Here is a 288,358-nt window from a genome sequence, read left to right as displayed (position 1 = left end):
GGACAACAAACACCATCTTCCTTTAAGTTTTTAAATGTTTCTGACTATGAGAAATGATCAAATACAATAATAGTATATGTTTATTTAGCATCTAATTGTGCGGATTCTTTTCTAAGGTTTCACTAGGCAAACTTGGCGAGTTGAGTAGGCAACTAGTTCTCCTCTTTTCTGACATATAAGGAAATGGAAAGTCATACAGGTTACGTGATTTCACGAAGATCACGGAGCTAGACTTAGGATAAGACACAAAAAGGAAAAACAATGTTGTTTTTTATTTTGCCTAGATTACTAAAGGAACAAAAAGTCGTGCTACCAGTATATCAACGTTAACATAAGAGGATTAAAAAGAAAGTAGAAGAAAAAGCATACATCGAGATGAGAACAAAAAATAATAGAGAAAATCAAAAGAATCAGAAGGGTGACTTCTTAACAACCAATAAAATGGGTAAGTGTTTAGTTAAAATTATTATGGGAAAAAAGTGAGGGCACGAATTATCTAAAACAAGAGTAAGAAGTAACAGATTGTATAGATATTAATATTATACTATACAAACAGTAGGAAAATATTGTATCAATAAATTTAACAAGTTAAAATCCTATTATTCATAAAAAAAATCTGCAATTGTACTTGGAAATCATTTACTATATACTTTGTAATTAACCGGAAGAGAGGTATTTGAAAGTTCTCAGCATGCAGGTAAACCACCACATGGACTGCCAGCACCTCATATGGATCCTGGTTTGAGTCCTGGCTATTTATTCTATTTCTAGACCAATTCCTTGCTAATGTGCCTGGAAGAATAGTGAAAGGTGACCCACGTCCTTGGGCCCCTGGAACCCACATGAGATCTAGAAGAAGCTCCTGGCTCTGATTTCAGATTGGCCTAGCCCTGACTGGTGCAAACATGTGGGAAGCCAACCAGTAGATAGAAGACAAGGAATCCACTACAGCAGGAAGTGTCTTTTATAACAAAAATCTCCTATGTGTTGATTCACTCTCCAAATGCCATCACCCCAGGATTGAGCCAGGCTAAATCCAGAAGCCAGGTGCTCAGTTCAGATCTCCCACACGGGTGGCAGGAGGCATCTTCTGTCAAAGTAAAATATATTTATGGGAAAATGTGCACATTTCACAACTGACTACTAAATTTCAGCTGTCTGCAACAATGCAGAACATGTTTGCACTTAAGTTGTTAAAACTGATTAATATTTGTTTAAATAAGACCTTCTGCCTTGAATAATGAATATAAGTAAATAAAATGCTTCTGAACACAGCAACTACTATCCTCACTTTAATAAATTGAGTCACGTTCAGTCAAGTGTCTTGTATGTAATGACAGCAAATTTAGAGGATTTCCCAGAAACGATCAGTGCTGTTCTGGGCTGTTCATTAATTTCTTCTCTTTGTAAAATATATTTAGAGCAAGCACATATTTTCTTTAAAAAAAAAAAAAGATTTATTTACCTTTATTGGAAAGTCAGATTTATACAGTGAAGGTGAGACAGAAAGATCTTACATCCAGTGGTTCACTCCCCAAGCAGCTGCGATGATTGACGCTGAGCGTATCCGAAGCCAGGAGCCAGGAACCAGGAGCTTCCTCCAGGTCTCCCAAACGGGTGAACAGGGTCCCAAGGCCTTGGGCCATATTCAACTGCTTTCCCAGACTACAAGCCGGGAGCTGAACGGGAAGTAGAGCAGCCGGGATACAAGCCGGCGCCCATATTGGATCCCAAGTGTGCAAGGCAAGGACTTTAGCCAACTAAGCTACCGCACCGGGCCCACAAGCACAGATTTTCTTTTGGAGCTTATTGGACATAGTAATTCATTTTTTCACCAGCTAATATTTTTATCTTGCACTTTTCAAATGCTACATATTTATGTGCTAGGATAAATATAGATTAAGCACAAAACTATTAGTAACCTTATGCATAAGGTCACCTCCTTTAAATGTGATGTTCCAATGACATTGCTTGAAATACATGATGTTGATGTGTTGTAAATGTAAAAATAATCTTTCTTTTAAGCAGGTATCTGTAAAACTAAACAAACATGACCTATAACATGAATCCAAGTTTGTTCTATATGAAGATATTTTTGTCTATATTTCTGTCCTACATGTGGACAGTGTGTGTGTGTGTGTGTGTGTGTGTGTGTGTGTGTGTGTGTGTGCAAGAGAGAGAAAAATAGGAACAGTGAAAGTGGGAAAGACAGGCTACAAGGATAATCACAACAGTTCAATCAAAACTCTAAGTAGCTTTAGTTGATGAAGTATACGCAGATGCTGGGCTTTCTGGACGAGGTATCAGTGAGACAGGAAAAGCATCGCCTGGGAAAAGCGTAACTCACATTTCAGCATGAGGTGCCTCCTGCACCCTGCTTCCAAGGATGCTCATTAGCAGGAAACTAATCAGAAACCACAGTACCTAATGCATGCAGCCCAGGCGGTCACTGAACCCTCCACCAATACCTGTCCCTTGTGTACATTCGTGTATGAATAAGTAGTAAATATCTAAGGGCCAGCACAGTAGCCTAGTCAGCTAAAGTCCTTGCCTTGCTGGGATCCCATAGCGGTGCCAGTTCTAATCCCAGTGGTGTCTCTTCCCATCCAGATCCCTGCTTATGGCCTGGGAAAGCAGTCGAGGATGGCCCAAAGCCTTGTGGGGGACCCTGCACCCACGTGGGAGACCTGGAAGAGGCTCCTGGCTTCTGGCTTTGGATCAGCTCAGCTCTAGCCGTTGTGGCCACTTGGGGAATAAAACATTGAATGAAACATTGAATCTCTTCCTGTCACTCCTCCTCTCTATGTATTTGAATTTCCAATATAAAAAAATAGATAGATAGAGAAATGCTTAAGCACATTAAAGTCTATCAAACTGTGTGAATTAATACCATAATTTTACATGAATACATGTCCATCTCTTTTGCAGATTTCTCAAGAGCCAATTTGGATTCCTCATGAGCTATTCTTTGTATATCAACAACTATCTGTCATTTGAAAGGCTCTCTAAATTGTTTAACTGCATTGAATTATGCTAACACAATGGATAAATAGTCCCTTCCCTCTGTAAGAGCAATCATTTTTTAATTTAAACTCTTGGGCAGAAGCTGGGGTTGTGGAAGTTGCAGGCTTCCCTTATGGGAGCCAGTTTGTCCTCTACCTGCTCTACTTCTGATCCAGCTCACTGGTTGCTAATGGCCTGCCTGGAAAAACAGCACAAGATGATCCAACTGTTTGGGTTCCTGCAATCCATGTGATAGGCCCAGATGAAAACTCATGGTTCCTGGCCTTGGCCTGGCTCATACCAAGGCCACTCTGGCCATGTTGAAGTGAATCAGTGGATGGCAGATCTCTCATCTCTCTCTCACAGATTCTGTCTTTCCCTCTCTCTTCATCACTAATATTTATTTTGAAAATCTATATGATTATTCAGAGTTCTATCTTACATGTACCCAAAGTAAATTCATTTAAAAATAATACTTAGATGCACTAAAGGAATTCCAGAAAAATGGATTTTTAGAAATTATTCTTGATGGCTGAAAATTCATAAAAATTAAAAGATAAACTCATACATGGAAGTTGCCATTTAAGATAAGATATAAAAAGTGTATTTTAGGATCTTCCCAGCAGGTTTCATTAAGGAAACCTTGGCAGTCAAGTATAAATTAAGCAAACTTTAACAAAATCATAGAATATTGATATTCACAACATTATTCCCGTTATATTGTCTTTCTTACAAATGACCTGTCCAATAAATGGGGACAGTAAGAATGATCCATGTTTTATATCCATTTCTCTTCCTTCTTTACATAAGTATTGCTTAGTCAAACATGGAGCAGTTAAGGGCTTGACCAGTTCAATAGTGACCAGTCAAGCCCTCTGGGTTTATATGAAATGCCCATGGTGTCCTGCATAATGAGAAATACAAAGAGTCACAGGGTACAGCAAAACTATTGTGCCAAAGTGTGAGGAATTAGCTATCTAGCATCAGAAAGCTAAGATATATACTTAAAATTATTTTGGAGTTTGTTGAAGAAAGTTCTGTGCAGATTGAATGAAACGCAATCGTGAAATTCCTTATCCTAATTACCAGTGTTTATATCGACTGTAAAGGATGCCTTGGGAGTCTTACCGTTTTAGGCTAGAACAAAGATTCAGAACACGATTTTTAATCTCTTCATAGAGAACACGTTTTAAACAGGGATAAGAGCAGCTTTGTCATTTCATGCTTAATATTTTAAAATATAATTAGAACTAATAACAAATTTATAGAAATTGGATTCCAAGAATTTTCCCCAAAAAAGATTCCTCTGTGCTATATTCTAATCACATCCAGGACACCACACGTCTCATGATGTAATTCTGCAGTCTAAATATTCTAACAGACTGAAGAGTTCATTAAAGTCTATTATTTGTCAACTTTATATTCACACTTCTTGGCACATGACACTCATTTCAAATAAAAGCTTCCAAAATAAAATAGTCTCTCTAAAATATTCTGCACTATTCTCTCTTCTTTTTACTGGAACCAGCTACCCTTCACAGCTAACTAAAAGGGACCTGATTTTAGGTGTATTAGAGTTTTCGAACCCTAATAGCTCTCAGATGAGAAGCCCAGCCATGTTGAGGACAAGACCCTGAGGAATAGGAACCGCTCTCGCCCTGTTGCTTCTTAGTGTTATAATGTGTTTCTACTTGTGTGTGTCCTGGAAGTAAGAGGGACACTGGAGCCAAGTGTTTAGGATTCTAAGACATGCTCTTCTGGGAAATGTCAATGGGAAAAAGAAGTAATAAAAGGAAAGCTCACCCCACCACCTTCTTTCCACTTTTCACTCCCTTTAATCGCCTCTTAGGACAGAGAAATTAAGGAACCAGGTGGCAAAAAAAAAAAAAGAAAGAAAATTTACTTTAAAAGATCTATCCTCCACATCGCAGAGCAGAAAAGACAAAAGTGAGCACAGAGCCGAGAGACAATGACTTAATAATCAGAACACAATGCTGTAGTAGATTACAAACTCAATTTTCAACTTCTTCTGAGCTGAGGTCTTCTCTAGTGCCTCTCAGAATGAGTGGAAAATTAAAGGTGCTTGAAGCTCTTTACTGAATTGAAATAATTTATTCTTCATTTCTGTGTCAATTCTACAAATATTTATTGAGAGAAAATATTTACTGCAGGCACTATGGGATACTTCACATAGAAACATGATTAAGAAGTTTTCTCTGCTCAGATAATTTACAACCTAATGAGAAACGTGGGTTGCAACGAGAGTAACAGACTTTAGCAGCCAATGCAACATTTTTATCAAAAGGAGAAATAGGGAAGGAGGGAGGAGAAAGTAACAGCATCTGGAAAGACAGGAGCTTATCCCATTTGACCAATAATAACTTTGATTCCAGATGATGCTTTGGTCTTTGCGGTAAACATTCTTTGGTATCATGTCCCCCTCATTTCCACTCCTACCATCTGCCATGAGGTCCTTACCAAGCCAACAAGATACCTAGATCTTGCCTTTGAATTTTCATAGCTGCTTATGAATTACATTTATTTTCTTTATAAAGTTAGATTACCTTGGCTATTTCATTGTAGTGGAGAAAATCGGGGAGCAAATTCCTGCCTTTTATTGAATTTACAGATTAGTGGAAAGAAAAGATAGCAGTAAGAACTTTGCCACATCTCTAGTGTTGTGGATCCCAAGAATGGGCTCAACATCAGTCTAGCACAGTAGGTCATTATTGAAGGTCTTACACTCTATATGTTTTACCTCCAAAATTCTATGTACATTTGAAAAAAGGGGCCTCACTAGACACCATCTAGTTTCCAATCTATCTCCAAAGACGACACAAGGTTTCAGCGACGGTCCCAGTGGTCAGCACAATTAGCTAATAGCATGAATCAATTACTCCATCAATAGGGTTACACCTCCAGACCTGGGAACTAAACCAGACAGCTGCTGCATAGGCAGACTAAATAACACTGCATTTTCAAATCTGCAGCAATTTTACTGTTAATATCTAACAGTATTCATGGCTTCAACAAAAAAAGGGAATTAAAAGACAAGCTAATTTTGAGAAAACATTCTTGAAACCCAGATATCCGTGCACATTGGGAATCCAGAAAGCTTATAGAAAATATTATAGGCATTTTAGCAGGGAGCTGGATCAGAGGTAAGGCAGCAGGAATTTGGCAGCATAGGGCTTGACCCATAGGGTTTGACCCATAGGGCTTGAACACCAGTTCCAGGACTCTGGATTCCTACAGAGCTCAGTTTGAAGTGTGAATCTCTCAGGCACTTGCTTCTATACTATAGGAATTTTTGAAATAGTATATGTCTCTTATCAGGTACATGAGAATACACCACTCATGATACACCACTGTTTATGGAATAAATGAATTAGGTTTTTTCAACTCTTAAGACTCACTGAGCATTTGTTAACTCAGACACAATAGCCCTGAACATCTGGCCCTTAAAAAAAAAGATGAATTTATTTGATATGAAAAATGGAGCTACAGAGAAAGAGAGAGAGAGAGAAAGAGAAAGAAAGAAAGAGAGAGAGAGAGAATCTTCCATCTGCAATTCACTTCCCAAAAGGGCACACAGTTACAGCTAAGACCAGGCCTGAGCTAGACCAAAGCCAGGGCCCAGGAGTTTCTTCCAGGTCTCCCATACAGGTGCAGCAGTCCCAGCACATGGGTCATCTTTTGCTGTGCTTTTCCAAGCACATTATCAGGGAGCTGAATCAGAGTGGTGCTTTTTGAGAATCAAATTAGCACGCATATGAGATGTTGTTGACACAGGCAACAACTTAACCACTTAAACCACTATGCCTGCCCCAACCATCTTGTCTTTTACATTCTTCAGATTGTGTTACTGATAAATTAAGTGCACTAGTTATTAAAGCCCCCGAATCTGAGAAGAAATATTTGAAAACTCCATATCAATTCTTCTCTACGACTCTATCACGGAATAGGAAAATAGAATTGTTGTTGTTTCTTCAGTCTATACACGTGGTCTTCTAATTTATAAAACTCTAAATTTTAGATGAAAAAGAGAAAGTCATGTTGGTTTTGGAATAAATATCTCAGGAGAGAAGTAAACAAATGAAGGGATGAACACACACATATCTGGTGTGCATTTGCTCCAAAAAATCTTCACTTGAACCTTACACAAGACCTTAACAATAAGTACCACCCAATAAGAATTGCAACAGTTATTTACCACTGCACTTTAATATGCAAATTAATATATGGACCTGATCCTATGAATTGCTAGGACCCTATCTAGAAGCTAACCTACGTCCTATTCACACATATAAAGTGGACATCTTGCAACACTGTGGGACCATTATGCCCGTATTCCCAGGGAAACAAAACAGTGACCAAATAAAAAAGAAGTGTGAGTCGTGAAAAGCCAGTTCACCAACTCAGGTTGCCTGCAATGACAAACTGAGAAAGTTGAGCCTCCAAGGGCTGCCTAGCTTAACAATATTTTTTGAAAGAAAGGAATAAAAATGCAATAAACTCTAATAGAAACCATGTTTCTCCTCTGATTCCAGAAAGCATTACAGTATTATTCATAATTCTATATGCCTGACTCTACGAAAAGGGAATGTGAGTAAGATAGGGACAAAAACAAAACAACTATAAATTTATTTTAACAGAACAGAAAATGGTAACAAAGTAATTCCCATTTGAAAAGAACAATGCACTTTTCTCACAATGGCTAAGTAAAACCATATTATTGAGCCTTGTAGTTACAGAATGTAGTTGGGGAACTGCATGGCAACTTTTTAGTTTGCAACTCTCCAAGCATGAAGTCTCTAGAGAATGGGAGAGTACCCTGAGTGTGACAGTGGAATCTGCCGGAGGTTGGTGGCGTTAACTGAGAACTACTACGGAAAAGAATGTGTGAAATCAGCATTTACGCAAAGCTCCAGAGCTTCGTATATGAATTAAACCTTTACTTTTGTGGGACAAATTTCTGAGATCACCATCGGTCAAGGCTGCCCATTAAAACAATGAGAAGTACTGGCATGTAGCTGTTCTTTGAGGTGTCACCATCATTAATTTCCATTTCAGTTGACAGTGACAGAACTTACTTAATTAAATGCTGTGCAAACTACATGTCATTTGGCTTTGCATCAATGGGAAAATAGTAATTTTCTAGGATGCCAAAGCATCTAATCTCTTTTCCTTAAGGAATACTTTTAAGAAACTATTTTGGCTTATTATTTTGATGGTGGTACGATGGCTTTGAGTTCGATATCTAATCCCAGCACCCATGAACCGCTCTGCCATCTTTGTCTTATCAAGGCCAAGTTCCTGTTTAACTCACACATCCAGACTATCGTGCAAACATTGTAAAGTCAACATTTCCAAAATTCTACCCATTCTCTTTTACTTATTTTCTTTAAACATCAGTTTATTTAAAAGAAAGAGCAGTTAGATTTTGTTGGGCGCCATCACTACATCTTGTAATCTCATTGACTGTACCAAAGAGGATATTGCTCATATTTCACAACTAAGTTAAAAGTCAATGGAAAGATCTAAAATCAACTAGAGTTCATTACTGGTTGGCCCATAGTTTAAATCCAGAACTTTCAACTCCTCCTACTATTTGTTCTTCACTATCCCAGGTCATAGTAGCATGTGTCATAGCAAACAGGCATTCCTCTCTATGGCTGGGAGGACTCCTACTCCGTTGAGTTCAGGCTCCTTTCCTCACTTATTTTTATCTCTTTAGGGCACAATGGGCTAAAGTGTCGGAAAGACAGACCAGATGACGACTCCTTCCAAGAGTCAGAATAGCAGCCCCAATTATTCCTTCTTTGTTTCCCTCAAAAATTGGAGTTCCACGGACTGAAATAGGAGCCTTTGCTTGAGCTGACAGCACTACACAGGCCCAGAAAACACCATGTCTTTGCGATTTTTAGGAGAGAACTTTGGCCTGTCTTGGGTAGTTTTAGAAACTCCACAGCTTTTGATTTTTTAGATCTGCCCTCTACCTCAAAACTAGAGAAGGATAGGCCACGATCAGGAAACAAACTCTGGATTTTATCTTACAGAGAAATATGTATGAGGACCAACTCACTGTCCTAAAAATGTCTTTGATTCCAAAATACTACTAAATAAAATGAGAGTCTTATCTTCATATTTGAAATAGACAAAAAAATAAAATGTCCCTGGGTTAGTACTTAGCATTAATTACTGCATATGATAAAAACAATTTAACAATTTATTTCTTTAAATCATTCAAATTTTTACATCAAAATGCTCATTTTTGCAACAGCCTTCCCACATTCTCTAGGTAATTCATACCACTAGGAGTTTTGTAAAAATTGATATTGAATAAAAGGGGAGGAAATTATTTGCCCAAAGAGCTAAGAGACAGTGTCTCCTGGAAAGTGACTTGTTTATGTCAGGTAAAATACAGGTAACCTTCTTCTGATTTCCCATAAACATTTTATAATTTAATTTGATGAAGCTTAGATAAATTCTTTAGGGTTAAGAATATTATCCCTACACTCAGATTGACTTGAGTGTAATTTCAGGTTAACCCAAAAAGCAAAAACAAGAAAGTTAATCAGCCTCTCTATGCTTCAGATTTTCATTTATAAACTAAATCACAGCAATGATAATTGTGGGGCATATTTGTCATACACGGACACATTCAATACCTACTATGGGTTATAAAAGCTTAACTTTTACAATGTAAGTATGACTGCTATGTTGATGTTGGAATTGTAATTAATGATATGAAGTCTATGCAGTTATAGTGTAGCAATTGCACATAGTAGGTACTTAATCAATACACACTATAATTAGAAGTTGAGTATTTTAAGAATTTCCCCCATTGCAAGCCTAGTGTCTTTCTGAGAACTAATGAATTAGGTGTCAGTGGCATTTATAAAGACAAAATTGAATGAGCAAGATGTTAATGCTCACAAATGAGACAATTCGTCATTTCTAAAAAGAAGATTCAAAAACAGTCTCAGTGCCCACATCTGGCATCCTTATAGCACTCAGTGAAGAACATATTTCCAATTTATAAGAGGGCTTATGCTGTAACCCAAATCGTCTCTAACAAGTTGTAAAAGAGGAAAGCTCACCCTCCTTTTAGAATATGCATCTTGCCTCAAGTGAAAAGATTCCATTAGCTTTCTAAAGAAACTATTACTTCCTTACACTGATATTTAAGAAAGGACTTTGGCAACTGGTAGTATGCCAGGTACTTTTCCGAGACACTGTCCAGGATCATTTTTACAGAGAGCGGAATCCAGCAAACTGGTCTAACTGAACATTGATGAACTGTTCCTGCATCTGAGCAAATGACTTAAAAAATGGAAATAATTCACTGGGGAAATTCCTAGTAAAAGGAAAGCTGGTTTTATTTTAACTTCATGTCTCTCAGGAATGTGCATCAGGGAAAAATTCTCTGTCATAGTCATTTTAAACCCAAGACTTTGGTGGTAATAATGGGCTGCTTGTACAGAGTTTGACCAAAGTTGTGGGGTGGTAGAGAGAAAGATGTCTTAAAGACTCTTTGTACATGCAGCACATTTTTATCATTTTAGTTTCTTTCCTGTTTCTTGCTTTTAATCCAAAGTCTAATCACAATCTTTGCCATATTAGATCTTTCTCTTGTCACTGTTCTCTTTCACATTATGAAATAAAATGCCCTCTTTAATGCTATATTTTTTCCCCTGCTCAATAAATCCTCCTTCTACAACTTGGTAAATACTTGATAGGGAAAGAACCGGCAGAGAATTCCAAGACAAGGAAGCAATACTATGAGACAATGGTGCTTTCATGCATGAAGCTAAACCCTGTGTCACAGGACCAAGGTCAAGTATTGGTATTTGCTTAAAGAAAACTCCATCTTTAGAAGCGTTTGAGCCTACCTTGGGGAAATGTCTGTATAAAGATCTTGTAATGGTTATTATTTCCGCGGGGGGAGGGGATAGTGGGAGCGGAATGTGCCCACAAAGAGATGTGCCGACTATTTGCTAATGCTCTTTGATCGTCTGGGCATCAGAACCAGGGTGGCAGGACTGGGTCTCGTCTGTCATTTTGGCAAATCCTTCTCAGAGCAGCCTAGTCATCATTTATGGATACGGAGTATTTGATGCAAATGTCTTAGTTTTGTCTTTGAGGCCTATACTGAAAGAATGACAAAGAGCACAATTTAACTTCCTGTGAAGCATATTCAATTTAAAAAGAAAAATATGCTCTTTGGACTTCGACGGCTCATCCTTTAACGAGTGGCCATGCAGATCATAGTCAATGCTGCACCACATTTTGATACAATTCTGACTCAAAGATCAGAGTTCTGCAAAAAGCAGGGTCTTTGAGACAACTTGAATTCTTGAGTTCAGAGGAAGGATGGTGGCTGTAGACAATTTCCTGCCGCCAGCAGTTTCATGGCAGCTGCTACTGGGCCACCATAGTTTACAAATCCTGCTCAAGTGCTGATGTTTAAAGAAATTTTCTTTTTTAAAACTCTAATTTTATCTTGTGCAAAGGCACATAAAGCACTTCTGAATGTTTTTTTTTTTGTAAGGATAGTTATGGTGCAAGAAAAAATATTATGCAAAGCAAGTATGTAAATTTGCTAACATAAGATCTGGGGAATTTTAACAAAACAGATGGAAATGGGAAAGTACCACTAAACATGGTAATTCAGAAGAGACCAAAAATAAAAATATAGATGGATTGATAATCAGAGCCATGGTGAAAAATATCATGACATTGATTGTTGTACATATTTATGCTTGAATAAGCCCATATAATTTTGACTTCATCTTCTAAGTTCAGCAAGTTCTGTCAATTTACAGAACACCTAGTAAACACTTGATAGGGAAAGAATTGACTAAGAATTCCGAAACAAAAAAGCAATAGTATGAGACAATGGAGCTTTCATGCATGAAGCTAAACGCTGTGCTGGTTTGCTCAGTATACGTCTGACAAATCTTATGACCTTACTAGTGTGTGTCCCAAGGTTGATCAGTAAGATTCCTACTGTTGATCACGGAGATATTATTTGTGAATTATCTCAATGCTCAGGAGCAGCGTTTGTGCAAGATGCAGTTCTGAAAATAGTAATCCCTGGAGCAGGCTCTGTTGTGCAGCTGACGTACAAGCGTCTGGCATGATGGTGCATCGTTCCATGTTAAAGGCAGTAGGAGATGGCTCACGTGCTTGGCACCCTACCCCTCCAACATGGCAGATCCATATGAAGCTCCGAGATCCTAGCCTCTAGTGGCAGGTTCCAAGGCTGGCTTTTGTGGCCATTTCAGGAATAATGTAACAGATTTAAAATTTTTTATTATTTTTTTTAATTTTACAGATGAAGAGAGAGAAAAAGAAAATTCGCTATACGCTGTTTTACTCCCAAATGCACAAAATAACGAGGGTTGGGCCTGGTTAAAATAAAGACCTGGGAACTCTGTCTTCCAAGTGGCAGTGAGCCAACCACTCAAGCCATGATCAGGGTCTTCGCAGAATGCATTTCAGAATTCAGTCCGAACTTGAAGCATGGTGCTTTGTCATGGTGTGGAGGGCAGCCCAATTGACTTATTAATTGCTAGACCAAACTCCCAGCCAGTCTGGAATAAATTCTCCTTAAAATATCTTTCGTAAGCTATGTTGAGAAAAATAGATCATATAATATATATTTACAATGGAACCTTTCTAGTTTGGTGTTAATCAGTATTAACCTACACTCCTGAAGACTGTTTATTCCTGTAGTTTAAATTGCACTCACAGCAACTTCCAAAGTCAGCCGCAGTGACTGACTTTTAAAAGTATAGCCTGACAACAAAACCTTATCTAGATGGACACTCGCTATTTTAAATCGCATATTCATGACATATTAATATGAATGATTTTTGTCTGTTACCTTGAATTCTAAGTTCTATTCCAAGTATCATAAGGTGACATAAACCCATGATACAAAGACATAGAACTACTTGTTTTCTGTTGAGAACTTCTGTGAAATGTTTTATTAAAACTAGTATTTAGTAAGAAGTGCCAGATTAATTATACTGAAACAATTTTTATATTTCTCCTTTTGCACATGCTTCATACCGCTAGAGATCTAGCATTTAAAATTCTTTGACAAAGTGGTTTTCCAAGTTAAGACAGAGCCACAAAACTGGCTTTATGCTGAATTTACAATTAAAATCAATTCACAGGAATCATTTCAAGTGATTCATGGAATGCCATTCATTAACAGTGCAGTTATTTGTATCTGCTGTTTCCACATTTGAGGAGTAAATTTTTTAAAATCACAAAGAAAAAAAAAATGTTCACCAAGTTCATGCTTGATGGCTAGCACATACTACAAAAATACAGAGTTGCAGGGGAATAATAAGGCAAAGCAATTGAAGGAAGGTTAAATGCATCATCCATGACACTGATCAAGCAGTAGAGTCATAATCTTGCTCACCCACACAGAAAGTTTTTAATTCTCTGAAGAATAATTATCCACCCAGTTCCGCAAATGTCCAAAGGATTCGTTGCTTGGCGAGTTGGAAAAAAAAATGTCCCAAAATACTTGCAATCTGATTTCTTCTGCTTGGTTGATCAGCATTATTGTATGTGAATCCCCCATGGCCTCAATTACCATGCCTCTCTACTTGTTAAGACAATAAGTTTCCTTGGACCCTGGAAATTTCATTTTCCCTCCCTATATCTTTCTCTATTTTCTTTTTGAGAAAGTTGGAGAGCTTTGATCTTTATTTTAAAACCCTTTAACAGTTCCCCAAGGAAAAGTCTATAGGATTCAAGTTAGAGATTCAAAGCTCTCTAACCTCCACTTTCATGAACATATCACTTTCTTCAGGTAGACCTAATACTTACCTTTTTTGTTTGTTTTTTGGTTTGGGGATTTTTTTTTACCCCTAGGAATTCTTCCGCATTTTATTTTCTTTTGGCTTTTTACTCTTTGTGCATTTTTCAAAATCTCTTTGGAAAACCTTTCATGACTACTTCTGACTACACTGCTTGGCTTTGTGCCCGTCTTAGCTCTGGCAGTCGACTTGGGTCCTTTGTCCCTCAACTTGTCTTCCCCACAGTGGTAGAAGCTTCTAAAGTCTTGTCAAAATTGTCTTGTACTCTGCCTTCTCTGCAATCAATGGGGTCCCATCTCCCTCCCTCCCCGGTAAACTCTTTTATCAACTTCTTTGAGACATCTCTGGCTAAGTCTTACCAGGTGTGTGCCTCTGCTGATCCTTGTATGCCCACTGATGCATCCCCTTGTCCATGCAAAGGGAAAAGAAAATACTCAGAATCTTGGCAAAGACAAGGGTCCAATGCCTTAGCTTCCATTACCATTAGAATAAAATTCAATTGTGTTATAAATTCTAGGTTATAAATCAAAGAAAATATTTTTACATTGTGCGTTTTCAAAATGAATTTCAGTGATAACGTCATAATGGACTTTGGGTTTTTTTCTTTTTCTTTTAATAATAAATATCCTGAAGTGTTTAGTTGCTATACTTTTAGTGGCAATTCAGTATATACCACCATTAAAAACCATATTACATTAAAAGCACTTGGCATAGTATGGGCCAGCAATAATAATAATTTGCACTCATAGCTCAGAACTAATAGCTTAAAGCACTTCAGAGTGTGCTGTTTAATATCCGCTCTCCCATGTGCTACTTACTTCGTTTACATTCATCCTGCAAGGCAGGTGAGTATATGACCTGTATTAAAATAATAAAAGATAAATGAAAGGTTTAATATGTGAAAGAAAATTGAAGAGTGGTTTTTTAACTGTCCACTAGATTAACTGGAGAGCTGGAGCCAGGGGTAGGAAACATAGTAGTATTGTATTTTCCTGAAGCTCTAAGATCATGCTAGGGTGTACAAGAAGGTTGATGAAATAGTTTAAGCACTTTAGTTTCTCTAGGATCTCAAAGTCAAGTATCTCAAAAAAAAAAAAAAAAACTGTGTGTGTGTGTGTGTGTGTGTGTGTGTGTGTGTGTGTGTGTGCAGATTTGCCTGTTAACAGCACATGACTTAAAGATGGAATGAGGATGGAAGTAAGAATTACCCACGTCTCAGATTTCTCTGGTTTCTCAACCTATATGTGGATGCTGAATACACCTGCAGGGACCGTGGGAAATACAGGAAATCACTGTGCTTTGATTTCCATCTCTCCAAATCATTGTCCTGAACCAGCTGCTGACTAAGCACTAAAAATGAGCATTTCAGAGTTTGTACCATTTTCCACTTGTTCACAGAGGCAAGAAAAAAAATTGTTTCCTGCTTTGCCCCAACCACGAGTGAAAGTCGATTCCTTTTATAATACTCTGTCGTCTGGTGAGGTAATCTGTTTCCGCAAGGTCTTTTTCTTCTTCTGAACCATCATATTTATCGGTCTCACTTTTCTCATGATCATGCTGATTATCCTAACTCCAGGACCTGTTGTAACTTTGCTCTTTTTCATTGCTAGCATTATTTGTATTGTAGCATTATACTAGTATTATTCCTGGTGTAATTTGTAGATTTTTTCCTTTTGCTTGAGCAGTACACTTAAAACTCTATCAACATTGTCCCCTTCATTCCAATGGATTGTGTTTTTCTCTTTTGATACAAAAAAGGATGGTTTTACCTAAACACAACGTCAGTAAAGGGACAAGAGGAAAATGGATGAACACATGTGGAATGGAAAGTCAATCTTTTACACAAATTGCTTCTTGTTCAATAACCTGCTTCTACAAAATTGTATTTATCACCTCTATTGGCTGCTGGATGTGTTCTTTTGGAGCACACAACAGGCTTCACTCCATCTCTTCACTGACCTTTGCGGGTTATGGGAAAAGAGCATGGATAAATTCCTCTGGGGAAATGACAGATGAGCCAAGATTGACTATTGGCTTGGGAATGCAGTCTAGGATGGCCCAAAGCTTTGGGACCCTGCACCTATGTGGGAGACCTGGAAGAAGCTCCTGGATCCTGGCTTCGGAGTGGCTCAGCTCCAGCCATTGCGGCCGCCTGGGGAGACAATCATTGGATGGAAGATCTTCCTTTCTGTGTATCTGACTTTGCAATAAAAATTTAAAAATAAATCTTAAAAAAAAAAAGCTAAATCCTTGAATAATCTAGAAGTAAGCCAATTAACTTCTTACATTTTTCAGTCCCAAGCCCCTAATATTTTATCTGTTTCTTTCAAGAAATAATGTTATAATAGTATTCAAATTATGGTTCCATCTTCTATATCTTATGTATGCATACAATTTACTATTGTCTTTGGAAAATACAATTTATTTCATTTCCCTATTCTTTAACCAAGTGGAAATGGATAGGTTTGGTCTCACAGCTTTTGGTTCATAGGAAAAAACAATCACTTCCACTTGTATATTCTTTCCTTACAAATATGCATTACTTTTGTTTCTTTCACTATCATGAAAGAACACACTAAGAATTAACGTTTCTGTGCACTTTGATCTAGAGATTCTTTCCTTGACCTGTGTTTTATATGTTGTCTGCTCAAGACATAATTTGTTCTGGCATTTTCTTAACAGAATATGTAGCCATTAAATCCACTTGCCTCTGTCTTTGTAAATATTTGCAAATAGTGCTATTTATTTGCAGAAAGTTCAGAAATGTCCAAACAACTTCTTTTCTACTCAACATCAATACAGACCAGTATTAGATTCCTTTCAATCAGATTAGTCATTCAGTTGACTGTTTACATTTGAATATTCGAATTTAGCAATCCAATTTCCTGGATCTTAATGAGCTTGATCAAATTTATGGTTCAAGACCACAAGTAAGTAATTATTATATAAGCAATTTTGCTTTGTTACCATAGTAATGGAAATAGGAGAAGTTAACTCCATGATCTACTTGAAGCTTAAAATAAAACTTTGTTTTGAAAAGGTCTCCGACATGGGAGGTGTTTGGAGGCATTCATTGTTAGAAAATCCACTGAGATGCCTGCATTCCATGTAAGAATGCCTGGGTTCGAGTCTCTGCCTAACACCAAATGCAGTTTACAACGAATGCGCATGCTGGACAATGGCAGGTGACAACTCAAGTATTTGAATGCCTGTGACTCACAGGGGAGACCTGGATTGAGTTTATGTTTCTCGTCGACCGGGTCCAATTCCAGCTATTGAGGGATTTGGAGAAGGAACCATTGGTTAGGAGTTCACTCTTTTCTCTCCTCAAAGATTATTTATATATATATATGTATATATATAAATTTATTTTAAATCAATGCTTATGCCAGAGAATAACCATTTATTTTTAAAATTTGTTTTTATTGCAAAATCAGATACAGGGAGGAGGAGAGAGAAAAAGATCTTCCATCCAATGATTGACTCCCTTAGTGACTACAACGGCAGGAGCGGAGCTGATCTGAAGCCAGGATCCAGGAGCGGCTTCCGAACTGCCTACATGGGTGCAGGGTCCCAAAGCTTTGGGTCATCCTCGACTGCTTTCTCAGGCCACAAGCAGGTAACTGTTGGGAAGTGGAGCTGCCGGGATTAGAACTGGCACCCATGTGGGATCTCGGGCATTCAAGGAGAGGACTTTAGCTGTTAGGCCACCACGCCAGGCCCAACCATTTATTTTATACTAAATGACTTTACCTAGGTTCTGAAAACTTGGATACTAAGAAAAAAAATGCTTCAGAATTTTAGTTTAATTATCTCCATGTATTAGCGGTCATCTTCTTTTAGTATATCCCATCCCCTACCGGAAATTGTGGAAGGAGATAAGACACAGCACTTGAAATCAAACAGGTGATGACTGCTGGGAAATATGCTTAAGTATTAGGGGCTCATCACAGGTAATTACAATGTGAAACTAGATATTCTATATCATGAAGTGCTTAGTTGCACAATATAAAACATGGCAGATTGAGAAGAATCAGATTTGATTGGTGGGAAATAGTTTGGAAAAACTTAGTTGAAGTATCTCAGGGTTGTGAAAGCATGGAGGACAATTAGCTAATTAAAGACAAAACTACAATCCACATATCCTGTTGATTTAGGGAATACATGGATAAACTGGAGAGGATTTCTTTGTTTTGAGTTTCTTATAATTTAGTGAGCCATGAAATACAGCTAAACCAGAATAGACAACCAGGATAAGTACTACATTAACAAGGAAGGAAACTAAACTAAACCTGAGGACTATTTGATGCCTTAAAAATACAGAGGAAATCTGTTCAGGAAGATATATTGGAGTTTTCTTATGAGTTGTTGAGTTGTTGTCAGAAGATCTATGGGGACATTATCAAAATATCCATGTTGTTAAAGATTCATTGTGATCACAAAGTCTCAACAACATTCTTCTCAGCACTAAAAAAGATACAAAAATTCATATGGAAACACAAGAGACCATGAATAACCAAAGCTAACGTGAAGAATAGAATCAAAGCTGGAGGAATCACAATTCCAGATTTCAAGACATACTACAAGCAAGTGGTATTCAAAACAGTCTGGTACTGGTATAGAAACAGAGATGAAGTTCAATGGAACAGAATAGACAACCCAGAAGTGAGACCCCACTTGCACAGCCAACTAATCTTCAACAACAGAAGTGAAGAAAGCTAGGAAAAAAAAAAGGTTGGTCTCTTCAACAAATGCTATTAAAACAACTGGAATACACTTGCAGGAGTAAAGCACAAGAACCCCCCTTTTTTTTAACTTGTATTAAAAATCAGCTCTAAATGAATCAAGGTATTAAATCTATACTCAGAAACATCCAACTATGAGAAGAAAACATAGGAGGTGCTTTATAAGACATAGGTGCAGTCAATGACTTCTTAGAAAAATCACATAAAGCACAAACAATCAAAATGAAAGTGAACACATGAAATCACATCTCACTAAAAAGCTTCTGTATAGCAAAGAAAATGATCAACAAAGTGAAAAAGTAACCAACAGAATGAAAAAAAAAAATCTTTGTGCATTGTACAACAGAAGGCCTAATATCCAGGATTTACAAAGAGCTTCAGAAACTTAACAACAGTAAAACAACCCTGTTAAGAAATGGGTAAGAAAATGAGCAGGCAGTTTTCAAAAGAACAAATTCAAATGGCTGAAAGACATATGAAGAAATGCTCATATTCCCTAACTATTAGGGCAATGTTAAAAAAAGCACTCTGAGGTTCCATCTAACTCCAGTGAGAATAGCCTATGTACAGAAATCAACTAACAACAAATGCTGGCTAGGATATTGGGGGAAAAACGGTATTCTATTCCATTGCTGCAATGCAGACTAGTGCAGCCAGTATGAAGTCAGCATGCAGAGTGCTCAGACAACTGAAAATGTGTCTACCATATGACCAGTTGCCCTCCTTCTGGGAAAAAAAACCCAAATGAATTGAAATCTGCATATAAGAAAGTGACTTAAGTCCCTATATTTATAATAGCATAATCCACAATAGGGAATACACAGAAACAACCCAGAAGTCCAATGAAAGAGGATTAAGAACACCCATTAAGTATACCCATTCCATGAAATACTACACAGGCATTAAAAGCAATGAAAACCTACCTTTTGCAACAATATGGTCCCAATTAGAGACAGTCCCTAAAGGACAAATATCACATGTTCTCTCTGGTAGAAGACAACTTCATGCAAAATACAGAACAAATAGATATACAGATAAGCATATACATATATTCTCACAAATGAACTGTATATAGGAAATTAGCATACCAGGAAGTGCATACACATTGCAGTATGCATCTCCACTCCTGAATAAGAGAAGGAATTCCAAATGAAACTGTTAAACATATCTTGACAATATGGTGGCAACTTTCTATATTAGCCTATATTTACAATGCCATTATGCACTTAAATAGCAGTATGTTAAACTTTTAACTGTTATTAAAGAACTATACCACTGTAATAATATGGGAGAACACCGACCTTAGATTCAGTATTCTGAAAAACGAACTCATCCCTAAGTAGAATTATAAAAATACAAACATAATCTTATAATTATTAAGAACAAAATGGCAAGAAGAATAAAAGTTTTATCTGTGTCTGACCAACCTCCCAAATACTGCAAATCATGCTCTCACTATTTCAGCTGCTGCCAAGAGGATGTGCACGGCATCACTTGAGACATATTTAAATGAGCAAGGGAATTATGTTTTTTAAAAATTTAGTTAATCTGAGAAGCATAGACACAGAGGAGAGACAGAGAGCTTCCATCACAGATTCACTCCTCAAATGCCTGCAACAGTTAGTACTGGGATGGACAAAAGCTGGGCGCTGGGAACAGAATTCCAGTCTCCCACACAGGAGGCAGGATTTGAGCTATCACTGCTACTTCCTGGGTCTGCATTAGCAGGAGTCAGAGGCAGGAATTGGAACTGGGAATCAAAACACACTGAACACAAACATCTTAATAAGCATCTTAACCACGAAAAGAATTGCCTGCCACAGATTTGTTGCTTTTAATCAAGTATTTGCTTATTAGAGAGATACAACCTCTCTGTGTTTGATATTAACACCAATTTATTGAGCTTGTGCCTGTCCTTAGGCCAAACATCCTTTCTGGTTATGGCAGAGCGAAATTGTCTTACAACACACGTTCAGAATGCCTGGGGTAACTGTGACCCAAGCTAATGATTTGTGCAAAGATAATTTCCTCTGCCTTTTTTCCCCCTATTTAAACAAATTTCAGTCTCATATTTCAACCAAATGACCTTTCTAAAATTCCACAGTGACTAATTATCAGAGAGCGAGGGGCATTTACTATTAACAGAAATAAGATTAAGTTTAGTCATAACCTTGGGAGGCCACATAGCCAATGATGTTTATAATCTGAGGTGATTTGGAGGGGTCTCCTCTAGAGGAGCTGCAGATTGCTCTAGGCACCATGTGCTGAGCTCAAGCTCTTCAAACCATGGGGTCCACAACTTAAAATTCCCTGTCTCGTCTTTATGTTGCTAACAATCCCCAATTGTAGTACTGTTAGAATGGACAGGGAAAGCAAAGCAAAGCAGAGAGAGTGACAGATGCAGCAACAGCATGAGAAAACAGGAAGAAGAGAAGGCAAGGGAGAATAAATTAAGTCTAGCTATTCACTTGTTCCCGGAATATTAATGAAGAACCTAATGTAGGAAGTGTGAGGTCCTCGGTGTTGGCAGGACAGATTGGGGAATGCACACAGAGTCCCAAGCAAAGACAGACTAAACTTAAGACAGCTGAATACTATGGTTAATGGGGAGTTAACCTCGTGCGAACGGAGCCGCTTAAAATCATATTTTTACAAAACCTAAAAGAAAAAAAAAGAAGGAAAGAGGAGAGTTGAGGGAGGAAAAGGGGTTGGGATTGCAGTGTGAATCTTCTTAGAACTGTATCTAGGGAATCAAAGAAGTCTGTTCTCCTTATATTAATAAAATAACAACTATAGACCCACAGATTATAAACTGATCCAAAGACAACAAACAGTACAGAGAGAGAGGTAATACTGAGCTGTTCTCCAAAGCAACAGCATGCCTTTTAGACTGAGACAGAAGATTGGAGAAAGAACCCAAGTATTCCAACACCTCAGAAAAGATAAAAAGTGCAATGATGCAGGGTCTGAAATCTGAGACTAAGCACTGAGGGGATTAAGAAAGCAACAAGAGGGGAGTGTGAAGAGCTCCTGATGAAGACAGGTCTCAGATCCTGGAGCATCTGGGATGGTAGATCAAGGCATAGAATCATGAAGGATGGGATTCTTGGAAGCCTTTGAGTCACCGGCATAGCCAATTCTATATTGTAGGAAAAGAATGTACTGAACATGGACGAAACAGGAAAGATGAAATCTTAGCGCAGTGATTATAACAGTTCAAATAATGAGGGTGGCAGTGGGCTATAGCAAAAGAGACATGGGGAAGTTTAACATGCATGTTAGAAGGAATATGCTTTAGATTTACTGAGGAATTTGATATGGAGTTTGCAGAAATTAAAACTCCCAAATTTCTTACTGGAGCAATGTGCCTGAAAAATTTAAGTATGTCAAGTAATTAGTCTATCACTTTGAAAATAGATAAGTGCCCCAGTGGATAATCCAGAAAAGCAACAATAGCAGATAAAGATAGAAATGCAGATACAAAGATTATATATATATATATATATTTATACACAACATATACACACACAATTGTATATATACACACTATATATGTATCTTATATAGAAAATACATACAGGGAAAAATCTAAATTATATGAAATTTGTTCATTTGAATATGGAAACTGGCATGTCCTATGATCTGTACTAGAAAAATGGAGACCCAGGAGAATGAATACAGACTTCCAGGCCATTTCTGAAGACCTGGGACATGAAAAAGCTCAGGGTATAAGTCAAGATCGAAAGCTGACAGGCTCTCAAACAAGCCTGAATACTAGACTAGAAAAATCCAGTGTCCCAGATCAAGGCAGCCAGCATAAACCCTAGGAGAACTGCCACTGTCTTTCCAATTATCTTCTGATAAACTTCTTCCTTTGTAAAATATCTCATGTGAACTTTCACTCTTACTTTTCACCCTTTGCCACAGGTTAGCTGTTATCTTCATAATATTTTCAATAATGTGTATACACATGAAATTCTGGTCACAATTCTAAAGTTTACCCTGTGCAGCTACTTTTAACATGTACATATTCAATGTTTTCAGTTGAATTGGATCCACTCCCAATTCATATGCTGAAATTCAACTTTCCAGTACCTCTGAAGATGACCTCATTTGAAAACAGGGCAATTGGGGATTCAATTAGTAACTTTCAGTAAGATCACAATGGAATGATTTCCTGATCCAACACGGCTGGTATCCTTCTGAATAGTGCCATGTGAGGGGCTATGAAAGACCCTTCAACACTGTTTTCAGAGGAAACATGAGCCAGTTAGCAATTTGTTTCTTACCCTGTTTTGTATCACCATCACTCAATAATCAAGACTGGATAACTTATAATAAATGGAATTTAAAACTTTATTTGGAGCAGGTGTTCTGTTCCAGTTGGTTAAAGCACCACTTGGAACACCTGTGTCTCATATCAGAGTCCTAGTTTCTCTAGCTTCCAGGTAATATACCTGGGAAGTCAGTAAATGGCACCCCACATACCTGGGTCTCTGCCCCTCACATGGGAGACCCAGATGGAGTTCCAAAATCCTATTTTCTGCCTGGCCCAGACCTAGCTGCTACAGTTATTCCAGAGGTCAAACAGCAGATGGTGAGATCTCTCCCTCCCTCTGTCTTCTTCCAAGCCATTCTGCCTTTCAAATATATGAATAGGTATTTTTTTTAAAAAATAAAACTTTATTTAGGTTCTTGAGAGGGATGCAAACAGGAAGTGAGAGAAATTGAGATGGGCTGAAGTTGTAACTCGTGAAACCAAGCCAAGTCTCTCTTGCAAGTAATGGGGACCCACCCATTACTCGGACAAACTACTACTGCCTCTTAAGGTCCACATTAGCAACCGGCCAATCAGTTCATCAAAATCCTGCAGTCCAATCTTGGATGTGGGCATCATTATTATGATGCTAAGTGCCTGCCTCATGAACAAAAATCTGTTGTCTCACAGTTCTGAGCCCAAAGTTCAGATTAAGTGAATGAGATCAGGTGATGACCTTCTTGCTTCTTCATGCCATGGTGAGAAAGGCAAGAAACAAATGCAAAAGAGAGACACCAATCCCACTCGTCTTTTTATAAGTACCACCACTCAGGCAACGACGAACCCAGCCATTAATCAACTCATGATGACACAGCCCTCTCAGCCTAAGCACCGTTAAGAATGTTTCTGTTACTACTATGGTTATGGTCACTGTGTTTCCAACACATGCTTTTAGGGATATATATTCAAATCACAGTACTTTGATTTCAAACTTCCGTTCTTCAGAACGATGAGACAAACTTCTGTCATTTCCCTTGCAGGCTTTGTGGAGGTGGTACTGAGAACTAAGCCATTTTGTACTGGTAAGAACTACTTGGTTTTACTTACATGTAACCAGCAACAGTTCTAACTATAAAGGGTACAAATAATAGAGCTATACAACACAGTACAATTACGTAGTGTTTCCATGTAGGTCTGTGACAGCACTCCGAAAGGAGTCTGAAACACAAACCGAGAGATCAGAAACCAGGACAACTATTCAGCAATTTTCTTTGGACTTATTTTTAAAGTTATTTAGTAGCACTTGCATTTTTTTTATTTGTGGGGACAAATTTATTTTATGTCACTTCTCTAATGTGTGTTATTTGTCTTTCAGAATGAGATCTAGGTAATGGCTTATCTCCCATCATTTTTGTGCCACTGAAGTACAACTGGGTAGAACACTTTTCTGCATTTAAGAAATGGAAATTATAAGAAAAACTCATGAAAGGTAAATTAGAGTTCCCTGTCCCAATTTGCAGAATCTCATCTATCCTAACCAACAGCCTCACATTAACAATAGACACCCTGTGAAACTCAGAGTTCACTGATTGTAATTCTGTCATGGTGTGATGACAGCTTGTGTTTAATTTTTGTTCAACCCTCTGACTGTAAGAGAGAAGGTTCTGACTCATGCCATACCCAGAACCTCTCAGACTATTAAGTGGCACTGTAGCAAGGAAATCCAATCAGTGCCTTCAGCTTCTTCTTTCATCCCTCTGCCAAGCAACATTAGAAGCAGCAGGGTTTTGGACTGACCACTGTCATTCCAGTCCTTGGTATTCAGAAGTACACTAACCAGGAAGCCAAGTTCCCTTCTTTTTAAAAGTAGTGAATTAGGAGTATCACATGCATTTAATTTGTCTAACTGTATAAACAATTGGCACCATTGGCTATTGATGATTTCTGCACCATGACAGGAAGGTAGCAACCGTAGCATTTTTAGCTCTAACTAGAATGGGAGGCAAAGCTAGTAAATCCCCAAATTAATTTTGGGGAAAAAATTCTTAAGAAATCTAAAGAACTCTACTTACCATAACACATGAGAGTATCTGATTCGCCGCTCGCCAAAATATCAGATTCGCCAACCACAGGGAAAAGAATAACTCAGCCAAACATATAAAAAGAATTGAGACGGTCGTTATTTCAGGGAGCCGTGGTCACAGGCTTCCCTATCCGTGCAGCAGAGACAGGCCTGGAGAAGAGCTGCAGAGGAAGAGGAACGCGGAAGCGCAGAAGGGCTTTTTAAAGGAGGAGCTTAAGAGAAGGGAAAACAGCTTCAGAACGGCCGCACCTGTGGATAATCCCGCCATCTATTCCAGATTTGATTGGAAGCAAACTCCGCCCTCCTCCGACCCCCGCGGCAGCCTTCAATATTCTTCAAAGTTCTCAAGAGACAGAAATTATGGAATAGGTGGGCAAGTAGTTAGAGTGACAAAGAGGAGGGTGACCTTGTAAGGAGTGATCCCATGAATTGGATGAGTATCTCAGACCAAGATCACCAATCTCAGGGATATAATTTACACCTGTGGTCATACCACAGCGGGCATGTTGTGAGATCAGGGCTCCTGTGTTAATGACTCCAAAGAAAGGATGAAGAACATACCCAGATACACAAGACAGCTGCCTCCCCTAATCCAACAGATGATCTCAAGTACTTCTGCAAAGGGTGGAAAGAAAAGCAAGTGGCACAGCACTCTAGGCTAAGTTCTGCGGAAATACCTAGAACTGTAGACACTGAGGCAGTTAGGGACATCCAACAGGCATTAGAACTTATCCAGGAAGAACAAGGACGAGCCCCTGTGAGGACAGGTAAGTTAAGTTACCTGCTATAAATGATCAATCAAGTAACAATCCCAGGGCATTCCTCTCCAACCAAGGCCCCTGAGGTGGCATCAAGAGACCACTGGAGTCCTTGGCACGAATGCAGTCTGACAACCAGGAGCAGTACATCCTCTTGTTCCCACGTCTCCTGCCACGGACACATCTCAAGTCCTAATCCCCAACTCCTTCTTCCCTACCCGTGGCCCACAGGGCTCTGCAGTCTGCAGCATCTCACCTCTGTAGTGAGCATTAAGAAATTAAATTTAAAATTTTTCAAATTCTATAAATAGATGATAAATAGAGACAAATGGGCTGACGGGTGGATGAATGGAGTGGCAGTCAGAAATATAGATAAACATATGCCAGAGAATTTATCAGAAGTGGGTCACAGGATTCTGGAGTTTAAAGTTTCTGCGCAGGCTCTCTTCCGACAGAAATTCCAGGATTCCAGTATCACGGTTCCAACCCATTCTGAAGAGCTTTGAAGCCCAAGGAGAGTTGAAGACATCTCCCCACAGCAAGAGAAAGTGGAGAGTTCGCTATCCTGCTCTTGATTCCACTGTGTTATCTTTGCCTCCTTAGGCTTAAACTCTTGCTCATTCTAAAAAACTGAAGTAAAAAGAAGCAAAACCAAGTTCTTCTGAAGCTAATTCCAACCCTAAAGTTTCTTAACCTTCCACAAAGACACTGTGGTGACTGTAAATTCCTAGTAGGTGACAGAATAAAACTGGAAGTCGAAGTCACACCCATGGACCTGGCATTTTCCTGTAAGTTAGAAAGAACTGCAGCTCCCAGGTGATTCTGATGCAGGTGACCTATGAAGGTCTTTTCTACCAGCGAAAGAAACAAGCTCATTCACTCCAGCTGAGGCTGAATCCTATGATGCAAGGCAGCGGTTTCCAATTGAGTTTTTTAAATATCCAATGGTTAGAAGAGGAACAGTCCCGCCTTCAGAAAGAAGTCTGAAAAAGCAGACATTTCAGTCTGCTTGAAGGACCAACACTGGTTTTATAAAAAGAATAACCGCTGCATAAAATAATTCTGCTGAAATGGAACAATTCATCGAAAAATCAAGTTGTTAAATCTCGGCCATAATTCCTTTATTTGAGTGAATATAACCTATAAAAACATTATTTTTAAAGATTTTTTCTGTCTGCAAATTGGTAAAAGACTTAAGCATAAATAGTGGAAACAGACAGTTCAAACTTTATAACCAATTAGTGAGTAATAACACTGTGAAATGGAAAAGATTTCACATGTGTTTTAGTTCCCATGTGCAAATTCCCTAGTACACAACTGGATGCAGATTTCTCGAGTTTCTCCTTTTAAACTTGCAGCGAGAAAAAACTTGCCATTCAGAAAGTACTCTGATGGATTCTGGGACTACTTGTGTTGTAAAAAAAAAAAAAAATTGACTTTCAACATTCACTCAGACAATGTTCCCCCTTGTGATCTAGTTAAAATATTTCTGTCTCTAAATAATTCTAATTCCTCATAAATACTACTGACCCTCAGATAAGTGAATTATAGTAATCCCTTTACATGTAAAATGTTCATGAATCCTTCATCAGTTCCAGAACTTTTCTTCTTCATATTTTCTGAGATATGCAGATTTCTCAACTTCCTTGTGAGAGTTGGAAAGGGCTGTAGGGTTCCAGGTATGGAGTGGAGTCTTCTTGATTCAGGATCTCACCTTTTGATCAATAACATCTGAGGTCCATGTTGAGCTCATTGCTGACCCAGTCACCCCATTGGATTCACATTAATTTTACAGTTGATGAAAATGCTTGGTAACATTTTAACCTATGCTGCTGTAGCCTGGCCTCTCACACTTCTTGAACCATGTGGTTTCTGACCCCAGTACAGGAAAATGCATTTATCTTTATTAAATGTCATCTCTAAAACTCAACCCACTGTTTCTGCCTGTCAAGATGCTTTTGAATGCTGATTCTGTCACCCTGTAGGTGAGATATCTCCTTGATCTCATTGTCGGCCAGAGATTTGATAGCCTGCCATCCTTGTCTTCTGAGTCAGTATTAAAAATGCCAACACGTCTAAGCCAAGGAATAAGCTATTCTGCTGGCGATTCTCCAGGTTTTGAATGCTGTATTTGAATTTCATTCCACCAGTTAAAAAATCTAGCCCACTGCATTAAAATTCCATATATTACATCATCTCATCTGTTCAGCTATCTTGAATTTGGCCCTTGGCTTTTTCTTTGACATTATCTGGTCTTTTATTTGCAAAGTTGACAGACTGAAATTCTTTCTATCTCTATGGGTATTAAGAAACCCTCCTCATCTCAGAAGTCTGGTAAATTTTGATTATTTACCCCAGTGACCTTTCTCCTGAGTATCCACGTGCTTGATACCAGGATCTAGCTCAAACACTATCACTTTGTGCAAAATATCTCCAAAAGTGACAATTTGAATGGTTCTATGATTCTAATCATTTGGGGTCATGTCTCAAGACTACAAGGAATTAGGGGTACAGACAAGAAAGAGTGTGTATAGTAGAACTAATGAATTAAAAGAAACAGAAAATTCTCAACAGTTGGGAAAGGTCCCAGCAGGAGGGAACTAACGAGGGCGAATATCCATGGGCTTTTAGAAGCTCTAACCGAGGAAGTTGTCAGGATTGGTTCAAGAGAGGCATCGAAAAGTGATGATTTTGACTGGTTAATTGAATGAAAGCTAAAGCTCCAATTGAGACTCAGTAAACAGAAAACACATAAAGTTTTGCCCCAAGATGCATAAAATTCTCACAACAGCACAGGCAAACCTTGGTTAAAAGAACTAACACGTGACATCAATATGCTTTACAGAAGCCAACTGCTTGACCATTCTCAGGCCCTGTGGGGTAACCCTCTCCGACAGTGACGCAGGGTCCCCAGGTTGCAGCTGCATGGCCAGAAGCCTATCTCTTCATGACGAATTCCTCAGTGTGGTGGACCCTTCATTGGTGTCCTGTAAATCTGAGTACTCAACTCTTGATTTCAACAATTAAATATTGCTAATGCGTTGTTAGCGTTCTGCTCTTCTAAGTGGAGTTATTTCCTTTAAACTTTAACATCAATGTTTAAACATACTCTCTTAACTATTAATCTTAAAATAGTGATTTTTAACCAAGCACAACTGGGTGTCACTCTTTTAAGAGACTTATCCCATAAAAGTGTTACATATAACTGATACTGAATTGAAGGTTATTTCAATTATTTAACCTGTTAGTTTAAATACAAATAAATACTTTTGCTTGGGTTAGATATATTGATATCCTACTTTTGGTATAATTTTTAAAATAAAGGCCATATAAAGTCGCAGTTTAAAATTATGCCTGCCTGTCTCGCAATAAGGCACCGAGCTAGAAAAGAAACAGTTCAATGAGTGTTTTCACTGTATTGTGACCTAGGAGCAGACTGGGAGAATAGAAAGGTGTGCTATTGTTTGACTGTGTAGACATGAGCTTCTATCTGCTGTGCTTGGTATACGAAACATAGTGACAACTGACAACTTTCTTCTTGCAATAATAAAATAAGACTAGAGCTATTGTCCTAATATAACTTGTCCAAGATTGAGATATTGCATATTCCATGACAATAAAAGTACAGTTACTAATATCACTCCCATTTCCAATAAGGTGGATATTGGTAGATAAAAGCAAATTCATAGCAGGAATCTTATCTAGTTCAATTTTACATTCAATATGACTTTTGTGTTAATTATGGGTCAGTAAACTGGTATGGAAAAATGCATTTTATTTTGCCCTTCTATCCCCACTTGTTCAGGTGGTTTATTAATAAGTTTATGCATCAACAGGACAATCTAAACATCAAGTAAATCAGAAACTCTCCAGTTAGTTTTACAAGAGAATAAAATAAGGGAAGAAGAATCAGCAAGTGACATCATTCAAAAATATTCATAAATTTTCATCAGAGTGTCTGTGAATCAAATTGGTTCTTATTCACAACTCCTCAATAGGTATTATGTTTTGTAAGACTGTGACAATGAATATCTCCTTTAGATCAATTACCAACACAAATTCCCTGAGAGCCACACAACCACAAAATTAAGTCCATGAGTTTTATCCTCCACCATAGGAATCTGAGATTCTATAACAGCTTTTTAGAAACCAGGATCGATGCTATTACAACACACTTCCACAGTCAGAATTTCACTGCAGCTGTTTTTGTGATAAGAGAGGATTTTATTCCCTCTTGAAACAAACAAAAAATCCCTGCAACACGTGAGTTACATAAACACAGATAAAAATCAAAATCAAGTAATACATTGAACGATATTTCTGAGCTGGAAGCCACAATTGACTTCTATTAAAACCTTATCCATCCCCAAAGAAAAAAAGCAAAAATGTTTGTTTAAATGTAAGTGACAAATCATTTTATTATACTTTTAAAAGATTTTATTTATTTTTATGGAAGAGACAGATTTGCAGAGAGGACAAACAGAGAGAAAGATCTTCAGTCTGCCAAGGCACTCCCCTGATGGCTTACTTTGGTGCAAAAAACTGAATCCCATGTACACAAGAATTCTTCCCCAGAGCTTTGGATAAGTGTTTCACAAAAGTATTATTCATGTACTTTCAAAAATTTGCAACCAAATTAGTTAATGTTTTAATTCCACTTTCATGATCTTTGGAAGTAACCAGCATGCTATAGACAAATGTGCACATTTTAATGGAAATTTGAATAAAAAGAACAAACAATACCTATAATTAAAAAGAGGCCTAGAGAACAAATGTGAAATATACACAATCGGCATTGTTTACTCTGCATACCTAAATGAAAACAAAATCTTACGTAAGAAGTAAATAAAGCCCAAATCTCCTCAAAAGAATATTTCTCACCTGCTTCAATATACTATATGATTTCATTCACATCTGACATAAGCGAGAAATTGCACAAAACTTTGATGAATATTCATTTATACTTTTGCATTGAGATTTGAATATGTTTGCTAAGTTCACAGAACTTAGATGTTTTCTTCACAGATGATGATGGTTTGGAAGAGAGATTATCGGTCCAAACACGATCATCATGCATGATATTTGGTTGAATCCCTTAGGGATAATTTTACCTAATGAATTCCACTGTAAGTTCACAGCCTCTGAAAGTCACCCTAACTTTTCTGTTACTTGTATCTCAATTTGATAGACCTGTGTATGCTGCGGCTTAAAAAGCAAAATTCCCCTTCTGGCTCAAGCTGCTCGTCAACCATCTGGAACTGATTCCCAAGCTTCATCCATTATGCAAATGAGATTTAGGGTTTGTCATGTTTCATCTACTGATACTAATACATTAATGTTGGAAGTTACAGCAGGAGACTCCAAGAAGACTTTGTCTTTTCATCAGTCATTGCTTGAGCTCACACTTCATTACTTTTAATGGTTCTGCGAGTCCTAGGTCGCTGGGCTCCTAACTGCTGTCACCCAGGCTGTTATCAAGAAAAGCAATTTCCTGTCTGTGGGAAGCAGGATCCCATTCTAGCCCTTTCTTCCTTTTTAATTAATTAATTAATTAATGTCACTGAATCCCCCTTACTTGAGAAAAGGTAATAAAGGTTTGATTGAACAAGTGAAGATGTTTTTTTAGACAGAATGAAGAGCAAACTATTTCTGCAAAGGATTTTTTTCTTTTTATTGCAAAGTCATACATAAAGAAGGAGAGAGAGAGAGGAAGATCTCCCATCTACTGACTCACTCCCCAAGCAGTCGCAACAGCTGGAGCTGCACCGATCCAAAGCCAGGAGCCAGGACTTTTTTCAGGTCTCCCACACAGGTGCAGGATCCCAAGGCTTTGGCCATCAACTGCTTTCCCAGGCTACAAGCAGAGAGTAGAATGGGAAGCGGGGCTGCTGGGATTAGAACCGACGCCTAAATGGGATCTTGTCACATTCAAAGCGAGGACTTTAGCTACTAGGCTACTATACCAGGCCCAGAAGAAAAGTATTTCTTAGATGAACATATTAATATGTCTTATAGAAAATACTGGAATATCATTCAATGTTCAAGACTAGATTTGAGTTAATATAGCATAATATTTCAATGTAATAAATGTTATACAATCACTGGTTAAAGTATAGATTGTGAAATTGCTATGTGAAAGTAGATCCTTATAGAGTTAAACAAAATGTATTATTTGTAAGTACTAATAATTATAATAAAAAGAAAACAATAGAACACTATCTTACTAAAGACTATCAACACATTTAGAATAAACGGGATATTTTTAGATATCCATGGATGGACTTAACTTGTTTTTGCACCAAGATAAATTCACCTTTCAGAGCCATTTTTTCAGAAGTTTTTTGAGATCGCCGCATACATTTATTCTCACATTATTTACCTTATATAGTCACCATCCTTACTGAATTAGTGACTACTTATCCACTTCCTCCTGGAGAACGCAATAGCCTGAGTTTTCCTGGCCTAAAGAACCAAGAAACATATAGAAGCAATAGAAATTGTGTGTGTGTGTGTGTGTGTGTGTGTGTGTGTGTGTGTGTGTGTGTTATAGACAGAGAGGGGGAAGAGAAAGAAAGAAACATATACAAGCACTAGTGAATCAAACAGTGACAGTGAAGATGAGAGAGAATGTGAAAGTGGTTCACTAATGGGCATTAGCTGATAGGATCATAGAAGTGGGGAATCCTCAACCAGAAGTCACCAAATGCAGGACTCAGGAGAACCAGCAATACGTGATTCAAAACCACATCTGTTAGTCTGAGAACAGGGAGGACAGATGATGCAACTTGCAGTCCAAGCCTGACACTGACTTGAAGATAATCAGGCAAAAAATGCAAACTCTTTTTTAAATATTGATTTATTTATTTTGAAGGCAGAGTTATGGGGAATGGGGGACAGTAGCCAGGGCTTGACTAAGATAAAGTTTAGGAGCTTCTTCCGTCTTTCTTGTAGGTAGCAGGCGTTCAAACACTTGTGCTTTCGCAGACCATAAACAAAGGACTGGATCTGATGTGCATGTAGAGCTTCTAGGAAATGAATTAGTGCCTATATGGGATGCTGGAGGCGCTGGATGCAGTGGATCAACTGGCTACAACATCAGCTTCAAGAACACATTCTTATTCAACCTTCTTTTTTTCCCCTTCTTTTCTATTCAGACCTTCAGTGAACTGGATGAGGATCACAGCAGAGGTTGGTGTCTGCTTTACTGAGCGTATCAAGCCAACTGTCTGCTCTCGAAACATCCTCGTAAACAAACCCAGAAAGGACTACCATCTAGTTAAACATCCAGGCATAGCATTCTCAGGCAGAGGGTTAGGTTATTACAAGCTACTTGTCAGCTGCTGACTAATTATTCAATACCTAACTTTACTTTATGTGGATTTCTATGTAAAAACATCTTACTTAATACGTACTGTTGATTCATTACTTAATTCATGGGCAATGACACTATAACTCATGACTGAAGAAGTTTATTTAACACAGGTATTCTATTGGCCATCAAAAAAAAGTATATTAGAAAAAAAAAAGGAAATAAAGTGTGTAAATTGCAGTTTGTGCCTTCCTGGGAGGAAGTTCAGAAAGCTTTGGATCTGTGCACTCATTTTATAGCATTGCAGAGCTCACAACTGCAATGTCAAGGGCAATTATCCCTGGAAGGAAATGTTGATCCCAAGCTGTGCAAGATGAGAAATGGTTTATCAAACTCACGTTGGCTGGTGGTTGGATGCCATGAATGAAAAGACTGTTGGCTGTACAATGTCTGGGGACATAATTTTTGAGAGATGAGACTAGGTTGGTGTGAGACTTTTATCCTGAGGACAATGGAAAACAGCTGAAAGCTTTTTAAGATGGGAAATCAGATTATTTAAAGCATGAGTCAGTTGCTTTTTTCATGTAAAGGGAAGACAGTAAATATTTTCAGCGTTGTGGGTCAATTACTGAAAGCAACTTTGTAGAGAAAGCCAGCAAAGAGGATCTGTAAACAAATGAGCATAACTGTGTTCCAGCAGAATTTCATTTGTTGAAGCAGGTGGCTGAATGAGTTTGGTCCAGTTATTGGTTGCAGTTTGCCAATAACAGTGTGAAGTTCACTGTGGCTGAGGAGTGAAGAAAGGAGTTGAGAAAGACATGATGGAAATAAAGATAATGGTGTGTCATCCAAACTTAAATGCAAGTTGCCTTAATAAAGGATTGACAATGCAAAGATGGAAAAAAAGAGGTGAGTACTGGGAATTTGAGCAATTTAAGAGACAGATGATATGATGGATATAAGGGAATACAGTGGATCCAGGTTAAAGGTGGCATGGACCCCTGGAAAGATGATGTCACATATAAGATTTGGAAGAGGACCAGGACTGAGTTATTTAGTAAACTGATAAAATGTGGAGACCATGAATCTGCATGGAAAGCAATAATTCAACTAATTCACAAAAGCAGATCTGGAGAACATACGTGACTTACATACTCTACTTCTGAAATTAGTCTTTCTTCAGGAATTTTGAGCCCAAAAAGTAACAGTTGGGTTAAAAAAAAAAGGCAGACCACAATATCATTAAGTGCTAAAATTTAGATTTTGTGGCACTTGAATATCAGATGTGGATGAGGTAACCTCTCCTAAGAAAATAACCAAGGTGTTGAATGATGGAATAAAATCTCCTTTTGCCTTCCTGTAGGATAAAAACACTTGAGGCCACTTTTTCCCTCCCTAAACTTTACAAAAGTAACATGGTCTTAGAACTATTATAAACCTGACATAATAAATTGGGAAAGTTAAAATGTAATCATTTCCCATGGATTCAATCTGAAAATGTCAGCCTAGTGGTTTTGTATTTAATAAAATTAGCCTACCTATTTCACTGATGGGCAGTTTTAGATATTGAAGTAAAGGTTTGTAAGTCAAAGTTACCAAAGGAGGAGGCTCTCTCAGTGATAATGTCAGTGTCTGCTAAAGTTAACTCTCCTGAGCAGTGATAAATGAGCCTAATAATTTTTTCATTATGTAGTGTCTTCCCCTTTTTCTATACTCCCTGGAAAGAAAGTATATCTCTCACATATTTTTGTAGGTTAAAATTTCATGGTAATACGTTCTGTCAGGACAGCACTGGAAACATGCTGAAATAAAAGTCCATTAAAACCAAAGGTGTATTTCACAAACACCAAAAACAAAAGCAGTAAATTCAATCCTGAGAAATTACATGATAAAAACCTTTTACAGTGCAAGCTTAGGTTCTATTTTAGGTAAGGAAAATTATAGCTTAATACCTAGGATATGATTGACTGTTTTTCCAAATACATACTACTTGCATTGCAGTTGAATTTCCCTTTGAATCAGTGTGTGAATGTCATGTTCCTAAACCTTATCAGTGGATATTATCCATCTTTTGTTAAATAAATATATGGTTAATCATTTTTTTTTCCTTCCATGCAAATTTACATGCATAACAATCTTAACATTTTGTAATACTTGAAGACACTGGCTCCTAACCCAGAGTAAATATTTTAACATCTATTTCCTAACATATCCTTAATTTTATTTTAATTATTTATAAATATCCAACAATAACATGCAGTAGTACAAGGGAAATGCATCAGGGTATATTAGGTAAATTACATAATATTTACCCTTTACTGTCACTGTCTCCACTCTCATTTATGAGGTGAAAGGGTAGTATTTGCAGACAGCTGTCTATGAAATTAGAATGTATCTACAGATAAAAGAAAAAATCTTATCAAATATATCCTTTTATTGTAAAAGTTGATAAAATATAAATATGTGCATAATGGTTATTGATAGATTTAACCATGAACATAATCTAATGGTTCTTCAGTGAGAGCTGACACATCGAGCTGATATTTTATATGTGTATAATAGAGGTTGTGCAGTCAGCTAAGGTATGCTGTACAGAAAGCTAGCATATCTTAGCGAGAATTTTATGATGTTACTAAGTCCAAATTCAATGAACAGAACCTAAAGAAGGAATTTGTCTATAAATCAAATACAAAATTTGTAATAACTGATAAGAAGATTATGCATGGTAAATGCTGTTATTATGTGCCATCTCTGATTTAATTACCACCAAGGTTCATGACTGCTCTGTGCACTCCTCGCTCAAGCACACATTACTATGATCTGTGAGGTTTCATCATCCTAGAGCTAACTATATATTCTGCTTTTCTGCTCACAGTCTTATTCTGAAGTCAAGCTCAGATGAATCCACCCTCGAGAAATACGTGAGGGTTTTAAGTCACAAAATGATCACTCACATAGAATCATCTTAGCAAACTTGTATAATGTTGTGTTTAAATTTTACCTTTTTAGTAAATGTTTAGCCTTCTTCTAAACCGCTCAAGAAAGACATACTTTAAACAGTGACAAACTTTTAAAGTTAAAAGTTCATCTACTCACATCTTGAAATAGAAATCGGACATCTACTCAAGCAGGCAAAAAGCAGAGCTGGTCTTTATGACATTGGCCAAGATCATCAGACTAAAATTTAGCAAGACTGATTTTCCAACTATTTGAATATATCAAATTATCCCCTTATAGGTTTAGATTTTCCTTTCTTAAATATGAAAATGTTTTCCATGTAGCAAAACATTTCTATGAGCACTGAATACAAATTCAGAATGAGAAACAAACAAAAAGATCTTTTTAAGGACTTTTTTTTTTTTATTGGAAAGTCAGATTTGCAGAGAGAAAGATGTTCCATCTGCTGGTTCACCTGTCCCAAAGTGAGGAGCCAGTAGCATCCTCTGGGTCTCCGACATGAGTGCAGGTTCCCAATGCTTTGGGCTGTCCTCTACTGCTTTCCCAGGCCAGAAGCAGCAACTGGGAGGGAAGTGGGGCAGCCACTTACAAATTGGTACCCATATGAAATCCTACAGTCTTTGACCTAGGCCATGTGTACCAATTGTCTCTTTTTTGTATAATGAATGTAAATTTTACATCTGACATTGGCTTCCTCACAACCAACTGTTTTGAATTGTCCATCTTCCATGTCTAGAAAATTTAGAAAATCCCTTCTGATTCTTGATTACTCCAATAATTTCATAGTATTAAGAACTACTCTAATCTGCTGGGTCTATGTGAACTGCTTTGTGTTTTCCACAATGTCTCCATTATCAGTAACTCAGTCCATTTACTAAATTACATAGAAATTTACTAAAAACAAAATCATCTCATATCTTCTGAAGTTTTGTTCGAATTTTCAGTGGTGAGCAGAAGCCAAATTATCATGAAACAAATTCTATCTTTAATCTCCAAATCCCCTTTTCTCCTGTTCTTTTTTCTGTTATGACCATTCGAAGATCAAAAGCGTAAATAATAATTTCTTCCATATGCAAAATCAAACACAAATATTTGTGCAATGTTGTATGTTGTGTGAGTGTATGTCCGTGTCAAAAACGCATGGTGATTTCCACAATAGTAGCTATCCTCCTGAGTCATTCCCCCCATATTAAGTTTATTTCTTTCAAACATTCTGACTTCCTAATAGTAGTTCATCTCCAGAGTGCAGCTGTCAAGTACAGACTTGCTCAACGCTGAGATTGATCCCTGAGTTGACAGTATGTCACTGGAAGCTTGGTTCCTCTCTTATCTTGTACCTTGTGCTTGCAAAGGTGTTAGCAATGTCACTTCAGCCTCTGCCCACAGCACTCAAATGTCAACTGCTTTCCTGACATGTTTGCCAATCCTCTAACATGTATTTTTTGGTCCCTGGAATTATAGATCTTGGAAGTTGGTGTATCTATTGATGACATTATAAGGTGTCTGAATCATGCATTACACTTGATTTCCACTTAATTTTTTTACATAAAACTATAAAATCAACCAAGGAAACACTTTTCCCCTCAAGCCCATATCAATCTGAAAATCATTTCCATCTCATTTAGTTTTACGGTTGAGTCATAGCTTTATCATTGCATTTTTCTGTATATATAAATACCTTTCACTGTTTTCAAACTTGTTTTCTGTGTTTCTGGGTTTTAGGTATACAAGCAAAGCAGCAACAAATGATTTTGGCTCTTGTGAGTTGGATTCAGCCTGGAGGTGGCTTTTATCATTATCTGTCATTTGAATAACAGTGTTGGAACATCTCTCTTGTCAGGATCAAAGCTGCAAACGTTCTTATCTACGTTCAACAGCACTGAAACGATTCTATGCTCCACTGGCTCATCCTGGTGTTGATCCCATCATTCATATCCCTACTGATATTTGTCATCCCTCATCTTCCCGCACCATGCTCTACCCATCCATTCAAACTGTGGTGTATATATCTTCCTAAAATACCTAATCATGTATGATTCCACCCATTACATAAAATTTCCATCGTTCTATTTTCCAGAGAAAACCCTTCAGATATTACACATGCATCGGAAACATTTATTACTTGTATGCCACCTATACGTAGCACATACTCCTCTGAAAGACTTCCATTCATCTCAGATGCGATCTATCCCATTAGATTTGGTACTTGCTAATCTTGGAATAAGTTGTGTGCTCACCATTCTTTTATGTTTTTCTTTCAACGATCTCTACACTGAATCATTTGTACCTACTTGTTCTCCACTAGACTATACACCCAATTCTGGCAGCATTACATTGTGCTGACCTCACTGTTTCCACAGCACCTCAGAAGATATCTAAGACAGTTAGCATTTACCTGGTAATCATTAAACTGAAGTACTAACAAAAGATTCAGTGTGTGAAGGAAAAAATAATTATCTCTCTGGTTTCACATTTTGCAATTAATTCTTTGTGCCACCTACTTAACTTCCACATGTATAGACTCTATAAGGAGAATGGATCCTTATTCCTAAAGAATAACATGCTGAAATTCTTTCCTAAGTAGACATACCTGTGGTTCTCTTCTTGTTCTACCTCTCTCTCTCTCTCTCCCTCTCTCTCCCTCTCTCTCTCTCTTTCTCTCTCTCTTTCCCACCCCCAGTGTGTTTTTGCATATGCATGCATTCTCAGTATATTCAATTCCTAGAAAGTGAAGTAGACATATATTAGGTATTTACAAAGTCACTGATCAATATTTATGAACAAATCTCACACAATTGTAGAACTGAGATCAAGATTCTAAATGTTGTGAATGTCATTTCTATGTGTTAGTAAGTTACTGTTGATTCCTTCATGCTGATAGTCCCAAGGCAATTTTTTAAAATTACCAGTTCTTATCTACATAGATTTTCAGTTTTGTTGGAATTACTTCTACATTGTGATAAAACACAATATTTTCTGTATTAGTTTTATTAGAAAGCAGTAATGGTCCCATACTATGGTATTCAACAGAATAATTTTCTTAAGATACTCAGATTTTCTTTCATTTGATCATTTTTATGACATCATGGACTCCCAGTACACTATGTTATCCTTTAATTGATTTATAAAACATGTCTCCTAGATTATTATCTAAAAAGTACTATCATAATTTAGAGATATCTTGGGAATTTTAACAGGCAAAATCCCACTTTCTTTGTTTTTACTTTTTAAGGATTTATTTATTTTTACTGAAAAGTCAGAGAGGAAGATCTTTCATCTGCTGATTCACTGCTCAAGTGACTGCAACAGCCGGTGCTGAGCAGATTCAAAGCCAGAATCCAGGAGCTTCTTTTGGGACTCCCACGTGACTGCAGGGTCTCAAGGCTCTGGCCACCCTGGACTTCTTTTCTAGACCACAAGCAGAAAGCTGGATGGAAAGTGGGACCACCAGGACAGTAACCAGCTCCCATATGGAATCCTGGAGCGTACAAGGTGGGGACTTTAGCTGATAGGCTACCTGGCCAAGCCCAATCCCTTCTTCTTAAGCACCTTGTATTCTAAGAGAGAAAGTAAACAAATGGGCAGAGCAAGTTATATTGTCCATTAGAAAATGTTAAACATTACTACATAGAAGTGAAGGCAACCAGGAGATCCAAGACAGCAAGGCTGAGTGTAGCAAGTGCATTTTACACGGAATGGTCAGTAAGTGAGCATGGCTTGGAGAGACTGAGATGAGAATAGCCAGATTCTGCAAAGATGACAAAGCAGAAAGCAGTGAGTTCAATGTCCAAACCAGGAATTTAATTGGACTACCCTAGAGAAAGCAAGTATCAGGGGCAGTGTTATGCATTATCAAGTTAAGTATTGATCAACAATGCTGGCATCCCATATGGGCAAAGGTTGGCGTCCCAGCTGCTCCATATACTTGCTAATGTCCCTGGGAGAGCAGTGGAAGCTGTCTCAAATACTCGAGCTCCTGAGCCCATGTGGGAGACCAGATAAAGTTCTTGGCTCCTGTGCCCTGGCCATAATTGCCATTTTAAGAGTGAACAAGCAGACACAGTCTGCTGTGCCTATTAATGACAAAATAATTTCTCTATTGTTGTAGCCCTTTCATCTTCTACTGCTCAATGACCCAAAGTGATATTGTAGAAGAAAGAAAGCCTGGATATACATGTCAAAGACTAGTTAGGATCAAAATTTTCCATGACTCCACTGAAGTACTTCTGTTGCAATCCATCTGTGTAAGACAACTGTTACAAAGAACACTACATGTAATGGAATTGGGGTAACCACCAGGAGCAGCATTACAAAAGATACTTCATTGCTTCATGAATAAATGATGTACCAGATTCAGAATATGTATCTTCCAGGTTTATCTCTACTCCAACTTCATCATATGTTCTATCTGAGGCATCACTGCTCAGATTCTCCTTTAAATACAGATGGCATACAGTGATTTTTGACTCATTTTCATAAAGAATTAAAAGTGTGCTGGGCCCGGCGTGGTGGCACAGTGGTTAAGGTTCTCACCTCGCATGCCCGGGATCCCATATGGGCGCCAGTTCTAATCCCAGCAGCCCCGCTTTCCATCCAGCTCCCTGCCTGTGGCCTGGGAAAGCAGTCAAGGACGGCCCAAAGCTTTGGGACCCTGCACCCGCGTGGGAGACCCGGAAGAGGCTCCTGGCTTCAGATCAGCATAGCACCGGCCCGTTGCGCTCACTTGGGGAGTGAATCATCGGATGGAAGATCTTCCTCTCTGTCTCTCCTCTCTGTATATCCGCCTTTCCAATAAAAATAAAATAAAATAAATCTTTAAAAATAAAAGAATTAAAAGTGTCCTGGAAAATGATTGACTTTTACTCCTCTTCTTGAGTTTTCAAAACTGGCAGCATAAGAGAAGGCAAAAAAGTTAAACCAAAACTCAACACTAGCTTAGCTATACCAAGTGGAGTGGTGAATTTTAAGCCATTTAGATCCTTACAACGTCAGCTTTCATTTTCCTGAGTGTGCTACTAAAATAAAAAAAAAAAAAAAGAAAAATATACACTTTGTTGAGAGCACGTAAAAGGAGGATAGCTACATAAATTCACTTGCAATAAAATAAATTATTCCTAATGAGGTATGCGTTTTAAAAGATTTCCCCTCTACAGAAACATTCTTGTCAAAATGATCCATTTTCTTAGCAACATGATTATATAGTGAAGATATATATTTGTTGAAGTTTGAAAATCATGTTAACGTGATAGTTTTCAAAATTGGGAACATGATTATGAATTATTATATTTTTCGTAGTATATTTGTAACAGAACATAAATTAGAATCAGGGTGTCTATCTCTTTTCATATTTATGCAGCAAATTTTTCTTAAATGTTCCTGATGTCTAAAGTATAGTTATAGCACATAATATTCATTTTGCTTCTACAAATAAGCTATAAACAACACTGAGTTTTTAAGCTATAGAATTTTCATAATGCTATCAAGATGGAACATTTTTAAATAATCTAGCAGTCCACATTTCTGAAATGTTTTCTCAACATTTTAATTTCATTTGCTCTTCACAAATCTCTATGACACGAATTGCATCTTTTTTTCGAATGAAGACACTAAAAAATGACACAATCAAATTGGTCAAATCAAGTTTGAAGTAAGGCTCCCTCCTCTGCAATAGGGTTTCTTAGTTAGGCAGGTTTGTGTCACACCCAAATCACCTGTGGCTTTTGAATCAGTTGTATCCTACACACGTTTCCACTTGGCTCTCTTCTACCATGGCATATGTTAAATTCATTCTTAAACATGTTCTAAATTGCTCAACTAGAGTTTCAACTGCACACAAGTTAGAGGTGATTGGAACTTGGAGAATCTTCCAATTCAAAACAGAGGCCACTCCATTATTTGTGTAATAAAATTCAGACATGTTGATGTGCACGGCAGAATCATGGTATTTATCAAATATACATGAGCTCTTCTATCTCTTCCAGTCTCCTATGAAGGCAGATTATTGTCATGGGGTTATGTACAGCCAGTGAATATGAGCCAAACTGATATGTGTTGCTTCTGCATCAGAGCAGTTAAGAAGGTGCTGACTTGCTGCATGTTTTAAAAGTGTATGGTTTAATGATGATGCCCTGCATCACATCAAAATATGATTAAGAACAAGCCAATGTTGTGAAGTCCCTTAGATCTTCAGGGAGCTTGTCTATTTCAGGAGACAACCTCAAATATTCCAAGACAGTATACTATTTTCAAGAAACAAAGCCATCATCCAGATCTTGAAAAGTGTTCATAACAGTGACTACTGAGTGTACTAAGCAGTTCAACTAATAAAAAAAAATGTGTTTAGGAGCCAAAAACTTGTACAAATGGGTACTGCTTAGAGTAGAAACTCAGAATGGAATTCCCTCATTCTCATTTAACACACCCAGCACAAAACAGACTCCTTTGCTGTACAACACATGACAAGCATTAATCTCTAACCCAACATCATTCAAAATGGAGAAGTGGAGATTTTGGATCAATAACTGATGGCAAATATTTTGAAATCTTGCATAGGACAAAGCTTTAAGTACATATAATTATAAATTATTAGAACGTTAAATGTAATATCACTGAAGTCTGAAATGACATATTCAATTGGATTAGTTGAAGATTGAAAGACAAGAAAAGATACTAGTCTTTCACCATAAACTCCCACAAGGCCGTTGGCAGCAATGGCCATGGAAATGCTTTCTCTCACACTCTCATACACACACGGAGTATAGCAATCATACTTTCTTCTTCCCTTAAAGTATCTGGCTAATAATTTTTCAGATTCTGAAAGCCAGAAACATCATCCATGCCTTTATATCAACACTCTTCCATCTTGGTGTCTGAGCATGCGTCTATATACTTTCGTGAACATTCACACACATGTTTAAATCTTTTAATAATACACTAGCAATTGCTGTTTCACATACGCAGTCATCTTCAATGTATTCTTTCCTCCAAATCCAAGTTTTAGAATTCTTTTGGATATGTTTGTGAGTAATACATTAGTTGATTTGATCTTAATTAGTAGCTTCAGATAATAGTCCTATGAGAGGAATATGCATTTCAGTATTCAGGGAAGCTTACTGCCTTGAACTCTACTTCCACCAACCTCTTTTCTGTCTGCCTGTGTGACCCAGGGCTTGAGGGCTGGCAGCCTCACTCAAGATTTCATCTGAATGTGTTTCAGTCCCACACTTTTGCTCTACCCAGGATATAAAGGGGAAAGTGAGAGCTCATCTCTAATTAAGAAAATTAGAATTCTGAATAGTTTAGATTGGAAGTATTCATTCAAACATACATTAAAAAAAAACCTTTTTTTTTTTTTTTAGTGAACCAAATATCTGAACCTGGTTCTGCATTAAAATTCTGTTAAAATTCAAAGAGAATACATTTTTATACCTCGTTTGGTTAAGTTGGAGCTAGGGTATAGTTTGCCTTCAGTAGTTCTCTCATAGTTACTAGGTCTAATGGAATTGAAACCCCTTCCTAGGACACTGCTGAAAGCCACAGTAAAGGATTTTGAATATTATCTCAAGGGAAACACGATAGATAATTGGTTCTTGATCGCATTTCAGGTTGTGAAGTGCACGACCCTTGTTGAATGAGGTAAAGGATCCTAGCAGGAGCCCCACAGGAGACAACTGGTCTCCATAACTTTCTTTAATCTTCAAATTTTCAACAAAGCAAAGGAAACAGAATAGCTAAATGTGGCTTATTTCAACTGTCACATGATGCAATTCTAAGTATCTCCCTTCTTTATAAAAACTGTTCCAAACTCACAGGCAGAAATGTATGCATTTATTTGTAAACACACACACACACACACACACACACACGTGTGCGGCTCAGATAGGAACAAAAGATTTACAGGGATTGAAAAAATCTAGAACAAACCTTGTTAATTCCTTTGGCTAATTATAAACTTCATACTCTTTTTCCATATCTTTTTGAAATGACTTCTTTTTGTCTTATCAATGAATTGTCTGTGCATGTTTTACCATAGATGTTTAAAAAACTGTGTTGCAATTGTGTATTCCAAAGGGCAGGGTTAAAAAAAACCATGACATAAAAATGGCCTAAATACCAGGGACCAGTTTTGCTTGCAACTGTTATAGCCAATTGATATGGAAATGAAACATCAGTAATTTTTAGCCTAATGCAGGAAGTTTTTCAAGCATTTCAAATACAATTGTAGAATTTTCCATTTTTATTTTCTCTATCTTGTCTCTATTATTTGAGTTATTGCATTGTATTTTGATTCTAATCCAGACCTCATCGCTGTTTTCAGCATTGCACAGTCTCTGTCCTTGATAAATGAGTCTTCTTCAATTTATTTTTAATGTGGCATTTACAATTTAACAATTGAAACAATTACTGCGTGACCTTAGGAAAAACACCCACCCTCTCTTGTCGTTGCTTTCTTCCTCGTTAAAATTACTGAGTGGCAATTTCATAAATTTTTATTGCTGGATGCAATTTTAATACTGCTCCCAAAGCATACTTTTATTTAAGAATATTTTATACTGTATGGTTATCTTAATAAATAATGTACAGTACAATGGATATACTTCAAGCAGTCATTTCAGTATTTCCAGATTTTTTTTAAAAAGTAATTTGTTTCACTCTGCTTTCCAGCCACCCATTCCTGATTTTCCACAAAAGCCACATATTTTCCCTGTTAGATGGGGCTGTGGGAAGAATCATATGGATCAAAGTCCGCACTTGCGCCTATTCAAGGACAATAATATATCAAAGGGCAGGAGACTGTGTCCTGTGCTGAGGTTAAATAGTTACCACTCCTAGGGAAAGCTTACATTTCTTTTGTGCCCTGTGTCTGTGAATGTTTTATGAATCCAATTGAGCTTCAGAATCAAGTTTCTCTGACAGACAGAGTTTATTCGGAGGAATAAAGATACAGCAGAAAGTTATCGATTTCTGAGGGATCTACGCCTTGTGAAAAATTAACCAGACATTCTGTCAAGATCAATACAGTTACCCTTGCTGCTTCAAGACTCTTACCCTCGGTCTGACTAACGCACGTCTCCACTGCAGAGGGCATAGGCTGGTTTTGAAAACCGCAAGCAGGCGATTCCCTCCTCTCCCCCAGCCCCACGCAAACCATTTCTTTCATTCTTTGCTTCCATGTTTTCTAACACCCTACCCCTTTCCGCAGTACGTGCATCCAAATGCCCTCCGTCTTCTTAGAGGCCTTCTGAGGCTCTGCACCCTGCACCAGGGTGACACGGAGGCCTGGAATGACCCACCGAATCTTATTCCAACCTCCACAGTTACAAGAACTTGCAAACTAAATCCGATCTCAGTATTAGGTTCTCTTTGTTGCTTTCCAATTGTGGTTATCACTTTGCTCTCTGTAAGTGTCAATTTTTCTTTTTCTTTTTTTTTTTTTAACAATTGAGAGTGAAATGCTGTTTCTCATCTCTGCTCAACCACAAGAGTTCCTATTGTCTCCACTTCTGAATCAATACAAATTCATACGTTTATGCATTCATATGCTCTGCTCCAGCTCCCTGGCAAGTAGCTGAGATCTATTTCCAGTACACATTTACAAAAGAATGAGCGCAATGAATGCTTGCTGCTAGGATACCCTGAGGAAAGAGACACAAAGCCCATCTTCAACATTCAGTAACCCACAGTATTTCTCCAAAGGGTTCTTGATTATACCAAAGAAACCATTTTTTTTTACCACATACTCTTGTAGGGTATATGGTGCCAACAGTCCCACCCCATAAAAGGTATTAACACCTCTCTGTCATTGTGGTGATGGAAAACATCTTTTTGCATTCATAAACACAATGCAGAGGCGTAGCACAGGTTCCAATGGAGATTTGGGTGTGTTATTCCCCTATCTTGCTACCTAGTAACCAGGTATCTGTTCTGCTTCTGAAAACGAATTCATAGGCTGAAGCACTTCATCTTGGTTTTGGCTCTCCTGAGACCCTGGTCTCCCTGGTTCTTTAATCTCTGACACATCAGCAGTATCCTGCAATAGACCAGGTGCTGTCTGATTTACTTGGTTCCTCCCTGATGAGTAATATATAGCACTTCAAATTAACATCTTATCAAACACAGCATGGCATCATCCCAGGAGAAGATTAGAGATAAAAGTATACCCATTTGCAAAGTTCTCCTGAATATAACATAATTAGTGAGAATAAAAAAATTGGAAATTCATACACACAGTTTTCAATTATACGCACTTTAAAAAAAAAATTTGCTTTTCTTGGGATGCCAGATATACAGAGAGGAGAAACAGAGAGGAAGATCTTCTGTCTGATGGCTCACGCCCCAAGTGGCTACAGCGTCTGAAGCTGCGCTGACCCAAAGCCAGGAGCTTCTTCCGGGCCTCCCACGCGGGCACAGGGTCCCAAGGCTTTGTCTTGTCCTCGTGTGTTTTCCCAGGCCACAAGCAGGGAGCTGGATGGGAAGTGGGACCACTGTGATTTAACCGACACCCATATGGGATCCTGAACATGCAAGGCAGGACTTTAGCCACTAGGTTATAGTGCTGGGCCCATGATATACACTTTTAATAAACTTCCGAGGCTTCTTTTCTCATGAAAACGCTTTCACTAAATCATTCATTTAACTGTCTATTTTTTATTGAGCATCTACTGGGTGCCAAGCTCTCAGCATTGGGGATATAAATATAAACTGGACTTACATGGTCCAGGTAACAGGCATTTGAATAGGAGTAGAGATGCTTCAAATTAGAGTATCCGGGTTTGACTCAAGGTCCTAGCTCCTGATCCAGCTTCCTGCTGACCCTGGGAGAGGGGGCTGGTGGTTCAAGTGGCTACATTCCCGTCATTACATGGGAGTTCTGGACTGAATTCTGCACTCCTGCCAGAGATCTGACCTAATCCCAGCTGACACAGACATCTGTGAAACATGGAAACATAGAAAAACTTCCTTTTTCTGTGTCTGTCTGTCCCTCTCCTTGGCTCTTATACAAACTTAAAAACATATGTATCTTCTCTGAAAAATTTTACACTGTTGGCAAGAGATACAAATGAAATACCAGCACAAGGGAAACTTCATTGCTGTGAAGTATAAAAAGGAAAGAAGGGAAATGCGAAAGGGATAAACTGGGCAAATCATTCTTGTGAAAAAGCATCACAATTATTCAGGAAATGGAATCGTGGCCTAGGAGCTGTCATTGAGGAACGCACAGGAAGGATCTAGAGAAAGAAATGAGTGAAAAACATTTAATCAGACAGTCTTGCAGATAAAGACCTTCTCCAGTGTGGATCAGAGTGCAGGGGATGTGAAAAGCAGATTGTAAGGAAAACCATAGCATCTACTGGTACCCAAGTAAGCGTGCTTTCTGAACTGACACAGAATATGAACCTTAGTTGTTGGCTCTAAGATGCTGCTGATGATAGCAAAAAAAGAAATATGCACATGTTCTATTTAGACAGTTGGTTACTAGGGGTTGCTGCAGGGCTTGGCATCCAGCGATTACAGCTGAGAGAGGAAACAAAAGAAGAAAAACTGAAGTGGATTTGGAATAAAAGATCGTCAGCTCACTTTTAGAGTTCTTCACGTCTTAGAGACTGTAGGAGGGATAGGCGAGGTCTGGTGTACAGAAGAGTCATTTCACTGTTCCTGAAATCTTGAAGATAACTATACATAAGATTGGTAAAGGAGAATACATAGATAACAAAGACCATGGGAGAAGGGAAAGGCCAAGGTGAAGTGCTCCCATGTAGAAGCATGAGTAGTTAACGTAGTGAGGGAAGCCAGGTTTACAAATGACGGGAAAAAAAAAAATCAGACCAGCAGTGTATTATGGAAGGCAAATAATGACAGTATTTCTGAAGAAGCTGAGGAATCACAGTTTAAAATGCTGCTGAGAAACACTTAGAAAACGGAAAATGTCAGGCAGAAGAGAGGTCCGAATGGGCCCTGGCAAGAACTTTTTGATTGACAGATGAGTCAGGAAACAAATGAGAACGAATTAAAAGGGAAAGAACAAATGAAGAAAGACAGAAAACAGACATAAATGTTTATTTAGAAAAAGGCATGTGTGCAGTGGAGGAAAGGTTAAAAATGATAACCAAAGAATTGGCTACATTTTTTTTGCATGTCTTAAATTCTTCCTAGCCAATAGAAAATAGAAATTGAAGATCAAAGTGGGAGGTCCCTGTAAAGAGAGGAAGCCAAGGGAAGAGACTCTGCTGGGTTCCGAAGCACAGGTGGAGGAATTTATCAGAAATAGACTAGAAGAAAACTGTCATAGAACAGCATGGAAGGACAGGGTGTTTGTTGAAGTCATTAGTGTAGGGGAAATAAGCAGTCTATTTAAATTTTAACTAAGAGAAATATATTGATGATTTATGCTAGGTGTTTAATTCCATGGAATGTAGGCAGAGGTAATGGGAATATGTAAGTCAGCCGAGGAGCCAGCAAGGCGTAGGTAGGTGCCAGCTGGGAAACAGCTGTGAGAACAGGTGACCATTAGCTTAACTGCTAAAGAGGAGACGTGATTTTTCCACTTACTTTTATACAGAAAAGCATTAGCTTCATCTGTTGGCAAGCAGAGAGAAAACTGTACAAGCACACCATGCTTTACACATGTTTAAGTCTTGTATGGATATCTGTGTGGTTTTCCAAACCAGAAAGAAAAAATGAGCTGGATTTGCCTTCTAAGTTCTGGCTCAAATGTTCTTATTTTTGTTCATTGAGTCATTCAATCGCTACAGGCCCTAATTTTCAGATTAAAAAAAAAATCTAAAATTTCTGCATTATTTTTGTGGCCCTAAAAGTTTGAGACTAAAGATCTATTTAGTGAAAAACGGCTTGGAATTTGAAGACAGGAATAAAATCAAACCTATTGTTGACACTGATTTATTATTAAAATTTACTTGTTTTTATTACAAGGGCAGTTTTACCGACAAAAAGGTGAGAAAGAAGGATTTTCCATCCTCTGGTTTACTCCTCAAGTGGCTACAGCTGGCTGGAGTTGAGCTGATCTGAAGCCAGAAGCCAGGAACCACTTCCAGGTCCCCTACATGGGTTCAGGGTCCCAAGGCTTTGGGCTGTCCTTGACTGCTTTCCCAGGCCACAAACAGGGAACAGGATGGGAGGTAGACCAGCTGGGACATGAATCAGCGCCTATATGGGATCCCAGTGCATGCAAGGCAAGGAGTTAGCCACTAAGCTATTATGCCGAGCCCACTGACACTGATTTAACCACATGACGACAGGCAAGCTACTTAACTCAGCTAAATGGCTGTAGCACTAAAACAATCAAAATAATAATCCTACCTTGCTGGGTTCTAATGAAAAACTAAAGAGCTTTCGATGTATACATTTTCTAGTCTCCAACAATTAATTAATGAAAAGTAGCTAACACTGCTGTTTGAAATCCAACAAGCTGAATATTTGGACTAAGGGAGTTATAAGGTATTTAAAATATGTATAAATTTATATTTTTAATGTTACACTATTTTATTTATTCAAATTAAAAAGTAAAATTTCCATATCATGTTAAGAAAATCTTTCATGAGGTTTGATTTTCTAGAAATTGTAACAATCACAAGGAAATGTAAATGTTAGTGAAAACAGCTAATATATTAAATGTTTCTTTTAACTTTCTAGCTTATAATTAGTCATTATTGACACTTATATTCTCTAAAATTTTATTTATTTTTTGGGAGAGAGAGAGAGAAACAGAGAAAAAGAGATAGTGTCATGTGCTGGCTCCCTCCCCAACTGCCCACAACAGCTAGAGTTCAGTTATAAGTGAAGCCAAGAGGCAGAAATTCAATTTAAATTTCATATATGGTTTTCAGGAACACAATTATATGAGCTATCTTTTTGGTTTACCAAGATTTATACTGGCACAAATTTGGAATGGGGAGCTAGAAACAGAGGTTGAATTCTCGCACTCCAAGGGGGGACACGTGCATGCTGACCACTAAGGTCCATCCTGACTTCCCTATGAGCCTACCTTCTCACGGTGCCTATGGTTATTTTTGTAAATGGCAACTATAAACTGGTTTTGCTTTTTTTTGTTTTCCTTGTAATATACTTGGTCCATGCAAAATAACTTTTTGAATCTCTACTCCAGGTATTGGTGGAAACAAATTTTAACCACCAATGTGATTGGCTTTGGGCCAGATTAGATGTCATGCACTCGGACCAAGCTAATTTGTGTTTTGATTTTTTAAATCCAAATAATCTGTTAGCTTCTCTTACATTAGCTTAGTAGGTATATTTTAAATTGATGCTTTAAAACTATCTGGTTTCACTCCTAATACAAAGTTTGCCAGGAAAAAAATGCTTTTTTTAAACAAGATTTATTTTTTCTTATTGCAAAGTCAAATATAAGGAGGGGAGGGGAGACAGAGAGAAAGATCTTCCGTCCAATGATTCACTCCCCAAGTGAATGCAACGACCGGTGCTGTGCTATCCGAAGCCAGGAGCCAGGAACTTCTTCCAGGTCTCCCACACAGGTGCAGATTCCCAAGGTTTTGGGCTGTCCTTGATTGCTTTCCCAGGCTACAAGCAGGGAGCTGGATGGGAAGCAGGGACACCAGAATTAGAACCGGTGACCATATGGAATCCCAGCGCTTGCAAGGTAGCTGCTAGGCCATTGCACCCAGCCCCGCCAAAATGCTTTTAAGAGTAACTATGGAGACTGCAAGTAGAAGGCTAATCCTCTACCAGTGCTGTTTGCATCCCACATGGACACCAGCTTATGTCCCAAGGTGCCCACGTCCAATCTGGTGCCCTCTTGTGGCATGGAACAGCAGGAAGAGATAGCCTGAGTGCCTGGGCCCCAGCACCCATGTGGGAGGCTCTGGAGAAGCAGCTGGTTCTTAGCTTTTAGATTGGCGCAGGTCCAACCATTGCAGCCATTTGAGAGGGTCTCTGTCCTTCCTTCTCTCTGTAATGCTGCCTTTCAAATGAAAGAAAAAAGTTAAAAAAAATCTTAAAAATGGGTAGCTATCACCAAAAGGAATTGAGTTAAATGGAGATCATTCTGATCCCAAACTATTCAAAAGTTATGTATTATCCTTATGTCCTAAGTCTTCACTTACTAAAATAGGTTTTCAAAGAGATCCAAGAATTTACTACTACGTTTCTTGGTGCACTAATGTTCTGAAAAAAACAAAATGCCTCTGGGGGGGAGGTCAACGCCTAATAACGTCCAAGGACCCCTCCCGGCGAACCAGAGTCGCGCGGGCCCAAACCAACAACCCCCCAACACCGGCGATCACAACCATTCATCAAGACCCATCCAGCTCTAAACACAAACCGGCCCTCCCGGCGCCCCCCCCCCCACAGAAAAACCCGATCGACCAAAACATCATGAAAAAAAGTGCCCAATCAGCCCCGGTCAATCCAACACCTCCTCCCCCTCCGCCACCATGCATCCCCATCAATTTCAGCCGACCTTCCCAACTTACCAAACTTCATCCCTAGACCCACCCCAACCCCCCCCTTCAATCCGCTCAACCCAACTTAACCCGGTTAAACTCCGGCCACACCCCCAACCCCTCGCCCACCAGCTGATGGGTGGCCCTCAAATTCCCATTTCCTCCAAAGAGTCCCCCAGCCCCCCATCCCGGCTTGCCCGCAGCCTGATCAGCGGCGGGCGTTTCCAATGGACCAAAAACCACAGCCCCCCTACCACTCGCCCCTCCCACTCCTCACCACCCGCGCGGGGTGGGGGGTTGGGGTGGGTGGGGGCGGGCTCCGCCCAGTCAATACAATACCCCGGCCCGGGGGCTCGCCGACGCATCAAACCCACCACGGACTGGGCCCATTTACACAGCTATACTATCAATTCCAACCACCTCCCCCTACAGAATGTCCTAAGCCCCCGAATAAAAATCCGGCCCCGGCATGCCACGACGCAAGAACCCGCCGACCCAAGAACCCCCGACCAAAAAAGCCGATAGCCTCTAATAGCCGACCCAACCCCCCCCCAACTCACCCTTGCTGCCATGATCCTGTTTTCAACACCCGCCTCCCTGTCACCGAGTGCTGTTAGCCCCCCGCGGTCTGCGCCATACATGCCGTGATCTTTACCGCCACATACACTATAGCGCAGATATGGTACAGGGGTTTTGTGAAAATAGTTTCCCTTGAGTTTAAGATATGGGCCCACTTTATTCTCACCTGTTGAGTCTAGTTGCTCAGAGTCATAATGATTTCCCCTTGAGCCACCTCCAGAATTTTAATGCAGGACTTTGGCATTTTCTACCGATTGACATTAAAGGGCTGGACTCTCAGCGCTCCCTTTTTGAATAAATTTTATCATGACTCACTTTCCATCGACATCCTTTGTTGGATTCAACTCTCAGCAAACTGAAAACCTTTATTTGACAGTTTATAAATGAACAAAGATAGTTCAGGTTTACTGGTTGGCATTCCAAAAGGCAGAGATTTAAATGTTTGGGTTTCTGTGTGGTGTTGGGGGGCAGGCAGGGAGAGGACTTATTTTAATACAGAGTTGAGAACGTTCCTGCTGTACTCAAATCTGTTTTCACTGAGACAATGGTCACTGAGGCTGGCATTGTGGCATAGCACGTTAAGCCATGCTGGTTCAAGTCCTGATTATCCCTTTCTGAAAGAGTGGAAGACAGCTCAGATACCTGCGCTCCTGAAACCCCGTTCGGCACAGCCCCATCTTCTCTCTTTCTTATGTCTCTATAACCCTGTCTTTCAAATTAATTAATTAATTAAAGTGAAAAGAGTGGTCAGTGGCATGTCTCCATCTTGACAATTAATATACATAATGACAGGAGTTTTTAAAAACTATTTTCTAATGATTCTAGTCAACTCCATTTGTTTCATGCTGTGGGGTTGTTTCTTTAGCCCCAAGGGAAATTAACTAGCTTTATTGTAATTTCAATTTATTTTAAAGCCTTCTTCTCATTAGGAATACTTAGCTTTCTTTTCCTTCCATCCAGGTTTGTCTAAATGCATTTTTTTTAGAATTAGTCATGTTAATTGAAAACATCTATAAATAAAACAGCACAATACATTTTATGAAAATTCATGAATATTTAAAAACATATATCAAACACAATAGCAAGGATGCAGAAACTAGGATAAAGGAAAAAAAAAGTTTAAGCAACAACAAACCAGATCTGAAGAGGGTCTTCCACCAGTTAGCAGTGAGAACTAGCAGGAGTTAGGGAGATATATACCCAAGCTCTCCACTTTGGAGCCCCGAAAGAATGAGAGAGCAGCAAAAGAGAAAATAAAAGCCTAAATTCCCACTTGATTTGGAGGCTCTGTTTAAGCCTTCTTAGGCACTGAGGCATTTACTTCTTTGAGTGTACCTGGCCCATGCTTCCTTCGGTCTGGGAAACCACGAGCCCCTCGGAGATGCCAAGTCATATATTTGTTATGTCTGTTTTCTACAACCTGAAAGTGTAGGCATTAATTAAACCTGCTGCAATGAGCTTCTGTTTTCTTACAGTCCAGAATAGCACATTACTGTCACGCATTAGGAAATACACAGACCTCAGAAGAAGGGAGAATAACATGATCTAAAAATTAAGAATTTAGAATTCTGACCTTGACGTAAGCAGCCTGACAAGTGACCATTTAAGCATATGACGTAGCCTCTCTTGGCCTTGGTATATCAGTGATAGTTCAATAGACAAAATTCTAAGAATACAAGGAAACTCTCCTTCCTTCTTTCTTCTTTCCTCTCCTCTCTCTTCTTTCCTTCCTTCTTTTCTTGCTATTGACATGATCATAGATACGATTCCTTCTTATTATATACAACTGGAATCAAATCATTCCAAATGAGGTAAATTGTCATCCCTGCAGTATAACTACATTCTAAAGTAAAGGGCAATCTCAACTAGAACTCTGACCCCTGGAAATTATTAGAAATATGCGATTGGCAAGTGATTTCACCTCTTCAGATGCTTCTTAATGCATTATATTATGGACAACATCTTCTGAGAGCTATTTTGATGATTAAACAAAATAACACCTTTCAAGTACCAGACACAAGTGCAGAAGGAGGGTTAGTTTCCACTCCTGCACAGATTTTCATTACAGTTATTTTGTCCAAATTTGACTAAAATATACCATCACTTGCATGAATAAAGAGAGGATTTCCAACAGAAGAAAATTTACATTTAATATATGTAGGAGAAATATAACTGAAAATCTTAGAGAATTGATATATGTTTTCCATATTTACATACCCTCTCATCAACAAAACATAGTAAGTGATGAAAAATTAAGAATAGACACAACAGTCATAAATAAACCAGACCTTAGATAAATAAGCCTTTATCAACTATCGGGTCCAGCCCAGTAGCCTAGTGGATGTGCATGTGCTGGTGCATGTGCTGGGATCCCAAATGGGTGCCAGTTTGTATCCTAGTAGACCCACTTCCCATGCAGCTCCCTGCTTGAGGCCTGGGAAAGCAGTCGAGGACGGCCCAAAGCCTTGGGATCATAAACCCACATGGGAGACCTGGAAGAAGCTCCTGGCTCTTTGCTTTACATCAGCTCAGTCTGGTCACTGCAGCCACTTGGGGAGTGAATCAGCAGACAGAAGACCTTTCTCTCTGTCTCTTCTCCTCTCTGTATATCTGACTTTCCAAAAAAATAAATAAAATTTTTAAAAAAGACTTTAGCAGTTATCAACAAACAAGAAGAAAACAAATGCAATACACAATTAGGAACCTCTCTGTAAATAAGTTTTAATATGTAGCACTAAACAGGTAAGCTAATGAAAGAAAGACATTTTAATTGCATGGAAATTATCTCTGTAATATCTTGAGCTGAGTGGCTAAACATGTCTTACATGAATAAGCTCTGGATAGCAGTCAATACTGAGACAGCAATGTGCATTTTATTGCTCTTAAGGACAGTTTTCCACAGTTGCTAGACGAAGTTGGACAAGGTAGGCAAAAATGGAGCTTTTTAAGGTGAGCAGACATAAAAGAATGCATCAACAAACTCTGCTGAGCTAATGTTTTGGAAATAATTTAGGCTGTGCTAACTGAATGGGGCACTACTAGCAATAAGCAAAAGACCTCATCACACAGTTGACATTGGAAAGAATTCTCCTCGCTTACTCAGTTGTGATATATACACATCAGATGTTTTTAGCGAGGTCGTACCACACAGACAAAACATGCAAGCATCCCTCCTTCCTTGCAAGTATTTAAAATAATAAATAGCTTCATCGGGTCCAAACACAGCTGGTTATTTTCTGATAATATTTATGAAAGCTAACATCAGACAAGCGTTCACATGCAGGCTTCCCCCAGAATAAATACGGCATCAATAAGGTGCCGTTTCATTTCCTTGATGGAACAAGGAGCTTGAAGGGTAATGGCAGATGTTTCAATCATTGTGTCATTGACTAACTCTGCAACTGTCTGTCAGTCAATAGGCATTTCTGTTGCTGAATTGGTCAATGGAAACGTGGTTATCTTTTCTCTGCTTGCACTCATTTATTTCCAGGCGAATTGAAAGATAGCATTTATTAAACAAGTTTTATCCAGCACTTACTGCGTGTAATGCATTCAAACACTGCCTGGAGACCTGTCCAATGCAGTGTTCAGGGATATCCCAAGATGCCACATGGTGAAAGTTTTCACTGGGTAATTTTGCACTGGGAATCATGAAGTAAGATATGAATCTCCCTAAGTCAGCCTACTCATTCCTTGTAACGCCAACCCTTCGATCAGAGCATGATACCATGAAAACGTTTCAATGAAAGCACCTCAAAGTTTGAAGTGGCAATCAGAAATCCTTGAAAGCATATACGTAATGCTCATGTCACCTCTTAGATTATCACTGCCATGTTGTTATGTGACAAAGTCCAAAATCCCCTCCCCCTGAGGAGTCCACTGGTTCTGCCTGGTAACAATTTTTATGTTTACAATGAGTTTCTTTTGTGTCAGTCTCAAATTTGACTACATCTTACTTGAATCATCATTAGATTTTGTGAAGGACTAATAGGCAAGTTTCATCTTCTTATTCACATTCAGGAGACAATCTAGCTAATAATATTTATATGTCTGCTACAAACCAGGTTGTGTTTCGGGGACAGGAAATAAAGTCATGAGTAAAAGCAGGCCTCCAGTCCTAAGGAGTTAAGCGTCCTACTGCGCAACGGCTGGTGGAAGACGCATGTATGGATAAGCAGTACACATGTCTACACCATGTAATGGAACTGCGGTAGTATTGAGTGCTTCCGTTACACGCTGTGCAAGTATGATTTCAGAGGTGATACCTAAGCGAAGAACAAAAACATATTACCTCCTTCCCCGCCTGGAAGTAGCTGGATTACAATTAATCCAGAATCTTAAATCTGAAGATTTTTTTAAATGTACCTAAAAAATGGAACTAAAAGATCAGTCTAAAGGATAGTGTTTGGTGCAACACTTAACACACTCCCTCCTGTGGGCACATCCTGTATTAGAACGCCTGGCTTGATTCTGAGCTGCTCCTCTTTCCATTCAACTTTCTGAAAATGCATCTTGCGCAGAAGCATAGATGGAAGGGCTCAGGTTCCCACCATCCATGTGGAGACCTGGAAGGTTCCTTGCTTCAGTCTGGCCCAGCCTTGGCTTTTGCATTTGGGGTGAACCAATTGATGGAAGACATTTCTCTCTCTCTCTCTCTTTCTCTTTCTCTCTCTCTCTCTCCTTTTAAGGAAATAAAACAAACATTTCAAAATAAATGTGTTCTTCATTCTATCTTCTAGGAGCTTTTAGAATTTGCTCTCATATAAAGCCAGATGGGGCAACTTCTTTATAAAAGCACAAGCCTTCTTAAGACTGAGCAAACTCATACTCCCAGGATGGTGCTGACAGAGCGAGCTCCACAACCAAGGTAATGACAAGAAAAATTCCTTGTTGGCTATTTTTTTTTTTTACCCCTTAAAGAAACAAAGGAGAAAAGACAGCTTCTAGAATTGCAAGGTAAGATGTTGAATTCACAAATCAAATTGTGATCATGGGGAATGGTTCCTAAGTTAACAAGATCTTGCCATGTTTTAATTCTGTTCAGGGTTCTGTCCTTCCCTGGCTTCTGCATCAGCTAAATCACACATGACCTGTTTCTCGCCTCCTGTTAGAAACTTCACTTTCAATGACCTCCCTCTAGCTCATAGAACTCCAATCCACTGACCTTCCCACACCTGTCCAAACCTTCCCATTCCGGGGCTTTGCACTTTTTCTACCCTTTCTTGAAGCAGTTACACTTTCGTGTTTTCCCAAAGCCTTTAATCCTTTATGCCTCAGATTTATCACTGGGGTAACTTTATTGAGAATTCTACTGTTTTCCATGTCCACAACTGAATTTCTGCCTATAATATTTTCAAGGTTATTTCTTTCAGCACACTTTCCATATTAACCCATAGTACATATTTATTTGATTAATGATTGTTTTATCCTTTCCATGAGTACAGAAACACCAGCAGATAGAGAGCTCTGGCAAACTTACTCACTACCTTTTAATAACAACTAAAATAAGGATTATCATTGAGACTGGAAATAAGGAAGGAATGAAACATTCATTCTTTTCACTAATTACTTCTTATATGCTGGAATGCAGTTCAAATTCTCTTTTCCAAAGTCGGTCTTATGTTTGCTAAAATACGATTCGTGTTAAAATAGAAGTATGTGCAACAAGGCAACCGATGCTGTCTGTAAGAGCCAGGGATGTTTCCCAGAAGTGACTTTTTCATTAGGTTTTGATATTTGAGGAGGAATTTGACAGGTGGAGAAGAATGGCAAGGAGGCATTCTCAACAAAAAGGAAACCATGTGCACACAGGCATGAGTGTGCAAATAAACAAAGCTTCATTTAACACCTGCCTCCTTGAAAATAGACTTGGCCATGACAGCAGGGTTTTTATGAGCTACTTACAAAACAAGATTGAGCCACTAAAATCAAACCCAGACACTGACAGCTATCATTCAGACCAGTGAAAGCATAACGAATCAGCACCTGGTTCTGCCGACCAGAATCGGTTGGCAAACTAAACAGGGTGCATGGACATCGCAATCTCGCTGGAACGAAGGAAGGTGGTATGGCTTTCCCCTGTTCATGTGTTAGATTCTCATAAAGGATGCAAATTACAATCTGTCATCTTTATATTCTAGCTCACTGGAAACCCACCGTCAGATCTGCAAGGTTAACTGCTCATTGAAAAACAGCATGAAGCCACAGAACAACAATATGGGTATTGATTGTCAGGCTTCACAAGATAATCGGACTCAGGCATCTGAAAAGAAGCATAAATGTTTGCAGCTTATTGTTGCTGGGAACTTGTTCCTGCAATGCATTTAATCCATAATTCAAGCAATTGTCAAAAACTGTTTTATAATTGGTGTAAATATTAGAAAGGAGTTACTGACGGCTGTGGTTCTGTCTTAGCATCACAATTTAACTGTGCCTAAAAAACCTATTGCCTGTGAGCAGATCAGAACCAGGAGGTTTCTAGTGGTGTGAAAGTCCTAATGCCATCCCAAAGCAATAGTGCATATTACTCTCCTGCCATCATGACTGCCCTTAACAACATTGTCACACAGTAGTTTGGGGGAAGTCAGACTCTTTTACAGATCTCCATTCCCAATGACACCTATCCACTGGATTGGCTGCTTTGGAGAGTAGTGTGTGTGAGGTGTGTGTTTGTGTGTATGTGGGATGTGTTTTGGTAAGGCATATTTTATTTCATTTCATTTTTTATAATTTGAATGAGACCAAGCCCCATTCAACAGAAATCAAGCACTACATAAGCTGGTTTTTACACATGCTTGGACTGATTGCTTATTTTAGAGGTGGCCCCTTGAACATCTTGCATTTGAAACATCTGTATTAAGTTATGTGCCATTTCTAACTGTATTAGCACTGAGTCATCTAGTTTTCCAGGAAATAAAATCTTTTTCTGTTTCATCACTTTTTATTTCATGATCAGGCACAGGTAAATGTGTGAGGTATTTTTGCCCCCACGGATTTGGCATTCTAATGAGGAAGGCAAATAGGAACAAAGTTAACCAACCCAACGGCCATTAGTCTCTCCAACAGCCAGTAGGAACATATTTTTGAGTTCAGGAAAAGGTATGGTTTGAACAAGGGGAGCTGTTAAGTGTGCCTTTAGAACTCCATATAGGATATAAAATTCTGGAGATAAAGCTCTGTTTCCATTTCATCTCTACCACCTATAACTTCTGCACAAAGGGAATATTAAATCTTGAAAATACCTTTAAAAAGATGAATTATACTGTCTTTGTGAGCACATTAAATATCCCAGACTTTTACTTTGTCATAAAACTTGCATGAACACATACAAGACAAGGCAAAGAATAAGAGACCTTTTGGCTTTCGGTTTTGCCAAGGCAAATCCACCATTCTCTGCCCAACAAATCGCTAGAGATTCCATTAAAACCTGACATGAATTAAACGAATTGTTATACTGAATATCCAATGGCAGCAAGATTTTCTACACTTTTATTTAAAATATCGCTGTAAATCAATTAAGGAAGTTGGAGGTAAGGAAACGAACTAATTAACAACAGACCGTTACTTCCAGAATAAAATTACATAAATTCTCACTATTTTATGGAAAACCAAGGAATTAAGCATACAAAATGTTCAGCATATAGGAAAAGTAAGTGCTAAAAATATATGAAAATAATCTAAGCACAAATTCAAAACATTTATAGAATTGAATTTGTTATTTGAGGTTAGTTTGTTTGGCCAAGTGGTTAAGATGTTCACATTTCACATTAGAATGTGTACGTCAGATGCTGGCCCTGGCTCCTCACTCCAGTTTTCTCCTAACACGGATCGTGGGAGGGAGCAGTAAAGTGAATTGAATTTTACACTCAGGTAAAGAAGAGGGTTAAGATCTGAGCTCTTAGGTTTGACCCCAGCCTGTTCTGGGCCTCGTGGGCATCAGGGCAATGAACTAGTATATGAGGGAGAGTTCTTTATCTCCCCTTACCTCCCCTTTACCAAGCTCTATTGCTCTTTCTCTTTTTCTCCCTCACTCTCTCTTAAACAAACACATAAATAATAAATAATTTAAATTGCATTTTAGTTACTATCCTACAAGTTCCAATCATCGTAGAGAGGATTTGATGAGCATACTCCAGAGTAAAACTTCCATTTCATGCGATTTACTGTCAAATGCTTCTGGACCGTACCTTTTATCGCTTGGCTGTATAAGGAAGAGAACTACTGTACATTTTGTTTGATGAAAACAGCAGTAGGAATAAGGTAACCAAGGCTTCTTCTAAGCGCTTACAAATGAAAGTATGATCTTTGTTAATATTAATAATAATCAAGGACCAGATCTTTCCTTAAAAAAGATACTTCAGAGTGAAGGTTATATTTAAAACTCACAGGAACGTGGAAGTGATTGATCTATCTGCTGTTGGTTTACTGGAACAATCTGGGCTCCCTAGGACTTCCATTTAAAACACAAGTGAGAGTTCCACCCTCTCTGAGGAGAGCTGGAGTTAACAGTGAGCACGAGTTCAAAGGTCACAGCTTCTACACGGCATCCTTGCGCGTTATTCACAAGCACATTTGAGACTAGAGATTCTGACCTTGAGTTCTCAGCCACGGGAAACGGATTTATTCTAAAACAGATCATGCCTGAGCCTTGCTATTCAGCTTAGTACTGTCTGAAATGTATGTGTGCCAATAGATTTATCATTTCTTGAATAAGAATTCTTTAGAAATACCTATGAAGACACAAGTATAGATACGTAATCCATTGACACTGCTCCTATTGGAAGACAACCTGTCCTGTTTTTGATTCATGTGAAAAAAATTAATAAACGGAGACCAGTATTAGCCTCTTTTCGCCTCAGTTAGTTATAGGGCCACATAATGTCCATATTCCTCCACAAAGAAAAACTGTCCTATTTGAAGCAACTAGAGCTAGAGCAATCATATCACTGTTTAAATTTTTAAAAGTACAATTTTCTTGTCACATGGAGTGATGCATTGAAAAAGGCTTAGCTCTAAGATTTTGAGAAAGATAATCATTTAATTTCAGATCCCAGTAAAATGTGCATTCCTTAAAAGCCTTTTTGTGAGTGCAAAAATTATAAAATTAGCTGCGTTTTTATTCCATCATTCTTTCTTTTGAAACTATGGAATAACTTTCAACCATAGCTATGTGCGAGGTGGTACGAGCCAAAAACGTAAACGGTTTAAGACTCTTTAGGGGTAGAAGGTACAGAGGCACCCGAAGTGAAGCTGCCAATCCTTGAGTTTGGCAAACCCTTTACCCTAAAACTCAGAGGAGAGGATCTGAGAAGAAAACTAGCAGGAGGATTTAAAAAAAAACAAACAGAACTCAATAGACTGGACATCAAAAACTGCCCACGTGCAGTTTAAGACCAGATCTGGAAAATTTGGTTGCAGTTATGTATCAACACAGATTTACAAAGCGGTCTCTCAAAATCTGTAGTCTATCATGTATCTATTTTTTATTCTCCCCAGGCCAGATTTTTATTTGGCAGTAAATGGGATTTTGACTTGGCAGAGAGCTTGTGGTTAGCAATACTCAGAGTTTGTTACAAACCAATTAGAGTAGGAAAGCTAAGAGACAAGAAGGAATGGGAAGGGGCTGCTATGGTGCAGCACTGGTCTTGAATCAATTTATATCATCACATGCATCCGTTCCACTCTTTCTGGGTAACTAGCTAATTGTCCCACCTGACTCTTAGCAGCTCTGTATTACCAAAAGATCCATACAAAATACTTGCCTCATAGCATTCTTGTGAGATTTGGAGATAGAATTTTTTTTTGAGGAATTCACCATCATACAAGGCATAAAGTTTAGACTAAATAAAAATACTTGCAATAGCTTGCACAACCTTTGATTCATTCTCTTTTTATCACATGAACACACACATATAATCTCTAGTACTTTTCACAATGAAAAGTAGAAATATATCACTTCATTTTAATTTTTCTCTTTGCATACAAACCCGTTTTTTGATATTTTGAAAGAATTAAACTTGAAGGAAATGTGGCAGCCTGCAGACACTCGTTTTCTACTCAACTCTGTTCCACACAAGTGCATTTATAATACAATTACAATCCTTTACAAGTTTTAAAGAGTGTCATGTATTTCGACCATATACCAGCTTGGTAACTTCATCTTACTCCAATTTCTGCTGTGCGGATCAAGAAAGCAATAGAATTTGGCTTTGTTTGTGGACATGATTAATCATTTCTTACCTTTTTATATCATTTTATCTGTTACTTTTAATGAATTCACTTTTTGATATTAATAATGTCCTAATTATCTATAATGAAGTGTATAATAAAAAAACCAAATATATTCACTAATCTAGCGGTGAAAATTACTCAAATTGCTTTTGTGGTATACAAGCCTAATAATCAGTTCCAAAATACCACTTTTAAAGACATATTGAACAGCGTACATTCCCAAAATCACCCAAATGAGTATGCAAACATGCCAAACTGCCAACAGGGAAAAAGGAAGTAGCAAGAAGAGAAGACATGAAAATAAGATGAAAAACAGAAAATGAAAGCATAACTCCATGAAAGACAAGGTTGTGTTACATACAAATTAAACTATGGCAGATAAATCCTGATAAAGATATTGCCTTTATACTATCAACAGAAAGCCATGCATTGCTTATTTTCCATAGTAAAAAAGTTTGTTACTTGATGTGAGCTTTAGTTTTTTTTTTAATATAAGACAGCTACATAATGACAATAATCATAAAAATGAAATAATCACTAGAAACTACGATTTCAATGAAGTTACTATTGCCATTTTAGAGCCCATGGCTTCTACACTGCCTATTTCACCAAAATGAACTTGCATATATTTATTTAGTCACAATTTCCTTAAGATTTCAGGATGTATGTATAGAAGAAATTTCCATGATCTTATTTTAACCTAACTTCCACTGGAGGTAATTTTTCACTGTAATGAAGACACTGGTTCCAAGAATTTTTCCCATAAAAAAATAACCGCAAAATTGGATCCTCTACCCTGAGACATGGGGGACTTAGCAGAATTGTTTTAAATTACATGGAGTGACACATACCTTGGTTGCGAGACATTTTCTTCTGAGCAGCTTTAGCCAACACTGATATACACAAATTGATCCTGAAAGAAAGAAAAAACTTAGCAAATAGTGTTTCACTACATTTCTTACATTTTTTTTGTATTTTGCATTCATCATGCATTTTGTCCAAAAAAACAGTAGTTTAAGTGAGTTTAGATTGACTCAAATTTTATGTGTTTTTCTCCTAATTTTTTTTTTCTTTACCAGTAAAATTTTATCATCTCTTGATTAGAACAGAGAGATCTGAAGCTAACTAAAAGTTGCAAGCTCTTAGTGACATTTCTTGGAGTTTACTGAAGAATAAATAACATATCTTGTGGGGACAATCCAGAAATCAAGGGTGCCAAACAGGACACTACAGGGTCTCACTGACCCTGCCAAAACACACATCCATGACAAGCCTGGCCGAAAATAATGACTTGCCTGTATGTCTATGCTGACTTAAGGAAACAGCAGAATAAACATAATGGGTAAATGATGAATTCAAAATGAGATGTGATGAAATAAAACTAAGACACAAAATCTAAACAAAATAGTATACAAGCTCAAAAGGAGAAAAATGATCAGGAAACAGAATTACTATGAGATGCACAGCAGTTAAGACTCTAGCGAAGCAAAATAAATTTCATTTAGCATTCAGAGCTATATTCAAACTGTAATTGCTGATTTAATGTCAACAAAAGAACATCATTTGCTGCAGTAAACCAACGCTTGTTAGTTTAGATTTTATTGTTTGTTGTTTTGATAGCATTTTATTTATATATTTTTTTTCTTTATGGCTTCATATAGCTGTAAGTAACTGAGCTCAGGCATTTTGTTTATGTCCCTACTTATTTAACTAAAACTATAGTAAAAGTAACGTAAGGCAACAGAGAAGATTAACAAATGTCATGAATTCTCAAGAAATAAGAAAAAACTAAAATCTTCATCATTCTACCTACCTCTTGAAATACACAGCAAGTTTAGAGGGAATATTTTTACTTTTTGCACTTATCTCTTCATAAAATAAAAATTTCTATGTTGAGATTACTGTAGTTTTACATTAGCTTGCAACAAAGAGTATGGATAACACTTGTTAGTAACAAACGATACAGACAGAGCTAGTACATCTCTTTACCACTTTACTCCCATGCTGACATGCTGGAAAACTATATAGCCACGTTTCTAAGAGACCAGGCACCTTACTGCAGTTAAGACTCCCAATGTTTCCATTGTTAAAATACTTCATGTTGTTCTTTTATAGCCGAAGTAATTTCTCTTCCAGCTTTGCTCCCTAAACCTGCTTAATAACCGCCTTTTGTTATCTGTTTTGTGAAATTAATTTTTCATTTTAGAAATATTTCATTGCAAATGAAGTCATGTCTATGTTTTCATTTAGAATGACATTCTTCACTGAAGACTTCACTCAAGTCGTATTCAACGTCGACTCTTCACTCATTTTCAAATTGAGTGCTATGCCAAAATGTGACAATCCTACAGTGTGCTTAATGGCTTACTCGCTGCAAAACATCTATTATACCAACTTTTGTCAGTGTGAATAAAGCCACTATAATTATTTTTGTACAGTTCTATATAAACATTCAGAAACATTCAAGGGTGCAATTGTTGGATGATATGGTAGTTCCATATTTCAATTTGCATTATAAATGCCTACCAACAATAAATGCGTAATCATGTTCCTTGTATGCTCACTATTTTCTAACGTTGTTACTGACTCTTTAAATAAACGACCCGCTACTTGAGTATCAGCCATTGTGAACTTAGTTTGCATTCCCCTGATGGCTAACGATGCAAAAACATTACTTGGGTGTGCTTGTCTACCATCTTACTATTTCCTTGGATGAAATATTTGTTTTCAAATTTTTTTTTCACTATTAAGTATCAAGTGTTTGAATGTGTTTTAGTTGACTAGAGTATCTTCTCCAAGTGCCTAGCATGGATTTTTATCATTTTAACAGGTTCATCACAGAGAAAAAAGCTCTGAATTTTTATATTGCCTAGTATATCATGTTTTTTATTAAATATTTGGGAGTGTGTGTGTGTGTGTGAAACCTAAGAAATCTTTGGTACTTGAAGCCCAAGAGACACTCTCCTGTGTTTTCCTAAAGTTTGTATAGTTTTGTAATCCAGGTGTGAATTTTGAATCCATGTTCCATTTTGAATTATTTTAATATGAGGTGAGACTTAGGTCAATACATATACTTACACACACGTATAAACGTGTGTGTGTCTGTAAATATAGTTTCAAACTCTCTACAATGTCTTGTGTTGAATGAGTTTCCTCTAGATACCATGAAGTGAGATCATGGTTTTTTTTTTAAAGATTTATTTTTTTATTATTTTTTTATTGGAAAGGCAGATATACAGAGAGGAGAGACAGAGAGGAAGATCTTCCATCCAGTGATTCACTTCCCAAGTGAGCGCAACAGTTGATGGAAGCCAGGAGCCTCTTCCAGGTCTCCCACGCGGGTGCAGGGTCCCAAAGCTTTGGGCCGTCCTCGACTGCTTTCCCGGGCCACAGGCAGGGAGCTGGATGGGAAGCGGGGCTGCCGGGATTAGAACCAGCACCCATATGGGATCCTGGGTGTGCAAGGTGAGGACCTTAACCACCACGCCATCGCGCCAGGCCCGGATCATGGTTTTTCAATCCACTCTTTCAGCATATACTTCTGCTGGATGCACTTAGATGATTTACATTTAATACAATAATTTAAAATGCTCATATGGGCATTTAAATGTTCAAGTTTAACTCTTAATATTTACATGTTGAGTTTAGGCCTAATGTTTCATACTGCTTCTCCCTCTGCATTCCATTTCCCTATTCATATTTTCATTTCTTGTTACCAATTACTTGCATTTTTTAGCAATCTTTTATTAATTATTTTGCAGTGCTGTGTTTGCTCATCTTCATAGCTTCTCTGTGCATTACACATAAATAACACCACCGTCATCACAGTCACCATGTTACTGGCTTGTGTAACTACAGAAACATAATCTCTTGGCATGTTTCCTTAGCCTTTTCCACTTAAAGTTTAGTATTTAGGATACAAACATATGTAACCACTTCTAACAATGTTACTATATTTTCCTTACAAAATCAGAAGAAATTTATAAAAGTAAAGATGGAAAGATTTGTGCCCCTTCATCTTTTTTTATTACAATGTTCTTTCCTCCTGTCGTTTCCTGATTGTGTTTTATTTGTTTTGTTTCTTGTGAGCACATCCTAAAGTCATCCTTTTATCCTGCTCATTTTCCTTCACTTGAGAATGTCTTCCTTCTATTCTTTCTTAGGGGTATTCTCCCTGAGGGCAGAGTTGACAGCTATTACGTCTACCTCTTGTTTGATGAAATCTGTCATGTACACTGCATGTTCACCATAGAGAATGCATTTATTCTGCTGTTTTCAAGATTTGGGGATTTTTATGGTCAACGCCCATTCGACTTTCCAGGATACTGATTTCCTCAGTTAAGGGTTTGGTAAATCCAAACCCCAAGCAATTACTTAAAGTCAGGTGCATTCCTGGATTCTAAAGTCCCTGGATTGTCCACCTTTTGGTTCCCACCTTTTAACTTTGTTACTTTTGTATATATCTATGATGAATGTTTAAAAATCTACCAAAAATTCAGCTTAATTAAAAATATCTTTGGATTTACAAAACAAAAAATTTGAATAGTACAAAGGTTTGTGAGGGCCTCTTCATCCACCTTCCCCAGTTATTCATATCTTAGATTAGTATTTATTGAATGTCTGGGCCCAGTGTTGTAGCCCAATGGCCAAAGTTCTTGCCTTGCATGTGCCAGGATCCCTATGGGCATGGATTCATACCCTGGCTGCTCCACTTTTCTTCCAGTTCCTTGCTTGTGACCTAGGAAAGCAGTAGAGAATGGCCCACAGCCTGAGGGCCCTACACCTGCATGGGAGACCCAGAGCATGCTCCTGGCTCAGAATGGCTCAACTTCAGTCATTGTGACTACTTGGGGAGTGAACCAGCAGATGGAAGATCTTTTTTTCTGTAACTCATTCTTTCTAAAAATCTGCCTTTCCAATAAAAAAAAAGTCTTAAAAATATCAATTGTCACAAACATACTTATGTTCTCCTATTATTAATTATTAATGTCTCTTATTAGTATACCATATTTGCAAAAAAATTGTTTTTGCATTTTTGGGAAATATTACGCAGCAATGCATCTACTCCATTTTTCACAAAAGCAACCTGGGGTTTTATATAATCCACTTGTGTTAGTTCCAACAAATGTTTTCCCATGCATTCCTTTTGAATCTGTAGTTGAATACAGCTTTGTACCCATTTGAATTTCTATGTTCTGTTTTTCTAGCTCAGCTCAGTTCCTCTACTATCTGAGCTGGTGGAGATAGTATGTTCTTTTGCTGCTCTGCATTGTAAATATACATCGAAATCTCTTTTAAGAGTGCCCAGAAAATCCATTCAAGTTCTTATGCTGGATGTCTCCACTTTACTATCTTTGTTTCTTCGTTGACTCAACTGCTACTTTCCTGTGGTGTTTTCTCTTCCATTCCAATCTTGCCTGGAATAGAATCTTGCCTAAGAGAACAAATTCTACATATGTACAAGAGAGGAGCCCAACATAGGGCATCTGTTCACAACACCACTCTTGGTAAACTGCCCTTGACAATGAGAAACATATACACATAAACCATTGGAAGGATGGCGTCGCATTGGATGGAAGATAAAAATGCATGTGCCCTGGGGTTGAACTTTGAATCAAGTTTCTGACTTGAAAAAAATCTTCTGTACTTTCTGACTTTATATTTAACCTTTTCTTCTTAACTTCTGGATCATTCTGATTTTCTATTGATCAAATCGGGCTATTCATTAACTAATTCAGCTTTTAGTATACACTGATATATATCTCACTAATTCTTGATATGCTCTTTCCAATGCTTTTTCTGCCCCTCTCTGTTCACCCTTAGCTGAGCACTGAAATAGATTTGTTTTGATTACTAAATCACAGCACTGGAAACCTTAGCTTCTGCTAATCCCCTTTTAAACTAGTTATTTTATGAGGCATATGTGCATGCACTGAGAAAGTTTTAAAAGATTCTTTATTGGAAATGTAGAGAATTATTATCATTCAGATTTATTTTAATGTAATTCAGTACTCAAATGTGTTTATGGGGTTCAGAACATAAAACTGGTCAATACTTCTTGCTCAAGATAGTCTATAACTATTTCCATCACTATGAGACGAACAATGAAGTGCATGAGCATCTAGCAACATCATGTGTTTAGAAGGTACTCATTTATTACATACATATGTAAGCATGTTTATAGATGTGTACCTTTCCTCTCTAGCAGTTGATATCATCTATTATTCTTTTATAACAGGTGAATTTTCATTAAGCGAATCTGCATTTCTTACTTGTTCAAAATAGCTTGAAATGGAAGCTGAAGAAAGAAGCAAGGCAAAAGTGAATTATTTTGCACATTGTCTAGATTATATAAGCAGTGGAATGAAAAGTGCTATTTTGTTCCAAATATAATCTGTAAATTACTCATGTTTGATTAGAATGTTCTTTTTACACTAGTGCTAAAAGGATGCCACATAAGCTTGAAATAATTTAGATGACTCCTCTCTAGTCCTGATTCCTTTTCCTTCCTGTGGGGATGGGGACAAGGCAAGTTTAAAGGCATTGTATTGTTGTACAGCAGGTTACTGCTTCTGACACCAGCATCCCATATGAGTGGTGGTTTGAGACCTGGCTGCTCCATGGGTAATCCAGCTCCCTACTTCTGCACCTGGGAAAACAGCAGAAGCCCCCGAACCCAGTGGGAAACCCAGATGGGTTTCCATGCTCATGGCTTTAATCCTAGTCCAGACCTGGATGCTGTGGCCATTTGAAAAGTGAACCACTAAATGGAAGATTCTTTCTCTCTTCTTTCACTTCTATCCTCCCTCCCAGTAACTCTGCTTTTCAAATAAAACAAATAAGTATTTAAAAGGATACAGAAGAAACCTTCCAGTTTCATCTTCTCTAGCATCCACCCTTTGTCTTTAAAGGAAAGGACTCCTGGATTTAAAGAAATTTCTTCCTTCACAACTAATATCTGTGATGAGACCTACTGTATATCACTCCCTACAAGAGCTACTCAACTTAGTGTTGGGCAGTGAACAAGCTCCAGCTGTTGCTGTCCATTCTAACCAGGAAGACAGGCTCAAGAATGGCTAAGTGGCTCGAACTAGGCAAATAAGTGTCATTTTCCCCCATTAAAATACTAAGCAAGTGATGAGTATAAGGATGAGATTGTAACGGGGTAGACCAACAGCTATGAGCACAGACTTCCTACTTAGACGTTCTGCCTCCAACCTCAGATCCCTGCGGCAAGTTCCTTACTATCCCTGACTCAGTCAACTAATCTAAAAATTAGGAAATGTAGCCTTTTTTGTGGTTATTCTCAGGATTAAATGAATTTCTGCATCTTAAGTGTTTGGTTTTCATTATCAATGAAATGTTCATTTGTGTTGTAAATTTCCCACTAATATTTTGATAAGCTGAGGAACCGGCAGTAGGACAGAAATAGCAATTACAATCCTTATGATCTCATTTCATCTTAATTACCTAACTAAAGACCTTATGTCCAAACACAGTCACATTGCCTATTGAGATTTCAATGTACAAATGAGTTGGTATTGCTCTGTCCATAACTGTAAGTAAGGAAGCTGAATACAGAGGTGAAGATGAAAAACACTGAAATTTCAAATTTTTTCAACAAGGGTGTATTCATTCAATGAAATGAAACTGTTGAAGATGGCCCTGCTCAAACACTATCTCATAAGTAAAGGGTAAACATGAAAAATTTGTATTGCAAGACAAGTCTTAACAAAAATAGTTGTGCCACCCCACAAAATAAAAATTTATGTTTATCACATACTTTAAGAAATTGAGTTTCTTAGATCAGCCATGAATATTGGCAGAAAATGGTCACTTAATTATCTATGAAAGCACAGCTAAATTTTATCTTTCCCAGATGATATTACTAAGGTCATGCATGAATGCAATAAAAAATGGAAAAGATAAACAAATCAAAGAGCTGGCATTTAAAAAATAAACAAATGAGCCTACTCAAAGACATTACAGTAGGTTGAATTGACATGATTTTTGACTGATTTGAACTTTTAGAAATTCTACTACTAAAGAGATCAAGCTTCCGGTCTGCTGATAGAATTGCCACCGGAAGCTAATAGTTGGTGAGGCTCCTGTGGAAGCAACCACTCAATAAACACTCCACATGAACTGCTTTTGCTTGTCCTGACAACCCTAAGGCCAGGCAGTATGGTTCTACCTTTGAGAGGAGGAAATCGGGCAACACTTTTGCTCTCCAGGCTGATTCATATACCAGTTACACCTCAGTCACTACAAACCTGGCCCTGTGCAAACAACGTCTCCCTACCTCAACATGCACTTTAGTAGGGAATGCAAATCGTTAGCTTTAATTGCACCTGTTAACCTGTGTTGTCTATAGAGAAAAGCCCTGGAAGGTCAGAGATGAATGAACTTCAGCAAGAGATAATCAAAGGGTTCTATGATGAGTATCTACTCCTTCACTTCTGTGTTCACAGTTCATATTGATTTACATGTTGTTTTATTTCATTATCTAAGCCATTACTTAAATTGCATCATTGTGGGTCTAGGTTTCAAAAACAGAACAGATCTTAAATCTTTACGCAAAAAAAAAAAAAAAGGCAATCATCTGCTTTGTTTCTTACCAGCCTTCAGTCTAACGCCACAGGCAAGGATTAACTTTGGTTTTAGCTTATTTTTTTCTGTTATTGAACAAATTCCCAAGCACTATAATGAGCTTATACCCCCATTTCTGGATTCAATGATCCAGTTGTTATTTGTGGACCCCACTCCCTGTGATACTAAATGAGAATTTTAACTGTCTTTTAACCTTCCATTCCTATTTGCTCTAAGTAGAATCTTAATTAACACATCTCTTTCCCATAGGGTGACCATCAAATTATTTTCCAGCAAAGCAATGCACATGATTACATGGACTTTCTCCTACAGTTCTTGTGCTGTTGCATTTGTTTTATTTTAATTGTTGTATTATTTATTCTAAGTATGTGAAATCTAATCAGATGTGAACATTTCTAGAATTTCCCTATTTGACTTGCTCATGCTCCATCTAAACAAACATGGATTGGTTACTCTGTAGCGAACTTTCTCACCCTAAACAGTCATTGCCTTCTCTGTCATCACCCCAGGCTGCCATAACATACAACTACAGACTGGTAAGCCTATAACCAGCAGTTACTTGGTCCTCTTGTTCTGTAAACTGGCAGGCAGATAGCAGGGTTCTGGCTTGGGGGGAGTCTGCTGTTTCACAGGAAGCTTCTTTTCAATGTGGTCTTAAAAAAGACAAAGGGGCTCTTTAGGATTTGTCTCTCCAGGACATCAAATCCAACCATGAGAACTCCATTCTCCTCCAGGGAGAAAGATGAAATGGCTGCGTTCACAAGAGTAAGATCCCTGTTTCCTTAACTGTGACCTGCAGATGTGCTTAACTCCTAGGAGCTGCCTGTGCGTGTTGATGCAGTCTTTGCTGTAAGCTTGCAGCAGTGTAAGGATCTGTCTCTCATACTATGAGTCTTGGTGTTCCCTATAGTAACTGGAAAGAAGATGAAGAGGAAGGAATAGGAAGAGCTGGAAGAGGATTAGGACATTAAAAGAAGGCATGCAGAAAATGGTGCAACATGATACAAAGCAATTATGGGAATAAAACACATACCGTGGCCAGCTTTGTGGTGTACTAAGTTAAACTACTTGGGGTGTGTGTGTGTGTGTTTGTGTGTGTGTGTGTGATTCTGGCTCCCTATATGGATGCTGGTTTCTGTCCTGCTGCTCCACTTCTGAACCAGCTCCCTGTCAATGTGCCTGAGAAAGAAGATGCTCAGATACTTGGAACCTTGCTTCCCAAATGATAAACTTAGATGAAGCTCTTTAGCTCCTGACTTGGACCTGGCCCAGCGTGGCTGTTGCTCTCAATCGGAGAATGAATCAGCAGCTATAAGATCTTTCGTCATCACTTCCAATCTCTGTGTAGCTCTGCTTTTCAAGTAAATGAGGTTTTAAAATACATCATTTTTAGTGTCTTGTGGATTTTGCAGACCTTATAGTCTCAAGTGCCATCTGAACACTCCTTAACACTAATAACACAAAATGCTATCACATTAAACCTATATTTGAAGTTACTTTTAAATTTCTAGAAACAATAAAAAATATTGCATCTTTGTCACTTCTACATGTGTCACATACTTTGCCCAATGATCCCATTGTACATGACCATGATAGTTGCATAAGAACCAGTAAAATAACCTTGATATGAGTACTTGCTTCTTTTCAAACAAGAACTCATGCATGTGTGCCACCCTTCATTCCTTGTAAAACTCTGCCTCATGACCACTCTCCACCCTCTGTTTACCCCATGACCTTTTCAAATGCACGTGCTTTACCATTTACATAATTAGAGAAGTACATTTGTTTACTTCTGCTATTCTTAATGTGTATTTATTCATCCAATATTTATTAAGAAAGATTGTGATTCAATATACTTTGAAGGAGAGCTAAAAGCAAAAAATTTAAACAATTCTTTATCCCCCCCCACCTCACTGGTTAGTATAAATCTTGGAACATAATATGTCATTTATTCATCTATGCTTGAATCAATGAAAACACTCACCCAAACTATGACTCAGTTCTCTTTGGATCTCAAATTATACTGAGAGATAACATCACTACATAATAGAATATGTAGTTTATGTATATATATTTTTAAAAAGGTCTTATGGTGATTTATCTACATTTATCTTCAAGTTTCCACATTGATGTGAAAATATTGCTTGACATAAGTCACAAATATCAATCTATATAGTTGTCTGTTTCTTAATCCCATGCATATTTTCACAGGTCTCTTCATAAAACTAATGGAGTGTTTCTAAAATTATTATATATTAAAAATGATTCTCTTGACAGAAGTGTATTTAAATTCATTTGTTAGGTCTTCAAAAGCCAAAACAGGCAAACGTCTTCGGTTAATAAAAGAAAACGCACAACTGCAGAGTGAAATCCCACGGCATTCCACCCTTCCATGCACAAGTGCAATGATGGAATGAGTTTGGTCTTTGCCACTGGCAAGCAGAGGAAAGGGTACTCATTAGAGCTTCACAGTTATAGCGGCATGTTCTTCAAGAAAGCTCTCAAGACAGACAAGCACTTTCGCCTCTGGCATATGGAGAACATCACAAAATCAGCAAGACAAATTAATGGCCCCATCATAAAACATGCTTTCACATACTATTAAAGCCGTTGTCACACTTCATTGCATAGATGACTGGAAGTGGGTGATGCAAGGTGAGGTCACTTCTTAAGCCATCCCGTTGTAAGTGGGCAACTCTTTCTCGCAAGGTCTCTTAGAGCTTGGGGAGTCCTTTGGGGTCTATAATTTGGTCAATTTATTGAAAGGTAAATAAGTGATGGTCCTTCCACACATAGATCTGAAAGTAGAGTTGCAAAATGGCCCTTCTGAGCTGAAACTACCAACCGTTTTTCCAACCAGATGACAAAAACAGAGAGGCAACTAAAACCCTATTTCGAAAATCAGTCGCTTACTTACACGGCACCTGTATTCTAGAGTATGGAAGACAGCTTAGGGCTTCTGATTCGGAGAATGGAGTGGCACGTCTGGACACTAACGACCTCCATCACATATTTACAGTAACATTTTGTGCCAAAAGAATGGACAGAAATCTACATTAGAGATCATCAAGCCATACCAGACAAAATTTGCAAATTGTTGCACTCAATGATTATTTAGTCGCCTAGTTAGAGAACAGAGTGTTTTCCAATCTGACAGTGTTTGGGGAGATTTGTTTCTCAACAGCCTAAACAACTAAAATAATATGATGTCATATTTAATATTTTGTCACATTGCAATTAATAATAACAGATATTTCAATGCATGAATGACAGTAAGAGTGTAAATGTGGTGGGCTTTCGAAGTCAGAAATGTTTGTTGAAATACTGGCTATCATTTACTTTTTTGTGTCACATTAGGAAAATTATCTTTCAGAATCAGGATTTTCTGAATCTTAAAAATGAGAAGACAAGATAAAATTGTCATTTACTCTAACTGAAGAATTTTTGTGTGTCAGCAAAGTTTTTAGCACTTGAGTTCCAATATACTGAAAGTAAAGAACAAAGCAGAATCACTTCTCGGCCTTTTGGCTAAGATCAAGTGAGGAGCAAACCAGTAACTACCGAACGCCATGCAGCCTAACTTCATAGTCTGTCCCTCTGTTTAGAATTCTTTGCCTACATTCCGTGTATTAGAAACTTCAGACTCGTATTTGGCAAAACTTTTCTGGTTAGTGATGAATGTGTGTACCACAACTGCAATTGACCTGCCACATAATTTATTTCTGTAGAAGACGACGTGGGACTCACAGCAATGGGAAGTTAGCTCCCTTTTTGCATTCCAAACATTCACAGCGTTTGCTTTTTTCATCTCCTCTCAGAGTTTGAGCTCTTTTTTTTTTTCTCTTTCACTCATCAAAGACTCCATTTCCTGAACCTGATCTTAGAGTGGTCTGCATTCAGCTGTGACAGGACTGCATAGGGACTGCAAGGTCATGCTCTCAGCGGTCAAAGCACAAGCTGACAGGCTGAAAAACCAGAGTGGGTTCACAGAGCAACGTAGAGTTAATTGCGCCATTACTGAAGACCTCATGCAGCCTCGCAACACAAGGACAGACTTGCCAAAGGAACAATGAGATAAAGTAGTTGCATTTTATAGTTATATAAGCTACGAGTGCAACATATGGTTCTGCATATACAAATACCATAAATTTCATGGCACAAAATCATGTTTCCCCGCCCAAATTCTCCAGCATTCCAAGATTATTCAAATAAAACAAAGCAGCATCATGCGGTTTTTCCTATTTAATGTTTAAGAATCATTGATAGAACATACACTTAAAAGAAACACAAGTGGGGGTCTGGCATGATGGCCTAGTGGCTAAATCCTAGTCTTGCAATCACCAGGATCCCATGTGGGCACTGGTTTGTGTCCTGCCTGCTCTATCCCATCCAACTCCCTGCTTATGGTCTGGGAAAACAGCGGAGGACAACCCAAAGCCCAGAGACCTTGCACCTACATAGGAGACCCTGAGGAAGCTCCTGGCTCCTGGCTTCACATTGGCTCAGCTCTGGCCATTGCAGCCACTTACAGAGTTAATTACTAGATGGAACATCTTTCTTTCTGTGTCTCCTCTCTGTGTATCTGCTTTTCCGATAAATAAATAACACACAAATTTTTTTAAAATGCAAATGTTCTAATAAATGTTAAATTTATTTTCACTAGTACTTATAGCACTAAGAATGAAAGAAAAATGCAAATGCAAATGTGGGGCTCTCTTGAAAAATATAGTTGTTTGTGTCTGTCTGTGAGTGCTTACCCTGAGTAGAACTTATACAATATGCAATTCCAAAAATTCAACCCTAGTGTGCTCAGTAGGTAGAAGGACCCACATAGAAGTGCATCTTGACTTTGTGTTTAAATGAATCCTCTGGAGTGTTTTTCGGTGATTAAAATTATTTCCTCATTGACATTCTGCTCACCTGAGCAATGTTCCGTCTCCATTCCCTGAGGGAAAAGAACAGTGATATGCTTGGGAAGCACTTGGTGCGTGAGGGTGTGTCCCAATCCGTTCCCCTTCACCCATTTTTGTCCAGTAGGCTGAGTCTGAAGGTTAGCATCCTCTGGCTGCCGCCCCATCTGAAGGAGCCTTTGTGATGGACGCGGTGACACATCCAGATATGATGCGATGCTTATAAGCACGTGACAGGAAAGAGTGTAGTGTTGTGAGACTTGGTGACTCAGCATCTTATTTTAAAGAGCCTGAAAACAGTGAGCATGGCCTACTGCTCCTGGAAGGGATCAGAGGCAACACTAATGACTCTCTCTCAATTACAAACCATCAGGTCTCCTTGACTTTGGCACACTGTAGTTTGGTGCCTTTTTCTTGCAAAGCAATTCTGTTGCCAACTGCTTTTCAGTCTGTAAATTTTCCTCTGCTTTGCAACTTAACCCAAGAAAATTCAATGCCCCCTTTGGAAACAGATAATGAAAATAAAAGCGTTCGGTGTCTTCCTAAGACTGCACACTTGTGAAGGGGCAGTAGAATCAACACTGATCCCCTTGACAAATAGCTTCTGGCACTCTGCTAAAACGGGCTGCACACCTGGGCAGGGACAAGAAGCCTGTTGAGTAAGGTACTCTGGCAGCAACTCCCTGTATAATTTCCCATCCTTAGTCTACAGTGCGACGATAGCAAATTGAAAGTTGTAACTTTTTAAAGCTTTAATCCTGATGAATTCCTCAATGGACAGACTGAGAAAAATAGACTTTAAAGTTTGAAGCTACGGAAGGAAAAAGAAATGATCAGATTTGGTAAAAGATCGAAAAGAAGTTTAAACAAGGAATCTTCTAACTCAGAATATCTATTACCAGATTTTACAATGTTTTGCTTCCTGCTGCATTTGACTGACTGATTTCTTATTCTGTAACAATCATTTACTCTTATGGAGACCTTTTTTCTTTCAACATGTAAATTATTATTTTGTTGTTGTGTTACTTGGATGGTTAACAGATATCTGAATCTGGTGGCTATCAAATGATGCTCCAATGTCTTTTTCTTAGAGTTGTATAATCATATTTTATAAGCATATTTTAATCAACTGATTTGTTTTTGATTATGTCTAGTTCCAAGGATCATGAACTCCAGGAAAAGTTGCTCATCAAACGAATTTTTAGTGTTTCAGCCTGTATTATCACAAGTTCATGTGAAAAAGAATACCGTGTAAGCTCAAATTTCTAAAACGGTCACTTTAACTATTTGATTCCCCTCTTGTGATTAAATCAACCCCAGTCCACACTTGTAGACCATCTGTAATATCATGTATCATTCTGTAGAAAATATTTGTAAATAGAATTAAATCAAATATTCACACACCCCAATCATTGTCAGTGCTTAATTTTTTCTAGGCTGCGTAAGATTCTTCACTGATAATCTTAACAGAGGCTGAGTTCTCTAATTCCTTCTTCCCCCACTCTCCCCACTCCACTCTCTTTTTAATGGCTCAGGGTCGTGCTGGGATACTCATTAGTTTCCTGCTAGCTGTTCTGCCAAGAAGCCTCTGAGGCTCTAGTGTCACCTCAGAAATCATTAACGTAGCTGGAGCTGCAAGCTTAGAGCCATCATTCCGAGACTGAAATGCATCGCCTCACAAATGAGCATTTTGGAAGAGACAGAGTTGGGGAGAGGAAGCATGTGTGTTACAGTCATTTTCTCCAAGCAAACGAGATTTTGACAACCAAGGGGAAAAGGCAGATGTTTGCAAGGATCCTGGTTATGTGTGGGGGAACAGAAACGGGCTGGTGTCAAGGCAACTATGATTGACTTTTGGTTAAAGTAGAGACAAGCATCTAGTGAAGACAAAAGGATGTCTGACCCTATACGTGATTTTCCAGTGCTGCCTTTCATATCCATTGGCTTTGCACGTGGGGTTAGAGGCTAAGTTCAGATGTCTCCAACCCGGAAGGTACAAGGAGCATGTTCTTTAAGATTCAGAAAACCAATCAATATTTAACTAAAAAGGAGTGCCCATATGTTTATTTATTTAGGTTTTAGAGGCTTTATGGTTAAAGACAAAACTACCAGTAATTTGAAAGAATTTCATACGCATTTAGAAATTCAAGACCCATACTAGACTCAGATTCATTGCCACCAAAATTTGGTTTTAGAGGAAAATAATTTTAACCAAAGAAACAACAAGATAAATAATCTTCATTCCTATATGGGGATTCCACTATATTTTTCCATAATTCATGAAAAAAATGAAGAGTTGTTTGCAGGCATTCCTGCTCCTGATGTTGGCTTGGCCATCAGAGAGCAGTGGAGTTTGATAAAGTAATTCCTTAGTCAGATTACTAGAAACCTATTAATAAAGTGGAGGTTGTTGATGATGTCTAAGATCTGTTTCTAAGAAGTTTCCCTTAAGGGCAAGAACTATGCCCAAATCACTTTTTAAGAAATCCTTACAGTATCTTGTCCAAAAAGATAAATATATGCTGATTTATGTTTGGTGGGAAGTCCTACTTCTGGAGCAAAACCATTAATTCCTTGATGGAGAAACCATGTTTTAAAGAGCTGTTAAGAGTGGAAACGCAGTATAGTAATATGTAATGAGACACTGCAATTGGCTACTCTAGGTCTGTCACCTCCTAGCTGTGCTATTTGGACACAAAATTAAACTCTAGGATTCCTTTCTAGAATGAATTTATTCTCTAGAATAAGAATGAAATCACTGTTGTCCAGAGATGTTTGGGGATTTCAAAGATAATACTTACTATGTGCTACAAACATTATTGTGTTCATAATTGGTGAATCTCCGATGAAAGCATGAATAATATGTACATGGAAATTGGCTTTATCTGAGTAAGTCAACAAATTCAGCATTGTTGTCTTATTTATTTCATTTGTATAACCATCCTCCATTCTGTTCCTACGCTCTTGTTTTAGAAGCAAAGCAAGCATGAGAGGAGGGAATTCTTAACTATAGTCATTATTATAATATTTGAAACCATTTGCAGTTCAATAATAGGTCCTGAACTCTTCTGATGTCCTGTTAATATCAAGTGACAGATGTGGCCAAATCTCCATGTACAAATAGGCTTGAAGCTGCTATAAAAAAAAATGGTTGGTGGCTGGCTTTGCAAGATCAACAGTCTGGATATTAACATTTTCTCTCTCTCTCTCTTTCTCTCTCTCTCTCTCTCTCTCTCTCTCTCTCTCTCTCGTCTTACCAGCGGTTCATTAAGAATGCCTTCTTCTTACATCCCATGGAGAATCACTACCCTAGGATTGCATGGAATTTCATAGGTCAAAGAAGAGCCACTCAATAGTGACAAAAACTACCTTCACCTTTTCTGTTTTGCTTCTTATCGCTGATCAGTTACTGACTTCCTTGTAAAAGATACTGCTGGAGTGACACACATGACAGCAGTGAAATGAATTTCCTCTGTGTAAATGGACAGTGGAGGTAGATTCTGATTTCCAGTTCTGAATCCAATACCTATGAAACCACCTTCTGACATTTTAGATATGAAGGTGTCAATCCCACCAGAATACTGTGAAGAATATCAGAATTTTCCTTTAGCTTTATCATGACTTTCCTTTTTGTCTGATTTTGCAGAACTGGTGTGTGGAACATTCCTCTGCCAGTATTGTGTGTGTGTGTGCGCATGTGCGTCTATGCTAGTAAATTAGTCTCTTTATAGTAAGTATGTGTTTGCCTTTCAAATAAAATCAAAATAAATAAATCTTTAATCATAATTTCAGTGATAAGACGATGACATTGTAAGACCTTCCATGGCCAGCAGCCCCTGGGGCAGAATCCCTTGCTTGGCTGTGCATCCTGCTGAGCCTGCAGGTGGCCTGTAGCAGTGTGGTTTTCGCTGAGGTTAGTCAGGGTGCAATAACATCCCCCGACGCCAGAGATGCAAATACAGCGAATCGGATCAAAACACTGAGACCACAAATTAAATGCCTCATTTACACACTTGTGAAGTTTGCAAAAGAACGAAAAATCCTTATCTACTTGCTGTTTTTCTGGATATTTTCTTACATTTTGTCAATTTTCATTGGAACGGAAAGAAATCCTAAGAGTTCATGTCTCTTTTCTCCCCAGAGTAGAACAGGAGTGGCTGGTATTCTGTTCTTATTAAGCAGTTCCCAGTACAACTGATAAAAAAGATATTTCAATTTTGACAAACTTTAAAACAAGAAATTCTGTATAACCAAAGTGCATAAAGTAGAACTGGAATGCTTCTGGAAGAACTAAATGTAGATAACAATACAAAATCTAAAAACAACAGAAAATTAATAACTATAATGGTAACTTATATAACTAAAACTGTTAATAGCATAAAGTGAATTTTTCACAAATTGAAAGGAAATAGGAGAGTAACTGCTCCTTCTCATTCAGGATTTGCTAACAAGTACATCCAACCACCACAGGCAAGTTAACTGTCCTCTTCCTTTCCTCCCTGCCTTTTTTTCTACCTTCCATCTCTCCTTCCTTCTGGTTCCCCTCTGGTATTCCATTAGGAAACATTTGTCTGACGGCCAGCATTGCAGTGTAGTGGGTAAAACTTCTGCCTGCATTGTTGGGAACCCATATGGGCTCCAGTTTGCCTCCTTGTCTGCTCCACTTTCAATCCTGCTCACTGTCCGTGGCCTGGGAAAGCAGCACAAGATGACCCAAGTGCCTGGGACCCTGTCATCCACGTGAGAGACCCAGATGAATCTTCTGTTCCTAGCTCCAGCCTGGAGCACTCCTAGTCATTTGGGGTGCAAACCAATAAACAAAAAATGTCCCCCCACTCTCTAAGTAACTCCGGCTTTCAAAATAAATCAGTAAATACAAATTGAAATAATAATAATAATACCTATGATGAACTGATCACTTTATATCTTAAGAAAAATGAATCAGCCAATAATCCTTGTATTTAAGGATCTCAGGTCATAAAGAGGATAATTTTTGCAAGTAAAAGGTTTATCTCAAAGAAAATGACAGATGAGCTCATTGAAGAATGCGTTGCGTTATCATGAAATGACTGTTTATTTTCCAGCTTTCATAGGCTTGTGACTGAATTACTCAAGGAAAAAGTCTTTCGTAGCATGTTACCACTTGCTAATATAATCACCATTGAATCCTGGGAACATTCTAGAAAACTTGATTGGATTATGTCTGAGTTGCAGATAAGAATATGCTTGTCTGAGAAATCATCTCCAAGATGTCTTTCTGTCTAGTCTAAAAGACAAGAGATGATGTCCTAGTGCCTGCTCAGCCTCTCCTCTGGTTAACGACAGTCCTTAGGGAGAAGTTCCAGCATCCACCAAGAGAGGCAATGGGATACGGGTCCAGAAGCAATGTGTCATCAGGGTTCTGCCATTTGGTAGTTATCTAATTTCTCTCGAATGGGTTACACTTTCCTCCTGTATCTCATTACTTTGGCAATATCAATATCCACCTTGTACAATTATCTTGAAAATTAAAATTACCCCAGTAAAGATGCATAAAATCTTTACAACAATGCCTCGCATGAGGCAAACTCTATGAGTCTATATAAAACAATGTCTACCAAATACAATAATAACCTCCTAAGTATATTTCAAGAATATTTTATTCTCTGTTGGACTGCATTCTTTCATTAACGGTGGAATAAATTATTGAATCCAAGAGTAAATGTCGCCTCCAACGTCTTAGAAAAATAAGCTACTCTGACAAATGTAAATATGCCACAGTTAGGAACTTATCCTGGAGAAATATTAGCATACCATGAACACACATCCACAAAAATATCAGCATTCTTGTAACACTGTTTCATTAAAAGTTTCCCAATTATTCCTTTAGAATCAATGCTAAGGCGCGTTCTAGGAGACTATGACTTGAAAAGGCATTTGAATCGATTTCAAACAGAACTCTGGTCCCAGATTCTCTGGGTTAGATAGATAACTGAATAATAAATAGGAGGAGTCAAGGCAGCACAGCATGTGAAAAATAAGAAAGAAGAGAAGAAGGGGGTGGGGAAGAAGGAGGAAAGGAAATGTTGAATGTGTAATATTAACATTTATTTAAGACTATATTTTGGTACCCTGAGTGGTAGCCTGGTGGCTACAGTCCTTGCCTTACACGCACCAGGATCCCTTATGGGTACCGATTCTATTTCCAGCTGCTCCACTTCCCATCCAGTTCTCTACTTGCGCCCTGGGAAAGCAGTCAAGGATGGACCAAAGCCTTGGGACCCTGCACCCGCATAGGAGACCCTGAGGAAGTTGCTGGCTCCTGACTCCTGGCTTTGGATTGGCTCAGCTCTGGCCATTGCAGCCATTTGGGGAGTGAATATTAAAATAAGAAGACAAAGAACTAGCCAAATTAATACAAATGACGTTTTTAAATCTCAAAGTAATAAATAATAGATAATATAGACATTGTATGACCTTTTTAAAAAGTTTTAATGATACTGGAATAAGACAGGTTAATAATATAATTGTAGGCTATTGATTGCACACACAATTCTTTTAGGGACATGCTAGGAATAAATGGCTCTGTAGATCTGCAGGGAAGTAAATCCAATTATTTATTAAAATGATGAGAAAATAATGAATTAAGTCATAATTCAAAACAAAGATAATGAAATCATGGAAAACAAGCACCATATGACTATAGCTAATAAATCATAGCAACTTCACCACACTAAAACAGCTAATAAGATATTAAATACAACAATAAAAATTTTCATGCAATTTTTTTCAGTTTAGGAAGGTAATGAAGTCGCTCAAATATACTTCAGTGTATTTGTAGAAAGTGATGTTTCTGTGTTATTGCTGACATATTTGGGGAACATGTTTAGTGAAAGAACTAAAGGACAAATACAATGTACTGATGAAAATAGTCATATACCAATGCATTCACATGTCAACACCCATAAAACATGAAACATTTAAACATCTTGTTGGCTATACCACTCATAAGATCTGTAAACATAAAACATCAAAAGCTTTTCTGCATTTAATTGAGCTGTGTTTCACATAAGGTTTAACCCACCCTTTCACACGTATATCTACTCATGAATTGTCAGTCACATTTTATTTCTTTGAGGAATGCATAGATAATAACTAGTCCTGTGTGATGGCACATTTAGGACTGTTAGATGTTCCTCTTTCATCAGCTATATATAGCTGCTTACGTGTGTTCTAGATTCTTCCTTCTTAAAAATATTTGCTATTTTCTGGAGCCACTCAAGTGGCTTTACAGGCTAAGCTTCTGCCTGCAGTACCAGCACCTCTTATGGGCACTGAATTTAGTCTAGCTAGCATGCTTGCTTCAGCAGCACATATACATGTGTATAGCCAGTTGTTCCGGGGCTATTTGTTTAAAAAGCTATTCTTTCCCCTACTGAATTATCTTGGCATCCTGTCAAAGGAATTAATCACAAATGTAGGGTTAATTTATGCTCAAATATTTCTAGTCTAGCCATTTTATTTCATTTATCCTTTGCCAAGACAATACTGTCAGGCTACTATTGTCTCAGTTATTACAGCTTTGTAATAAACTCTGAAATCAGAAATTTTAAATTCTCCAACTTCATCTCCTTTGTGATGATTTTTACTCTTGTGACTCCTTTAATTTCTGTATGAATTTGGACATCACTTTCATATAGGCTTTTGACATTTAAATAGGAACTGTTGTATTGGTGACGTATTTAGGAAGACCCGCATATTAACAAAATCAGTACTTCTACTTCATAAATACAGGATGCTTTTTTTCCATGCACTTCTTTAATCATTTATTTTAAGAATGCTTTATATTTTCTATGTACAAATACTCTTGATGTAAATTGGCAGAAGCCAGACCAGGCTGAAGCCAGGAGTCCAGAGCTTCATCAGGGCTCCCTTGGGGCCCAAGGACTCCATCTTCTACTTTCACAGTTACATTACCAGAAAACTGGATCAGAAGTGGAACACGGTGGTGCTTAGAAGGGATGCTGGCTTTGCATGTGGGTGCTTAATCTGCCACACACAATGCCAGCCTCCACCCAATACTGGCAAATTCAGCTGAATAAAAGAGAATTTCATGTTTGACGTAGCTTAAAAAAAAATGAGATGCAGCCGATATAACTGCTAGAATTTAATAAAATTATTACCAAGGCACCTGTGAAAATACACACTTTTTCCAAGAGTGATGTAAATTTACTATAAGTGTGTCCAGATATGCAGTTATAACACCACTAGATCTGGGAATACCTTGCCAGGGAAATTCGGACTTCTGTAGCAGTGATGCCTAGATATCCCTGTCTATTCGTGTTCCTCTGCTTGTGGCACAGCTGTCTCTTAAATACTCCCTCCCTGTTTCAGTGACTCCCTTGATCTGTCAAGACATGGCAACTTCCACACAACGAAGTACAGAGAGAAGCACTGTGTAGCACAGCCAGGCCTGGCCTACATAAAACACCACCACTTCTTCTGATTGCTATTCCTGGGAAAACTACAAATTAAAAATCATCTCCAACATCAAACTTAGCATCCTTAGATGCACCACAGGGGAAGTTATCTCCTCACAGGCTCCCTGGACACTTGGAATTAATAAAAACAGGAAGTTAATATATGTTGATATATCACGCTAGGACTTGAGAGTTATTTATTTGGTAGCATTGCCTTAACATTAAAATTACCAACAAATATGGCCTTGTTAATGTAGCATTAATAGGACATTGAAATGAGCTTGATTTGAAAATATCACCTATTCCTGGGACAATTAGTAAAGTCCATCTGTGTTCCTTAGAAATTACTCCTTGGAAATTCTACGGAGGAAATATTTCGATCAAAAGATTTTCTAATTATTTATTTCTGTTTATTGTGTTATATATGCATGCATGCACACTTTTGCACACACCTTTGTTGCTGTTCATAATGCAGTTTTCACACTTAAAAAATGAAGAGGATTGTCAGTGAATATGCTTTCCCTGACATAGGCATGACAAGTTATTGGATCCAAACACAAATATTGCAAATATTGCTTAATTTGTTAAAGATGGAATGCATGAAGAAGCTTAACCTGCCATGTTTAGCATCTCCACAGGGCCAGACTCATGTGGTAGTAACTACCCTTTAATTTGGGAGAGCATCTGTTTGCTGCTCCCTGTAAAGGCAATTGTTCACCTGGTAAATGCAACACTTGCACCGGGCCTGTCCTAGGTGTCTTGACCAGTCACAACAGGAATTTGGATTGTAATCCAGGTGATGATGCCAGAAAATTGGAAAATTCTGTCACCAAACGACATAGACGAAGTTTTTAGTGACTTATGAACTTTATATTGTTCCACAGATGTATTATCCTTAACACACAGGACTTGAGTCTGTGATTACCACAGCTGAGTGTCAAGCAGGTTACAAGAGAGGTTATTATCTTACCTTTAGATTTTGGTTCATACATGAAGAAGCACATCTGTTAGTTACATTGTGTTGTATCTGCCTATTTTATAAGCTAAAACACGAAACAGTGGTTGCATTTCATCCTGAGATGGATAGTAAATTTAAGAACTATAAACTGTTAACCATATGTTAGCCTACGTGAGTCTAATAGGAAGAATATGTATATCACGGGACAGGCCCTAGAGTTATTTGGAAGAAGTTGTCATCAACTCACACACCACGTGCCCACCTTGCTAACTATTCTTAACAACTATTTCAGATGTGAATATGGGGAAATCAATGTCTGTTTACCTTTATTTGGTGTTTAAAACAGCAGTGACTTTTATTTATTTTATTTTAAAATTTTTGCCTGCTCAGGATCTTGGGATTTCTCCACTGTACAAGTCAAAAATGTGTTGGGGTTCAAGTAATAGAAAATGTGAGCTCCAAGTCCTAAACAAACATGGATTTATTTTTCTTACATTACAAGAAGTCTGGATCTTGTTTTTGCTGGCATCGATTCAGTGGCTCAATATTATCAATGTTTGCATCTTTGTAATTTTCCTATTCCTGTCTCTGTAAAGAAAAAAGTGACTGGTATAACTCTTGATTCATATCCATGTTCTTACGAGGGCAAGGCAAGGAAGAAGATAAAGCCTGCTGAAACTATCTTTAGAGTCAAGAAAAGTAAAACATCCCCAGAAATGTGTCAGTGTAATTCAATATGTTTCATTGTCTGCAAATATTTTAAATGAACGCTCTGAACTGGAAAAGAGGGTTGGAATGAAACATTTAGCATTGATGATCCAGAAAAAATAGATAAGAACAGATGTTTAGCTAGACTACATGTTTGTGCATACCCATAAAATTAACAGTAATTGATGGGAAGGCAAAGACCACTTATTAAAGAAAACTTGAAAAGCTTCACAGATATGGAATTAAAAGATTAGTTTGGGTTGATATCCAAAAAACTACCCACATCAGGTATCTGCATCCATCACAGTACAAAGATGCTGCTTGGAAGGTGGGGAAAGAGGAGGGCTGTTCCATTCCTAGCTATTCCAGTTCAGATATAGCTTCGTTCCAATGTGCCTAGGAAAATGCTCCATGACTCTTTTGAGTGCTTGCCCTACTCACTTCCCCCCCCACCCCCAATGGACCAGTTGATTGGAATTCCCAATCCTCATTTCAGCCTGGGCCACCTCTAGTCATTGCAATCACCTGTGGAGTGAGCCTGTTTCTTCACCTGTATACCTCTGCCTCTGTGCTTTTCAAATAAATAAACAAAGGCTTTCTAAAGTTTAACATCAATTATTCACACACTTTTTCATCCCACCTTTCTTTTTGGGGATCCATTCAATGATTTGGGTAGTAAGGCACTTTAGCCTCACTCTTTCATAAAGGCATGAAAAGTCTTTGCCCTCTGTTTAAAATCATTCATGACGCCTGCTGAAGGTGTATGTGTTTGCAAATACATGACCTAGCCACTCGTGTTTAAGGCCATCACTTAGAGTCACTTCACAGAGCAACCACATTTTACCTAAATAACTTTGAGATTATTTAACATCTGTTCTAGTTCACATTTAGTATGCAAGCTGGTCTTTTTAATCTTCATACTTTTTGCATGAACATTAACAAACACAAGAACTCTTGTCCTTACTTTCAGATCTGAAACATGCAAGTTCATCCCAGAACCAGGTAAAGGTATCCAGCATTTGCAAAGGTCAGCGAAATTAAAGGAAATAAATTATGCCATAATATCCAATAATTTTCAAAATACACAAACAAGGCACACAAACTTAAAAAGCCAAATAAAAACTCACAAGTAACGAAGCTTTCTCTTTCCAGATTTTTTTTTCATTACAATTGATATTGAGTATTCCTATTGATTTTCACTTCATGATTCATGTATATTCTCTGTGACTTCATTCCCCCCACTAAGACCACAAATAAATTCAAATCCATTCATTGTTTAGATGCTTTTCAATTTTCATGATGGATTAATGCAGTTTTGACCAGAATACCAACTATAATTCTCTTCTTTGTCTTTTTTGACAAATAATTGTATTAGATCCATTAAAAAAAACCCCTCATTAATCCACATTGTTCTTTTCAAACCCAAAGCTTAAGACTTTTATGTTAAATGTTGACTGACCATGCACCTCAAATACCCTTTATTTTACTGAAAAGGTTCAGATGATGTTCCTTTTAAGTCAACTCTAAACCTCACAGCAATGTGGTTAAAAAGACAGCATAGATGCCCGAGTGAAATCTGAATTAACTAGAGACAGAACATTTTATATTTTTAGCGCATCTAATTAACCTTGCAGGTATTATATTCCCGTCGATTCAGAGAAACTCACAAGCTTGCATAAGAAAATCATTGCCACATTGTAATGGTGAGTGTTTCACACTTATATCCCTATAGACAGTTCTCTTTTCCAAGAACCAAGTACACACACAGCTCATATTAGCATGCACTTGAGACTTTTCCAATATGTAGACCTTGTGTATCCTGCCTTTGCACTTTTAACTCCCAATGAGAGTGGGAAATGGAGACTATGAAGATGCATGAAAGACTCTCAGCATACTCTCCATCACAGATATCAAGGAATGAGTATGGAGTCGTCATGGGATCTTGTATTGACACTCCTGATTTATCATGGAGTTCAGGCCATGAACAGCAATTATTTTTTCAAACTGCCATAAAATGAAGTTCAACGTAAAAACAACTCAAACATTCTTCAATATTTAAAAATTGTTAATTTCTTCAATCAAAAAATGATGGATCAAAAAGCTGTCCTGGAGCAAGCTTTGTGGTGCAGTCGGCAAAGCAACCAACTGGGATACCATGCCATCCCAGTGACATTTCCTGTCTCAGTTGCTTGGCTAAGGCATCTTGAGAGGCAACAAATTATGTCGCCCATGTGTGGGCTGCTAAAACTCACATGGAAGATACAGCCCGGCTCAACCCAGCTGATCATGAGTGTGGAGAGTAAACCAACAGGGAAAAAAAATGTCATTTTCTCTGTCTCCTCTTCTTTCCCTATGTTTCTCACTGTCTGCCTCTGCATCTCCCACTCTTTCTCTCCTTTACCAAAAGATGGAAATAAATAAGCATTTTTAAAAGCTGTTCTAACACATACACATTTTAAGTTACAAAATATGAAAAATTTCCTGCCCAGCTCAGTTGACCTTGAAAAAACATGTTACTGAGACAGTCAAGAAACTCCATCTCAAAGTGCAGATTTCGTGTGGGTAAAACAGTCCTTGCTTACACAGTCCAGGTAGGACACGAGACGACTTTCCATGAACAAAACGCGTAGGTGGGAGCACAGAACACTTACTCAAGACTGACTCTGTTGTTCTTAGAATTTGTTCACTAGTGTCAGTATTGCCGCTTGATGTTTGCCTTTGTCCTAGTGGTTCTGTTTTCATTTTACTGCCATGACATTAATCCCTTTGATTATCGACGTGTTACGTTTCTCAAGGTAACATTACTGTTATTTTTTTTTTCCCCTTCAAGTGTCAGTTAGGTATATCTAGGATAAAACCTATGAGGCTTCAGAAACAGTGAATTCTGCAAATATTTCTGGAGGAGAAAACAAGAAACAAAGTTCTGTAAAACTGAAAATGAACAAGAATTTTCCCCAATCACCATGTGGAAGAAATGCTTCATCTTTTCCGACTCTACACAAAAGCAATCTGTAAAAGTGGAAACATCTTTTTAATGTCATTGGCAACTGTTTTCGTTTTCTCCTTCACTAACTGTTTTTTCTTCATAATAGATCCAGTGTGCACATCACAGAAGTACAAACTATATTCTGCAGATACCGTACTACACACACAGCAATTTGTATGATAATTTTTTTCTTGATTGCAATTTACTCTTTAAAAATGCAAATTGTATAATTACTGCCAAAAAATATTCTCCATGTGTGACAACAACAACAAAAGATGAATAAAAGTGCTATAAATTTTGCAGAATAATGAGCTTAGAGATGAAACAAAGAAGTATGCTATATTAGACAAATCCATTACTGACAAAAAATAAACGAGGCTGAAAATTTTGAGGAAAATGTTCTCAGTTGCTACTGATCATTGCTCCAGCCCCACCCAGATTTTTTAAACACTGTTGTCACAGTACCAACGTATTTTCCTTACTTTTGATAAATTACCCATTATACCCAATTAGAAAAGACTTATTTGAGAAAGTCTGAAATTAAGCATTCAAACTCGCAAATATTGGAGCATGGGCAATAAGCATTAAAACATCCTAATCTACAGCTACAAGCCGTTGAACACTCAGCATTATCTTTTTGATTCATGACATATATAGATAACTAGGCAATATGTTTTACAGAAAAAAGTCTTTGAAGTCAGAGATAACCAAATTCTGAATTGATCATTATCTAAGGAGTCACAAAAAGGTCCTGATGGAAGAAATAGCAACCAGAGGAAGGAAATACTCATTTTACAGAATTGCTAGAATTGAAACAATACAAATAAAACAATGAAACATATACTAAACACTGATTCCATCTATTGTTATTTTATGAGACAAGAAAATATCTGAGTATAATACAGTACAAGAAATTTTAGATGCATTCTTCATTTTCATAATGCTTAGGCATATGGAATTATCTGCTGACTGGGTACAAAAGGACCCCATGTTTGAATGAGCAAGAAAGTGAATAAACATCATCTTTTTCCACTATTAAATATAATAATAGTGCACTAAATTTAAAGCTATTCTGACTTCTGGGAATTTAAAACAGGCCATCGTGGTAAATTTATTCTATGTGTATAATTAGATATTAAAATGTGACTTAACTTGATAACATTTTCATGTGAATGAAGGAAACTGGATGTACTCAAACATCATAGTGTTTCTAAATCCATAAACTAGACCTGCAAAGTGGTCAGGGTAGGGCCACTCTGAGAGACATCACTTTAAGCCTGTGGGTTATTAGAGAGCTGTCAAGAGCAATGGGAGCCTCAAAGGAAAATCCTCTGGACAGAGATGCTCTGCGGGTGTCAGCCTTCCTTGTGGCAGAGTGACTCAAGGGGTTTTATTAAAGTGGTCTACATTTGTTGGCACAGCAGCCTGGTGTTTGACACACAGCTAAAGAAAATAGGTCCAGAGGCTTGCAGCTGGACATACATGCTGACTCAAAGGACACACAGCCGCTTCCTGTGGGCAGATTACAGAGTTTGAATCCAGACAGGCCATATGTCGGAATCTGTCCAGAAAGGTAGGCAAACATAAACCCACGAAACAACTGCAGAGCACTTCCTATTTCGTTTAGAGTCAAGACAACAAACAGGGATGCAATACAGATAATGCTCAAAGGACACAGCGGGAGTACAACACACCGCTCTACTGCCTGCCCAACCTCTGCACTTTGGAATATACGGAGGTACTAAATGTCTGTGGAAAATGGACTTAAAACTTTATTTTGGAAAATTACATTTGAGAAACTGGGGCTTACACTAGGAACAATTTTTGCATCCAAATAAATTTACTTTTAAGTTCATTTTTCCATAAACTTCTTGAAGCCCTTTCATATGATAATGTGATTGCTCAATGTAGGCCCCAGTCTCCCAAGGGTTAACTCCACAGCACAGCTTGTTTCTCAAGGGTGTAACAGGAAAGGCAATCATGGCCTGATACATTTAGCCTGTGGCTTGACTGCAATCTCCTTCCTTCCTGCTTCCCCTTGTTGCATGTCCTTGGGGGAGCTTAGGTGTGGCTTAACCATTGGGAGGATCCTGGGAGGGTCCAAGCAGACTATAAAAGATGCAGCTTAACTTCAAATAAACGGCATTCGGCATTCTCCCCGCACGAATGACCCACTGTGTCTGTGTGTTGTCTGTCTTTGTCTCATAACCCTAGTCCCTCCGCTCGACTTGGAGCTCGGGGTACGTGGCGACGCGGGCGTTGCCAACAAATGGAGGTTCCACCGAGATCGAGAAAGAGAGGATACACGACGTAGGGTCGTCCCGGGAGGCTGGCCAGCAGGTAAGTGGGACGTATTGTAAGTCTTTCCTAAACTGGTAGGAAAGGGAGTTTTATTTTAAAATATAGGTAGGTTTCAGATTTATTTTGAAGTATAGTTAGGTCTTGGTGTTTAATTCATCCTGCGAAAAGGACAATAAAATGGGTTTAGCCTTCTCCCAGGATAAATTGGACACTGAGCTTGAAGAACTTCTGCATAAAATGGGGAACGCTGTTGGTCAGAACAGGCTGACCGGAGAGTTAAGCAATTCAAGCAAGGTAGATATAAAATAAATAAAAGAAAAAAAGAAAAGAAAAAGAGTAAGAAAGAAAAAACAAAAAAAAAAAAAAGGGAAAGAAAGACACGTGTTCTGCAACTTAATTTAACAAAAAATAATCTGATGTAAAGTGGTCCACTGTTAAATTAACCTAAAGCATGAGATGAACCCAAGTACTTGTTTTATAAAATGTCTCCAGGTTAAAGTATGTCAAAGAAGAGGTTGGAAATTGCAAAGTGTTTAAGCGTTATATGTCTCTGTTCTGATGTGTTTGGTGTTTGTGCATATGTTTAGTCATTATTGTTGGTGTTCTATTATTTTTGTCCGGACAAAAAGTAGATTTTGTTTTAACATTCTTTCTCCAGTTCTGTCTTTGTCTTGAATTGCTAAGTTGTTCTTGTTCAGAACTGGGTGCATGTGTGACTGACTGACAGACAAGATGGGACGGACAATGACCTTACTCCTTTCTCTCTCCTGGTGAATAATTTTAGAGAGGTGTAACAATTTAATAGGCCATGGCCAGACCAGACTCCCCACCTCCACTGGGGAAAAGTTCCTATAATGTTTTCTTCTATGATGTTTGATGTTCAGCTTACAGTGTTATCTTGGCATTGATTAGGTCTAGGGTACAGTTAAATGCTAAAGGTATTTTATTGTTTAACTTATTTAGACTCTAAATTCTTCAGAATTCTAAACCAAGTCTCATGACTTTGAGCGTTCTAGTAGGATCCCTGGAACTCTCAAAGATTTAGACAAAAATCTGAGTAGTGTAATTGTCATTCAAAATAATTTGGATTATCAGATGTTTCCTAATTATGAAATTGGCCCTGATTGTGAATTATTTGTGTTCTTACTTACAAGGAAGTATGTGGGATTTTGCCTTACAGGAAAACAACAAATTCTTTTAAATTGTACAGTGAAATTGGTTATGATGTGTATGATTTCTGAATTTTGCCTTTAAGACCATGGAGTTGGAGTCTGATTCCTTGTGAGAAACAACAGTGTTTTAACATCTCTTTTAAAGATATTTTCACCTTATTGTTAACTTCAGTAAATTCCTAGGTAATCTCCCAAGACAATAGCCAAATTGAAGTTTTTTTCAGCTCTCTTGACTTCAAGAAAACAAAAAACTAAGGAAGAGCTTCTGGCCCTCCAGCCACAAAACAAGGGAGGGGCATGCATGGAGTCTGCCCTTCCAAGAATTTGAGACCTTGTTCTTGTCCCTGTTGTAATGATTCTTATCTGCCTTCATTTGAATGGAGGTAAATTGCCAATTCAGAAGAAGGTTGTTTGAAAAAAACTCTTTCCCAGCTTTGAGGCCGGTTTGTGTTAAAATGTGTTTCCATGAATTGGGAGAAATGGTTGAAAATTGCTTAAGGCCATTGTATTTAAAATTTTGAAAGGTGTTAAAAAATCGAAGCATTGAACTTTAGATAGTCTCTGTTTAATTGGAAACTTTATCAAATGTCTATCCAGGTTCAGTAAGCTCTATTCTTGTTCCAACCTTTGAATTGGGTAAAATTCTTAAAAAGTTATAAGAGCTGTGTTTTCAAGGGTATTTTATGTTACTTTGAAATATTTGGGTGATCATTTACATGTGATAAAAATTTTTGATATGTCGCTGTTCAAATCAGTTTGGGTATTTTAACGCTTCTTGGCATATTTAATAGACTTAACTCTTCTGGTTTTGGTATTTCTAGATGGGCCCCTAGCAGCCTCAAAGTCAGAAGAATGTTTCAAAAGTTGTATCTTTCAGTTGGTAAAGTTAATTGTAGGAAAGACAACTGATTCGATCTGTTTAAAAAAAAATTTTTTTTAGGGGGGCATTGTTAAAGTTTAATAGTAAACTATAGGTATGGGTTATTCAAATTATTAAGAGCAAAATGTAATTCTAAACAATTGGTAACTTACACGCTTAAGAGAAATCTCAAGTAGCTGTTACAAAAGCAGTTTGTTTTATAATGTGTTATCTGATATACATGTACATGTTTATGTGGCAAGCTATGTAGTCTATCTTAGTTGGCTTACAGATGAGAATATTTATAAATGTCAATTGCTAACCTAAATCCTTTTGAAAATAATGTATGGATACACAGTTAAGCTCTTGGAGAGGCATGTCTGTTTCTGTTTTCTCAGCACCTACAAAGTCTGTTCAGCTGAATGTTTCTGAACGAATTCAGAAGGACTTACTACTCAGGATTTCAACAAAGAGAAGTCTCAAGTACCAGGAAGTACATCAAACACCTGATAACTTCTGCCTTCCATCAGGAACCACTAGATGGACTGACCCCCAACTGCTGCTGCTACCCAACTGCACCCCCCACTCAGCAGGAAGAAGCTAAGAGCGGATGACGATGCCCCTTTTCCCTAAAAACTTTTGGGGTCCATTTCTCTGTTTCGAAGTGTAAGAGCCAGATGGGATGATAGGCAGTTAGGGTTTCTGGTTCCTGGTAAAACTGTTTGCTGTATACATGTAACACCTTAGCTCTATGGGATTCTTGATTGTTAGTCAACAATATTTGAACATTGTTAAGACCCGAGTACCCCTCATGTCGAGGAAGGTTATTGTAAATGTCATTAGATTGGCAGCATGGATGTTTAAGGAAATGTTAAAGGAATGGAGTGGAGTCTTAGCCATGGGACTAATGGCTACAGCCATGATTGTAGTACTGTTTACTTTTCTCTGCCGCCTATGCAGGCAACAAGCCCGGGAGCAGGTCATCATTTGACAAACTATGATGGCTTTAGCTGTGGAAAACCCTAGCACTCAAGTATGTTTGAGCATGATGCATAATGGGCAGCCAGAGACGGGTAAGATCTGGCAGAGCTGATGACCAACCTAAGACAGGGATCCCACATGCCCCGGGTGGGGCTCCCCATGACGGGTAAGGCATCAACTGACTGCTGGACAACCTAAGACAGGTGTCCGTTAAAAAACAAAAAAGGGGGAGATGTAGGCCCCAGTCTCCCAAGGGTTAACTCCACAGCACAGCTTGTTTCTCAAGGGTGTAACAGGAAAGGCAATCATGGCCTGATACATTTAGCCTGTGGCTTGACTGCAATCTCCTTCCTTCCTGCTTCCCCTTGTTGCATGTCCTTGGGGGAGCTTAGGTGTGGCTTAACCATTGGGAGGATCCTGGGAGGGTCCAAGCAGACTATAAAAGATGCAGCTTAACTTCAAATAAACGGCATTCGGCATTCTCCCCGCACGAATGACCCACTGTGTCTGTGTGTTGTCTGTCTTGTCTGTCTCATAACCCTAGTCCCTCCACTCGACTTGGAGCTCGGGGTACGTGGCGACGCGGGCGTTGCCAACAGCTCAAGCCTGTTGTTAAGAGGAATTCTGTTCCTTTTTAGCCAAAAGATCACAAGTACCACTTTATTTCACTCAAAATTGGGTGACAAAATTAGTGGAAATTCATGAAATGCCACAGAAAATATCTTCAAACATACTTGAAAAGGCACTGAGTAAACAGTAGCTCTTATTTCTTTATGGGTTTTGATAAAAGCAGGACAAGAGGAAGGTAAAACATGCAAACACTCATAAATTTAAATATATTAAGGTTGCTTAAACATGAATGCAATGATATGTAATAAACGTAGTATGCTAAATGCTGTTGCAAATCATAATTTTTGAAAAAAATGAAGAGATTATTTCTAATTGGATATATTTGCAAATGTATGAGGGAGAGCTTGCTCATGGGATCCTCCCAGACAAGGTTCAACTCATGACTCAGTGGGGTCGTTTCAGAGCAACACAGCTTTGTGAGTTGCACTTCTCATAGACAAGAGACTTCATCCAGTCATGGGAGCTAGCAGAGGGAGTTACACCAGGCACCTGGTATTGAGCCAACAGCTGGATTACCCAGGGCAACATTTGGACAGAGAAGGACTTGAGGTACACTACAACACAGAAAGATTAATATTCATGTCTGTGAAGCAGGACACATGATCACCACCCCCAACACACTATCACTGTTTCTGTCCCCCGAGCTTGTTGACACAGGTGACCTATCAGGGAAGCTGGCTCCTTCACACAAAGACCAACACATGCATGGGGTAGAAACTCAGTAAGACTTCAGAGGACGCATTGTGAGTTCACAGATCTGGGAGTCTGCCATCATCCCAAACACTAACATTGCTGATCAGAAGATCCAAGCCTGATCAGTTAGAGAACAAAAGTTCGCGACAGATGTACGCCCAACTACCAATATCAAACCCTTGTGGGCCCTATGGAAAAAGGCATCTTTGAAAAAAAATATGTCTTTCCTGTTTAGATGAGTTGACACAGTATAAAGTCGTCCCAATATGTATATGTTTATTAGTTATTCTATAGCTTTTAAATCTTAGGGAATTTTACATAAATTGGCAGAATGTATGGTATTCTTACAATGAGTAGAAGGGCATGAGAGCATCTGAGTAGAGGGACTGTAACTGTGCTCCCACGTGCTCCGTTTTCTCATTGTTTCTTACAGACCTCCGTCACCAAAACCATGTCCACTATCATTTATCATCGTCACACACTGAATAGCTGTAACCCTACAACAGCAGCACATTAAACTACCAATTGCCAGTATGAATTGGCATCTGGAGGTGGAATCCTGGGGGAAATAATTAGATTTGGATCAAGCCATGAGCCCACACACTGAGACTGGTACCCACAGACATTTTTTTTTTACTAATATAAAAACATATTGAATGCAATTCATAGGCATGATTCTAAAAAGATAGTTATACTTCTCTTCTTCCTGTTTTCCAGCCTTCAATCCTTCTCCACTCATCCTTTCTTTTTCTTTAATTTTGCAATCCTGATTCCAATCCCTACAATCATCGTGGGCAAAATTCACCATTAACAAAGATGTTCAACAGGCAAAATGTAGCAAGTTCCATAGGAGTATAAACCAGGCAAAAACAACAGCAACAGTACAAGATGTCCATTTCATTACAGTTTTTATATTTGATAAGACCTGCCACATATACTTTATTGTAAAATACAGGACTTAATTATTCTTGTGGTGTTGCAGTATTCCATAGCGTACTATTGCACAGTTGCTAGACCTAAGCTGTCTTTCTCTCTCTCTGCCCTATGAGAGCAGAGTAAGAAGGCAGTCAGATACAACCTAAATGAATATCCTACATAGGGCACAATCAAGCTGCCACAGTGACCTTGGATTTCCCATTTTCTGAGCTAAAAGAAATGTTTTATTTGTTTTTAAAAAACCACTAAATATATAGCATTTTTTAGTAGCATCCCAAATTGTGTATGAAAATCATCAGCTTTTCTTTCCCTTTTACACAGTAAGACTGAATTTCGATGAGTCTGAGTTTAGGACTCCCCATTCCAAACACGACTTTGTGTTGAGTGTCTGGGATGATCTTGTGGTTGATGGAGAAAGTGGTGTCTATTTCAGGAAGATTAACAAAACAAATGTTTTTACTCTCAGGAGTAGTCTTGCATTTGGTGCTATCTTAACGTAAAGGGGATCTGAGCTCAGGTGGCAGTTAGAATGTAGTCCAGGCCTAGAAGTCAAGCGACCTCAATGCTACTTTAATTTAGGAGACAGCAGGAAGTAGCTGAAGCATTTTAAAGAGTTGAGTGTAATGACCACAGCTTTAGCTGCAGTATAGCAACAGTGAATTGAGTGAAATTTGAGAAGGACGTGGGAAGTATAGTTGTAACAGTAATTTTTAGTTGCCCGCCCATTTTTCCATGATGACTAATCAGGCTACTATGAATATTGGGCCATCATCTTTGTTGCATTTAGATATATCCTAGAATTGGAAGCAACAGATTTATTTATCACTGTGAATGATAAGAGAAGTATCAATTCTCCTTTATTTAAAAGAAACAAATTCAATCTGGCGTTCAAGTTCATATCCTAAATCCCTGGGCACTTTGGTTGCCAAGACTGTTCCAAAAATGTTACAAGCATTATTCTGTGGTATTTCAGCACTACTGCTTTCAACCTTAGCTAGTAATCATAAAAGTAGTATTTTGTAACTCTCCTACAGAAGAATCCATTAGAATTTCATATTCAAAGACAGATATAGTATGATGTTCCTGTGCACCACAAGGCACCAGTCCAATGAATAGTTAAATTGTGAAACAGGGATTATCAAAGAAGTCCTAATATCACACTATCACCAAAGAACTATGAGGTCTCAGCTACATTCCTTGAGAAGCTGATTAGAAAGGCAAATCTGAACTGGTAGAACTGAAAATACACTTTAATTTCTGCCAAAAACAAAAACAAGACAAAAAACTTACTCTGTAAGAAAGTATTATGGCATACAAGATCCTCAAATCGCAATGAACCAAAGGAATTTCATACAATGAGAATCGAACCAGAGAGCAATCCCCCAAACTGGCATGTACCGTAAAGACATTAAGTGAATTTAAATCATCCAGCTACTCAAAACAGAGATTAAGAAGCAAAAAACAATAACAAAAATTAATCTGCATTAAGTAGATTTTAAAGATTTATTAATTTTTATTGGAAAGGTAGATATACAAATAGGTGGAGAAACAGCAAGGAAGATCTTCTGTCCAATGATTCACTCCCCAAGCAGCTGCAACAACCAAAGCTGCACTGATCCAAAGCCATGAGCCAGGAGCCTCTTTCAGGTATCACAGGGGTGTACAGGGTCCCAAGGCTTTGGGCCGTCCTTGACTGCTTTCCCAGGCCACAGGTAGGGAGCTGGATGGGAAGCGGGGCTGCTGGGATTAGAACTGGTGCCCATATGGGATCCTGGCATGCACAAGGTGAAGACTTTAGCCACTAGGCCACTAGGCTCCCAGGCCAGGCCCCACATTAAATATGAGTGAGGTCTAATGCTCAGTGGATCTGGGAAGCTTGAAGAATGACTCAGCAAAACCACATGTGTCTTGTATCAGGTAGAGAAATCATGTCATCCTTGTATAACACATACATCTGATTTGATTCCATGGAGAGAAAATGAGTGTTCAGTGGTGGAGGTGCATTTAAAAGGTCAGTAGACGTGACTACATTTAAGGCACACCAACAGGTAACTAAAAAGATGGTTCATGGGATGGGTTTTTTCCCTAAGGGTCCTGTGATCTGTAATCACTCTTACCTTCTTGGCTTTTCTAGAAACCTGTTCATCTGGGATAATAGAACCTGCAAGACGTCATCTCCCCACAAAGAAATCAATTTCAAGGCAGAGCAAAGCCTTATCCTAAAACTAGTGACCCATTTTCTTATTCTTCAAATTCATGTGAATCAATCTAAGAAAATCAATTTCCTGGTTCTATGTTTATTTGCTTTTTTCCATGCCAACATCTCATTTAAACCATAAATGCTAGAGAATTAATAATTCATTATCATAATGTATTAGTTAAACCAAACTGCCCAAACAAAATAACACATGTCACAGAGCAGAATTTTCTTTTCTCACAGTTCTAGAGACTGGGAAAGTTCAGGCAAAAATTCTCAGCAAACCCCAGGGTTCTCAAGCTGCATTGTCAACAACTACCTTTTATTGTATCCTCACATGGGGATAAAGATCCCACATCTCTTTCTCTCTCTTTAAGACAGATTTTACAGAGAGAATATACAAAGAAAAAGATCTTCATCTGTTGCTTCACTTCTCGAGCAGCGCAATGGCCAAACTGAGCCTATCTGAAGCCAGGAGCTTCTTCCAGGTCTCCCATGCGAGTGTGGATCCCAAGGCTTTGGGACATCCTTGACTGCTTCCCCTGGCCACAAACAGGGAGATAGATGGAAGTGGAGCAGCCAGGACATGAATCAGCACCCCTATGAGATCCCGGTGCATGCAAGGCAAGGATTTAGTCACTAAGCCACCACACTGGGACCCACGTCTATCTTTTAAGGACATCAGGCCTATTGCATTTAGACCCTTAAGGCTGTATTTAACTTCATTATGTTTAAGAATCCTATATCCAAATACAGTTAGATGTGATTCAGTGTTTCAACCTACGGATTTCAAGGGGCACGCAAGTCAATCCATAGAACAAAGAAAATTACTTAACTTCTAAACCTCATGTGCTCATGTTGAACACAGGAATAATCACACAGACTCTGATTACTTATCCATATAAATGAGATAATAAAAAATACACAAGGCACATTGCAAAACTAAGTTCTCATTCACAAAACCCAAATGCTACATGGTAATTCTATCCCTGGGCCTGTATTTTACCCCCAACCCTCTCCACATTCTTGGTGGGATTTCATTATTGGTTGGCATCTACAGAGTCACAGTTACCACAATCAAACCTCTGAATCCTTAGCCAAGTGTTGGGGTTGCACCTGCTTCCTCATTTTCAGATGTAACCTCAAAAATCCAATATATTTCAAAGATATAGAAAGATAGATAGATAGACATAAATAGAAATCAATATGTAGATGAAATCTCTGATGCCACCACTGCCGAATTTCTGAATCCATACCTCTCTAGTGACCACATCAGACAAATCCCAAAGACGAAATCCAAGAAAAGATAACCAATAATTTTTCACAGTAAAGATGAAAAATGATTTAATTTTATATTCTCTTTTCTTACCTGGTGCCCTTGCTTCTGGAATTTTCTTCCAATTACCAGATGCTTTCAGCAGACCTCAGATCAATGTGTCTCCACTGCAACATGAAGACAAATGGTGTTTATTAATTGTTCTGAAGATACTTCTGGGTAATTTTGAAAATAATGCTTTATTCATGAAAAAATTCAGCATATAAGTGTAAAACTATTTTCTGTTTCCAATATTTGCTATATGCTGCATACTGCTATTTCATATTTTCTTATGAGACTCCTGTGATACCTAGTATAGCAATTGCACTCTGTGTTCTAAGGTGTGTATGGTCTCCTAGGATCCTTAACAACTTCTGATGGGCATTGAAATCTGCCCAAGTTCATCCAGCCATGGGACAGAGTTGGTGTTCAGATTCAAGCAAACTGTCCACTCTGTTTCATGTCAGTGCAATACTGTGTTAATCAAAACCAATCAAGAGGCCATGTTGCCCAGGTCTGTGGAGTTGCCCATCCTGTTGCCCTCCCTGGGCTGCATGCTGCATGTCACAGTAATGGTGGTCTCTGATGTATGGTGAATCTACTTAACTATTTTATATTCTTTTCAGAAAAGAGTATTGCATTTGATAACAGGATTCTGACAGCACGGTCAGATTTCCGGTCAATGGATTAAATCCAATTGAGAGCGATAAGCATAAAATCCTCTCCTCAAACCTTGTATCTCCATGTCATTTTAACATATATATTGAGAAACAAAAGTCCTGTAAAGAAGATTCCAGATGGAATATATTCAGATATTGACTTGACTTCTGCTTTCACACTTTAAATTCAGCCAAGAAAACAAGAAGCAGAGCTGTCTCCACCCCCTCTTCTAATCACACAGAAAAGTGAGAGATCATCTTTCTCATAGATTTTGAAAAGCCAGCCATGAGACAGGCCTCAGTTCCACCAGCAAGTAGTCCAAAATCTCCTTTGAATGGGCAGAATAAGGGAAATAATCCTTTTACAGAAATGCAAGCACTTTGGGAAAACAAGAGACAAGAATGCAAATGGCATCTTGATTCAGCTTTTCTCAGAGCTGGTCTCATTCCCTAGCGTTCTTCAAAGATTTGACATTTGCCTTTTGGTTGAAGGCAACACTCACAATTGTAAAAGGGGAAACATATTTCATCATTAACATACGGAAAATCCTCAAGTAAAGGCAGCGCGCAAGCATGAAGATGGCATTTTCAGACAACAGAAAGTAAACAACCACCACTGTATGAAAAGTCAAGAAAAAAAATTAACAGTATAACGTGGTGAGGCAATACGCACACTGGAATCCTGCAGCGTTAGTCGGAGTCTGAGCTCACCTACTCAGCTTTTCTTATCCCTGAAATAGGAGCTAATGGCACAGGGTTCGTACGAGATGCAATAATAATTCCAAATGTTCTCAGAGAGTGCCAGTATACTGTAGACCGAGAACAGAGATTCAGGAGCTTGACCATGTCTATCTCACCTCTCTCCTATTAGCTCTGTGAGTTCTGGCAAATTTCTTTACCATTCTGGACCCATGAGACAAAGTTAATAATAAAAACAGAATTCATCACAGAGGACTTCTATAATGATTTAACTGCGACGGGCCCAGACAACTGTAACCACAATGTCAATTTTTTAAAAAGTCAAAATGTTGACTGCTCAGTCACATCGGTTGGTTCCAACGCTGAGCACAACATGGCACTTGTTTTGGGAACTGTTGTTATCTGCCTTGGATACGGACTTAGTGGTATAAAATCTATGCAAGTGCTACAATGAGTTCTAGGTTAGGAGTGCAGACGCAACAAACACTGGCCATCTCACACTCTCCCTGGAAGGTGAATCAGAAGCATGCACACACCTACTGTGGAGACACTCGCTCATCCCAGCTACGACACCCTCATGTACTTGATATCCACATTTGTTGCTAATACTTTTACAAGAGACGGCAGTTAACACAAGCTGCAACTCAAGATTATATGGGACATGTGCGGACAGAGTAAAGGTCATTGTATGCAGCAGTTACAGTGCCACTGCGTTTGCGATCTCTGCGTGAGATGAGGTCAGGTGTGAAACTGCGCTGAGGCTGGCATGTGGGCACTAAGCAGGACTCACTCTTTGCCGGATTTCAGGCTTCAGGTTTTCAGGTCAGACACTCTGAACTGGTCTGCTATCGGTCAAAACTCAAACTAGGGATTTACCACTCCAAATTCAGTCCTCTCCCCTTGAATATTTCTCTTTTGGCAAAAATGTATGTTCTATGATTTTTCTTCTGAAATCAAAGGGATCATAACTTATGAATTTGTTCCACCCTATTTTTTTCGGATTTTTCTTGAACTTTTGTATTTTTAAGTAAAAACCCTGTAATAACTTTCATTATCAAGCCACGCTGTGGTCTCTCTCAAAGGAAAGCGTATTTTCTCAGGTTGTGTACATTTTCTTCTGCTTACAATCAGTTCTGTAGCCCATCATTCATCCGTTGCCTAACCACTGCACCAACCAGCGACTGTTTATTGTAACTTGGATATAAAGAAAGTGTAAAAAAGAAAACACAGGAGACACGTTTGGAAAGCTGACTTACTTTGGAATTTAAACTTGTAGTATTAATTACATAATACTTCAAGAAATCTGACAGTATAAGTGTTCATAAATAATTATTCCATGCGGAATATTAAAATATTTTTCACATATATATTTATAACAAAAATATATTCAGCCTTCCTGTTCATAGTAAACATGAAATAATCATCGATATCACTTTCCTGTCCTAGGATGAGAATAAAAGGCATTCAGTATGATATTAATCTTTTCAGAAAACCCAGCGACGTATAATATCACCTCTAGGTCTGGAAATCATGTCTTTATTTCCTTCAGTTGTCTGAAACGATATGAAAAGAAATCTGTGATACCTATTCTAATGAATTTCTGGCCGATTTGTTCCCACTTCTTGGATTTTTCACTTTAGAGACATAAGCAGTGCACCTGAAAGAGAAGACGGAGTGCAGATATCCGAGAGATGACCCATTCTGCCGCTACACTGCGGATGATGCAATCGCCCTGCTGCTTGAAAATGTGCCAAGCTAAAGTCAGCTCTAACTGTATCAACACACAGGCTAATGAAACGGAGGTCCACAGGTGCCTCATTTTGAGGAAGTTTGTACCAAATATGCTGATGAAAGATGAGATAAGCACTGTAACAGGATACTCAAAGTGGTTTCAGCACAAGAATGTCTTCACTGCCCGTATCTGTTCTTAGAAACAGCGTAGGATGCTCAGATGACTTAATCCTGATAAAGATTTCTCCTGTGATGGCCATGAATCTGTGCTAAGGTACACATTCTCTCTAGTTGTGACTAACTTCTTTCCTGCAGGTCTAACGAGACAAAATGTGCAAGAACAAATCCTTCAGAAAGAACTCTAGGCCTTAGGACAATGACTCTCAAACTGGCTGGCACTTTAAAAAGACATTTTTACAACCTACAAATAGACAGTTCCCAATTAAGACTTTGTTAACTTGGATCATCTGGAGGTGAGATTTAAAAGCTAAAAATTCTCCAGTGATTTTTTTCTGTTCTTAGGTGAGACTACTTAGAGAAGATCAAAGAGTAGAGTTAAAAAAAAAATAAACACAAAATAAAATAGCCAACGAGTTAGGAGAACTCCTTTCTAATCAAGTGTGTGTGTGTGTGTGTTTTTTTTTTTTTTTGGTTCCAGCAAATTGCATAGAGGTTCAAAAATCAAATGACTGTTTACCAAATTGCAACTGAAACAGACATGAGTATATGTTTCAGTACGGAAGGGCAACCGAAATCAAATTTAAAACCCCCATGGGAGGAAACCACCAGGGTCAGTGAAAGTTTGTAGCCAGGAGAGATTATGTCACATATTTACATTATTATTTAATTATATGTTAAACAGGATTTGTAAAATGAACTACAAATCCAAATCCCCCCACAGAGGCAGAGTGCTAAAATCCTTCATGTCAGGCTGACGCAGATTAGAGATTTGAAAACCCACTTCTCTTTTTACCATGTCAAATTATAAGAGGAAAAATAAAATGCTGATTTGAGTCTCTAATGAAAGGTAACGGTGTAGTTATTGGAAACACACTTGGCCTGCAAATGCAGATCTTGTTACAGCACAGAACCAGGCCCCCACCTTCCTACCTTCGCTGGTGATACGGGGATGGCTGTTTACTTTCACCTGGTTTTCATTTGAAAAAATCCCATCTGTGCTGAGCCTGAAAGAATTGTTAAACTACTAAAGTTACAAGCACTTAAGGAAGGTGAACAGAATTTCCTGGGCTTACTTTGCTAAAATGATGTTTAAAGAAGATTTGGTGATGTAGGCTGTGAGGCCACTAAAATATACCTGCTATAACTAATTATGTGTCTGGGACGAGATGCAAAGCAGAGCTTCAACCCCAGTGAGAACGGAGCAAAATATCCTGGCAGCATTACGCACTTAGAATAAACATGGATATTTTCAAAACTGAATCTATTTTCTTTAAGCAAATTATGCAAATCTTTAGATAATAGCGTATTTATCTGCCATTTTATATTGTAATCCAAACACTTATTCCTACTTGCATAAAAGATGAAAATGATGGAGCAGAGGAAAGGATGCTCCCACACTTCAAATGAACCCACATAGAAGTTGAATAAAACAATAAAATAAACCTGAATGTTTCCCTTTTATAGATTACTCACAAAGGATCAAGTTTGCTGCAGCAGGGACAGGAGCCACATGATGTACTGGTGCATGCATGGTGAGGAGTTAGTCTTTGAGCCATCGTGCCAGGCCCTGAGATCATTTCCTATTTGGGGAACTATTTGAAAATGTTTTTTGAAATGTCTACCAAAATTTTAATCAATAAACTTCTCAAATACATATCTCAGAGATACCAAGTAGCTCTGAGGTTCAATACGCCATTCTAACATTTGCAGTTCATCCTTATTACTTCATCTGATCTCCCATCTTCATTTGAAGCATTGTGGAAAGAGCAGCCAGATGAAACAGAAATGTTAATGACGGGAAAACTGCTCTCTGATAAACTACCAAAACCAAAGTTTAAAAAAACACAACAGTAAAAAAGTACTAGGAGATGTTCTATTCACTATTCACTTTAAAACTTAAGTAGCATTCATTGTAAAAGCCAAATCCTAAAATACGTTCGACAAACTCCCCTGCTTTAGAACATGCTCTAGCTGTATTTCCATCACAATAATCTCTTCAGAAATAACTAAGAAGAAAAAACTATGATTATCAGACAACTGAAGATTTATAATTGTTATCTAGGGTAATTCTAATTAAGTAAATAAAACCCGCGAACTTTCTGTTCTGCCTCCTTAGATCTGTGCCCTTTAGATTTCCAAATAACATCCCTGCAGGGTAAGCCTGGCTTTCCTACAATGACTCATGTTCTGGTCCAACAGCTTGTTAGAGGATGAAAATGCAGTTCTCAATTAGAAATACATACATAATGTTCATGTTATGCTCAGCCCTGCAAATGGAAAGAACACAAAATAGCAAATGCACTCCATTTACACAAAGCCAACAGATTTCCTTTCATAGGAAACTTCCATTACAGTACAGCTCTGCCCAGCCAATATGAACTTCAGGCAGATCCTCAAACATCAGCAAGCTCTGCAATCCAGAAAATGTTCTCAGGATGAAATTTAATTTTTTTTTAAGAAAAAGAGTATTTTATACTAAAAATTCTTTATATGACCTGAAGCTTAGGACACTTTGCACACTCAAACAAGCTTTTCTGGTTAACAATTGGAATATTATCACACGCAAGGAAGCTTCATCACAATTTAAGGATTATTGTTACTTGATATTTTTTTAGTTCTGATTTTGAATTTTGTGTACTTTTCGGCACACTACAGATTTGCTGCTGGGTGTGAATCTTGATGAAAGGAAAGTATTCCATCCTTGAGTAACACTGAACCTAAGCAACTGCAGACCTCAAAGTTGAGCTTGTTCTGGGAAGGTCTGTACTTCATATGCTGTCTATACACCCAGTTCACTTACTCTACAACATTTTTGGAAGTAGATGCCTGTTTGCCTGTAAATCAATGATTTCTTATTTATTATTTCTTTTATTGAATATTCAGGATGTGTGTGAGAGTATATGGTGTCTGTCCTCGAGGGGATTATAATGCGTGATGCCATAGCTTGGGTAATTTAGCAGCTATATAAATTAAGAGCTGCCTTTATTCTTGTGCCAGTTTGTAAGTAAAGCAGCACTCAACCCCCTCAATATCTCTCTAACATAGATATTTTATTGCCATTTCACAGATAAGAATATAAGAGCCTGAGTTTACAGTTAGAAATGCTGGGATTCTGCACCAGAATGCCTTGCCTCAGAATCAAGTGGAATTGGATTCACTTACATTTTTTAAAATTTCAGTTTCCCTTAAACTTTTGTAAAAGATTTCCTCTTTCATTCATTTTGTTATCACATAAAATATTTGCACTTAAAGATCTTAATACTGTTGGGCCCGGCACGATGGCGCAGTGGTTAAGGTCCTCACCTTGCACTCCCGGGATCCCATATGGGCGCCGGTTCTAATCCCGGCGGCCACACTTCCCTTCCAGTTCCCTGCCTGTGGCCCAGGAAAGCAGTCCAAGGACAGCCCAAAGCTTTGGGACCCTGCACCCGCGTGGGAGACCCGGAAGAGGCTCCTGGCTTCGGATAGGCGTAGCCTTGGCCATTGCGCTCACTTGGGGAGTGAATCATCGGATGGAAGATCTTCCCCTCTGTCTCTCCTCTCTGTATATCCGCCTTTCCAATAAAAATAAAATAAATCTTTAAAAAAAAGATCTTAATACTGTCAATAACAGGCTTAATATGTATTCAGGCCATAAAACCTTTAGGAAAAATAAAAAGTAAGTAAAGAGAATTACACATACACACACACAAAAAAAACTCAACATGTAGACATGGGAAACTTAAAGTCTTATAACTGGATGTAGAGTCTAAGGTGAGTAAATTTCCATAACAATAATGACCACAGTTCTTTCTTCCATTAAATATCTATGTAGAAATTTATCAAAATCATGCTTTTGTCTTGAAGAACTAAAAAGGGTTTATGCCATCATTACTGCTACATTTGTTTGATTAGGTTTAAGCAAATCACTGAATGAATGAAGGACAATAAGCTGATTGGAAACATGGCATGCAAATAAAGACACCAAGTAAACATTCTAACAGGAAGTGATTCTTGCCTGGCCTTCGATGAGATCCCCTACAGTCTGACACAACTCAGAAGGAGACTGCACCTGCATAGGTGGCTTAATGAGATGTTCTAGCAAAGAAAGTATTGGTAAAACACATTGGCTGAGTACTCTACAACTCGTTCTTATTATTTTTAAACAGTACCTCATTAAAGAGCAAACAATTAGGCCGTTAATAAATATTACCATATTTATCATTAAACAATTTGGCAAGCCTTAGCTTTGTTGTACCAAGAACTGCATCCTGCTTAAATACCCCTGAGTTCTCCTAAGGATTGGTGTTATTATTATCCTATTTTACTTTACAAATAGCAAATCACAGTGATTAGGGGCTGAGAAACAGTCAAAACTGGTAAGAGGTGACAATAAGGAGATGTAGGTTTTTATGGGGACAGGAGTTCTTTGAAGAATCTCCACATTTCCCTTCACTGTTGCTGTTAACTTAGAATTGCTATTTTAAAAAACTCTATTTCTTAAAAACAAAAGAAAATTTGGCCAATATCAATTAGCTAGTAAATACAATCTGTTTATGCAACTCATGCTATTAACCTGCACTCCCTACACCTCTTGCTTCACAAGGAAATGTTGAAGACCATTCACACGAAGAAGCCAAATGGTGAAAAGATAGCTTCTTTGTAATGATCCAACGCAAGAAGAGCAAGGTATTTTAGCATTTAAAAAAAATCACAATAAAAGTCATCTGTTCAGTTATATATATATATAAAATAGGCTATGCCCCTAACAATTTAACGAAGGCCCACAGGATTGAACATGAGAATACCAGTCCTGATTCCCAGCCAATAATTTCTAAATCCATGTTATATTTTAATTTTCAAATTAGCACATGTGTCTTTTGCAAAGTTAACTGCCTGTGTGTGTGTGCATACAGCTGCAAAATTCAGACAAGGAAGGAGTTGGCTGCACAAATGATGTGTGGAATCGTCTCAGTTCTCCATATTCTGAAAACAATGTTGTCTGGGAACCATAATGAAGACTCACAGAAGATGTTGCAGCTAATGTGATGTGCCATTTCCTGCCCGTCCTCATATGTAATGCAGAGATGTAGTTAGTGGAAATTGCCTGACAAATCCAGGAAGGGATCTTTGCTTCTACTCTGTACTAGAAAGTTATGACAGCTACATTATACGTCATATGGGCCTTGTGAAGGGTTTGGGCATGCTTGACTGAACCCCTGTATTTATGTTGACACTCGCCTTTGAAAACCACATATGTATTGGTGTTATCAAATCAGCCCAAATTTTGATTGCCACACTTGAATCTATTTATAGAGATGTATAGAGATCTCATAATGTGCACACAAGTCAGATTGTTTGCGATTAGCCCACTCTTTTCTTTGAGACGTCCAAATCTGTGGGTAATTTCCGTAGTCATAAAGAGGAGTCACTTTCCCAGAATGGCATCTTGTTTTATTTACACAAACAGTCATGCTCCTTATAAAAATTTCCATAACACTTCCAATGGGAAATGATTACTTTCTCACCCAATATTACTGTCATAAGTTACATTCAGAGGGTGAGGTTTCTAGAACTGGGGGTTTAAATAATGTATACCACATGTGCATGTTATAAACAAAAAATATTTCAAATACATGAATCATATTTTAGGGTGTTTTTGTTTTTTTCTTTCTTTTTGAACAGGAAGAAAGTAAAATAAGCCATGTTTCAGTTTGATAGAATTAAAGGTCTCTTCTAAGCAATTTTATTAGTCATGTTTAATTGCCTTGATGCTCGTGTGAGTACCGGCACGTTTCCAGTGTGGAACAGTGCATTGTCCTAATCATGAAGAACCTACGTACACATGGGTCTCTGTGGCCTTCCTTCAGTCTCCTACTTATTGACCGGGAAAGACAATCAGACAATTTCAAAGGACTCATTCCTTTCTCATTACAGTCTTTGTTTCCTAGTCTTCCCCTTTGCTGTCCTCTCCTTGGTTAATAATAAAGTACATGCCAGATTTTTGACATAAACCTGAAGCAAAAACATGTTGTGAAAAATACCCTTTAAAGACATTCCAGTGGTAAGTACAATCACATTGTGGTTTGAAAAGCACCCTTTCTCAACAGTTTCTAATTTATTGAAAAGCAATTGGCAGGCTCACTTTCTCTTCCCTTCCATCCCTCTAGCTCACCCCTGGAGTCTTGATTCTTTGCACACTGGTTTGCCTCAGAGATACAAACATTTTGGACTCAAGTAAGACTGAGAAACATGGTGGAAAGTACATGGTGGTGAATTCTTTGAATGTTATAATGGGAACCAGATGAGAAAGTGACATCACTATGGCTTCATCATTGCATTGGTTAAAACCTGTTCTTAATTTTTGGCTGCCTAGAAGGAAAAAAAAATAATAATATTTAAAATGGCTTATAAAAATGAGCGTGTTGGCTGGTATCAAGTGAGTCTGAAATTTTATCACTTTTAATATCTAAAAACATTCATGTACATTGTGCTTTCTAGCAGGAAGCCAGACACTGGGGCATCAAAACAAACAGAGAACGAGTGAATTTCTTCCTCAGGTGCTTTGGGGGTCATGGCCATTGCTAGCACCTTATCCAGCAGTTTATTCCATGAAAAGCAGACAACTACTTTTCTTTAACTACTTTCTCCAATCAAGCCTCAGGATTTTTTTTTTTTTGTATGCATGCTTGAAAAAAATTATTGGCTAATCTTGAAGTTTTCTAACACCATTGAGCTACTAAAAGTCCAGTCTGGTCAACTAGTTTAATTTACATTTCCAATCTGGCTCCTTATCCTGATGTTAGCATTGTCTTAAAGCATGAAAACTGGATGTTTTTGTATGGAAATCTCTATGGTAGATTCTTGCAACACAAGTCAACCAATCTCTCAGCTTCTGTATTTCAGTAATATAACCCACAGCCTCTCAGGGATGTAATCACCTCACTTTGCAATCATCCTTAAATATGAGCTGGCAACAGGAAAGGGAGTCGATGCTGAGCTATTTGTATCACACTCCATGGTGTTAAGACAACAGTGAGTTGTTGAGACAGGGGATAGAGTATTATAATGCAGGTGTTTCATCTGGTGTGAATCTTCAGATGACACAAAGTCAAAGGAAAAACTAAACTAATTCTACTGTGAAGCTCATTTTCAAAGCGCATTAATCTTACCAACAAGGAACCAACTTTCATGATCTAATCACATCTATAAAGGCCTCACTTTATAAATACTATCATATTCACAGTTTGAATTTTGGAGATGACACTCGAAAGCTGTAACAATCTGTTATCATGTACCACGGACCTACCAAGTTGTCACAGAACACTCAGCTGCCCGCACATCACCACTGGCTCCTCTCAGTGGTCAGGTGTCTCTCCCTAGATCTAATTTCCATAGATCTAATTTCCCTAGATCATTAGGTGCAGAACAGTAAACAAATTCAGTCTCTAAGCTCATTTCCTTTGTTGGGCCGGGACAGTAGTCTTGCTTAGTGCAGGATCTCTCCATAGTTATAGGTGATAGCTTATGACGAGGTGATCTCATGTCTAACAACTGCTTTTTGACTGTTAGAAAAAGGCAGCATTTCCAAGTTCATGACTCTCAAATCTAAAGATTTTTTTCCCCTACTCTTCCCTTCACCTTACAAATTTGGTGAGATAATTGAAAAAATATATATATTGGCTAATCTTGAAGTTTTCTAACACCATTGAGCTACTAAAAGTCCAGTCTAGTCAATGAGTTTAGTTTACACATCCAATCGGGCTCCTTATCCTGCTGTTAGCAAAAAGAACTTTTCACTAAGACTTGAGGAAAAGTAACATCCCTGATTTGAGCATCTCCGTCATTATCATGTAGATCACTTCATACACACTGACCTTGTTCATCAATTTCAGCACATCTATTAAACATTTCTAAAAACTGTGTTATGCTGGAGCAATATATCCACTCCTACAAGAAATCTAGTTGTTTCTTTCAATTTCTACTTGTTTATTTGAGATGGGGTTTGGAGAAGCAGGATCATGTCACACCCAATGGAACTCAATCTGCGTCTCCCATGTGGGTGACAGGGACACAATTCCTTGAACAGTTACTGCTACCTCCCAGGGTGTGCACCAACAGGAAACTGGATCAGAAGTGAAGCAAGAACTCAACTCCAGGGACTCTTGACACGCATAGCAGCTGTCTTAATGAATAAGCTGAATGCCACCCAAGAACAGGAATTTTAAACAGTGAAGCAAACTAAAAGTACAATGAAGCTCTGTACGAACATTGTTTTATAAACAGGTGATATGGGAATGTGAGGTTTTTCATACTCTTCCTATCCTTCTTAGCTTCGTCTTACCTAGGTATACTCCAGCAAAACAGAAAAAATAATCTTTTAAACAAATTTTGGCTAAATAATTTTTATTTAGCTAAAACACTTAGCTTGCAAGTCAAAGCATGAAGAAATGTGATCTAAAATCTCAGTGTCTATGAAACCTCATGCACCAGAAATAATCAAAATTGAGGCTGAGACATTCATTTACTTGAATGTGATCAGGACAGTAACAATAAAATAAGGACTAATACATGGAAAGTGATGTAGATAAACCTTTCTTCTAAAGATTTGAAAGCTTTCAGACAGCTCATGTGAGGTAGGCACTTCCAGAATCCTTTGGAATATTTCATGTAAGATGCATACTATTCATTTTCACATTTCATGGACTCAAAACTCCCCGAATTGATGCCCTTGGAGGCTTCTTCCGCAGTAACCACCTGGGTCATTACGGGAGCCAAATCCAGGACTGTCATGGAATTTCAGACCAGGCAGGCTGAGCTGTGTCAATTCTGCTTCAAGCCTAGTATCATGGTATCTTGTGGTGTCTGTTCCTGCTTAAATTCAGATTCCTTTATCCTAGAGAGACCTGGCACATCGAAGAACCTCGAGTTGCATGGAAATAATTAAGGATGGCTTACTGTAATCATTTATGTCATATCCAGACCTTATGAGGTTGGGGAGCTGTGTGAACTAGCACCACTGTGTCCTAGCCACTATCATTATCTGTACGAACCGTTGCTTGACTGTGCCATTCCAAACCTCAAAAATGTATAAGTTATTCTCATTCAAGTCATATGTGTTTAGAATTCTCCAGTGTAGCATAAAGTTACTGTGAAAATCAAAGCTGTGCACACATTCCACACTCTGCCTGGTACAGACTACACCCAGGAATTCTTCACCTATAGACCATATCGTGGACTTTTCCTATTTTGTTTGTTACAAGTAATACTGAAATGAATCATGTCTCAAAACACAGGAAGGGTTCTAGCGAGATTTTTTTTCCTGCAGCATTTATCTTGAAAATTTTAAATCTTGGCTTCTGCAAAAGAGTGGCTGAAGGTACTACATGTAGTTGACCTTTATTACCTTTCGAACAAGGAGGAAAATTGTTTTTAAGACACAGAACCCTGGGCCCAGCGTGATAGCATAGCAGTTAAAGTCCTCACCATGAACACGCCGGGATCCCGTATCTGTACTGGCTCTAATTCTGACAGCCCTGCTTCCATCCAGCTCCCTGCTTGTGGCCTGTGAAAACAGTCAAGGATGGCCCAAAGACTTGGAACCTTGCACCTGTGTGGGAGACCCGGAAGAGGCTTCTGGCTTCAGATCGGCTCAGCTCTGGCCATTGTGGCCGCTTGGGGAGTGAACATTGGATGGCAGATCTTCTTCTCTGTTTCTCCTCCTCTCTGCATATATGCCTTTCCAATAAAAATAAATAAATCTTTTAAAAAAAGAGAGAGAGACAGAACCCTGCACATGTTGATACGTGAGAATCTTCCCCCCACTTGGAGTGCTGCAATAGAATCTGGCAATCACTTTGAAAATATTCTTTTGCCTTTGAAGTTTTCATTTAAAATACACAGAGAAAATGATGCGATGTTTTCTGATAAGTTGCAATAGTTATTTTTACTGAGCTTTTTCTAAATTCTCTACATTTCATCTCCATTTTAGTGAGGATAAACAGACTCACATCCACCTCTACATCAGGTTGTCCCACTGAGAAAAGAAAGTTGCTGCCACCTGACAATGACAATGCTATCTATTTTTTTGCTATTAGTTCCAGTTCTCCTGGCAACTTAAACGCAAGGGAAGAAGTTAGTGTGCACTGACGTTCTCATCAGAGCTGAACAAATTGTCTTTCTCGCCAGCGTCGATTCCTTCAACATTCTCTGGATCTTGTCAAGGACGAGGCGGGTCAAGAATAGCTCTCCCATTTTAAGCTACATGACAAAACAGTATAAAGTGTCCCATTTCAGCAAGTCTGCATGAAGTTTATTCCTGTCATTGGTGCAATCAAATCAAATCTGTTCTCCAGAAGTCAAGTGTATTAGTCCCATTCTCCTTCATAATTCAGGAATTAGAGAGCCATCTGCTGGTCTAATCTTCTGAAGTGTTTTTCCAAAACAGCTAAGAGACCTATCTAAATAAATAAAGCATAGGCTAAAACTTTAAGTCCAACCAAATATTTACCTTTCCCACTTTAGTCGGGGAAAAGAAACAAATTTTTCAAATTAAAGATTTAAATAGAAATGGAATTTCTATTGAGCAAATTGGAGAATATACCATACAATTATAAAAATAATAATTAATATTAATTTACCAGTTTGCTAATCAGCATGTAGTGACAGAAAAATATATCATGAGCTCAGGGCTTTTATCTGGAATAATTATGAAATTTGCCTACTCACAGAGAATATACATTGTAATTTTAAATACAAGAAAAATAAATTTCCAATGACACATCATTTTAACATCAAATAAATTGTGCATGGCATAGAGCATTTGAGTTGTAACTTTCATGCTTATTAATGTGGTGATATGACTTTCCAGCCTCAGCTGTGCTGTCAGAAAATTGAAGATAATAGCTTCAGCAACTTATAATAGTATGCAGTGAATTATTAAGTGTCCTAAGTTTATTTGAAGGACATAAAAGGCTGGAATCATGAAATGTAAAATCTAAACACTAAAGAAGGCATAACGAAGGCCAAATAATTAAGAATGTTTTCATAAAGGCGGTATTAACAATGGCAACTTCGTCCCTACCCTAAAGTGAACTGCTTAAGCTTAAAAAAAATACCTGCATCATCTAAAATAGGATATAGCCATCTAAGAAAGAGAACTACTTCCCATGGCTGCAAGCATTTAGTCTATAAGAAAGTATATCAACGTTTGCAGAGAGGATGAACTAAGCTGAAATTAATCTCTGGCTAGGTGAACACAGGTTTCAAAAGTCAGTGAGGAAGAGAATAGGAAATCCAGGAAAATTAGAAAAAAACAAACGTAGGGAGAATAAAATTAACCTGCACTGTCAAAATAAAAACAATGAAATATTTAGGAATTCTTGAGTATATTATCAGCAGAACTCTCACATCAATATTCTTATTACAGAGGCACGAGCTGGAAACTGGAGCCCAACTATTGTGATATGAGTTGCAGGTATTTTAGTTGACATCAGAATTGCTAGATCAAATGCAGATTCCATGGGACATTTTTTACAGAGATAAAATATGTGGGAACCCATACGTGGTCTATGTTATATTATATAAAGCCTTAGAAACCTTTGGAAAGCCAAGGCAAGGTGAGAAATTTTACATCAAATTGCTGGAGTTAAAAGCACATTTTCCGTTTATTTGCTTGCAGTCATCATTAATATATGCACTCTTTTTGTTACTCAATTTCTTCATGAGTTGCATGGTAATAATTATACCGTCTACATCCTTGTTCTGGAACTTGAATGGCATAACCCATTTAACGTGCCAAGTATCCCGTAAATAAATGTAAAATAATTGCTATTTAATGCTATTTGAAGACAACTATTTCTATGATTAAATATGATTTGGCTCCGGAAACTTTTGCATAACTTTGAAACCTCCATGTGCCCTAGATTCTGGTAACCATTATAGTAGTCTCTGGAATATATATGTTCTCTTGCATATATAAATGAGATCATATGACACTTAGGTTTCAGAGTTAGCCTTTACCATAATGACCTGCAGCTACACCCGTGATAACACAAGGCCAGATTTCATCATTTTTGCAGCTAATAGTCTCCCATATGTTACTCACATTTCTTTTCTAAATTGTTTACTTAGCTTTATTTTAAAGGTAGTGATACAGAAAGAGAGGGATAGAGAGAAACAGAGAGATGCCAACTGTTGGCTCACACTGGCCAAGGCTTGGCTGGACTAACGTTAGAAGCCATCAACTCACTTCCAGTCCTCCATGCAGAAGGCAGAGACACCAACCATCACTGGAACCTTCTGCCTGTTTGTATCCCAGGGTATTCAGGAAATAAAGAATGGAGCCGGGACTTGAAACCAGGCACTCAATTGTGGGACGCAGGTTTCTCAAGCGACATCTTATCCACTGCAGAAAAAAGTCCATTCCCGTGAAGCACGTTTTCTCTGTCCATTCCTCATTGAATGGGGCGTGAGGCTGTTTTCATTTCTTGCATTCATGAATGACACAACAACAAACACAGGGCTAAGATATTTCTGCAACAGGCTGATTCCACTTCTCTTGGATGTACACTGAGTAGTGAGATTATAGGATCATATGGCAGTTTTATTTTCCATTCTTTGAGGACTCTCAGAACTGTTACTCACAAGGGTGGTATTCATTCACATTCCCACAACAGTGTGTGAGTTCCCCTTTCCCTGCCTCGGGCCAGTTCTTGCCATCTTTTATCTTTTTGGTAATAACCATCTTAGGAGGGGTTAGATGCCACGTCACTGTGATTTCGCAGCACGTGTCCGCGATGGTTAGGAACCCTGAGCTTTTTTTCTCCATGTACCTGTTGGTCATTTGTGTGTCTTCTTTAAGAAATATATGCTAAAATGTACTGCCACGACTAAATTTGAGTTACTTGGTCTCTTTTTGTTATTCAGTTACTCTGTGTCCTTAGATATCTGCTTTGTCAGATGTATAACTTGCAAACATTTTCTATCATTTTTATATCTTGATTCTGTTGGTTGTTTGCTTTAACATTATTTTATTTGATGTGGCAATCTTGATGTTCTGAAACATCTTGCCATATGTTTTCCTCTAATAGTTTAAAAGTTTTTCATCCAGTTGGGGTTTTTTAATATATAATGAGACAAAAGTCTAGGTTGACTTTACTACATATAGCTATCCTGTTCTCCCAACACCATTTACTGGAAAGACTGTGTTCAACTGTTTATTCTTAGCAACTTTGTCAAAGATCGGTTGCCTATAGTAGTATAGGTTCCTTTCTAAAAATCTACTCTGTTCCATTGTACTATGTGTCTTTTTTTTTTTTTTTGGCAATGTAGTATCAATGTAATTGTTATGGCTATTGAATATGTTTTAACCCAGAAGAGCATAAATCTTTCTACTTTCTTATTTTCACTCAAGATTACTTTGCTCAGGGTCTTGTCTAGTTCCACACAAATTTCACTGGCATTTTTCTTAATTCTATGCAAAATGCTACCAGTGGGGCCCGGCGCGGTGGCGCAAGTGGTTAAAGGTCCTCGCCTTGCACGCCCGGGATCCCATATGGGCGCCGGTTCTAATCCCGGCAGCCCTGCTTCCCTTCCAGCTCCCTGCCTGTGGCCTGGGAAAGCAGTCGAGGACGGCCCAGGGCTTTGGGACCCTGCACCTGTGTGGGAGACCCGGAAGAGGCTCCTGGCTTCTGATCGGCATAGTATCGGCCCGTTGCGCTCACTTGGGGAGTGAATCATCGGATGGAAGATCTTCCTCTCTGTCTCTCCTCTCTGTATATCCGCCTTTCCAATAAAAAAAAAAAATAATAAAAATAAATCTTTAAAAAAAAAATGCTACCAGTGACAGGGATTGTTTAGAATTTGTAAGTTATTTTGAGTAATATGCACGTTTTCATGATACCGATTCTTGTGACATATGAACACAGGATAACTTCCCTTTTATTTGTGTCTTCTTCAATTTCTTTCACTAATGAATTATAGTTTTCATTGTAGAGACCATTTACCTCTTTAGCTGATTTGCTTCTGTAGTTTATTTTCTCAATGAGTTGCTTTGGGATCACAGGAAATCTGGCTAATCTCCCTTCTTATTTTATCATTGTTACAGAAAAAAAATATATCTATTGAAAACATTAGGATTATCTGGAAAAGTATCTGTGCAGAATCAGGTAATTACAAGTACCAATTAAAATGTAGTCTTCAGATACAAACATTTTTCAAGAGAACAAGATTAAGTATGACCCAGACTTTTCCTTCTACCTCAGGTTTTAATCTATGATTATTACATTGACTGTGATGGATAAATCCAACTGCGAGAGCTTTAGTACACACATATTAGACAATCTTTGGTTTCTGGTGTTTCAGCGCTGCTACAATAACCTGTGGGGATTTAATTGTGTGCATCTATGTCTCAGAAAGTGATCTCAGTATGAGTTGCTAAACATTAAATGATTTGGTCAGCATTTCAAGTGAACTAGCAAGTGCAGTACGGACCATCACTTGACAATCCTCACAGTTATAGATGAAATTTACAACATCTCCCGGAACAAAGAAATAAAAATAAAGTATCACTTAAACCACATTACACTGTCTGTCCAATGCATCTCAATTTACTCACATACTAAACTTGTTGAGCCAGCTAGAAAACTGGAAAGAAAGCATCTTACATTTTCATAAATGGACAAACCTGAGATTGTTCTGCACGCGCTATAGTAAGGAGACAAGAGTTCTTTCCCATTTCACCCAAACACATATGCAAACAGCTATTTACATGTATAGTATCAACATTACATTTTACTACATTTATATCTTTTACTGTAAACTATAAAAGCTGTACTTTAAACACAAAGTATTCTCTGAGGTTTGGGGAGTACATGCTCTTAGAGGAGTGGCAATAGTCTCAGCAACTTGCCCAGGACAACCGGGTGCATCCGACAAAAACAAAAGCAAGGTTTCTAGATGTGAATATTTTAGGAATTCATGGCATTTGGATGTGTCCAACATGCTTAGTTTTTGTTGAAAATATAAAAGTTTAGAGAAAAAGTGAGATGTGAGCAACACCCAGGGTCATTCCTAGAGTCTATTAACTTTCCACTGGGTGACTTAGACAAACTTATTTTCCAATTTTAAAGATGAGAAGCATGGAAGAAAGATAATTAGCTAAAAATAATAATATAATAATGATCATGATACTCTGCTCCTAGTACCTAAATCTTTTTGTTTTAAGGTTTATTTTATTTTTATTGGAAAGGCGGATATACGGAGAGGAAAGACAGAGAGGAAGATCTTCCGTCCGATGATTCACTTCCCAAGAGAGCACAACGACCAATGCTATGCCGGTCCGAAGCTAGGAGCCTCTTCCGGGTCTCCCGCGCAGGTGCAGAGTCCCAAAGCTTTGGGCCGTCCTCGACTGCTTTCCCAGGCCACAGGCAGGGAGCTGGATGGGAAGCGGGGCTGCCGGGATTAGAACCAGCGTCCATATGGGATCCCGGGAGTGCAAGGCGAGGACTTAACCACTGTGCCATCACGCCGGGCCCATAGTACCTAAATATTATTGATGAGTCATCATATATAAGCTTTGTTCTATTGTTCTATATGCTTTGTCTTACAAAAAAGCGCAATCTTTAAAATAATCACAAGCACAGCCTTTCAAGAAACAGGACCTAACTAAGGAGATTTTCCAGTAACAAGAGCATCTACAGTAGACTGAGTCCATGGGATGTCTCCATCGTATCTCTATTACATATAGACTGATTGCTTGGCAAGTACAAGGCCCTCTGCATAACCTAATCTGTATGCCTCTCCAACTTCTCAACTACCCTCTTAAGGTCTAATTTGTATTTTGCTGCCTCTGTGATTGTATTGTTGGTGTGTGCAGCATGCCTTTGCACAAACCATTCCCCTTATCCATGTACTCTTTCAGTTTCTCACTTGTTTACCTGCTAGCTTTTGGGCAGTTCCTTCTCTGACCAAGCCAGATACCGGTTCCTCTGTGACCTCATCAGGGCTGGTAAGAAGATGAGGTGAAAGTCTGATCTTAAGGGCAGCGTAAATCTTTAGTCAAATTTATTTAATTTTATTCCTCATGAATTTTTGCACCAATCTTGATTTCCTAACTGTTACATCAAAACAGTGCTCCTGTTCTTAGTTGCTGGGCTTTCTGGCATTCCACTGAATTTAGTGCCGCATATGAATTCTCACTTTGATCATTATCCACAAAAGATATTCTGTGCTAACTTGTATTAAATGGGCTCAAATGAATACTGTTTCTGGGTGAGGCTGACTTTCTTCTTCAAAGGAGATTAACGCTTGAATAGATGGATTCACTAATGTAGACTGGTTTCACCAGTGTGGACGAGCATCATCTCATCTGTTACAACCTGAAGCTAGGAGACTAGCTTCCGTCTCATCAGATATTCTTTAGCTCCAAGTTTGGAGTTTACTGTATCAGCTCCGCTGATTTCAATCTCAGGCCTTTGTACTCAGACTGAGTTATGCTGATCACCAGCGTTTTCTGTTTCTGTAGCTGACAGATCATGGAACTTCTCTGAATCCTTGCAATAATGTGAGTCCCTTCTTTGTACCTCTCTCCATCTCTCTTCTCCCTTTCTGTTCTCCCCATCATACAAATAAAGGGGTATTCTAAGAGTTAATGGAAGAAGAATCAAAACATAATATAAATTTTCCATGAAATGTTGAAGCCCTCTAATATGCCTCCCTTATTTTATTTAAAATCGGTTTTGTCCACATCCCTTATATTATTTAAAATCATGTTTGCCCACATACCACACACTGTTTATGTCTGTAAAACATTACGTGCCCATTTAATTCTCATAAGACAGTTGTAAGAGGACACTCCATATGCATATTTAAAGAAGATAATTCGTGTTTCCCCTTTTCACAGGGTTGAAGGGTGGCTCGGAGAGAACATTTAATTGTCCTACACTGCATACACACTGACAAGCTGAAGGCAAGGGATGTGCAACTCAAACCCTGGAACCCAGAAGTCTCCCTGCTTTAAATAGGTGGCTGTAATGAATACATCCTCTGCAAACCTGCGAAGGAGGGAGAAAACCTACGAGTTCCCACTGCACTGGGGCTAATGTTGAACCCTAAAGCAGCTCCTCCAACCTCACCCCAAGATTTTGAAATCAGTAATTACAGGAAAACTTAGAGGTCAGCTCCTCACGGCTAATTTCTGTCTCCCAGATTGTGTCCAAACATTATTTGCTCCTGAATCCTGCTACTTAGGTACACAAAAGATGTTGAACGGAAATCATGTAATTTTTACTGTCACTGGCAAAGGAAAAGTTGAATGGCTAGTATTTCTTATTTCTCAATACTTTTTGTGTGACTTGTCCTGCAAAATTATTAGGTCTGTGTAACTTATTGGCCAACCTGACTTCAAATAAAGTTATTTCAATAGATCATGAAAGTCTTCTAACCTTGCAAGACAAGGAAGACCTTAATTAAAATCAATGAAGAAAAAAAAATCTGTAAAAACAATTAAGCACTTAACTTGTCTCCTTTTAATTTGAGGTCTGAAGGTCTTCTTGGGAAATTACTGAATTACTAGGATGACTTAATTTGACTGCCTTGAATTAACTTTCGGCCAAATAAAAATAGCTTTTCAGGTATTGTATAATGAATGCATAATACTAGAAGCAAAATGGATTCAATAAAACTTCCAATATAAAAGAAAACATTTATTTGAGGAAGCAGCTAGATGCAGAAGTCAGGTTCACTCTCTATTAAATTTTTGTTGTTGAAATATTTAATAAGCTGTTGGTTCTAGAAAAAGTCAAACGGAGCCAGATTTTTTTGAGAAATACAGGAACATTTAACAGAAATGATTCCCCAGGAATTTCATATGCTTTGGCATCAGACATTTTCTAGTATTCAGTGTTTATTGAAATAATTTATTGAATAAAATATAATTGCTACATGATTTCTTTTGAAGTTGTCATTAAGACATATCAAGTAATGAAAATCTATGGAAATTTTGCCTGTTACTCATTTTGATAGCACTGTTTTCCATGCTGCTTGCCTCTAACTGAATTTTCTTTGGGAAACCAGCTCTTCATTTCTCTCTCCATGAGATTATTGTGGGAGTTAACCACAATACACACACACACACACATACACACATATATTATATATATATGTATATATTCACATCGTATATATTATATTATATATATGATAAAATCAAAGCCAATTAGCCATCTATTTCCCAAAGTCAAGGACACTCAGGTGACTTATTTCCACTTAGAATTTGACAGAATTTGGACCTAAGGTTTAAAATTAATTGATTAGACAATATTCTCCTTTTTGAAACGGGCTTGAACCCAGGAAACTCCAGTCTAGTTCTACTACAGTCATCACCCAAACATAGAAAAAAGTAATGGAGAAATCCTAGGTTCTGATGACATTGCTTGGACTTCTGGATCAATCTTAAAGACTATGCCTAAACATTTTAGGATTGCTACTCTCCCTGCATCAAGCACTTCAGTTGGGTTTTTTTTGTCTTTTAAACTGTGAGGTAGGATTAGGCATTTGGTGTAGCACTTGTAATAATGACTCAGATGTCTGCACATCTTACAGTATCTGGTTTCCTTCCCCCATTTTATCTGCTGACTCAAGTTTCCTACTAAGGCAAAACCCTTAAGGCAAAACGTCTGTTGTGATGATTCAAGGACCGGATCCACGCCGTCCTCAAGGGACACTTGGGCTGATTTCTTGACTTTCACTTCCATCCCAAACTCACCGCAGGAATTCGGGGAGTGAATCAGCAGACAGGTGCTGTGCCGCACCTCTCTCCGCTCCAAACAACTACGTATTATAAAACTACTTTTACAAATGCACATAAAATATTTTTTTAAAGTTTTATTTCCGTTAAAGAGCCACAAAGAGAAAGGGGGAGACACACAGAGATTTTCCACCCACTGACAGTAGAAGGTGATTAGGTCATGAAGGTAGAATTGGAGCTCTTCTGAGACAGGATAGAGACTCATTTCTTTTTTCCCAGTTCATGTGAGACCAGGAGGAAGATCCTCCCCTTGCTGGTGCCCTCACCTCAGGTTTCTGCACCTCCAGAGTTGTAAGAATCAACTGTGAATTGTTGAAGTCTCACTCTATGGCATCTTGTTACAGCAGCCACAAATTACTAATAAGTATGACTGGTACAAATAGAGTAATTATTTGAAATTTCATAATTTATCATTTAGCAATGCTGTTATATGAGCCACTGACAACTATATCAGCAGTCAAGGACTGAATAGAGTTCAAGGTAACACTGCTGACTAATGGGTGAAGAGGATTATGCAAAGAAAAGAAACTTAAACCATTAAAATGTTAATATTTAAATCAGAATTCAGTATTTGCTTTAATGTCTTAAATACATGCACTATTGTCTGGTGACTATCGCACTACCATTGAAATACTTCGATTCTGTTCATCAAATCTGTGCTTGAATGTTTTTAAGAAGGAAAAAAAAGTCAAGCTAATTATATCCAGTTGTGTTGAATAGTTACTTTCTTGTTCGAGTCAGTCTTGTACGGACAGTCTTTTAGGAAACCGATAGTTTGACCCTCTGGTTAATGATGAACTTGCTCTTCCATTGTTTAACTCCCTTTGGCTCTCCCTTTCCATCTGTAATGTAACATGTCCACACTGAGTCACTTCTGACTTTAAATTATGAATTGATGCCAAAGCCCTTTGCAAAAATAAAGTGTTCTGTATATGATTCATAAGCAAAATAATGATGTGAACCTCTACAAAGTCTCCTAAAAATAATTATGCTTCATAGACTCCAAATCAGTACAGCTGGCTTGAGTTTCACTTTTAAATCCACATTAAGTTAGAAGCATTTGATCAAGTAAACTCAGCTAAAAAGCACTGGACACGCTAAGAAGGAGATGGAATATCTGGTAAAGAAAAGACAACAGCTAAGGAGTTCAAAATGTGGTTTTCAATAATTTATACACATAACCACAGGTCTATACCCCGAAGCAGTGAAAAATATTCCTTGTCAACCATAAAGAAAGCATGAACAAAAACAGAGTAGGTCTTTATCCTTAGAAATAGTTAACGGCAAAATACGTAATGTATGTAGGAAATTATACAAAAACTGGCTAAGTTATTCAAGTGCATTTTATCGATTATTTCAAATAACAATTTTAAGAATCAGAGAGTATTTTATAGCAAATCTTACAAAACAGCAAACTGAAGTTTGAAGAGGCTAAATAGGTTTTCCACAATTACAAATGAGTTTGTGATAAAACTGGCATTTGTATCGCACTTGACTAGGTATCAGAAACATCTACAATAGATAACAAGTTCTAGACTCTCCATTTTCGAGGTAGTATATAACTAAAAATAGCTCAACTTTTACTTGAGATGAGCAAACCTACTGTCACAGTAATGCAAATATTAGAGATGCCTTTCCACTTCCCTCCACTGCGCCAGTTGTTTCATTTTCCAATCTTGGCATCAATTCTATCTGTGTAGGTCTATCTATGTAGGTCTTTTAGGCAAGATGATGACTATTCAAAACTTCAGAATCACAACTCTCCTTTGTAAGTATTTCCCGCCACTAGATAAGAATCTATTTTAGGGTTGAAGTACGATCTATTTCCCTGGATCATGTGCTCAACATTTGGGTCAAGACCACCAAGACCTCTGAGGAGTTGCAAACCCATAAATATGTGTTCCCTTTTCTAATCATAATTGTGGAGACTGGGATCAAGTACTGGGAAGACAGATGTGCAGAAGTTTATGACAGAGACGGCTATTTTTCTATAAGCTCTATATAATGCTTCATTTAGCCCTCACCTCCCAAAATATCCAAAGGGGTGACACTACCACATCATTTTCAAAATACAGAGATCCAGATAGCTTGAATATTGATTCACTAAAGCAAACATCATCTTCAACACTTATACTTGACCATAGCTACTTAATATAATGTCTCCATGGAAGACAAATGCAATCTATCTGTTAAAGAAGCAGAATATGTTTTCCTCCTTCCATATTATAGCTATGGAAAAAACCAAGAAATCTTACAGCAAATAGGCAAAAATTTGCATTTTAAAAAACATAATTTCACTGAAGATGTCTAAAACATCCAAAATGGCCAGATCTATCTACAAGAGGAAAGAATTTGACTCTGTCTGAAGCTTTACAAACTATAATGAAACTCTTATTGCCACTTCATTACCACAGAGGAAAATGTAAAATGCCCAGCAAACTGAGTTCTGCTTTCCTGACCCACTTTATAGAAGCCAATAAAATCAGAAATATTGGCATGCAAGCTCTCAGACAGTGGAATCTCATCATCAGGAAATCACAGAATACAGGAAAGGATGCAGTGTAGCCTTCTTCAGTCCCTACTTTTCTTGGCCTCACGAATAAAGACTTCACTCTGATGGTTTCCAGCATGTGGAATTCTCTGAAGTAGAAACAACAATTGCAATGAAAAGGAATTCTGGTTCAGAATGCTCTCCATATTCATCTTGGGAAGCAGGGAAGAAAAGGGACAAGATTCTGCCTGCCATAAGACCTTGTTTTAATAACCGCAGGCTATTTGATTCAGAGCAGGAGCAGGACAGGACTGCCTTTCCCTTCATGCTTAGTTGTTTCCTGACATAGAAGAAAGCAGTAGTATTGGCTGGCTGTTAAATTTCTTAATGAGTACGTTCTTTTTAAATGGTTACCTATTGAATGTTTCACTCTTTAAAAAAAATTCTTTAAATTCTGATACCCATGCATTTGTCTAAGATATGAATGTTACCTATAATTTTTAGTACATGATATTTATGGACATACATTGGTCTAATTTGTTTACTATTTTTCCAGGATTATATTCATAAAAATATAATATATGTAATATATAATGTATCAGATAGTTCAGTTAGCATAATAAAAAGATCAAAAGGTCATAGTCTAGTAAATAAATATCACGAGGCTTTGCCAAGTTTGTAGGGAACAGATAGAGTCTCTGATATCTGAAATAATTTTATTCCTGGCTGTTTAATCAATTCATGTAGCTAATATCTATTGGATGAAACCCTGAGCAGTATTTCTGAACATCCAGAATCCATTGGTGAAGGACATAAAGGGTTTGTCCAATCGTGAGAAGGCCATCACACTTCGCATGCCTGTGGAACTAGAAAGGACAGCTGTGGTCACAACCGACAGCCTGTCTACGTGTTCCCTTTTCCGGCATGATAACGAGTCTTGAAATTTCTGTCTGACCTATTTGGAAACCCCACAGTCTCCTGATTTTTGTGAATGTGCTCTGCAGAGACACTGGGTGTGCTAAAGTTTTAAGAGAATCTGTAGTATAAAGTGTAACTACAGGTCTGAAGTCATCCAGGTATCACATACAGCTCTAAGTTTTATGGTAATGACTATTTCACTGGAAGCTTTTGGATTTGATTTTTCAAACTTACAAAGGTTATGGACCCTTCATGAAGTTCAGTCACTACCTATTTCTGTTTCTTCATGTAAAATTGAAAATTAGCTGGGCAATTAAGATGCTAATGAATCTTCCTTTGCTGGTTTCTAGATCACAGGTATTAATTATAAAAGGATGTCATCTTGTTCTTTATCCTACTTAGAGGTAATCTGACAGCTAAGGAAACTTATGAAAAAAGATTAAATTGTCTTTATGAAGATTGTATAAGGATTAGATACTTACTCCCCTGTGGGTAGCTATGATCATATCGTTTTACTTATGACCTGGTCCTTCCCAGAGCACACATCAGCAACAGTCTAAAATCTAACAGAGAACCAGAACTTGAACCCAGGCACTCAGAAATGAAGTCCCAGCTGCCATCTTTAATCACTAGGCAAAATATCTGCTCCTGTTTTGTAACTTCTAGACACACAATTCTCATTATGCAAGTCTTCTGAGTCATCTATTCTATTCCACTGGTCAGTTTTCTTCATTTAATAAATATCATGCTGTCTTAATTAGTAGCATCATGTCATAAATCTTTATTTCTATCCTGCCTAAATCTGCATTTTTTCAAATACATCTTGGATATTCATACATATTTTCTAAACATACTTTCAAAACATTATTCTACTGTAAAATGTAACAGAGAGAAGTATATAAAATACTAACATGTAACTGCATGAAAAATTATACTGAAAATACCAAGAAATAACACAAGGCCTCCCCCAAATGTGTCTACTCAACTCCAACCCCCGTCTCACACTAAAAATAACAGCGTGGTACTCCAACCATCCTACTGAACTCCAACCCTCTTCTCACACTGAAAATAACAGCGTGGTACTCCAACTATCCTACTGTCTTTTACAGCTAAGAATTCCAAAGCAACACAGCTGAGTTTCACTTCTTTGGAGTATTTTATTGGAGGCAAAATATACCATTATATTCTATCTGATTTTTAAAATAACATTATTTTTTGAATGTTCATCTACATTGAACATATAGAGTGAATACATCTTGGCTTTATATAGTATTTGAGTGCATGAATATACCACAAATAAATTCTGTCCTAGAAATTTGGTTTTTTTTGGTGTTTTGCCAAGTTTGGAACAATGAAGAATGGCATCTCCATGAACTGTTACAAATGTCTTCTTAGATACACATTTGTCTAGTGCAACACAGAACTAGAAAGTATGGGTTATAAGAAATGTATAAACTAAAAATGAATACATAAATGCTGAAAATTATGGATGTATATCTGTAAACAACACATAAAAGTTCCTACCATCCCATATTCTCACCAATATCTACTATTCAAGTTATTTGTTTAGATTTAAAAAATATTTTTAGCTATTTTAGCATATGAACAATGATATATCACAGTTTAAGATTGCATTTCTCTGATTAGTAATACTACTGGATATTGTTAACTTAAAAACTTTTTATCTACTTGAGAAGTAGATGGGGGAGGGAACGACTGAGGACAAGAGAGAAAGACGAGACAGACTGAAGCTTGTGCTCCGGGTCACTTTCTCCAACGCTCACAACAGCGGGGACTCCATATGGGCCTCTGCATGGCCGCAGCCCAAGCACCAAAGTCAAGAGTTCACCACCTCCTAAGGTACAGTAGCTGGAAACTGGGTGGCTAAGACCCATATCATTCTATCTGGGTTTTGCCTCTGCACATTATTTCCCTTGTAAGCATCCGTTTTCCCTATCCGATGTGTCTATTATTGCACCACACAATTTCTTTCTATTCTGGGTAACTTGGTTGTTATCTCTCCCAACTCTATGGTTTATGATTTGTTCTCTCCACCTCCACCTGCACCCTGATCAAAGGTTCTAAACATATACGTTGTCAAATTCTTTTTTTTTTCATTGTTATTGGTGCTTCTTGCATGTGGTTCACAAGTTCTTTCTCTAAAACTAGGAAAGAATGTTTCACATTTGTACTCTTAAAGTTGTGCCTTCAGATGTTGAATATTTCGCATCTGACTCAACTGCACAATTACATTTACAAGCCATCTGAAACTGCTCTTCTGTTGTATGATCGATCTCCCCTGTATTCTGAACACAAAATTATTATCAAACTCCACTGAAAAGACTGACTTCTGTCACTAACTCCAAATTCCACCTTTCTCTTAAATTAAACATCATGTAGAAAACAGGCATTGCTACATTGCTGATTCTCCCTATCCATGTAAATAATGCATTTTCTCTGTTAATTTTTTCTATTACATTTATAATGCTTTGTGTAATTGGCTTTGACTCTTACGGTTACATACTCAATTTTAATTTCAACTAAACTAAGTGGAATCATTTTTAAAATGATTCCTTCAACCTGAAACTCTTGTGATTTCTATTTTTTCTTCAGTTTGTTTTAGCAAGACAGAAAGTTTCTATTTTCTTTGTTTTGCAAGTTTTATTTATTTTAAAAGGGGAAAAGGATACAGGGAGCGACAGAGAGAGAGAGAGAGAGAGAGAGACCCTTCATCCACTGGTTTACTTCCAAAAGGGTACTATAAACCCAACCCATGACTGCTGGATGAAACTCAGATAATTAAACCTTCCCCTACTGTCTCCCAGGAGGCAAAACAGCAGGAACTGAAGTAGTGACAGGTGTTAGTACATGAACCCAAACACCGCATTTGGAATGTAGGTTCCCAAGTAGTAACTTAACCATTATACCAAACACCTGTCCTCCTCAGATTTTGAAATATAATGTTATCATTCATTTCTGTATATTATTAAAAACTCATTAAGTTTTCCTTAGGCCTTTAAGTGATTTATCAATGTCATTTCCAAGTCAAAACATACATATGATTTCTTAAAAATTATTCAAATTATTTGCATGGAGTTTACAAATATATCTACGCTGCATAAATCCTTTAAAAGCTAGGAAATATTTTAGATCTGCACATTTTCAGCTTAAAAACTTCAATGTACTTCTGCTAGCCAGTTTTTATTATAATAACCATTCCCAATTTCCTATGATTTGCAACAAAGACAAAAACTTTTGTTTTTCAAGATATTATATAAAATCCTAATACCCATATAGGTGCTATCAATGCTATAAGACTTCACCGAGCTTTTTATCTTCTTATCCTGAATCTTATGATGAATTAGTGGCACCAAACAGAGACATGCTGTCCCCGTGGCAAAGCAGAGAATTATGAGTATTTATCAAATCACATAAACAAAGTATTGGAACTCCTTAGATTGGATTGTGTGTTCATTGCTCAATCACATTTTCCTGGACAAAGCAAATCAATCGACCAATCTTGAAACGGGGGCCAAGCCTCAGATGTAGTCTGCCTTGAGACATCACAAAGTAGAAAATACTACTCTTACAAGCAAGCATTCTTATGAACTACCAGTAAAATCGACCACAGTAATTGAAAACAAGGTCTTCTAATTTCTCATTCCAGGATCGGTATGTGTTCATTAGACCATGCTTATTAATTGTGTTGTTCAATTTTCTGTATCTTTGTTAATCTATATGCTAGACATAACAAGAAATGAAAGAAGATAAAATAAACATGAGAAAATAGCCTCATTTATATAAAACTAAAATTACTAGACATAGTGAAGAATTAAGTAAATCCATCATCATAATGGAACATTTCAAATGACTTCCTGTCTCTGGTTTAAAAAAAAAAAAGAAGCAACATGTTGTCTTGTTGATTGATAAAGCATAAGTAGTCTGTTTCTGTGAAAATTTTATGAGGCAGCTTGTATTGTTTTTAGGAAAATAACTGAGGATTAATGAAAATATTTAATTCATTAATTTAGTTCCCCATAGTTTAGTTATTTAGACCATTTAATTGAAAAATAAATGCTAATTGTTTCTAAAGCTCAGAAATTTCCATTAAATGTTTAAAAACTATTAGAGAATATTATTATCAACACAAACTCTGTTTTATGTTGTTATTATGCCCCCTGTAACACAATTACATGCAAAGATATAGATTCTCTCGGAAAGGCTGAAATTCACCTAGATGAATTTAAACAAATTTGAATAAAAGAAAGTTGGAAGTTAATATTTGTGAAAAGATTCAATATTGTAAAGTTCATGGCACATAGGTGATGAGATTGAAACCAAATTAACATATAACCAGTAACTTTATATAGCAGGAAATAATAGGAATGATTGATAATCTATGCACAGAATGCTTCAATAGATAACTTTTAGCTAAAGGAAAACTTCTACTATTAGTAGAAGTTGGAAATAGCTTTTATCTGAAGGAAGCCATTTCATTGCTAGTAAAAAATAAAATATACAGAACAAGATTGTGTTAGGAAAAAAATAAACAAAAAAAAGAAACTAATAAATATGTATGTGTAAATTCATACGTGTGTATAAACAACTACTTCTTCCCTCAACTGAGAAGAATGAATATGTTGTTCAATTTTATCTTTTGCATCCGATAGAATTTTCTCAGGCAGATGCTCCGAAAGATGTCAATTTTACAGAATTTCTGCAACATGCAACTTCAATTCTTGGCAGATGTGAAATTGAGACCTTCTCTGTCCCCAGTGAATTTTACAGTTTCTCTGTTGATATGGTTCCTGTTAGAGTGGAACAGCAATAACTTCCCTGAGCATTACCTGGAACTGAACAGAAAACATGCATTTCTACTTGTAGACCATACACAGCCTCTTCAGGCATGAAAGCAGGAGCTTCTCTAGGTCTCTCTGTGTTCAGTATACTTGGTCCTATCCTGAACTGTACAATAAGACTCCAAATAATTCCATTCTGCAGTTCATTCTGGACATTCCATAGCTGTTATCTTCCCTCATATTGCCTATCGACACTAAAGTTGTTCCCAATCCCTCAAACCAAGAATGTTGATTGTTTCCTTCCTGTAATCATTGACTCCATCGATAAACAGCCACCCTCCACTCAGCACTGGGGACATGAACCAGGTGCAGGGCAGTCTCTTTCGATCTCAGATGAAGTTCTTCCATGATACTTTATTTCTTCTGGAGAATTTAGGTGGGAAATATAACTCTATCCTTCGCATCCATATTCATTCTTGAAATATTTGCTGTTTAGATTTTGATGTAATGGATATGACATTCTCTTGTTTACACCACACTGAAGGGGACAGAAACAGATTCTCCTGTGGGGTTGGAGGAAGTCCCAGATAAATTTATTCCAAGGTTCTCATCTCATTGTATGACATGGTTTCAAAGTAGAGACATATATAATGTACAAGAATAGGAGCAGAATTTATTTAAAGAAATAGGATACACTCAGATGTGAAAGCTGGAACCCTCGCAAAAATTATAGGCACTGTAGCTCAGTCACCCACTTTATTGTACAAGGCCTAATTGAATACATAAATGATGTGGAGTTTGGCAGGATTGAGTGCATGCAGTGATCGCTGGGAAAGCTTTATGACATCTCCATGTGGAGCCAGGCAATGAAATATTTATCGTGGCATCATCTTCATGGTGGATGAGGCTCAGGTGCATCATAAAAAAGTGGGTATGCTGAATTGGCATGGAAAGGAACGGAGTCTGAGTGGCAAAGGCCTAAGTTACACAGTATTGGAAAACTCTCATCTCCCTAGTTCCCTAACTCCATGGCTATCACACATCAACATCATTTCCATCACTGGGTGCAGGTTGTATCTAGTGGGGTCTCATTTCACTCACCTGGAAAATCAGGGAGTCAGTTCATGGTTGACATACACAGGAAAATGATCAGAGTAATTAACAGTGTTCAGTGGCCACTGCCTCTTTCAAATTATCATCATTCTTAACCTTCTCTTTCCTCCAGCCTCAACAGGTTACTAAGAGCCTAGCTCTTAGGCATATTCTTAGGCTCTTGACAGTGAAATACGTACATGACCAAACATGTGCTGTGCTATGACTAAGATACAGCCACATTTAACTGTCAGGCCACTCAAATAATCAGTTCTTAAAGCAGTAAATAACTTGACTATTTGTTTTTGCAACATATCAAGTAGAGTGATATTGCCAGGTAAACACAAGTTTCACATGAATTAAAAAAATAATACTGGTTGTTGATATTTGCGCAATGTTTTTCTATGTGTGAAGCACCATACTAGATTGCTTGCTTGCTTTCTTCCATGCAAATTCTCCTAAAAAATGAGTTAGCATATTTTATAGATGAGAAAGCTAAGACAAGAAACTATTAAGTGTCTTAAAATAGCAAACACTGAGGCCAGAATTTAAAGCCAGGCAATCGGCATCAAAACGGGCCATTCTGTGGAAAAGTTTAAGAACTATCAGAACCCTGATCAAACACTACTTCTCTTGTTCCTGTTACGACTGGATTATTTTTATTCTTGACTCACAGACTCAATAGCTCTAAGAGTCACTTATTCACGATCCCAATCCCAGTCCATCTTGAAGACATCCCACTTTGTGTTGTCATTCCTTGTGTTAATGACAGTTGCTGACTCTCTCATTGTTGTTCAACTAAAACCCCATACCATTTCATTGTCCTTTTCCCAGTCTTTGCTGACCTCTCCTCCAGTGAACTTCTTTCTATGGGCTAAGTTCAACTTCATTGCCACCGCCAACACGACCATCAGCACTCTTTTAAATCTTGATGATATATGTCTCAGAAGCTATACAGTACAAAATCTCACTTTATAATATTGGGGAGGCACGGGACTCTTTCCAAGACTGATTCTCCTTTCAGATTCCAACTATCTTCCATGAACAAAGATCACAATTTCAAACTGTTTTTGAACTGGTTTGGGACAATCTCAGTTTGAAATTGCAGTGCATCTTGGGAGTTAGGGATGAAATATATCCTAGTGAAAAGATAAAGGTTTTCATAAGCACTGGATCAATAGAAAATGCATTTATTGAGGCTTTGAATTTGATCTTAGAAGCCGAGAAAAGTGAAAATTGTGATTTATGGGCTAAATATTAGGGGTGAGTTACGGACTATAAGATAGACAATGTTAGCTTTTTGTAGCTTTTTTTTTCTTATCCTTCTTTCTTTTTTGAAGATTAAACATCTCTAAAAACAATCAAAAATAGATGCCTGCTGCTAAGATCAAAAACAATTATTCCACTGGAGCCAAAAGACTCAATTTATCTCATATTATTTCTAAATGCATCAGAGAATATTTTGATTTTAATGTGATATTAGAATGATTCATAATTTGAATTTCAGCATTCTAAACTAATAGATAAATTGTAGTAAATTTCATGAAAATTAGAAGAAAACTAATGTGTGATAGATGACAGGACAGATATCATTATCAAAACCTTAACAAAATCAAATAATATCTTCTCTGGAAAAGCTTGTACAATATTCAATAATGAAGCCATCACTTGTGAGAGGTCTCCAATTCTTAATCTGAATAGGCAGAGCAATTATAATGCCAAAAACTGCATCATTTAATCAATACCTGAGAATTTTCCTTTATAGTTTAGGACAAATATCTGCTTGAAAATCTTAAGACATAAATGCAGGAGAATCACCTGCAACTTACAATTCAAATTGATAGGAACAAAATGGCAAAGAAAAGGGCCTTTGACGTACAAGATCTTAGGATCTGATTATGTCACATTGGGACAAAGATAGAATTAAACAGAGTGTTCCTAAATTCTAATTTTTTGGCAATATTTTCATTTTCTTAACATTTTAAAATTTTGTAATTTTTCAGTTTTGACATATTCATTGTAGTTCTTATACAATTCAAATATTATTATGATACTCTCTCTCCCTTTCTTTACGCCTTTCTTTTTTATTCCTTTTTCTGTCTCTCTTGCTCTCTCTTTCTCCCTCTCATGCCCTCTTTATCTTTTTTCCATCTCTCCTATTCTCAGTTTCTGACATAAAACATTTCCAATTTCTATCACGGTGAAGGAGTCAATGTTCCAGCAAATATAGAGCTCCACACACACACACACACACACACACACACAAAATCAGAGATACTCCAGCTTGGTGGGATCATGGGAAAGACCTATAAAAATGATCAAAAGGAAATATTATAATTTCACCTATAGATAATGGATTTTACAGGACTTAGAGATCACTAAAACCACAGTAGAATGACGTGCTTAATGACTGGTTTGACAAAGTTTGAGAAGTTAGCATTGTGGTGTAAAGCTGCCATCTTAAAACCAGCTTCATGTTCTAGCTGCTCCAATACAACCCAGTTCCCAACTAACAGTCTGAGAAAATCAGTGAAAGATGGCCCAAGTGTTTGAGCATATATCCCCCACAGAGGAGGTTCAAATGAAGCTTTAGGTTTTTGACTTGGGCCTCGCTGGCTCTTCTCTTGGCCATTCTGGCCATCTGGGGATCTCTCTCCCTCCTTCCCTCTCTTTCTCACTGAAATGCTCACTTTCAAATAAATAAACAAATCTCTATTTATTTATTTATTTATTTATTTGAGCAATACTGGCACACCACAGACATTTATTTTTGTTTGTTATTTTTTTTTTAATTTTGGCTCCCACATATAAAGGAAAATGTGCAGCATGATCTTTCTGTGTGTCTAGTCACAGTAATTGAGTTGCAATAGTTGAAAGTAAAATATATTTCTTATTAGATAATAGAGAAGCAAGTAAAACTCATTTTAGCATGCATTTTCCTAGTTTATAAGAAACTTCCGAGACCCAATCCATCTAATCAGGAGATATACATGCACATTGTATAATCAATATTTATGCAAAACAAGACAAAGTCATACAGTTTTGGGAAACAGCCATCCATCACGTTGTTGTCTGGTTGCCAATAAAATCAATATCTTGTCTCTCAACTAGTGCCTCCACCATCTATAATAGGCCATAACAGCTAAATGTGAATTTCATAATAAAGACATTATACGATGGATGTGCAGCTTCACAAGGCATGTCACAGTTACAGAAGGGAGACAGTGCTTTTGTGAGATTACAGGTAGATTTGTATGGATATACTCTGTTTTTGCCAGGGTCATTAACATGTTTTATTATTTTTTTATGGTAAAGTGCCCAAATATTTTGGACAGTATACAGTTTGTGATTAAATATGACTCATTTAGAGGACAAAGAAGGACAGCTAGGGGTATATGAGCACCAGAACCAGTAGACAAACTGATGTGGCCAAAGGGAACACAATATTTGGAGAACCAAATGATTTTCATTGGCATATAGCTTCTCTGGAGGCAGATATTCCTTAGACCTTGGTTTCATCATCTTTATTCCACACAAAAATGGAATTATAGCCCTTACACTGCTTGAGAATTAATTGTAAGAACGCAAGAAACTAATTTGTGGATAACCCTATATGCTTATTTAATTGCTTATTTCTAATTGACAGAACATCACATAAGTGAAAATATGTATCATTTAAGAAGAAAGAGATGCAGAGCACCAGTTTGCTGCCTAAATGCCTGTAGTAGCTGGAACTACACGAGGTCTCCACTGGGGGAACAAGGATCCAAATATCTGAGCCATCATGGCTGCCTCTTAGAGTCTGCACCAGCAGGAAATTGAAGAAGGAAGGTGTGGTGGCTCTCCTACTGGGATGTCTCAGTCTAAGGCATTCCATTGGATGGGAGCTTACTAAGTGCTATGCTAAACACCTGTCCTATGGAAATATTTTGGAGTGCACCATTCCCTAAATTTCCACCAGGAAAATATTGAATGGCATCATGAAGGATGTCCCTGCTCCCAAATATTTGGTCAATGTGTAGTTGACTTTTCTTTTCTGTATTTCCTCACTTCTCTCCTCTGTGGTTTGTGTTCCTCTTCTACCTAACCATATTGCTTTCCATTTAATGACATCTCATAATAAAGTATAATGGCAAGATTTATGCACCTGAAAATTATCAAGTTAGTATGTTAGCCTCATATTGACTTTTTTAACCTTATAACCCAGAGCCATCCTATTTCCCTTCTTGGCCCCTCTTACACCTTTCCCTGCAAAATGAAGCCCTGGAACTCTAGGAACTGGATTCTTGACTGCAGCTCAACTGCTGAATTACAACGCCTATGTAAGACTTCTACAACCCTATGATCTGCAGGCTTTAATTAATATCTGTTCAGTACCTCTTTCAAACTTTTAGTTGAGGTAATTATCTTCTCTGATTTAAAGAAAGGAGAGATGAGGCTGAAAGACCTATAAAATGTGCCAGTATGTGTGCACTAATTGTGAGCATGCAATATCAGTCTCTAGGTGAAAGACTGTCTGCTGTCCCACGGAGACCTGCTCCATCACAAAATGCAAAATATCTAGTCAATATCCAGAGAGCACACAGAACAGCTTTTTTGTTCACAATGTGAAATGAACCAGTAACAAAAATAGGTCTATATGATGCTGCTCTGTTACTAAAACTGGATTGTATTTTTAGTAAGTAACTTGTTACTTAACAGTGTTTGAATCTCCAGGGTCCTAGGAGAAATCCAAAGTCAATATTACCATGTCCAAACGGTGAGTAGCATTTTTTTGAGAACAAGTAAAACATGAAACTCTTGGAATTCTCATAGCATTGTATCTAGATTATAAAATATGTAGCTACAACCTTGGACAATATGAGATAAACAAAATATAGACTCTAACTTAAATGTTGAGTGCATGTGCTAAATATCATATTTCATAGAATATTGAGAACTACTCTTCCCGTGCATTAATTTCAGAATCACTTTTCTTAAAGTAAATATTTCAGATTAGAGTTATGCAAGCAAAGGCAACATTCTTACTGGTGACTCTGTCAGGCTCAGAACAGTGTTAGTCAGTCTTTAAAAATCAGTGTTGAAACATACACATTCATAAATCACAGGTGATCAAAGAATAACAATTAGTACCGAGTCACAAAAAATAAAAAAAGCATGGCTTGAACTATAAAATCCGCACAGCCAGATCTCAAGCAACTATAAACTCTCACACTTACAAACCAATTTTATTTTCAAAAGCTACTTTGTATTAGTAACAGTAGATACACCCCATAGTAAAATTTAAAATAATCTAATAAAGCTGGCATTTAACCTAGAGATTCAGACACTGGTTATTAATGCCATAATCCAAACCAGATTGCCTGGCTCAATACCAGGCTGGTTGCAGCAACAGAACCCTGCTTTATGCTAATGCAGATCTTAGAAGTCAGGTAGCAATGACTGGGGTAACTGCATTCCTGCAACCCCTTGGGATAACCATTTAGTACAACTTTTAAGATGTCACTTGGATGTCCATAAAACATAATGGAGGGCTGGGTTTGAATCCCAATTCTGTATTCTATAGTGAGACTGGGGAAGGGAGATTCAGTGAGGCTTGGGATGCCCGGCCTGGGTACTTGAACTCGCCTGTATGATCATGTCCTACTTAATGAAAAAGGTGGAGCAGTGGACACAGGTCTTATTGTAAAAGGAGACTATGGAAGCACATTTGGTGCTGTAGCAGAACAGAACAAACTGGACAATTACCCCAAACAAATGATGCACCCAGAAAATCTTGGTGAATGGAGCCAATGGACACTGGGAGGGTGACATCATCCTTGGATCGATGAAAATGGCAGCATTCCAGAACTACCCAGACCACTTGCACAGAACCCTTGGAATATGTATACGTTGAGACTCTAGGTTGATATGAGGTAGCGGTTCCTCATCCCTGGGTACTGGGATGTGTGGAAAGTCATGAGTGGTTTTCCCCTTTGTCTCTCCTCTTTCCCCAGGAATAACAATCAGAAAAAGCAAATTTGGAAGCAATGAATTCACCCAATTTTCCCTAAACATCAATCCTTCCTACCCTATCAACCATGTAATCATTATTTTTAAAATAGAATAAAAAACAAATAAAACACAATTCTCAAAAATTTCGACCTTAAAAGTTTGGGCTTTGAAAGACAAATTATTCATTTCCCACTAAGTTTTTCTTTCTGTTCTATTTCAAGCAGATTACCTCATGGAATAGGCTAGCATATTCTGGAACCTTGGAAGGAAATCAAGTCTCTTAGCAAATGTCAAGCTCTTGATGGGAACTCTGAGAATCAGTAGAACCTCAGAGGTGAAAAACTGCGTGACATACGTAGGATCATTGTGCCCTCATTCCCCTCAGTCTCCCCAGTCTTAAGACAACTAAGAATTAAGGGAATCCTAGAATTAAGGGACCCCATGAAAAGATTGAATAAAAGAGTTATGGAAGTGTCTGCAGGCACAGAAACATTAGCTAAGTTCAAAAAATATATTCAATGTAATAATAATGGAGAACTTTCCTGATGTGGAGAAAGGAATGCAAAGCAAAATACAGAAGGGGCACAGAACTTCCAATGTTGACGAAAAGCAATCCTAGCCACGACACATCATAATCAAGCTCTCTTCACATGAACATAAGAAGAAGATACTTAAAAATGCATGGGAAAAAAAATCAATTAACCGAAGAGGAACCCCAATCAGACTCACAGCTGACCTCTCAGAAAAAGAAAAAAAATCTACAGACCAGAAGAGAATGCAGTGACCCATTAATAAAAACAGCCCAGAATAACACACCCTGCAACACTTTCCTTTGTCTTTGAAAATACTTCCAAAAGGAAATAAAAACTGAAAGACTTCATCTTTACAAGACCCATCCTATAGATGCTGCTTAAATATGTGCTACAGAAAAGAATAACAGCTACAAAATCTTAAGGCAAACATGGAGAACATCTCAGTAAAAGCACAAAAGAAATGTAAATAACAATGCGAAATCCATTGCTAAAACAATTAGGATCAAATCATTACCTGATGACATTGACCCCGAATGTAAATGGCTTAAACTCATCGACCCAGTGTCAGAAATTAGCACACCGGATCCAAAAACAGCATCAATCTATCTATTGCCTACAGATGACATATCCCACCAAAAAAATTATGCAGAAACTGAAAGGACAGAAAAGAATACTTCATACTGATCGAAAACTTAAACAAGCTGAAATAGCCATTCTAATATAAGATAATACAGACTTTAACGTGAAATGCACCTAAAGAGAGGTAGGACACTATGTAATGAACTAGGGATCCATTCAATAAGAAGAAATCAACACAATAAATGTATATGCATTGTGCCTGGCACAGTAGCCTAGTGGCTAAAGTTCTTGACATACATGTGCCCAGATCCCACATGTTCACCGATTCATGTGCTGGTGGTCCCAGCTGCCATCTAGCCTCTTGCTTGTGGCCTGGGGAAAGCAGTAGAGAATGGCCCAAAGCCTTGGGACTGTGTACCCATGAGGAGATCAGGAGGAGGCTCCTGGTTCCTGGCTCCAGGCTCCTGGCTTCGGATCAGCTCAGCTCTGGCCATTGTGGCCACTTGAGGAGTTTAACAGCAGACAGAAGATCTTCCTGTCTCTCCTCCTTTCTGTAAATCTGACATCCCAATGAAAAATTTTAAAAAGAATATGCATCAAGTGTAAGGGCACCAAGCTATGTGAAACAAATAATGGATTTAAAAGGGAGAAAATGCCTCTAATAGAATAACAGTGGAAGAACTTGACATCTAATCATGTCAACGGACAGATCAAGCAGGCAAAAACTTAACAAGAAAACAGAAGAGATCACGTTGACAACGGAACAACTAGACTTAGTTGATAACTATAGACTCTTTCATCCTACAGATGTAGAATACATTTTTTTTTATCAGTTCATGGAAGTTTCTCCAGAATTGACCATATCATACGCCATGAAAGAAGCCTCAGCACATTTTTAAAATGTCAAAATTATACCAAGCATCTTCTCAGATAATCATGAAGTGAAACTGGAGATTAACAAGTAAAAATACACCAGAAGATAATTGAAAGCTGAACAAGAGGCAGCTAAATAAACAGTGGATTATAGAAGAAATCATGCAGAATATTTAAAAATTGCTTGAAATAAATGAAGCATCAAGACAACATATCAAAATTTGTGGGGCATAATCAAGACAATGTTAAGAAAGGTTAATTTCAATTAATGCCTATATCATGAAACCAGAAAGCAACAAGTAAAACGGGCTAACTATATATCTGAAGGAGCTAGAATAACAACAGTAGAGCCCAGCATGATGGCACAATAGATAAATCCTCACCTTGCACGTGCAGGGATCTCATACGGGTGCTGTTTCATGTCCCACCTGCTCCACTTCCCATCCAGCTCCCTGCTTGTGGCCTGGGAAATCAGTAAGGAAGGACAAAAGCTTTGGGACCCTGAACCCATATGGGAAACCTGGAATAAGGTGCTGGTCCCTAGCTTTGGATTAGCTCAGCTTCGGTGGTTGCAGCCATCTGAGGAGTGAGCCAGGAGATGGAAAATTGTCCTCTCTGTCTCTCCTTCTCTCTGTAGATCTGATCTACCTTTCCAATAAAGATAAATAAATCTTTTTTTAAAAAAGGTAAAATAATCCCAAAATTAGCAGAAAAAGAAATAATCAAAATAAAGGGTAAAATATACCAGAGACCAAAAGAATAATATATTACATCCAAAAATCAAAGAGCTGCCTCTTTGAGGATTGCCCACTAGCTCAACTGATGATAAAAAAAGGAGGGAGAAGATTATGAGTCAATAGAATCATAGATAGAAAAGGAAACAAAACAAGTTACCTTGTGCGTACATAGAATAGTTAGGAAGTAAACATGAAACTATACGTCAATGCATTGGAAGACCTAGCAGAAATGCATAGATTTCTGGACACATACAATTTAATGAAGTAATTAAAAAGCTAAATAGACCTATATCCAGGACAGATGATCGGTTAGTAATTAAATCCCTCCCAATAAGAAACAGCCCTGGACTGTATGGCTTCAGATTGGTTAAGAGTTCTTAGAAAAATCACCAAAGGAACAGGTAGTCAAAGCCAAAATAAACAAATGAGACTGAAGAAAGAAGTTTGGAAGCTTTTGTATAGCAAAGGAAATGATCAACAAAGTGAAGAAGCAACCAATAGAATGGGAGAAAATTCTGCACACTACCCAATAGATAGGGGGCTAATATCCATATTTATAAAAAGTTTCAGAAACTCTAGAACAGCAAAATTAGCAACCCTATGAAAAGTGAGCAAAGGAAATGAGTAGTTTCTTTTTAAAAAAGAACAAATTCAAATGGCTAATATGAAAAAATGTTAAGGCTCCCTAACTATTGGGCAAATACAAATAAAAACTACGTTGAAGTTTTGTCTGACTCCAATGAGACTCATCTATATTCAGGAATGTATTAGCTATCCCTTGGTGTGGATGTAGGGAAAAGGTACCCGGCTCTTCTGTTGGTGGAAATGCAGGCTAGTTGAGCTGTTATGGAAGTCACTATGGAGAGTGTTCAGAAAACTGAAAATGGATCTAACATATTACCTGTCCTGATGTAGGTAGTTGAGAACTGGATGCATCAGAGTCGCAGAGAAAGATGTTCACACCAACTCACATGTTTACCACCTACCTAGCTCTATGATCATTTTACTTAGTACTATGCTGCCATTACTGAAAGATAAAAGCCACACTTCTACATAAGATGGATAAGACCCCCAATGACTTGATCTCTGCGACTGTTGATGGTACATGTCAGTTTGACTGGGGGAAATAGTACTCAGATATCTGCCCAAACATCAAATCGGGATGTGTCTGTGTTTCTGGAAAAGATTAGCGTTTGAGTCAGTATAGTTAGCACAGATGATCTAACCTCACCGCAGAACAGACAAGTATCATTCACATTGTAGAGGCCTGAGATAAGACAAAAAGAGCCAATTTTCACTCTCTTCACTGTCTTCTGCATCTTGGATAGTTACATTTTCTCACTCTGGAAAAAAATCTCCGGCCTCTGGCATCTGGGCCTTACATAACCCAGTGGCCCTGAGGATCCTCAGTCCTTTTTCTGGCATCAAAGTAAACAATATTTTAACAAAATTTTCATGAACTCTTTGAGGCACCTTGGTCCATATGTGTAGAAGTACAAAATGTTCTACAGTATCGTAACCTGAGTTTCATCTTTATGTATATCTTGACAGAAGAGAGTGCACTTATCTGGTTGCCCGTATTGTGCAGTTCATTTATCTTGAAAAGTCACTGGACACACCACCACTTTGAATGTGCCCTAAAACCCCGGTGGCATTCATCAGGGCACAGCGACAGAGGAATTTGAATACAGGGCAGCTTCCCTTTTAAAGTTTTCTCAACTCTGTGTGTACATCTAAATCGACTCTTAAAACAATGACTTAAAGCAGGTGTCAGGGAAGTGCTATGCCCTTCGTTAGATAAGAAGTTACAGACTCTGAGGTAAGTTGACTCCTGCTGCCCTAACAATTCAGTGAAATTAGCCAAGAAAACAAATGGATTTCCTCTTCTCACCCTGAGGAAACCTTTTTGTACCACTGGGAATGAGGACATGATCATAGCCATTAGGAAGGAAAAGCTGCCACAGCAGACACAGATGCCAGCTACTAAATGTCAAATCTCAAGCTTGAGTATTTCCATCAGGTACCAAAAGGGGAAATAAAGATAAAGCTTTCACTGAAAACAAATGAGTGGGAGGCACTCTGCTGAAGCACCAACACCAGAGACCAGCTCTGGGAAGCACTTGCTTTGTCCCACTCGCTCCCCTCTAGGAACTGAAAGGGGGGATTCACCACTTTCCATGAGGATCTAGAAAGCATAACTAAGTAGTAAATGAAAAAGATAAAAGAAAATTGCTGGTAAATCTTTGCTCGTGTCTTTCCCATACCCACCCCTCCTATCATCTGTGTTGCCCGGACTGATTTTCAGGAGGGTTTAACATTACAAACACTCTTTCATCAGCTTAAAAATTGAGACAAGTCAATATTTACATCATGTTGCTGATCTTCAAAGTACATAGGCTGTTTTCTGTCCTAATAAATAGCTGTCACTCTTTCCTCTGTCAGAGCTCAGCTGAGAATGTGTTGGCATGTTCAGTGGTCCTCGCATTCCGGGAACAATCTAATATTTCAGGTCTCTGGTGTGACAGCAAGTCAATTTCTTTCTCTGGCTCCTTCTTATTGGTTTCCAATGGCAGACCCTATAAAACCATTTAGGATTGCTTTAAAAAATCCATAAGCATGCTAGGCTTATCTGTCTCCAGAAATGCATGAAATCTAATACTTAATGAGACAAGATGGACAGTGTGTTTGTTATACACTTTGCAATGCAATTTTCAGGATATAAAACACTGAATGAACTTATTGCGTCCATATTTCTTACCATTGAAATGGAATAAAGAATACCAAGCTGGAGAAATGGAAAAGTCTTGCAACCTTTATCCGGAGAGCTTATTACTATAGTTCACAATCCTCCTGAACTCTACAAAATGTGCTCACCAGCTCTTGGGTAAGTTCCACAAGGGTTTATCCAAGGCATGGTTCTTCCAACAGGTTCACACGGGGCACAGGAATTTGAATATTTTCTTATTTACTTACTTATTTGTGTGTTTTTGTGGGTGGTGATTTTTACCTTTGAAAGTCCCTACTGTGATTAGGAACTCAGCCACTGGTAGACTAGCAATAAAAAATTTTTCTTTTTCCTCAACTCATTTACCTCTTTCACTACAGAATACCAGTCTACCAAAGATCCTGCTAAGTACTATTTTTTTTTAATAATTGAAAATTATGTAAGTGAAATAACTGGTGACGATACAGATGCTTGAAATACTTGAAGGAATGTCTGTGTTCCAAAGTGGCTTAAGAGCTCTGAGGTTAAGAACAAGTGAGGGTAAGACCTCTGATCTCAAGTTCATACATATTTCTAGCAACAATATAAGAAAATATGATACCAAAGCACATATATATGTCCTTTATTCTCCTGCCTGCCTGAGGCTAACCAGTGAAGATGTGCACACTCCATGACTGCCATCAGCAGGGACTCGGGAGGAGTACTAATGTAATGTTACAAATTACAGGTATAAGGTAACAGTGAGGAGGGTAGGAACAGACTGTAGGGTTCCTGGAAATTCACATCTGAAAACTCAGTCCTTGCAAAGGTTTGCATAATAGTGTCTCCTCCAGAATTGATGTTGCGGCCGGCATTGTGGTCCACGGGATTAAGCCACAGGGCAGCATTGCATGTCCCGGCACCAGTTCAATTCCTGGCTGTTTCACCTGTGATCCCGCTACATCCTAAAGTGCCTAAGAAAGCAGCCAAAGATGCTTCAAGTACTTAATTCACTTCCACCCACTTGGGAGACCCAGATGGATTTCTGATCCAGGCTCTTGGCTTTGGCATGGTTCTTCTCTGGCCTTTGCATCTATCTGAGAAGTGAATTAAAAGATGAAATATCTTTTTTTCTCTCTCTCTCTATTTCAATCTCTTTTCTCTGCCACTCTACCTTTCAAATAAACAAATCTTTAAATATCTCTATTAAGATTTAATTAAACGTTATAGCTTTTGTCAGGTGATTACATGTCCCAAATGTACTTTGCAATCACAAAATGCTCAAAGTTTGAGGGGACAGTCCTCTTGCTCTCCCCCCATCTTAGAACACAGCATTCGTCCAATATGATGGACACAAGGAGAAGACAGGGCACAGCATGAAAACAAAGAGTGGCTTCACCATTCACAATTCCACCAGTGCCTTGATATGGAACACCCAAGCTCCCCAAACTGTGACTAACACATTCCTATTGTTCATAAAATTACTCGTTCTGTGCTACTTTTTTAAGCAGCACAGACTCAGACAGCAATCTGAGCTGAATCACGCAGTGAAGCAATATTGCTATGTGACTGGTGACTCAATTTTTACTATGGATTTGAGCTCAGTGGGCATTTTTAGTCTACCTGCTTACATATCACACTTAATTTCTTACAAGTACTCAAGCAACCAAAATGAAAAGATAATTCCATTCACAGTTATACAGAAACTAAAACCACAAAGTTGAAAGTAAAATATCAAAATCATCAAATACAAAAGGCTTATTAGTAATTATGCAGATACAAGGCCAATATTTGCTTAGATAATTGACCAGTAACCAGGTCAATCTTAGTCCTTAATCCTATATTTTCTTAGATAATTAATCTCACTTACACAATAGTCTTTTTCTTGCATGACACCAGTGAGCTGATTAAATTTTTTGGTTTGTTTTGCTTTTTTTTTTTTTTTTTGGTTTTTATTTTGTAGATGTTTCCACGGTAAATGGTTCCTTTGTGTTGTTCAGCTTGACATAGTGGATTAGTCATTATGTGATGAGATTTTATTATTATAGTTTCTAAAGTCGGAGGAAATGAGGTAAGTGATTAATAGCTAAGCAGCTTCAAGCGAGTGGGAATTGTGCAAAGCCACTGAAAAACAGTTGGAGAATACAGGCTCCCAAGTGGGATTTGGTACAACTCCAAGGGTAACAGTCTTATCAAAGGTGCCACAGAGTCTTATACACGATCCCACATAGAGGGGCTCTCAGTATTCAGTCTCAGCCACTGCACAATACCTTGAAACAACAGGAAATTCTCAGCCTTAGCATGTGATCCACCCCCTCTCCGAGGGAAGTCCTCTTTGTTCCAAGGCTAGCACCATTTTAACACATCAACTCCTCTTTGTTCTGACTTTATGGAGAAGCTTGAGTTTAGTTTATACCTACCTTGTAGATTTCTTAGAAATCAGCTACATACACTTTAAGAGAGGATAGTCTATTTTTATTTCTTGTAAGAATAACATAAAAAAGATGGAAGAGTTGATGTTAGGCACAGGGCCAGCTTAAATTCTCCTTCTGTTTTGGGTTGCATTTGTAGTATTAATTGAAATTTGAAATGTCATACACAGCGAATTCACAACACGGCTATCTGGTCAGGAATATCAGCCTGCATGCAAATTAGTGTTTCCAGATGAGGGTATGATCAACCAATCAACTTGATAAACAGAGATTATAGCATAATGCCCCATATTCTTGAATATCTGATATTTTAAAATGCTCAGTAATTCAGAACTATTGAACTTTACATGTGAAGCTGCCATTCAAGCCCTGGTTATTCCACCCTGAAAACATGCTTGACATAGCAGTAAAAGACAGTACAAGTGCTTGGGAACCAGACCCTAAAGTGGCAGGTCCAGATGGAAGTCCTGGTTCCTGGCTTCGGCTCCACCCAGCCCAGGCCATTGAGGTCATTTGAGGAGTAAACCAACAAATGGAAGATTCTCTCCCCGCAACCTCTCTCAGTCTCTCTTTCTTCTCTCCCTTCCTCCCTTTCCCCTTTCTCTGAAACTCTCAAGTAAAGAAATAAATCTTTAAATATATTTATGTACATATATACATATTTTTTCTTGCCTAGTAACTCACTACTTCCACCCTCATAACATGACAACAATGGGCAACCTAATTTTCCAGTAATGCACTAATTTATAATAAGAACACTGCCTGGCATTTTATATACACATTTAGTTGAATCTTCACAAGAATCATCAGGAAAATGTAATTATTTTCACCACTTTTTACAGGTGCAGAAGGCGAGCTCTCTGGCTAAGTTCTTTATCCAAGTACCTCATGTGGGACTTGAATTTCATGTTTTGTTTGATGCTATTTTGCTTGTAGATGAGACTGTGGAGGTTCTAGCTGGAAACAAATACATTTCTGAACTCTACAAGAGTGTCTTCGGCTAAGACTTCCCAAAGCAGCTCAAAGCGTGTGAGAATTGAGCAGCTTCTTCTCTTATCTCAGCTTGCCACCAAGGCCATTCCTTCCAGAGGAAAAACTGATAGAATAGTGGGCTCACCTAAGTACTTCCCGAAGACTTTCTATCAACATATCATCTCATTGGGAACTATATCGCAACATATCAATGGGAGACATCAACATTTAGCCTATAATATCGTTTCCTCGATATTCATCTACAAGTCTGAATTCCAGACCTTCTTTCCCAAGTCTTTCAAACACTATCTATACATGGAAGATTCTTGTACTGTTGTTCCTTCCAACTGCAGAGCATCTACAGGACTAGAAGATTCAAGGTACCGGGTAGCTTGTACCATAACCCGGATATGTGGCAGTGGTCTCCTGTTCTCGTCTTCATGCAAAACACCACATGGAACGTGAGCCGAATTACAGTCTTTAGGTTTTTAACAAGTTGACCTAGGATTCTAGGAGGTACCACAGTGGTTTTACTTCCTTTTCCATGTAAGGATGTACAAAATACAGAGGAAACTTACTTTCAGAGAATTTTCCTAGCATGCCTCTGATCACTGAAATTCTAAGATGATAGGCAGTTGGATTTTTCTTCTGAAGAATTCTAAAAAGTCAAAAGTCTCAGGGAAATCCACAGAAACAATCTCAAGTGTTACGATACAAGGTTTTTGGTTTATTTTTCCTTCTACCTGATTTTTAACAGGACTCTAATCTTGAAACAACATGTCTGCCATGTATATTTCATTGCCTTTAAAATTCAGCCACTTTGATTAATAAACCCTAGGTTTCATCCTTCTTTTCTGTGCCTCCCTTATAACTCTGATAGAAGAAATTATAATTTTTTGTATGCAATTAAAGGGGCCTTTTAAATTGCACCTGTTCTAGATTCTGATTTATTCCCTCAGCTTTTTATCATCTCTACGCAATATAGAAAAACGGTGTTTAAAACAACTGCCCAATGACTTATCCTTACAGACACCAATTTCATTTATCACAGGGCCTGACACTTCATATCTGTGTGTACATTTCCTCCCAATTACATCTCCCTTAACTTCACTACATATCCAAATGTTAACTGAAAGGCTGTTTCGTGCCAGTGGATTTCTGTGTTCAGCCTATGACTAATAACGGATTCCACTGCCAGCAAAACTACGATTGATCCAGGTCCAAATGTCATTCTACTTCTGTTATCTCTGCCCAAGTTCAATTCTGTATCTTGAAGAACTGAATTTTCAGCTCTCCATGAACATATGCTGAAAGGGATTCTGAGGCGTACAACATTCAAAAAGATTAACATATGTGAAAAACTGAAGGGGAACTAGATTGGGCAGAAGAAGTTAAAATCTGATGCAAGTTGGCAATGCTACGGTAAGTTCACTATCCCAGGAGGAAGCTCTAGAACAAGACTTTGTAACTCTGCCTGCCTCACTTGGGGGCTGCTGATATCCCAGGGAAGCACGCGTTAGGAAAGGATGCACTTGGCATTAGCCCTTGTCTCTGCACGCACTGACTACTGGAAGTTATCTGATGACCACATGTGTTAACCTGCAGCTGGACCACAAATCTCTCCCTGAAGGAAAGCCTTGTAGCCATTCCTATTCCTGTCACTGCAAGCAAGCATGCAGAACACACACACAGGCTTGCACATAAGCACACACGAAAGACAATAAATCTGAAGAACTGACAACTTAATCTATAATGAGCCAAGAGTGCCTCACTCATGTGTCTGTCAACTTTACAAGGCTGCCTTTCAATATCTGCAGTTTAAAATGACGGCCATTCACTACGTACTAGCCTCAAGAAGAATCAGCAAAGTGATTAGGCTTTTGATGAGAGACATGAATAAAGTTGTTCATGTGGATCTATGTCACCCTCTCACTATGATCCAACATGACAGTGATCACTAGCCTGGAGGGTGTCGACTCAAATGCCCCAGGTACCACAGGAGCAAGGCTGGCCGGAGCACTTCTCACATTCTCCTTGCACAGGCACAAAGCACGCTCTGATTTCTGTTGCGGTAAGCAGATTGTTTCTGGCACAGCAGACTGGTCAACTTTTTAATTGCAATAAATTAATGATACTTTTAGAATTGATAGTCACATATATTGATTTCTCAAGGTCCTCAGAAAATAATTTCCAGCCACCAGGGAGAAATTGAGGATAAATAAATGAGTAATTTTACTCTTCATTGCATACAGCTCAGAAGTACTAAGACCCTAATCTAAGTAAAGAGAGTATGGCTTTTTCTTCGTAGGTATATTAAAAAGAGTTGAAATAAAAATTTCTTAAGGGGAATCTGTGCTATTCACTTTACACAGCTTATCGATTTTGACTTCAGAAATAATAGTAGAAATGCAAGTGACCATTGAGGCTTAGGCCTGAAAGGGTTTTTTCTCAGGGTTGCTAGGGCAGCACAGGGTCAATGCCTGCCTGTGTGACTCCGAACTCTCAGTACTTGATGCAATCTGTCGGGCAGACAAATGCTTTGTATTTAAAGCAGAAAGTGAAGCACATTAAGATGAAATGGTATATTTGCACTTATGTTAAAAAGCAAACAAAACAACAAAAAGTTACTCCTTACAAAGATCATTCACTCTGGGGGCGAGAAGCACTTTACCTTCTTACAGACAAAGGATGTAATGTTCATGTGATCAGTAGAACTCCTAGAAGGTAACGTGGTTAGGGCTCCTGTGCTGACACCTATTCCTACATGAAGGTCTTTGATACTCTCCCTCACCACTCTAGCAATGCATCGGTATTTTTGCTCCATGCTCATTAACTTCACTTTGATGAAAGTTTGCCATTTTTCTCCTCGTTGTGGACTGTGTACACTGGCTGTGTACTTAGGAAAGCTGATATGATCTGCACTGGACACAGACAGCGGTATGTCTCTATGCATACAGAACAAGGATGAACTCCCAGTGAAATGGCTGAACATGTTGTGACAGCAGGATGTTGGACCCTCCGACATTATCCATGCCTGCGTTGTCAGGACACACTTCAACGGCAGCATGATGGACTTACGGATGTTCATGAAAGACACCCATTGTAAAACTAGAGGGGAAGTTAGTGGGGAAGGAGGGATTTCAAGGAAGAGGGCAGGAAATCCCAGTGTCTATAAAACTATGTCATAAAAAACAATAATAAAAAAAGAAGCTAACGTGGTTAATCATCTGAAGATATAGAAGTTGAACCCAAAAGTGTATGTGTTATGTCCTAGTTCTTGTTTCCTTTTTAAAGGCAGTCATCAGTGATGCACAGGAAAATATTATAAGTTTTTAATAAAAACAGTAAATCCAAATTGCACATTGCCAACTCTACTAACAGTCTTCAACAAATAATGAGCTTTGTTTGAGGAAATTAGAACATGGCTTACTGGAAGGGCATTCAGCTGAGCCCTAATGCCTGAATTTCAGACAAGCTTTCTCTCCCCAAACCCACTGTTCTGGGAATGTGGCCGCTTGCTTGAACCCACTGGTATACAGCAGTGCTTCAAGCACTTGCCAAGTGTCCCATTCCATATTCTCCAAATCCTGGCATACAACCCTTGTGAACACTTACTAGGACAGATGTTACTATTCCCACGTTCTAGATAACAAGATGCAAATCTAGAAAACTAATTGTTAATGCAAACAAAATGTTAAAAATCCAGCACTTTGGAAACCGCAATCCTGGATTTGCATAGAGGCGGGTGAACTTGGAAGGTGCTTAAACCTATCTAGTCTCAGTTTTGGTTGGTAGAAATTGTACCAGATGGTTCCTGTGATTTTTCTCATTCCTTATTTTAACTTGGCCAAGCCTCTGTCCTGCTTGGTCTGCCATGCAACCTCAGGCAACGTAACTGTAATTCCCAAAGCTAGAGCCACTTCAGAAGTTAAAATACCAACAAATTTCACGTTCCGTGAAGGAAACCCCTACTCCTAAAATTTATTATCAGGATTCCAATTGGAAATAATCTAACCAACCAGGTGAAAAAGCAGAAATGATGAGTATTTCACTAAGAGCAATAGGTAAGATACTTGAATCATCACACATAATAGGTAGACACGCTGCTCCATTAGAAATTTGTATCTATTTCTATGTATCCCGAAACTCAACAACTTTTTCTTACTTTTTTATACAATTTAAGCTTCATTTCCCACTAACTTGGTTGTAGGAGAATCTTGTCGAGGGTTGAGAAACAAAAGAATGTTAGATAAGAAAAGTCATTTGAAATTACTAAATACTGTGAAATTCTCATTGCTGTTTTTCATAAAACTTAAAATTATTGACAAATAACAGAGCTTACAAAGTGATTTAACTTTTGATCACTAGCATGCTGCACCTTGAGTTCAGTGAATCCATTTGTATAAATAAATTGTAAGTCATTGTAATCTATGATCATGAGAATTAATCATATATGTTTTCTCGAAATAGACTGAAACAAAGTGGAAAAATTTTTTTGTATATATTACACTCCAAAATTCTAAAGCAATCTCCAAAACAAATTTTTGATCTATTAAAAAGGGTTGAGCTTTCAACTCTTAGCTAAGTTTGAATCCCAACTTTAACACTCACTGATGTTTGACATCAAATATGTTACTGAATCTAAGCCTCTCTGCTGACATATGAAAAATAATATTCACATCCAAGTGTTTGCACCAGGATGAAATTGGGTAGAATTTATAGAGTGTCTAACACACAATATGACACAATGGGACCCCTACAAACTGTTGATTTCCTTCAAAAAACAAGTAAAATCCAATTTCTGATGCCTCATTTCCCAGTGAAGGAAAGAACTGAATGGTGATATTTAGGTTGGAAAGAAAAATACTCTTGGCTAACCTTGAGTAAAGTGGAGCTTGTCCGTCCTTTCTGTTTAGAACTGCCGATGCCAGGAATCATTTGACACAGGAACTTTCATACCTGAGCTACTGCCCAGAAATTATGGCACCATTTCTGGGAAGTTCAAAGAAAAATTCTTTGAACTTACTTTCTAAAGTTGCCTTGCATTGCATACTGCACGGCTCCCCAGAATATCCATGAGTTGTTGGCTAGAATAAATGCTGACTGTGCCAGCATATTTCCAACACAATCAAAGCATGGAGCCCTGAAAATCTGATGAGATTGTGTTTTTGTGAGATTTCCAAATTCATACCAAACCGTTTGGATCCCAAGGGTAATTCAGAAAAAGGAACGAGTGTACCAACTTGGAGATACAACGTGGATATGCTTAATTCAGATTGAGGGTATGACTTGCTTTTTCTCCTTATTTCTCAGAGAATATCTTATAAGTTTTTAAAGACGATCATTTCAAATGTAACAGTAGTAGTCATTTCTTATTTGGAAGACAATATTCTTGGAAATATGAACAAAGATTTATAACCAAGCTCTGGAATGATGCATATTAGATATGAACTCTCTTGAATCAATAATAAATTTGTTTGTTTTCAGGTCTTATTCTAATGAATTACTATCCAAGATTTAAAATTCAGTAGTTGCATTACAATTATCAACTATCTTCTCAAAAAGGGGCTGCTGCTTATCTTCCTAAGGTGCCACTCCTTCTTTTCCTTGTCAATTATTTTAAATTTTTATTATTTATTTTATTAGAAAGAGGAAGAGAGATGGACGGAGACAACTTTCCTACCTGCTCACTTCCCACCTGCCCGTGAACAGCCAGGGTTGTATAGACTGAATGTAGGAGCTAAGAGCTCAGTCCAGGTCTTGCACTGGGACATTATCTTTTGCTTTTTCTGGAAACTGGAATCTGGAATGGAAAAATAGAGCCAGGAATTAAAGCAAGCCTAATCCCTTGTCCCTTGCGCACGATCTATGCAGTTGTGTCCAACACAATCACTAATGTTACCCTTCAATCACTTTCTGAAAAGACTTCCTTCTACTCAATCACATTGATTATATAACATCCAAACCATTTCCTTTCATGTACTCAGATTAAATATCAATTGTTTTTTGCACAACATGATACATCTAACATACCATATTGATCTGGGAGGGGTGGGGGTAATCCCAGTGCCTATAAAACTGTTTCACGTAATACAATGTTATTAACAATAAAAAAAATAATCCTACAGATCCACCCACATTAAAAAAAATCATTTCTAAATGTCTTTTATTGTGTCTTTCAGAGAATCAGGAAGATTTGTGAATATACTACATCCAATGATCCGCAAAAGCCTTTCAGAAGGCCAAATGCATCCAGTGGCTATCCAGACTTTTAAAAAGTGGCTATATTGAATTTAATGTCTAAATCATATGTCACATGAGAGTTGTTTTCCTTCTACAATTTTTGAACGCCTAGATGTTGACTAAGATAGCAATAACAGTCTTTAAGTAATTATCTAGGAATATCTTCGATAGATATCCAAGGATAGTATGTACTTCCTAATATAAAAGGGAAAAGTGAAGACAAAAAAAGCATATGCTATCTAAATGTCAACAATAAATAAAAAAATCTAATAGCATTTGATAATTGCTTATTTCATCAATGTATTCACTTATTTTTGTCTTTGATTAATTAAAAATTCCAGATTTCTTTATTTTTTTTAATTATATACATTTGCTTGTTTGCCAATAATATTCAATACATGAGTCCTAGAGGGAAGAAATAAAAGGACTTGTAAAGTGTGATTAGCCTGGACAAAATCATTAGATCAGATTTGTATCATGAGAAATTAAATTCAAATCAAGCATGAAATCTTTCGTTGGATTGCCCTTCCCCGTTTCTGCTGGCTACTGTCCTCACAGATTGACTTTTGTGGGTACATTTTTAGCTTTTACCAGGTCAGCCAAGGAATGAAGACCAACAGTTGATTTCTCCACAGTCACAGAGTCCTCTCCCCAATGTTGGTCATGTTCATGAACTTGAGAGGCAGGTTCTGACCGGATGGCCAGCAATTGCTAGCCAGCACTGTTCAGCCTTTTCATATGTGCCCAATAAATTCAAACTACCATTTTATGTAATATGTAAAAAAGAAAAAGTTATTTTTTAAAATGCCACCTGATTCAAATAAAAAGTTATTTGCAATCTTCTGGCTTCCTCACATGGATAAGCCTCAGAAATCTTTTCATCACTTATTGGCCAACGCAATCTCTGAATTCTGGACCCAGTATATGCCTCTTACCATCATTTTATAAATGTATCAACACAAAAATAAGAAAAGATTCACCCTATCATAAATTTAGCCAAATATGTCCACATTTTTGCTTTTTCATGTCAGTGCTTCATTCATTTGGAAACAGAAGTGGGTCAGGTGTTTCCCCTACGAACAGAAGTTGAATCTCAGTGATCTAGGCCCACTAGAAATGTTTCCTATTGCTTCTATTCCTTTTTAGTTCACATCTAATGAGCTGCAAAAAAAAAAAAAAAAAAAAAACAGGAAAAACGAAGAGATTGTGTATTCACAAAAATCTGGTTTATTCTTTTTTAAGAAATGGGACAATTTGACAATGCTACGTCTACATTTTCAGCGCCAGGGAGCAGAGTCAGCTCCCATGTGGGAAATGTGCTCTGCATTCCCCAGGGGCTCTCCACTCCCAGCACAGGAAACAAGTATCACCAAGAACATCATCCCTGACCTGGCCTCATTGACTGCTCTGTCACTTGGTCCCTCAGGGATTCTGTGTTTGTGACCCTTTTCTAAGACTCTACAGCATGCAGCCAACATAATCTGAGGGCTGAAATACGATCTTTCATTTTCCAATATTGTGGCTTCAGTTAAGTACATTTTTACCATGAATGTTTTCAAAATAAATTTCATATTATGGCCTTGAATCTTAATTAAAAAGATCTATTTTTTTACTCAAAAGGCAATATGAAAGAGGGAGAAGGAGAGATACTGACCATCTGCTGGTCTACTTCCTAAAAGTCTGCATGGCTTTCCATCTGAATCCCACACATAAGTGGTGGGAACCACTGAGGCATCAACTGCCTCCAAGATCCATCAGTACAAAGCTGCATCTGAAACAGCCAGCTGGACTCGAACCAGCCTTCTGATGTGTGTGAGGGTGTCCTAACGCACAGCTTAACCCCCTGCACCACGATGCTCATCAAATATTGTTTCTCTTACTATGTAATAACACATGTAAGTGACCCTGTGCACATTCTGTTTCAGATTTGGTGCTCCGTAGGTAAAGTATGCCTTTCTTCCAAAATCTCCCTATTTGATTGCAATATTATGAAGAGCATTATTGAATTAAGTTACTTGCAACTTTCAAAGTACACAGAAGACTCTTACAATCACCCTATTCTAATTGACTATAGAGCATCCATCCTATTTACTTAATTCAGATATATCTCATTACCCCCAAAAAAGCTATTAGTCATCAAGTTCATGTAGTGCAACAGAAGCATTTTTAAATACAGAAATGTTTTTAAATGTTAGTATGTACTTGTTTTTATGAGTTTCAGGAAGACACATATATATACTTTATGATAATGCTGAGATTTTTACACTGTGTGGCAAGTATTATCCAACAGACAATCAATCAGAAGTGCCAGGTTACAATGTTGATATATGACTGACCCACAGTTATATTTAGCATCACAACTCATAGCCTCAACAGATGCAATACAACAAGGTGCCACATACACAGCCGTCATGTGCCAATGGCCAAGCTGTCATTACTATAGCTTTTTTGTGTAAGTGCATCTCTCGCATGGCCTTTCTTTGGCTCATGCTACTTTACACTGAGAATGTGTCCTGAACAACACATCTGTTTCTTCCAGGTGGCGTAAAAAAAGGCAAATGCGCCCAGTTCCTATGACATTTTGTTAAACAATGAATCATGCAAAAACAGAATCCTTTATGGCTCATGAAGCCTTACTAATAAGGCAAATGTCCTCTCTATAGCTCCTTGGGGCTTCAAATGCAAATATCGATGTGCTGATAACCACTGGACCTTAGTTTTAGTAATCATTTCCATCTTCATTATCTCCTATTATTCTCCATAAAACAATCCATTCCAAGCAAAGGATTCTGGAACATAGAATACGGCTGATATTGAAAGTTTAATTGCCTCACCATCAATAAATTGAATTAAATCTCTTTTAAGTGATAATGATTCTTAAGAAGGTTTGGGCAATAAGACGTTCAATGATGACTCCCTCGCAAGGAAACTTTGCATTGTTGAAAGCTGCATATTGCTCTCTATGCTTTCAGGCATCTTGGCTATGTCTCTTTATAAATACACAATTCAATTCTATTGCACTTGTGTAACCCGTAATCCTTATTGGCAGTACAACACATCATTGAACTATCCAGTAGAGGCCACCACTGTAGTCGGTGGATTAACCTGCTGCTTGAAACACTGCTGTCATCCCATATGGATGACACCAGCTCAAGTCTGGGCTGCTTCTCTTCAGATCTAGCCTCCTGCTAACATGCCTGAGAAGACAGCAGAAGATCGCCCAAGAATTTTGGCCCCTGTCACTCATGTGAGAGACCCAGGTAGAATTCCAGGTTCTTCAACCTGGCCCAGTCCTGGCCATTGTAAATATTTGTAGAGTGAACCAGTGACAGAAAATCTCTCTCTCCGTGTAACTCTTTCAAATAATAAATAAATATATATTTAGGAAAACTATATAGTAGGACACTCTATGTCAGTTTCAACAATGCTAAACAATGTGCCATACCAAACGATCAAATAGAAAGTATTTATTTTCCTAATCAGTGATGCTAAATCCAAAAAAAAAATATATTTTATTATCAAAAGCCTTTCTGCCAACCTTAGTCTCTAGTATTTAGCCTTTTTCTTTGCTCTTGTTTTTCATCAGTTCTCTGTCAGTTCCTTCCATTGTCTGCATCAAGTTATTGCTTTCCCATAACTGTATTATTTGATAATAATAATAATACACAATATGTTTGCTTACTAACAAACCTGGTAGAAAAGAGCCACTGGAAGTAGGGATGGGAAGATTCGATGCCGGCAATGATGTGTAGGTTTGCTGCCATCTATAGGCTGCTTGGCAATCACATTCATGACCAGAAAGCCACTACCACGAAGCATCCCACGATTTTCAGGGGGAAATTTGTGTGATTAGTTTCACGTTACTTAGTTCCGTAATAGTTGAGATTTTTTTTTTACTTGGCATGAAGACAACCTGCATAGAAATTGCAAGTTTAATCAATTTCAGGTAGGGCAGTTCTTTTACCGAAACATATTTTCCCTCTTATTTGATTACTAGTACTTTTTAAAGAAAAGCAAGATTGGGCAGTTTTGGGATAAATTTGCAAGTCCTACATAACTGATTCTTTGCCATTACATATTCTCTAATCTGTAATAAAACACTGTCCTTTGATTTTACATACCAAACCCTTTATCCCTTCCCTAAAAAACACAGTCATATTTAGTATCCATAGCCACTAAATAAAAGATGAATTTGAAAACATGGCTTTGAAATCGTGTATCTGTACTTATTCACAGACTGCTCCTGCTGCCATAAATTTCTAAGCTTCTGTGAATTCACATTTGGCAAGAGCTCTGACCTATACAGGCTTTTGCAAAACATTCATCCTTCATCACTTTTTTTTTTTTTTTGCCTCTGGATTTAAAATCCAGTGTGGGTCTCTGTGCAGAACTTTCTGTAGTCAGTGCCCGCAAAATGGAAGGCCAGCTTGGTCACGGCTCAGACAGTGTTTCTTTACATATTCAAGATGCACTTGGAAGAGGGCAGCTCCACTGGCATCCTTAGAGGCTTGCTGAAAACCCCAGCAGCATCCACCAGCACAGGTGGATTCAAAGCACAACCCAAGAGAGCCAAATCAGCTAATCACTCCATTTTTCTGCTGCTGTTACACATGTTGTCTGAAAGCCTCTCCCAGCTCTATTGTACTGCCTTGAATTAAGTATAAAGGAGTTTAAGACTTCTTCTCCTTCGCTATACTGTTGACATCTACCTGAAAATAGCAGTTTTGAGACCTAATAGTCAGACCTAGAATGTTCTGAGCTTATTAGACACCGTAAGTATTTCTCAGCTAGCTGAAAAGACCAAGGAAATTGAAATTGACACTATTCACTAAAATGTAAATGATGTGAACATTAGTCATAGTGAAGAACTAAAAATGAAATACCTTTACCCAAATCCCCTCCAGCTGTGTAACAGCTAGTGAAACACAAACAAAAAATGATATAACTCGAATCCTTGCTGTTTGTGACAACATGTACACCTGCCAAGATTTGAATTCACAATCAAATGGCACCAAACAAGGCTAGAGAGTATGACATCCTGTACGCACAGGACTGGAATTTTCTGTCCTTAAAGATTCTTACTTGTTTTTGAAACATCTAATTGATCCCTCCAGCTCTGAGAAGGGAAAGTTGAAACAACAAACAAAAGTAGCTCGCTTAGAACAGTCAGCCTCTTAGACAACACGACAGCGTTTTTCCTGTCCCCAAGTGTTGGTGAGCAGGAATTGCTTAACCTTCCTGGTTATTGAGTGGTCAGGGAGGAAAAAGAATTGACTGGAAGTGAGACATTTTGATTACCCTTCTAATCTCTGTTGCATGGAGATGGTTTATTTACCAGAAAAGCTCTTTATCACCTCTTGGAAAGACTGGATGTGTCTGGTGAGAGGATCAGAGGCTCTGTCTGCCCTCCACCAGCCTATGTCCTACTTTGGGCTCAGTAATCCTCTCAGCCCAGCTGGCAGGTCCTTCTCTGATTTCCATAGTTACAGCATCCAGACAGCCATTCTCTCCCAATGTTTTATGCTGTCAGCTACAATGGAAAATGGGTGTGAGCTTGACTGACAAACACCAGGCATCTGACCATAGTTACGCAGGAATGTACCTAATTCAGTAGCCAAAAGAAATCTCTGCCTCCATTGTCATCTTCGCCGTGCACCATAACCATAAAAAATAAAAGCCACATTTTGTATTGTTTATTTTCTGATTTCAAAACAATATACTTAGGAATCACTGATGAGGCTTATTTAATATTAAGTTCCTCAACCCAATAGGGGTAACTTGTTCATAATATTGAAAATGAAGTCCTAGGAATTCACAGATTATAAATGTGATTCTGATGTGAATGTTTTGAAAAATAGCTTTAAAAAAAAACCCTGGAGGTTAGACTTGTGACTTAGAAACATTCAGCCATAAGACAATACAGACACAGTTCAGAAAAGAGTGAATGTGGCACCAACATTTATCAGTGGAAGCTAAAATAACTGCCAACAACTCTGTCTTATGTGCCAGCTCAGTAGAGTGCTATTCCCCTAGAAATTTCAGAGTTATCTCACAAAAGAATAAGTTAGAAAATTTCAATACACACTTAAAATAAGTAGACGTGAAAGATGAAGGAAACGCTGACTACATGATGTACTAAATACTGAATATCCTTTGAGGGAACACAGAGAATAAAATCCATGAATTCTGGAATATTCCAAGGAAGATCTCTGAAGATGATGGAAAACATGTTAAAAAAATTCCAGGTGGCTAAGGTTGGGACTGCCCTGCACTACAGTAATGTGTAAGGTGATAAACTGAAGAAGCCATCATGATTGGACACGCATACATTTTCCTAAACCATGCCACAAGTTTCTCTCCTCAACCCTATCCTGGATTCGCCAATATTATCCTGCATGACTCTGGATCAATCTAGAAAAGTTGATCTAAGCATTATGACCAATGCTAGTTATAAAGCAATGACTGCACAAAAAGTTTGGAAATGGACTAAATAAAAGGAGTATTCATTCTCACATCTTCAGACCATAAATAATTATTGATAGTTTTGTATACTTTCTAAGTTATTTCTTTTATGAAACATGTAAGCCAATATTGCTTCTGTTCCCTTAAAGATTATAGCATAAAGAGTCAGGCTGTGAGACTTCATTCAGAACCCAAAACTTAATCAAGCCAATCAATTTGCTACCAAAACTAAAATAATTAAATCCATAACTACCTAAGTACTACAAGTGCAAAACCTATGGGGTCAACAATGTGTCACGCTGTGTTAATATGCTGCCTCTGGTGTCAACATTCTATAGGAGCACTGGTTCCGGGACTGCCTGCTCTGCTTCTGATACAGTTCTCCTATAATGCTCCTGGAAAAGCAGCAGAAGTGGTCCAAGTACTGGGGTTTCTACCACACAGGTGAAAGACCCAGGTGATGTGCTAAGCTCCTGGTTTGACCAAGTCTAGCATTACCATTTCAATTACTGAGGAGTAAATCAACAGATAGAGCTCTCTCTCTCTACGACACTGGCTTCAAATAAATAAAATGAAATCTAATTAAAAAAAGAAGTTCAGCCCGTAAGAGTAACAGAGACAAACAACAACAATCATTCTTCAGTTTTGCCAAATTACATGAAATCAACATATATAAATGCTATAGCATTTATAGCATGGGCGTGTGCACATCTATATACACACACTAAAATTTCTGTGGCTTAATGCATAAGAGGTTGATTCCTCCTCTGAATGCACCTGCACAGATGTGCTTGGTCCATGTGTGCTGTTCTGTTCTGTAGGTGATGACTTGAGGATGTAAATTCTTCCCACTCCACTGTTCTCTCTGGACTCCTCAAGTCTCAATGTTCTTTGCATCGTTCTTTAAGGGGAGTGTGGAAGAGAAACAGCTAATTCAAAGATACTTAGGCACAGAAATGATATTCATCACACCTTTTCACATTCCTTTGCTGCTTGGACTCATCTAAGTACAAGGCTGACTGGAAAATATTGCTGGTAACATTCTAGCAAACTGTGAGGACAGGAGCACCAAACTTCAATTTACAACTAGCTGACTCTGTCATAGACCTCCAGTTAATCCTTCAATCAGGTTGGTGAATTTTGATCTTACTGATTCATATCCCCTAAGAATAAAAAGCAACCAAAAGGAAGCATAAAAATGCAAATTCTAATCATTTTAGGATGAAAAAGCTATTTTCATCTCATGCAATAATTTGATTTTATACAGAGGGCCTTGTCCTTTTTGATGACAAGCATTTTTTCCTCCTAAAACATGATTTCCCTTGAATAATAAATGGAGACTAGGGGTTAATAGTTGTGTAAGCACAGAGTACCTGGAAAAATGTGTTGCCATGACAATGTAATTCACATTATTAATAACTTTCATGCATTGCCTCTTTCCAAATAGGTAAAATTTAAGAGAAGCTTAAAGTAACCTCTAAAATACCAGAAAACTAGGAGGCTTTCATTATGATCATAGATAGTCATTTTTCTGCCACTTGAAAATGATTAGGAATAAGGGAAAAATTACCTGTAGTCAACCAAGATGCATAGTGATTTCCAGAAAAAAAAAATCCCGTGTTTCACCTTGAGTGATGGATTTATATATATTGTGGAAATCCAGTCCATGTTGAGGTCAGTTTTTATATAGTCATGTGCATATTTTCTATGTCATTTTGAGTGAAGAATTGAAAAGTGAAACAAGATATTGATGATGACAATGTTCATAATCCTGGACTTTGGGGCAATGTTATTAATTTGGGGTTAACTTAGAGAAGATTCATATATTTATTTACATAAATGTGTCCGTGTATACTTGTACTTAGGGACGCCATCTCTATGCTGCCCCCACTGCTCCACACAAGTGCTAGACAGCTAGCAGGATATTAACACTCCAGAACCATACAATTTCATTTCATTTCTTCATATTTGATCCCTTGCTTTCTGAGCGGCAGAATATTAAATCTACTTCTTTTAAAGAGCCAATTTGTAGGAAGAGAAGAAGGGCTTTATATGTACCTCTCACTATCAAGTCTGGCATTTCAAATGGAGTCTTTTTATGGTATCAAGCTATTGGGGTTGGGGAATCTTCTGTGTCAGAAATGGCATTCTCTAAACTTGGTTAATCCCTAGCTACTCCAGTGTGCTCAGTAAAAAATGAAATTGTTTCCAAATGATTAAGAATCAGTAGGTTAAGCAACAATAGTTTCATGCTCCTCTTTGATTACCTTCTTTCTGTTTTTAAAGACTTATTTATTTATTTAACAGGCAGTTACAGAGAACAAAGGAGAAACACTCACACTCACGTGGAGAGAGAGAGAGAGAGAAAAAGAGAGATAGATTCCGTTCGCTGGTTCACTCCCAAAATGTCTGTATAATAGCCAGTGCTATGCTGGGCCTAAATCAGGAGGCAGGAGCTTCAGTCCGCTCTCCCAAATGTGCGCTGAGGCCCAGGAATTTGCAAGATAGCTACTTTCCCAGATGCAATAGTAGTGAGCTGTACCACAAGTGGAGGAATTGGGATTCAAGCCAGTGCTCCAATGGGATTCCAGCAACTGAAACTGATGCAAAACAACTCCAGCTTCAAGACCTAATTATTTTTTAGCAGCAAAACTAAAATTACCACAATTATTCTGACTTTCCAGAAGAAAGAAATGGAATAACCATTTCTCAAACTGATTTGTAATAGAATCTTCTTTGTAGATATTTTACAATATGTATGCTCATATTGAACATGGATACATCCTGTAGGCTCATTAGGTCCTTTCTCTATGTTCATCCAACCTGAACCCTATTTTGAACAGTAAGTTCTTGTCTCAGCCACTCTTCTTTTATATGGCTCAAGTACTCATTTTGGTGATGTCTCTCATTTAAAATAAAAACCGACTAAAATACACTTTGGGCCTATATAGAAAGCAATCTTTGCTATATACGACAGTGGCAACTGTGACCCTCCCTTCTCACCCAGAGGTGGTTTCCTACATGGCTCCTTTGATGGAATGAATATGTAAGTTATAATGACAAGAAATTATCCTTTCAGTTGCACTTGTATAACACGTACAACCATGGGCTCTCCAGTAGTCATTTAAGATGAGAAGAAAGCCCATAAAAGACTAACAGAAAATGGTCCCTACCAGAAAAGTTATTTTAACAGTTAATTTTTGGAGCATTTTGGACTCACAGAACTTCTATTTATCCTTCGTTCAGTTCATCTTATGTAAATGTCAAATATGATCATAAGACGTTAGCACAGAACAGTACTATTAACTAAAGCAAAGAACTTAATCTGATTCTGTTTTTATTGTCTTTTTTTTTTTCTGCCAATGTCCTTTTTTCTGTTGCAGTATCCAACCCAACGTTGCATTTCATTGGAATATACACCGTAACTGAGAACAGCCTTCAGCTATCCCTGGTCTTCCACGACACTGACACACTCGGAAAACACTAACCAGGTACTTTGTGGAATACCCCCTGATTTAAGTTGGTCTCATGTTTTCTCATTACTTGAGAATTTTGTAAATATTTTGAAAATGTTTTCTATTTATTGCAGAGGCAAAGGAACAGAGAGAGAACAAAGAGAGGGAGAGACAGATAAGACTCCCACGCCTTATTTTATTCCCCCTGATGTGCACACTAGCCAAGGACATTGCCAGAGCCAAAGCTTGGAGCTGGAAAGTCAGTGCAGATCGCAGGTGCCCCGCTAGCCGGACCGCTACTGCTGCCTGCAGGCGTGTGCATGGACAGAAACCTGGAGTTAAAAAACAGATTGGGAATTCAAACCCAAGCACACGAACCCAAAGCAGCAGTTTACCTACTAGGTCCAAAGATTGTCCTTTGATGACAATTATGCCTTTATTGAAAAAATACCACAGATACCATGTGCCCTTCTTAGTAAATAATAACAAGTAGTTTACACTGTGATTAGTGATGTTAACCTTGATCCTTAGTTAAAACCGTGCATGCTAATGGTCTCCTCTCTAGACTGTCTCATATTGCTTTGTAATTACTTGCGTTCTGGAAGAAGTGTTTTGGCACTATGCAAATAATCTTGTTTCTGCTTAAACTTTTACCCAGTCATTTCAGCACTAAGTAATGGTTCCTGACAATGATAATTGTGACTGTAACAGTCAAATGGTGCTTTTCTAATTCCTGACATCCTTCCAGTGTTAAAATTCTTTGAGAAAGGATGAGAACAGCCTTTATTTAATTATTAATTTATGTCAATTTGAATTTAGTTATTTAGTTATTAATTTAGTTATTAATTTATGTCAATATGAATTTTTAGATGTTTAATTGACATTCCCATGCTATATTTGTTCATTGTTGCTTACATTTTTCCAAGTAGAAGCTGTATTTTTATAATCATTATTTTTCCTGATATGGTTCGGAAGGCACAGGGATCCCCCACAATTTCTCTCCCATTCCTGCCCCCGCTGTATTCCCCCACAGTATTACAACGGAATACTTCTGTAACAATAGTCACAAGCTCAACTTTCCATGAAGAAGTTTTTAAATAAGCACTAATTAAAAGTAATTATGTCATCTTTTGTAGTATGGTTTGGACTTATATTTACAATGGATCCAGTGCAGTGAGGTGGGTAGTAGAGGCAGAAATTGTTTTGGTAACCTTTATTCTGTCTGTGTCTAATAGGGTACACACTGGGAATAGAACCTATTGGGAATTGTTCTGTGCTTTACCCTGTTCTTGCTTGTGGATCCAGAGGAACTGACCAAAAAAAAAGTCATTCTCATTGTTAACATGTGCTGTCCCATGTGCATAGAGGGAACTTGATCTGGATCCCGGTCATTGTTGAATTTGTATACTGGTCATCCAGTAGATACATTAAAAATTATCTTTTTCTACATACAGAATTTGTTTTCTTTGGAATTCTATGCTCCATTTAGCAAACTAAAGGATACGGTCGTAGGGCAAGCTGCCTTGAGTTACTCACTCGAACATTTATCAGAAAAGCAACTAGAGCCCCAATCAAATAAGCATGACTGTTTCTCTGACAAAACGTCATCGTGTGACCCATAACATTCATTTCCAGTTAATGTTATGGCTGGGAATTATAAGACAATCACAAATGTTAATGACTCCAGTGAAATAAGATTTACAGAAGGGATAAAGTGTTGAGCCTGGGTAGCAAATTTCACCCTACTTTCTCTTCTTACTATCTTTATTTTTTCTAAGAATCATAAAATTGTCCCCTCCTTTATATGAGAGAAACATAAGAGGAGAATACCTTAGGAATTCTCAATAATGCTATCACGCGAGCAGTTTGATTAGTGATGACTTGCCTTACTGAAGCTAGACTTTTTTCTTCACACACAGGCAAACTGCAAATCCCCAGCGATCCAATGATACATAGACTATTACTGTTATACCCATTTTACAGATGAGGAAACAAGGTGGAAAATTAAGCCAACTGCCACTGGTCACAGATCCATTGAAAGCTGGGCACACTGCCCCACATAGTTTTGTGCAGCTTTGAGCTTCATCACTGACCCCAGAGTAAATACAAGCTGTACATTTTACCATTTGGGCAAACTTAGAAAAATTTCTCTTCTGAAGCTGAAATGCGGATAATGATGTCTGTTTTTTTTTCATGGTTCTATTACAGAACAATATATGTAAAGGTGTTAGTCTAGTAAATGCATGAGAAAGACTGCATAAATATTACCTTTCTATTAAACGCACTGTTAGCCACAGGCGTGACTCCTATCTTCAGCACATGACATTTGCTATAATTTCATGATTCTTATTTGCACATGATTTATTTCTCCCTTGTCGCATTAAGGCCACCACTTACTAAATTCATTACAATTCTTACAATTTTGGGCCCAACGGGGAGAAGGAAACTAATTTTCTTATGTAGCACTTGCTAAGTTTCTTCTTTTTAATTTTATCTATATGTTTTTTGTTGTATAAAAGTCAAAGACAGAGAACTTCCATCTGTTCTTGCATTAGCCACAGGGAGTGAGGAGGAAGCCAGAAACCCAGACCCCAATCCAGGTTTTCCATGTGCATATCAGGGGCCCAACTATCTGCTGCCTCCTGTGGCGCACATGAACAGGAATGGAGAACAGGACGGAGAGTCAAACCCAGGCAGCAGCCCAAATGGCATCAAATACAAGCCTTAAATATATGCCCTAAGTAAATATAAATTCATTTTATTTTTATGAATCATCTAAGAGCTGGGCACCATTGTCACTCTCAAAACCAAGAAAGGAGTTAAACACACCATGAACTATTACATAGGAGCTGGTTAGTAGCAGCACTGGGCGTTGAACCAAAGAACTTGTCTCTATGATCATCATATGGTGTAGAAGGCCATGAGACTATCATAATTTATGAATTTTTTGCCAATTTAGAATCCATATGATTTACTCACTCATTCAATCATTTACCCTTTATTAAGGTTTTTGTACTACATCCAACACTGACAAACACTGGAGGAAGAAGGATTGGAGGCGGAATACAAAAATAAGTACAATAAGATCTTTACCTTTAGAGAGGATTTAACAATCTTTTAGATAGCTAATATGAATTTTTGAACCTTAATAAGTTATTGGAGGTGGATAACCGACAAGGACTCAGGAAACTGATGAGGCCTCATGAAGTCAGTAGGAGATCCTCTGCGTATTTAAAGATGAACACAAAAGAATTCAGCACGTGCTGCCACTTGAAACAGCAATACACTGAAACTTCAAAATAGGATGGTACATAGAAGGAACTGTAGGAGGTTGGAAGAGGCAGTGACATCTTGTGAAGAAATGTGATGGGTGTGGGGAGGTAGAACAAGAATAAATAAGGTGAGATGAACAAGAAAGTCCCAGCTGAACTTGAAAGGCCCTGGGCCAGAGTTTGGATTCCTTCTCTCATTTCATGAATATGCTCAATTGTTCACGTAAGAAGAGATTCTTCTAGACTGAGAATCAGGCCCCTGTATGGCTTCACCTTGCGTTGGCTGTAGGCAAGCCTTGTAGGGCAGGCCTCTCTATGTTAGTCACTTACCTGCAACGTGAAAAACTAGGCAATATGGCTAGAATCCTTTCCAGCTCTAAAACAATATCCATTTCCATAATGACCCCCCCTACTTGTGGCCTTTGTAGAAGAAGCGGTCGGAAGCACACAGGGAAGTAGAAAACCCCAGGAGATCCAAGCCCATGACCCAGGAGTTTGCAGAGGTAACTGTTGCCGTCCCCCGCAGAGCCTCAGCATTTCCTGTGCCAGAGGCTGGGACTCTGCTACTACTTTCCAGACTTGACCAACACTCAGTGTCATCCAAGATGCATCCCTTGTCAGCAAGCTGTTACCTTAACGCCCACAGGGATCAAGTTTGGTAACTGCAAGCCACTCCGTCAGAGGGACATCTAGCTCACAGTTCTGCCCTTCTTGGAGCACCATGTTTTATTTAGCCTCCAAGGTTCTCAAAGCCAGAGGGGAAAGTGAAGTTGTACTGTGTTGGAATGCCTAACAAATTTTAAATGGGAGAGGAAAGACAAACTGTCCACCTTGTGTGTGAATATATAGTTTTAGTAGCTATATTCATTTCGTCTCTGAAACACTCTTATGCAATATATATGATGATCAAATATGTTTTTCTGTCAGCAAAGATTTAAAGAGCTATGTAAGAGAACACTCTCTCACTCTCTCTTGCACACACACACACACACACACACACACCCACACACAGACACACACGCACAGTTTGAGGTCAGACTAAATGTTTCCTTTTTTCCCAAGGAAAATGGTTTAACTGAAACCTATTCCCTACTTGTAACTGCTTTGCTGGGAGCTGTGTTCCTCTGTGATTATGTACAAGTAGGCATCTCTAAAATCAAGATGGCCTGGGAGACTTTCCTGGCTCACTCTGCTTCTGTTTTTTTTTAGTGGAAAAATCTATAAGAAAGTGGGAAACTATTAGAGAATGCCAAGAAAAATTTCTTCCTGTTCAATTCCCATGAATTTGAAAGCAATCATTTAAGAAGGCTACTCTCCTCGGGACAACAGATCTTCCAAGCAGAGGTCAAAGGTGAGCTTCCAATGTGCTGTCAATTCAGAATAGCCAGGCCCCAACATCCTGCTGGCCCGGGGTAAGCTACTCCAATCGCCTTTGGGGGAAATCGCAGGATTCTGATACTACATCTCCAATTTCACTCACAAAGCATATGAGATTAGTTTTCTGGTTGTTTTTACTGTTTCCATACTTCAGTTTTTTTTTTTTTTTAATTCTTACTTCTCCTTTTAGTCCTTTGTATGACTTGCTGCCCTGCAAGTGAGGAAGGCCTGTACCCACAATGTTCTTAGCCAATCAGCAGGCACTTCCTTTATCCTCTTCTATTCCACCCTGGAATCCTTTCAAATGATACCTCATCGATTTAGCCTCTTCTCAATTCTTCTCCTCCTTCAAGGTGATGGGGGTGCTTTGCTGTTATTTGACCTGTGTAGTCGGAAGCCCCAAATGAACACTCAGGCTTATGTTCTGCCAGGTATTGAACAAAGAAAAGCAAACTTGTTTGTTCAGCTTTATCCAAGCCTGTTCTTCTCTAATAAGTTCTGACAAAATCAAATGGTACCAGTGCATCACCTAAATTATGGCCTTACTTGAATAACTGTTCTGTTTCCTGACTGACACGGGACATCTATTCAATCTCTATTTGTATTTCAGGTACAAGCTCAAGATCTTCCCTTTTCCTGAGGTTGCCAGAACACATACTCATTCCTGCTTTGGGAGGCCTCAGAACTTGATGCCTCATGATGACCGTGTTCACACCATATGGTCTTGAGGCATTAGCTTGAGTTCTGCCTAGACTGTGTTGGATATTCTCTACCATAGGAATCATGCTTTGTGCCATTTCATCTCCCAGACACAGAATGTTATTTGACAACCAAAGAATACTCAGAAGATGCTGTTTGCATGAATAAACAGTAAGAGAATAGATGGATTTTGACCCATGGAATGCAATTTGAATCTTTTACCATCCTCAATAAGGAACCTAGTTGCAATCAATTCAATTTGGTTATCACTGTCTAGAATGCTCTTCTTCCTTTGAAAAGGGACCAGGATACAGACCAAAATTCTACTGCTCTCTTAGTAGATTAACAACCATTAGAATGAGTTCTTAAATAATTGTCACACGTAGCTTCCTATCGAAACATTGATTCCTAAGGAATTCCATCATCAATCATACCACGTCATTTCTTTTGAGATACCTTTTTGCTCAGCTAAACTAGGCCTTTGACTCAGTGCAAATTTAGAAATGAGGGGAAAATGACATCCTTAGATTTCTTTCTGAAGTTTTTCTTTCTGTTAAGAACCAGCATTCAGTAGATAGGAGCCTTTGTATGTTGATTTCAAAGAAAATAGCTGTCTCCAAAAAGTAAAGAGGCAGAGACACAGAAAGGGAGAAGCAGCCAAGGAGATTCCACAGGAAGCATCTCTTGGCAGACACCTGCTCAGACCCTGATTGTGGTCTCTAACATGCGTTTTTCCATGCCTGTACCAAGAAGCTCCCAAGTGCTTCCTGGCAGGGAACATTGCAAGACTCTTCTCTCATATGAGTAGCTACACTGCAAACATTCACCCACGTCTTTCTGATCCCTTGCGCTCCATCTGTATCTGCAGGAACTCTGTTCTTTGATAAACCAAGAGTAAAAAAAAATCATCTGCTGTTTGTCCTAAGTATATCAATTTCAGTCTCTCACTTCCTTCAGTGCCCAACTTTCTCAGATATTCCTGTCTTTTCATTCCTTCTCACTTTTACCTTTTTAGGGTCATTGTGCTTTATTGTTTACTGTCTCAAACCCTGAACTTCTGTCCCGTTGTGGTCCTACAATTTCGTAAAAAAAAAAAAAAAAAAAAAACAAAACCACGTAATCCATGCTATTATTATTGAAATGTATGATATTTTCATTTCTATAAAATGTCAGTGCCTTTTCTGGCTATACACTTAAAAGAAAGTTGCCTTTCCTCTTTGTCCTCTGCAAGGATATTCCAGGTATCTCTACAATTCCTCGGCTCGCCTCTTGTGCCTTTCACAGAACTCGAACCCGACCTCACTGCTTCTCAGAACACTCGGTCAAGACTGAATGTTCATAATTTTCCCTTCATCGCCAGATTCATCTGGAAAGGAGACACTACCCTCCCGATCCACTTAGACATCAATTCACTTACAAGCTCTAAAAAGTTTCTCTTGAAAGAGTTAATGCCTCCATCCAGAAGTTAAATAGCATCTTAAAAACTCACTTCGTGAACGTTGCCTTTTTTCACAGATGCTTTATTTTTCTACTCACCAAGATAAATGTCCTCATGACATGTTAAGAAAAAAACCCACATTTTTCCTCCCGACTCATTATTTACCTTCTTTAATATCCCTTATTTCAATATGCCTTTTTAAAGCTGATACTATTTGTTTTCTCCAGTTCTCTCGATTATTCCTTAACCCTGTACTCCACTCTCATTCTATATAATGAAAGTTCTTTTACTGCACTATCAAAAATAACTGAAGGTTAAATGGCAACGTCAGTGAAGACGTTAACTTCATTTCTTTCACTATGGTGACCTGACACTTGAATGTTCACCCTCCTTTGGCTCCCATGAAGACTTCCCCCATCCCTTCACATGGCAGATACTCTTACTGCTTCACAGCACCTCATGGCAAACTTTCAACCCAGGCACACGGGTGGGCCACAAGTTTCAGCGTCCTGCCATTGTATATGGCCATGTGACTGATTCTGGGCATTAGAAAGAGACTAAAAATTAAATGAGCTTCCCTAGGACCCCATGTATGAATCTCGCATACGCACGTTCTACTCTTTCCTCTACTGAACGTCAAATGCAGAGCTCTCTGGTGGTGTGAGAGTGCCATGACAAGAAACAAAGACATGTCCCTGAGTGATATGGTCAAGCAGAGTCCTGCTGACCTCAGAATGGACTGAGTGATATGGTCAAGGAGAGCCCTGTTGACCTCAGAATGTCCCTGAGTGATATGGGCAAGCAGAGTCCTGCTGACCTCAGAATGGACTGCGTCTGAGCAGTTCTTTATCCAAATGTACCCAACTGATGTTGCATTTGTAGTTAGTGGCTGAACATGGTTTTGGAACACCATAGATTTCCTGTTTTATTTTTACTTTATATATATATATATATAATTTTTGATTGGAAAGGCGGATATACAGAGAGGAGGAGAGACAGAGAGGAATATCTTCTGTTTGCTGGTTCACTCCCCAAGTAGCCTCAATGCTGGAGCTGAGCCAATCCGAAGCCAGGAGCCAGGAGCCTCTCCCAGTCTTCCCATGCGGGTGCAGGGTCCCAAGGCTTTGGGCTGTCCTCAACTGCTTTCCCAGGCCACAAGCAGGGAATTAGACAGGAAGCAGAACCGCCAGGACATGAATTAGCACCCACATAGGAACCCAGCATGTGCGAGGCAAGGACTTCAGCCACTAGGCTACTGTGCTGGGAGCTGTTTTTCACTTTTTATTTGAGAAGCAGAGGGGAAGGTTTCGGGGTGGGGAGCAATCCTATTTGACAACAGCTCGTTCCCCAAATGCTGACTATTGCTGGAGCTAGAACAGGACTAAAATGAGGAGCCATGAGCTCAAATAAGATCTCTCACATGTTTGGAAGGAAGGAATATAAATATTTGGGCCATCACCGTTGCCTCTCAACCCCTCTGAGGAGGAAGGCTGTCAGATTCTGCAGCTAGGAGTTCAACTCAGGAACTCTGACATAGAACCTGGGTGTCTCACCAACCAGAACTCAACATCCCCAGTGCATCAGGGTTCTCAGGAAGCTTCAGCATTTTCAAAAAAGGGGGAGAGATAAATTTCCCTTGACTTCCATTACAAAAAAAAAAAAGTTATTTAAGCATGAAATACAGCATCATTGTAAGACTATCCTTATCTGCCCTATACTTTGTAAAACATCAGTCTACAGTTAAAACAAGCTGTTTATCATTCCCTAGGGTGAAGTGCCCATCTCAACTCTGCACTTGGCCAGTGCTGCTCCCCTTTTGAGATCACTCTTTCCCTAATCTCTATAGGGCTGATCCACATGCAACCATACGCAATTTTTTAATATGCTGGTCCTGCCACTTCCTAGCTTTGCTACTCTCTAATAATTACTTAAACACATGGAATTTTCTTCCTTATCTCTGTAAACTAGAATAATATTGTGTGCCTGATGAGGGGATACTGAAATTTAGTAACATTAACGTTCTTCAAAGAGACAAGCCTAAAGTTGACAATAAATATGGTTGCTTTTTATTTCTAAAGAGGCAGTACAGTATGGATTCAAGCCGATTGACAAACGCACACATGTACAATGACCCTTCTAATGTGTTCTTTGTTTAAAAAAAAAAAAAGGTGTTTCCATGCTGGTGGAGTGTCCTTCCAAAATGAAGTGTACCAACAGCCATATTTCTTGGCATAACATTGGTCTAATCAAATATTGAAGAAGTTGTGGAACTTCAGAGTAAACCCCACAGTGAGTCTGTATTTTCTTCTCTCAATGCAAACCATCCCCATGGCTTACAAGGTTTTTTTTGGTGCAACAGAATGCTTTTACTTCACTGAAACCAGCTTATTCTCCTGACTGTCATGACTATGTGATGGCTCCTTAGCCAGGCTATCCTGTTGTATGTCAGAACCCTAGCACACAGCCCAGTGCCTGCTCTGCAGGGTGTACACAAACCATATGTGTAAAATGAATAAATAAGTAGAGAAAACATCTGCAGGCCCAAGAAAAAAATAAACAAACCAACTCAACCCAAGGTAGTCTAGAGTCACTGTCCTTTACAGAAACTAACCCCGTGGCTGAAGCAGCCCCAGCTGTCTCAGTTCACATAGAGAACATACGGCTACTGTGAAGAAGGCTGTTTTTGCCTACGTGGGGAGCTAGAGTACAGGTCATTCACACAGATGCGTGCTCTGTGTATTTCAGTTGGTAATGTAACTGGGGACATCCTTTTAAAGTGGGATCACCAACATTTTTTTTTCACAGAACTAGTTAGTATATAGTCTCCAGGCACACAGTCTGTACTGTAACTATTTGGCGCCACAATTGTGGTGTAAAAGCATTATTAATAAGCACGGCTGCTCCTATAAAACCATATATGCCTGTCATGGATCAGATGTGGTTCACAGACTGGAGTTAGACTAAGCCTGTTCTTGGTGAAAGATTTTCAGCTTTTTAATAAGAAAGACCGCTAATTTTATTCTTCCAACTGTTCTAATCTACAAGTCCAAACAGTTCTTATATTCAGGGAACCTGAAAGACTAATTGATCCACAATTCACTGTTATACAGAACATGCTGCAACTAGTAAATGTGTATTTGGAAAATTCTTCCTTGCTGACATAAAAGGCCACTTGTATGTTTACCGCTCACATAGCAATTCTGAAAAGGGCACACCTGGGACCTGGGCAGACTTTATGTTGGTTCTTCAACAGGACCTTTGACATGGGGTCTCCACTTTGTCCTGTGGTAAACTAAGCAGTTATCTTGATTTTTTTTTTTAAAAAATAAAGATGAATAGAGAGGATGAGGTAGAAATTGTCCTAGCACATCTGGACTGCTCAGCATAATGACAGAAGACTGAGCAGCATTAGGAGGAAGAGCTCTTTGCACAGAACGACTCATGTGTTGTCTTCCTGGCAGGTGGTAGTCTTGCTACATTCTAACCCCAAGACCAGTGTGTGTGCAAGTGGATTGTGAGGGTGCATATATGAGTTGTGTCAGTGTGTGCATGCACAAGTGGGAGCCTGTATCTTATTATGTGCCTGTCTGTACAAATATGTCAGTGTAGGCATGCATGTGCAAGTATGAACTGTGTAAAGTGTGTGAATACATAGAGTATTAATGATTATGTGTAAATGTGAGTTCTGCATGTGTGATTGCTTGTGGGGTGGGGGGAGGAGTGTTGAGGGAGATTCCAAAAGAGAACATGGTGAGGTCTGTCATACATGCCCTGGGACAATGACACAGAGAGTAGGATTTATGAACCCCTCATCCACAGTGGGACCTGGGTCTGATTCCCACTGAAAAACTCAAGAGACACCTTGCATTCACAGGTCAGGAGGGATATAAGGGCATGGTTCTGTTCCTAGAGCTTTGACCACTGGGATTCTGTCCAAAAAAAAAAGTGTCCAAGTGTTTCTTGCTCACTTGATGTCAAATGAGCACTCTGCTCCCGAGGGACCTACTATGGCATCTTGGGAGTTTGTCTACAGACTGAGGAAACAAACAAGATGTAACAGAAAGCAGGAAGGAGGTGAACCATGAACCATCAGGGCTAACCAAGCAGAGCTAGCAGGGAACTACCCTGGATCTCACCACCTGCTGCTCTGCACCGCCCAGATAGGGTCAGCTGGATACTCCAACTTTCCCCTCCTGCCCCTCTGTACACAGATACACGGAGAGGGAAGGAACAGACAATTACAGCAAAGCAAGCGGTGAGCAGGAAGGGAAAGGATGGAGATAGCATCTGTGGTCTCTGATTCATATTGACTCTGTTCTGACCTGGGAAAGGAAACATGTAATCCTTGGTCAATTGAACGAATGTACTGTCTAGCTACCGCTCTGGGATTTTGGGACTTCAGCGTATTTACAAGACCTAAGATGCATGAAACAAAGTACAGAATCTTTTGAGTTGTGATTCTGGAGCAGGAAAATAATATCCACTAAGTTTCTGAATAAAGTTTCAAAGCTGTTCATAGTCAACTTAAAAAAAAAAAAGCCAGCAGATTCGAAGCTTAAGTTAGGTGTTTTTCCTGTATTATTACACTTACAGAAACAGAGAATCATCAAATCAACTAATTCCTATAGCACAGAGATAAGCAAACATATCTACCATTTGCTCTTTGGAAGCAGTTTATCAGGGGCTAGTGAGAATACAGGCAACTGAATATTATCCCTGTCTTCAACCAATGCTAATGACCTGGCAGAGGTGATTAAATATTGAAGTTGACAGTGATGACAGTGACACAAGAGATGGTCTCCAGGGTCGGCCTGTGACACAGTGGGTTAAGCAGCTGCTAGCGACACCAACAACCTATACCACAGTGAAGGTTGGAGTCCTGGATACTCTACTCACCACAAAGTTCCCTGCCATGCACCTGGAAAGGTAGAAAGTGCTGCTCCAAATACTGAAATAATTGGTGCCCAGCCACGAGGTGGGAGATGGAGTTTCACATTGCCAGTTGCACTATAGCCATCTGGGAAGTAGAAGAGCAGGTGGAAGATCTCTTCAGCTCTCAAATTAAAAAAATAAAAGTGCCCTCTTTGAACTCTCTGAAGGTCAGAAACATGTGTTTCTCTGTGTCCAACCAGGATGCTGACAAGGAAAACACATAATAACTGCTCAAAGAATACTTGAAAAATGAACAAATAAGTGTTATGTCATACAAGAGATTTTAAGATTGTTTAAAATGTAAGGAAAGGAAATTAGGAAGTTATCTAGCACAGTTCCTCAAAACCAGATGTTTGGTTTCAGTGACATGTGATTTTTATTTCTAACTTGTAGATAATGGACCAAAGGAACCTTGGGATTTGTATGATAAAAGCTCCTATTAATAGTCATTTATACAAAATTGACCTTTAACAAAGAGATCTTTTGGGAGAAAAAGTCCTAAAATATTATCTTTCCTTTTATAGATTATTTTTTTTTAAAGTGTGTGTGGGGGGGATGATTATGAAGTACTTTTCATTAAGGAATTACCATTTATCTTATCATAATATTTATTACTTGTTTTTCCTTATTGCTGAAGAAGGAGCTCCAAAATTCAAATGCAGGAAAGGATTTTTACCCTGAAAATACTACATATAATGACCTCTCTAGTGTAAATGGTTTTCCTGGTTTATTTTTAAAAATAATCTAACAAGGTTCTTGGTGAAGTTGATTGTCTGACACTGGTGGAACTTTGGCCAAGTCTCCCCACCCCCATGTTATTCATGTTCCCCTCCACCTTATTACTCTTTGTAAATGCAACATCACAATTTCTAACAGTTAACTAATCCACCATCTCAGAAGAGGCCCTAAGAAGGAATTCGTAAGGGAAGAATAAAGGACCCAGTGAAGAGCAAAAGAAAAATAATCCTCCCCACACATTTACGTACAAGAGAGGGTGAAGAACATGAGCTCTAGTCTGTCTGCTCCTCCAAGCCAAGGGAAACATTTCTGAAGACAAACACACCCGCTAAGATGCAGCTGCAAAATGAAGTCAGGCTCAAAAGGCCTGCCTCCAAAGAAAACAGAAAAAAGAAAAACTTCTCTGGGGACTTTCATCTGTACGCAATGCCAAGCTTTATCTCTTATACACCTGCCTTCCTCCCAATTAACAGATGCCCGGCACAGGGCATTAGGGGAAATGTCCTGAACTTTGGCAACTGGCTGCCCCGGGCCAGGAATACCCATTACTTTCCTGGTAAACTCATGGATTTAACCAGTGATATGTAGAGCTTTCCAATTTGGCAGGAATGCCTCTTCAACTGGCCCATGCTTCTCCACTAATGACATATACTGACGTATGTACAATGGCAATTCTAAGGTGTATTTACATTTTGAATTTTGTTTTGTTTTGCTTTTGAAGAATATACATACATTGTAATACTATCAGCCCTGAGGAATTTTTATGTTCTGTGCATATTTGTAAGTGCTTCTAATTAGCTTATTTGGTTCTTGCAACAACTTCTTGACATAAAAGTATTATTCATTCACATTTTTTAGGATGAGGGAATGGAGAGCTAGGAGATGTAATACATGGCCAAGGTCATAAGCTATTAAGCAGCAGAGCTGGCATTTGAACCCAGGTATTGCTGGCTTCAGAATCCATCTTTTTATTCTTTGTATTTAAAAGCATCAGTCACAGATTTAACGTTAGGCTCCTACACTTTATGTCAACGAAATATAAAGAAACAATGGTCATAAACATAATCAACATGTCCTACATTGTCAACCTGGGGTGTGAACTCAATCATATATCTTAATTAACAATACTGTAATGCTTCTGTCTGACATTTTTTAATTCTCCAAATTAATCCTATTCCCCAGGATGCATGTTCATAGAACTCAATCTTGGTTAAGGCTCCATTTTGCAAAGAAATCAAGGGCTCTAAAGATTCAATGTTTCTAAAATCTTGACTAATTAAAGGGACTCTCAGCTTGCCCTGCCACCAGCAAAGAAAAACCTGGAACTCATAATCCAAGAACAGAGCTAAGCAGATACAGGGAAATAAAGAAGCAGATATCAAAAGGATTAGATGTCAGCTACCTCTTGACCATGACTGGGCAAAAAACATATGATAAGCCAAAGAGGGGAAAATCAGTACCAACAAGGATGACTCATATTGAAAACTGTTTTGATCATATATGTAAAAAATTCTAAGAGCTGTAAATAATCAAAATTAATTGAGCCAAAACCGAACTATTATTTTTTCAATTGCATCTTAGGAAAAGATGCATGAATTGAAAAACAAACTCTAAGGTAATTTTCAATGAGATAACTCTGCTGGATGCATGTTGAAGCTGGTGGACACGAGCCTTGCACCCTACCAAGTTGTTGACCTAGCGTGTTCCCCCTTGGCTGTAAGAATGGTACACTGGTAACATTCCCCATAAGACAAGTGATCAGAAATGAGGTGTGATGGGCTGAGATTCCTCTTTAACAGTGCTTCTGTTAGTAATGATATAGGGGAACTCAGAGAGAGGTGAAGAAATTAGAGAAGGGTTAAGGGAAACCCCAGGGCCTGTAACATAAAATGATGATAATAATAATAGAAGAAGAAGCAAAATTTTTTTAACCAGGAAGTGTGGCACACTATTCCAACCAATGTCACTTTATTCTCTGTCTTGACTGTGACTTATACATGTGTGGGTGTTTTACTTTTAGAAACAGTTTGGACAAATCAATCAATATTTTTTGAAGGGTTTGGAAAAGCTAGTCATTTTTAAGCCAGAACACAAATAATACTGTTAGGAGATATTTACGGTGTACCTGACACACTCGTAGTCATTGGAGACACAGAATTGAAACTTTTGTCAAGTTAATGCTGCTTCCAGTCACATATTTTCTTAACCGAATACACGAAAATAAGGATAGTTATTATGCCCTTCTCAGATTAGTAGAAAGATTAAATGTATCTGTTATGCAAGTTTAAGACAGTGTTTGGGCCATACAAAACACCTAGTAAAGAAAGTTGTCACAATGATTAATAAAATTATGATGATGGACCTGGGACAATGGCTACTTACAAGCTGAAGCATTAAAAAAAACCAAAAACAAACAAACAAACAAACAAACAAAAAGATTGAACTCATCCAGGCTTGCCTCTTTTAGCTGTAAACTGGAAATGACACCATGTGCTCCTGAAGAACTTAAGATACCATTCCACCATAATGTGCAAAGACTTATAAAATATACAAGACCATTCAAGGAAGAAATTACTATCAAAAACTATTTTTCCCTATTGAATTGTGAAATAATCTGACAATGTGAACCAAGTCGCTTAAAAGGTGTATAGCTGTTACTCAGCCAAATTTTAATGCTTGCAAGCAGAAACAAGATTAACAAATTTCCTGATATTTCAAATGAAAATACAAATATATATATATCTTTGACAATCCTCACCTATGCATAACGCTCAGTTTTAAATGTTGGTAACCAAGTGAAAATGAGAAATAAAACAACAAGCTTTGGTACTTTCACATGCAACCATTTTTAATCCTATGATATTCACAGCAAGCTCTTATTTTAGTCATATACTTTGAAGAAGGAACAAATAAAAGGCAGGTATTTCCTCAAAATCATGTGTGAACATACAGGAAGGCAGAGTTTATAAATCAGGAAGAGACCACTAAGTATAGAAAACATTCATTGGTGTCTTGATATTGAACATGGGAACTGGTTTATATAGTATCTGGTCCATGGTAGTCTTGAAATAAATACTGATCTAAAGGATTAAAAACTTCAATTTCTAATCAATATCTGATTATCAGATCAGAAATATCCTAGGTAAAGAATATGCATCAAGAACATAGCAGTACTCTCACTGGGAACAAGTAAAATATTATGAAAGATTTTCTGACATTCTGTTGTATCATTCTTCCTTATTCACTCACTCAAAAACATTGACAAGTTCCAGTTGTGCCAGTTGAGGAACTAAAACTATTTCTGTAGGTTGCACTCAGCATGTACAAAGCACAACAACAGACAGAAAAAGCCAGCAGAACTGAAGAGGGAAGCCCTGCAAGACATTAGGCTATACAGGACCTTGAGGATGAACATTCTTGGTTTTTGCTATTTCATACATAATATGGGAAATCATTGGGAAGTTTAGGACACAAGGATGACATGATGAAGCATGGTTTAAGCACATCTAGTCTCCGACTGGCATGAACCCATGGAACAAGATTATATGCAGAGCACACAGGTGAGATCATCCTGCTGAAGGTACACAGCTTAAGGGGGACTTGAACCAAAGCAGTGGCCATGGAGGTGATAAGATTGTTGATGGATTTCAAATTTACTACTAAAGTAAAGCCATCAGTATTTGTTGCTAATCTCATTGTGGAGCATGAGAGAATGAAGAGGGAACAGGAAGAACTCCCTAGTACGTGTGGACTTGAGCAGCTGGGGAGCCAGAGATTCCACTTACTGAAATGGAAAAGATTGCAGGAAAAGCAGGTTTCTGGGGTGAAATCAGTTCCAACCTGTTAAATTTGATACGTCTATTAGTTATCCAAGTGGTGATGGCAAGAAGGCAGCTGGATATATGAGTCTGGAGTTCAACGAAAAGGTCTGCATTAGAGGTATTAATTTGAGAGTTGTCATATAGTTGACATTTAATGCCATGAAGCTGGATGACGTCATCAGCCAGTAAGAACAGATGCAAAGAGAAGCGATCCAAGCCAAAGACCTCTCTCCCATTCCCCAGCTTGACCCGTGTTAACGCTTACACTGTAAGGTGATAGAGACAAATAGCATTTGACACTTTGCAGTTCCTTTGTGATCCCAAAGAGAATATTTTAGTGTTCATAGATATAAAAAACTTGGTGACACAGCATTCTTGAGTCTAAAGCAAATGTTACAAGACCATGGTATATGGAAAAAGGATGAAAGTTAAGTTTGCTTATTTTAAAATAAATTTATTTTCCTGCCTTCCTTGACACACAAATGGAAAGTAGGAAGTAATATTTTTCTGAACCATTCTTAATCTCTGAAACTGTAAGCCATTAGCATTGTACTTAAATATGAAGTGGATGCATTCTGGGTTATAGTCATCTTTTAAGAACTAAAATGAAAATTGTGGCAGGTTTCCATGTCTTTAATTTTTCTGTCACAGAGCTGTGTTAGAACTGGATCTTGAATATGATAGCTTTCAAAAAGAAAAATTAAATTTCACCATCAGTACATTAAAAATGAGGTCCCTGTTTCATGTTAGTTTTAACCAAAATTATTAACACAATAACAAGGTTGTCTGAATGAACTCTGTTCCAGCCTATTTTTAACTCACTGGATGAGTAAAAAAAAGAAAAATAATGAGTTTCTCATGGAAATTAAAAATTCCCTATAATGTACAAATGGATAAGGTATTGCCTTCCAATCTTTAAGTTGAAATATTTGATATTCTATTTGGCTCCCTTACACTTTTTATTTGCATTAAGAACAAGTAATTTTAATTAATATTCACAAAGCAGAAAAAATTTAAAATATGAGACCAAAACTACAGAACTAGCCAAACTTACAAAAAGTTTCCTTAGCACATTAAAAACTAAAGGCAGTCCTGAGTTCTGAAATTTAACATGGAAGATTTTATGTGATTTGATCAAAACTCACAGAGCAGTATCTCATTACATTATAATACCGAGAGCGCGAGGTGAGGAAGAGAAAAATCTATGACTCTCTCCACTCCCCCTCAATTATTTCTGTGGAATAAATGTGACTCCCAATCCACTTGACAAAACTCCCTAGGCAGAAAATGGTGTTGATCAGCAACGTTCTTTAAATCGCACACAGACTTAAAATATACTACAGGAAGGTAATGAGAGAAGAGATGAAGAGCTAACGAGATGGAGTTTTTATAGGTACTGCAATGTGGATCAGCTGAAATATGGTGAATAAGACTATTTTGAAGTTAGAAAGTGTATTAACTGTTTCCCTAAGAACTCACAGGGACCAGTATGTTTATGCCAGGTGTACGTACCATCCCTCGTTCCCTCCTTGCACTAATCACTAAAGAGAAGGCAGAAGTTGATGTGTCAACAAAGACATCTTTTCATTTCTTGAGCTTTCAGGAAGGAAAGAGTAGGGGCTGGGGTGTGAACTTGGACTTGTCAATCCTACATCACCTTCCTAAAATACAGTTAAAATAGTTACTTTGTTATTATTCCGTTAGCAGTCATACCTCCCATTTGCTCACACTTAATCAAGGTCCACTATGGATTCAAGAATGGAGGTGGGCTTAAAATTCACCTATTCACCTTTGTCATGTGTGGGCTGTCCAGAATTCTCAGTTAGCAGGGCCTGTTGTTTTTTATGTGAATTAGTTTAAGGCGACATTGGTAAGCTGGGGCGTCCTGACTCTATTGACCAAGACTATGATTTTTTAAAATTCATTGCCATTTCTTTGTGTATTGCGAGTTTACTTTTTTAGCAAGAAGAAGTCATTTTCTTTCCCTCTTTGAAGAGTTGTTTATTTTGAAGTCAGAGTTATAGAGGGGGGAGGAGCACACGTGTGTGTGTGCGCATGTGCGTGAGAGAAAAGAGAGAGAGAAAGAGAGGGAGAGATTTAGAAAGAGAAAGAGAGCTTTCATCCACTAGCTTATTCCCCAAAGAGCACAATGACCAGGGTTGAACCATGTGAAACTCAGGAGAGGAGCTCTAACCAAGCTCCCCGTGTGAGTGGCAGCACTCATACACTTGGACCACCTGCCAAGGCTTTTTCCAGGCAATTAGCAGAAAGTAAGATTGAATTAGCAGCAGATTGGACATCCCATACGGGATGGCGAATTTGCAGGCAGCAGCTTTATCAGCTAGACCTCAAAGGCAGTGTCAATAGGCACGTTTTCAAAATCCATATTTTGCTAGCACTACAATTCAAATACCAATCTGCATTTCTGTTGATAATAATAACAGTGAAAACAATCCCTTTCTTAAAGTAGTCATCTTGGACACTTATAGCTGCAGTGACAACACCATATACTGATTTTTTTAAAAGATGTATTTATTTGTTCTTGGAAAGACAGGTAACTGAGAGAGACAGAAAAGAAGATCTTTCATCTGCTGGTTCACTTGCCAAATGGTCACAGTGGTTATAGCTGAACCAATCCAAAGTCAGGAGTTCTGAGTCTCCCACATACTTGCAGGGACCCAAGGCTTTGGGCCGTCCTCTGCTGCCTTCCCAGGCCACAAGCAGGAAGTTGGATGGGAAGTGGAGCAGTCAAGATACAAGCCTGTACCCATTTGGGATGTTGGTACCAGAGCAAGAGGATTAGCCAGTTGCACCATTGCAGGACCCCTTTTCTTTCCCAATTCTTTTTCTTTAAAGATTTGTTTATTTTTATTGGAAAGACAGATTTACATGAAGAAATGGATACAGGGAAAGAAGCACTAAATGTTTAATAAAAACAAATCTCAAGGTTTGAAAAGCTACAAAATTCAACATCAAAGTGTTTGCAGTTCTGTCTCCCGGTGAATGTTCTCTTTCTATTTGTAAACTCAAGTGTTCACCTTCCCCCTACAATCTAAAGCTAAACCAGTTCTCTCTTATCTCTTCTCATAAGGAGAGTAACACCATTCACAAGAGCTCCACTCCCATGATTCCATTATGACCCAAATCCATCACTACCTTATACCACAGCATTGGTAGCCAAGACTTCAGCATCAGAGTCTATGAAGAACACAACCATTCAGTCTTTTGCAGCAACCCTTCCATGTAGTATCAGAATAGAAATACATTCAGTTTTACAGTGGTGAGAGAAAAAAAAAAACAGGATTGAAAAGCAGACAAATTTTGGTTCAAATCACACCTCTGTCACAGCCTTATTCAGCTGGCTATTTTGACTTCCTGAGCTTAATATCATCAGTATGAAACAAGAAAAAGTAAATTTCTTGTAGACCATTGCAGTAACAGCTTAATATATGATATGTTCAAGATAAGCTAACATAAGTAATAGGTGCTTAGGATCTGATAATTCTCTTCTACAATTCTGGGCTAATCCCACAAAATATGTGTGATGCCATGGAATAAATACTGAAAAACAGACTAAGCAAATAATGTTGTCAGCTAGGTCAAGAACTGTCCCCCGAAGCTTACACGGGCAACCTTTTTTATTGTTCACAGATCTCTCTAAAGAATATTCAAACACCTCACATTCGGAATGGGAAACTGAGCCTAAGCATATTTAAATAACTTGCCAAATTGATAAAGGTAATAGCTATGCCTTCAAGGACCTTGTAGACAGGATGCAGATTCTTAAAAACTGAGAACATCCAGTGACTCCTAGCCTCAGTTCCGAGGCTGATCTGGGTTATGATAAATGGGACAGTATAATTACAATTTATTTATTTCTAGTAATATTAAATATCTTTTGACTGAGATTCACTCACTTGAAATAGTCTGGTATATTTAGCAGCATCTCACATGATTATATTTCTAATGGACTTTTTAAGCTTAAAAGGGAATCAATAGCTCAGCCCTCAATGGAGAATATCAGTTCTCATCATGCTACTTAAAAGAACATCAGAAGTGTGAACTTTTAATGCACAATGGCTCAATTGGCTAAATCATCACCTTGTAAGTTCCATGATCCCACATGAGCACCGGTTCAGCTTTTGGCTCCTCCTCTTCCCATCAAGTTCTTTCTATAGTCTGGAAAAGCAGTAGAGGATGGCCCATAGCCTTGGAACCCTATGCTCATGTGGAAAATCTGGAAGAGGTTACTGGTTTCTGCCTTTGAATCATCTCAGGTCCAGCCCTTGTAGCCATTTGAGGAGTGAACCAGAGAATGGAAGATCTTTCTGCCTCTCCTTCTCTCTGTAAATATGATCTTCCTTTCCAATAAAAAATGAATAAACCTTTTAGAGACTTCTTTCCTTTGTTCTCTTTTTATATCCTTTGATATCCATTGAACTGCTGTACTCTTGGGAAGAAGATCACATTGAGAAAAGGGTTGACAGACTTCTTTCTAAAGCCTCTGTGATATTTCATTGTTGTGTCAGCTTGACCGGCCCAAATACTATGGTATCTGGCTAACATTATTTAAGTTTCGGTGACTGTGTTTTCAGAAGATATTAGCCACTGATTGGTATACTCAGTGTAACAGGTGGTGTTTGCCACGGTAGCTGAGCATCTAAACAACAAGGGGGAGGGAGGCTGAACTCCCTCTTTGAGTTCTTCACCAAGACATCAGCGTTTCCAGCCCATGGAGTTAGATTTGTACTACGGAATTTTTGGTTATCAGGAGAAAGAGAGAGGAAGAGAATCTGCTCCTCTGAAAATCCTGACTATACCCTGAATAAACTAAAATAAAGTTGAATGAGAAAGATATTAAAGAATGAAAATAGATATTATGATCTATTATTTTAATTATTTTATCAAGGCCCATTCTCCCCAAAACCCTGCTGCTTGTTTCTGTGTGTTAATACGGGGAGTATGTAGTGATGGCCAACTGCATTACTATTGTCCTTGGAAGATTTTAGACAGCATGTGCTGACCAGCTTGTTCTTCTTTGCTTCTCTAGGGACATGCTCAGAGTGGCACCTTGGGAGAAGCCCAGGACACTGCCAAACAGTTGGCCTTCACCTTGCAAGGCCAATTGCAGCTGTCTAATCCCCTCTGGGCTTCCAATGTTTGCTGCAGGTAGACAAACAAGATCTGACAGAGTAAGCTGATACAGTACAGATGCCATAAATATCAGGTCAGCTGATATGCTTCTTATAAAACCACCACCATCTAATTTTCAACAGTAACATTTTTAAATGAATCTTAACATGATATTCATAAAAATATTGACAAGCATTTATAATTATAATAAAGTTAACCCTGCAAGCCAACAAATGAATAGAATCACAAGTTGCCTTATAAAAAAAACAGTGTGTTTCGAAATATCTTTTTCTCCAGAGGTCAAGTGGCCAGAAATTAGAAACTTAGAGAACAGAAACATAATCTCTGGGATGATTTTAATGAGGAAAATCATCAGCTGGAGAATGACAAGGAGAATTTAACAAGCCCAGACTTGTCTTGACATCCGCAACCTTTGCTAAATAAGATTATTATGTCATGTGCCATTCACCCCTCATCTCTCAGAGTTCTAAATACATGAGACAGGATAACATTGTTTTCCTCCTGCCAAATCAGGTTTTTGGATTGATTTGTTCCAATTTGCAATCAGCCACAATCATCTGATTTTAAATGATGTCCTCATATCCCCTTGCTATGCTGATGTCTCTTCAACTCCTGCATTCCACCCAAACTCTTTTCTAGACAATCTGCTATTAAAATTTTTTTTAAATAATATTGTAACCTTGATTTTTTTTTCCCTAGAAAGTATCATCATAGAAGCTAAGCGTCCTAGTTATGACTCACTAAAGTAGAGAGCAACTAGTCAAATTGCAGCTCTGGTCATGGACTAAGAGAATTTAAACTTAAGTCTTGCAGAGGATAAGACAAGTCTCTCGAGCATCATTCCTGCACACCCACATGCACACTTCTAGAGAAGCTGAGAGCTAGCACACACATATACCAAGTCCCGTAAGTAGATTAAGCCCTTTTTGAGGTTTCCAGGCAAGTTGTCTGTATTTATGAAGCTTCTAATATAAAATAATAAGTAAATAATAAGGGATACCTAAGTCAGAGATTTCATTTAAGTGATTATTATTTCTAGGCCAAGGCAGTGACACCCTCCCCACCACCACCACTTATATTTCCCATCCGCACAAGCAGCATTCCTAAGATATTTACATTTTGTGTCTGTAATACATTTTCCTTTTTAGTCTATACATATGTATATACACACATATATGAATTGAAAGACACACACACAGACAGAAAACTCTGATCTGCTGGTTCACTCCTTAAGTACCCATTACAGGCAAGGCTGGGCTTGCCTGATACTAGGAGCTGGGTACTCAACCTGAGTCATCCACTGAGATGGCATGGATCCACCTGCTACTAGCACCACCGCCTGCCTTTCAGAGAGTGCATTGTTAGTAACAAAGCGGAATGGAAATCGGATCCAACACTCTAAACCTGAAGATGATTCAGGTAGCAGCTTAGCCATTGCATCGTTCTGTAGCATCTATTTCAAAATTCTAAAAGAGTCACTGAGAAAAACAAACACATAAATTATTAAAACTACCTCAAGCTTTAGAAAACTCAAAATTCAAATATCTCACTATGCCCCAGTTACCTCATCTACAAAATTTTAATTGTGCATATTCTTTGATGTAATTTTGGGATGCTTAAACAAGACAATGTACATAAAACTTTAGACTTTCAGTACAACATGAAGTGTGAGTTTACTTATTGCAATTAAACACTGCAAGTCTCTGGTGCTTTGGAATTAATATCACAATCCACTAACGTAAGGTTAATGATAACACTTTTTGATATGTATGTATCATCCCTTCTCTAAATGAGGAGTCTTTAAACAGTGTATGCATTTCACTTTTTTATTTCCACTTTTTCATAAGCAGACTGAGCCTCCTTGAGTGTATTTGTATGTTTATTATGCATGTATGCCTGTATATTTTTTTTATCATAATCAGCAAGAATCTAAACTTAACTTATACCAAATTTCTAGTTTTTAATTTTAGTATAAACTAGAATTTAAATCTATTTCTTAAGCTTGTGAAGAGAACACTCAACCACAGTGTATTTAAATTCTAGCAATTACTGTCTACAGCCCCAGTTGAAAATGCAGACTGGTTATGGGTAATAGGGATGTGCATAATTAGGTTATTTTAATCACTAAAAAGTGTAATGATCTCCTATAGCATCGTCTTGACTTTATTGCATTGCACCAATGTACAACATAAACTGCACCTGTTTCTATAAAAAGTAAATCAATATTCACAAATTAGAACACAGGCATATGTTAAAATAATTCATTTATGATCTAGTCCAGAAATAAGTTGCATTCTGGGCACAAATGTAATGAACCAGTTAATCAACTCACAATAAAGACAAATGCCAGAATCTTGCTTACTTTAAGCAGGTGTGAATATTACTGAACAAGTTGGACACTGTACCGATTCTAGTACAAGTGGCCAAATTCAAAGTGGAGTTATATCAGCTGTACACTTGAACTCCTGGCATGAGGGACGATGTCATTTGGCAACCCAGAAACAAATCTGCAATGAAGATAATGCACTGTAAGCAAACTTTGATCACATTACATTCCCATTAGTGGGGAGTCATGTCCATCTCACTAGTAAAAAATATTTTAAGATAAAACTTACATCTCCTTGGATTTACCTAAAATTATTAGCAAATCATTACCAAACTCTTCTGCATGAATGAAATGGCTCAATAAACATCTATGTGAAGTTAAACTTATTTTTTATTCAGTAAGAGTTGAATATTCACTTATCATCCCAGAATTCTGCATATGATTAGTACATGGCCAAAGAAAGATGGACTTGTATGAAAGCCTAGTATACATTCAATGTTTCATAAGTAAATATTAGTTTCCCTTTGATGCTGTAACCTTTTCCTATGCACCCACAAATGGAGACAGCTCTCAACCTTTGCCTCCAGAGGATAAAGGAACACACAGATATATCACAGACATAATTCTAGTGCATGCATAATTCCATTCATGCATCGATAACTGAAGCATATGCATAGGTATGTTAATGGCAACGTGATACATTCTATAACATTAGAATATTAAAAAGATGATGGTGCAGAAGAGACAGCACTTAAACTTACAGAAATCACAGGATGCTTCCTTGTGGCAAAGAGCATTGGCAATGCATTATTGTGCTCCCTTTAAGAAAAATTTTTTTCCATTTTTCTAGCTATTTATAATCTTAGCACTACTGTTTTGGCTACTGTTAAATATTGATTTTTACTTTTTATGCATGACCTATTCACACTATATTCTTTAGGTATTTTGAAAAAAGTTCAGTACAAAGTAAAGATGAAGACTGTCTCTAAAAACTCAATCTTTTATTTTCTAGTTAACCAAAACCATTTGCCATATGGGTAGGTCTTCATTGAGATGGCAGAGAACACATCAGGCAGCAGCATGTAGAACATGGCAGTGCTTTTGAAATTCAGAGTGGCTTCACAGATGTAGCTGGTAGACTGAGTGTCATGGATATGTAGCTAGACATTCAAATGGAAACTTGAAATTAAATAAACATTTGGGAGGGAGTTGCTTATTTAGTGAGTCAGATGGGATGTAGTAACTGACCCAGTGGAACATACCTGTTGGAATGCATTAGTGACGACTCTACATGCATGAACTCCATCAGTAGGATACCTAGAGCTAGCTGATTTGCTTAACAATCTACCCAAATTACTGTGACTGTTGTTGCTCTATCATCTCTGACTTTGTGATTTATTCCTTTTAAAAATGAACTCCTTTAACAATAATCTCAATGAAGCATCATGACAGAAGATAGGCACGTTTTTAATCCACCAATTTCCCTTGGTTGTGACCAGCAATGTGCATTTCATTCATGCCACATCATCATTTAAAGCCTTCAGGGATTTTCAATGCCCACACTGCAGAATGAACTCCATCCTGCTTAGCACTCCACTGAAAGTTCTTCAACATCAGGCTGCACTCTCCCTGGCCCATTATCTTTGAAACAGTTTCCACTCAATGAGGCTGACTTGGAGATGGAAGAAACGTTGCCATTCCCTGCATCCAGCACTTTTTCTGGGAAGTGTCTCCAGACTCCCCTTTCCATTTCCTAACACAAGACTCTCAAACACAGTGACTTGGTTCTGTACTGTTACTGTCATATTATGTCCTTAATACCATCTTGTATGAAAATTAACTACAGATCGGCCACTCTCTCTTTCTTACTCTATCTTTCACCCTTGTTGAGCTAAAATTTAGATTCCCAGTATTTTCATTTTCATATGAATTTCACTCAGAAAAGTATATAGTAGAAAATGTGACATTTCTTGAACATCGGCGCATTTCACTGCACTATATCTGGAACCTGGGGAAATATCTGCAACTGGGCTGTACAATTTGTTTTTCTAAGATATGTATTGTGTAATAATATGTATTGTATTATTAAGCAAAAATAATAGAGTGACTAGTATATACAGGGCTAAAACACAATGAGCAGTTAATCTTGTGAAAGCTTCATTTAGAAAGAGTAGAAACGGCAGCGAATATTATAAATAACAATAAAAATGACTGAATATTTTTTCATATTGTTAAAAAAAAATCACACAAACCCACAAAGGCATGTACACGCCTTAGTATTTTTGTTACTCCCAGTCCAACATTGTAAGGAAATAGAAAGAGTACTTAATCCGAAACCAAACACTCAAGAGTTGAGATGTTACTCTATTACTAAGCTTCCACATCCGTAAAACCGCGAAAGGAACATCAGCTTCATTATTACTGAGAGCTAAGTAAGTTAAGTTACGGTCTGATGCTCTTCCGCTTTGCTGTAAATTCTAGGGTGATAAGGACTGTGTCAAATTTATTCTCTCCCAGATCCCCAGCTTCTAATGAACACTTCATAAATATCCTCTGCATGGATAAGGGAGTGGATGAATGAATTAACACATTATATGTGCTAGTTCCAAGCATGGAAAAGGGAAGAATAATTATGCATTGATTTTCTCAGCTTTTAAATAATTTTTCTTCCCACCTAAACTCACTTGTTACTCTATTCTTTTTCCTGTTCCCTCCTTATTGTCTCCCTTATTATTTCCCTTCTGCTTTTTCTTATCTGGTCCTTTCTTCCTTGTCATTCTCCCCTTCCCTCACTTCTTTCCCTCTCTCACTTCTCCCTTTTATTTTGAACATTTTTCTTCTGCAATTATTCCCACTAAACAAATTAGCTGGTTTATAGAACACCAGTAAAGTAGTGAAATACTCTATATACTATTCCAGTGCAGAAAAACCGTAGAAATGCTAGAGATGAAAGTTATTCTTATCAACTTTTGGTAAGTTGGACGTAATAATTAGTTCCAGAACACCAGTTGCGATGCCATGATTTTATGCCATGACAAAAATCCATCCCATTCCATCTGTAACATTTGATTATATATCTTACCACAAAAAACATTTTTCATTATTAAGGTAGAAAATAAATGCTCCAGGACAATATTAATTTCTACTTATTTAGAAAGATTTGTGTATATTACAATTACCAGTGATCTACCCGAGACCAATACTTATCAGTATTTATCAAGTCATTATTCCATGAAGTGATGAAATCAATATGAAAACTCTAAAAAGCATTTTTTTCCCCTTAGAAAATATGCATTTTCTACAAAGTTTGTGTTCTTTCCACCATGCCAGGCTTGCTCTCATGGCAGACGTTCTTGACAAACAGCAATCTGGTTTCCTTGATTGAACTTCTCCTGTACTTTTGTTTTGGCATAATTATGATTTGAATTTCTCCAACACCTGGACAGAAATGTGTTGCCAAGGAATGGAAAAGAAAGAACTCCTCCTGTAACCTTCATAATACATCGATATGGATGCAGTCAGAGCTGCGCCTCTCCGTGAGCCTTGCAGGATAAAGCCAACCCTGAGTGAGCTGGGCCAGGTGAAGGTGCACTTCGAGGGTTTTCAACCTCCACAAAGGGATGCTCAGAGACAAATGAGTACTATGCTTTTTTAGGGCACAGTGTCCCATTAGGGTGCCACCAAGAGAGAGAGCCCTGAAGAGAAGCATTTCCTGAGAGAAAAGTCCCAGATCTTCACGAATGATTATCCGCCTTATGGTTGAACCCTGTCATTTGATTTCATTTTTCTGAATCTGATTTCCCCCATATGCTACATCTCTCATTTCTCTCCACTGGGCAAAAAGCGAGACATTGATAGTGCGGTTTCTTCAGGAGGTTTTAGGGCAGAACTGATTTTTCTTCATCATAATATAATAACATAACATAATAACACCTAGAAAGTTCCTTTTGCATTATGAGATAAAATTTCCAAGTCCTGAGCATTCAGGCTTGACCATCTTTTCTTTGCATAATCTCCAGGGATCTAACTGCTGCTGGTCAACAAATCTATGCCTTTGTACTTCTACACCCCTCCCCAAATGCAGAAGATTCAACGCCACTCTGCCTCAGAGTTCCTATCTATAAAACAGAAGCACAAACAATGTTGCTATTGAAATTCCTGGAAAAGAAACCTAGACCATGCTGATGAGAGTAATTCTCTTATTTATATCTCTAATCTGTACTAATTTAACGAGTGTTTTATAGGGAATGTTTAATTTCATCAATGGGTTCCTGACACTTGGCAGGTGCTCAACAAAATTTAGGAGGAATAAAAACATGTAAAATGTTATTTAAGTAACGAAAAGGATATGAACATAACATTGGAATTGTGTATAACACTTAAATCTTACATAATACAAAATGACTTGCATATTTATAATTGTGCATCTGAGAAAATCAGTTCAAGTTGAAGCCTTATTATAGTCAGGTGTTTTTTTTTTTTTTAAGCTTCACTAGTTTTAATTGAAAGCCAGAGTTACAGAGAGGGAGGGAGAGACAAAAAGAGAGGCCTTCTACCCATTGGTCTACGCCCCAAATGGCTGCACTGGCCAGAGCTGAGTCTGTCCTAAGCTGGGAGCCAGGAGTTTCTTCTGGGTCTCTCTCTTGGTGCAAGGGTCCAAGGCTTTGGGTCATCCTTTGCTGCTTTCTCAGGCCACGTGCAGAGAGCCAGATTAGAAGTGGAGCAGCCGGGCCTGGTAACCTAGTAGAGATTAGCCACTACTACACTTTAGAGTCCTTGCCTTGCATGTGCCACTTGGAGCGTGAACCAACGGAGGAAGATATTTCTCTTTGTCTCTCCTTCTCTCTGTAAATTTGACTTTATGGTAAAATAAATAAATATATATTAAAAACAAAACAAAAACAACAAAAAAGTGGAGCAGCCAGGACATGAACTGCTGCTCATACGGGGGTGCTATTGTAGCAGTCGGAGGATTACCCCACCATGCCAGTGTACCACCCAATATAATATTATCATTTTACAGAAGAATAAACAGATCCCCCAACTAGCATGTATTTCTCATTCCGTGGTCGCAAGTGAGTATAAACATAGCAATTATGTTTATCAAATTTAAGTGCCACCTATGCTACACTAATTTTGAAAAGTGGCATTTTAAAAAGATCTATTTATTTTTATCGGAAAGGCAAATTTACAGAGAGAGAGAGAGAGAAAGACCTTTCATCCTCTGGTTCACTCCCCAAATGGCCTCAATGGATGGAGCTGAACTGATTCAAAGCCAGGAAACAGGTGCCTCCTCCAGGTCTCCCATGCAGGTGCATGTTCCCAAGGCTTTGGACCATCTTCAGCTGCTTTCCCAGGCCACAAGCAGGGAGCTGGATGGGAAGTGGAGCAGCCAGGATATGAAACAGTGCCCATATGGGATCCTGGTGCTTGCAAAGTGAGGATTAGCCAATTGTCCATTGAGCCAGGCCCACTAGTATCTTTAAATACGGTGATTATTTTAATAATTCCATTAACTCTTTTACTGGTTGCTCTCACTAAAGCAACTGACTGTGGAAACGGGTGGAGCAGAGTAGATGTCAGTCTCTGAATGTGGAATTTCCATGGAAAATCAAATTTGGTTTTTCTTTAAAGTAGGAAAAAAACCCCTCGACTTCTAAGGCCAAAGCTTGCAGAGGGTCAGCCACAAGAAGGGCACAGTCTCTCTCAGGAGCCTGGTAAACAGCTCTGTCTCCATTGTCTCAGCACACTTCGACACGATGGCTTCTCTAACGAAGTAAATCGCCAGCTAACACAAGCATTACCGTTCATCCAAGTAAGGGGATATTTCTGGTTAAGTTTTAAAAACATGTTCACCACAACCTCCTTCCTCAAAACACAAGCTGCCCTTCTCTTTCACAGGTCAGGGACAAGCATGAGGTGAAGCTTTCTATATAAAGCTGCAACTCCATACTTCAGATCATCTTACCAAGCTTTCCAACGACACTTGAACAAAATCAAATCCACTCACAAAGCCACTCTAAAACATCCCTTAGCTGCAGAAACACACACCCTGTTTAACATGTATAATTTGAATATGATTTGAATGTAGTTTGAGTATGACTGTATAGTTTTGTATCATACAGCTAGACAGATCTTTTGTTTGTTAAGGATGCCTAGGCAATAAACTCTAAATTTTGTGCCCTTCACTGAAAGACTCAAAACCAAAACATACTTATCAATGAAATAGCTTTAAAAGATAGGATTATTATTCAGATTTATGACATTAGCACTGCTGGCCTCAGACATTTTCTTCCAGGCAATCCTTTTATCTTTTTCTCTGAATCTCAGGCTCTGCCTTAAAGGACAGAAGCTGTACAGCCTTTAGATAAATAAGTGATACCACATTCAGTTAGGCCAGCTATAACTAAGAAACCTAGAGGCAACCCCTGCAGCTACAACAACAAAACAGACTCTTTTTTTTCAAGGTTTGCAAAATACCTAGGTTAGTGGGGACAGGTACTCTAACATATTTTAGTAGCTATAGACTTATTTGTAATTACTTCAACAAACAGTGGCATAAATAAAGAGACATCTGCATTGTGTGGTTCTTCAAATTAGTGTCAAAGCAGTTAGTGTCAAAGCACTGATGCCTGAGGAGAAATAGGCTTTGATTGCCAGTATGTCTCAGTCACGGTCTGGATGGTCCCAATGACCTTGGCTGTGTTCATTGGCATGAGCAGCAGCTGGCTGGGATGGCGAGGCTGGAGCTCCACTCTGCATGCTGCTCTTCCCCCAGGACAGCCGCAGGAGAGGACACCCCAACCCAAAGAGAGGCACGTCGGCCTCGCCTTGCATCACATCAGTCAGCACTCCTTCAACCAAAGGAAGTATATGGCGAAGAACAGAGCGAAAGCAGAGGACACACAGCACAGGCACCTGCCTGAGGAAAGTTTGTGACTTCCAGACAGCTGGAAGAATCTGCCACCACCATCATCAGGACAACTTGAAAAACTCAGACTGTGTATTTTTGTTTTGTTTTGTTTGTTTTTTTAAGATGTATTTATTTTTATTGGCAGATATACAGATAGGAGGAGAAACAGGAAGGAATATCTTCCGTCCACTGGTTCACTTCCCAAGTGACCGACCACAATGGCTGGAATTGAGCCTAACTGAAGCCAGGAGCCTCTGCCCGGTCACCCATGCGGGTCCAGGGTCCCAAGGCTTTGGGCCATCCTTAATGGCTTTCCCAGGCTCCAAGTAGGCAGCTGGGTGGGAAGTGGGGGCAGTGGGATTAGAATCATGTGGGATCCCAGCGAGGGCTTTAGCTGCTAGGCTATTGCACCAGACTTGGATTTTAGAAATATTAACTCCTTTTGGAGGCCAGTGTGGTGGTGCAGCAGATGTTCTCCACCCTATGGCTCGGGCATCCCATACAGACAGCCTGTTTGTGTCCTGGCAGTCCCACTTCCCATCCAGCTCCGTGTTTATGGCCTGGGAAAGCAGTGGAGGAGGGCTCTAGTACTTGTGACATTGCACTCATTTGGCAGACCTGGAGGAAACTCCTGATCCTCAGCTCTGGCTGTTCCAGTCAGTTGGGGAGTTATCCAGTGAAGGAAAGACACTCTGTCTGTAAAATCTGCTTTTCAAATAATAAATAAATAAAAATTTAAAAAAATCATTAACCCCTTTAAATCTCCCCAGATACATATGAGCTTGATGTTGTTATTAACTGTCATTTTCCAAATGAGAGAAATGAGATTAAGATTATGATGTTATTGTCCAATGTCATATGAACAGTGAAGGAGATAGAAACACAGAACATCTGGGGCAAAAGACTGGATTTCCAATACTACCCTGTACTGCTCTAGGACATGGACAATCTATGGCAATCTCTGTTGTCACCTGGTACATGCTGCATTATGACGCCCACTTTCCTCTTCCACCAGCTTCTGCTGTGGCACCGCTTCAAGTAATCAAGACAGCATAAACAGAACAGGCTGTGCAATTTCCCTACTCCATTAGGAAGAGCAACCACTTGGGAATAAATGATAAATACACTGAAAAAGTTGGGACACAAGAGAAGATACATCCATGTTAGTTCTAAATTTAATAAAATGCAAAGAGCAGAGTTTTCAGCTCTGATCCTGAATAAAGATGTCGAAAAGCATTAATTTCCAAATGACATTTAGGCCCTTGAATATTTTTGCCACCTGTCATCTTGCTTCCTTTCACCTGTATAAATGGCATTTGTAGCTGTTGACATCCTGATTATAATGTTATCACTGCTCTTTAGTTATTTCCACTAACCCATGACAGGTTTTTTTCATTCACATGCCATTCACTTGACATTTATTTGCTTTTATCAATTTGTGTTTAGCTATGAATTCCTAAAATCTGTCTTGATTATATGTTGCTGTTTAGCTGATATCACTCATTGCCTTCGAGATTATTTTCAATAGAAAGTAGCTAGTGATATTCATTCACTCTTTTTCATTCTTTTTATGGACACATGAACAGCAGGTGAGTGTTGCAAAAGTTTGGCCGTATCAGAATCATGGACTGTATTTCCCTTTCCCCGCTGTGCATGGATCGTCATCACATCATGATCTTGAGATTTCCAGCATTTGGGAGAAGCAAGATACCTAGCTTGTTGGTTGACATAGCCTCTCATATGATGGCTAATTATCTACATCAATGTGACGGGTCTGCAGAAGGTCCACATAGCTGGCAAAGCATGATTCCTAGGGGTGTCTTGGAGAGCATATTTGGATGTGATTAGAAGAAACAAAGAAATACCCCCTGTGAGTGAGCATCACACAGTCCACTGCGGACATGGCTACCACACATGTACCAAGGAACGACTCTGCCTGACTGCTGAGCTCTGATGCCTACCTTCTTCTCATCTGTTCTCCTGGGCTTGGGGTTTTCATACTCTCACAGGCATTGCACCCACCAGTTCTCTGCCTCCCAAGTCAACTGCACCATGGGATTTCTTGCCTCTACAACTTGCAGACAGTAAGTCCTAGGACTTCTCAGTCCCTATGATGACATGATAAAATATTGTTCACCAAATCTGTTACTATATTTGTGTCTTTTAAGTTGCCATATTGTTTCTGTTTATAACAATTCAATGTGATTGTGACTTGATTTTCAAAAATTTAAAAGAAAAAAAAATAAGGCAGCTGTGATGGCAGGGGGCTAACATGGCTAGAAGGAGATCTGGACATATCTCAATATCAGGCTAATGAGTACCCATATAATGAATTATTATAGAGAATACATAGAAAATTCATTATGCAGTGTGTCTGGCATAGAGCACATGGTAAATTAATGTATTCAATTCTACTATTAAAATTCCGTGATAGTAATATAAACACTAAAAAATGCCATAGAAATATTATGGTTCAACATATGATGTTGCCATATTTTAAGTAAAAAATGATCAACCATAAATAATCCCATGTGTTCCAACCAAATATCATTTGTTAGAATTAAAAAGTACATTGTTACATTCATAAGTGGTGTGTTCCAGCTAAAGACAATAATTGTGAAGAGTAAGAGTCTCGCTTGCTCATGAAAAGTGATGTGTTTGTTCCTAACTGATGGGGTTCCCTTGGTAAACTAACTATCCAGCCTTACCAAGAATCAAACACAATCTATGGTTGGTAGAAGGAAAAAGAAATCGTTGCTGAAACTGCTCTCTGGGAGAAATATAAATCTCTGGAGCCCTTTATGGAAAGCAAACCAGCCAAATTATTTTTAAAAACTTTAAATATGTACAATGTCCTCTTGGTATCTGGAGGGAAATAGTTCCAGAATCTCTGATACATGATCAGTATCTCCATCACAAATGGAAATAACATTGTACATACGTTACAGACCTCCTCTGCATATGTTAAACCATCTCTTAACTACTTATAAATACTTAACAAAATGTGCTATGAAAATAGTTGTATTGCAATACTGTTTAAAGCACAACAAATCATGAAAGTTCTCTATGTGTACAGTAAAGAGGTAGTTTTATTCCACCTTGGTGGGATTCATAGATGAGAAGGCTATAGATGTGGAAGACTCGCCATATATCCATTTTCCTAGAAATACATGTCCTGAAAAATGTGTTCTTTCAAAAAGGGACAAGTGAGAGGTACAAAATGTAGATTTGTGATATTGTACATTTTTAAAAAGAATAATGACAAACCTGTATGTGGATTTTTAGAGTTATTGTCAGACAACTATACAAGAATCTCATCAGGACAATTTTGACTACAGGAGCATGATTGTAACTAGACAAGTCAAGGAAAAGCAAGTATTGAAGAAAGAAAATAACCCCGCCCCCCTAACCCCAATCCCAGCCCATACAGACCATTTACCCAGCAGTATCCCTGACCAACACACCCCTAACATGCTAACAATCCCACAAACCCAAATAACTCTGCATTCCCATCCCAAAACCACCCGCCCCCTTCCCCTCCCCTACACCCCTTCAACACCGGAATCAACCCCACACCCCACCCCCCCCGTACCCCATAACCACAAACAAAAACACCTTAAACTACTATACATACTAGTCCAGCCTCTATCCCCCCACCCCAACCGCCCCATCCCACCCCCCCAGAGACACAAACCAATTCCCCCCATGCCCCCCCCCAATGCCCACAACACCATACCCAATCAAAAAGTCCACACGGAAACCCACAAATCCCCCCCTCGGCTACTACCCCAAAACCACAGCGCGGGTATTCACCCAAAAAAAACCAAATCAAACCTACAAACCCCCATCCATACCCCAACCCCCGTAGTCAAACCATCACCCCCGACAAGCCAACCCCTGCACACACCCCCGAAAATTCCTCTACATTTTACCCCACACCCATCCCACATAACCTCCCCCCACAATTCCGCCCCCAAACCTGCACCTGCCCCCTTTCGGAATACCATAAAAACATCATCCAATCCTAACACGAAGGGCTCAAACCCCATCCACAGTTATTCCCGCCCCCGCATAATTCCGGCCCCCCATAACTACCCATCCATGCCATCATTGGCCACCCCAATAGGGAGGCAGCCTGGGTCCCATCTGCTGTTTCACCTCTGTTCCAGCTCCCTATTAATGCACTGGAAAAAGCAGCAGAAGATGGCCCAAATGCTTGGACACCTGCCTCATATAGGAGATCTACATCAAGCTCATGGCTTCTGTCTGGCTCAGCTCTGGCCACTGCTCCCATTTGGGGACTGAAGTAGCACATGGCAGATCTCTCTCCCTCTGTCTTTCTCTCTCTCTCTTTCTCTCTGCCTCTTGTTCTCTTTCTGTAACCCTTCCTGTCAAATAGATAAACAAATCTATAATATAAAAAATAAAACTACCACTCTCAGAGGTTAATTGCATTTTTTAATGTTGAATTGCTGATAATTTTAAAATGCCAACAGACAAAACCGTCTTGAAATTATCTTGTATTCATTCATAATCAAGCATGGTAAGTTAAAGTGTATGTGTGTATATAATTTTTGCTTACTTAAAACTTACTTGAAATCTAGAGAGAAAGAAAGAGATATCCCATCTATTGTTTATTCTCCAAGCATTTGCAAGAATTGGGACTGGGTCAAGCTGAGGACAGGAGCTGGATACTTAACTTGGATACTTTCCCCTGTGTATCAGCTATTCCAACCCTTGAGCTGTTCCAGGGGCTGCAGTCAAGAGCAGAACCAAGACTGCAACCCAGGCATGTAATACAGGTAGTAGGTGTTCCAGCAGGTGTTCTAAGCAGTGTGCCAAATGCCAACAAATACATTTCATTCTGATAGGAGTTTCAAAAAAATGGACTGGACAGGTTTTGCTGAATTGTAAAGAAAGTAAATTCATCCACAACGCGCCATGCCTTTCTCCAAAATTAGACATTTTGTTTTCTACCCAACCATTTCTCTTATCAAAAAATAGAACTAATGTGCAAGCATTTACACAGCAAGTAAATCTGCCAGCTGTAATACAGGCATCTCATATGGATGCCCATATGTGTCCCGTCTGCTCCACTTCTGATCCAGCTTCCTGCTAATGGCCTGAAAAAAAAGTCAGAGCATGGCCTGGATATTTGGGACCCTGACACCCATGAGGGCCACCCAAAAAGGCTCCTGTTTTGACCTGGCCCAGCTCTAGCCAATGCAACCATTTAGAGAATGAACAAGTAGATAGGCCATTTCTCTCCACTGACTTTTCTTCTCATTCTGTAACTGCTTCAACAAACGTTGAAAAAGATCCAACTTTTCTCTATAAATGCAAATTTAAGCTAATGGCATAATACTCATTATGAATGCTATATTTAGCTAAAAGACAGATATAGAATTTTGAAAGCTACAAGCACATTTTGTGAAGTTTTGCCACTAATCAAAGAAAAATTATAACTTTTCAGATATATGTGGTATAAATAACAGGTCTTGGGAGGGACTGGCATTGTGGCATCACGGACTAAGCAACTGCCTGTAGCGTAAGCATTTCTTTGTTTTTATTGAAAAGGTAGATTTACAGAGAGAAGGAGAGAGACTGTTCATTCACTCCCCAAGTGACTGCAACTGCTAGAGCTGAGTCGATCTGAAGCCAGGAGCTTCTTCTAGTCTCCCACATGGGTACAGGGTCTCAAGGCGTTGGACCATCCTCTGCTACTTTCCCAGGCCACAAACAGAGAGCTGGATGGGAAGTGGAGTAGCCAGGATACTAACTGACACCCATATGGGATCCTTAGCCACGAGTCGATTGTGCTGGGTCCCCATAAAATAAATTTTAATAAAACTCCTAACTTCACCAGTATTGAAAGCATTATTTCAGCACACTATAAAATTCTGAGGTGCCAAATTCAAATAAGTAACAATTCTGTATCCCTACTGCAAAGCAGAAGTTGAGTGAGTGAGTATAGTTCAGTGAATAGACTAGTTGAACTCACTTATGAAATTAATAATTAAAATGTTGCAAATAAAATAAAAAATTTTCAGAAAATAATAACTATTTTATTCTTTCCTCAAATGATAATATTAAATTTCTTGTGTTCAATACAATAAAGAGAGCATTTAAATATATACAAGCAGTCTCCTAAATTGTATGGTCTGTACCGTGAACAAAACTATGCCTGCGTTCCAAAAAAATTAATACTAAATTGAATTTATCTTTTTAAATTCATTCCCCATAAACTTTTGAAATATTCTCATATTGTTAAAACCAACTTTCTATTTCCTTTTTAATGTGAGTATGACAGAAATTTTAAATTGTATGTGTGCTTTGCATTATATTTCTTTCAAACAACATTGTGTTAGGCACAATAAGATTCACTGATTTTTGAAAGCCTGATGGCTACCAAATTGCTGGCTAGGCATTCTATAACTCAGATCCTATAATCTTCAAATTATTTCTAACAACTAGAGTAATGATATTTTCCATTTTTAATATGCAAAACAATATAACAAACAGAAGGAAAACATTGCACAGAGTCACAAGTTTAATAAGCATAGATCAAAGTACAAATGCAGGTCTACTAACACAGATCCAGTCCGTTTCCACTTGGCCCAGCTGTGCTGCAAGGGCTCTGAGAAGTACAAAGCCCTGCTCTGCAGGCTCCAGGGGACTTGGCTGCTGCTCGCCATGTCTCACGGAGTCCCAGCTTTGGGCAGCACGGTTGGCTGGCCAGCCCGCAGCTGCTTTGGCATTTGTGTTTGTGACACAATCCCAAGACACTGCCCATTCTTGTGATACTCTCATGCTTCTGGGATTTGATGCAGCTGTGCAAACCCAGAGCTGCCCACCAGCTGCGCAGGAAGAAGTGACGCAACGCTGCATCACAGATGCCTGCCCAGAGCGCTGAACAGAGGAGCCCTGGCTGATTTCTTCTCAATGTGGCCAAGCATGGCTGCTCTCGGGCTTCATCCACTTCCCACCTTGGCAGAAACAGGTCATGAGACTTGAATGGATTCTCTTGACTTGGCACCTGCTAACGATGTACAGTCAGCTAAGAACAAGGCTGGGTGAAACCGCTTCGAGAGCCACACCCCAAAATCTACTCCTGCTTAGGGCCAGGGTGATAAAAAGTCTCAAGGAGTTCACATTCAGTCTCCAGAGACCAGTGCTGGTCTGGCGAGCAGACACCACCTGAGATAACGTGTGAAATTTCACGGGACTGCCTTTTGCAATTTTCTCATCATCTTGGATTATACCACTGCCATGATTTGTTCTATTTGAATATTCCTGCGTTCAGTGGGCTGGTACTCATGCAGGATGTCCTGTCTCCTTTTAAAAGATTGCAGTGTGTCATTATTTTTACATGTAGGTAAGGTCTTGCAATTTTTCATATATGTTAGGTTAGTTTCTTAAACATGTTTGGGATGTTCTTTATTTTGTGGGAGAATTTCTGAAAGATGGTCATTATTGTTTTTTTATTCAAGTTTTATTTACTTTTATTGGAAAGATAGATTTATAGAAAGAAGAAAAGACAGAGAGAAGGATCCTCTGTCTGGTGACCCACTATGCAAGTGACTGCAATGGCTGGAGTTGAGTAGATCCAAAGAAGGCAGGAGCCTCCAGGAGCCAGGAGCCTCCTCAGGCATGTTCCCCATGTGGGTACAGGGTGCCAAGGCTTTGGGCTGTCCTCTACTACCCTCCCAGGCCACAAGCAGAGAGCTGGATGAGAAGTGGAGCAGCTGGGACACGAACTGGCTTCCATATGGAACCTTGGCAGATCCAAGACAGGGATTTAGCCACTATGCAATGGCCCTGGGCCATTATCATCTTCTTACATGTCTCATAATTTCAGCAGTGAAATTATCTTGACTCTGTGTTTTCTTTAGGGAAGCTATAAACTTTCTTTTATATAATTTTAGTTGATGTTTTCAAATTTGTTGGCATAAATTTGTTCACAATCTTTAATTTGTTTTAAGTTCATTTTTATTTTATCTGATGGGTCAAGAAACAGAGAGGCAGAGACAAACAGTTGGAGGGGATGATTCATCCTTTGTTTCACTTCCCAACTGTATTCACAGGCCAGGAATGGGCCAGTTCCAAGCAAGCAGCCCAAATCGCAAACCAGGTTTCCCACATGTGCAGTAGGGAGTGAAGCACTTGGGCAATTGCTTGCCACCTTCCAGAATACAGATTAGCAGAGAGTGGGACAGGAACAGGAATGGCTGAGACTCTGTTGAGGCTCTCTGCTGTAGACTGTAGGGGTTACAAGGGAAACGCATCACTTTGCTAAATATCCATGCTGCATTCAGAATGTTTTTTGGAAGATTGACTCATTCATTTGGAAGTCACAGTTGAGAGAGAGAAAGGGAGAAGGAGAAAGAGAGATTTTCAAATGCTGCTTCATTACCCAAATCATCGCAACAGGCTGTGGCTGGGATAGGCCAAAGCCCAGAGATGAGAACTCAACCAGGTCTCCCGTGTTTGTGGTGAAAGAACAGGTAGGTAAGCAATCATTCAATGCTTTCCCAGGCACATCAATAGAGAGTTACGGGCCCAGCGCGGTGGCACAGTGGTTAAGGTCCTTGCCTTGCATGCCCAGGATCCCATATGGGCGCCGGTTCTATCCCGGCAGCCCCGCTTCCCATCCAGCTCCCTGCCTGTGGCCCGGGAGAGCAGTTGAGGACGGCCCAAAGCTTTGGGACCCTGCACCCGCGTGGGAGACCCAGAAGAGGCTCCTGGCTTCGGACCGGCATAGCATCGGCCATTGTGCTCACTTGGGGAGTGAATCATCGGACGGAATATCTTCCTCTCTGTCTCTCTGCCTTTCCAATAAAAATAAAATACATATTTAAAAAAAAATAGAGTTACTGTGGGCAAAGAGCCGCTGGGACTTAAGCTGGAAATCCAATATAGAATACCAGGTCTAGGTAGCTTAACATACTTTGACACAACGGGCCCTCATAATATTTTTATTAGTCTCATTATCCATACGATTATTAATGATACTCTCACCATTGTGTCAACTGAAGTTTTTGATTCTAATAAATTGATGGTTTTTCATTGAGTACTACTGTCCTTTATCATGTAAAATATTTTTCATTCCATTGTCTCTTTTTCTTAAGAAATTCTAGTCAGAAATGTTAGACACATTGTTGTTTCCATAACGGACACTGAAGCTATGATCAATTTCCCTGATATTCAGATTAGAAATTCTTAGAGTCCAGGCTTCAATGTTGCGTTCTGTTCCTTTCACACAAAGTCTCAATGCAAACACAGGTTTCAGTGTTGGCAGTTTCATTTGCTTTCTTTGTACGTAGTTTCTCCTTTTCCCGAGATTCAACTTTAGTTTGTTCATTATAGATGTCTTTTCCTTTAAATGCTGAATGTATCTTTGCAATCTCTGGTGTTATTTTCTTCTAATTCCGAATTTTAACCACTTTAGTTCCTATCTGAATTGATTGCTTTTTAAGGACTCTAGGTGGAGATGAGCATGTAGCAGTGAAGGCGTTGATTACCATGCTCACTGACACGCTGTGTTCAGTGTGTCAGTTAACCTCTGTCACCAGATACAGATTTATTTGCAAGTGAAGCAAGTGCCAAGACATGTGACCTGGTGCCCAGATGGGAATGGGCGGCAGCCTTACCCACTACATTGCAGCATTGGCTCTTCAACATTTACATTTTAGTTTTCATCTACTAAAATGAATGGCAGAGTGAGAGTGAGTGTGAGGGAGTGACAGAGCAAGAACAAGAGATACAGAGATTCAATCCCTTGGTTCATTTCCCAGATGCTTTCAAAGCCACGGTTGGCCCAAGCCAAAGCCAGGAGTCCAGAACTCCACCAGGGTTTCTCCTGCAACAGGGACCTACACACTTGAGTCATCACCAATGGAATCTGTATTGCTTATAAATGACCCAGTCTGTAATATTCTGTTCCAGCAGGCTAAAACATCCTAAGACACAGTATCATGTGTTTCTCATTTCATAATCTTTCCAAAAGCAAACATCCCAGGACAGAAAGCCAACAACCCGAGAAAAACAGCTCTCTGGCTGCACCGATAAACCATGGGTATATTGATGTCTAACGATGCATAGTTAAACTTGGAACTTTAAATCAAGCAACCAAGGTTCTGAAATCGACTAGCTACATACATGGGAAAATTTCAGCCACTTCTTAGAGGTCTTTTAATGTCTATTTATTTTATTATTATTTATTTAAATAAGGATGAAGGGGACAAACTGATGCTGTCATCAGAGAGAAAAAGCCTTTCAAGTACAAAGCGTCTTTGGAAGGTTTCTTCTGACGCCAGCTGAGATGACGCCACCAGAAGCAGGACTGTCTGACTGAGAGGATCATTATCTGTCATTGGGATCCACGGACCAGGCAATTCATCTGTGAAAGATGGGCGGACTTAAAACCAATGCCTCAAAGATGCTCACAAGTCCTCTTGGTGCTCCTGACAGATTAGAAAGATCGGCGTCCTTGTGCACGTCAGGTTTCAACTGTTTGTTTCCATGAAAAAAAAGAATAGCTAGCCTTTAGAAAGTCTTTACTATCCGTTTTGTGTATCTGCAGTCTCATTTTTCACACATTAAGCTAATTCTATACATATTTTTCCTCTCCAGTAATGCCACATTTCAGGGCAAGATTGCACCAGTTCCGCTACTATTTATCTTAGTCTAAGCAAGTGATGGATCAAAGACACTGATGAGCAGTGAAATCCATATTGCATAAGGGAGGCAACCTATTCCACACTGGGAGGCCTGACCATTCTAGTCATTTATTTTAAGATCAATTGTATTAACGTGATTACATTTGCCTCTCAACCTACAAAGAATGATTGAAGAAGATAAGTATGTAAAGGAACAAGTAAATCTGCCCACTCAGTTAAAAGCAAAGATTTTCCCACTAAATTCAATCTAACTCTAGATGCAACTAATCAGATTTTTCTCAGATTAGCAGCTCATTGGTAAACAGACAAAAGGTTACTTTTAAGATAAATGTTCTTAATATCGGCTCCATAACACGGCCAACTTGATCTGCTGCGTTCATTCCCACTAAAAGCATCACAAATCACCTATGGATTTTCCACGAAAGAAAAATGAGGAGTTTACAGGTTGATTACCTCAGAAGTATGATTTTAAATGTGTTCTGGAAAACATCTAGGACTAATATTTCACTGTAATGGTGTAACTATTGAAAAATTATGTTGTAGCATTATAAATAAACACATCACATATTACTTACCTGACTCAGGATGGAATTCTATAAAATCATGGAGCAGTTTCCCTACATGTCTGGCCAGAAATAAATACACAGCTGATATTGGCAAATTCACAAGTTTTTCTTCCTCCTTTGACATCTTCACATGAAAATTTAAAGTACCCTTTGTTTATTTTTTCTTCTTCAATATTTTTCCCTTCCAAGTCAGTAATTACGGACTAGTATGCCTAATGTGACACATATTCTTCTGTAACTGTATCTAAATATGTGCAAACATACATTTATAAATACATGCTATTTGTTTTGATTACAACTTTTATGCAAAGCGCAACATCTTTTTTTCACTTTAATATAGTTTTAAAACTTCTAAACTTCACATATTGATATATAGTGGTATACTATCTTAAATGCCACATAGTGCAAAGAGCAAGGGGGAAATGAGGGCTCCTTGGTTGGCAAGGCTACAAGGAGTTTCTGGCTACGTGGCAAGGCCCAGCTGAATGTCTCTGGTCACCTCATTGCTGCCTCACCCCTACTGTCTGGACACTCAATCACCGCTCTGATATAAAATGCAATTCTCCTGAGGGTGTTGTTGTTTCTCTGCAAGTGTGAAATGATTCCTGTAGTTGGTATAACACCTGAAACTGATCAATCATGCTATGGTAAAAGGGCCTTTAACAACTTAAGGCAATGGCACACAGCTAAAAGCACACAACAGTGCAACTGAGCCCACAATGTCCCCAAACATCTTGTTACACGCCCACCTTTGTCCTGGAACTTACCCTAAGCTGCATTTCCTAAACTTGTTATTGTTCGTCCACCTGATCAAGCAACGGCTTGATAATATCTTGGAGCAGATGACAATCATGGTGATAGCGTGTTTACTGTGCAGCCTTGAAGCGCCACCACACATGAAATGACACATTTCGGTTTCCCCCCACATAAAGCAGAAAGTCCATGCAGCATCTTCTAAAGAGGGCAAATGTTGTGAGCCCCAGAGGAAAACAGTTTAAAACTTCTACCTTACATTGGCACTTACATTCAGGGAAAGAAAATAGTTTGAAAAGATAAAAAGAAGTTTTTGTAAAGGCTTTCCGATTGTAGAAAAGCTAAGTTGCCTTGATCCTGAACTGCCCTTTAACAAAAGAACAAACAATTGAATCGGTACTAGGTGAAGGTGATGGTAGTTAGTGTATGATTCATAAGATTTAATAAAGAAGCTATGACATATGCCTTTGTAAATTCCTTTCATTTGCAAGCTTTCTTTTTAATTTTGTAGTTTTGATACTTTAAATGGTGTTAGCTTAGGTTTAGTGAAAATTGATTTCGGATATAAGTAAACCACCTGTCAGTCTGTAACCACATATGCCGTCAACCATGGAGTTCCTGGCTTCAGCCGGGTGACTGCTGGTTTGAATGCTGAGAACATTTTCTTTGAAATAAAATAATAATAATGTTTCTTAGAATTGTTTTTGTATTCTTTTCAACCACTAAGTAAAAATGAAACAACTGGATGTTGTGCAAAAGTTTGTGATGATTTCTGCATAAATAAACAAGACAGCTTTTTAAGTTGTCCATTATGAGCTCATGATAATCCATGTCATTTCTTGTCTTCTCGCTGATCGACACATTCTTTGCAAGCTCTGAAGTCAGCTGGAGCTGGTCTCTGGTAACATACGATTCTTATATTTGAAGAGACTCTTTAAAAACGTATTTGAAAGGCAATTGGACAAAAGAGAGCAGACCAGCCTCCTGCTGCTTGACTCCCCAGCTGATGACAATGGCCGCGGCTGGGCTAGCTTAAAGACCGGAGTCTAGAACTCCACCCAGATCGCACAGGTGAATGACTGGAAACCAAGGACTCGGACATCAAGTGCTGCCTTTCAGGAGCATTAGCAGAGATCTGGCTCAGAAATGCAACAACCGGGCACTAGCACTTTACTATGCAATGCCAGTATTGCAAGCAACCAAATAACACCGATTTTCACATAGAATTCTAAATCGGAATACCACAATGTGTGTTTTCTCTTTTTTAGAGATTTACTCACTTTTCTTGGAAGGCAGAGTGCAGAGTGAACCAGTGAATGGAGGACCTCTCTCTTCTCTTTAAAATCTGCCATTCAAATAAAAAAAATAGATGTAAAAACCCACATGCTCAAAGGATATGTGTTGTGCTTTACAATTTTAACAGTATAAAGAAATCTTAAGGCAAAATCAGGAAAACCATTAGTAGAAGCAGAAAAAAAAATGTACGACATCGAAAAACTATTCTTCAAAATCTTCCCATTATTTTACGTTCTACAAGGAATTCGTTTTACTTTGCCACCCAACTGTATATTATAAATCTGGTCAAATTTTGCAAAATAAATAAATAAATAGGAGGAAAAAAACTCCAAATTTGCACTTTTAACTTTTATTTTACTGCTAAGTGGTTTTTAAAAAAGAGAAATTGGGGTTGGCACTGTGGCATAAGAGGTCAGGCTGCCCCTACAGCACAAGTATCCCATAGGGACACTAGTTTAAATTCTGGCTACTTCACTTCTTGTCCAGCTCCTTGCCCCAAGGTATGTGGAAAAGCAACAGAGAATGGCCCAACTTATTGGCACCCTTGACCCCATGTGGGAGACCTGCAGGAAGCTCATGCCCACGGCCCAGATCAACCCCAGCTGTTATGGCTATTTGAGGAGTGAACCAGCAAAGAGAAGGTCTCTCTCTGTCAATCTGTAACTCTACCTTTTAAATAAATGTAATAAATCTCTTTTAAAAGTGGAAAACAGCAAAATATCTATATACCCATCCTCCATAATATTAACATTTTGCCACCCTTTTTTTTTAACTAATGGACTTAAAATATTTAAATGAAATACAATTACCTCTTGAAAAACATACATTATCTAATGTTTTGAAAGATACATAAATAAAATGTACTCTTATATTTTTCAGTTTATATTAATCACATCATGTTTTACTTAATCATCACCAACTTTTTTTCAAAAAAAAAAACACTCCATAGAGTTTTTCTGCTATATTTGTATTGACACAGCAGATGTTGCTTATTCATTGAAGCCAACACTATGAATAGTAAACTATATAGCTTATTTTGTTTTTATTTTTCTCTATTAATAATGATATTGTAGGCATATTTTATGGGGATATTTAAACAAGGTGTCTATAGATTGTCCCTATGTATTTTCCACATTTCTTTTCTTTAAAAATAAATATGCAATCCATACACTAACTGTGCAACAAGTGCATGAAAAACGCATGATAACCTTTAATTCATTGTTTCCCATAAACTTATACTTGTATTTATTAAATCTTATTTTTCCCTTACCAACCACATTCAAATAACAAACGTTGACTCTTAATTCTAAATGTTACTAATTCTCGTCTCTTTTTGCGCTTGCTGTTTTGAGAACTAACCAGCCCAGAATTTTCACAGCTTACCTAAGCACAAATCAACTTGGAGTTTAAAATCTGTGTGTCCATTTGCAACAATGCCTCCATCTCCGTGTGGAGAACAGATTGGAGTGGAGCAAGATGACTACAGCGGTCTCCATGAACGGCCCCTCTCTTCCATCCCCGTCTTCTCTGGCTCTTCCTCTCTAACTGCCCAATTATCTGAGGCTGTCACAGTTTTGCCTTATCAAGTTGAGAATAACAAATGTTTTCTGGCAGATTTAACTGACTGTGAGGGTTGACTGGAACCTGTCCTCAAGGGAGAAGCCACTGAAGCCAGAAAACTGCCAACCATGGCGGCCATTCTTCACCTGCCTTCCTTCATCAGCCTGCATCTGTTTGATCATTGACACCTTCAACTTTTGCTGTTACTAGTTTTTTCTCAGATTTCTAATATTATCAGCAGAAGAATTACTCTCAAAACAGTTCCATAGCTACTAATATACATTGTGCTTCTATTTTTATTTCCATGTCTCTGTTTCAAGCTTGAATCATCATTAAGAGCACACTTTTGGCATTATTCATCTGTGTTTCCTTTAAGAGCATCTGAGTTGGAAAAAAACAAAAACAGTAGAAAATTCCCACAGAACTCTATTAATGCAGTAGATAATATGTCTTTAAGATTCTTCACAGTTGAGAAAGTTGCAATGCTGTTTTTGCATTGGGTTGAAATATTATTTTCACATCAATACTACACACTTCATATCCTCAGACACCATTAGAAAATATTAGATGTCAGATAATCTTCAATAGTTGTCTTAGCTTTTTGCCAACACAAGATAACCTCAGACTGGGTAATTTACAAAGACTAGAAATTTATTAAGCTTATGATCTTGGGGGCTGGGAAATTCAGCAGATCGCTGCTGGCACCTGCTCACATTTGATAAGAACTTTGTTATGGGCCCAGCACCATGGCTTAGTGGCTAAATCCTCACTTTGCAACTTCCAGGATCCCATATAAACACTGGCTCATGCCCTGGCTGCTCCACTTCCCATCTCGCTCCCTGCTTCTGGCCAGGGAAAGCAGTAGAGGATGGCCCTAAGTCCTTGGGACCCTGCACCTGCATGGAAGACCTCAGCCCTGGCCATTGGAGCCATTTGAAGACTGAGCCAGCAGATGGAAGAAACTTTTCTGTGTCTCTCCTTCTCTCTGTAAATCAGCCTTTCCAATAAAAATAAATGCATCTTAAAAAAATAAACAACAACTTTCTTACCACATCATTAACATGGTGAACACTGCCTGACGTTATACACTAAGCAGGTAAAATCAGTGTTTAGAAAAATGTTGATTTTTTTTTTGTAACAGAGAAAGAGGGAGCAAGAACTGGTCTGAGTGTTGATTCACTTCCAAAATATCCCAACAACTAAGTCTAGGCTCAGCCACAAGTCAAGAACTTGAAGCTGAATCCCAGCATCACACACTGGTGGCAGCAACCCCAGTACTTGAACTATCACTGTGGCGTCCCAGGGTCTGCATTAGCATAAACCTGGAGTCAGGGCTGAGCCTAGGTCCTTCCTCACAGCTGGACCAGATGCCCACCCCTCTTCTTTTTAAATTGACATGAATGTCATCTTGGGGCTTCTACCCTCAGACCTCATCTAATTCTCATTATCTCTGAAAGTCTCTAACTCCAAATGCTATTAACATAGTTTGAAGACGAAGTTTTCGACACTTAAATTTTGGTGGAACACATTCAAACCACAGCTGCAATTTGTAAGACTAAAATATTAGCAATTAAAACCGCACTGGGAAATTTTTTTTTCTATTTAGAAATATATTTACAACAGAGACTCACAAAACACAGAATAGTCTCAGGGAAAAAATACTGCTGCAAAGCAAGCATAATAAAATCTTACATTAAACATTTAAACTAGAAGACCTTGGTAGGAAAAAAAATTCAAATTAAATAGCAATTGGCTCCCACTAGTCTTGCTTGCATTATTAGGGACAAATCAACTGTGCTCTATGATCTAAAGTATTCTGGAAGACTCCATGCTGAGTGTATTTGAATTAAGCACAAGCAACAGGAATTTCTCACAATGGCTCCTTTTAAATAATTCTTCATGGACGAATGTGGGAATGCGAATTTCCACACCACTTTTTAGAGTACCCTTGAAAAGCCCTCTACATACAGGCAGAAACATGGGATGGTTTGCAACACCTTGGCTATCCCAAATGTTTAGCTCAAGGATTCTATGAATAATAAATACTCTGAAGAAATTACATGCCATTAAAAGTGCATTGCTGAAACTCTAAAATCTACTTATAACCTAAATCAAGGCATAATAATGATATCCTTAATGATGAGACTTGGTATTTTAAAACTCTATTAAAATATTAAAATCAGGCATGAATTAAAAAAAATACCTTCTATTCCACAGTTTTGAATATAGGTCATGTTTCATAATAAAAACAGCGAACCATTAGCTATTGTACACTCATGACCCAAGTACAGCTAATGGGTTACAAACACAGTTAAAAAGGCCATGGTCTACTCACATTATCAAGGCTCTCCCACACATACAAAATCACTTTTTAAAATTAATCACTTTCACCAGCGATGCGGTCATCAGCCTGCCTTTCCCAATACTAATTTAGTTTTAAATCATGTCTCTATATTTTTTTTTCAAAATGTGTAGACCACTTCCTTATTAATAAGACTATTTCTTATTTTTAAAACATTATTTTTATTGGAAAGGCAATTTTACAGAGAAAAGGAGAGACACAGAGAAATATCTTCCATCTGCTGGTTCACTCCTCAAGTAGCTGCAATGGCCAGAGCTGAACTCATCTGAAGTCAGGAGCTTCTTCTGGGCCTGCTACACAATGTGCAGGATCCCAAGGCTTTGGGTCATCCTCCACTGTTTTCACAGGCCACAAGCAGGGAGCTGGATGGGAAGTGGAGCAGCCAGGATACGAACCATTACCCACTTAGCATACCAGTGAGTGCAAGCCAAGGACATCAGCCACTGAGCCATGGTGCTGGGCACAAGGTTAGCTCTTTTCCCGGTTTTCCCCTTCACTAGACTTGTTCTCAAATTCTTTGTTTTTTCTTCCATGCACTTTTTTTTTCTAAATTCTGTATCACACTTGTCTGAGTCCACAAAGCAAGTCCTTCCAGAAAGCAATAGACAGTGCTAAAATTTATAGTTAACCCCTGTATTCTTTTTGACAAAGCACTAAGTTTACATGACAAGAATCAAGCAGGATGAAAAGGTCCTACTTAGATGCAAAATAGACTGTACAATCACATTTCTATAAATTAAAGTAGAAACTCAACTGCACTGCATCCCATGCTACCTGTTTCTTTCAGAAAGAAAGTATAAACCAGAGTCACTTATTTACAGCCTGTACCATTTCCAGAATAAAAGAGGGTTAGTACATTAGCAATTACTGAGCAGGATAATCTGGGAGAAGTACGCATTTCAATTCTATTCTCATTGTTCCAAGAATCTTCATGAAATAAAAGAATAAAAAGCCTTTCTTCTTTGTTTAATTAAGGAAGGTCAAGCTTCTGTGTTTAAAGATGGGGTTTCTTCACCAAAGTCTCTTTCTAAAGGATTTAGGTCAAAACACAGTCATAGGTGATGGTTCTGTTCAGATACAAGAAAGAAGGATGCATTTTGGCGAAAAAATTATCTCCCTATATAGCAGAGGCCATTTCTTTGGGAAAAGGGGTCCCTTATATAATGAGATATATGTATTATGCAAGAAGTAGATCCTAGGCGGATAGAATTTCACTGGTGCCATTTATAAACTCTGCTCAAATCTTTATGTCCAGCATTGGAACAGGAAAAAAAAAGAAGCTAAGTTATTTTAATGTGCAATGATGACTGCAGATCAATAGCCTTAGCAATAGAAAAGACCCTTTCAAAATATTTTGGCTTGCCTAAACTAATGACAGTACCCAAAAGCCAACACATTTTCTTTTACTTTTTCTTATGTTTTGTACATGATGCTCCCTCTACTTATGTGCCTAGAGAAGCAGCAAAAGACGACCCAAGTCTTAGGTTTTAGGATGTTAAACTTCAAGAGGTAGGGAAGTAGTGGGAGGGCAGAGTGGGAGTAGCGCCTACAGAGAGGGCAGGGGTCAGAGACTTGGCTTCACTCAGTGTTGGGCAGAGGTCCTTGAGCAGTTTGTGGGGTGGGGCAGGGTGCTGTGCAGAGCAGCAGGGGTGCTGAGAAGATGGGTGGGGTATACGCAGAATGGCTGCTTGGTGATGTTTGCCCTGCACAGTCTTAGCAGTATGGAATGTCCCCAGGTTGTAGGGAGGAATGTTTTTCAGAGCAAAAAGCATTCTATTAATCTTTACATTAATTATCTGCACCCTGTTTCTTAAGGCCTGGAGGTTCGGATCCAACACCAAGTCTCTGGGTCGCTGCATCCACATGGGAGGCGTGACGGAGTTTCTCGTTCCTGCTTTGGCCTGGCCAAGTCCTGCTGTAACTTCATTTGGGGAGTGAATCAGCAATAGAAGATTCTCTCTCTCTCTCTCTCTCTCTCTCTCTCTCTCTCTCTCTCTCTCAATTTTGCATGTCTCTGTCCCTTCTCTCTCTCAGTAACTCTGCATTCAGATGAATAAGCTTTTTAAAACAGTACAAGTTCTTCCAGAGCCCTCTAATTCTCACTTGAAAGATTTGCTCAGAATAGACAATATTAGCATTCTTTCCAGTTTTACAAAATTTAAGGAGGTTAAGGAGGCTTTTTTTTAAGATTTTTTTTTTTTTTCTGAAAGAGTTACAGAGAAAGCAGGAGACACAGCGAGAGAGAGAGAGAGAAATCCTTCATTCACTGGTTCACTCTCCAATGAATGCCGGTGCCACAAGTGGAGGATTAGCATCCTATGCTAATGCATTGGCACCTGATTCTCCCTGTACTAGCATCACTATGATAGCAGCCAGGGGGTCTAATCATAAGACCAGCCTTCCCACCAGTAATGCTTTCCGGTGTGTTCCTAACATGGACTGAGGCAGGCAGCTAGTTCAGGGTCATAACTTTGGAAGCCAATCTTCCCCAGTCTAGTAAGTGCCTTCTGCTCATCTGTGGACCAAATGATTCTTATCTGGAAGCAGAGGAAGGTGGTATTGCATAATGACTCCCTTTTCAATCCTTTAGACTCCTGTCCTAAGTTGAGCCTTGCAGTCTGGGATCTCCTGCATCCTGTCTCTCTCCCTACAAACTTGGAGGATAAGAGGTGACAATCTTTTTCCCTTTAGCTCACTCTCCCTGAATACAGCCCACTTGTGCCTGCATTCCTCACCTTCTGAATAAACCTTACCATTTTCTAAAGCTGTGTTGGTGCCTGTGCTCAAAATGACTTTTAAGAGGCAAGAATCTAACAAGTGAATATTAGGCCCAAACCTAGGCCACAGTACTTCCACAAGCTCGCTCCAGAACTTTTTCTTTCGGAACTGAATCCAATCTCTTTCACCTATTACAACAGATTTGAATAAAATCTCCTTACCTGTTTAACTGTATCAGCACATTGGGAAATAGAGGGAACAACTGCAGGTCTTGGTAGTACTAATCAGGCCCTTGTATCAACATGCAATTGAAGTAAGAATGACCCCTAGACTTCTGATACAAATATTCATGTATTTCTTCCTTGGCTGAAACCAGCAATGACCGAGAGGCTGCTTGTTCACTTTCATTTACTTTGGGATTTCCTTTCACATCTGCAGCACACAGTAGTCAAGTTGTTCTGGCTGATCAACAGGAGACCAGCTGAGCACAGAAGTCATTGGAAGGAAGCTGGCACATACAGTCTCGCACTTGGGAATCCACTCGGATCCTTGCTTATGGATCTACAGTCTGTCCTCCGCCTCACACCACAGAATCCTTTAGCCTTCTAGAAGGACAGTCCGTTCCTCCCACCACCCCACCTTCCTCCTCACACCCCCAACATCTACTTCCATCCAACTTCCTTCCTTCCTCTAAACACAAAACCATCTCACTTTTCCTTATACAACATCCCCTTCATTATTTCTATTTCACTATCTACCCCCCCCCCTATAATATATCTTATTCATAATATCCTCAATCCTTTCCTCTTCCCAACCCTATAACCACACCTTTATATAACACCTCAAACTCATTAACACCATATCACATCCCCCCCTCCCCCCTACCCCCCCAAAACAAAACACCAACCATATTTCACCCCCACCCCATAAACCACCCTCCAAAACCTACCTATCATATTCAATCCCCTACATTCCATAAACAAACACTCCTCCCTATCTCCCATATATCACATAACCAAACACCACCAAACAACTTATTTAACTTCAATCATCTCTCTTTTACAACTCTCCTACCACCCAAATATACAATCACCCCTACCCCACAATCCCTTAAATCCCCTTTAATATACCCATATTTACCCCCCTCCATCCCCTCCCACCTTCCCTCCAAAACTTAAACCCCAATTACTCCCCATCTTCATACCCCCTTCCTACCTCACCTACACAATTCTTACCAATCCCTATCCTAACCCTTTCCCATCTCTCCCCCAACACCCCTCAATCCAAAAAATAAACCTTAACAACATTTACACATATCAACAATACATTATCATTTACAAAAACATCAATTCTAATAAACTATAATCCATTCTATATACCCTTAATATTTACCATTTCACCTCATAATTACCCATACATCTACCATTTTGCCAGCGACACACTCTCGCTCACACTTCATACCCTACTTTACAATTAAATAGTCAACCTACAACCATCTTTACATGCAAATAATCCATTCATTCATACTCTTTAAACTTATCCTATAAAAACAAACATAACACCCTCTAATTCAATTCCCCCATTTCTGGGAATTGTCTGTAAACTTTACATTATATATATTTGTGTGTGTATATATGAATATATTTTATAATATAAATATATTATGCATAATATATTTAAATATATAAAGTATATCTTAAATATAAATATATTTTTGAAAGAAAGAACATAAATATATTTTAAAAAGAAGGAGAAAGATTCAAAGAAAGTGAAAGAGGAAAGATAAAAAGACAGGAAGAAAGGAAGGGTGGAAGAAAGGAAGAAAAGAAGGGAAAAGAAGGAAGGAAAAAAAGGAAGGAATTGAAGCGGGAAGGGAGGGAGGGAGGAAGGGACAAAGGGAAACAGCCTGGTATAACTAAGAGAAAATGCCCAACATGCGCCTTCAAGAGGGCACCTCCCTACAGCTTTTTTGAAGACAGTTTTACATTAGCAAGCAGTAAAACATGTCACTGAAATTTAAACTAAAATTTTAAAAAGCAGTCCTAAGAATGCTCATATTTAATTATGGCTTCACGTAATTAAGTGTGGCAATCTGGTGATAAAACCTTTAAGTAATGACTCATAAAGAGATAAAAATGGAGCATGTGTTTAATCAGTTCACAGCCTTCCCCAGAAGCTGGCATCACTCAGGTGCTAATGAGACACCTGTTGCTGGGGACACCAGAGAGAGCATGCAAATCAGTCAGGGGACAGACAAGAGGAGCATTTACTGTTGCTGAAGGCAGGTGGCTTTGCAAGATGACTGCCTGGAGGATTAAACTCTGGGAAGATATTTAAATGAAAGCACACAACCAACTCAGTATTTTAGTTAACAGTGACAAAGAAAAAGTTTAAAAAAAGAAGAAAAAAAAAGTTACTCCTCCATTTCAGGAATATATTGTGGGAAAAGTCTTCTGGCAATTTTTTTAAAAGATTAACAATAATTATACACTTTTATAAACTAGAGTGTGACATTTTGTAATGTAAAAAATGCATACTGATCAAAATAGGTTATCATCACTTCCCCTCCCTTGACAATACTTCATGATTGGCTGTCTGGTTCCTCTTTTTTCTAGTTCATGCTAGGCTATTGTGAACTTTAGTCACAATACAAACACAAGTGCATTGTGTACAATATACAATTTTAAGTTGTAATGCATTCAAGTCTTCAATCACTCCTATATGACAAACTGTTACTCTTCATATATTTTCAAGAAATTGTTTGCATTCAAACACACCATTTATGCTGCATTACTTGTATTTTACCTTTTTCTGCATTTTTTTCTGTTCTTGAAAAATGAATAGTGAATTATTTTTCCATGGTACAGTGACAAAAAGAGAAAGTTTCTTATTTTCATGCACGGATTGCATTCTCGTTCTTGGCAAGGTTGCCTGCCATCTCGCACGTTAAGGGATATGACCATTTATGTGTGTTGAATCCCAGCAAGGACAAATGGGACATTAATATTTGGCTTCCTATGGAACCTTAACAATATACTAGAATTTCACAAACTTAATGGCCCAGTGATGAGAAATGAAGAAGACCCTTATTCCTGAAAGGTGAAGGGTAGATTTGCTAGCATTTTCTTCCCTAGAGGACTTTAGATTTGTCACAGAACAACCTCCTTCACGCCTATAATTAGTCTCCATGGCCTAGTCAACCTTTGGCTCCAAGCAGCAACCACTGCCAAGGAGTTATTTGGCAGAGTTTAAATAAACACAGGCTATGTTGAAACATGCGTTAACAACATCTCAGAAAATGTCCTGCTATTTTTGCAAATGAAAATTTCTCATGAGCTTCACAGAGCTTCAGAGGTTTCAGAAATTCTAACTTAGAGAAAAACGGACTCTTACTAAACAAATGCAGGCAAGACAAACAAAAAGAACAATGAACAATTACTTTTGCAGAAATAAGTATAGTGAAATACTAGCAAGGGAGAATGGTGACTTAAAGCTTACACTTGCTGGATATGGATCTCAGCAGTGACAACACCTACAATGGCTCTACAATAGGCATTAGCCATGCAAACCTGATTAGCACCACAGGACAAGTGTCCCATCTCAGGCACTTCCACAAAGAATACTCATTCTACACAAGGTGGGTTTTGTAGCCAGAATAAATAGGACAGCTTTCAAATGCCACATGTAATCCCCACCACACCTCAAACATAGAAAAAGTCCACAGAATTCATTCGGGCGAGAAAGTGAATTATTATCTCACAAATGATATATGATTGACTCATACACAAGAAAATTACTCAAGCTCCCATTTAATTTTGAATTTCTGGGTGTATATTGTTTTGTAAAAATATCTTAAATGTATACCTTATGAAAAAGCAAATGAAAGAAGTTCTTGCTGCCTACATAAACTTGCAAATATTTTGACTTTAGGAAATATTAATTTTATACTCCCATAAATAACTTAGTTTTAAATCACATGTAAAAAATGACTTGTAACTGATAAAAAATATGTAAACAATTGTAAAAGTGAAGAGTTTTTGCAGGAAAGCATTAATTGTACCAAGTACCATCAATTTGAAGAAAAACCACAATGTTATATATTTAAATCTTATCTATCTAGTAATTCTAAGTTTGTTATAATTTTGTGTATTCATTGAATTTTTCTGATAATGTATTTCCGTAAGAAATTTCTTAGGTTCCTTTTAGTGACTGAGGACTTTTTGCCATTGCCTTCTCTCAGTAAGATGTGACACAGCAAGGTATAAAATGGAGTAACAGACCTTGTGAAAGGCCTAAGGAACAGAGTGAAGAAAGCTGTGAGAGAAGAGGGTAGTGGACATTCCGTCCATTTGTCCATAAACTCACACTGCCCCTCTACAAGCATTTCACTCTAGATCTCTGAAATTTCACAGAAGTCTGACTGAACCTGTAAAGCCTCATCACTTGCCCACGGTGTTTCTCAGCCAGCACTGTTACCTGCAGTGTCAGGGGCTCATCCGCCTTCTGAGAGCAGGAAGCAGCTGCCATGCATGTGGCCCACTGCTGGGGCAGCTGCCATGCATGTGGCCCACTGCTGGGAGGGGCTGCCATGCATGTGGCCCACTGCTGGCGGGGCTGCCACCTTCTCCCACATGGAGGAGAAGGCTCTCTGGAAGGTAAACACCCTTCTCCGAGGTCTGGGGTTTGTTAGCATGGGAGGGAATGTTTGTCCAGAGGACTGCCTTTCTTGCTTTGGTTGCTTGTTTGTTTTTAGTTCAGCTCAGCATTTCACATGGCACATTATGATTTACAGATTTAGAGAAGCAAGTAGCTGGTGGCAGCATCACTCATTGTCCTGTTTCTGGTTGCAGGTCCTTACTCAGACACTTCTGTCTTGATAAGGTTTATATTTTAATGGCCATTTAAGCTACATTTAATAGAGTTTATTCTTACTCATTAAATAACATACAATTCATCCTTGAATCTACCAAACCAACCAAATACATTAGAATTTCGCGTCCTACCAGCATTAATACGCCGACAACATCACTAAATACAAGTTTCAACGCATCTGGACAGAACCATCATAAACCGTTTAACACCCCACCAGACAACAATAAAAGTAAAGTATTAGAGATATATGACTTCAGTACAAAACTTCTTCCAATCAAACACAACCTAAGATCTTGCATGTGACCCATAAATTTAGACCATTAGTCAAAGATCACCCAAGAGGTTAAACTAGAATCTCGGACCGAATTACAGGGTATCATTTGATGATGAGACAATCAGAAAAACAAAATCTTTCCATTCAGCAAATGACACCCCCCCCCGGACAAACCCTGCTGCCCCAAAACAAAAACCAAAAATCGCAGACTTCCAAACCCTCAAGAAACACCTACATTTATCCAATAATATATTGGAACACCATGCAACATAACAGATACACGTCTCCGCCACAACGTTAACAATGCCCCAACCCTGATGGGGTAAATTGGTTGACACTGAATATTATCCCCCAATATTGAATACACACGAAAAGACATTCTAGTAGTTTGTGATTCCATTGCAGTCCATACGTACGTCTATCAATTACCCTACTCTACTATGCATGATCTATGTGCTAATCTTCCCATAATTCAGAATCTTTAAATTTAGTCAATGCAAAATACCTCTTAATGGACACACAGGTTAACTTTGGAGTCATACATGGAAAGCTGGCCCCACTGAGGCTGCAGAAGTACTCATGCATTCTTGATGAAACAGAACCACAGGCAAAGGTACATAATTATGTTTTTCACTATTGGTGACTTAACCCTTCTCTTCTTTTGTCTTTATTAAAGACACAGGCACATGTTGTTACTGACCAAGGATGTGATAGACAGCATGTTTCGTGCACTTCATAGAATCCTTTCACAACTCAACGATGTTTTATTCACGCTTATTCTTTGAAGAGCTTTCACCTTTTACATTAGTAGACTATAACTGAAAATCATTGTTTAGTATTGCAGTTCCAATATAATAAGGTTCCTTTTTGAGAATCCTGCTTCACAAAATTAAAAGCTTAATCAACTAATGTTTTGACTACTTGCATTTAAACAGAAAACTGAAGGATTGATTTAGAATTTCATTTGGTTTAACTTAGCTTCCTGAACAATGTCTGACATTCACTCCTTGGTGATCATTATCTTAATCCTGGAAACTAGATTTCCATTCCTGATCAATGTGCTGCATGGTTAGATTCATTTGTTCAAAAATTTAACCTGACATATTAATGCCTATTTAGATTAAAGTTGGTTCATGCTTCTTAATCATTTCAAACTGTCACGGGTCTGTGCTGGCATGGTGTTGTGGGGAAAGGCCCTTCTGCAATGCTACCATCTCCTATGCGCTCTGGTTTTTGTCGCAGATGCTCTGCTTCTGGTCCAGCTAGCTGCTTATGGACTGCAAAAAGCAAAAGAGTTTGGCCTAAGGGCTTTGCCTTTTGCTACTCATATGGAGACCTGGAAGAGGCTCCTGGACTTTGGCCTGGCATATTCCTGATCATTGTGGCCATCTGGAAGCAAATCAGGAAAGAAAGTACTCTCTCTCTCTCTCTCTCTGTCTCCATCTCTCCATTCCTCCATCCCTCTTTAACTACAGTTTTCAAAAAAATAAATCACTATATGTTTTTGAAAATGGTTAGGTCCTTGTAATAGTATGCAAGCATATTTAACTGAAGAAGCATATTCAACTGAAGAGATTGTTTTTCTTCAATAAGAATAAAATAATTGCTATACTCTCCATACATTGTAAATACTTAAGATACATAATAAATAAGGATGTAAACAAGGATTTTGTTTTATACAAGTTTAGGTATATATGTAATTATTTAGACATGTAGACTTACACACTTACATATCAAAGTGTTATAGAAATTTACTAGAATTCCAATTCTTGAAATAAAGTCAATATATCTTGTTAATATTTGAGATATATTATACATACAAGGATTTTCTTGAATGCACACATATATATGCACATTCATTAAAATATTGGGTAGATTTTCTAGACTTGCAAAACTCAAAGAAATTCCTTTTCTTTCAAAAAATTATTTATTTTTATTGGAAAGTGAGGTTTTCAAGGAGGACAGAGAAATATCCTCCATCCTCAATGGCCAGAATCCCCATGCTGGTGACTTTACTGTTTCGTTCATATATTCCCCATTTCTCCATCATAAAAGTCCAGATACGTCTCTGGCAAGGACCAATGGAGCCTTAATGACTCACAAACTTGAGGCAAAAGAATATTCTCCAGCTCTGGCTTTATAGGAAGAGAGCTGAGAATATTTGAACATGAATTAGATTTGCTCTTGTGATGGTTTTGTTAAAAGAAAAAAATATCTTATTTCCCTCAAGACTTATCTGTGTCTTTATGACCCTTCTTTTTCTGCTTAAAATAGTAGGGGTCTGGAAAAATACTTATATTTGCCTTTTGCCAAAGCGGAAAATGGTTACAATACAATACAATTAATTGAGGGAAAAAATAGACCTTTCCCAAACTGCAGCTCTGTTTCTAACATTGTTCAATTTGCTATCTTGAATATTTGGTGACTTTGAAAACAGGATTATCCACAATGATGTTGGTGTGACAGTCTGAATTCATGGTTTTGATATTCATCATAAGCTGGGAGAAGTTGAGCCTTCTGCGTAATTGAATGGGCCTGCAGGGATTTATAGAGATGATGGTTTCATAAAGTGGTTTGGATGATATCTCAGGTGGAATGTTGCCTCTGATTTTGTTCCTATTTAAGGCTCAGGGGCAATGATAATGTGCACATAAAAGCTACAGATTGGTTCAGAATGGCTACTATAAAGAGAGTCTTTCTCTAATCATGTCACCATTTTGTGTCTGCTGGCTTGGATTATAGCCTGGATGTACAAAGGCAAGACGATAAATGGAAAAATATTGAAAAGTATGTCTTTATCTTTAAAAATGGTAATCACATCACCCTGATCCCCAAAGTAACAGTCTCACATGCCTTCCTAGGCATTTAAGAAAGAACCTGTAACCTGGGATACAGGCTCTGCACCACTGGACTCTTCTCCCTCCTCTAGGCCATCTCTCACAGGGCCACACCTCCCACCCTCCACCGCCCACCATATCCTCACAGCCTTTTATCTGCTCCAAATGACTGCCAAACTCATTCCTCGTTTATGACCCTGCACTACATTCCCTCTGCCGGGAATGTTCTAACTGGTCTTCCCATGGCAAGCTGTTGGAAGATCTGCTATTTTTGTTACCTGCTTTGAACGTATCATTGTCAATTTGTTTTTTATTAGTTGAGCTCTATTATATCTTTTTTCTCCCTTCCTTCCATTTTTCTTTGCTTCCCCTGTCTACCCACAAATATACTTCTTCTATCCATGAACCTATCTTATTCACAATCAAGAGATTACTAAAGAGTCTTCCAGGAATACAAGCTCTTTCCTTCATTTCTGCTTGAGTTTGAGAGTGTAAAAACTAATCAAACAAGACATCTTCATGTTTTTTAATATGCTTTCAACTCCACGTAAGACTCCTGAACACCATCGTTTTATCTTGTTCTCCACGGAACAGTGCGACTAAGCTGTGCCAACAAGTGAATTCCCTAGACCAACCCTGACATTTCTTTCTAAACCTTTGCTTTCCAAGTGTGTCAAGTTCACACTGCACAGATGCCATGACCTAGCCAGAATGATCAAGGGCTTAGTCCAGCCCTGGGGGCTCCATCCAGAAATGGTTTAATCCTTACCTGCTCCTGCTGGTGTTTTGTAAAATCTCTGTGATAATGACTACATCTTGTTTCCCCTACCGAGAGAGCATCTGCCTATTTGTCTAAGAGGAAGTGTTAAGGAAGTTAGTGTCTGGTCTTATTTTAGAATTTTCTTGATTTGACTTTGTATGCAAGCCATGATTATGGACGGTGCTAAAACTCAACAAGAATCAAAGATCAAGAAAAAAGTCATAAGCATATAAGATTCACTTTTTACATGACTGTATATTAATGTGTTTATATTATGCAATAATTTGACAGAGGATTCAATAGACATATATATATACATAAATTTATTCTGATGCAAACATTTTGAAAACATAACTATATGAGAGACTTAAAAATGCATGGTAATAAAATTTTTTTTTAAATGCATGGTAATGCCTATTTCAAACTATTTTGTGGCTAAATAAATCTTTCCCTTGAATTGCATTTTCCTAAACTTTCAAAAAGCTAAATCTAGTTATATGTATATATTATATATATATTTTAAAGTTTATATATATACACACACATTCATATCTCTATATTGAGGAGAGATATGTATTTATTTTATCTATACGTAAATATATACATTATATTAATAGTTATAACAGAAAATTAGAACGAAAAAGAAAAAGGTCAGGTGTAATCTTCATTTTGGTAATTTTTCAAACAGCATTTTCAATTCAGCAACTTACATAGCTTCGGATCCAGTGCAGTGGCACTGCAAGCTAATCTTCCACCTGTAGCTCTGGCATCCCACATGGGCGCCAGTTGGTGTCCTCATAGCTTTATTTCTGATAAAATCTGTGCTTATGGTCAGAGAAAGCAGCAGAGGATGCTGTAGGTCCTTGAAACCCTGCACCCACAAGAGAGCCAGAATAAGCTCCCGGCTCCCAGCCTTGGATCATTTCACCTCTAGAATTTGCAGCCATTCGGAGAGTGAATCAGTGGATAGAAGACCTCTCTCTCTCTCTCTCTCTCCATTTCTCATCTCTCTGTAAAATCAGCCTTTCCAATAAAAAGAAATGTCTTTAGGGGCTGGCGCAATGGATCAGCTCTGAGCACAGCATCCCATAAGGGCAAAGGTCCATGTCCCAGCTGCTCCACTTCCAATCCAGCTCCCTGCCTGTAGGGCAGCTGAGGATGACCCAAGTCCTTGGGATTCTGTACCCATGTAGGAGACCTGAAAGAAACTTCTGGGGCTCCCGGCTTTGGATTGGCTCACTTCCAACCCTTACAGCCATTTGATGAGTGAATCAGGGGATGAAGATCTTTCTCTCCTTTTCCTTTCTCTGTAAATCTGCCTTACCAATAGAAATAAATGAATCTTTAAATAAATAAATCTTTAAAGCATAGCTTCATGTTCTATATATTTTATTTGATTTTAATATTTTATATTTTGTAAACGACTTCTCTGTCTCTGCTAAGAGTTTCAATATTTTATCAAGAGAGTTGAAGTGTGCTCAATAAGTTTCTTATTAATAATAGTGTTTTATATTTAAACTCTTCTCAAGGGTTTAATCAGTTTCATTTGTAAACTTAAAGATTACTAATTCATTTGTAATATGTTAGAAGAAGTAATTGTAAGAGGATAAATGTATACATAGACCTGAATTTATCTTAACATAAATTTCAGTTGAAGCAGAAGTTATTGAAATTTCAATATTGATTATCTTGCTATCAGATCATAAAGAGCTGACTTAATATTAAGATTCCTTAGGACAGAAATATATATATACATATATATATATATATATATGGAAGAAAGATGTTTGCAAAAATAAATTAGTATGCATACTCCTTCATAAATATAAAAAACTGGCAAGTCTTTCCTTATGTCTAAGAAGTCCTGAGAAATCTGATGATGTCAAATATATTTGTCGTTAGGGAAGAAAAAATGACCCTACGATTCAAATCATTGCTAGTGTCTACCCAACTCTGAGAACAAAAAATTTAACTCCTGAGTCACAGTAAGTTAGGGTTTCTTTTCCCTGCTTGAGTTCAATAGCAACATTTTAGGTCCACTTTGGTAAAGAAAAATCTGACATTCCAGAGAAATATCAAGATTTGAAGTATAGACCTGCAATTATTTTTTTGCAACAAACTTCTAGAATTAAGTGAAGACTGTTCCCTAAAATAACTCTTTGTACAGATCTCACCCATCCGTACATTTCCATTATGCTTTTTTAAAATAAAAAATTAAGATCTTTGATTATCTTCACAGAAGATTAATATTTCAATTGCTCAAATGGTTAGTCACTAGAAGAGCCAAGATAGGTATTAAATTTAAAAACTTCTTGCTTGAATATCTATTCACTTAGAACTATTAATCTCACAAAAAATTCATTATTTTACGTCTTTGTTGAGCACTGTGCTATGTATCAGGTCCTACTCCAAGTGCTAAGACCACAATGAGACTCAAGACAGAAATAAGCACATGGCTATTCATGTGTAAAGATATCAAGCCAATGTTCCAGAGAGATGAGGAATTCATGCTTCCCTCATTCTTAAAAAGTTAGTCAAATGTTGTGAAAAAGGACAGGACATGTCAAGAAGCTGATAGTGAGAACACATGAGGGAAGAAGATACAGTGAAAAGACATGGCACCTAACTTTGTTTATTGTAAGTGTCAGCATCCCTGTAACAAAGGATTGGCACGTAAGATAAAAGCCTAAAATTTTTCATAAACAATGCTTCATTTGATATAAGAGCCTCCAGAAATGAAGCCCTAATGACCAGCTGAAACCCTATTGTTAGGCTGAGCTTTAATGAAATAGACCGCTCTATAGACATGTGTCTGGACAAAAAGGATATGACCTAATGGTAATAGATGGAGAGGGGATACTCAGCAAGGCTTGTGTGTTTGGAATCTTCTTGGTCTCCTAGTGTGGCATTCTTTCCTCCAAGGCATCAATAGCAGCACCCCATCTGGAATGAGATTTTCTGATCTGCTGTGTAACAGCATGGGAAACATAATTTCTTTATGCAGAATCCTTATGCAGAATGTCGGACAGGAGAGTAATATTTTCATAACTGACTTGGAGGGAGAAGGACTCAAGCTCTAGTTTCTATAGCGTGACATGGAGGGAAAAGCAAAATGGGAGAAAAAGGGCCAGATAAGATTAGTAAGAAATGCTGCTTTGGAGGACCTTTCGTTCCAGGTTCTGGGTCAGAGAAGACTGGTGTATTGAGATGAATGTTTTAATCTTGGACCAAGATTTTGCAGAGAAAAGCCATGACTAGAACAGGTGCTAAGGCGTGAGAAAGGTCAAAGGTAGATTCTGGAGAGCCTGGTAGGTAAAACACATGGCTTAGGATTTGTGTTCGCCTTCTGCTGCCCTGATTCAAAACGGTTAGTTCAGTTGTCCATTTCCCTTGTAATGTACAATGCGGACATACAGGGATTCTTTCTAAGGTTCACCACTCACAGCATACTGCAAAGGATATTTCCACCATGCAATGCTGCTATTACTGATATTTCAGAAATCTAATGAAAAGATCAATAGAATGGGGCTTTGCATCTAAACAACATAGCAGGATAAAATGAGAAATTATGACGCAATGATAGATAAAAGTTGTCAAAACTAATATGTACCGTTAGAAATAAAGGCGTTGATTCCCTTCACCCTGAGATTGCATGTTGGCTAGAATGGATTATGAGGGTTCCTGGTTCTGGTAACGTTTTGTTGTTTGATGTGGGTCTTCCATCAGTGTATTTGTGGCAGGCCTTTAGTCTAGTGTTTAAAAAAAGCTTGTCCAGTTAACTACTAATGCGGACCCTGCAACATGCCTCCAACTGCAACATGCCTCATAATTTCAAGGAAGAAAAGGAATCATGCATTGCTGAACCCTATGCACTTCTTAATTGATAAGGCTTAGGGTAGGGCCTGAGGACTTGATTTCTGACAGGTTTCCAGATGGTGTTGATGCTGTAAGTCTAGAGACCACAGCTTTAGACTCACTGCCTAGAAGAATATACTTTGTCTTTCCTATTTAATCTAACTATACTTTATCTTAATGTCTCCAAAGAAAATTCAGTGAATTTCCAGATTGTAAGACTTTAAAGATAACTTCCTCCAGTACCCTTTAAATCTTCATCATCCAGTCTACAATAGCACAGCTCCTTTCTGCTTTTTCAGTTCATTTAATTCCTATTAATCTTTCAATAACTTCTTCAAACTGCATGCTGCCTTTACCATGGGGTTACATTTCACTGATCTCTTCCTTTGTCTTGAATATTTATCACAGATACATACTTAAATTTCAGCATCTGGCCTTGGTACTTTTTCTTTCTGACTTATTTATTTACTTGAAAGTTCGAATTACACAAGAAAACACACACACACACACACAAAGTTATTTTGTCTGTTGATTCACTACCAAGATGGCCACAACGGCCAGGGCTCTGACATGGTGACGCCAGGAGCCAAGAACTCCTTTCAGATCTTTACATGGATAGTTAGGGCTTATGCACTTGGATAAGCTTCTGTTTTTTGCTTGTTTGTTTTAAGGTATGAGTAGGTAGCTGGATCAGAAGTGGAACAGCTGGGATACAAACCAGCGACCCTATGGGATGCTGGCATTACAGATAGTAGCTTTATTTGCTACACCACCATGCTGACCACAGGCATTGGTACTGTTTATCTGCATCTCTTTCTTTTATCCAAGAATATTGCAATCCAGTACCTGTGTGCAGCTCAAAAGCATCTTCCTTTATAGGTCTGCATGAACACATGCACAAACACACACACACACTCACAAGAAACGTGTACATCTGTGTCTCGTGGCAGCCATGTAGTTGGCCAAGAAGAACCTGACAAACAGCGGTTTGTTTTCTTATAAACCAGAGTTATGCCAGATCAAGACCCATGTCATTAAGCCAACTCCACCTACAGTTCTGTTCAGCATCTTCATTTCCATTTTCCAAAATTCAACTTCCAATTTTATGTTAAGGGACAGATTTGATTCTTATGTAAGTTTCCGTTTTGAATCACATAGTTCTCCCACCTATCCTCCCTCAGACAGTTATCTTTTAGAATTGTATTTCTGAGTGCTTTGCAGAATGAACCATTTAAAAGTAACTCTTTCGCTTTGGTGCAGAAATGCTTCAAATTCCACTGGATGTGGCAGGAGCTCGCAGACAATATGAAAATAGAACTAGTAAGAGGAAAGTGCTTCCAGATGCCACAGGTGATAAAATACCAAGCAAGGCAACACAGTGGACTTTAGTTTTATTTTATATTCTACTATTCTTCCTGTTTTTTTTTTTAATTTTCATTATTTGTAACACCCATTGCATGATTCAATGGTAATATTTAAAATCATGGATATCAAACCATATACACAGAATATCATCATCAGTGCATATAATTAATAACTCAAGATAACAGCTGCTGTCATGCATAAGATCTATCATCTACAACCATCATACAATAAGATGCCTAGCATCCTTCATACACTATTTAACTGAAAAATCACCATTGTGCATCAGTCGACAACATCATGACTAGCACCCTCATATTCCTGATCAACGCAGCCCACACTCTATGTCAGTCATACACTACAACAGTCGATCAACCGTAGTTGGTCAAGTGACTCACACGACGATCACCTAGGCAAACCCCAGCGCTTCAAGCTCGCCTGTCCAGGTAGCTTCAGTGATCTAACACACCAGCCAGTACACCCCTATTGACTAGACCCCCAAAGATGCCAGATGTAGAACGCTGGTGGATGTCATGGGCCATCCCAAATTGGCACCATTTTGCACACTGCGGCAAAGACATGGGAAACAACCCAGACGAGTGTCAAAAGAGGAGTAGATAAAGAAAGTATGGTAAATCTACTCCACGAAATACTATTCAACCATTAAAAAGAATGAAATTCTATCGTTTCCAACCAAATGATCCCAACTAGAAATCATTATGCTAAATGAAATAAATCAATCCCAAAAGGACCAATACCATATGATAAGGCAATCTTCATGCAAATGCCTTTCAGTAGCCCTTTCAATACTTGGTTTGCTACATCTGATGGGTTTGATCGTTTTGTTTTTATTTTCATTTATTCAAATTATTTTTATTATTAATGTCCTCACTGACTCATAGGTCATACAGTAGCATTGTTTGATTCACAAGGGTTTTTTGATTTTCATTTTTATTGCTTCAGCAAAACACTGGTCATTCAGTTGCATTTTATTTAACTTAATGTTATTGTAAATTTTCTATTTTTCTTTCTGTTGTTGATTTTGTTTTATGGCTTTTTATTTAAGGGGATGTGTAATAACTGTGCAATAGAGACTGCCATACTTAAATGTGAGGATACAATGCACTACACATCTCTACATTCAAATCAAAGATGGACTCCCAATTAAACTCTTAAATATATCTTGACAATAGGATGCTGGCCTTTCTGCCATCACCCCTATTTACAATATCACCATTCACTTAGACAGCAAAATGATGTGCTTATGATTGATTGCGAAGCACTATACTGCTACAATAATGACATGGGGGGAATTAGTAGGTGGGGGGCCAGGGAGTTAGGGAAGAAGGAAGGAAAATCCTAGAGCTTATGGAACTGTATCATAAAATCAAAATAAATTTAACATAAAACAAAACAAAAAATACAGAAATCATACTACCTTACCCAATCAAAGTGAGTAACACTCATAATAATAATATTAATAATAATAAGAAGAAACACTTGGAAGAATGGGGATAATAGTTACCCTAATACAATGTTGGTGGGAATATAAACTAGCACAACCCTCACAGACACAGTATGGAGATTCCCAAGGAATTTTAAAATAGATGTACCATATGAGTATATGTTAAAAATGTACTATGGAATACATGACATTTTTCTCTTTGTATAATTTTAAAAATTAGAACCTGACATGGTAGCCTAGTGGCTAAAATTTGCCTTGCACACACTGGATCCTATGCGGGCACTGGTTCTAACCCCAGCGGCCCCACTTCTCAACCAGTTCCCTGCTTGTGGTCTGAAAAAGCAGTAGAGGATGGCCTAAGACCTTGGGACCCTGCACCCACATGGGAGACCTGAAAGAGGCTCTCAGCTTCTGCCTGCGGATCAGCACATCTCTGGCCATTGTGTCCACTTGCAGAGTGAATCAATGGACAGAAGATCATCCTCTCTGTCACTCCTCCTCTCTGTACTGCTGACTTTACAATACAAATAAAATCTTAAAAATTAAATAAAAAGAAAATATAGAAAATTCAAAATCAATTTTAGAAATACCATGAAAAAACAGCAATACATTCTAGGCAAAGAAAAAAAATACAATTAACTAATTAATTAATTAACAAGTATGAATTTCCCAGAGTTTTTGTTCTTTTTGGTTGTCCATGAAAGCTTGCTTTATCACAAATCAAGAAAATATAATTAATAAAGAAAAAAGAAGTGGCTAAAACATACTAGATTCTACAACAGCACACTTATTTTTCTTGAAAGAATTCTGATAATGAAGCTGTTTGTTAATCTGTGAGTAGAAACCATGCTTAAAATACTTAACACAAATTAGAATGCATACTGGCATGGACGCTGCACAGAAGTCACCTTCTTGAAGTATTGCTATAAACATAACATCAATAAGTAATATAGCACTGGCTGCAAAAAGCTCTGTGAGGCATAATAGCCTTTCTATTCCTATCAGCGTGATTTTCACAGTTGTTTGTTACTTGTATCACCAGTCACTTAAAAACACAAAGTCATGCAAGAAGGAATCCTATGGTCTCCCATTTCCCTATCCATTCTACTTGATGGTAGTTCCCAGGAGAAATCCAAGTGATGGTCTACATATTGCAAATTATATTCCCTAAATAATCAGTTATGTTATTGCCAAATCTCACCATTTTTCCATGCCCTAGATATATATTTAGCTCCTATGATGGATCAGATTCACATGAGGAACACATGGAGTTGCAGCCCATGATAATCCACATATCCTCACACACAGCGCACGCTGCCATGAAACGGGACCAATACAATTTGACAACGCACCGCCTAAAGAAATCAATCCCTACCCCCAAACTTATGCATGGATTATACGCCCCCCCACCTACGGTCCCCGCACCCCACAATCACCCTCCAACCCCAAATACCTCTCTCCTCCCAAGGAGAGCCGCCCCGTTCCACCTGTGGGGGGGGGGGGGAACTCCCCCAGGGCTCAGCATCCACACTAGGGAGATAAGGAATCTCGTTGTCTGTTTCAGTGGGTGGGAGGGATTATCCCAAGCAAGGGCCCCACATGGTAAGTCCAAACCTGGGGCCAAGATGAATTTTTCCCGGATCTCCCCTTCATCCCAGTGCGCACTGCTTATGAAATGACAAACAAGAAAGCACAGTCCCCCCCCCACCATGGGAGAACATTGGTTAAACAAGGACTAAAATTTAACTTACTATGCAAGGTGGAAAAACATCATTCACATTCTGGAGGACATACCGAAGTCCAAGGTTTTCATTCCAAGTGAAGCAGGAAGGCAGGAAGTTGTGTTTATACATGGATAACTGCTGATGTAGTTTTGTGCATGTTGGAACCAGGACTGGATGTATTTCCTCTGGATTTCCTTCATCAGAAGCTATACCATCATGAAGGACTTGACACATCTTCATGCCTTTCCACACTCCCCAAATACAATATTTAGGATGGTTCTCAGTTTCTCAGACAATTCTTAGAAAGACAGTATTTGAATAAAGAATTGCATATATCTGTTACAGTTTTACTTTTGATTGGAACATTTCTTACAAACTGAGCTTCAATGTTGAAGTGAGCGTTTGTTTCATTCAGGAATTTTGAGTCAAATTAAAATTTTAACTTAACATTTGGAAAGCTATAATTTCAAATTACCTTTAAGAGTCAGAGTTTAGAAGAGTTAAAAACTTTGAAAGTCTGCCAAGAGTCTTCTTCATTTAGCATAAACATCGAGAGGCATCCCACAAAGTCTTTAAGATGAAAAAGGAGAAGTCATTTCTCATGCCACCCACATAGCAATGTATAGCATGCAGGAAGTGGTAATTATTGGATTTGCTTTGACTTACTATTAATATACCTTCAGTACTTTAGGCAGCTTAGAATCAATGTAAATAGTCCCCATGATTTGTAATTCTCAAAAACTGGAAGTAATTTTTCCATGGCCTTTCCCAAAACAAATACAGACAGGTTGGGTAAGTTTCTGGTAGAACCAGTTCCCTTCTATTGAACCTCTATTCTGTTAGAATTGACAACACATTTTTCAAATTGTTAGTTTTGGGATCTATTAACCTATGCCACCGTGATATTTTACTCTTTTTTTGCATTGATGATGACACGTCAATGTTTCCATCAACTTCTGCCTTTCTTAATTTCCCACAGGCTATGAAAACGCACCTTTTCCCAGGTTTTCTGGTTGTAATTTCTTCATTATTTCCCCTCATTTCTTGTTCATCCCCTGTTTTAAAGGTAACACATCCATGTCAGCTTTCTTTGCCTACTGAAAGAGGAACCGTAGTCAACTGGGATGGCTGCCAAGTCTAGACACAGCTCCCCACTTGCTGATTTTAAGCAATTAAAGAGATGTGAATATCCACATCTGCCGATCAGTTGGTCTTTCCACGTTCTGGTATATTTTGGAGATTTGATGGATGCAGCTTTCTACTCTCTACAGACTGCAGCTGCAAATTTGCTACTTTTGAATTTCTGTTCATTTACCATTTGAAAAAAATGTGTTTGAAAAAAAAAATGAACATTTCTTCTGACAAAAAAAAAAATCAGTAAGCATGTTCTATAAGTCCCAAACGAGACAAGAATATGGCAGGAGAAAAACTGTGAATCTAATGGGAAAAAAAAGAAGTTTGAAAGGACTCCCTGCCACACCCCACCTGAATAGCTCTCCACTCCAGCATCTGATCAGTGGGTGCGTTCATAGAATTCAGTGTCCTAATACCATAAAGGTTTGGATCACAGAAAAAGCCCTCTTTCTGTATCACAGACTCTACACGTTTCAGTACATATTGAGATATTATTCCCACAACAAAAGTGAGTATTTTTAATTGTTTTTTTTAAGATTTTTAAATTTTTATTGGAAAGTGAGATTTACAGAGAGAGAGACAGAAAGATATTCTGTCAGCTGGTTTACTCTCCAAGTGGCTGCAATGACCTAAGCTGAGCCAATCTGAAGCCAGGACCCAGAAGCTTCTTCAGGTCTCCCAAAGGGGCACAGGGTCCCAATGTTTCGGATCATCCTCGACTGCTTTCCCAGGCTACAAGCAGGCAGTTGCAAGGGAAGTGGAGCAGCTGGGATATGAACTGGTGCCCATATGGGATCTTGTGCATGAAAGGCAAGGACTTCAGCACTAGACTACCGCACCTGGTCCAAATCTGTCTAATTCTTCATAGTTTATTTTTAATTGGATATTCTTTCTGTGGTCTAAGGGAAAACAATATACAAAGATTCTTGGTTAGGTCAGGTCATTTATATTTTTTCCCCAGAATTAGGCACCATTGCATAATTTCTTGATCTACACAACCAAACTTCCAGATAAGCTAATGTTCCTGCTGATATTTATGATGCAACTCATTTATCGCCAAATTGTTTTCTTTATTCAGTATTGTGTAGCTCACAATGGTCATTTTCTTTCTTTGAAGAACATGCTTCCGTGTTGAAATAACACAGTTTATGATGAAAAAACCGCATTAAAGAATGTATTTTGATAGGCGCTTCATTATTTCTACCAGCTGGAGATGATGTCTAATGAGATACAGTCTCCAGAGAAAGGAGAAAAGATCATGTTAGGCACAAGCCAATTAGGATGTTTCAATATTGCCGACAGCTAAGAAATGTAACTGTAAGGGAGATCTGCAACCATAAAATACATTTAAAATCAATAATTTGATACACTCACCCAGTAAAAGGTCAAACAATAAATTGTGACTAATCATTCAAAGCGGACAACGCTTCTTTATTTCTGTTCCATAAAGGTGTCCTGTTGCAGAAACAATCAACCCAATAGTGACAGCTATAACTAGGAGAAGATGAAACAACCTAATTAACGTTCTTTCATCACCTCTTTACCACGTAAGCACTGGCTCTGGATGCATCTTTGTGTGTGTACTTCTAGATTCACCGTCAGTGCTCTATAGGATTGGGATACCCCTGACTCGGGAATACCTCTGACAGAGAGTGAAGACACTGTACAAGAGATAAGGACTTTATCAGCTCAACAGCCACACAAGCAGCAATCCCGATAGAGAAACTGGCCAACTCAGACAGAACGACACATCTTCAAGACAAGGAGGAAGCACACAGGATAATGAACATCAGGGGCAGAAACGAAGCCAACTCCGATAACGCTGCTGAGAGTGGAAGCACTGACCAAGGGCACAGAAACAGCTATTAACCTTGATGACTGCGCAGGGGGGAAAAAAAGAAGCAGGCTTGGAAGTTTGGACAGAGAGCTCAAACTGTGATGTACAGGAGGAATAAATTCTCTCCAACACCGGATTGCCTGTTTGATTTGTTTTGGGAGCTTGCAAATAAAACATTCCATATGTTTCTGATTGCAAGTGAAATGGAGGGGAAAATAAAACATCCTACTTTGAAAGTGAGATCCAAACCTTCTCAAATGTCTCGTCCTGTGGAACGGGATCCCATTAGCGTCGGTAGGAATATTAGAGCGGACATGGAGTATAAGTCTTGGGTAATTTGTAATTATTTTCCAAGGCTTATCTAAACTCTTCTGTTTCATATATGGGGAAAGCGCAATTTACAAATGTGATTTGCAGATGGATTTATTGCAAATAATGCTAACGTCTACATCGTTATAGCTAATATTTCTCATTATTAAGTAAAAAGATAAATTTCAGGTCACATCAATTAATATATACTTAGGCTACCAATGAAATAGAAAAATAAAAAGGAAAGTCACCACAAAAATGCCTGTGGTAGCTATTTTTTTTTCCTCTTCAATTATTTTTCTCTTACTTGATTGCAGATCCACTACAGATAACTGAAGAAGGTATTATGTTTTGAAACATGTATTTTAGGTTGTTTTTTTCTTTTAGGTAGGAATAAGACACAGTAAGCCATTTTCTATTCCTCAGAATGTCTAAGTATTAATAAAAAACAATGTCTAAGTATTAATCCCTCATCTTTTCTCATTTTTATGGATTGTAATTTTATATTTACACAACTCTAAAATATTTTGTTGTAGCGCTGGCATCGTGGCACAGTAGTTTAAGCTTCCACTTACGGTGCCTGCATCCCATATGAGAACTAGTTCAAGTCCCAGTTGCTCCACTTCCTATGAAGTTCCCTTCCTACAGCCCAGGAAAGCAGAGCAGGATGGCTCAATTCTCTGGGCTCCTGCACCTGTGTGGGTGATGCTAAAGAGGCTCCTAGCTTAAGACGGGCTCAGTTCAAGTGGTTGTGTCCACTTGAGGAATGAACCTGCTGGTAGATGATGTCTCTCTGTATCTCTCTCGTTCTCTCTCTCTCTGCATCTCTCTGCAGCTCAGCTTTCCAAATAACTTTTTAAAAATTAAAAAGTAAAAACAAAATATTTTGTTACATAGGTATGTGGGGAGGATCCTAATTTATTTTCCCAATTGGCAAAATTTCTTAAAATAATTTCATTTTTCTTTTAAAGATTTATTTAACTATTTGGAAAGCAGAGTTAGAGACAGATAGAGGAAAAGAGAGAGATTTACCAACATCTTATTCACTCCCCCAAATGGCTGCAGGGAAAGCCAGGCCCAAGCCAGGAGGTAGGAGCTTCATCTGGGTCTCCAGTGGATGTAGGGGTCCATGAGCCATCCTCTGCTGCCTTCCTCGCTGCGTCAGCATGGAGCTGGACTGAAGGTGGTACAGCCAGGACATGATCTGGTACACATAGGAGATGCTGGTGTCCCAGGCTATAGAATTACTGGTAATATGAGAATGCCAGACTGGAAGTGGAGCAGCCAGGACGTGATCTGGTGCCCAACAGATTGTAGCTTTACTGCTTATTTGAGATTACCCTCTGTATGTTGACTTCTCCCTTAGTTATACATTCACTCATAAGTCTGTTAGGAACACTTTCATTGTAGTTTAGCACAGTAAACTATGATTAAAACGATATACATATGTGCTTGTGTAAATTAACTGAAGACTAATAGTAGAATCAAATGTTATGACGTGACATGCCCCAGCAGCTGGCATTTCATCCAGGAAAGTTTCCTCTCAGGTTTGTTCCTGCAGGGGATACTGTTCCCCCAGATATCCATACAGCTTGTCTACTGCATGTTGTGCTGTGTCTCTCCAGGCAGCATCTTTGCCGAAAGACCTTCCCTAACCCCTTAAGGTCAAATACCCCACACGATCCACTCTCTCCAGCTAGCTGATTGTTCTCCACAGCCAGTATTATCAACAGACATTTATGTCATGGACAGTTGTCATTATTGCTTTCACACAAAAAAAATTACTAGAGAAGAGAAATTATCATTCACTCCTATTTTCTCAGCCACTAGAAGAACAGTTGGTACATTGAAAATTCTTAATAAATATACCATAAAGAAGAAGTGATTAGACTTAAAATCCTGTTACATTCACCAGTGATTCCTAACTAAGATCATTTGTATCATTATTACATCCACGATCTCTATCTTTTCAAGACCAGTTTGCTAAGCCCTTTCAGACGTATTTCTTGCAGAAGTAGATGAAGCGGGAAATTGTGTCACCCAAGAATAAATACGTTCCTGAAATTGCCTCCTTTCACTAGCCCTTCCTGAATTTCAAACAACAAACCAACACCTGTGAAGCGTTTACCAGGAGTCATACTGGGCATATTTTTTTTTCAAAAAAATTACTGTTCCTGTTGTTGAGTTTGGTTTATGGCTTTTTCATTTAAGGGGAAGAACAGTAAGAGTGTCATAGAAACTATCAGAACGAGTTGAGAAGATGCAATGCATTATGCATCGCTACTTCCAAACCAAAGATGAACTCTCAAAGAAACTTATACATGTCTTGACAAATAGGACACTGGGCTCTTTGCCATTGTCCATATCTACAATGTATGGTTACACTTAAATAGCAGAATGATGTACATGTGACTGCTTATGAAGGTCTCTATTACTGCAACAATATGGAAGAAGTTGGTGAGGGGAGAGGATTTGAGGGGGAAGAAGGGAGACACCAGAGTCTATGGAATCATCATGTTGTAAAATAATAATACTAATGAAATACAGTAAAAAATCATTTATTTTCTAGAAATGTATTTATTTATTTGCAAGGCACAATGGCAGACAGGGAGAGAGAGGGAGAAAGAGAGGGAAAGAAGCAGGAAAAGAGAGAAAGAGAAACTCACAGGTAATATCCATCTACTATATTATCACTCTCCACTCTCCAAATGGCCAGAATATCCAGAGCTGGGCTAGACCAAAGCCAGGAGCCAGGGACACCATCCAGGTCTCCCACATGGGAGGCAGGGGCCTGAGAACTTGAGATGTCTTTCCCACACACATCAGCATGGAGGTGGACCAGAAATAGAGTAGCTAGGGCTCAAATGGCCACTCAGATACAGGAAGCCAGCATTTAAAGTGTTGGTTTAACTAGCTGAACACAAAGTCAGTTCCAAAGAATATCTTGTAATTAGTCCCTTATGACCCTGAGAACAATTCTGCCAAGTACGTTAGTTCAAATTCCATCTTATTAGATAGAAAGCAGAGTTGAAAGGAGGTGATAAAACCTCATGAGATAAATTCAATATTACATCTTACTACGGGGAAGAATATAGATTAAAATTAGTCAAAGGGAGAGACACAGAGAACAGACTGGGAAGGTTTCAAACATTAATATTCCTTTATCTTCTCCTAGGAGTTTGGATGCATTGTCTTTCCGGCACTAAAGAATGCCACTATCTATACAGAATTGCCATCCAGGGAAAGTCATTAAGTTTCCAAATCCAGAGTTTTATTGGAGATTCATAAAAGAGCACTGATTGATTGTCCACGTGCTGGAATTCTGTTTTGAAGTAGACTGACAGTGTATGATACAAAACTCTCACCTGGCTCTTACTCAGTTAACTCTGAGATTGGCAAAGACTTTTGTTCCTTTGCAGGGGAGTCTTCAGTAATATTCATTGTGCCTTTGTCTCTTCTTTTGCTCTTGGTCATTGTACTTCTGGTTAGCAGATTCCCCTCCTGGGGGCAGGTTTCTAAGTTGTGTCACCCACAGGACTACAATTCGATTTTACTTTTTATAGTTGATACATGGCTCTTTGCAGTCAATTGTGCCATTCCCTCCAACGAGTTTCAGATCTGAGCTCTTACATTAGACTTCCACCATGGTCTCTATAGCTCCTAGCTTAGCACTCTACCACCTGTTAACCCATGCTTTTGTTGCCCTGTTTTCTGTACAATGTTTTTTCTATCTCTGGTTAGCGCAGTTCCCAGGATTAGGGAGACACCAGGGTTCCTAAATAACTAGGTTGTTGTAGGTGCTGATCCTGCAGGAACCTGCTGGCCATTAGGTCTGAAGGCTAGATGGACCTATTTTGAGTCATAAGATGCTAAAGTTGGTATCATTTTCAATGTGGGACCAGTGCAATGTACTGATCTCAGTGAGGAGGGGAGACAGAGAGGAAGATCTTCCATCTGATCGTTCACTTCCCAAGCAGTCGCAACGGCAAATCCGAAGCCAGGAGCCTCTTCCAGGTCTCCCACATGGGTGCAGAGTCCCAAAGCTTTGGGCTGTCAACGACTGCATTCCCAGGCCACAAGCATGGAGCTAGATGGGAAGTGAGACCGCCAGGACTAGAAATGGCATCCATATGGGATCCTGATGCATTCAAGGCGAGGGCTTTAATCACTATACTATCATGCTGGGGCCGAACCTCCACTTCTAATCTATTGATAAATGATAATCCTCAAAGTTGGATCAGGTTCCTGCTTCCCTAGCATTCCCCAGGTGGTATTAGATCACTCTATCTGCCTTCAGCAAGAATCCCACTAAGCATGGCTAGTCAGAATTCTCCCTAAGCTCCCCTGTCTTCTATTTGTTCCTCCCTCTGTCTCTAGAACTCTGTCTTTCATGTAAATAAATATTAAGAAACAGAAAGAGAAATGTCATGATTCCTACCATAGTGAAAGATAAATGATATTTTAAGAAAAAAAATTAGTCCATAATTAACCACAATTTAACACTCATCTGTCACAATTAAGACTAACTGTAAGACTTGAATCAAGTTACGTGATGCATCTGTAATAGGAACTAAGTGTCAATAATGAAGCAAACTATATTTGCCTTAAACTATGTCCATCAATATATTACCATGAATATATTACCATGCTGAGAGCCTTAGGTATACTTCTGCATTGGATACTGTCTATGTACTCAACTGTCTTGCTTTTAAAAAGGGTGCTATCACCTAGCAGAATAAACACTGCTCGTTTTCTAACAGAGCACTAGAGAGACAAAATTTCAGATCTGCCCTGATCTTACTTCCTAGAAAATTTCATTTGCTCTCAGTTCAGTGTGTAATTTGCTTCTCCATAAAGGCCTTATTAACATTGATCTCTAATTGATTTGTCATATGCCAATGTTCACTTGCAATGTACTTGACATTTGCCTATCATTAAAAAAAAATAGAGAATTGGCAGATATGCGTCAACTTAACTTTTGCCCAAAATCTATGTAATTGAATGGGACTGCAATGTTAACATTATGCATTTGATTCCAGTTCATGTGCTCAATGGTCTAACATTTCAGAGCACCAACCCTTAAAATTCTAATGCATGTCAAATCAGTATGTAAATACCAGCAATTCTGCAGAGATTTGCAATGGAGAGCCTTATGCTAATGAGCAATATCCCAAAGAGCTGAAGGTTTTACTTTCCCTCTGAAATGTGAATCAGAAAATTGGAAGGCAGATCAACTTATGAATTTGTTTGGAGAAGGAACTATTAATAAGTGAACAGTAGGTAGCCAGGACCTAGAATCACACACTCATGACAAGAACCACCGAATGAATACCAATTCTTTCTCCAACTGCTTACCTACCTCCAGTAATACCAAAACAATATCTGAAAACATGAATTCCCCAATATATTTTCATGTAGTGAGAGTTACTAAGGCAAAGCTAAAATGCGCATGCTTCACACTCAATGATGCAGTTTATTTTCAGCTACTTTTGAAAATAAATTACAAGTTAGATATGAAAATATGCGATTCATGAAATATTTAAGAATCATTGCTCAGTGTTTCTCAGTCACCTTTATTTGTGACCAAGCAAGAGAGTGTGACATCTCTGATTAGAGTATCACGTGAAGTACAGTTTTTATTTATTACCTTACACTCAAACTATTTTCATCTGGGGACAGTTGATTATTGTTTCTACTATAGTACTTGAGAGACAAAGTAGGGTGTCCAAACAACCCAATTTTGCTTAAATTATCATAATATGGTATTAATTGCTTATTGTAAACAGTATCTTAAGCTCTACATGTCATAAAAAATGAAATAACGTATGCCTGTGTTGTCACAATAACAAAACATTGAAAGTGTCACAAATATAAACTACTCTGCAAACATCAGTAACACTATATTGTGTCATTCATTGATTGTTGGCTCCAGCATAAACACTGTTCCATCTCCAAAGGGTAAAAGGTTTCTTATCGCCAATCAATAGAAGTATTTCTGGAAAGGGGTTTTTCCACACTTAAATCATATTTTAACGCAGCCTGTTAAAGTGCCTTGGAAAACTCAGTGCAGTTGCTTCCCTTACATATGTGTATATTTTCTGATTGTGAAATCCCAGGACATTTTAAATAAGAAAAAGGTCATTTGATTATATGTGTGTTTCCTTTCCTCAAAAAAAAAAAATTAAATAAACAACAACAACAAAAAAAAAACCCTCTTAGACCATTAGGACTAAAGCATTGCATATGCCACGAGCACTAGGCACCTAATTTCATTTCAGACAATTGATGGTTCTGCCATCCAAGTTGAATCAGGCCTGGGACATTGGGGGACTCAGCACTTCAGCAGGGAGGCAGTTTCTCTGCAGCCTTCAACCAGTTTAAAAGATATTTTATTGACACGTAGAGCATTCAGAGTCATAAAAATATATCATGTTTATCACTGTTTTTATGGCATGCATAGATATGACACAGGGGCATTGAGCCATACCGTAATAGACAAGTGTTCATTTCACCCTGAGCTGCTAGAAAGAATGCAGAGCTCAGCTTCTGTCTTCCAAGCAGAGCCAACAGGACAGATTTCATCAGAAGTAAGCATTTGAGGAAAACACAAAAATCAATGCAGACGCATGCAAATAGTGCAATGTCCTGATTGAGTTTTTTGCACGCTGAATAAGCCTGTTAGTAATACACTCCTGTACATTTCTGCCAAAGGCATCAGATTGCTAAACTAGAGATTTTGAAAACTGATCATCTTTCATAGATGTGGGAACACAGCCAGAAAATTTACCTTTAAGCACTTTAACTAACACCCACAGTTTATGATTACATTATCACCCATACTCAGATATACATTTTTATGGAGAGCTATTTCCTGAAGAATTATGACCCCTAGCCATTTGGTTTTTGAGTTACTGAGTGGACAATTTAAGTAGGGATCTAAGCCTTGCTAGGAAAAACTCCATTATCTATAGCCAGGTTAGGGCGAAGTTGAAGGGGCAAAGTATTATCCAAAGACCAGAGAGGAGAGCGATATTTGCATATAAGTGACAAATGTAAGTTAGTGGACAAGAACATTAAGAAATTTGCATCTGGTTTGAACTTCGTCCTTATTCAGCAAAACCACTTGCCACAACTTATTGGGCTGACCTTAGAAAAGTGGCCAGGGGTAAAGACAATGTTGAAAGAGATCAAAGGAAATGAGGTGCTAATAAACATTGACATGAGTATTTGTCAAACGCTCACAGAAAGTTTCAACACTTTCCCGGGAAGGTTAGATCCCAGACTGCCTAATGTTTCATCTCATCTAGCAGCACACAAGTCTTCTCTCATTTTGTTTGTTTTGTTTTTGTTTTCTTTTGTTTTTTCCCTCTCCTGAAATACTATGAGTTTTCTTTCTGTTAGAAGCACACGCAAATGGCATTTCTTTTTTGTCCTTGAGACTTAGATTCCTTCAAAGCAGGGACCATCTCATTAACATACATACAATGTATGTGAAAAATTCTCACGATTTTAAGAGAGTGCAGCAAGTGGTCATCTAACCAGTCATCAACAAATGGATAGATAAATGAGGAAAGAGAACTACGCAGTAGTAGCATGATGGACTTGTGACTGCCGTTGAGAGTCTAACTGTTGTTACGACATAGGGGAGAAGGGGCGGGGGTGGAACTGGATGGGGAGTGTGGAAGCAGAAATCCCTGAGCCTAAGAAACTGCATCATGAAAATTAAAGATTTTAAAAACAGCTTGACTCTTAGTGTATGACATTCATCAACTAAGTTACATTACTATTGGTAGGAATTATTGGAAACCAAAAATTAACTCAGTGTAAATAATGGAGGATGACTTGATGTCCTTATGAAAAACAAACAGTAAATTCTAATTTTGATGACAAGTGTTCTTATTCCAAAAATTTCAAAAGCAGCATTGTTTCTTTCTGCAGTTCTTTTTGCTGGGGATCGGGCAGTGTTCAAGACAAGCATTGGGGAATATGTGTGGTCCCAATCGTAGACGGCTATAATCAGCGGACACACACACAGCTGAAAATCGAAGAATAAAGCAAGAAAATAATTGTCATCAAAACCGAAGATACACACTGCTTTTTATGATTTTAAAAATCTGGTTTCATTTGCCCTAAGGTGAACTAGACAACAGCAGTTTGCTTTTATAATGACCTGGCAAGGCACACTGAATTCCCTCCTGAATTCCAAATCAGAGTTGCAAGGAAGGAGAAGTTCAGCTCCTTTGCACTATGGAGTCATTCACCTGTTCAGAATGGCTTGCTGCAGGATTGTAAAGAATTGCAGACAGACACTTTTCCCAGGTGGAACAATTGCTCTTATAGAGTTTTCCTTGCCTCTATAGCTTCCAAGATACTCTGGAAGTATGTTTGCAAATACTGAATAAAATAAGTTGTTTTCAACTAAATATTAAAAAAGAAGAGATTAGGAAAAGATTTATGTTTCACCCCATCAGTAATTCCTGTTTTAGATCTGTCATTCGCTAGCTAAGTAACCTCGGGCATCACTCCATTTCTCTGGTGTCTCAGTTTATCTGTATAAAGGAGGAAAATAAAATACTTATATACATATAAAAAGTGAGTTGATAGAGAGAAAACACTTTATATATATCACTTGGCTTTCAATGTGTTGAATGGTGTTCCTAAGGTTTAAAAAGTTAGTTTATGAGCCCTGATAAATTGCTTTTCCCCCCCACTTGTTTTGCACCTCTATGACAAACTAGCTTTCAATCTTCGGCTCTTCTTTCCAATCAAATCACTGTTACTGTTTTCCCTCTTCCAACACCTCCCAGGGTGACAAGATTCCTGTTACTAGGGAACATTAACTATCTATTAAACGCTTATTATCCATTAAGTAAATCTGCTGAAACATCCTTTTGATCATTCATTGTCCATCCAATATATGCTTATATTCCAGTACATATAACTTTTCATAAAGTGCCTCTTAGCATTTCAAAACATTGTTTACTGCTCCCATCCAGCACCCACTTGGCATTTCGCAGATAGAGTTTGTGTGTTCTCTCTGTATCTTCTACCTGCAGTGACTAACTTCTTCATTTATGCTGCTGCAGCTTTGCATTTTACTCTAAGTTTAAATCATACGAGCTTTTTTATTGCGTGTGTGAGATTGCCCTGGTTCACTCATACACAGAGAATCACCCCCCCATTTTGATATGATTTTCCTGTGTCTTTGAAGTGGAAATATTTATTGTAAGCCTCAGTTATTTGTCTGTTCATACTACTTGTATCAACAAACCGTATGCCTTCCCGAACTGAAACTGAAGTTACCGACAGTATATTGGCCCAGAACAAACATTGGATAAACATGTTAAGAATTGATGAAACGGTGTATCTAACACAGAAAAACATGAATTTCACAAAGTTCCTAGTTGTCTCTAATAGACATCTTTCTTATATATTTAATAAGTGAATATTTATTGCCAATCAAATATTGTAAGAGATTGAGATTAAAGTCTCTGAACACAAAAGCTGTTATATGTCTGAAGTATTTTCTTGAAGTTTATATTTAAATGAGTAAATGACAGTTTGATGAGTGATAGCATTCATTCTTGTTGTGGATACACATAACCCTACCAGAGACATTTTGACTTACTTCATTGAGGAGATAAAGAACTTGGACTTAACCTAAAAGCTATTGCTTCTCAGTCTCTTGACTAGCATCAAGTGGAAATGCCAACAAAATAAAGGAAAAGCATGACTGACTTAGAAAAATACCACAGTATGAAAAGGAAATGAATATTAGTTAGAAGAGTGGCTAGCATTTATTCGGCACGTAGATGCTAGGCACTAAGCTAATATTCTTAATCATCCCCATAAACCTATAAATACGTGCAGTCATTACTTACACCCTACAACAAGCACTGGTATATTACACAAATGGTTCTCCATAGAAATCAAGCCAATGTGAAAGGCATGTGTATGTGAGTTGAGTTCCCTTTAACTCAACATTTGAGACCAGAAGTGTTGTGGATTTTAAAATAGTCACATGCACAGGATGAGTTCTGGCATGGAATTCATTTGGGAATTCATTTGTATATCTTGTACATGTGTTCTAAAGATCATATCAAATAATACTTTAATTTTGCACATGAAACAAAATTTCATGTCTTGGATTATCTTCTTGTGATGCTACATTGATTCTAAATAAGTTTTTGGTTTTGAAGAATTTTAATTTTCAAAAGTTTTCAACCAGGTATTAGAGAAGAGAGGGGTGGGGCAAGAGATTTCCTTTTTAAAAATTGCCTTGCATGATTATCAGTTTGGTTGGCAAGTCTAAGCCCTCCATGTCTGAATTCCAAGCTGAAGACTCAGAGAAGTGTTGCAATTTGAGACTGAAAATGGGAAAGACTAAAGATTTTCTCTCCTGTAGGGAGGTCCAGTCTTTTCATTTCTGGTAAGGTATTCAGCTTAAAGGACAAGGTCCATCGACATTACAGAAAGTAAGCTTTCTTATTCAACATGTATAAACCAAAGTCTTAATCTCATTCCCAAGTCATGCTCACAGACACATTCAGAGTAGTGACCTAATCTGTAAATGCCAGATTAGAGAAGTTGACCATATTAACTATTGCACACAACCTGCTTAGATCAAGCCAGCTGGTAAAGCTCAGACAGCGGGAATAAAACACGTCTAATAATTTCACCTCTGTCACAAACTCAGGAAGAGGTTAAATTTCCGGAAGAACAGTCAAGAAATGATAGACTAGTCACAACTTCCAAATGCAAATGGTTAAACTACGTGTTGATAGACACGCGAAACATACTCAATGTGAGAGCAGATGTTGAACAAGAGCAGGCTTTACAACCACTAATCACCCTTCTGGACAGCTGAATGCATGCACACATTGGTGTAATAATCTGGATTGCAGGACGAGCAGCTTTGAAGTCAGGCTGACCACATACACCCAAAAGAACAGGTGTCCAATCTAAGGGTAGCTAGATGTGAAGGAAACTCAAGTTCACACAGACGGAAAATACAGAACTCTTATTTCATAATTCTAAATTAATCAACATTGACCAGGTTCTTACAGTATGCTGAATTTATGAAGATAACGTTTGAGATCCAAGAAGACATTAAGAGCATACAGAGGGCCTGGTGCAATAGCTTAGTGACCGAATCCTAGCCCTGTACTCCTAGGATTCTACGTGAGCTCCACTTCCCATCAAGCTCCCAACTTGTGGCCTTGGAGGGCAGTGAAGGAAGGCCCGAAGCCTTGGGGCCCTGCATCCATGTGAGAGACCCAGAAGATGGTCCTAGCTTTGGATCGGCTCAGTTCTCTCAGCTGCAGCCGCTTGGGGAGTTGATCCAGTGATGGAGGATCTTTCTGTATCTCCAGAAATTCTCTCTGTGTCTCCTCCTCTCTGTATCTCCTCTCTGTAAATCTGCCTTTCCAATAAAAAAAGTTATAAAAAAAGAGCATACAAAAAAAATTCAAATATCTTCAATGAGAGCTACCTGGCAATGGAGATTGTGCCACGCAAATAATCTTGTACATATTTAAGCTCCCATAAATACATATCAGAAAAATTACTGGTGCACTAGAAAAATAACCTGACTTATGTTGAGAAAAAAGTGTACCCTGCATAGATGAAAACTGAATAAAATAAAATTGAAAGTACGTGACATAATAGTTTAGTATGGCATACTTTTCAGATATGTAATCTAATTTAATCCACTAGATACTACTTAAAAACAAGTGTTTGTATCCTTTTCAACTCAGGGTTAATAAATACCGAGCCCAAGGACCCACAGCTGGTAATTATAGACATGGTATGTGAATCCGTGTTTGATGATTTGCACATCCCATGCTATTTTCACGGCACTAAGTCATCCTCCTATGGAAGGACAAGTCGAGCACATTAGTATTCCCCTGAGTATCTCAGGGGAAGATGCACGGTCATTAACATTTCCTTTTTAATAATAAGTGCTGATGATGGACTCAGAGAACATTGATAAACATTAGTCACCTATCTCAAGGACATTACTCCCAAGTACCACAAGTGGTACTTGGACAGGCATACAGTATCCACTCTATATTGTTAAAAAAAAAAAAAAAACCCACACATCATCCAAAGCTTCTCCTCTTACCAGTGGAAAAACTGGGAACTGTCCCCCATATTTCTCAACCCCCCACTTCCTTCCCTCTTCACTTCTTGTCATGGATGCATCTTTTTGCAGAAGTCTCATTGGATGCCCTTCTGATTCTTGGCCAGATGTCTTACCTGGGGGATGGCAAAGAGCAACCTCGTTTTTAAGGAGTTCTTGTTGGGTGATGAACTAGGGAGACCCACTCAGCTGTTCCACATTGCATTCCAGTGGATCAGAGACAAAATACCAGGCTGTTGTGTGTGTGACTTTCATCTGAAGCTGCCTTTAAAAACTTAAGTAAACAGTTCAATAAATGTAAAGAAATTCAATTGCTCATAAATTATAAACACTTCAGCTGTCAGTATATTTTTTGTCAGCATGTAAACAACATGATGAAAGCAAGAAAATGGATTATTTTATCAACTGTGATATGGTAATATAGTTAGAGAATTTCCAAAAGTATTTAAACTTCCATGTTGACCCACAAAGAATTGTTACTGAACATCACATATTCACACATTCTTTAAATGTTTATATAAACACTTAATATTGCTTTGTGTAAAAATATATATTTCTTTTTATGTTTATGTTGCCTGATTATGCCATAAAATGCGCTATGGTATCTGTATCAGTGAAAGTAGACAATTCTTCCTGTGTGTTTTCAGAAAGAGAATGGAGAAAACAGAAATACAGGCACTAACTAATCCATGCCTAAAGACTAATATCTGGATCCTTATTTAGCCAACAATTTTGGATGACCTAGTTACGTGCTAGACTCTAGGGAGTCAAACAGAAGAAGCAAACGGAAGAAAAAGGTAATTTATTAGGTGACTGAATTGTTTTGTATATAACTGGTTCATTAAACATGAGTAGAAAAGTAGGATGTATGGGTGTTTGGATAATTGGTACTGGGATTTAACTGTGTTGCTTCACTGCAAATACACACTGTGGAGCCCTAACCACCAGTATGACTAAATCATGATGGAGTCTTCTAGCCGGTAATTAAGGTTAAAATGGTCATATTGGCAGGGTCCTATTCCCGTAAGTCCAGCGGCCTTGTAAAAGGGACAGACAATCTGATGGCACATTCTCTCTGCAGGCACGTGAAGAATGGACCACGTGAGAGATGACAGAGAGAAAGCAATTGTCTACAAACCAGGAAGAGATATCCTTGCCAGGACCTGGAATCCGAACTTGTGCATTCCAGAGACATGAGAAATTTAATGCCTACTGTCTAGGTTTCCCAGTCTGTCATCTTGCCACAGCAGCCTGAGTAGTTCACTTCAGGGAAACATGTATAGCATTCTGGGATCCGGGGATGTGGTACCTTTGTCTCTACCTAGTAACCTGGAAAGACGGAGAGCCTTGAAAAGAGGTTTGTGATGCTTTTGCTTTTGACACAATTATACTAAACTATAAATGCAGTACATACTCATGATAACTTTAAAACAAGATAGAAGACACATAACATCTAAAAACATGAAAGTATTTGACTTGGCCTGACTCTTCTTCATCATAGAGGCTTGGATTGAGTTCCTGGCTCCCTGTTTTAGCTCAGGAGTGCAATAGCAGATGGAAGCTGGACCTCTAACTCTCTCTCTACCTGCTCAAGAGGCTATTTGTGACCAAGATAGAGTCTAAAGGAGCCAGTGCTGTGATGTAGCAAGTTAACTTGTTTAACAGCAGCAAGTTAAGGAGCTACATGGAAGGTCAGCATTTCTCATTGGAGCACCAGTTAAAGTTCTGGCTGCTCTGCTTCTGATCCATCTTCCTCTTGACATACCTGCGTAAGTGCTGGGAGTCTACTAATCATGTAGGAGACAAGCATGAAAGTTCTTGCTCCTGGCTTTGGCCTGTTACCTACTTTGCTTTTGCCTTCATTTTGACAGTGAGCCTCTAAATGGAAGAACCCTTTCTCCCTCCTTTCCCCTCCCCACTCATACGAACACACACACACACACACACACAAAAGAAAATGTGAAACTTAGGGTTACAAAAAAAGGGGAGTTGTGGCCAGAACAATGGCTCACTTACTAATCTTCTGCCTGTAAGTGGGACCAGTTTGTAACCCTGCTGCTAACACTTTATGTTTTTAAAACATAGGCATTGCCCATAAAAGCTCTTACTACTTTGTATTTTAGTTATGTATGCGTCTGATTGTTTCTGCAGTTTTACATCTAAGGGCAGAGATGCTTCTATTTACCTTGGAAAGATGTGATCTTTCAGTGTTATTAATTTATTCGATAAATAGTCTGATATATAGATATAGCAAATATCATGGATCTGTACTACTTAGTGTTTCAGTATCCATTCCTCATTTTGCTGAAGTGCCAAAGCTTTCCTCATTCAATACCTTCACTCTTCATGGCATCAAGGCCATTGAGGAATCTAGGCTGTGCCCTGACATAGTGCTACACACAGAGCTCTGACTACTGCTCAGCTACACTGACTGATTTAGAAATACACTTGAGATCCAGCAGAGATAATGAAACGGACTTGTTGAGGCCACTAACCTCCTGACACATAATTCAGTTTCACCTGATTTGACTACAGGAGGATTTATATCTAGGAATTCCTGCAGTTCTACCAAAATAAAAACATACAAATTTAACCTTCCAAACTGTACGCATGTGCCCATCTTCAGCCTTATCTTCTTTATAAATCAATAAAAGTGCTTCTTTTGAAACCAGTTTGCATTAGGTATATCATATTTGCTACTAAAAATGGCAGCTTGATGCTGTAGTTACCAACTAGCACTAGAAGAATTAATGAAATAATAACTGCTTTATAAAAAGTGCTAGTGAGATTTTTAAAAAATCCATAAGCTTCCTTTTCTTACATACAGAACTGATCAGAAAGACAAACCACAATGTCTGATCCAACTTTTCAACATTTACTTCCAATCATTCCCAAGACAGAGGAGTTTAAGGAAACTGAGTAGAAGAAATGACATTTATTGGTTTATTTCTGAGGCCAACATTAAGGATGACATCTGTTTTCCATAAGGTGTCTTGGGTGAGGCAATTATTGGGCACTCTTTAAACTCTCCCTTAGAAGCCATGACCCTTTTTAAAGCATAAAATGCACCAGAAAACAAAAGCAAAGGCAGGTGCCACAATCTTGAGACAAAAATGCAAGGACAAAACCCTGGGAAGCGTAAGAGAGAAATTGTCCGAGGCATCCTAAACAGACAGTTTTTGAACAACACTGTTTCTTAAAATACTGCTTTTAGCTGGATTAAAATCATGTTCATTCTTCCTGTCTCAGTTTTTTAATATAAAAATGTTTTTATTATAAAAATCACATTTGAAATGGGAGAATTAAATCAGCTGGATCACGAGACAATAAACACAGTCTAAAAGTTATTTATCAACATTAATGATCTTGCATATCTGACATACTTTTATGCAGCAAAGGATAGAGTAATAGACCTTTGCTATTATAATGCCATGCTCCGTAACTAATGATTTTTTTGAAAAATAATTTTCTATTCCTAACAATTTTAGAGGAAACCAATTATTTTAAATGATGAATAGTTATTTTTTTAAAAAAAAGACTAAAATTGTGTGGTTAATGATTTCTCATAACTGATAATGAAAAATTACCCCTACAATTTTCAAGAATATTAAATTCTGGATGATAATGCATCCTGAAGATTCTTAATCAATAGGTTGCATGCATGTCTTCCAAGATTTATCTCCATTGAATCATTTCCTTGCAAATGCATGGATTCTACTATGATTTCCTCAAATATTAAGAAAAATAAGTGAGACTCTAAATAGAACTCTCTTCATGTTGAATTGGCAGTGACATCTCATATATTCCAGATATTTCCAACTGTTCCTGTAATATTTTAACCCATCTTGTATACAACTTTAAATCAGAAAAAATAGTAATTGAAGCAAATGACTCTTCTCAAGTGAGAATAATTGTCCTTGTCCTTGTTTTGTCTTATTATGACAAAATACCTAAACCTTTAATGATGTAGAATGAACAGAGTCTATTTAGCTCTTGATTCCAGAAGCTTGGAAATACAAATGCACACGCCAACCTCGGCTACCATCTAAAACCTCTTTGCACCCTAACTAGTATACTGGTTTCTGGACATTTCTACAAGTGAGACTGTGGTATTTCAGAAACCAACAGGTATTTTATGCTATCAGCTGTGGATTTCAGCATCTGGACTGTCTCTGGGATGTGTGTAAGTTGGAAAATGCAAAACAATCTAATGAAATTCCTTCTCATCTCTCTAAGGTACAAAGAACATCCTCTGAAAACTGGAACACAAAATAAAAACTGAAAAAAAGTACAATGTAGCCTTGGTTTCATGGCTTTAATCCACGATTATCTGCACAGTTATGGCGATTATGTGTGAAAACAAGAGTTAATTTCCAGTTTGCAGCTAAAGTACACTTGTTCCTTCTGAATAGAGGAAAGGATATTTTATGGAAACTAATAATGAAATGGAAGCTACTTTGTGACCTAAAATATGATATCAGTGCTTGGCTCACAGGGCACACAAATGCGCCATTTTATGTTGGCTGACACCTGTGTGCAGAGTTCCAGAACAGTTCTATTTGGTCACAGCCCTAGCAGATTGCTGTCACCCAGAGACCTTTTTATAAGAATGAAATTGAGCAGTGCAATGCGAAACCCACCAGACTACTGGATCACATAGACTAAACCCAGTGGTCTGGTACTTTATGAGGTAAAGTCCATTTCCAAGTTTAAACAGCTGCCATCCTGAGATAAATGGAAAGACACCAAGTGGTCTTTTCTAAGCGTAAATGACTGCTATTTCTTGGACAAGGAAATGCATGTAAACAATTGTTCATCTATCAGAACAGGTGACTTAGGAAGGTATTTCTCATATTAGAAATTAAAAAAGCAAATTAACATCATTAGCAATATGTATATCATTGCTATTTTCCTCTGAAAAACTGCACTCATACTGTAAGAGTTCATGAATGTATAAAATGTTAGACTATCATTTGGAAGGGGAAAGTCCTTTTTACTCTATTTCAATTCCGGAGGATCCAGAAATATCATCACTTCACTGGAATAAAAGTTTACAATGCTTAACTCTGAAATGAGTTAAATAGCTCATCAGATTTAGTAGATTATTTAGAATACTATGACCCCATTTTAGGGGAATTGAAACTATTTTTCGAACCTTATTTTTCAGAAACTTTGCTGGTTCTGAGGTATAGAACTACTATTATGTCACGAAGTCCATTTCTGTGGAACATAATTTATACCCTCATAAATATGCAAGGAGGCATTTAAAATGGTTTAAAGAAGCCAGCATTACGGTGTGGCAGGTGAAGGTACTGCCTGTAACGCTGCTATTCCATGCCCCAGCTTTCCCCTTCCGACCCAGCTACTATTAATGATCTGGGAAGGCAGTGGATGATGGTTAAAAGATTACCACTTGCCAGCTGCCAGGGAGACACTGATGAAACTCCAGGCTCCTCCTTCCTGGTCCAGCCTTGCCCTTGAGGCCATTGCGGGAGTAAACCAGCAGATGCAAGATATCTTTTTCTGTCTCTCTCTTTGTAATTTTGCTTTTGAGATACTTTTTTTTTTTAAACAAAGTGTTTAGAGAAAGAGAATATTAACATTAGGGATCAAACTGAAAAGCAATTCATCCAAACCACTTTGTGGTGCTGCTTCATTTAAAAAAAAAATCTCTACAAGCATAATTTTATCAAAATCTTATCAGTTAATGACTCACAAAGCCCATTTCATTGTGGTCACTTTTTAATAGACCATGATGAAGAGTACTGTTCAATGCAAACTTTCTCAAATATTCTCTAGAAAATGGGGAGAATTTTGCCCTAGATTGTAGATATCTCTACATTGAAGGATAATTCACCAAAGCTATGTTTTTTTCTGAAGCCAGTATTTTCTCCTAACTTCTACTGAAAACTACAGATTCAAATTGTGCTCAATCAGATCATCTCCACTCAGTAAAAAGTTTGTATTTATCTCGTTTGGTCTACAAAATGCTCCACCAGAGATGATTCGGGACTTAGTAACTCTTTGTCTAATTTCAACCTGAATTTTATCAACAAAGCGAGCAGAAATTTGAAAACATGGTAAAAGCAAAAGGAAAATAAGAGTTCTCAGAGTACACTATTTCATCTTGTTATACATATATAAAAAAACTATCTGGAGGCCTCATTTATCTTTCAGTGTAAAAAAAAAAATCTGTACAAAACGAAAGTGAAATGAAATAACCTTTGTCTCTCCTAAAGTTTTATTTGCATTTGAAACATTAACATAATGCAATGCATATGAGAAAGAATTTTAAGTCATAGCTTCAAATGCATAAAGTTAGTTATGGCATATTGCAAATGCCATGAAGAGTCACATTACTTTATAGAAGATAAAATGTCCCAATAAAATCAAAGAAAAAATGGTGAAAACAATACATAAAAGAGAATGCAATAGGAAAAGTCATAATGCCAAGAATGAACGAGCAATTCTATCTTCTGATTTGTAAGAACACTCTTATTATTTAAATACCAAAGTTGTAAAGCTGTATTTTAAAGATTTCTATTAATCTGAAAATGGTAGAAATAAAAGCCTTTACATCTAGAGACCATAAGTATGGTTTCAACCAAAGATGTTATGACTTCATATGAAGAAAGCTACTCAGGATTTCATTACCTACATCCTTCCTACCAGCACGACTCAAAGCGGCTCAAGTGAATTCAGAATGGACTTTATTTTTAAAAATTCATTTTAATTTTATTGGTAAGTCAGATATATAGAGAGGAAGATGTTCCATCCGTTGAATCACTCTCAAGTGACTGCAACGGCTGGAGCTGTGCCAATCTGAAGCCAGGAGCTCAGAGCCTCTTCCGAGTCTTTCATGCCTGTGCAGGGTCCCAAGGCTTTGGTCCATCCTTGACTGCCTTTCAAGACTACAAGCAGGGAGCTGGAAGGGAAGGATAGTTGCCGGGATTAGAACTGGCATCCATATGGGATCCCAGCGAATGCAGGTCAAGGACTTTAGCGGCTAGGCTACCACACAGGTTCTCAGAATTGAATTTTTTCAACTCTAATGATACTGAGATTCAGGGATCACATGAAAAGTGAGGCAATAAAAGAATAAAATCATCTACTGATGCCTAGGGCAAAGTAGTAATGAAGAACTTGAGGTATTGGGCATCTGAGAATATTATTTTAATCACAAGTTGACATCAATATGAAACAAAAAGATGAGATTTTTGCTGTTATGAATGTATTTATAAATGCTCCAGGCAATGGTATCCTAACTTCAATAATTGTTGAGCACTTTTCTGGGATTGTGAGTCCAATGTGGTTGAATGGAAATTCACTGAGATGAAATGGACTACAACGATCCTCAGGGGAGGCCATCTTTGCCATGATACAAATGAGCCAGTCTCTAGAAAATAGCTCCAGTGCATCTGCTGATAATGGTGTTTGGCATTTGAGACAAGATTATCTGGATCATTTGTGATATTCTAACAACAATCCAGTTCCCAGCTTGCTAATAATTCATGTACTTTATTACAGAAAAATAAAACTTGTTGTTGGTGCTGGAACCATAAGCTTTATTTTATTCAAGGATGAGCATTGTGATAAAAATTCTAAATGAAGTGATACTTTTCCCCAGTAACAATACACTCTGAATTTCCTGTGTAAAGTCAAAAGCTTTACCAAGACGTAGGCTCTGGTTCAAAGTCAACATCTTCTGTGTGACTATAAAACACATTACTAAGAATGGCAATTAGGGAGCGGGAAGCTTTACCTGATTAGAGTGTTCACACAATTCAAACAAAAACAGCTCAAAAGCATTACTTTTCTAAATGGAAATAATGGCAAGAGGCAAGTATAAATCCAGTCTTTGTCTCCAATCTTGTACAAATGCACTATAGGGGAACCCACACCAGTGGTCCCTAATGTGACTCATCATGAAAACTCCTGGGGTCCACCAATATCTACTGGACAAGGATCTCTGTGGAAACAACACAGAATCTGTATTTTGCAAAACAAAAAAAAATTATATGGATCTCTCAACCATTTATATTACCAGATTGTGGAGCAATAATCTGGATAAAATATATTGCTAACCAAAATAAATATCAAAAGAAGACTCAAATTTATTTTTGTAAAAAAATATAGTTCAGATATAATTTCAGTTTATAAATGGACAGCAACACAAAAGGACATATTTTTTGATTATTTATTCTCTCCCTAAATTCACTGGGGCAGTATGCTTAAGGGTTTGTAAAAGTTAAAGCTTTTCTTTAAAAAAATGCATATTTACACTGGATCTTCATAATCACAACAGAAGAATCTCTCACACCTTAGTGAAGAAGGCTTTATATTGAATAATACAAGGCCACAGTCTATTTAAATCGATGCCTATAATTGCAGCCATATAAGATGAACCTGTATGTGTTTGCTTTGACATTCCATGAATTTTTTTACTCCCTATATTACAACTGTTCAACTTACATCCAAGAATTTGACAAACCAATAACAGTTCTTCCAAATTCAAGGTGAGTAACTGAATGGATTTCATAAACATCAGTTTGCAGAGTATTTTATGTGACATACCTTGATTTATCTAATAAGGGTAAGATTGTTTTAATAGTTTTAGTACCCATAAGGGGCATCACAAATCATTCACTGTTTCTGTTTTTGTTTCAGATTTATTTATTTTTATTGGAATGGCAGATTTACAGAGAGGAGAGACAGAGAGGAAGATCTTCTATCCACTGAGTCACTCCCCAAGTGGTCGCAATGGCTGCAGCTGAGCCCATTCGAAGCCAGGAGCCTCATCCGGGTCTCCCACATGGGTACCAGGTTGCAAGGCTTTAGGCCGTCCTCCACTGCATTCCAAAGCTACAGGCAGCCGGGACATAAACCAAAGGCCATCTGGAACTTCAGTGTTGCAAGGCAAGTACTCAGCCAGTAGGTTATCAGACCGGGCCCTGCTTGTTTTTTAACAGATGTGTAAGAAACATAATGTAATGGGGAAAAAAAAAAAAACAAATTCATGAATGGAGCAATTCAGTTAATCTGTATGAAATACCAGTAACGTGGGAAGGCACTTAGCACAGTGTTACGATATCAGTGGCGCTTCAAGTCCTGGGTCCTGTGCTTCTGATCCAACTTACTTCCAATACCAAGGCTCAGCCAGAGTTCCTGGTTCCTGGGTTTGGCCTGCCCGGTCCTAGCTCCTGTGAGCATTTGGGGAATGAACTTGTGTATTCAAGAGCTCTGTCTCTTTCTCTTTGCCTTTCAATTAAAAATTAGGAAAAATGATTGTCAATTTAAACAAAGAAAAAAACCTCAGTTGTCACTGTCCCTTCACTCCAAAATCTGAAATTCAAAGTTACATATTACGTCATTGTGATGTTCAAGGATTTGGTTAAGGGTTATTACAAAAGCACAGTACCTAGCTTTCTGCATGCTCATAACACAAAATGAAAGTATATACAGCCTGAAGAGTTCGTATTTATTTGTGTCTTTTCAGAACATCACAACTCATCTACTACTTTGAAAAAAAAAAGGATACTTCTCCCCAAATAAATAAACCCGCAGATGATGTAAGATCATGAACTAAAAATAATGTATGCTTCACAGAATGATGGCAGAAGATCTAATAGCAACAATGCATTAAATGAAGTCATTACATTCTTTAAGGTAACACTGAGTTTGTCAGAAGTGATGGCTATATTTAAGAACTTAACTTGCACATTTACATATATATTGAGGTCAGAACTTCTAGGTGCCTGCATCCCACTGATGGAACAGACTTTTAATAATGATCCAATATTACCTCCATTAGTAATAATACTTTATGGAGATTCAATTAGACGAAAGTCATTTTAAATGTATAGCTTTGCTCCACAGAAAGACTCAAATGTTGAAGAATATGATTTATAATTTGTTTTATTCGGATTTAATATTTTTATGATTTTAAATATCAGCGTAAGCCAAGGAGATATGACATAGCTTTTAGTCCATCAAATTAGTTTCACTTATTTAAAATTTGTTTTTCTGCTTTAACGGATCCCACACTGCATTTCATCCTTAATCTACCTAACACCAAAAATACAAATAAAACTCGGATTTAGTGAAGGAGCACCCCTGCCTTTTAGCAACGAGAGATGCCGTGACTAGAAATCCAAACCCTTCTTCAAAGACTCGTGCAAATTCTCAGTGAGCTGTGTTCCCAACATCTCATCTGACACTTCTTTCTTCACACACTCAAACAAATAATTGGTCTTCAAAAAGTTCATGCTAAGTGTGTGTCATGAAAAAAGCAACAATGTTTCCACTATTTTTTGTTCCCAGGTAACTTTGTTCTCAGTTCTATTTTCCCGTCAACTCCTGTAAGTACCCAGAGGTGCCCATGCATGGCTGCTCAGCGGCACATGTACACACACAGAGCCCCTGCAGCTATGCCATATCACTGACATAATTTTCATTTCAATGCATTACATAACAACATCAAAAAAAAAAATCTACGGAGAGCAGCACAAAAAACATTTGTGATGGCAGAAAAAATTCCCCCAAAGAGTTCTAGAACTCTTTGTTTATCATTAAAATTCCCATAATTCTCACTGGGACTCTTCCTTCATATTAGCTCTGTTTTCTACAGGATCTGCTCCTTTTCCGGCATTGACAAGCTCCTCTTGGCTGCATAGACTGGCAGAATGACCCGCACATACGGGCACTAGTGAAACCAGCAGCCAGGATTCCTGCAGAGACTCCTGGTGACTGGGTTTCAACTTGAAAGCTCCTGGAAGTCAGCTCCAAGCACGAAAAAAGAAAAGAAAAATATATATATATATATATGAAAACAAGACACAGACACAAGTAAGAGCCTGGGAGTGCGCCCAGCTTACTTCTTTCACGGCTTGTGTCAAAGCAATCTGCCTCGTATAGCACAAGTATGAGAAGCAGTCAATTTCTGCTTTTGCTGTCTGGGAAAGACTGCTGATAAGCAATATGAAACACTGTTGCGTGATCCACCATCTCTTGGGCAGAATTAATATCAAAGTTTCTTCTGCAAAGAATTCACAGGAAGGGATAAATTCTTCTTTAATGTTGCGCTTATTTTTCCTTGCGGTAACTGGCTCTAGGTAGTACACCATATTTCACGTTTTCTGGGTTATCATAATTAAAGCCATAATTTAATCCTGGGTTGCACTGCAGTGAACATCTTTGTCTAGGTTGGAATTAACTATTTTTCTACAGTCTTATATCTTCTGACACTATATTTTGTCTTTATTTCACTGTTCCTGCTGTGCCAACATCTTTCACTGAAAACTATTTGAACAGCAAATTTTTAATTACTGAGAATAAGAAAGAATAAATAATCGACATTTCCTCATGATTAGTAAGGAAATCCTAATTTAGAAGTGTTAATTATAATATCAAAGCTGTGCCCTGAATAAGTATTCTTAATGAACAAAAATAATACCAGTACAGCTCAGCAGATAAATCGGAAGATTATACACTTCCAAGAAATTACTCAGGACCACAAAAATCAGTCTAAGAAGATAATTGTTCACAAAATTAACTTGTGAGTTTAACCATAAATAAATCAAATAAAGCAAACATGTCTTCTGATTCAATAATTATTATATTTAGGAGGGATGAAAGAAAGAGGGAGGGAGGAAACTGTATACCTACAAAACCATATCATGAATAATAATGATAAAATAATAAATAATAATGAATGCAGATGCAAATAACACAGAGGCATATGTTTATCTTTATGCTTAAATCCCTTTCCTTTTGACGGGTTTTTATTTTTCAAACCAATGACACAGAGTGAAAAATATACTTCAGGGCATAAAAACATTAAAAAATATGCCTACTTTCTTTACTAGCTTGTCCTTCAGCTGTGTGTACTCAGAGGCAAGTAACAGCGGGAGGCAATTCTGAAATAGTAGCATCAATGGACAGCAGAATAATCCCCCAGTCTCTCACTATGGTGCTAGATCACCCTTGCTGGTGAGAGCAGCATCTAAAATCCAACTTGGATGGGTAATAACCTCATTCAAACCATAGAAATACAGCCTGGAAAATGTCAGCATAAAGAGCAACGCTGCTGGAAGGATAAGAAGCTGCTCCAAGAATAAAAGAACACACAGGACGGAATTAGCACTTCAGCAAAACTGGGATGACTCCTGTAAGAGGATGAGCAACTGGAAGCTTTAAGGGCTGCCAAAGGAATCAAACGTATCACGCTGGAAGAATCGGATGATGGAACCTTACTTATTCATTGACCCTTGGGGATAAGAAGCCAAGACATGGGGCATCTTTCAAAGGGCAAAGCACCGAGACAGATTCAGTTTCCTGCAGAAACATCGGGAGAAATGAGAGGCATTTTAATGAGTCTACCAGAGCAGATTAGGTTATAATCCAACCTAGTCCAGAAAGTGAAAGGCAGTGACAGGGTGACTGGCGGGAGAAAGAAAAGTAAAAGCTTCAGTGAAAGGGAAATAGCCTGAGAGACGGCCTGCCAGGCGTATTTGAAGACACAACATAAACCGGAGTATGTGAGAGTGTATTCGTGCATGGTTATTTCAATGAGAAAGGAAAGTCAGTTACTGCTCCTTCGCGAACATTCCAGGTTGGAAGTACACAGTTTTACAACATCCAAGACCAGAACAGATTTTCATTCTTTTGACTCAGTTAATAACACCAATTTCAATGTTCTTTCCCATTTACTTAGCTTTAAAATATATATATATATATTTGTTTATTTTGCAATGACTCCCTGAGTCATTTGTTGACATAATTGACTTTGCAAAATTTGTATGATCATAGATATTAACAGTCAGTAAATATGTTACACACATTTCTTTTTAAGAATGAGCATTGGGTCCAGCGCTGTAGCCTGGTGGCTGAAGGTCTCACCTTGCCTACCCCGGTTCTAATCCTGGCTGCTCTACTTCCTTTCCTGTTCTAGCTTGTGCTCTGGGAAAGCGGTCGAGGATGGCCCAAACCCTGCACCCAAGTGGGAGAGCCAGAAGAAGCTCCTGACTCCTGGCTTCGGATTGGCTCAGCTCCAGCTGCTGCAGCCACTTGGGGAGTGAACAAGAGGACAGAAGATCTTTTTCTGACTTCCCGATACAAACAAATACATCTTAAGAAAAAAACAGTGAAGGCTGGTTTAGAGGGAGTGCATTTTAGAATCTTACGCCTAGACAAAGTATCATTCGTTGATAACACGATCTTCATATTTTCTGGATAGTGCTGTCACAATTCCACCATGAATATATTTGTTCCATGAGACCATCAGTGTTGTTACTGATTTTTTTTGTCTTCATCTTTAGTAGTCATAACACATTGACTAAACAAGTACAGTGCTTTTATATGTGATGTATCGGTGGATTTAGCATATTCGCGGGGCTGTAAAACTGCTTGCCGTTAATTCCGGAACATTTCCAACATGCCAACAAGAACCACAGGAGTTTCACCCACCAGTGACCCAGCAGTCATACTCTCACCATTCAATTTCTTGCTTTCATCTAAACCCCCGGCAATAATCAACATAATTTCCAAATCCATGAATTTTTTTTCTGGACACTAAATAATGCCCAGATTTATTTGTGTAACCAAATACTAAATACCCTTTTGCGCTTGGCCTCTCTAAGTTAGCATAATATTTGCAACAGTCTCCTATGTGGAATCATATGCAAGTACAGCATTCGTTTTGATGGCTACACTGTATTTTGCTTTTCCACTCATCAGTTGATGACACTGAATTTTTATACCTTTTAGCTGTACTGAATAATGACGCTGTGAACACACTTCCGTCTGTCCTGGGTATCTGAATACCTACATCAATCCATCTGCATGTATGATTTTTGGATCATGTGGAAACTGTTGGTATAATTTTGAACATGCAAAGGGTCTCCAAAGCAGTTATAATGTTTTACGTTCTCATACTCAGTGTATGTACACGAATCTAACATCTCTGCATTATCATCAACATCTGTCATTATCTCTTTTTGATGGCAGCCATTCTACCGTAATGTGGGGGTGAAGTCTTATTAGCTGTCATGATTTCAATTTCCCTAATGACGGATGTTGAACATCTTTGTGTGTGTCTATGAGTTTAACGTTTTTCATGTAAACACTTTCTTGTCATCTTTAGAGCAATTAGGTATTAGTGAAAACTGCATGACACCCACATCCACACCAGGGAGCTTGAGTCCTGCTCTCAGGAGTCCGGGTTTCTGGTCCTGCACACCCCGGGAGACGCCCACGGTGGTCAAGTAATTGGCTCCCTGCTATTCATGTGGGAGCCTCAGATCGAGTCTCCCTCTGCCTTTCACTCAGTCCTTGCTGTTTCAGTCATCTGCTGAGTAAATCAGTGGACATGTCTGTCTCTCTGCCTCTCCAATGAGTTAAATAAATTATGACAGTCTTGAAGATTATTCATGCGTTTTCACTCTTTAAAGGGGAAAAAAGGAGCAAAACAGTATAGGATTTCCATGAGAAGGGTACAGATTTCTGACAGCTTTTTAAATTGATTTATTTAAATTACAAGCATTTTAAACTATCATTCAGATGCAATTATCATAGATCACAGATTCTTTTTTTATAATCCTGGAGAAAAAGGATCAACAATTGTACCGTCAACGGTTTAAACTCAAACAAAATCTTAAACACACATTGTCTGTTTGATGAATAATATTTAAATAATCAGAAGTTTACTGATTAGGACAAAAATCACCAGATACTCTTCTGATTTCTTCATATGATTTACTGATTTTGAAATGCTTATTCCCATTATTTATGATTCAAAATGATGCATATTGAACACAATACTCTTTATTTAAACAGATTTCAACAAATGCTGAAAAAAAAGGGGAGATTTGTGCACTTAAGTATGTTTTTTATTCTGGCTTTAAGTACAGCTCTTTATTTATAAATAAAACCCTTTATTGCTTAGCTTGGAAAGGTATATCCAAAGTAGATGAAAAACTTTCAAGAAAATCACTAGGGTTTGGCCCAGTAGCCTAGTGGCTAAAGTCCTCACCTTGCACACGCCAGGATCCCAAATGGGCACTGGTTCTAATCCCAGCAGCCCTACTTCCCATCCAGCTCCCTGCTTGTAGCCTAGGAAAGCAGTTAAGCACAGCCCAAAACTTTGGGACCCTGCACCCACGTGGGAGACCCTGAAGAGGCTCTGGGCTGCGGGCTTCAGATCAGTGCAGCTCCTGCTGTTGTGGCCACTTGGGGACTGAATCAACAGGTGGAAGATCTTCTCTGTCTCTCATCCCTTCTGTTTATCTGACTTTCAAATGAAAATAAAATGAAATCTTAAAAAAAGAAAGTCACTAATGTGGTGAATGTTAAACACATTCATCAGAGTTCATAAAGTACTTTGTTATATACCAGCAAGAATAATACAAAATGGCTTTCTGTAATATTAACATTATGAAAAAAAAAAAACTTTTCAAAGGCAACTTCAAAGCAGAGCAATTTATAGTATTTTGAATTCAACTGAAGCCTAGATTTCAAAGACACCTTTAGGCACATTTCTGTCCATTGTAAATTCTGAGACATTTTCATCTGCTAAAAACTTCATTGAATGCAATATTGTGCTGTGTGAATATGCAACGTTTTCAATGTTTATGAACCTTTTACAAGGCGTACGGTGGACCCCAACTTGCCTAATAATAAGTTTTCTTGGACATCTAAAGATTGAGCTACTGATGAATATTCTACAGTGAACCAAAATAACCTGAATCCGATTTGTATTACAAGAAGTAACTGGAAAAGTTACAAGGAACAAAGAGAATGTTCTGTGTGAATCAGAGTTTGTACAAAAATTACATTAAGCCAGCAGCACAGCAGAGAAGTAAAATGTTAAAAGCCCTGGATTCTACCCCTACCGGAAGTACACGCAGCCTTGAAGGGACTGCTTCAGTTAGCTGTGCAGAGTTTTCCCATTTGTAAAAATAATAATGACATTGTTTACATGCCAGAATACAAACAAAAAATATGCCTTCAGTTATAATAGCTATTTATTTAAATAAGCTAATAAAAGTTTATTATGGAATACAAGACTGAATCTGTTGGCAGTCTTTATGACTTTAACTCCCTGGCTTCCGGAGGGTAAGTTACACTGTCTGAGGTTCGGCATTGATTTCCCAGGGGAAGTAGGTGGAAAGGTCACGACTTTCCTTTGTAAACAATATTGAGAATTGTTGTGTTCAAGGCATGATCTTTAGATGATCTGTGCTGTTTCCCATGAGCGTGATAGCTACAACTTCAACAATCCACCCGAAGGCAACTGTACCTACTGTTGGAGATGTTGCGCACACGATAATGCACACCACCCGGGGCAGCAGAGCGGTTCCAATAAATAGGTCCCTATCAGCCACGTGTGCAACCCGGACTAAATCCCCAGCCCCATGTTTCGGGCCCAGCACTTGCCGTGGTGGACATTTGGAAGAATCAGCAAGCAGAAATTCATTCATTCTCTCTCTCTCCTCTCTCTCCTCCTTCCCCTCTTTCCTCTCCACCCACGCCCTCTCTCCCTCTTTCTTCTCAGATAAATACATAGCAAAAATTCTTTTTTTAAAAGATTTATTTATTTTTATTGCAAAGTCAGATAGACAGAGAGAAGGAGACACCGAAAGGAAGATTTTCCATATGATGGTTCACTCCACAAGTGATCGCAACAGCTGGCACAGCTTCTTTCTCCCACGTGGGGACACTTGTGGGTGCAGGGTCCCAAGGCTTTGGGCTGTCCTCAACTGCTTTCCCAGGCCACAATAAGGGAGATGGATGGGAAGCAAGGCCGCCTGGATTAGAACTGGCGCCCATATGGGATCCCAGTGAGTTCAAGACGAGGACTTTAGCGGCTAGGCCACTGCACCAGGCCCAGCAAAAATTCTTACACATGTAAACCCAGTTATGACTTATTGCAAGCGTAGTGTTGGCTAAACACAGTGACAGTTGTGCTTCAAAATCTCAGTGACAAAGGAAATTAGGAAACTGAATGGCTAAAAATTAGTTTGTCAGACACTAGCTTTTAGGGGTGAGAAAGTCGGCTTCTAGCTATTATCCTCGAGTTGATTTTATCATCCATCAGAGCAGTCTCTGTCTATCTTAAGAAATAAGTTTGATGATAACCATGCTTGTCTGCTTGTCTGCGTAGAACAGAATACAGACTGTCCTTTGTTGAAACGTCCTGATAAAGATCGGAAAGGCTGAAGATGAGTGGCATCCGAATGACTAAGCCTGAGATGCTGCAGACATCTGAAGACTGCAAACTGACAAATTATGACTGACAGAGGAGACACCCCTGACATGGGTAGAGTCTTAGAAACGTTTTCGGCAATCAACTTAAGGGAGAACAACTCCTGTGGGAGTGATAACATGAACTTTCCAAGAAAACTGATTTGAGATCAATCTCTTTAAGACAATGAAACAAGCATTGACTATGGTAGGAATGGACCACAGCTCCTGTATGATGCAGAATATCTGGAATAATCCTGTCCTTAGCCACACATAGTGTCAGACAGACTTTCTTTTGCTTCAGATTTCTCATCTATAAAATAGTGTTGAGATTAGATTAAAATGAGGATGTTATGCTGAACTTTAATCGTGGGTAAAAAGGAATTTTTATCCATGAGTTCCTTCAATATGCGAGGCAAACATTCAATTCAGTTCTTGCTGATCTGCAGCCAATCAGGTAGCCCCCGTTTTCATTTGCTCAACATGACCCTTCAAATATGAATAATCTGGGTTGGGAAGATTAAATTAACACCTAGAAAGCATTTAGGATTGTGTACAGCATGATGCGAGTCAGCACTGATTTAACCGGGACTTAGAGGCAAGCGCTGAGGTACAGCGGGTTAAACCTCTGCCTAGGATGCTGGGATCTCATATCCCTGGAGCCCGGAGTCCTGGTCGCACTTCTTCCAGTTCAATTCTCTGATAAAGCTTGGGGAAGTATTAGAAAATGTATCAAATTGCTTCACACATGGGAAGATTTGCATTACCGGTCCTCACTGCAAGTTAACACTCTGGCCCGGGCCAGGTATTCCCAGCTATTTGATGAGTGAACCAGTAGATGGAAAATCTCTCTCTCTCTTTGCCTTTCTCTCTGTTTTTCAAATTAATTGATTTTAGGAATTAGAACTGCTATCACAGTTATATGAATATTAAATACTTATGCATCAATACCTATTTTCCCAAGTACACACATATAGCCATTCATACATCCAAAAGTCCGAATCATGATATCCAACTAATTGCTTAATACATTTCCACACATTTGCATCCTAACTTCTTGCCTGCGAAGCAACATAAGATTTATCCTGGTTTTAGCTTTTGTTTGAGAAATCAAACCTTTAGAAATTAACTACTTGTGGTTAGGAAATTTGTTCCCTGATTGGCTTATCTGTCCATTAGGAAAAAGATAGAATGATGACTGTTTGCCTGAGTGGGTCAACTAGCTGGATTCTTGCCAAACACTGATGGGTGAAATGAAACTGCCTTAATTCAAATTACATTTAATTTATTTTCTAATGAGGGAAATAGAAAGGTCTAATAGATCAGAGTTGTCCTCCAATATCACCGATGGTTTCAGGAACCCCTCCAATACCCAAACCTGCACATGCTCAATCCCCTTCTACAAAATGGCAGAGTGTCTGCAGCCTGTATACAGAACCTGCACATTTACTTTGTAAATTTTAAATAAGCTATGCACTATTTATAATATCCAATGCAATGCAAACGCTATGTAACTGTTGCACCGTTCTGTGTAGAGAATGGCGGTTAGCAGAATGTATACCTATTCAGTATAAACATAACTTAATTTTCAAATATTTTCATTCCATGATTGGTTGAAACCATAGATGTGGAGTCTGCAGATAGATGCTAATTTATACAACGAGGTGTCTCCTTTCTAGGGAGGAAGAAACAGAATTTGTGGGAGATTTGGGACTTCAGAAGAAAGCACACTCCTTGCCATCTCACTGCATTAGGAATCGACAGGATTCCTAGCGTTCTTCAGCAGTGGTCACCTGTGGCTAGGGAGAATTGCATGGAAACACCAGGGCGGTGGTTCGGGTTAATTCAAGTCAAGCTCCCTTCTCCTATGAGCATTGCTGCAGGGGCATAAATTGTTAGCCAAATGACCAGAAGAGTACAAACAGAACGCTAAGAGCCAGCAGCTCCCAACAGGCTTGACTTACAGGTAAGATTAAGGAACTGGAAACCAAAAGGCAACACAAGTATCTCTAAAGTTACTGTCACAGAAGAAATCGAGTCAATGACCAGATGCTATGGCTGACAACTGGATGTACCATATCCCTCTCGGCTTCAAACCCAATGTCTCCCCAGCAAGGAGAGAGACCAGATGTGGCCTGACTGCTTGAGTTTTACTCCCAAATCAAGAGGAAACACTATGGCATCTATTATTACGGGTGGAGTAAGAAGTCAAGATGAAGAGGAAGCATGTTTACTGTGGACAAAGGAAGTTACAGTTTTTTAATCCCTACCCCAGTGCCCTGTGTGTCATGACGTTTGAAGATTTTTTTGTCTGCTTGTAATAAAGATAAAACCAGTATAAATACTGCTAACATTGACCATGTGCCTAACAAATTTATGAGCAGTTTTAAATGAATGCTTGACTCTTATGTATGAAAATGTTTACAGATAACTTAAAAGGAAGATTAATCTAGCATCTATTACATTTGAGATACTGTGCTAGCTGTTTTATAAATGTGTTTACTTTGATCTTGGCCATAATCTTCAGAGATCTGCTATTTTACAATTACTAAACCTGAAGCTAAATGAGACTGAGTAATTTAAACAAGTATCAGATGGCTTATATATACTAAAGGCTGGATTTAAATGAGAGCTGCTCTTGTTGAAATAGAAGCTTTTGGGTGTACTACAGGAAAATCTCTCCCTGCTAAGCACCATTTGTTATCAGTCACTGTTCACTCCAAGTGGATCTCATAGGGATATTGAAATTCTCATTCACTCCTATTTCAAAAGTCTAATTTCTGCTCTTATTAGTACCTTTGAAACTAGAAAATTTCAGCAAAAACCAATTTTAACTTCTTACCTCAAAATAAATATGTAAAATACATAAAGTGCAATTATTGTTTTAACCTTTGATGATAAAGATTTACTGGAATTTTTTTTTTTACAAAATCTCTGGTTTATTAAAAACATCAGCAGCAGAATAGCCCCACAATTCATTACTTAATTGTAATAAACACAGGTTCTTTCACAAGGAAGATACTGAGAGTATGCTTGTAGTTGACTTTAAGTGATGGCTCAGTGGATTCCTCCTCACAACACCAAGTTGAAAAGATACTGTGTGAAGTTCCCTTGTTGCCTCGTAATCACATCCTGGCCATATGGTATCTCTCAGGTGCAGTTCAGATTTTGTCTTGGTCTTATTTCTTAATCTGGGGCCATCCAGAAGCTTGCCTAAGTTTTAAATTTCCATATATATTTATTTTCATGAAAGCTGGATGCTGAGGCTTCTTGTTTTAGATGATGCTATGGACATGTCAACAGGAAACTTTGAAGGGGATGTCTCCGGCATTTTTAACTCAGTTATTTTTCCTGGAATTTTTTAGTCAATTAATTTGAAATTGATGTTGCCTGTTTTGTTGCAAGTACATTTCCTTAATTAGCCTATGAGAACAGACATTTTTTTTTTTCCAAAAATGACTGCCTGGAGAACATTATTTCAGGCTCACCAAGAGCTAGGAAAATTAAAAGCTCTCCATAGAATTGAGAGAAAAGAACCTCAAAGGATATTATTTCAAGTGTTAGGCATGGTTTGACAAAACATATTCAATTAAGTTACTCACATTGGAGTAGTTCTCTTGCTACTGAGATTGAAAAATGGATTCGACTAAATTTCCTGATGTAATAGTCACAAAATATGAATTGTATCATGGAAACAAATTACTTGATGTAAATTAAACATATAGTGCAATCAATGTTTTACATATTGCCTTTAAGGCATCTTTTGTGAATAATCTATCTTGATGCCACAATCCCATTGATCCAAGAAACCCCTAGCTTTTAAAAATACATCTCAGATGTGGTTACCAGTTTTCACCTTAAAAATATTAGAACATGAAACAAAGAATGATTAAGCTCGATAATGCTTAAATGTAAACATGCAGCTCTTCACAAGAATCAAGATTAGCCACAAAAATGGTACAAAAATATTTTTTTAAGAATCTGGTAAAGAACCGTTACCCAACACTTATTCTAACAACACTCACAAAATGGAAAGAATGGGCCGAACAACTTGATACTAATCATCTCAACAAATACTGGAAGACCGTACAGAAATGGCAAGCAAGCCTTTGGCGAGGTACTCCATATGATATGTGAGCAGCGAAATTCAAATGAAAATGATAGCTGCCATTACATCCAGTTAGATGTAGCCAACATCCAGGACATGGAAACACTGAACTCTGGTGCCAGGTGAAGCCATCAGAGTTCCTGTCTACTGAAGATGGAAGTCCACGGTCCAGTCACTGCGGAAGGCTGTTGGACAATTTTTTTACAAAACTGAATGAAATTTTACAACATGATCTTGTAATCATACTCCGTGCTACTTATCCAAAAGACATGAAAATTTCATTCCACATGCATATCTGTGCATGGATGTAAATAATACCTTCACTCATTGTAACCAAAGATATTCATCAATAAAAGGTAGGGGAAAAAAAACTGTGACAAACAGAGAAGGGAATGTTGTTCAGCAGTAAGTGATAAAACTATGGAAACACAGGTAGGTAACTTAAAGAAGCCAATCTGAAAAAGATTATATAGTGCATTACTTCCACTATATTACATTTTTTTTGAAAAGCCAAAATTATAGAAACTGTAAAGTGAGCAGTGATTTCCAGGAGTTAGAAAGAGAGCTATGATCAGGCCAAGTACACAGGAGTTTAAGGACAGTGAAATAACTCCACCTAAAGAGTCACACAGGAGATACATATCATCATGTATTTGACCTAGTCCACAGAATGCGTAGTACATAGGGCTGGCAGCAGTGGCATGCAGAATAATCCTCCATGTGCAACACTGGTATTCCATATGGGCACTGATTCTAGTTCTGGCTGCTCCAGTTTAGATCCAGCTCCCTGCTTATGGACTGGCAACATCATAGAGGATGGCTCAAGTCCTCTGTCTCTTGCACACATGGGACACTGGGAAGAACGTCCTGGCTCCCAGCTTTGGACAGAGTCAGCTCTGCTTATTGCACTCATTCAAGGAGTGAACCAGTGGATGGAAGACCTCTCTCTCTGTTTCTTCTCTATCTATAGAATTTGTCTTTGAAATAAAAATTTTAGAGGAATGTATAGAACACCGTATTTCTAAGGTGAAGTGTGAATGTGACTTGTGTCAATATAGGATCACGGATTGCAACAAAATGCACCGCTATGGTGGGGGAGACTGGAAAAGGCAAGACTGCTCCAGTATGAGGGAGCGTGGGTGTAGAGGAGAGAGCTTTGTGCTTTCTGCTCAATTTTTCTGTGAGCCTGTTCTATGAAAAGGTAATTTGTTTTCAAACCGAGGATGTGGCAGAGTCCTTGAGGTCTGATAGAGTGCCATGGTCTCCGTATGTTGGAAAAGGACTCTCCCAGCAACTTCAGGGTGTTTGGCCTTGACAAGAGACAGACAGATCCAAGCAATTTGCTCTTCTGCATAGCCTTGTTGCTAATGCCACATTCTTGCTCTCGTTACTCTGATAATGTGTCATTCTAGAGGTTTCAACTGTTTCATGGGGCAGAATGATTTAAAATTTCTTGGAGAACAATGCGATTTTACCCAAAATAAAAGATCATGTTGGAAGTTACAAAAATGATGTTTTTTTTTTTCTTTTATAACAAATCTTTTTTTTTTTTATTTAAAAGACAGAGAGAGAGAGAATCTTCCATCTGCCGGCTCACTCCCTAAATAGCTTCAATTGCCAGAGCTGGGATGATGTAAAGCTGGAAACCTCTTCTAGGTCTTCCACATGGACACAGGGACCCAAAGATTTGAGCCATTCTCTGCTGCTCTCCCAGGCCACAGGCAGGGAGCTGAGTTAAAACTAGAACACACAGGACATGACCCAGCACCAAAATAGATGCCAGTGGAACACGGTGAAAGCTTAGCCTATTATGCCATAATGATGATAGCCCCACAAAAAGGTTTCCTTTGATGATCATATAATTTTAATACCCACAATACTTATTTCTGAGACAAGCATACTATGTGGCCAAACAACTTAATTTCATTATAAACATAACTCTCACATTCTGAATGAGAAATACTGATGAGAATTTGGAACAATAAACCAACAGTATAAACTCCACTTTAAGCAGTGAGCACTGTGGTGAAACAGGTTAAGTGGGTGCTGTTGGATACCTGTATGCCATGTGACAGTATCTGGATGAATAACGACAACTCTACCCTTCCCATTAGCTTTCTGCTAATGCGTCCTGTAGGCAGGAGATGCTAGTCCAAGTGCCAGGTCATGTGTCACCCATGTGAGAGACCCAGGTGGAGCTTCTGGCTTGTGCCTTCACCTGGACCAGACTTACTAATGTGGGCATTTGGAATAATGAGCCAGTTCATGGAAAATATCCATTCATTCATTTCTGTCCCTCTTTCCCCCTCTCTCTTTTCTCTGTCATTTGTTTTTTTAAATAAATAAATAGCGTCATTTAAAATCACACTTGTTATCAGAGGCTAGGGTAAAAAAATTGAGGATCCATAAAAATCTTCTTTAAGAAATGTCCTAAAGTCCAGGATAGAAACACAGGAGAGTTTTGACATTTTGAAAGGGGTCCAAGGGACTGGCGGTGTGATGACACCGGAAAATGCAAAGGACATTTTAGAGAAAAGGTTACTACTGTCTTTGCAGTAATCCCGAAGATATATAGTTCATATTATACCAGATTTATATAGAATGACTTGGGGGAAAATATTCTTATTCTCTTGAAACTAGCTTTTCTCTCCTCATCAATTAGATAACACATTAGGCACCAGTAATAGAAAGTCATTGGAAAGCACTACCATTTTAGTATCATCCTGATTGATGCATATGAGTTTTAACAAACGGATTTAGTGAAGATGTAGCTCATGAGGAAAATATAACTATATGACTTCGGGAAAGGAAAAAATATCATCAAAACAAGGACCTGAAGACTAGGATGGCACCACAATGTCTTCCAGATTATTATGACTGTAATCAAATATAATCTGTAGTCTTGTCAGTAAATTCATGATATGTTAATATAGTCCTAATAATTAACTTTGTATGGTCTATAGTAAAATATCGAACACATGGCTTTTATTTTATAGATGTGCTTATTTGTTTGAAAGGTAGTCTTACACAGAGAGAGAGAGAGAGAGAGATTGATTCTATCTGCTGGCTCACTCCCTCAGATGGCTGCAATGAATGAAGCTGGGCCAGGCTAGAACTAGGAGCTTGGAATTCCATCTGAGTTCTCCACATGGGTGCAGGGGCCAAAGCACGTTTGCCATATTTGCTGTTTTTCCAGGCACATTAGCTAGGAGCTGTGTCAAAATTAGAATAGCTGGAAATCAAATCAATGTCTAGATTGGATACCCACATTTCAGAGGGCAGCTTAACCCAATGTATAATAATGCCAGCACCTGTTTATTAAGAAACCAGTCATGAGACCCAGCATGGTGGCATAGCAGCCTGATCCTTTGCTTGAGGCTCCAGCATCCCATATGGGTGCCAGCTCTAGAGCTCTAGTTTCAGCTGCCCCACTTCTAATCCAGCTCCTTGCTGATGGCCTGGGAGGCAGCAGAGGGTGGCCCAAGGCTTTGATCCTGTGTCAGTAGAGGAAGCCCAGAGGAAACTTCTGGCTCTCAGCTTCAGTCTCAGCTCTGGCCTTTGTGGGCTTTAGGGAGTCAACCAGCAGATGGCAGAGCTCTGTCTCTCTTTCTCTGTAAATCTTTTAAGTTAAAAAAAAAAAAAAAAACTCTAGTTTTTAAAAAAGCAGTGAGTCATAGTTCTATAAAACAAGGTCAATAATTGAAATGTAAGCATTAACAAACCTAAAGTCAATATTGGATACTCTGACCTTTTTATTATAGAAGCAAACACCAAGAATTGAGGAAGCTCTGATGATAAAAGAATTGGAAAGGCTATCTTAAAAACAAACGTTTGGTTCCTGAGATAACTGGGTGTGTTGTAGATTTCCTCTCTTTATCTTTTCTAACCAGCTGTTAATGTTTCTAAGCTATGCCCAAAACACGTTAAGTGAATGGGCATGTTGGCTAGTCATCTGGTAGCCACCAGAGCCGTAAGAGCTGATGGAATCTCAACAACTCTGGTAAAGCATGTCAGAGATGACAACAGCAGTGACCCACCCCCCCACACACACGCAAACTTGAACTTCCCAGAGTAAGTGATCTTGAAATATACCTACACAGAAAGAAACTACCAGCAATGTCACCAAGAAAGGAAGTGGCTTGTTAGCGGTGTCCTTCCTCAGAAGATCACATCCTTCATTGCTTACACAAAACAGGGCCTCTGCTTTATACATGTAAGGGGCTCTCAAAAATATACATTATGCACATGAAACAACTTGTAGAAAGGTCAAGCTATTGGGTCTCTTAGATTGTACGTCTATGTAATGATCATTATCATGACAGCAAATAAAGCGGGAAAGTAAAAATAACTTCAAGAAGTTTAGTCAAATCAGAAGATGTTGCCAAGGATAACTGAGCAGCTTGTCGCTAGATCATTTGTGTGTGCAGTGTATCTCCCACACGTGAGCTATTGTACCAGATATGTTCATTTTATAAAAATGTTGATAAAGATAAGATACTGCAAATAGGTTGTCAGTGTTTAAGGTGCTGCTGGGGATGTCTACAAACTAAATGAATGTGCCTAAATTCAAGTCCCAACTGCACTTCTATCACAGTTTCTTGCTAACTCAGACTTTGGGATGCAGTGGTAACTTCGGTAGTTCCAGCTCTGCCCTGCAACAATCGGACTGAATTTCCAGTCCCGAGTTTGCCCTGATCCAGCTTCAGCTGACAGCTGCCATAATAAGACCTAAAGTTGCTCCAAAGTACTAGGAAGCTGTGTAAAGCAGAAGGCATGGATCCCCTTCAGTCCTGGGAGTGACCCTGGAAACAAAGAGGAAGAAATGGCTAAGACCAGTGGTGCTGGTGCTGAGTGAATGCAATGGCTGTCCGTGAGGGAACAAGGCAGCCTGGGTGAGCTGCTGGGATGTCAAATGCCTAGCTGTACACGCTTCTTCTAACCTCATAGTCATGGTGTTGCATTTTCTTTGGGTTCAGCACTGCATATTCGAAAACAGTCCTTGACAGCCTGTAAGTTCCAAACATCAGGAAATGCTGCGACCAAAATGGAAAGCTTTATGGGGAAGCTGCTGGCTCAGGTGACCTCTCAAAGGTAATATTTTCTTACGCCACTAAAGCATGCCCAGTGTGTAAAAAGAGTCATATATTAAACTCTGTTCTGCTTGAGGGGTCTTCAAAAAGTCTCCAGATATTGGGTAGCTGAGATCTCTTCATCCTTCAGAATTAAAGTAAAAGGCAATTCAGCCTGGGAATTAAAATACTTCCAAGATTTCTTATGCTGCCCTTTAAAAGCAGAGTAAGTAGAGTTTCAGATAAGAAAGGATATTATGTTATAAAACCGAAAATGCATGATGAAAAATACTATTAACGTGAACAGAAAAGCAAGCAATTTACTAATCTTTATCCTCCACCTGCTACTGCCACTCCCCATGTTCTGGGGACTATCACATCAGAACTTCTCAGCCTTCCTCAGAAATACTTAGATTTCCCATTTCTAGTTAGAATGGGGAGAAAATGAATAATTTTTTTTTACCCCAGGACTCAGACCAAAGTATTATCATTCTGTTGTTTGTAGCAGCTGTGAAATATTCATTTTTGAGATTTTTTTTTCCCTTTTTATGCACCTGGATACAGTAGTCTGTTTCGTATTTTCTTTCCATGCACCAGAGAGGTGCTTAGAAATGAATTTGTGGTAGCCAGCTCAGCTCATTCACAGACCTGCAGGCAGAAAACTTTTCCAAGGAAGAAGTGCAGTCCAAGATAGATTCTTAGAAAAGTTAACAGGCACAATAACAAGTCACAGAACGACTTGTGGAAATATCACTCGGTTTTACCATTTCATGACCGTCATTTGTTTCTGGATCCATTTGTGTGGTCCTGGTGATGCCCAGGAGTGGTTAATGCTCAACCCAATGAAAACGGCCACCTCTTCTACCAGGTAGGGAATAGCTGTGGTCTTTGTTCTCAGATATAAATTTACTCTTCAGGCAATGCAAATGGGAAACAACAAGGACAGGAAAATAATAACAAACAAACAACAAAAAAAATCACAAAGGCATGGGAAGAAGGAACGGCATTTGGAAAAACAGATGCTGCTGTGAGATGAAATGTGTATATTTAGAATATTCTGGGGAGATCTGAAACTATTTCAACTTTAATCACAAAGTCATTGATTCCTTTGTAGAAGCAGCCCAGGGCAAATGAGATATAAAAAAGTTAGAGGAACCAGAAAATGGTATAAAGGGACAAAAAGTAAAGTTGAAAATCACAAGATTGGTATATATATCAAGTGTGATTTCAAAATAATATTTCAAGGAATTTCATGCTAAAAGGCCTAAGACAATAAAGATTTCTGAGAATGAGGTATCCTGGGATACAGATGACATTCCAGAGGACTTAAGACATACACAGCCTAAGTTGAAATACCAAGACCACGTGATCGAAGTGAGGGAATTTCTGAAAACACACCAATTTTATTTCCAGAGCCAGGTCCTTGAACTGGGGGAAGAAGTGAAAGAGTGAATGGGGGACAAACATTTGAACAAAATAAAGATTTCTTCTCTATTCCCGAGTATCCAATATGTGCAAAGTTTAAATTCTTTGGACATAATCTCTAAGATTATTTCTTTACTTTATGCAAAAAATCGAATCTGTAACATTCCAGGACATGCAAACAATCAACTTGGAATGCACATGGACTTCACGTTGAGATCTGAGATGTTGCTAAGATGGATACATACAGGAATAGATGATTTTCTGCACCAAAGACTATATCGGATGAAAGGTCAAGGGATGACTCAGAAGGTGCACTCACTGCGGGCGATGCGATGTTGAAGAAAACCCAGCAAGGGAACAGATCACCAGTTCCACAAAGCTGTAGGAGTACTATTTTTGAGTTTAAAGAAATAGTAAATGTATCATTTTCAATAATCATGAGGATACTGTTCTTTCATTTTACTTCATGAAGCATTAATTGGGTATGGGAGTGAGAGTGAGAAATTAGTTTTTATTTTCCAAGCTTTGTCTTTCCCATTTTAATTTCATAATATACACATTTGAAAAACAAATCATTCAATGTCTCCAGGGTGGCAGGAAAAGGGAGTTTGTGAAGGGATGGCAGAGGACAGCACAGGTGACCGTGCTCCTTACTAAACTCTAGCCAGCCTTCCAGGAACTCTTTTCTCAATGACGCCCTGTGTTTTGGGCTTCCGTGTACAATTTTAGCAAGAATCCTTACTTTAGTAAGAATTACCCACTCACATATATCTGATCAACTTTGACATCTGATCAAAGTCCTCATCCTCCACCAGCCCCCATGTTTAACCTGATGACTTTCCCCTGCCCTAAAGCAAGAATTCTATGACATTGTTTTAACCAGAATCCCCTCATTTCTGATACTATAGGTGAAATTTTTCATCCACTAACTCCCAGTCATCCTGTGATAAATTTCCTTTTCGTTGATGTATTAGATGGTAAGCCCAATCTTACCCCCATACAGGAGGAAAAAAAAGTCCATGAGAGCGGCAACCAGGGACTAGAATTTGACATATCATTGTCTATCAGAAGCTACGACTCATTTTTCTTCTCTCCGAAAAAGAAGCTTGTGATGCCAAGTGCGTGATATGGGGATTTTAGAAGACAAAGGATAAAACAGGAAGTCAATTAGAAATGCCACAATAAATCAGGGTTCCTCAAACCTTCCTGTGAGTACATAAGATCCTTTTCAAAATGCTTGATCAGCTACAAAATCAGGGGCCTCACTCTGGACCTTCTAATTCCAAAAGGGAGGGGAGATCGCCTTGACTTCTGATTCATTTCATTCTCTGTCCCTTCATATTGATGTAGATACTTCCCCAGCTAAAGTTCGATAAAAAAAAAAAAAAACACCTTGAAAAGTAAGTGGAGAAGTAGTACAAGGAGCATGTACAGATCCTCAGAAATCCGAAGACATGCAAAGTAAACTTACATAGAACTACCCAAAAACTGGTTGGAGGAATTGCTACAGAACCCACCAAACTGAGCTTGCCTGCCTGACAGAACAAGCACTGATCACAGGGGTGGGCTATAAAGAGGTGTTTGTTGTGGAGAGCTGAGAGCTGACAGATACTGCTTGCCTGCCATGTTCCACGTGTGGTTACATATAAAGTTTATTTTTTAAGATTTATTTTATTTTTAATGGAAAGGCAGACATACAGTGAGTATATACAGATATCCAGAAAGGTATATACAGTATATAGAGTATATACAGATATACAGAGAAAGATCTTCCTTCTGTTGATTCACTCCCCAAGCAGCCTCAGCGGCCGGAGCTGTGCCAATCTGAAGTCAGGAGCCTCTTCTGGGTTTCACACACAGGTGCCGGGTCCCAAGGCTTTGGGCTATTCTCGACTGCTTTCCCAAGCCACAAGCAGGGAGCTGGATGGGAAGCAGGACTGCGGGGGGTTAGAACCAGCGCCAATATGGGATCCTGGCATGTGCAAGGTGAGGACTTTACTCACTAGGTTACCACGCCCAGTATAAAGTTTATTAAAGATGGAAGTTGAGTGCATGTTCAGCAGGTGTTCAAGTTCCTGGCTTGTCTTTGATGCTCACGACCCTCCTTCAGGTGGCAAGCAGTATCATGTCCTTCAGAGGATTTTGATGATAGCAGAATGAGGAAAATGCAGATAGCAGAATGAGCTTCATTAAGCTGGGAGACTACATGCAGGTGGTAGTAACGGTCTGCCTCAAGCCTAGAGTTTCTGGACAAGAATCCCTTCAGATAAGACCAAAAATTAATTCTTTTTAAAAATCTGGCAATTTGAATCTTGTAGGGCCAGGTGCACTACTCTCTCAGTTCAGATAGCTAAAGCAAAAAGTAAGGCAAGAGCATTTTAAATCGGGGGGCTGGGAGACTAGGCACTGGTGATATGTAGCATTTTCTTTCAAAGCACTGTGTAGGGATTTTAGTTCAAACACTTAAAGGTTTGAGGTTGCCTAGTGGCTTAAGTCCTCACCTTGCATACACCACTTTGGGAGTGAATCAGCGGACAGAAGAGCTTTCTCTGTGTCTCTCCTTCTCTCTGTACATCTGACTTTCTAATAAAAATAAAATAAATCTTTAAAGAAATTTAACGGTTTATAAAACAATCACAAAATGCTAAAGAGAGTACAGAGAACCTCAGAAATCATTTAGCAATAACCTCCATTTTTTTTAAATTCACATTAAAACTGCATCTTCAGAAATGAAGGGTTTTTCATACAGCACATCTCAAACATTAAGATGGTCAGCAGCCCTTCTTGTTCCCTAATAAAGAAGTCATACTGAAATAGACCATTGCATATTACTGTAGATGCTCAGAAGTAAAGCTGAGAAAAGGACCATTTACTTGACTGATATATACTGGCAAAATCTGTGACGCAATCCTAGATGATTGATATGGGAAAAGAATTATACATGGAAGGTGCATGAAATTGTTTTCAATTGATTTCTATTCTTTTTAAACTTACCAATCTCTAAAGTAAATTGACCAAAGATGTGAGATACTTAACGGTAAGATGGTTACCCCAAAAAGCTACTCCATTGCCTATGCTAATGACCTGCAGTTTTCAGTCATGGTCAGCCTGGTCAGTCATGGTCATCAAAGTCATCAGTCTGCATTCTTGGGTCCGACCCACATCTGCAGATTCAGTGTCTTCGCGGCTGGGCCATAACGATTTGCCGCTAAGGAAGTATGCTAACCGATCATGAAATCATAAGGTTGGGAACCAATGTGCTTCGTCTTTTGTCAAACTCCTCAATACCTTTACTTGACAACATTCCAAAAGGGATAAAATTGGTAAAATGATAATAGTAGAAATATTGAAGTATACAAGTAACAGAAATGACTACCATGGTCTCTGTTCTGGGACCCTTGTATCTTTCCCACTGCAACAAATGCTGTAGCAACTAACACCTGGAGAGCAGAAGCTGAGGATCTGTTTCCAGTGCCACAGTTGGTGTCCTTTCTAACTGATCATGAACAGGACCAGCTCTCTTTGTTACTCACTAACTTTGTTGTCATTCTGGATACATGTGACTTCTATACAAAAGAGTTTGTGCTATTCTAAAAATACAAACTCTCAATCTCCACTCACCTGGAGGGTCTATTCCAGCAGCTCTGTGCATATGGCCACAGAGCTACATATTTCACAAGTATTTGGGTGATTCCCAAATTCACATTCTAGCATTGCTACTCCAAGTGTGATCAGCAGTCCCAGCACCACCCGCCAACTGGGGAAAAGCACCCAATCTCAGGCCCTACCCCGTACAATATGCATACAATTGAAATACAATATGCATTTGAAAATGTACATGAGATTTTAAAATACACCAACTTTTGAAAAAGACTCAGTATGGTATGCCACCTGCCTGCTGAACTAGGTCAGGGTTATCCAGATAATAACATTATAAAGCAGAAAAAGAAGCAAAAGTTGAGTTACTGACTTAGCCTGTGGCTTGACAGAAAAGAACAGAAAACATTGATGAAATGCCCTCCAGGTGACATGTTCCTGGAGCAATCATAGTCCCTGAGACGGAGCCAGGTCCCTTAAGAGTCTGTTGGATAGGGTTTGCTTGTGACCTTCCTGGGGCTCAGCTGCTAGCCATCCTGCTTTTGACATCCAGTTTAAGCCTGGAGTATCCTGCACAAACAGGCTTCCAACTGCTAGTATCATTCTGACATTCAATTTAGCTGTTATTTTTGTACTTTGTTCACTTTATGCTGCGCACTAATCGTTTCTGTGTTTAATTATGGGACATTATTTTAAGATAAAACCCGCACCAAAACAGCGGGGCTACGGAGAACAGAATGATAAAACCAGGCTTTTACTGGGATCTACTCCCAGGTGAGGTGCACAGGTCCGCAGTGGACCCGGGATGTCGCCAGGTGCGCCTAGCTTAAGTAGCGGTGATGTTGCAGCCTGAGGTGAAGGGATGTGTTCTCTTCTGATTGGTCTGCTCCGTTGAAATGAGTCCTGGGTGGCTATTCTAAGAGGAACTTTTGGCGCCACCTAGGGGCTTTCTGCCTGCCTCCCGCCCTCTGGGCTAACCTACAAGTAATCAACTCCTCTCTGCATATTCGTGTCTATGTTCTCTATCAGCACACACACTGAAAATGAAGATCTCTGAAATGTAAACCAGAGCAATGAGGTTCCAAGCTCTTCCTTCTCTGTGTGGTACTCATCATTACAATACAATAAACTCTTAAACTGCACCAGGAACTTAAGAACAATGCTAAAAGAAGTTTTAATTCTTGAGCCAGTGTTTTACAGTGTGTTAAGTCATTGCTTACAATGCTAACATCTCACTTAAAAGCGCTGGTGCAGGGTCCAGCGTGGTGGCCTAGTGGCTAAACTCCTCTCCTTGAATGTGCCAGGATGCCCTATGGGCACCAGTTCTAATCCTGGCAGTCCCACTTCCTATCCAGCTCCGTGCCTGTGGCCTGGGAAAGCAGTCAAGGATGGCCCAATGCCTTGGGTCCCTGCATCCATGTGGGAGACCTGGAAGAGGCTCTTGGCTCCTGACTTCAGATCAGCTCAGCTCCGGCTGTTGCAGCCTCTTGAGGAGTGAATCACAGAATGGAAGATCTTCTCTTCCTCTCCTCCTCTCTGAATACCTGACTTTCTAATCAAAATAAAATAAATCTATACAAAAAGAAAGAAATACTGTGACTTTTCTTCATGGATTTGCATATTATTTTTTAAGAATAAGTCTGCCTATACCATGGAAGCCAGGTTTGTGAACCCCCAAGGCAGGGGTTCCAGTGGGCCTGGGCTGCCTGGCCTGGGTCCTGTGTTCCACCTGCACAATGGGTGCCGGGTCCATGAGCCCCAGGGGTGGGGTTTCTGGCAGGGCCTGGGTTGGGTGGTCTGGGACACCAACGGCACCAGGCATAAACCACTGGCTACCCAGCACTATGCTCATTGGGGTGTGGCATGGCATGTGGGATTAAAGGGGTCTTGGAGATCAAACAGGTGGGGTTGTATTGGACTATCAGGGCATGTGTCAGCATTGGTCCTGCTCAGTGGAAAGCACAGAGCAGTGGATGCCAGGCCCGGATGCACACGGAGTATATGGCAGCCTACTGGGGCCTGCAGGAGACATCTGGTACCATAGAAGAAGTGGGACGGCAAAATAAATTAGACAACTGCTTTAACAAAGCGATGACAACAAATACTGCACGAATGGAGACTGGCAGGTTGACTATGTCAGCTAATGAACTTTGAACGGATTTTCTCATCCTTGGATCAGTGAGATTGATAGCATTTCAAAACTATCAAAACCACGTAGGCAGAATCTTCCAAACACACTCCACATTGGGGACCCTGGGTTGATGTCTGGTGGCAGTTCCTCATCCCTGGGTCCTGGGGCGTTTGGAAGACTGGGTGTAGCTTCTCCCCTTCTCTCCCCGTTCCCCCACATACAGGAAGAAGAATAAGGAAGTCTGGAAACAATGGTCTCACCTACGTTTCCCTAACCCCCGATCCTTCCCACCTTAATCAACTATATCAACATCATCAAAAATAAATTCTTTTAAAAAAGAAGTTATTCTTAAAAAGCTAAAGGTTCTGAGTGTCCTGCTATTTGGTATTTTATTTAAATATTGCCCAGATATTATCTTCCTATATCTATGACACAATGCTCATGTCTTTTCTTCCTTTGATATTGCCTTTAATCCAGTTCAGACCCCACATTCCTACCCGTAAATTACCTACTACACATGTGCAGCTGTGTTTGGCAAAGCTGCTTCTAGGCAGTGTCAAAGGAATACCATTCACCTTGTAAAAGCAGAAGGCTAGAATACATAGGCATGTTGATGTTTTCATGTTTTTAATTCATTTAATATTATGGTAAGAACTGCCCTGTTCATCAAACAAACACGACAGGAACTTGGGAAATCAAAAGTCAGGTTTTCCAGGATAATTATACACAAGTAAAATGATATCAATACAAGTGCATTTATATAAATGTGGACCAATGAAGTTCATACTTGAAGACAGGTAGAACACCTATCAACAAACTGATTTTTAAGAAAATGTTTTATATTTAAATTTAAATAGACCTGTTATTAAGAATACCTTCCATACAAATTCTCCTATCATGGGAATTAAGCAACCAGCAAAGATGATAAAAAAAAAATTGTTCTTGACTTTATAGGGAGTTGTCAGTGAAACCACTTCCCCCTAATGGCACTCAGGTCACTTTTACCTCACTGGCCAGGGTTGCTGTGGACGATAGCTAACACCCAGTCTTCTTTCCCTTCGGCCACAATGTAATTTGCGTAATTGATAATAAACCCTCTTAGAGCTTGATCAATCCCTTCGCTCAAGGGGAAGAGTGGTTATAAAAATTTCAGGAAGAATTCCCCTGACTTTTCTGGGGAGACTAACAGCTCGGTTAGTGCCCAGTTCTTTCAGCAACCCACAAGGTGGAGCTGAGGTCCCTACAGCTGACTGGCCACTTGCTATTGCTTGGAACATGGTTGACCACAGACTCAATCCAACTAAATAAGGAATATTAAAGCTCCGTTGGGCAGATGAATCATAGTGGCATCTGGAGTGATGCATTTGTGAGAGGTTTGCTAGAAGGAAAAACAAGTAACAAGGGGTGGATGTCTAGGAGAAGCAAATATCTACGTGTTTCTGCGAAGTCCACAGATTCTTCAAACAATGCACAAATTCACCTTTCATTATAGACACTTTTTGCAGGATGCTTACAAGGTAGAGTAAGATGGAGGACAGAGCTGGTGTCTCTATCCTTACTGACCAATGTGATAAAGAGAACATTTCTGCCTCTACCATGAGATATGTTGGCTTGCAGTCTATTTTTAAAATGTGGGCTTCCTGATCTTGGAATGCTCCAGAATGCTGATCAGCATTCATCCGTGTCCCTTTATGGTGGGAAAAGGAATGGACCCAAACATGATCTTGTGCTGCTTCCTGTGTTGTAATAAAGTCTTCTGTTACTGACCCAAGAATCTTACTATCTTGTGTCTGCATCTATTAAATGGTAGCAAATTAGCTAGTTCATTGGCAACTAAGGGTAAAGTCTCAAACCTTCTGTAGTTTTTCATCCTATCCAATTGTTTTCAAAGGATTATAACAAAGAAAATCTAGGCACTGTATCAGATTAGCAGAGACTGCTGAGGCATGGTGTCTGTTTGCACTGTATTATGCAGGATTGCAATCTGGAATATAAAAGGTACTTGGTAAAAATGACATACGGTAAATTAATTATATAAAAGTATCCCGAATGCAATCATTGTTCCAAATGTTATGGAAAAACATAAGAAGAGAATGATAAAGCCAATGTGTGAACCTAGTGGTTTACATTCAGGCAATCTGCAGTAAAAGCAAGCTTTTTATATTAACTGTGACACTTTCTTGTAAATCTAAAATCTTTTATTTCTATTAGATAGGGACAGAGTCAGACAGATATTTTTCTATCTGCTGGTTCATGCCCCGAATGTCTATAGCTGCCAGCGGGGCTTTGATGCATTGAGACTCCTAGAAATCTAGGTCTCCCACCTGGGTGGCAGGAATCCAAGTACATCATTCACCATTGGCTGCCTCCCAGACTGTTCATTAGAAGCTGGAGTAAAAGGAGTGTGGATTCAGACCCAGGCAATCCAGCATGGTATGCAGGTATTTCAAGCAGCACCAACCACTGCATCAGTTTTCCTTAAAACAGATAACAAAATTATGTTTTCTTTTCTTTGGTAATAAACAAATAAATAAATCATGGCAAATGAAGTTGTTGTCTAATAGTACTAATATTAATAGGGCCTGGCATCATAGCTCAATGGCTAAATTCCTACCTTGAAAGTGTTGGGATTACACATGGGTGCAGGTTCATGTCCCCACTGCTCTACGTCCAATCCAGCCGTAGCTTTTGGTTGGGGAAGAGCAGTAGGGGATGGTTCAAAGCCTTGGGACTCTGAACCCACATGAGAGACCTGGAAGAAGCTCCTGGCTCCTGGCGTCTAGCCCCTGGCCTCAAATTGGCTCAGCTTCGGGCATTGTAGTAATCTGGGGAGTGAACCAGTGGATGGAAAACCTTTCTGTCTCTCCTTCTCTCCATATATCTGATCTGCCTTTCCAATAAAAATAAATAGAATCTGAAAAAACAGTATTAGTAGCAGCATATGAGAAATGCCAACTAATTAAAACATATCAACATCATGGGTGGGCTCTCTGCTGGGATTTCAATTCTCTTCCATTCATCTCCTTCTCTGTTTCTGTACCAGTACCAGACTGTTTTGATGACTGCCTCTCTATAGCGTGTCTTGAGGTCTGAGACTGTTATCAATCCAATACACTTACATATTTTGTGAACAATCCTACAGAATCAAGGAAATGTGTTTATTTTTATATTTCTAAGGTAAAAAATAGTACTATTACTTTGAAAACATTAGGCAGAGTCAACTGAAGATGAATGTATATTTTATCCCTACTCATACACTCAACTAAAGCATACACACATTTGTTTACCAAAAGTAGGTACAAGAATAGCCACAGGATACTGAGTCTATTACATAAAACCTGGTCAGATTTCAAATGTCTGTCGGTGTTTGAATAGATACATCATGCATGCTAGATACTGAAAATACAGTACAGCCAGCAAATTAACCTACTGTTTTACGTGGAGCACTGACAAATTTTGCAAATATAATGGAAGCAAAAACAGCCAAAAACAGTATGTTTCTCATACATGATTCCAGTGCATATACAGCTCTTTACCAGATACATACAATACAGGCTAGTGGAAGTCAGAATGTTCACAATCTATGCAGACCCTAGAGAATGTAGCGTTTAGGAAAGGACAAGAATCTTACGTACAGATGACCTTCTGGACATGACTTTTACATGTGTAGTGGTTCAACAGATATGTTTGCTCTATGATAATTCATTGGGTTATATAAATATTGCTGCTTGGATGTTTCTAGATATGTTAAATTTAAGTATCAAAATGAAATATACAGTAGTTATATACATATGAACCCTCAGTAAAAATCTCACCTTTTCTCCCTTCAAATTTACACACAAAAGACTTTGTAAAAAGAGATTACACAGTTTTCTAGTCAATATTACTGGAGACTTTCCAAGGCAGAGCACTCTAATATTCATAATAAAAATTATTAATATATAGTATCAATAATTTTAAAATACCAAACATCCTATATATTCAATGCATTAGATCTATGACAATACTTTTTCTTGGATTTCTTATCTTATCCTCATTGCCCTAAACCACATGTGAAGAGAATCATTTTAAGATAGAGAAATTGAGTCCTAAATCAGGTCAGGTGCAAATTCGTGATCCACAATCCAGCCGATCGTGGAAATACCAGCAGAATACAGGCTGTGCTGCTCTGTGCAATTTACTGACTTCTGACAAAGTCCTTCACATGGAGGGGGTGTGTGATACACCGAGTGCGAAAATTTGAGAAGCAAATGCATAGAATTACCCAAAGCTAAAATAAAGTGAGCATTGAGGAGCAATTGCTGCTCAAATGGGTGTTAGTAATAATATTTTCTTTCTTACAGGAGTGAGGAGACTGCATCCGGTTGGAGCAGGCCATTAAACTCGAGCAAAAATTCACTGAAGCAAAGGCACCTATTGTTTATCTCACAGAGAGAGTGGAGCGAAAGGTAAATTACCTGGTGGAAATGCCAGCAGGACGGGCCTGCACACTAGGGTCTTTTTCGTGTGCAATTGACAACAGCTAAAAATAAACCGAATCTGGTAATGGCTCCCCATGTTCCTGCACCCTCAGGACGCTACTTTCATTTTAATAAATGATTGAACAGAATGTTGAACTTCCTTCTGCTTTCAGATTGATATTCTGGGTATAGAAACACATTATTGAATATTATGCTTTACTCTGGCTGTCTATAGAATCCTATACATAATAACTTGGACTAAAGGACTGTGTGGGCTCGTGGTGATGAAAACTTCAGGAAAACTGTGTCATGTTGCTGTTAGCAGTGTAGGCCTGCCCTGTGCCATCTACCTCCCTCCCTACTTCCTACAGTTAGACAGACCTCTGGATTAGGGAAGGGTGCACGACCACGATTATTAAATAACATTGCACAATATCTATGAGAAGTGATTTTGGGGTGGTGCGAAGTAACCGTAAATTGGAAGAGAAACAGAATGGAGAAGGCAATAAATGTATACAGAAAAACAACATTGCCTTAGAGAGAAGCTGAAATCAAGATAAGAATAAATACCACGTGCTTATGAGGCCCATTAATGAAGGAAAATATTAGGGGAAAGGAGAAATATTTTCTCTTTGAATTTCCTTAAATATCGATGTCATTCGTTTTTATACACCGCATTTGACATTGCTTTGTATACATATAGTCTGTCATATTCATGACATTGAATTGATTCAATGCCTTATTATTTGCTAAATATCTACCATACATACTTACAGAACATGATATTAAAGCAAATAAAAATCTGACATTTCTCCTATAAATAAAGAACATCCCAAAGCACCGCTGTGTACCCCTTTGTTAAACTCTCCCAGTAACTGAGGTACGACTCAACTGTCCACAGTTGATACAGCAGGAAACAAAGTCACAGAAATATTACACAGGTTTCTCCAGTTGCAGAACTTGACCCAGTTTTCCCTTCTCCTGATGTTTAAGAGTCATTGAATACACATTGAGTAATTCATCTTTGTGGTAGCCAATCCTTTTTCCTATACTATGAATAAAATGTATACAAAAATATTAATCTCCCACAAAAGCGACAACTTCCAAGCCCTAGAAGAACAATACAACACATTGATTTATTGATTTATTGTCTAACTAATCACCCGCACAACTACTATGAAATAAGCTAAGATAAAAACAGTTCTCTCCACGACTGTTAGATAACTGTTAAACTTACTTTTAATAATTTAGGAGCTTAGGGCCCAACACGGTAGCCTAGTGCCTAAAGTGGTTTGAGACCTGGCTGTTCCACTTCCCTTCTAGCTCCCTGCTTGTAGTCTGGAGAAAAAGTGGAGGATGGCATAAAGCCTTGGGACCCTGCACCCACAGGGGAGACCCGGAGGAGGCTCCTGACTTCCAGCTTTGGATCAGCTCAGCTCTGGTCATTGCACTCACTTGCGGAGTGAACCAGTAGTTAGAACATCTTTCTCTCTGTCTCTCCTTCTCCCTCTAAGTCTGACTTTCTAATAAAAAAAAAATAAATAAATCTTTTTTAAAATAATGATAATAATTTAGGAGTTTATAAGATCCACATTCTAATAAAAACATTAGCAATTCATTTCCATTCCAAAAAAATGAGGTCACCTATAAACGGTGTTTAAACCGGGAGGACATCTGAGTCAGGAAATGGGACCGCCCAGGTGAGTAAGCATGGGCACCCCTACATGAGACTTTTCTAACACACAATCCTTCAGTATCACAGACTGCGTTGCATGTTAGAGATATGAATATGTGTGTATATATATGTAATATCTTCCATAATATTTTTTAGAAAACTATGTGCAAGGATAAAAGGAATTTGAGAACAAATCACAAAGGACAGAGAAGTGGTATAAAGGCAGGGACCGGAAGAATCCTATGCCATTAAATAGACGACAAAAGCAGATAGGGAGGGTGAGAGGAGAAAAAGGGAGAGAATCTTGCTTCTGTCTGATTCAGGGAAAAGTCAGGAGCCAGAAGCATCTTCCAAGTCTCCCCTGTGCATGAGCCAAGAACTTGGGCCATCATCCACTACTCCCCCAGGAACATCAGCAGGGAGCTGGACCAGAAGTGGAGCAGCTCGGACTTGAATCTGTGCCCATATGGGATGCTAGCAGTAAAAGAAGTGGCTTTATTTGCTATGCCACAGTGCCAGCCCTTAAGGCAAAAGATCTTTTTAAAAAGAGCTGAATCCGGAAAGAGCATTAGTGTGCGCTGTGGGAGGTATAATTTCCAATCCCAGCTGCAAGCGTGTCTTTGGGACAATCACTTTGATTTTGGTGCTCTAGTTTTCAAAAATGAGACTACAATTTCTTTGACTCCTTCCCAATCTTCCATACATTTTATTCAATAACTCTAACAATGAAAAATTACTGGAATTTACTGCCTTAAAAAGGAAAGGAGTTACAATATGCTCAATTGATAGGAAAGATGATCCTGTGATTTTTTGGCCAAAATTAGGATCACAGTACATGGAAAACATCTTATCTAAGTCTATAGGATAATCTCTAATACATATCAGATATTCAATCCTTAGATCAAGATGAGATTCCAGGGTCTATGTCAGAAGTCATTCCGGGAGGCCACGGTTAAATTACCTCCACAGTGTAAAAGAAGGAGGTAAAAAAAAAATCCGGTAAGAAAAGACTAGGTAAATGGTCAAGATAAGTATTTGATATCTCAACCTAAACGAGGTTGCATGCTTGTACTTGCAGGATTATAAGATGAGCAGCTACGGCCCAAATCAGACCACTTGTTTAAATAACAGATTGACTTCATGCAATGTTTTAAGCAGCTTTTCTTAAACACAAGGACATGATTCCAAGAATAATGGGCTATTTATTCCAACTATTAAGATCTCGTGTTATAAACAGTTTATCTCTTGAACACAGCCTGTTCAAGGTCATGTTCTGGAGAACTTCATGTTAGATTCAGTTATGTTCTTTTAAATTTAAGAATCAGAAGGAGCAGTATAATGTAGAAAGGTTTTTAAGTTTTTGAAAATGTTAATTATTTTAAGGTTTCACAACAAGGCTGTGATATTCTGCCATCTGGAAAAGCAAACTTGGTGGAACACATATAATGGAAAATAAGGTTCCATGCCGAGAATATATACATCTCCCATGGTACCAAGTGATGGTTTCCATAAAACACTGCAAGGCACTGATACAATCATTGGATTCCTTTACCTACAAATCAACATGTTGGAAGTTAACCCCTGTACCTCTTTTTTGGTGTTTTCTATTTGGTATGCAACTGTTTCTCTGCCCCTTGTGATACTTATTCACAGGCTATTGCATACTGATTTTCATATGCTTTCTTCCTTCTTCGGACCAATGAAGCAATAAATAAGGAGGGAAAAAAAGAAATGAAGTCTCTAAACAGCATCAGAGCAGTGGTGCAGAAAATAGAAAGCTACTCCCCAAAGGAGCGAATGCCTTCACAGCAAATTCCCCCAGCAAACGTGTAGTATCATCCAGCTAATTAGATGTAATTGTCCCCTATATTGAAACAATAAATAATGTGGAAGACCAGGGCTGCTTCTTGGAGATTACAACTCTATGTAAATAGAAGGAAAACAGAAAATGGGTGGTCCTTTCCAAAATTGATGTCACTGGTATTTTGTAGTGTTGTTCACTGGCATTAAATTTCTATGTGCTGAAACAAATGCAGCATACAGGAATTCCAAAAGTCTGAAAGTTGCAGATGTTCCTAATACTAGAGTGGCAGTGAGCATGCCACCTACTATGGCAATCAGATGAAACCACGGACAATACTTAAATCTTTAGAAACCGGCAGCTTGGCCTTGAACCACAAGATCTCAGAATTTGTCAGGAATTTCAACAGAGGAAGATGTTGTCTTAAAATGTGGTATAAAGCATTAGCGACCTGTGTCACTACCATCAGAGTGATTAGGCCATTCATTGTTGGCCTGTACCATAATGCTTTTTAGATTGGTTTAGAATTTTTGAATGATGAGAGCAAAGCCACTAAATTAATGCTATGATAGCAAGTGCTCACTTTATAGTTCTACTTCTCCTATAACTCATGCTGAACTGTCCAAATCCAAGCCTTTTTGCATAAAAGAAACAACACATTGTTTGTCCCACAATTTTAATTTATGCACAGCCATGTCTTTCTTTATACAAACTACATCCAGTCTATTTTTCCTTGAAGACAAAGGCCTGTCATTTCTACGTTTCTCATTCCACTAAAACAAGGTAAAGATTATTATGACATAGTTATACACATTTTATCAACTTGTCTTAATTCATAACAGAAGGAATGTAAGATTCAAGTTTGTTATTGCACACTTATGGAAGTTACACCCTCTGTAATTGGCATTACCACGTGTTTATTTTTATGACTACATATCTTCAATATTCCTAAGCAATACTAATCTAGATTTATTTATTTATCCATATGTACATTCATCTGTGTATGTGTCCAGCTCTAACTATGCACTAGATCATATTAAGCTTAATTACCTGGGCATTTTTTAGCATACTTTCCTTTGCCTTCTTTCATCATTTTATTTAATCAATAAAACTGCAAGCTGACAATACACAGAACTTGGTATACAGACACTTTGATCACCCCCTCTTTTCGAGCCTCTCATTGCTGACTTACAGGTTGGTTTAGATGGCTAGGAAAATAAAATAGGCATTTCAGGTGATTTTCTCTAGTCTAAGTGTTTCTTTTGGGGAAATGCAATGCTTTGTTCACTATCATCCTCATGACCATCTCTCAAGACCATTAAAAGATTAGTCACTTATTCAAAAGGCAGACAGACACACACACACACACACACACACACACACACACACACACACACACACACACACACAGACAAAGAGAGAA

Source organism: Ochotona curzoniae, unplaced genomic scaffold, assembly GCF_017591425.1.
Source record: "Ochotona curzoniae isolate NIBS_2020 unplaced genomic scaffold, NIBS_Ocur_1.0 contig_2688, whole genome shotgun sequence".
NCBI lineage: Eukaryota > Metazoa > Chordata > Mammalia > Lagomorpha > Ochotonidae > Ochotona > Ochotona curzoniae.
This window is presented reverse-complemented; position numbering follows the sequence as displayed.